A 288,358-nucleotide genomic window follows, 5' to 3' on the forward strand; every position below is an offset into this window, starting at 1 on the left:
ACTGCTTTTATTGTGCTCTTTAGGATGACACCAAGTGAGAAGGGGCTATAGGTGCAGGATATAGTTCTTTTATTGTTATTTTAAAAGTCACATAGCTGGTGGCTGGTTAAGCTTTTATTCTGATCTTTAGGCATTTAACAATCAATTAGCATTGAGGAAGCTTGGCATCAGCTATCTATGCATAGCATCTAGAGAATCACCATCTGCAGCAAGCCTGTGTGCCTAGGTTTGCACCTTGGTTCTCCTTGCTAATGCACATCCTGCTAAGGACCCCTCAAAAACCCCTTGGGGCCATGAGGCTCCTCTTCCTCTTGTTCTTTAGAGGACATATCATGCTGTGCAAAGGGTGTGCCTATCTGCACAGGTCCTGCATGCCTAGACCAACGCATTATGTCTTCATTCAGCTGACCCTATGAATAACTTATACCTTTAGGTCTTTGTTCTTAAGCTTAAGACTGTTTTTCAAGCAGGAATATGGGGTCAAGTAAAGCAGGACAAAACGGAGTTTTCAACATAGAAAATAGATGCAAAGAGGCTAAGAAAATATTGTAGAAACACGTCTCGCGACATCTCCCCCTTTGTGTTTTTGTAGGAGAACAAAAGTAGATCTTGCAACTTCTTTTTTTCACTACTTCTTGGCTAATATACAGCACAGGCAATATAATCAATAATACTAGAATAACTTTGTATGGTGACATGGTAACTAGACGTTGTGACCATTTCAAAAATGTATAAAAATATCAAATCATTATGATGTACATCTGAAACTAATATGATATTGTAGGTCAATTACACTTCAGTAAAAAAAAAAAAAACAACCTCATACTTAAAGAAAATATTAGGAAGATGAGGGCAATAGTAAGCCTCAACTGGGGGGGGGGGAGGAGGAGAATTAAAAACCTAAGAAGGAAGTGCAGCAGCACTGACGCTTGGTTTGAAGACTTCTGTCATATTTGACTTCCTCTTTTCTGTGGTCTATTTTCTTTACTCCCTCATGAGAATTTTATTTGTGCTAGTTGCTCTCCATTCCATTCAACTGCACAAGATCCATTCTCTTACCTTTCTCCATGCTCTTGGAGGCTACCTCCAGGGACAGTGCCACCCACGCTGCTCCACAAACTGAATTCTGGTTAGGTTTTTGCCAGGATTAACCCCATCATTTCTTCCCTCCTGGGGCACTGGGGTTTTGGCACTGGCAGCACCCTTCTGAGGCTCTAGCTCTTGCATGACAGCCCCTGGTCTCCAGCTCTGCTCTCCTTAAGCTCTGATGACCTTATTTCCTCCCCTTGTCCCTTCAGGCCCAGGCATGGGTAGTGGATTCCCGCCATGGCAAGCTCTAGATGCCCCAGCTTCTCTTGCTTGGCCTTTTCATGAAGGAACTCTTTAAATAGCCCCTTCATTAAAAGCTCAGTTAAAACAGCTGAATCTAATTTCTTTCCAGGACCAGGACCAACATAGCTCACCTTAATGATGTAGTATTTTTGACACTAGACTTTTTTTTTCTTTTTTGGTAGTTTGATTTACACCACTTACTCAAAGTTGGAGCCAAATAAATTAAGTCAACGAATAATTATTGAGCAATTACTATGTGCCAAAATCAGCTTTTACAATGGTGACTGAGACAGCTATTCTCTCTGCCCTCCTGGGACAGTCTACTGGGGGAGGAAGACGATAGAGCAAGATCCTTTGAGTCACAAATGATGGAAAAGCTGAGCCCAACCTGATTCACGCCAAAAGGGGAATTTATTGACTCATTAAAAAAAAAAAAATCTAGAAGTCAGGCTTGCTTCCTATGAAGATTTTTTTTTTTTTTTTTTTTTTATGGTCTTTTCCAGGGCTGTACCCGTGGTATATGGAGGTTCCCAGGCTAGGGGTCTAATCAGAGCTGTAGCCGCCGGCCTATGCCACAGCCACAGCCACAGCCACAGCAATGCCAGATCCGAGCCACATCTGCAACCTACACCACAGCTCACGGCAACGCCAGATCCATAACCCACTGAGCAAGGCCAGGGATCAAACCCGCAACCTCATGGTTCATAGTCGGATTCATTAACCACTGAGCCATGACAGGAACTCCTCCTACGAAGTTTTATCTAGGATCTCAAGCAATGTCCACCAAACCCTATTTCTCTTATGCTCTTGGTTCTGCTTTCCATGTGTGGGCTCAGTCCTTAAACGAGGTTTTCCCTTGGTGAAGCAAATGTGCTACAACTGAGAGTCCTAGAATATAATTCTGTTGCTTCTCATTGGCAGATTGGGAATGAGATGCTGTATTGGCTCAGCTGGAGATATCTAGCCTATTTTATTTTCTTTTATATTTAATACGTATTACTATTATTACTACTAAATGCAAAAAGCTTTGTTGTTTCCATCTGGTCTATGGTTTGGGAGGGAGAGGGCTTCAGGTGGTTAAAAAGGTGCTTAGCAGCTGCAGAGAAGAGCCTCAGGCAGAAGCCCTGACACCAGAGGAGCGGCTCAAAAGCTTCTGGGCTCCAGAGCCTCCTAGTCATGCCGAAGGGTGAGCCTTTTGAAGAGATACCCGCGCAGCCTGCTGGTGGAGGCTAGTCACGTGGTCGCCTATCTTCTTGATGAGTTTCACCGGCTCATCTAGCAGGAGGCTGTCCAGGAAGTCACAGAGATGGGGGGGTCTCTGCCGGCAGAACCCAGGGCATTCAGATCCAAAAGGGCCTGGTTCAGGTTTTTTTCTCTCTGAGCACAGGGGCTTCCATCGCACCCTGAGTTTTACCCTACTCACCTTGGGATGGCTCCTGCAGTCCTGGAGGAGGGCGGCGCTGTAGCGGCTGGGTTTGCGTTTTCAAGAGCTGCTCAGGGCCCTTGCTCTTCCCCACCAATTCACTGAAAAAGTGGCCCACGGCCCCCTAGAGCCACAGTGTTGTGGAGGTCAAAATAGAAGCTGAGATAGATAAGTGCAGGGGGCCTGAGATGCGGGTTGACCAGGTGGTTAACTGAGGCTTCCACCTCCATGGAATAGTTCTGATGAATCTGGGAGCTCATGGTTGGTTGGCAATAAAGAATTAGGCTCAAATATGGTGTTAGCTCATTCCTGAGGCTGAGGATAGCTGAGTGGTTGGTTCCACAAGGTGGAGATGGGATAAAAAGTTGGAGGGTGGAGAAGGGGGGAGTTCCTGAGTCTTTGCATCCAAATGCCAATGAGGCAAGAGATAGAGCCGCAGGCGGGACCAAGCAGGCGCCCTGCTTCGGAACCATTATTGGAACCTGGAGTGGACTCTAATTTTGAAGCCCAATGCTGTCAGTAGAGAAGTGCTTTTCCTAGAGGAAAACTGCAGTACTGTTTCCAGAAGAAAGAAGCCCCTAAAACAGCAATGTAGTCCTGTTTTATAGCACAGGGAACTATGTCCAATCTCTCATGATAGAACATGATGGAAGATAATATGAGAAAAAGAATATATGTGTGTGTGTGTATATATATATATATACATGGCTGGGTCACTGCTGTATAGTAGAAATTGACACACTGTAAATCAACTACACTTTAATAAAAAAATTTTTAAAAAGAAACCCCCAAGACATTAGATATTCACGGATAAAGATAAACAATGATATATCCTGGTAAATAAATTAAAGCCGATCAATATAAAAAAAATCAAAATTGCTTTTTGCTTTTTTTTTTTTAAGCAATGCCTCTTTCTGGATTAACCCATATCTGATTTTATTGCACCTGTAGGGGCTCAGTCCCCCCATATGTGGACAACATTCCACCTCTAATTCTTTTTTTTTTCTTTTTAGGGCCGCACCTGCAACATATGGAAGTTTCCGGGCTAGAGGTCACACTGGAGCTGCAGCTCACGGCAATGCCAGATCCCTAACCCACTGAGTGAGGCCAAGAATCGAACCTGCATCTTCATGGATGCTAGTCAGGTTTGTTACCTCGGAGCCACTGTGGGAACTCCTCCCACCTCTAATTCTGCCTCCAGGCTTTCTTGGCACAATTTCTTTGGGAGTTTGCTCTGCCAGGTACAGGACAAACCACAAGTATGCACCAGAAGCAGCCCTTAACCAATACAGAAGTAGAAGTTGGTGGATAAAGGCCCCAGGCTCCAACCCTTCGGAGAAGAATTCCGAAGCACATTCTATATGGTGCACCACAGGGCTCTTAGGGGGAGGGAGCCCGGGTTGCCCATAACCGTGCCTAACCAATAAGTGGGTCCTTTATTGGATTTTCCTCCTTCCCTATCTCATTCTTCTCCACTCCCTCATTCATGCTGCCAGGAATCCCTTCCTAAGTCCTTGGCTCAGTCTCTGCCCAGAAGACATCGGCGTGAACCCAGCTGAGACCTGAAAGCTGGGGAGAGTAAGCCCTGCAGAAAGCCAGGGGGGAAACTGTGGGTTTCAAAAGAATAAGAACGCTCCCATCAAATAGGAAAAACATGTCAATTTTAGGCCACAGGGGAGAGCAATGAAAGGTAAAAATGAAATCAGATTTAAAGAAAGTAACACTGTATTTTTCCTATAGTTTTATATTAATAAGCATTCCTACAATTATTTGCATGTTTATAAACATAATTTGTCTTGCAAATAAATGTAACGTGTATAATTACTAAAGTTGGTGAGCTTTGTTTCTTCCCATGCCCTGCAAATCTTTTGAAGCTGATATTGTTAAATTAAATTAAACTCAGCAAATTGACATTGAGTATGTGCTATATCCAAAGCACTTTGCTAAATGCTGTAAGACAAATTATCCTTGCTCAAGGGCCCTCAGAGCCCAGTAGAGGCAACAAATATACATATATGGCAAGCTTGAGATTTATCGAGGGAACTGCAGGATTACAGGTATCATCCTAGTACCTGTGGCCTCTTAATAAAGGTCATCTATGCATCTTTTACTGAGCATATACCTTAGATCTGCATGAGGGGCTGTTTTTATTATTATTGTTGTTATTATTCATGTGCAAAAATTATTAATGTGTCTCCAAAGTCTAACTCTACTTTTTTTGGTCTTTTGTCTCTTTAGGGCCACACCCATGACATATGGAAGTTCCCAGGTTAGGGGTCAAATTGGAGCTACAGCCACAGCAACTTGGGATCCGAGCTGCATCTGCCACCTACACCACAGTTCATATCAATGCCGTATCCTTAACCCAGTGAGTGAGGCCAGGAATCAAACCTTTATCCTCACGGATACTAGTCGCGATGGCTTACTGCTGAGCCACAATGGGAACTCCAAAGGCCAACTCTTCTTAACTCCCTACAAATTCTCTACCTTTGCTTGTAAGCATCTTTAAAGTATTTCCGAGACTCCCCAAAGAAAACCCTCATCTGCTGTTTTTCATGGGCTCCCACGCATATTGCCTGAGGGTTTTGGAAGCTCTCCCTCTGGGAAATGCAAATGCTAGTCACAGAATGTGAGCTCTGGAAGGAAACAATGTTTTCTAGTGTTTTCCAGAGAAATTGATATATATACCATATACCAAGAAAAATGGATGGAGAGGTTTGCATCTGGAAGTGACAGACTCAGACTCAGGGGCTCCAGCCACCCTAGAGGCCTTAGGGTTCAACACCTCTGCATGCTAGTGTGGCTAGGCGGGGCCAGCCAGATGACTGTCAGCTTGCCTGTAAGCTGTTCTGGTCACGTTGGTTTGGAAATACTACTTCAGAGATTGTTTAGCTCCATTTGCTTTTTTTTCAAGCCCTTCAGTTTTACTTTTTTATTTTTATTTTGCTTTTTAGGGCCACCTGTGGCATATGGAAGTTCCCAGGCTAGGGGTCAAATCAGAGCTGCAGCTGCCAGCCTACACTACAGCCACAGCAATGCCAGATCTGAGTATCTGTGACCTACACCACAGCTCATGGCAATGCCGGATCCTTAACCCACTGAGCCAGGCCAGGGATCGAACCTGCATCCTTATGGATACTAGTCAGGTTCGTAACCTGCTGAGCCACTATGGGAACTCGCCTTCAGTTTTAGAAAAGAGAGAACCAAGGAGAGGTTGGCATGGCTTATCCAAGGGCACACACTGAACTGGAGTTTCTCCCGCTGACCCTGTTTAGAGATGGCTCCTTTTTCACACTTAAGGTCCTTTCACAGTGCTTGTAGCCAGTTCAGGGAGAGGAGAGCATACAGTGGGGAGCCCAGCAGAGCTGGGGATAGGAAGCAGTAACCAAGTTCCTGGCAAGTGACATGCAGAGACACAGGATGTGGGACAGAGCGTCCCTTGAGTTTCTGGGAGCATATCCTGGATGGGTTTGAGTGCTGAACAAGTGAATTTTGATGATTCTCCCAAAATAACTTTCCTTTAGAGCTAAAGATATCCAGGCAGGCTCAAGGTTACACAAGCCTTTTTCCCACAGCAGTCTGCTAATTGAATTAAGCCCTTCTTGGCACCAAAGGAGTCTCCCAAACCCTGACCGGAAGGATCGATTTTGCACATATAATGACTCGACTTGCCAGTTGCTTTCGGCTGCCTGCCTCAGCTCAGATTTCTCCTTTAGCCACTGTCTCTGTTCATCTTCCTGTAATCGTACTCATACCTGATCTCATTACACGCTGGTGACTACCGTTCATGCTTGCCACCCATTCAGAGAGCAAAGGGCTCTGCATGGGGCTGGAACATCTCCGTGGTATTCTCATCCACGTTTCAGTTTCAGCTGCAATGCTGATGGAACTGAAGGGACTTCACTTAGGAAAGGCAAGGCTGCGTTTTGTGTTTCAGAATCATGCATGTGCTAGAATCAAAGCCAAGAAGAAAAGGAAAATCTTAGAATTATGGTCTGTCTTTGAGTAATTCACCTCCCATTAATGTGGGCTTTGACTCCCTTTCAAAGCTCCCTCTGCTTCACTCTGCCCAGAGCCTACACATGGCATTCGTCCAAGCTTTGAAATTTTCTCCCATTCCTTTATGGTGATCTGGCCTGTTTTCTTCTCATTAAATTCATCAATACCTAAAAATTGTATTTCTAACTGCTAAGACCTCTCCCTCATAAGTTAAATATTTCATAGCTCTGAGTTCCTCTGGAGGCTTAGAATTTACCTCAAAGGAGTGACCTCCCCAGGCTGAGAATTTCAGGTAATTTGATGAACCTGCAGGTGGAGATATTTGGGGTAGGCAGTTACTTTGTTTTCTTTACTTGACATCAGCCAGCCACTTACGCACACTAATGCTGCCTAAAAGGTGAAGAGAAATATTTTACAGTGTTTGCTATTCTGCATAGGATGGTGAGATTACACGATTGTGCAAAAAACTAAACCAGGAGTTATTTATCCTGGAAAACCAAACTGGTCAAGCAGGTCCTCAGCATGAAAGCAGAACATATGGATAATAACCAGTAAGGGGGACTAACTCAATCATCTGGTCAGGTCCAATTCTTCTGTGGCCACGTGAATATAGGATTTATTAAAAAATTGCCCATCTTGGAGTTCCCATCGTGGCTTAGCAGGTTAAGAACCTGACATAGTGAGGATGTGGCTTCAATCCCTGGCCTTGCTCAGTGGGTTAAGGATCTGGTGTTGCTGTTAAAAAACAAAAAATTGTCCAGCTTGGAGCTCTTTCTGTGGTGCAATGGCTTAAGAGCCCTACTGCAGAAGCTCAGGTAGCTGCAGAGACATGGGTTTGACCCCCGGCCTGGCTCAGTGTGTTAAAACAATCCGGTGCTGCTGCAGCTGCAGAGTGGGTTGCAGCTGTGGCTCAGATTTAATCCCTAGCCCAGGAACTTTCATATGCTGTGGGTGCAGCCATAAAAAAAAAAAAAATTGTCCATCTCACTTCCAGGAATAAAGTATAGCATGAGTCATAAGGGAGGAAAAAGTTCTATAAATATGAAAACATCACCAGGCCAAAGTTTTGGCTATAATTTGTCAGAATCACTGCTGTCAATAAATAGTGAAACTTTCAGAATTTGGTTGTCATCTGAATAAAGCCAGTAAGAATGAACACATGGCAAGTAGATTTACTTTTTGACAAAACAATCCAAAAATGGTTTGTTGATGTGTGATTGTTTAGAGATTCAGGAAAGCCCTAAATTTTATAAAGCAGATCTACACCTATCATCAAGACAGGAACATCATCAAAGAAAGCTATCACCTACTAAACTCTCTCACAGCCCAGATGTGTGAACAAAAAGAGAAGAAACAGCAGGTGGTGTTTTGCGTGGAGCACACATACAGCCATGTTCTGTCAGAGCTGGCAATACAGATTTTACAGAACTGATGGTTAAATATTGAGGGAAATTCTGTTGGTCACTTGAAATCAGTCACAGTGGGGGTATTTACACCACAGAAATTGGCAGTTGCTAAAGACCAGGGATTTTTGTTTGCTGATTTTGTTTAGTTTTCAGAGAGTGGGCTTACCTGTCCGTTGCTATCTACTGGAGGCAGAAAGAGTCTATGTCTAGAAAACATATATTTCCATCTCTCAGAGAGGTGTGTGTTGTGTGGAACTGGTAAAGCTCTTCAGATGTTTCCCAGAACCTGGAGGGCAGATTCCTCCAAGTCTCTTTCCTTCAGGTCTATGCTCACTAAGCAACCCTCTGTTCATTTATTTGGTACCAGAAGATAAATTGGTGTTAGATGGTACTCCTTCAAGTCCTGGGGGTTCTGAGGAACTGTCTTAAGGGACAGCTGAGGAAGGGAGGAGAAAGATCACATGAGGCTGAGCAGTCCTTTCCTTTGTCTTCAACCAGAACATTCATCTTCTCTGTTTTACATATTGGTCATATGCACGAAAGCACACACACCAACCCAAAATAAAACACTTGCTTGGAGAAAGCATGCCACTGCTAAAAAAAAAAAAAAAAAAAAATTGAAAATAGTGGGCCAGAGCTCTTTGTTCACCAGAAAAACATACCCCTTATTAAAGTTAACTCATTTTTCTAGGTATAATTTGGCCACTTGCAAGTTTAGTGAAACTCAGTCTCCCTTATTTTTCTTTTTAGAGCTGCACCTGCAGCACATGGAGGTTCCCAGACTAGGGGTAGAATCGGAGCTGCAGCTGCTGGCCTACACCACAGCCACACCCACACCAGATCCAGGCTGGATTTGTGACTTATGCCACAGCTCAGAATAATGCCAGATCCTTAACCCACTAAGCGAGGCCTGGGGTGGGGCCCGCATCCTCATGGACACTAGTGGGTCTTGCTACTGCTAAGCCACACTGGGAACTTCCTCAATTAGTCTCCTATTCACTGATCACATTGGGATGTACTGACTGAAAGTTCCAATTTCTTGACTAGATGTGTTAAAGACCAGACTCATCCATGAGGAACTGATCTGTGATTTCCATCAGGTGGTCAGCATGCTCTCTTCTGCTAGCCCTCTTTTACATGGAGTGACTGGGAAACTTTATCTTTGCTACAGGGAAATTGGAAAATGAGTCCATGGGGTGAGCTGAGTTCAAGTCAAGGGCAGTTCTGGTCTCTTAAAATGGCCCCTTGGAGCTCCCTGGTGGTGCAGTGTGTTAAGGATCTGGTATTGTTATGACTGTGGTGTGAATTTGATCCCTGGCCCAGGAACTTCTGCATGCCATAGGTGCAGCCAAAAAAGATAAACAAATAAATAAAATGACTTCTCTTCTAATTACAGTGTGACTTAATGTCCCTTAAAATTTTTAGAAAATTACAAAAGCAAAAAGAAGAAAATGAAAATCACTTTATTCACCACCCAAAGATGGTCACTATTCCTTACAGTGGGTATTCTAGCTGTTTGTACAAACATACATGTTCACTCACATACACATGACTTTTTATTATTATTATTATATTATTATTATTTTGCTTTTTAGGGCCACACCTGCAGCATATGGAGGTTCCCAGGCTAGGGGTCCAATAGGAGCTACGGCTGCCAGCCTACACCGAAGCCACAGCAATGCCAAATCCTTAACCCACTGAGCAAGGCCAGGGATTGAACCTGCAACCTCATGGCTCCTAGTCTGATTAGTTTCCGCTGCACCACGACGGGAACTACCATGACTTTTTTTTAAAGAGGAGTTTTTATTTTTATTTTTTTTCGAGTTTCTTTTTTCTTTTTTTTTTTTTTTTTTGTCTTTTTGTCTTTTGTCTTTTGTTGTTGTTGTTGCTGTTTCTTGGGCCGCTCCTGCGGCATATGGAGGTTCCCAGGCCAGGGGTTGAATCGGAGCTGTAGCCACTGGCCTACGCCAGAGCCACAGCAACGCGGGATCCGAGCCACGTCTGCAACCTACACCACAGCTCATGGCAACGCCGGATCGTTAACCCACTGAGCAAGGGCAGGGACCGAACCCGCAACCTCATGGTTCCTAGTCGGATTCGTTAACCACTGCGCCACGACGGGAACTCCTCTTTTTTCATTTTTTTAAATTACTCAAATGAATTTATCACATCTGTAGTTGTATGATGATCATAACAATCTGATTTCACAGGATTTCCATCCCACAGCCCAAGCACATCCCCCCACCCCCCAAACTGTCTCCTCCATAGACCATAAGTTTTTCTTTTTTTTTTTTGTCTTTTTGCTATTTCTTTGGGCCACTCCCGCGGCATATGGATGTTCCCAGGCTAGGGGTCTAATTGGAGCTGTAGCCACTGGCCTACGCCAGAGCCACAGCAACGCGGGATCGGAGCCGTGTCTGCAACCTACACCACAGCTCACGGCAATGCTGGATCCTTAACCCACTGAGCAAGGGCAGGGACCGAACCTGCAACCTCATGGTTCCTAGTTGGATTTGTTAACCACTGCGCCACGACGGGAACTCACCATAAGTTTTTCAATGTCTGTGAGTCAGCATCTGTTCTGCAAAGAAGTTCTGTCTGTCCTTTTTTCAGATTCCACATGTCAGTAAAAGCATTTGATGTTGGTGTCTCATTGTATGGCTGACTTCACTTAGCATGATAGTTTCTAGGTCCATCCATGTTGCAAAAAATGCTGGTATTTCGTTCTTTTTAATGGCTGAGTAATATTCCATTGTGTATATGTACCACATCTTCTGGATCCTAAAGAGGAGTTTTTAAACTTCATGCTTGTCACTTGATTGGTTCTCATCACTGCTTCTGCAACTGTAATACATGTGTACAGCTTGATCTATGAAAGGCCTCCTCTCTATAAAATTCTAAGTAAAATGTAGGAGTTCCTCAGTGGCCTAGTCATTAAGGATCTGCCACTGTTACAGCTATGGTGAGGTTTCAGTCCCTGGTCGGGAAACTTCCACATGCCGTGGGCATGGCCCCTCAAGAAAGTAATATAAAAGCTTCAAGTTGAAAAAAATCAAGCAGTGGTTTTAGTAGATACTATATGTATGAAGTATAATCTCAAAGCATAATATGATGTTCAATAAATAAACCTGTCTTCCTTCCAAAGTCTACCAGTTCTCCCCAGAGGCAAGCACTGTTATCAGTTTCTTGCTTGTTTTAGAGATACTCTGAGCCCAGGCCAGTGTATCTGTAAAGTGTAACAGCTAATTTAAGGTTATTGCTTTACACATGGAAGTAGAGCTCAAACATTTCCAATCTATTAAAATCTTTTTTAAAAAGTGTTTTGTTTCATGTTTATGCATTATTTTCCTTTACGGCTAGAGAACACCTCTCATCTATGGTTACTACTATTGTCATCATCTTCAGCAAACATGATTAAGCCTCCATTGTATGCAGATTAGTGTAAGAGTACCTTCATTTAGAGAATGAATTATCCTGACTTTGGGGGTTGTTAAGATGATACTTGCATAATAATGGCTTAACTCCAATTCAGAAGTAAAAAAACAAAAAACAAAAAACAAACCAAAAAAAACCCCACATCAACATTTTCTGTCTCAAAAGCCCAAAGAAAAAAAAAAAATCCCCAGCACAATCGCATTTAGAGTTAAGGTTATGCGAGTTTAGGAAGAACGGTGTAGATACAGCAGTTCCCATTACTTATGTATAGTCAATGTGGAGGTGGTATTAGTTTTCTTTTGCTGCTGTCACAACCTACCACAACCATAATGGCTTAGAATAACACACACATTATATCACAGTTCTGTAGATTAGATGTCAGACATAGGTCTTACTGGGCTAAAATGAAAACTTTGACCAGGCTGCATTTCCTTCTAAAGGCTCCGGGGGGATTTTCTTGCCTTGCCTTTTTCAACCTCTTGGAGGCCACTCCATTTCTTGGCTTATGGCCTCCTTTTTCCACCGTCAAAGCCAGAAGTGTTGCATTGAAAGGCCAGTCGAATGAAAATCCCTCTCGTCCTGACTCGGAAGAGGCGACACCCCAAATCACTCACGAGAAGTGGTCTTGATGCAAACAGCAAGAGGATTTTTATTCCGAGCGCGCTGGGGCCCACAGTCGTACGCCACGCAGGGGTAGAGGACTGCGGCCCCGAGTGTGGAGTCGGGACAGCTTTTATGGGGTTCACAACAAAGCCCGCGCTTTTACGAACTAATCATTTTAAAATATCGCAAACCAGTCAATTCAAAACTTCGAGAGCCCGCGCTTTGTGGACCAATTAATTTTAAGTTGTTCTGGAGTTACATGTTTGTGCCTGTCTCTGGGTGGGGGAGACATATTGTCACCAAGATATATTTATCAGGATTTTCAACATTTTGTGGCACGCCCGATCTTACTGGGGTCGGTTAGGCGATTGACTTCTCCTCTTTTTATCTTATGCAAGCAGGTTTACAGAAGCCAAACAAGCAGTTAGGAGCAGTTTCAAGAAGTTTCAAGCATAGAGGCACATTCTCAGGGGCCTGTTTTTCCCCTTCCACAAAGTTTTGTACAGAGCAGAAAGCAAGCCCTAAAACAGCAAAAAGTATGATCTTTTACCTATAGGGAACAGGGTCTGGAATTCGAGGGCATTTAGAGCTTCTTATTAACTTCCTGGGTTCTGGGAGAGTCAGGTTGCATTTTCATCCTTTCAGCATCTCCCTGATCTTTCTTCTGTATTCATTTCTTCTGACCACAGCCGGAAAGACTCTCTGCTTTTAAGGTCTCCTGTGATTAAACTGGGCCCAGATAATTCAGAATAATCCAGATAATCCAGAATAATTTTCCTATTTCAAGGTCCTTGAGTTAACAAAATCTGCAAAGTCTCTTTGCCAAATAAGGCAATATGTTCACAGGTTCTGGGGATTAGGATGTGGGTATCTTTGGGGAGGGGCATTATTCTGCCTACCATGGGGATGAAGAGAAATGAATTCCCAAAGGAAAGAAGCACTCCTACTATACTGTTCTGTGTTATGCGGGGTTCTTGGGAAAATCCCCAAATGTAGCCTGAATTGGCTGGTTCTAGCCAAGTAGCAAATTTTCATTTCTTATAGAAACAATATACTAGCATATCATGACCACTGTTCATAAGCAAGACAGGCCAGAGTCACTGATATTTATAGGCAGCCTGTAAGATATTTTCATGACTCATTGAGTGATATCCACTAATCCTTTGGTTAAAAATTTGTCTTATTTATGAATCGTGTTTCCTTACTTTTTCAACATCCATTTCTCAATACACAGTCAAGGTAGGTAAGCTTGTCACTTTGAATCTTTTTTTTGCTTTTTAGGGCTGCACCCTGCAGCATATGGAAGTTCCCAGGCTAGGGGTTGAATCGGAGCTACAGCTGCTAGCCTACATCATAGCCATAGCAATGCCAGATCTGAGCCGCGTCTGCAACCTACACCACAGTTCATGGCAATGCCGGGTCCTTAATCCACTGAGCAAGGCCCAGGATTGAACCACATCCTCATGGATACTAGTCAGATTCGTTCCCACTGTACCACAACAGGAACTCCCAATGTCACTTTGAATCTTAACGTAAAAAGAAATTGTAAAAATATTTTTACCCGTGTCCTAGAATTAAACCTCGTTGTCGCAATTTCTCAGGGAGGAATCACAAGTTCTTTGGCAATGGAAGATTCCTATCTATAAGAGGAAGACCAAAAGCACTACAGATGATACTTAGATATTTTGGGTACCTTGTATATAAGACCAGTTGAGGAAGAACAAAAAATCAAACTTGGTTTACAGATGGGCAATATGTACAATATGCTGGCACCATTCGAAAATGAGACAGCTGCAGTATTGCAGCCCATGCAGGGGGCGCCCTGCAGGACAAAGGTAAAGGAAAAGCCTTCCCACGGGCAGAATTTTGACTGATAGATTTGGTTGTCTGTGTCTAGAGTGAGGGGTGGACCGAAGTATGGATCTATCCTGTTTTGGGGCAGTTGCCGATTGTTGGGCTGGTGAATTTGGAGACTTGGAAGAAATAGGACTGAGAGATTGGTGACAAGCAGGTTTAGAGAGGAGGTGATGTGGAAGGACCTCCATGAATAGGCACAAACTGTGAAGGTATTTGTGTTCCACATGAAAGCCCACCTGAGCGCATCTACTGCAATGAGGGTTAATCATCGGATGGACACAATGATGCTCTGAGATGTCAGTCACTTTCCCTAGTGGACCCCTGAGCAAAGTGGCTGCCGTGACTGGGATGGAGGCTACACGTGGGCTCAGTACCATGGACTTCTGCTAATGAAGCCCGACTTGGCTAACACTCCTTCTGAGTGCCTAACCTACAGATGGCAAAGGCCACCATCACGTCCCATTGGGTGGCTTCTCCAACACATGACACCCAGCAGCCAGCAGTTGGCACCCCTTCACACAGTGAGCTACCTTCCCATAAACAGCTTTATCCAGCACCCTAGATGATGGATTTCCAGCACTTTCCAAAGGACAGGTTTTCAGTAAGTTCGGCCAGCACAGTGCCACACAGACCTCCATCATCTCTGTGAGTCACTGCTGTGTTCTCTCCAAGATCCAGATCTTGAACCTGGGGACTGATACACATAGAGAATAAATAAACCCTTTTATTAACTTGATTGATTTTTGTCCTGAAATTTTCATCTCATTGTGATCAGAGGAATCAAAGGCTAGTCTAGCCCTGCGATTATAAAGATATACTCACATTTCAAATACCTTAAAATAGGAACTAAGGTTTCTTCAGTAATTCATAAAAATTTTCTTATTTTTACACCTAAGATAATTCTGCATGACTTTATTTTGAAATTTAAAAATCCAAATCTTTCATATTTGCATTAATTTGTTTTCTTTTATGATTTTTATGTTTTCCATTAGAGTTGATTTATCATGTTCTGTCAATTTCTACCATACAGCAAAGGGACCCATACATATACATATATATATTCTTCTTCTCACATTATCCTCCATCATGTTCCCTCACAAGTGACTAGATATAGTTCCCAGTGCTACACATCACGATCTCATTGCTTATCCATTCCAAGTGCAAGAGTTTGCATCTATTAACCCCAGACTCCCAGTCCATCCCACTCCCCTCTTCTCCCCCTTGACAACCACAAGTCTGTTCTCCAAGTCCATGAGTCTCTTTTCTGTAGAAAGGTTCATTTGTGCCATATATTAGATTCCAGACAGAAGTGATATCATATGGTATTTACCTTTCTCTTTCGGATTGACTTCATTTCGTATGAGGGTCTCTAGTTCCATCCACGTTGCTACAGATGGCACTATTTTGTTCTTTTTTATGGCCGAATAGTATTCCATTGTGTATATATACCCCATCTTCTTAATCCATTCATCTGTTGATGGACATTTAGGTTGTTTCCATATCTTGGCTATTGTGAAGAGTGCTGCAATGAACATGCGGTTGTGTGACCTATCTTTTTCAAGGAAAGTTTTATCAGGATATATGCCCAAGAGTGGAACTCTTGTTTTAAAAGGTGTTGTCTACAAAGTCAATTGTGACAGAAGAGAGTAATGTATGAATGAGACTTTCCAACGCTTGCCTTTGGTTTCAGGCAAAGGCTCTTGGTGTTTGTGTTCTGTGGCTGCTTTAAAGCTCAAAAAACAATAATTCCCTTTGTAGGGGCCTTATGATTTATAACCTGCCTTTATACACGTACTATAACTGTGAATCTAATCAGCAACTTCCAAAATTAGTTGTGACAATTTAAATAATGTAATCTCTGTTAGAATATCATATTTTTATTGTAGAAAGTTTAACAACCACTGAGGGAAAAAAAGAATAAATTTTAAATAATCTATGATTCCATGATCAAGGGATAACTTGTGAAAAACTCTAATGTTTCAGTCTTACTTTTATACATATAAAGATAGACCGGTTTTTTATAAAAATGGAATTATGTTGCACATAATCTGCTAATTTATATAACAATGTATCATGAATAGGTGTTTATGTTATTAAGTGTACTCCTCTTTTTTTTTTTTTTTTTTTTTTGGTCTTTTTGCCTTTTCTAGGGCAGCTCCCTAGCAGGTTCCCAGGCTAGGGGTCGATTGGAGCTGTGGTTGCCAGCCTACGCCAGAGCCACAGCAACACGGCATCCGAGATGTGTCTGCAACCTACACCACAGCTCACGGCAACGCCAGATCCTTAACCCACTGAACAAGGGCAGGGATCGAACCTGCAACCTCATGGTTCCTAGTCGGATTCGTTAACCACTGAGCCATGATAGGAACTCCTAAATGTACTCCTCTTAAACCATGATCTTTTTTTTTTTTTTTTTTGTCTTTTGTTGTTGCTATTTCTTTGGGCCGCTCCCGCGGCATATGGAGATTCCCAGGCTAGGGGTTGAATCGGAGCTGTAGCCACCGGCCTACGCCAGAGCCACAGCAACGCGGGATCCGAGCCGCGTCTGCGACCTACACCACAGCTCACGGCAACGCCGGATCGTTAACCCACTGAGCAAGGGCAGGGACTGAACCCGCAATCTCATGGTTCCTAGTCGGATTCGTTAACCACTGCGCCACGACGGGAACTCCTTAAACCATGATCTTAATCCTTTTGTAACTGGACCTCTTGAAGAATCCAATGAAAGTTATACTCCCTAAGCCCTGGAAGAAGCAGCTATGCAAATACACAAAGAAAATTTATCACTTAATGAATAGAACAGGAGCTAGGATTTGTGGGATTTTAAGTTTATAACATTTTGTAGACCCTCTCTTTTTATGTTTGTTTATTTTCAATTTTATTTTTTCTTAGATCCCATGCTTACTTTTAAAACATTTAAACAGTGCAGAATATATAAAGTTGCAGTGCCTACCCAAACCTTGCCCCAAGTAATTCTAGCAACTAGAATAGTATTTTCTCTTGTAGAACCCTGTTTATGAGACTATAAATGCATAATAATTTCTATAGTGTTGATTTTTAAAAAATACAAATTACATCATGCAATCCATACAGTTCAACAACTTGCCTTTCTCCTTTCATGTCAGAAATTGAAGGATTTCTTAAATATGAGAGAGTGAATTTAATTTTGACTCCACATTTCATGGAATAGGTTTTTTTTGGGGGGGGGTGTTTGTTTGCTTGCTTTTTTTTTTTTTTTTTTTTTTGCTTTTTAGGTCTGCACCTGAGGCACATGGAAGTTCCTAGGCTAGGGGCTGAATCAGAGCTACAGCTGCCAGCCTCCGCCACAGACACAGCAACTTGGGATCCAAGCCACGTCTGCAACCTACACCACAGCTTATGGCAATGCTGGATCCCTGACTCATTTAGTGAGGCCAGGGATCAAACCTGCATCCTCACGGATACTAGTCAAATTCATTTCCACTGAGCCACAATGGGAACTTCTCATTTCTAAATTTCAATCTAATCAATGATTAGCTGTTACAAAAACTATTTCTTAAATGTTTTCAAATCAGGTAATTATCAGTTTTTTGAAAATGCTAAACAGTGTTATCAAATAGAAAAAAAGAGTCCTTTTAGTGTTTGTGATTTCTGTTAAAAAATTTATTAGTTTGGTTATTAAGAAAAAAAAGGAAACAAAACACTTGTCTACATTGTAAGATTGAGAAACTGCCCTGAAAACGATGGGAAATTCCCTTTTTTACACTGCAGGGAGACCTCTAAAAGGAAAAACATGAAATTATATATAAATGTGAATATTTATTTAGAAGGATAAATCACAATTATCTTGCTGGAGAGATGGAGATTCAGGTCCTTTTTATTTTTTATTTTATTTATTTTTTGCATTTTAGGGCCGCATGAGCAGCATACAGGCTAGGGGTTGATCAGAGCTACAACTGCCAGCCTATACCACAGCGACAGCAACGAGGGATCTGACCTATGTCTGCAAATTATGCCACAGCTCATGGCAATGCTGGATGCTTAACCTGCTGAGTGAGGCCAGGGATCAAACCCGCATCCTCATGGATACTAGTTGGGTTTGTTACCAATTAGCCACAAGGGGAACTCCAGGTCTTTTTATTTTTTTGTTGAACCTGGGCCATAGCAGCAACCTGAGCCACCGTAGTGACAATGTTGGATCCTTAACCCACTGAGCCACCAGGGAACTCCTTCAAGTCTTTTTTCTTTTTTCTTTTTTTTTAATGGCTGCACCTGAGGCATATGGCAGTTTCCAGGTTAGGAAACCAAATGGAGCTACAGCTGCTGGCCTAGGCCACAGCCTCGGCAGCACTGGATCTGAGCCGCATCTGCAACTTACACTGCAGGTAACAGCAATGCCAGATCCTGAGCGAGGCCAGGGACTGAACCTGTATCTTCACAGAGTCTACATCCAGTTCTTAACCCCCTGAGCCACTACAGGAACTCCTTCAAGTCCTCTTTAAATGAGTCTGTTCAGGAAATACACAAGACATGATCCTTAGAAATGCTTCCTGATTGCAACCTGGCTTCCCCTTCATATCTAGAAAATTCTTTAACTCTTAGCAACTCAGCACTCATAGGATCCTGCACAAGTGAAGGGCTGAGGGAGCCCTCTTCACTGCTCACTCCATTAGCCTCAAGGTGAATCCACAGCAGTTCATGAATTACACCTGTTGGGCTGCAGGTTAAAAACTCCTGCTCCATCACATCATTTTAAATGGCTTGCTTGTGATCTCCTGCATGGATGTACAGTAATGTGTTTAACCAAGTGCCCTCTCTGGAATACTTACGATTGTTCATAACACCACTCTGGGATAAACATGCTTACAGCTAAATTGCTGCCATGTCCCTAGTTATTTCCTTAACTAGGAAATATTTAAACTACTAAATATTAAATATCCTAGTTAACTATTTCCTTAGGATAAATCCCTGTTACATGTCAAATTTCAAATGTTAGGGGTATGCCAAATTTTCAAATGTTAGATTTGGCAGGACTATTTAAGGTCTATGTCACAAGTGAAGAGATTGCAGTGGTTTAATGGTTTACAGATGTGGATTTTTTTTTTTAACCTGTGTCTGTAGCAGGCAGAAGGTCCCAGGCCAGGGATCGAACCTGTGCCATAGTAGTAACAGCCACAGCAGTGACAATACTGGATCCTTATCCTGCTGAGCTACCAGGGAACTCTATGAATTTTTAAACTCAGCTTTTCTGGCCCTCATTCATATATCACTGAGTCTACCACATGACTACTGAAAGCCATTTGTCACTGTAAAACGTTCTGCCCCTAGAACCACTGCATTGGGTGAAATGTTGAGTTTTCTTCCTGCCATTTCCCAGCCTTGTCACCTTTGTTTAGGTGCAGCTCAGGTTTTCTTACTGCCCTCTGCTCCATGGTAAACTTTTTAGTTCAACACATAACAGCTGTTAGGTGTTTTGTTGAGCATTATCAGGTGTTTAACCCCTTAGCCAATTTTAGGAGGATTTTATCTGGCACATAAGGGATGCCTAATATACTGATGAGTGTTGAATGGGGTTGAGTAGTTACAACAATCCCACGGAGGTTACAACTCCAGAGGACTGGTTGTGTTTCAGAAACTTCATGATCAAGCTTGTGTATCTAACATTTATGGTTCCAGAGGGGAGTGGCCCTAGACTTTTGAGGTCCACCATTATTCCAAAACTTTTAGCTATACAGTTTTGTAATAAAGTTTGCTACATTTTTGTATGCTTCTCTACTAAAGGTATGGAGGTAAGGAAATCAGTAAAAGAGGAGAAAGAGATAGTTGGGCTCCAGTGCTCACTGTTCTTTCCCAAATTAGTACAAAGTTAAAATAAGCAAACATTTATTGAGTGCCTGCAAGGCACGGGCTAGACTGATTTGAAGAATTTCAGTTCAATGAATATCATTTTATGGTCAGACTCTGATCTATATCACACAATTAATTACGTTGAGTTTTATATACCATAATAAGGCATGTTGAGAAAGCTGAGGAACCAACAGGGATTGGTTCTGCTTTTTACTTAGTTGTGTGGTTTAATTTACTGGGTCTGTGTCCTGGCCATCAAATCACACTAACAATACTTTATTAAAGTGAAATGCAAATTCTACACATTCACATTTATATCTATACCTTTCTGTATTACAGGTTAATATACTTAAGAAGATGCTTTATTTATTTATTTGTCTTTTTGGGGTAGCACCTGGGGCATATAGAGATTCCCAGGCTAGGGGTCAAATCGGAGCTGTAGCTGCTGGCCTACGCCACAGCTCATGGCAATGACGGATCCTTAACCCCTTGAGCAAGATCAGGGATCAAACCCGCAACCTCATGGTTCCTAGTCGGATTCATTTCCCCTGCGCCACGATAGGAACTCCCAGGAAGATGCTTTTTGATTAAAGTTTCATATGTGTCACATATATTTAAATTCTATAAAATGTTAAATGTTTTTAGATAATTAAGTGTTCTCAGACAATGCTTTCTAGACTGGATGGCTTGGGGTGGTAATTGTTCTAAAATTATTTAAAATGCTATAACCTACCTTTTGGTGCTCCTAATCAGGGAAACTATGGCATTTATAAAATGGCAGTTTCTTGTTCATCGTAGTAAAGACATCTGCCAAGGGCAAACTGCAGGCAGCACAGATGCTGCACCTTGGATTACCTTTGAAATGACCTTCGCACCTGCATAAGTTCTTTTAAATATGATGATAAGAAAATGAAACAAAAACCTCACAGCTCTCAATTTATTTCCCTATCCAGCTGTAATAATTTTACATTTCTTACCAGCTACTATAAACAGCAGCAAACGTGACCTATGCTCTGGAAAAAAAAAAGTAAATGTCAGTGTTTATTAAGAATACGTTATAATGTGTTCACATGCAGTCGAAACAGAAGAGAGTGAGTGTATCGGTATTTTATCTCTCTGACACATTATTTTGGCTCAGAGAAAACATTCCATCTTTGTCTTTAGTGGCTCATTCAGCATTACCATTTTTTTGTGACTATATGTACGCACGTTACAAAAAAAGCAAAAATTAAATCAGCATGAAATTTTGTTCCTTGCAGCACTAGGTATCTGATTTATTGAGGTATGACCACAAGGTAGAATTTCATTGTGTTCTGGGAGCCTGGCTGTGAGAGCTGATAGTCTTCACCCTATTAAGGACTCTCCCTGAGGTCAGTAAAAGGCTCTGTTCTACTGCGGTCCCCAAGGTCCAATGCCACCCCGGTACCACGTGCGTCGGAGAGTTAACAGCCACTGGTGTGGTGCTGCCAAAAGCCTCATAAGACTGTCGGGGTGGCTCCAGCTTAGTTCTAGGAAAAGGCGGAGGCTCTAATTGAGAGAGCAGAGCAAGGTGACTTACAGGACGCGGGCAGCCGCCGGGAGACCCATTTGGTCGGGTAGGGCGGCAGCTGCAGTGGACGACAGCCAGCGCCGCGAACAGCCGGGCTCCAGGATCCCGACCGCGTTTTCCCGGCTTCCAAACAACCGCGTTCGCCCCGCCCTCTCCTTTGCGCGCGCTCCCAGCTTCCCCACGCGCGCTCCCCGGGCCCCCGCCGCTTCTGCCCGCGCGTGACCCGCCCTCCCCGCCGGCGCGCGCCCATCTTGCACGCGCGCCCCGCGCTCCCTCCTGCCCGGCGCGCGCGAGCCGGCTGGCCTAGCAGTGCGGTGGGCGGGGCGCCGCGCTGACGTTGCCCGGGATGCGGGCAGGTTCCGCCGCCGCCGCCGCCGCCGCCGCCGCCACTGCTGCAGCCGCCTCCTCCTCGCCTGCCACCGGGGTTTGTATGAAAACACCCGGCGGCGGGCGGCGAGGAATCCGTCGTGAGCCGGGAGAGCAGCCGCAAGTGCTGCTGACGCCGAACTGGGTGCTGCGGCTCTGCCTGGTCCCTGCCAGCGCCCCATCCTGAGCCGGTGAGCGCCGCTCCGCTGTCCGCGCGTCCGGGCCAGCAGCCCCTCGCCCGCGACTTGCCCGGCTGCCCGCCACCCCTCTGCTCTCTCCGGCCGCGGCATCCTGGGGGCGGGAGAAGCCAGGGAGGAGCGGCCCTGAGCCCGCCGTGGTCTGTGCCCTGCCACCCCTCCGCCCCTTACCTGACAGGTTGTGTAACCCGTGTCTTTCGGGGGTGGACCCGGTCTTGAAGGGAAACGCCTGATGGATGGGGGCTTTGGCCGGTGTCTGGAAAACGTCCCACCCCGCCCCCACCCACGGACACTGGGAAGCCCCCGCCCCGGTCGCCCCCTTCCCGGTCGCCGCGGAGGATTCCTGGCGCGGTCTCCGAGCACAGGCGGCCACCCGTCCTGCCACCCCTTTCTCTCGGGCCCCAAGCGCCGGTGGCCTCGGTACAGCGCGGAGCAGAGCGGAGGGGCGGCGGGCCGGGGCCGGGCGCGCGCCCAGCCTCCCCACCCACCCCAGCACCCACCCTAGCTCTCACCCTCTAGGTGCGCTAGGCTTTCAGGTGGGATGTGGCGTTGGCGAGGCTTACTTCCTCTCAATGGGTGGCTTGACCTGAAGTGTCTTCTCTGCTTACAACTTGTCGCCTTGTGGGTTTGATTTGAACCTGAATCATCGCCCTAGATGACAGTGCAGTGTTTCCCTCCAGCCTTCCTTCCTGAGTTGCGGGTTCTTTATTGCAAGTATTCAGGGCCTCTTGCAACCCAGCGCAAAGGCTTGCGGAGCCCTATGGTGTGGTTTCCCTCCTGTACCTTTAAGTTTCTTAAAGTGCCAGTACGGTTTTGAATCGGTTAGTTTCCTTTCCTGGGCATTTTACTCATTATAGAATGGAGTTATAAAACATTGATGCAGAATGGCTTTTATACTTAAAGCCCATTTCTCGTTTTAAGATAGAGTCCTCAAGAGCCTGCAGGTGCACTGTTGATGACCTAATATGTTGTAAGATCCGGTAGAAATTTTCTTTGGCGGTATTACTTCTTTGTGGGTGTTTTTTTTTTTTTCCCCCCAGGTATTCACAATTATGGCAGAGTTTATGATGCACGACAGTTTATAGTTAGCAAGGACTTTAGCAGTCTTCTGGATCACTTATTTTCCTTTACCATTTATGTCCTCATTGGAATCTTTATATAAATGGAGTTATGTCTTTCTTTGTTAACCTCTGAATTCGTCTTATAAGTTGTCTTTTTTTCTTAATTCCCTGAGAAAGTCAGAAAGTTATTTTTGTAATGTATTGTGGAATGTTTTCAGTTCAGTAGGCCAAAAAAGTAGTAGTTTATTTAAGGCACCTTAAATGGTACATATTTTAAAACATGTGCCAAGTGTTCATCGAAACCAAGCAGAACCCTGAAAGCTCTATCAGCATTTTCTTGTGTAGTTACTGTGAGATAGTCAGCAGTGCCTTATCCACTTTTTCTCATTCTTAAGGCGGAGTTGTAACACGACTTGTTTTTTTTTTTTTTTTTTTTTTTTTTTTTTTTTTTTATATTAAATTTTATTTTATTTTCCCACTGTACAGCAAGGGGGTCAGGTTATCCTTACATGTATACATTACAATTACAGTTTTTCCCCCCACCATTTCTTCTGTTGCAACATGAGTATCTAGACATAGTTCTCAATGCTATTCAGCGGGATCTCCTTGTAAATCTATTCTACGTTGTGACTGATAAGCCCAAGCTCCCGATCCCTCCCACTCCCTCCCCCTCCCATCAGGCAACCACAAGTCTCTTCTCCAAGTCCATGATTGATTTTCTTTTCTGAGGAGATGTTCATTTGTGCTGGATATTAGATTCCAGTTATAAGTGATGTCATATGGTATTTGTCTTTGTCTTTCTGGCTCATTTCACTCAGTATGAGATTCTCTAGTTCCATCCATGTTGCTGCAAATGGCATGATGTCATCCTTTTTAATGGCTGAGTAGTATTCCATCGTGTATATATACCACATCTTCCGAATCCAATCCTCTGTCGATGGACATTTGGATTGTTTCCATGTCCTGGCTATTGTGAATAGTGCTGCAATGAACATGCGGGTGCATGTGTCTCTTTTAAGTAGAGCTTTGTCCGGATAGATGCCCAAGAGTGGGATTGCAGGGTCATATGGAAGTTCTATGTATAGATTTCTAAGGTATCTCCAAACTGTTCTCCATAGTGGCTGTACCAGTTGACATTCCCACCAACAGTGCAGGAGGGTTCCCTTTTCTCCACAGCCCCTCCAGCACTTGTTATTTGTGGATTTATTAATGATGGCCATTCTGACTGGTGTGAGGTGGTATCTCATGGTAGTTTTGATTTGCATTTCTCTTATAATCAGCGATGTTGAGCATTTTTTCATGTGTTTGTTGGCCATCTGTATATCTTCTTTGGAGAAATGTCTATTCAGGTCTTTTGCCCATTTTTCCATTGATTGATTGGTTTTTTGCTGTTGAGTTGTATAAGTTGCTTGTATATTCTAGAGATTAAGCCCTTGTCAGTTGCATCATTTGAAACTATTTTCTCCCATTCTGTAAGTTGTCTTTTGTTTTCTTTTGGGTTTCCTTTGCTGTGCAAAAGCTTTTCAGTTTGATGAGGTCCCATGGGTTTATTTTTGCTCTAGTTTCTATTGCTTTGGGAGACTGACCTGAGAAAATATTCATGATGTTGATGTCAGAGAGTGTTTTGCCTATGTTTTCTTCTAGGAGTTTGATGGTGTCCTGTCGTATATTTAAGTCTTTCAGCCATTTGGAGTTTATTTTTGTGCATGGTGTGAGGGTGTGTTCTAGTTTCATTGCTTTGCATACAGCTGTCCAGGTTTCCCAGCAATGCTTGCTGAATAGACTTTCCTTTTCCCATTTTATGTTCTTGCCTCCCTTGTCAAAGATTAATTGACCATAGGTGTCAGGGTTAATTTCCAGATTCTCTATTCTGTTCCATTGGTCTGTCTGTCTGTTTTGATACCAGTACCACACTGTTTTGATGACTGTGGCTTTGTAGTATTTCTTGAAGTCTGGGAGAGTTATGCCTCCTGCTTGGTTTTTGTTTCTCAGGATTGCTTTGGCGATTCTGGGTCTTTTGTTGTTCCATATAAATGTTTGGATTGTTTGTTCTAGTTCTGTGAAAAATGTCATGGGTAATTTGATAGGGATTGCATTGAATCTGTAGATTGCTTTGGGTAGGATGGCCATTTTCACAATATTGATTTTTCCAATCCAGGAACATGGAATATCTTTCCATTTTTTACATCTTCTTTGATTTCTTTGATTAAGGTTTTATAGTTCTCGGCATATAGGTCCTTTACCTCTTTGGTTAGGTGTATTCCGAGGTATTTGATTTTGTGAGGTACAATTTTAAAAGGTATCGTATTTTTGTATTCCTTTTCTAATGCTTCATTGCTGGTATACAGAAATGCAACTGACTTCTGAATGTTAATCTTATATCCTGCCACTTTGCTGAATTTATTAATCAGTTCAAGGAGTTTTGGGGTTGAGTCCTTAGGGTTTTCTAGGTATAGAATCATGTCATCTGCATACAGTGACAGTTTGATCTCTTCTCTTCCTATATGGATGCCTTTGATTTCTTTTGTTTGTCTAATTGCTGTGGCTAAGACTTCCAAAACTATGTTGAAGAGCAGTGGTGAGAGTGGGCATCCCTGTCTTGTTCCAGATTTGAGTGAGAAGGCTTTCAGTTTTTCCCCATTGAGGATTATATTTGCTGTGGGTTTATCATAAATGGCTTTGATTATATTCAGGAATGTTCCCTCTATACCCACTTTGGCGAGGGTCTTGATCATGAATGGATGTTGAACTTTGTCAAATGCTTTTTCTGCATCTATTGAGATGATCATATGATTTTTGACTTTTTTTTTGTTAATGTGGTGTATGATGTTGATTGATTTGCGTATGTTGAACCATCCTTGTGAACCTGGGATGAACCCAACCTGGTCATGGTGTATAATTTTTTTGATATGTTGTTGGATTCGGTTGGCTAAGATTTTGTTGAGAAGTTTTGCATCTATATTCATCAATGATATTGGGCGATAGTTTTCTTTTTTGGTGGTATCTCTGCCTGGTTTTGGAATGAGGGTGATGGTGGCCTCATAGAATGTCTTTGGGAGTATTCCTTCTTCTTCAACCTTTTGAAAGAGTTTAAGGAGGATGGGCACCAATTCCTCTTTATATGTTTGATAGAATTCACCTGTGAAGCCATCTGGTCCTGGGCTTTTATTTGTAGGGAGTGATTTTATGACCTCTTCAATTTCATTTCTAGTGATTGGTCTGTTCAGTTGGTCTGTTTCTGCTTGATTCAGTTTTGGCAGGCTGTAAGATTCTAGAAAATTGTCCATTTCTTCCAGATTGTCAAACTTATTGCCATATAGTTGTTCATAGTATTCTCTTATGGTTTTTTGTATTTCTGCTGTATCCGTTGTGATTTCTCCTTTTTCATTTATAATTTTGGTGATTTGGGTTCTTTCTCTCCTCTTTTTAGTGAGTCTGGCCAGGGGTTTATCAATTTTGTTCACCTTTTCAAAGAACCAGCTCTTGGTTTTATTAATTTTCTCTATTGTTTTTTGAGTCTCTATTTTATTGATTTCTTCTTTGATCTTTACAATTTCCTTCCTTCTGCTGACTTTAGGACTTCTTTGTTCTTCTTTTTCTAATTCATTTAGGTGGAGGGTTAAGTTGTCAATTTGGGATCTTTCTTCTTTTTTGAGAAAGGCCTGGATTGCTATAAATTTCCCTCTGAGCACTGCTTTCGCAGCATCCCATAGATTTTGAGAGGTTATGTCTTCATTATCATTTGTTTCAAGATAGTTTTTAATTTCCTTCTTGATTTCCTCATTGACCCATTGGTTTTTTAGTAGCATGTTGTTTAGTCTCCATGGAGTAGGTTTTTTCTCTTTCCTTTTCCCATGGTTGATTTCTAATTTCATGGCATTGTGGTCAGAGAAGATACTTGAGATAATTTCTATGCTCCTAAATTTATTGAGATTCGCTTTATGTCCCAATATGTGGTCGATTCTTGAGAATGTTCCATGAGCATTTGAGAAGAATGTGTATTCTGATTTTTTTGGATGTAGTGTCCTGAAGATATCAATTAAGTCTAACTTTTCTATTGTTTCCTTTAGGATCTCTGTTGCTTTATTGGTTTTCTGTCTAGAGGATCTGTCCATTGATGTGAGGGGGGTATTTAGGTCTCCTACTATGATTGTATTCTCATCAATATCTCCCTTTATGTCTGTTAATATTTGTTGTATGTATCTGGGTGCTCCTATGTTTGGGGCATATATGTTGATGATAGTAACATCCTCTCCTTGGATGGATCCCTTAATCATTAAATAGTGTCCTTCTTTGTCTTTCTTTATGTCTTTTGTTTTAAAGTCTATTTTGTCTGATATGAGCGTTGCAACTCCTGCTTTTCTGTCATGTCTATTGGCATGAAATACTTTTCCCCAGCCTTTCACTTTCAATCTATATGTATCTTTTGTCCTAAGGTGAGTTTCTTGTAGGCAGCATATTGAAGGTTTTTGCCGTTTTATCCACTCAGCCATTCTGTGTCTTTTGATTGGGGCATTCAGTCCATTGACATTTAAGGTGATAATTGATAGATGATTATTTATTGCCATTTGATCCTCGTGTTCCAGTTGATTCTATGGTTCTCCATTCTTCTTTTTTTTTTTTTTTTTTGGTTGGATGGTCTCCTGTTATTATCTGCTTGAGTGTATTTTTTTTTTTCATTTTTTGCAAATGCAATATTTGGTTTTGGCTTGTGGTTGCCCTGTTTTTTAAGTATGCTAACCCCTTCCCATAATTGTGTGTTTTAGCCTGATGGTCCTGTAAGTTCAAACACTTCATTATTATATTAAAATTAAGAAGAGAGACATACATACAAACAAAAAGGATTATTTACCTCCTAACATCCCTTGCCCACATTTTATGGTTTTGATGACTCTTTTATTTTTTTCTTTTTAATTTTATTTTGTTTGAAGCATGTTCATGATTAAATCTGTATGCTGGCTTATTTGAGTGACTGCTCTCTGATTGTATCTTCCTCAGTCCTAGTTCTTCCTCTTCTTCTTCTTCTTCTTTTTTTTTTTTTTTTCTTTTCTTTTTTCTTCCCTTTCCTTCCTTTCTTTTTGGTTTAGAGAAGCCCTTTCAATATTTCCTTTAACCTGGGTTTTGTGTTGCTGTATTCTTTAAGTTTTTGTTTGTTGGGAAAAATTTTTATTTCCCCTTCTATTTTAAATGATATTCTTGCTGGATAAAGTATTCTAGGTTGCATATTTTTTCCTTTGAGCACTTTAAATATCTCTTGCCATTCCCTCCTGGCCTGTAGTGTTTCTGTAGAGAAATCAGCTGATATTCTTATGGGGGTTCCCTTGTAGGTAACATTCTGTTTTTCTCTTGCTGCCTTTAGGATCCTCTCTTTATCACTAACTTTTGCCATTTTTATTATGATGTGTCTTGGTGTGGGTCTGTTTGGGTTCAGTTTGTTTGGGGCCCTCTGTGCTTCTTGTATCTTGAATCCAGTATCCTTTAGATTTGGGAAGTTTCCAGCGATAATTTCTTCAAATATATTTTCCATTCCTTTATCTTTTTCTACTCCTTCTGGAATTCCTATTATGCGTAGATTGGCCCGTTTTATATTATCCCATAGGTCTCTTATATTGCTTTCCAGTTTTTTGATTCGGTTTTCTGTCTGTTGACCAGATTGAGTGATTTCCATTATTCTATCTTCCATATCACTGATTCGTTCTTCTGCATTATTCATTCTGGTTTTTACTGCCCCTAGTTCAGTTTGCATCTCTGCAAATGAATGTTCTAGTTTTTCTTGGCTCCTCCTTATATTTTCTAGCTCCTTTCTGAGGGTATCTGCATTGCTGTTCATATCTTCTCTTAATTCCTTCAGTATTTTCACTATTTCTCTTTTGAACTCCAGGTCTGTCAGACTGCAGAGATCAGTTTCATTGTTGACTGTTTTAGGTGAGTTCTCCTGTTGGTTTGACTGGGGGTGGTTTCTCAGCTTCTTCATCTTGCTTGTTGTCTTCTTTCTCCTGAGGGAGTTGTACTCTCTGTTATCGGGTAGTGTTTGCCTTGTCACTGCCCTGGAATATTTCCTGAGGGCTGTCGTTGTTGGTCAATCTTTTTTTGAGGCAGTGTGGCTTTTCTGGAGTGTTGATGGGACTAACAGTGTTTCTTTGAAGCAAAGGAGGACTTCCTGAGGGCAGACAGGACTGGGAGGTCCACCCCACGATGGTAGCAGATTTCACTTGGTTCTCAGCACCCCCTGGGGTCTTGGGCGGGTAGCAGGGCCCTTGGAGACTCAAGAGGTTCCTCCCCAGGGCAGCCCGACTCAGAAAGACCGTCTGAGATCTTTTCCCGATTCCGCCAGGCTTGTTGCAGCTTTTCTGGGCTGCAGGGGGTCCTGCCTGGAGCTGGCAGTCCTATGCAGCTGGTCCACTAGGTCTCAGCACCCCTTGGGGTCTTGGGCGGGTAGCAGGGCCTTTGGAGACTCAAGAGGCTCCTCCCCAGAACAGCCCGACTCAGAAAGACCGTCTGAGATCTTTTCCCAAGTCGGCCAGGCTTGTTGCAGCTTTTCTGGGCTGCAGGGGGTCCTGCCTGGAGCTGGCAGTCCTATGCAGCTGGTCCACTAGGTCTCAGCACCCCCTGGGGTCTTGGGCGGGTAGCAGGGCCCTTGGAGACTCAAGAGGCTCCTCCCCAGGACAGCCCGACTCAGAAAGACCGTCTGGGATCTTTTCCCAAGTCGGCCAGGCTTGTTGCAGCTTTTCTGGGCTGCAGGGGGTCCTGCCTGGAGCTGGCAGTCCTATGCAGCTGGTCCACTAGGTCTCAGCACCCCCTGGGGTCTTGGGCGGGTAGCAGGCCCTTGGAGGCTCAAGAGGCTCCTCCCCAGGACAGCCCAACTCAGAAAGACCGTCTGGGATCTTTTCCCGATTCGGCCAGGCTTGTTGCAGCTTTTCTGGGCTGCAGGGGGTCCTGCCTGGAGCTGGCAGTCCTATGCAGCTGGTACACTAGGTCTCAGCACCCCCTGGGGTCTTGGGCGGGTAGCAGGGCCCTTGGAGGCTCAAGAGGCTCCTCCCCAGGACAGCCCGACTCAGAAAGACCGTCTGAGATCTTTTCCCGATTCGGCCAGGCTTGTTGCAGCTTTTCTGGGCTGCAGGGGGTCCTGCCTGGAGCTGGCAGTCCTATGCAGCTGGTCCACTAGGTCTCAGCACCCCCTGGGGTCTTGGGCGGGTAGCAGGGCCTTTGGAGGCTCAAGAGGCTCCTCCCCAGGACAGCCCGACTCAGAAAGACCGTCTGAGATCTTTTCCCGATTCGGCCAGGCTTGTTGCAGCTTTTCTGGGCTGCAGGGGGTCCTGCCTGGAGCTGGCAGTCCTATGCAGCTGGTCCACTAGGTCTCAGCACCCCCTGGGGTCTTGGGCGGGTAGCAGGGCCCTTGGAGGCTCAAGAGGCTCCTCCCCAGGACAGCCCGACTCAGAAAGACCGTCTGAGATCTTTTCCCGATTCGGCCAGGCTTGTTGCAGCTTTTCTGGGCTGCAGGGGGTCCTGCCTGGAGCTGGCAGTCCTATGCAGCTGGTCCACTAGGTCTCAGCACCCCTTGGGGTCTTGGGCGGGTAGCAGGCCCTTGGAGACTCAAGAGGCTCCTCCCCAGGACAGCCCGACTCCGAAAGACCGTCTGAGATCTTTTCCCGATTCGGCCAGGCTTGTTGCAGCTTTTCTGGGCTGCAGGGGGTCCTGCCTGGAGCTGGCAGTCCTATGCAGCTGGTCCACTAGGTCTTAGCACCCCCTAGGGTCTTGGGCGTGTAGCAAGGCCCTTGGAGACTCAAGAGGCTCCTCCCCGGGGGAGCCCGTCTCAGAAAAACCGTCAGAGAATTAGGTCGATCTATTCACGGCCTGGCTAGGCTTGTTCTAGCTTTTCTGGGCTGCAGGCCTTTTTTAGGGGGCTGGTGGTGTTTGGTGCTGCTCTGTGGAAGTGTAGCCCCTCCAAAGGGCAAGCAGGCCTGTGCAGGGAGAGCCCCTGCGGTGGTAGGCTTCAGGCAATTGTTGAGGCCAGCCCTCCTGGATGGCAGGCAGCCCCAGGTTCGGCGAGAGCGTAGGGGGTGGTGGGGGTGGGGGGAGGGAATGCACTGGGAAGCACAGCTTTCTGCTAGCTAGCGGGCCTGTAAGCTTGTTGTGGCGTGGGGGTATTCTATGGGGACCCACCCCTTCTTCTCTCCCCTCCTCAGCACTGGCGCAGACCAGGCTCTTCTCCCAGGTTCCCTCTGAGGCGGCTTTCCACTTCCCCGCCCCTAGAGTATTGCTCCCTTCCTCTGCGACAGCTTTGTTTTCTAGTCTCCCAGGCAGTCTCTGCCCCGTCAAATGGTTTAGAGACCTCCCAAGCAGTTTCCGCTCTGCCCCGCCCCCCTAGCCCGGGGACTAATCTCTGGAGCCGAGGTCTCGGTGCCCAGCCCCCCCCAGGCGTCCCCCGGCCCTTTCTTGGGGACTAACCTTCGGAGGCGAGGTCTCGGTGCCCAGCCCCAACCCAGGCGTCCCCGGCCCCTCTCGGGGACCAACCTTCAGAGCTGAGGTCTCGGTGCCCAGCCCCCACCCAGGCGTCCCCCGGCCCTTTCCCGGGGACTAACCTCTGGAGCCGAGGATTCGGTGCCCAGCCCCCACCCAGGCGTCTCAATTTTTGGTGACTGTGCCCGTAGTTCAGATGTTCCGTTGGGTTCTTGATCGTTTTTCCGTACTCCAACTTACTGCTACACTCTTCTCTGCATCTGGAGATTCCTCCGGTTCGTTTGATCTTTCGCCCGGTAGGTGACTTTCCAGGGTGCGGGATCCCTTTCCCCTCCGCAGTTCCCTTTCGGGAGCGCCCGTCCCGCTCGGATTCACCTTCTCTCACTCTCCTCTTTTCTCCCGTTCTGCCCAATAATGTCACGAATTTCTTGCCGTTATTGGAGATTAGGTTCCTCTGCCAGCGATTGGTTGTTGTTCTGTGCGAGTCATTTCTTCTGTAGATGTGCTTTTTTTGTTGTGTTTGTGGGAGAGGGCGAGCGTGTCCCCCTACTCCTCCGCCATCTTGTCACGACTTGTTCTGTTTCCCATTAACGCTTTGGTTGAGCTAATTTCTACAATGAAGTTATAGGTTTATTTTTAATGAGCTCAAAGCTCTGCCTTGAATTGCTTCAACACATGTTCAGAATTGCAGTCTCACTCTGAACCCTGAAATGAAGGACATAGATGTGGAGCTAACCTTGCAATTAGCCACATCGCAAAACATTTTAAACATGTCGTGTAATTTAAACCTTTGTAAAAGCAGTTTTTATAAAGCATTTTCAATGGGCTTGAATTGAGACGTTATTCTCTTAGGAATAGTCTGGCTAGACTCTTACATAATCATGGTTTTATCTTCCGTAGCAGAAGGAAAAGGGGTCCAGGATTTGTGGAATTATTTAATTTTATTATAGTCTATGTTTTGAACTTAAAATCCCCTCCACAGTTTCACCTTCCAATATCTACTTTTCTTGCTTGAAGTCCCCTAATACTTGAAAGTTGAGCAGCGCATGGGTAGTAATGGATGAACCCTCCAGAGGGCTCTCTGCAAATTGGGAGCTTCTCTTGGGCAGTAGGTCTTAGTAAGAACAACAGAAATTGTCTAGAGTGCACATGGGACTTAAACTTTATGTATTATTGTTGATTATTGTGCCTATGTGTACTTTAGCACAGTGGCTAAGGAGTTGGTTCTCAGAACCAGGCAGGCTGGATTTCAATCCTGGTTTTGCTTTGGGCGATTATTTATCTTTGTGCTTCAGTTTCCTCCATTCCAAAATTGGGGGTAATGGTGTATCCTCTTAAGATGATCTTCAATAGTGAACGAGTTAATACATGTGGAGTGTTTAGCCCACAGTGCCTGGCACATAGTAAGTGCTCAGTAAATATCATTACTGTTAGTGTTTTTCCTCAGTGCAAGGGATCCAGTAAGCTGAAAAGGGGCTTTGGGCTGATTGAGCACTGCTTCCAGATTAATTCCACTCTGACCTGTTTGCTCTTTTGGGGCTAAGTGAGAGCTTACTTTCACTGTCCTGCCTTGGAAGCATGTAATTTAGTTTAAAATAGAACAGCTAGACCCTGAGCTGGGTGCCCTGAGATGCTGCCGAAGAGTGGCTGAAGTATCCCCGTTTGTCCCCTTCTGACAGAACCTTGGATTGGCTCCCTCATGGTGGTGGTGGCTGCTATTTTAATCATCTGTTTTTGAGTTTATGATTGCCTGTTTCTTTGGCTGTCATGTGCAGCTATCAAAAATGTCATCTACCAGACTATTAATGAGTATATTTATATGTTTCTGATCAAGATACTGCATGAAATTTCCAGGATATACAAAATCATTTTCATTTAAGCATTATTTTTTTTCTGTACTGATGTCATATAGAATGAGGTTAATTTTGATTTGCCATTGTGTTCCTCTTCAGTTTTGATGTAATTTTCCTAGGAAAATTAAAAAAAAATTTAATGTACTTTTGTCCATTTTGGTTTGCAGGGATCTTCTGTTAATTACTCTGTTCATTAAATCAGATATTTCCAAATGTTTGGTCTCAGGACCTTTTTATAATCTTAAAAAAATTATTGAGTACCACAAAGAGCTTTTGTGGATTATATCTATATTATATTATAAATTAAAACAAAAATTTTTATTAATTCACTTAAAATAGTCATTATAAACCCATTACATATTAATATAAACATTTTTAGTGGAAGATGACTGTTTTTCAAGAACAAAAAAAAAATAGAAGATGCATTGTTTTAGATATTTTTAAATCTCTAGTGTCTGGTTTAATAGAAACAGCAGTGGAGTTCCCATCGTGGCTCAGCAGAAAAGAATCTGATTAGCATCCACGAGGATGCAGGTTCAATCCCTGGCCTCACTCAGTGGGTTAAGGATCCAGCGTTGCTGTGGCTGTGGCATAGGCCCGTGGCTACAGCTCTGACTGGACCCCTAGCCTGGGAACCTCTATATGCCAAGGGTGCTGCCCTCAAAAGACAAGGAAAAAAAAAAAAGGAAAAGAAAGGAGGAGTTCCCATCATGGCTCAGTGGTTAACGAATCGGACTAGGAACCATGAGGTTGCGGGTTCGATCCCTGGCCTTGCTCAGTGGGTTAAGGATCTGGCGTTGCCGTGAGCTGTGGTGTAGGCCAGCAGCTACAGCTCTGATTAGACCCCTAGCCTGGGAACCTCCGTGTGCTGCGGGCGTGGCCCTAAAAAGACAAAAAAAAAGAAGAAAAAAAAGAAAGGAAATGGCGGGATTCTCACATTTGCTTCTGCATTCAGTCTATAGCAGTATGTTGTTTGGGTTGAAGTATATATATTCAGAGAGAAACCCAGCCTCACACAGTTAATGGCTAGAAAAGGGAGGGCTATTTTGATAGCCTCCAGATAATTATGGATATTCTTATCTGGTGCTCCATCAAAACTCGGCATAAGATAGTCTTCAGTTATATAGGGGTTTGGAATGAGTTTCCACCAAATGTGAGGATTATTTTGAGCTAAAAGCAGTTGAGACACTGTGAGTTCAAGAAAAACTACTACTCCTCTCTTAAGTACCGAGAAGAATTTGAATTGGGGATTTTTTTCTTAGATAAAGAGTTATAATGCGAGATAAATTTTATCCTGTTGTCCCCACCCATATAGCAGGGCAGGTATCTAATTGCCAAACATGTGCTCTTCTTGATTGTCCTGTGAAGGACTCTTCTGCTCTCCAAAGCCTTGGGCCCCTGCCTCATTCCTTAACTCGGGGTGGCTTTTTCCACCTCATTTTACCTTTCTTATGTATGTGGGGTCTCTGACCCCTCATGGGTATGCGATTCCCATCTATCAAATTAAATTTGATTTTCTCATGTCAACTATCTCATGTCAACTTAATTTTTAGACCAACCAGAAGAACCTAGAAAGGTAGAAGAAAGTTTTCTTCCTCTCCGACAGTTGCAGTATGGAATCTGAAATCATACCAACGAACTTTTTAAAGATAATATTATATTAAAATCCATTGGTATGAACTTCCAATGGATCTTATGCCCAGGCCTGAATTTGTAAATATTGGCTCAGTGAGTTATGCAAATCTTCGAAAATGTTTACACTTTTCATTATACAGTTTCAGAAAATCACATTTGTTGATACACCACCCATGCCATCAGAAGCAAGCTAGTGGGAAGCTGTCCTGGTTGTGACATGATAGTGGATATGAGTTTTCCAGAAATATGATTTTTTTGCTTGAAAGCTCAAATTTTATCATTGGCAGCAAATATGACTGCCAGTTGATTTCTATAAATGGCAGGTAGACTTCATTTCTGAGCAAAATTTTGCCAAAATACCCAAGTCATTCTTTTAAGTAAAGCTGGTGTTTACTGAAAAAGGCTAGTTCAAGCTCTCAATTCAGTTACACAGCACTTTTCCTCAAGACAGCATCAAGCATTGTAATTCAGTATATAGCAAGAAGTGCCTCATACACATACCATTCTTTGACACAGAACATTAAAAGAACATGTATGCAAGCGCTAAGATTTAACGAAGTTAATATATATATATTTTTTTTACTATTTCAGGGACATTCTTAAGTGAAACTCTTTTTTTATAATTGCTGGTGCTCGATGGTGAAAACACAGTGAATAATAACAGTACATTTTGGCACCAGCATAATTTGTTCCAAGATGCCCCAGATTTAACACACTGCTTTTGCACTATTAGTGTAAATGCTAATATAGTTTAAAAAGCTAATAATGTTTTAGTATTATTATGAAAATAGTTTTGACCTTGTGGAAGGAGTTTATGCCTTTGTATCTAAAGTAAGTCCCTTGTAGAGAGCTTATAGTTAGTCATGTTTTTAAAACCCATTTTTGTCAGTCTCTGCATTTTGATTGGAGAGTTTAATCCATTTACATTTAAAGTAATTATTCATAAGGAGGGACATCTGTCATTTTGCTCTTTTTTAAAAATATGCTTTCTAGCTTTTTGAGTCCCTCATGTCCTGGGTATTTTGATTCTTACTGTGATATTAGTGGGAGGTGACTTAGAGCTGTGATATTTTTCTTAAAACAAAGAAACAAACAAAAAAAACCCCCCAAATTTAAATCATTTGAATGGGTCAGAGTCATAGGTTAGAGGCAAGGAAAATGTGTCAAGGCAAGAATATTAATCTCATCTATCACCTATATGGACTTAGGAATTTTGGCGTTTGCTTAAATCTAAAAATAGTCAGTTGGAATCAGTGTTGGGGGAAGAGTTATTTTAAATAAACCATTTAATTACACTGAAGTGTAGTGAGATTCTGCTCTTCCAACAATAAGACCCTGTTATTTGTAGTGTAATGAAAACATCCCATAGCAGAACAATTAGACCTTTGTTAGTGCCAGAGCACCTTTTGTGGAGTGTGTGTACTATCCAAATTCTTGCGTTTTTAATGAGGATGCATAATGAGGAAATGTAAAAGATGTAACTTTTTAAAAATAGGTTTACTGTTATCTACAGTTTTTGCTAAAATTAATGACAGTAGTGTAGGGGAAACTTGCCTTTTTCAGATGAGTTAAAACATTAATAAATCAATCATCAAATGTCATGTTTAAGGTAACTAGATGAAAATGTATACATTAACATTGTAATTCAGAGTAGTTTTATATACACAGTCCATGTCCAGTGTATATATTTCTCTCTTTATTTTTTTCATTTTTAAAAATTTTATTGAAGTATGGTTGATTTACAATGTTGTACCACTTTCTGCTGTGCAACAAAGCGATTCAGGTATACATGTACACACATCTGTTCTCTTTCAGATTCTTTTCCCACATAGATTATCATAGAATAGTAGATAGAGTTCTCTGTGCTATACAGCAGGTCCCCATTGGCCAATCATTCCATATCCCTCAGTGTGCATATGCCAGTCCCAAACCCCCACTACATCCCTACCCACCCCTCACCTGTTCCCTTTGGTAACCATACCCTTGTTTTCAAAGTCTGTGAGTCTGTTTCTGTTCTGCAAATAAGGTCATTTGTACTCTTTTTCTAGAGTCCACATGTAAGTGTCTTTTCCCTGTCTGACTAACTTTATTGGTGTTATCATCTCTAGGTTCATCCATGTTGCTGCAAATGGCATTATTTCATTCCTTTTTATCACTGAGTAATATTTCATTGCATAAAGAATCACATATTCTTGGAGTTCCCATTGTGGCGCAGTGGTTAATGAATCTGACTAGGAACCATGAGGTTGCGGGTTCGATCCCTGGCCTTGCTCAGTGGGTTAAGGATCCAGCGTTGCCGTGAGCTGTGGTGTAGGTTACAGATGTGGCTCAGATCCCTCATTGTTGTGGCTCTGGTGTAGGCTGGCGGCTACAGCTCTGATTAGAGCCCTAGCCTGGGAACCTCCATATGCCGTGGGTGCTGCCCTAGAAAAGGCAAGAAGACAAAAAAAAAGAATCACATCTTCTTTATCCATTTCTCTGTCGGTGGACATTCAGATTGCTTCCATGTCTTGGCTGCAGTGAACATTGTACTGCAGTGAACATTGGGGTGTATTTTTTTGAATTACGGTTTTCTCTGGATAGATAACCAGGAGTGGGATTGCTGGATCATATGGTAATTCTGCTTTTAGTTTTTTTGAAATTTCCATCCTGTTTTCCATAGTGGTTTTATCAGTTTACATTCCCACCAATAGTGTAAGAAGGTTTCCTTTTCTCCATACCCTCTCCAGCATTTATTGTTTGTAGACTTTTACAGATTCAATACAGTCCTTAGCACATTACTGAGGACAATTTTCACAGAGATAGAACAAAAAAAATTTTAAATTTGTATGGAAACACAAGAGACCCAGAATAGCCAAAGCTATTCTTGAGAAGGAAAAATGGAGCCGCAGGAATCAGGCTCCCTGACTTAAGACTATACTATAGAGCTATAGTCACCAAAACAGTATGATACTGGCACAAAAACAGGAATATAGATCAATGGAACAGGATAGAAAGCATAGAGGTAAACCCACTTACTTATGGGCAGCTAATCTACAACAAAGGAGGCAAGAATGTGGAGAAAAGACAGTCTCTTAAATAAGAGGTGCTGGGAAAACTGGACGGCTATGTGTAAAAGAATGAAATGAGAGCATTCTCTAACGCCATACACAAAAATAAACTCAAAATGCTTTAAAGACCTAAATGTAAGACTGCATACTATAAAACTCTTAGAGGAAATCAAAGGCAGAACACTCTGACATAAATTATAGCAATATCTTCTCAGATCCACCTCCTAGAGTAATGAAAATAAAAACAAAAATAAACAAATGGGACCTAATTAAACTTAAAAGTTGTTCCATGGCAAAGAAAACTATAAACAAAATGAAAAGACAGCCCACAGAATGGGAGAAAATATTTGCAAATGAAGTGACTGACAAGGGATTAATCTCCAAAATATACAAACACCTCATGCAGCTCAATATCCAAAAAACAATTGATAAAAAAAAGCAGAATATCTAAATAGATATTTCTCCAAAGAAGACATACAGGTGGCCAAAAAACATATGAAAAAATGCTTAACATCTCTAATCATTAGAGAAATGGAGGTCAAAACTGCTGTGAGATACCATCTTTTGCCAGCCAGAATGTCCTTCGTCAAAAAATTTGCTCTTCATTTAAATGGTGATGATCTTTATCTGCCCATTGCTGGGAATGTTACTCCTCTTTCCTGTAGACACCAGATATTATTTACCTTCTTCCTTCAGAGTTTCTTTTTCCTTTAATTATGTTGCCAAGGGTATAAACACATTCTTTGAGATCTTCCTTATGAAATAATCAGGATTTGCAAATTTTCCATCATATTGACATAGTTGGTATGAGGGAATAGTCCTCCCTGATGTTCTCAAAAGTGATTTCTTCCTTTCAGATGATGAAACAATTAGAGAGCCCTGAAAAAAAGATGACGGCTTTTCCAGCATACTTGTTTTCCCATTCGCCATGGTTAGAACCCGCTCCTCAGATCTTTTTTAACTGCAGTCTCTTCCTAGTTGCCCACAACCATTCCAGCAAGAACAATTATCTGGTGCTTAACAGCAAAGGTTATAGTTATTGATTAGAGCAGTGCTTCCCAAATGTTTTTTAAACAGTGGAAGCTTTGTGGCTAATGATAGCCAGTGGGGAGACCCATTAGTAAAGAGATGTGAGCAAAAGCGCGAAGTCTTTCTAGTTGAATGGGAACTGGACCAAGTTGTTTAAGCCAGACAAGTCAAAGGGAATCATATTTCCTCAGCTTGTTTTTAAAAGATTTCGATGGGGCTTTGGAGTGTGAACAGTGAATGCTTCTTGACATTTTTTTTCTTGTTTTAGCAGTTTGACTTAAATTTAAAACAATGTGTATTTGGAGTATTGATATATTTAGAATATACAACTTTACCTTTGCCGTGTGTTGAATTTCTTCTGTGGCATGTTTGTGGAATGAAAATTAGGACAGTTCACATGTATGAAATCTTGATGCCTCGAGTGTGGGTGCTAGTTATTGACTTGGCTGATGAGCCTGATTCTAGGATTAAGCCAGTGAAAACTGAGGGTTTCAGTTTTTAGATTCTCTAGGCTCTGGAACTAATTCTACTTGAGAGCAAAAGATTAGAAAAATCTCAAGTATTCAGGAGATCCAAAACTTTGTACTTTTTGTGAACTAGACTATACAAAATTGTTTACTTTTCCTTGTTGTGTGGGCTATCTTGAGCAAGTTTATCTTGTTTGTATGATTTCTCTTAAGACCAGAGTCTCACATTTAATTCTAGTATAAGTCACCTTTAAACATATAAAAGGCAACTCATACAGACTCTTCTCCCAATTTAGGGAAGTGTATACTGTAGATTTTTATGTGGCAGCATGATTTTTAGTGTAGCTCCCCCCCCCAAACCTCTTTTGGGTAAATAACTCAGAATATATCCCTGCAAGAGCCAGGTGATTCAGTAGTTTTGCTTTCGTGTAAAAGATACTGTATTCCATCATGGAAAGCAGGCTTGGAGGTACAGAAGGTCTGAGTCCATTACCATAATTTTGAAATTGTTGAATTATGAAGCTATCTGCAGAGACTAAAATTTTTTTTAAAAAAAGTTTTATTGAGGTATAACTCACATATCAGACAATGTCACCAGTTAAAGTATGCAATTCAGTGCATTTTAGTACATTTACAGAGTTGTGCAGCCATCAGCCCAATCAATTTTAGGAACCTTTTCATTACTACCCAAAGAAGCCCCACATCCTTTTAAGCCTCTTCCTGCTCACCCATTCTCATCTCTCCTTGTCCCAGGTAACTGCTAATCAGCTTCCTCTCTATATTTCATATAGATGGAATTATATAATTATGTGCTTTTTTCTTGACTGGCTTCTTCCACTGAGCATAATATTGTCAAGCTTCATCCAGATAGCACATCTAAGTACCTTGTCTCTTTTTGTCACCGCATAATATTGCTCTGAATGGATATACTGCATTTTATTTATCCATTCGTCAGTTGATGGGCATTTAGGTGGTTTCCACTTTTTGGTTATTATGATAAATGCTGTTATGAATATTTATGTATAGGTTTTTGTATGGATATAAGTTTTCACTTCTTTGAGTATGTCCCAAGAAATGAACTAGTGGAGTCATTATGGCCACTTTAGCCTTTTGAGGAACTGCTAGGCTGTTTTCAAAGCAGCTGTACCGTTTTACATTCCCATCAACAATGTATGAGGATTCTAGTTTCTCCATGTCCACAGATTCTTTTCATTATCTGTATTTTTAATTATAGATATTCTAGTAGGTATGAAGTGGTATCTCATTGTAGACTACTTTTTTAAAAATAGCAGTTAGGCATTAGAGGAATGATAATACTCTTAGGTAAAGTTAATATTACAATTAAAGTGTATATGGGTTGACCTAGGAGTATCCACAGCCCTTCTCTTTTTTTTTTAACTCAGTTTTTTTTTTTTTTTTTTTTTGGGTCTTTTTATCTTTTTGAGGGCTGCACCTGCGGCATATGGAGGTTCCCAGGCTAGGGGTCTAATTGGAGCCGCAGCTGCTGGCCTACACCACAGCCCCAGCAACACCCGATCTGAGCCGCGTCTGTGACCTACACCACACGTCTGGGCAACGTTGGATCCTTAACCCACTGAACGAGGCCAGGGATCGAACCCGCACCCTCATGGTTCCTAGTCAGATTTGTTAACCACCAAGCCATGCCAGGAACTCTGAGGGTGTTTTTTGTTTTGTTTTTTTTGCTGGGCCTGCAGCTTACAGAGTTTCCCAGGCCAGGGATCAAACCCAGGCTACAGCAGTGACCAGAATCACAGCATTGATAACACTGGATCATTAATTGCTAGGCCACCAGCAAACTCCTGTTATAGATATTTTATATAAGTGGGAGCATAGAATATTTGTTGTTTTGTTTCTGGCTTATCTCACTCAGTATATTTTCAACATTCATTCATATTGTCACGTGTGTTGGAACTTTATTCCTTTGACTGGCTAAATAACATTCCATCATGTATATACACAGTCTGCTCACTCAGCTCTCGGTGGACACTTAGGTTGTTTCTGCGTCTTGGTGTTGGGAATAATCCCACTATGCACGTGGACATACAATTGTCTGTTCAAGTCTCCCGTTTTCAATTCTTGTGCATATGTACCTAGGAGTAGAATTGCTGGGTCACTTGGTAGGTCTATATGTAGCTTTTGAGGAACCACTGAACTGTTTTCCGTAGTAGTTGCACCATTTTACATTGCCACCAGCATTGTGTGAAGAGTTTCGATGTATTCACATTCCTTTTTTTTTTTTTTTTTTTTTGTCTTTTTGCCTTTTCTAGGGCTGCTTCCTGAGGCACATGGAGGTTCCCAAGCTAGGGGTCCAATCGGAGCCGTAGCTACCTGCCTACGCCAGAACCACAGCAACGTGGGATCCGAGCCGCGTCTGCAACCTACACCCCAACTCACGGCAACGCTGGATCCTTAACCCACTGAGCAAGGGCAGGGATCAAACCCACAACCTCATGGTTTCTAGTCAGATTCGTTAACCACTGCACCACAACGGGAACTCCCTTTATTCACATTCTTGACCACACTTGTTATTTACTGTTTTTTTTTTATTTTTATTTTTTATTATAGCCATCCTGGGGTGAAGTAATATTGGGATTCTAATTTGCATTTACCTAATGACTAATGGTGTTGAGCATCTCTTCGTGTGCTGATTGGCCATTTGTATATCTTCTTTGGGAAAATGTCTATTCAAACCCTTTGCCTGTTTTTCAATCAGACTGTCTTTTTATTGTGAGTTGTAGGTGTTCTGTGTATATTCTGGATATTAAATCCTGATCAGATGTATGATTTGTGGATATTTTCTTCTACTCTGTATATTATCTTTACACTTTCTTAATAATGTCCTTTGATGCACAAAAGTTGTTAATTTTGAAGTCCAATTTATGTATTTTTTCTTTTGTTCCTTGTGCTTTTGTTGCCATAACTAAGAGTCCATTGCCAAATTCAGTGTCATATAGACTTACCTCCATTTTTTCTTCTAAGAGTTTTAGAGTTTTAGATCATTGATTTGTTTTGAGTTAATTTTTACATACAGTGTGAGTAGAAGTGCAGCGTCATTCTTTTGCATGTGGAAATCCAGTTGTCCTAGCAAGAGAAGAGACTATTCTTTTATTATGGAATGGATTTGGCATCCTTATCAATAATCAGTTGGCCATAGATGTATGTATTTATTTCTAGACTTTCAGTTTTATTCCATTGATCTCTTTTTCTGTCTTTTTGCCAGTACCATTGTAAATTGATTTTTAACCAGCATTAACTACAAACGTGAAAATTATTGACATTGTAAATAGCAAAGCTACTAAAACCCATAAGACAAAAAGTAATATTAATAAAATACAGCCTGTTATAATTTATATACCAGAATTCAAAAAAACCTTTTTTTTTCCTGACATGATGAGGCTCAAATATAGGTCCAAAAGTTACAAATGATTTTATATATATATATATATATATGCATACACACACACACACACACACACGCATATATAGGCTTCTTGATCTTTTATGGAAAAGCTTTATACAGTAAAGATGTTTCGAAAACCAAAGAGTGAAGTTTATCTCTTTCATATGAAACTTGTTTTTGTTTTCTTTTGTTGAAATAACCATTCACAGATTTCATTTTAACTGACAGGAGATGGTTTCCTCCTTGCTCTTGATGCTTATTAAATAAAAAAGTTCACATAAAAAGTTGAAAACCAGAGTTCCCATCATAGCTCAGTGGAACCGAATCTGACTAGCATCCATGAGGACACCGGTTCAATCCCTGACCTCACTCAGTGGGTTAAGGATCTGGCATTGCTGTGGGCTATGGTGTAGGTCGCAGACACAGCTGGGATGCCACATTGCTATGGCTGTGGTGTAGGCCGGCAGCTGCAGCTCCAATTTGACCCCTAGCCTGGGAACTTCCAGATGCCATGGATGCCACCCTAAAAAAAAGCAAAACAAAACAAAACAAAACAAAAAACCTGTTCACTCAAAAATGTTTACAGAACTATGTGAAAACCTGGACAAAGAGCACAAGCACATAAATCTCCCGCTACCTGCAGAAACCCAGGAGCTTAGCAGCTGAAGAGTTCCCAGAGGGCGACTGAGCTGAATGGTGAACCACAGAGGGACTTTCACAAACCCAGCAGGCCAGACTCTGCTAAGTGCTTAAAGGATGAAGAATGGCTACGGAAACTAGCCAACTTAACAAACGTGTGTTATCACATGAGGCAAATGAACCACTCTCTGCGAGACCTCAGAGGAACCATTCTGACTTCACGTGACAGCATTTGGCAGTGGAGGGGGCGGGGAATCAAGGGACAAAAGGCTATCAAAAGATGCTCCTATTGCTGCTTGGGTTTGAAAGAGAAAAAAGCTGCAGATCTCAAGTCTCGCTGACCTAGAAGAAGAACATTTAGAAATAAAATTGAACAGTATTTTCCCTTTCTTTTCAAACAAGTATAAGACTGAATGATGGACCCTTTATCCGAATCTTCCGCACAGGCCGAGAACTTGACTTTGAAGAAGATGAATTTTGTATGCTTTGTGCAGTCTGATTATAAACTCAAGATGAGGTTGACTGATTTGTCCCTCATAAGTGCTGGATTTCTATCAGAGTAGTGTCCTGCAAAATCGCAGGAGGATAATAAACCAAATTGAAACATTTGGTTTTCAACTTGTTTTTTAGGGCCACACCCTCAGCATATGGATAGAACCTGTGTCCTCATGGATACTGGTTGGGGTCACTACCGCTGAGCCACAACGGGAACTCCAGTGTGAACAGGTTTTTGTTTAATAAAGTTAATCATTTTATGTGGCTTCAAATAGAACTTCTTCATTTCATCTCCCAGAGCTTTTGGACACAAGCAGTTCTCTGTGAAGAAAACACTGTGTTGTAAAGTCAGATTCTTTCTTTATTTCTTTTTTAAACAAGAGTGGCACATCTTCATGTGGAGTCAGCTGTCGATGGGACCTTTTCAGCACAGAGGCCAACGTAGTGTCTCCAAGACAGACCTTTTGTTTCTAGACAGGAGGACAAAACATTAACTATCCTGTCATTTGCTGGCTTGGGGCCGTACTCTGTATCAAAAAATGTTTTCTTGATTTCACCATTTTCAAATCTTATAAGCACATAATGTATCTATCATATAATCTTACAGATATCACAGATAATGAACTCTGTTGGCTCATCCATCTAGATAATCTAGATAAACTTGTTTTTCTATTTAACACATGAAGTCTTTAACATCACGTGTCATGTCAGTACATTGACTTATTTAAGCAAAAGCTTCATCATGTTTGTTTTGAGAATCCACTAACTTGTCAGATGAGTGTAATTCGCAGCTGTGTGTTTTGAACATTGCTGGAGCCACTTGCTGCACTTGAAATGTTCTCTACAGACAGCGCAAAATGCAATAGGATATCCCATTGTATAAACCCATTGATATAGTAGTGTTCATTGTGTGCGTCTCTTTTTGCGCTAATTTATTGAAATGATCACAAGATACAGTTCTTCGTTACTAATCTTACCAGACTTGTCCCCCCGGACCTTCTGTCATACCTCCGCCTCAAAAATTGCCACATTGGATTATCAGGCGTATTTGTAAATTACAGATGTTACTATGTAAGACAGAAGGGCATACCAAACAACTCATTGAGAACATCACTGAAAGTCCAAAAAATTCACAATATAGGTTCTTTGTCATTTATTCAGTCCAGTTTTGGAGTATTCACACCGATAGCAAAGCGTTAGGAATGAGGGCAACAGGATGTACTGTTTTTTCATTAAAATTAAAAATTTCCCTCCAGTTTTTCATTACACTCGTAGAGCTAGTTTGCTCCTGTGAGGCAGTTGGCAGTGCAGAGGGGGAATTAGGGGAGGTCATTTGAGAGGCAGAGGCTAATACTCTTTGGCCTGTTATTACCTCACTGTGCCACACAGCCTCCAGTTATCAAGGCCACTTCTCACCAAATGAACGTGGCCCTACTGTGCGCACGCACACACACGGCCGATTTGTAACCAAATTGTTTGTTATGCTGCCATTGCTTGGTGCGCAAAAGTAGAAGAGAGAGAACCCCCCACCCCCATTCATGAGCTTTCAAAGCCTTCTAGCAACAGCTTGTGGACCCCACATTGAGAAACCTTGGGCTGGACTTTGGGACCTCTGCCTGCACTGCCGTCGGAGAACTAAGTATGCCTAAGTTGGTTCTTCCCTGTGGAATCAGGTGGCCTATGTCTGAGTTTCAGTCTCATAAATCTCATGAATGATGTAATTGAGATTGGCGGATTTAAACACATCTGGATCCCTAGCTGTAGAGAGTCTGGGAAGTACTTTTTTTTTTTTTTTTTTTTTTTTTTTAAAGCTTTCACATTCCTTGTTCCCATAGTGTAGAAAGGCACACTGGAGAGAAATGGGGGTAGATGATATTGTGCCAGTATGCCACATCCACTGTATTATTAGGTTTTTTAAAAATGAAGACTCCTTGCTCATTGTGTCGTAAAATAGTCTCCAAACCAGTCTTTGTTTGCTCATTCAGAAATTTATTTAGCACCTGCAGTGTGCTGACACTGTTCTTAGGAAAACATTAGTGAGCAAAACAAAGATTTCTGCCCTTATGGAGCTTTAACAATAGTGGTAAGAAATAGAAAATACACAGTACACATAGTTCAATAAATTGTCTAGTTTACAAGGTGCTTGTTGAAAAGTCGAACAAGCGACCACTGAGATACTAGGTACTAAACCATATGATTTCTTTAAATTCTTTTTTTTTTTTTTTTTTTTTTTTTGTCTTTTTGCCATTTCTTGGGCCACTCCTGTGGCATATGGAGGTTCCCAGGCTAGGGGTCGAATTGGAGCTGTAGCTGCCAGCCTACGCCAGAGCCATAGCAACGCAGGATCCTAGCCGCGTCTGCGACCTACACCACAGCTCACGGCAACGCCAGAACTTGACCCACTGAGCAAGGGCAGGGATCGAACCCGCAACCTCATGGTTCCTAGTCGGATTCTTTAACCACTGCGCTACGACGGGATCTCCATTTTTTTAAAAATTATTATTATTATTATTTTTTGTCTTTTTGCCATTTCTTGATTTCTTATTGTGGTTGTATCAGGAATCTTGGGTTGCTGCTTTTTCCTCAAAACCTTGAGGAAATGAAGGAACCCATTGTGGTTGCTTTTGTAGTCACCAGTGGTGGTAAGCTGCTCAGGTCTGGGATGAATTAGACTGTACGATTGATGTATGTGGTGTGACAGGGGCATATATTGTAAGCATATAGGAATAAACTGGTCCCTTAACCATTGGTTTTGACACCTGGTCCTATATAATCACTTATTGACTAGTACAGGTTTCTGTTACTTTTTTTTTTTTTTTTTTTTTGGTCTTTTTAGCTATTTCTTGGGCTCTTCCCACGGCATATGGAGGTTCCCAGGCTAGGGGTCTAATCGGAGCTGTAGCCACCGGCCTACGCCAGAGCCACAGCAACGCGGGAGCCGCGTCTGCAACCTACACCACAGCTCACGGCGGCCACGCCGGATCGTTAACCCACTGAGCAAGGGCAAGGACCGAACCCGCAACCTCATGGTTCCTAGTCGGATTCATTAACTACTGCGCCACGACGGGACTCCCGGTTCTGTTACTTTTGAACCATTCTGTACATAATTCTGAATACATGTTTCCTCATTTATAATTGAGGTGTAAGAAAAATGAAAAAAAAAGTTTATTTTGTTAACATCCTTTGTTATTGATGAAAGATATCCAGAATACTCTCCCTAGGCTTCCCCTTTTGCTTGTTAGCTTTGCAACACCTGTGTCACCCATTCCTGTATTAAATAACTACTATTGAAAAAAGGAGTTCCTGTCGTGGCTTAGCGGTTAGTGAACCCGACTAGCATCCATGACGATGCGGGTTCGATCCTTGGCCTTGCTCAGGGGGTTAAGGGTCCAGCGTTGCCGGGAACTGTGGTGTAGGTCGAAGATGCTGTGTGGATCCTGGATCCTGTGTGGCTGTGGCGTAGGCCAGCGGCTACAGCTCTGATTTGACCCCTAGCCTGGGAACCTCCGTTTGCTGCAGGTGTGGCCCTAAAAAGACAAAACAAACAAACCAAAAAATTAAGGTTTTAAAATGTGTAATGTGTACTTTCTAAAGATGAAATGTATATTGATTGAAGGAATATATGCATAAGTATATTAAATGAGATGATGTTTTCACAGGTTTTTGCTCTGTCTGAACAATTTTTTGTGCACTAAAAAGCATTTTCAATCCCTGGCCTTGCTCAGTGGGTTGAGGACCTGGTGTTGCCCTGAGCTGTGGTGTAGGTCGCAGATGTGGCTCGGATCTGACGTTGCTGTGGCTGTGGTGTAGGCTGGCAGCTGCTCCAATTTGACCCCTCGCCTGGAAACCTCCATATGCCGCAGGTGCGGCCCTAAAAAGACAAAAAGACGAAAAAAATAGTGTTTTCATATAGAAATAGTCATATGTATTTACTAGTATTTGACTGCCATGTGAATAGTGGACAATACACTAGTCACAGGATGCTGTGGTGTTTTCGAATATTTTAAGGTGGACTATTAGATCAGGAAGGACAGTTTGAATTGTTGCCAAAGGAATCTTGGCACTTTATCATAAACTATGTAATGTTTGTGCATTTTGGTAGCACCAGGATTTTTTTTTTTTAATCCCTTGGTGCTTCATTTCTTGAGTCAGTACCCCCATCTCTGTCCCCCTCTTTGTCTGCTCTTAAGAATAACATTGCTTGTTCTTCTTCTGTGACTCTCTGGCTGCTTCTCCTTCTCCTCACTCTTCCTGGAGCTCCTCCTCCAGATGCTTTTCTCATGTCTTACAATTTATCCTTTTTTTTTCAAGTTCCTTTGCTGTTTTGGGTATATGATTTTGAAAAGACCCCCCCCTTTTTTTTTGTCTTTTTTGTCTTTTTCCAGGGCCGCACCCATGGCATATGGAGGTTCCCAGGCTAGGGGTCTAATCATAGCTGTAGCCACCGGCCTACACCACAGCCACAGCAACGCCAGATCAGAGCTGAGTCTGCGACCTACACCACAGCTCACGCCGGATCCTTAACCCACTAAGCAAGACCCAGGGACTGAACCTGCAACCTCATGGTTCCTAGTCGGATTCGTTAACCACTGAGCCACGATGGGAACTCCAGCCCCAGGATTTTTAATAACATTCTACTGGCTGATTTTAGATAATTTAATAGTCACAAATTGCACACTGACGTGACCTGCCAGAGGCACATAAAAATCAAACATTCTCCTGTGGTTTCCAGTCTTATCTTGTGTTGTTCATAATAAAAACTTTCAGTTGTATGACTTTTATGACATCTAATATATAGAAAACAAAATTGTGTTTAATATCATTGAATTTTTTTTTTTTCAGATTATCTGCAATGGTGAAATGAAGTAACTCAAGATGAGCAAGTTAAAAGTGGTACCAGAGAAAAGGTACTGTCATTTTAAATACCAGTATATGTAAATTACAGGAACAATACATGAAGTTGCTATTTGAAACTTTTTACTTAAAAGTTATTTGTTTTAATATAGCATGTTATATTTATGTTATTTTATTATTATTTATTAGTGTTTAACTTTTCAGTTAAAGCAGGAATCAGCAAACTCTGACCTGTGGGCCAAACCCCGGCTATCTCTTGTTTTTGTATGGCTTGTGAGCCAAGAATGGTGCTGCATTTCTAAATGTTGGGGGGAAAAAAAAATAAGAATACTTTATGACACATGAAGATTATATGAAGTTCAAATTTCAGTGTACATAAACTTTTACTAGAATACAGCTGGGCTCATTCATTTATATACTGTCTGGCCACTGAATTTCTTTTTTTCTTACATTAGACTTGCTCAAAGCACATCAATTTCTACAAAAAATTTACTATACACTTTCCATCTTTAGAGGCTTCTGTCGGTGCTCTCTTTAGTTTATTGATTTTTGTCACTTTTAGATTTATTTCTCAACTGCGAGGTATCTGTTAAACCCTTTGATGTACCTAAGTCAACACTGACTCTGTGAAGGGAGAAAAGAAGCATAAATAGAACACAAAATATAGTGTTTTGCAGAAAATGGGTATTGAGTATGTCCTAAAGAAATGAGCCCTGTTCTCTTTTTTTACATGACGCTTATAATCTGATGAGAAAACCCTGCACAAATGCGATTTCGTGGTTTAACCAGGGTATAGTGAAATGTTAAATTGTGAGGCCCATAGAGTTAGAAAACCAGGACCTCATACATAGGTGTTTATTGTGTAATATGGACTTGAAGAGGCAGGGCTGGCTTGAGGATTTCTTACTTTTTAGCACATCTGGAGGGGTGGGTGGAATATTGATTCTTGCCGCATTTCGACACAGATTATAGTTGGACGAGTTAGATTGGCATGTGAGTGGGTGACCAGTCACATCAAGTAATCAGGTTTTATGAGATACTTGCAGCAGAATTTTTCTGTGCTCCCCACTGTCCAGCATCGTGGTCATGCCCTACATGTTATCATCAGCAAAACTCTCACATCAAAGTGCTTATTCAGACTTTTCCTTCTCCAACAATCATCTTTGATTTTTCGAGTTCACTTGCTCAAATCTCGCTACTGCAAGAGCTCTCCCTTCCCCAGAGTTCTCACCTGCTGATTTTGATTTTCTCTTATTCATCTCTTCCTCTCTTAGCCGGCACAGAGTCCATGGTTCATCTTTGCCCTCTTCCAAATACCTGGAATGGTTTTCCTCACTTTGTCTTTTTTTCATCATGCATACCGGACCAAGTCCTTTCCCTGGGTAGACCTTTACCGAGCAGCCGAATGATGTTGGAGGATGAACTTAACTTGGAAGATAAGGCTGAAAATTACTTATCATCGACCTGAACAGAGCCCAGCAATCTTACTCCTGTGGTTCCTATAAAGCTCATTTTCTCAATTTATGTAATGACTCTTTTACACTTTATACCTTCCAAACCCTCAGATGTATCATATACATACCCTTGGCAATTGACTTTCTCTCATGACAGCACAGAGATATATACAGTTTATCATCCTCATACATCTCACCCGAAGTTTACACATCCCCCTCTTTCTGATTCTGTCCTCTGCCTACCCTCCTGTTATTTACTACAACAGAGGATGTGTCACCTTTCACCTTTCTTGTCAGAGACTAATAGTGTCACCTGTGTTGTAGATTTCACTTCCTGTCTTCCTTTTCAGGGTCTTTTATTTTTTTATTTTTATTTTAATTTTTTTTGTCTTTTTAGGGCCGCATATGGAGGTTCCCAGGCTAGGGGTCTAATCGGAGCTGAAGCCGCCTGCCGACGCCAGAGCCACAGCAACGCGGGATCCAAGCCGGATCTGTGATCTACACCACAGCTCACGGCAACGCCGGATCCTTGACCCACTGAGCAAGGCCAGGGATTGAACCCTCAACCTCATGAATACTAGTCGGATTTGTTAACCACTGAGCCACGACGGGAACTCCCTCAGGGTCTTTTAATCATTAGTATTCTTCTATCTTGAATCTTCAGTTCCTCCATTCCTGACCATTTAAATGTGATCTGGGCTTTCTGATATTTAGACTTGGCTCTTCCATTACTACTCACTTTATCTGATTTCATTAAAAGCCACACATTTTGAAATAGCCAATAAATGCAATCTGTGTCTCATTTCACACTCTCCAACTACTCCTGTTTGGTCCTGCTTTATCTACTACACCAACTGTACTTGTTAAGGTCACCTGTACATTTTTAAGCAGCTTTATTGAGATATAATAATCATACTTCAAGCTATACATAAAGAGTACTGTTTGGTAAGTATGCATATAATTATGAAATCATCCTCTCAATCAAAATAACGCACATCTTTATCATGCTCAAATGCCTCCTGATGCCCCGCCCATTTTTTGTCTTTTTAGGGCCACACCTGCAGCATATAGAGGTCAAATATGGTCCCAGGCTAGGGGCTGAATCAGAGCTGTAGCTGCCAGCCTACACCACAGCCACAGCTACAGCCACGCCAAATCTCAGCCGCATCTGCGACCTATACCACAGCTCACGGCAATGCCGGATCCTTAACCCGCTGAGTGAGGCCAGGGATTGAACCTGTGTCCTCAAGGCTGCTAGTCAGACTCATTTCCCCTGAGCCATGACAGGAACTCCCTTTGCCCTTTGGTAATCTTTCTCTCCCACCCCATCCGTCACTCCAGGCAACCACTGATCTTCTCTCTGACACTACAGATTTGTTTAATTTTTTAGAACTTTGTATAAATGGAACCATACAATAAGTCTTTTGAGGGGGTTGGAGTAGAAATTAAGGGTGTGGGTATGCCTTCTTTAATTCAGCACAATTATTTTTGAGAGTCATCTGTTATAATCATACCTTTTTTTTGATTAATAAGTAATGTTCCATTGTACTGATATACCAGTTTGTTTATCCATTTCACTTTTAGACATTTGGGATGCTTCCAGTCTTTGATTGTTACAAACAAAGCTGTTATGAGTGTTTGTATGAGTATACTAATTTTTACTTGGACTTATGCTTGCTTTTCTATTTGCTAAATAGCTCCTCAATTTATATCTTAAGATAAAAAGATAATAAAATTTATTTGTAATGTGAAGATAGGTTCTTTAGTCCTTACATTTGCTTGGGAAATTATTTGTTGCAAGATAATATTTATACACTATTGTACATTGAAAAAATTTATGTTTTTAGGCGAATAGCTCTAAGGCCGAGTATAAACTCAAAGAGTCAAAAGCAGTCGGAGACCACTACAGTGAAACAAACATCTGAGTGGTGATGTCTTGAAAATGTATATTGGAAGGTTATTTGATATATTTCACATCGATCATATTTTCCATTCCATGATTGTCTCATTGAAAGTAATTGACATTTGGGAGGTCCCCTCGTGGCTCAGCGGAAATGAATCCTACTAGGAACCATGAGGTTGCGGGTTCCATCCCTGGCCTCGCTCAGTGGGTTAAGGATCCGACGTTGCCGTGAGCTGTGGTGTAGGTCACAGATGAAGCTCAGATCTCGTGTTGCTGTGGCTGTGGTGTAGGCTGGCAGCTACAGCTCCGATTAGACCCCTAGCTTGGAAACCTCCATATGCCGCAGGTGCTGCCCTAAAAGGACAAAAATAAAAAAAAATAATAAAAAAATAATTGACATTAACAGTTATAAATGGAACCTCCCGAGGTTGGTCTAGGTTTTGTTTTGATTCATCTAAAAAGAGAGTAAGAGAGGGACGGCACAAGGTTTTCTGAGTCTCCTTATTTAAAAATTTCCTGCTTTGCAGGGTAGCTCAAATTGCCCATTGCACAGCTGTAGAGCACCCCCCCACCCCCTTCACCCTTGTGTTTTCCAAAGTGTGAAAATCATTCAAGAGGTAGAGCCGCCCTCTGCTGTTCACCCTATAGTTCTCTCAGCATTAGTATCAACAGGCTTAAACATTTTAGAGCTGAGTTGGGGACAGCTTAGAATATTTCATTCAGTTTTTATTCTATCAATGAGAAAAGCAGAAAAAGAAAGGGGAATCCTCTTGCCTGCATTCTAAATTTCCATTTATTTGTCTGCCTTCAAAAAATTTATGCATCCCTCTACCTGTTATTTATAAGACCATGACCCTCAGAACTTACTGCGAGTTGTGTTTTGATAGTGGTGTAATTTAATTAAAACTTTGAAGAGTTACTGGTAGGCCTTCCCGTTGTGGCTCAGTGGGTTAAGAACCCGACACAGTCTCCGTGAAGATGCAGCTTAGATCCCTGGCCTTGCTCAGTGGGTTATGGATCCCGTGTGGCCCTAAGGTGCAGTGTAGGTTGCAGACGTGGCTTGGATCTGGTGTTGCTGTGGCTGTGGTGTAGGCTGGCAGCTGCAGCTTCAATCTGACCCCTAACCCAGGAATATCCATATGCTGCACATTTGGCTGTAAAAAGAAAAAAAAGTTACTGACAAAACAAATTCTGAATTTGGGATGGAATAGAACTTGTTATGCTCAGTGTGTTTTGTATGTTTGTGACTATTTTGTATAGTAGATGTCTTATTAGCTACTGAAAAATGCTGACAGATGACCTTTGAGAGAAAAATAATTGGAGAAAACCAAAAAACTCCCACTCAGTTGTTATATTTCAGAATTCTGGTTTCCATAATGCAGATTCTTCTAAAATCCAGGTTACAGAATTGTTTTTAAAGCTGTATTTCTTCTCTAGCATGCAGACTGTGATGTCTTAATACTGTTTCTTATCCCAAAGAACCAGGGTTCTTTGGAGAAGGGCTGATTCCAGATCACAGCACAGAATGACCAGATAAGTTTAGAATCACAGTTCTCAAACTTTCTGGCTAAGGACCCCGTTGTGCTCTTAAATTAATGAGGACTCCAGAAAGCTTTTGTTGATGTGGGTTATTTTATGTGTTGATTATTTACCATATTATAAATTAAAGCTGAGAAATAAAACAGTGTTTAGTCATTAAAAAATGATAAACTAGTTACATAGTAACATAGTGACATTTTACATTAAAATAACAAAATGGTCAAAAATGTTAGGGGAGTTCCTGTCATGGCTCAGCAGAAACAAATCTGACTAGTATCCATGAGGACACAGGTTCGATCCCTGCCCTCGCTCAGTGGGTTAAGGATCCAGCGTTGCTGTGAGCTGTGGTATAGGTCACAAATATGGCTCAGATCTGGTGTTGGTGGGTGTGGCTGTGGTGTAGGGCAGCAGCTACAGCTCCGATTTGACCCCTAGCCTGGGAACTTCCACATGCTGTGGGTGTGGCCCTAAAAAGACAAAAAACAATTTAGTTAGAAGGTGGCTTTTTTTTTTTTTTTTTTTTTTTTTTTGGTCTTTTGTCTTTTTTTGTTGTTGTTGTTGTTGCTATTTCTTGGGCCGCTCCCGCGGCATATGGAGGTTCCCAGGCTAGGGGTTGAATCGGAGCTGTAGCCACCAGCCTACGCCAGAGCCACAGCAACGCGGGATCCGAGCCGCGTCTGCAACCTACACCACAGCTCACGGCAACGCCGGATCGTTAACCCACTGAGCAAGGGCAGGGACTGAACCCGCAACCTCATGGTTCCTAGTCGGATTCGTTAACCACTGCACCACGACGGGAACTCCGGCATGTTTTATTAAATCTCTTTAATGTTTGGCTTTATAGAAGACAACTATATTCTCTTATCTGCTTCTGAGTTAATCTGCCATATATATACACACACACACACATTATATATAATATAAACATATGCTATGCATACATATATATTGATAATGTATTATATATAATGCACATATACTATATAAACACATCAGTATACATATTATATTAATATACACATATGCTATTCATATATGTTGATATATGTATTATATATAATACACATGCTATACATGCACATCAATATACATATTCTACATAACACACACACATGCTATACATTCGTATATCTGTATGTATATATAATACACACGTTATACATACACATATTAATTACGTTATATATAATACACATGTTAATGTATATATTAATATATAATGCACAATATTTTATATATACTTATATGTTAATATACATGTTATATATAATAAGTAATATATATACATATATATTTTTGTGTGTGTGTTCTTGTTATGAAAGTATATGACTACAATCCAGGCTCACATAGATGTATATTTAGAAAAGGAAGGAATACTTGTATAAAAGGCCTTTTCAGATAATTGTGGCTAATTGTCTTTCCATTTATGATGGAGGAAAATAAAGTTCTGTGTTCAGTATTTAAAGCAAATGTAATAGGAGCTCCCTTGTGGCTCAGTGGGTTAAGGACCTGACCTTATCTCTGTGAGGAAGTGGGTTCGAGCCCTGGGCTCATCCAGAGGGTTAAGGATCTGGAATTGCCGCAATCTGTAAGGTAGATTGCAGATGTGGCTCAGATCTGGTGTCGCTGTGGCCATGATGTAGGCCACAGCTTCCGCTCTGATTCACCCTCTGGCCAGGGAACTTCCATGTGCCATAAAAAGAAAGAAAGAAAAAAAGAGTAATGATTATAAAGAGGAATAAACATTTCTAAATGATAATAGTATACTTTGGAAGTAAAGCCATATAGTTTGAAGTTCAGATTGAAGTGGATATTACACAAAAACTTGATAAGTGATAGTTTCTTAAAGATGAGTTGCACAGTAGAATCAGAAACCATACATGTGAACTTTGTTTTCCTCTACATTGAAATCTGTTGGTCTCTCTTGCACCTTGAATGGTTCTTTTTACTCATGTCTGAACTTGTAACATCACGCAGTGGTCAATATTTGGAACATAGTGATTCGCTGAGTTATGCAGATCTTCTAAATAGTGATACTTCACAACACAGTTTTTTAAAACTTATATTTATTAATATGACCATTGGTTTTGTCAGAAAATTCTTTAAGTTGGGGAAGCCTCTCAAGGTCATGATATTTTCCAAAATTCTAATTTTTGCTTGAAATTTCAAATTTAATAATTGGCAACAAATCTATCAGTTGTTTCTTTTCAATGAAAGACTCTATTTCCAAGAAAACGTATGCCAAAATACCCTAGTGTAAATCATCATTGTCAGATTTTTTTTTTTTCAAGTTGAAATAAATGATGTTCCATGAAAAAAGTGGCTGGTTCAGCTTGAAGTTTAAACAGTCACACAGTGTTTTACCTCAGCATAACCTTATTTTTCATGATGCTGCTGAAATATTTTATGTGCACCCAGAATATTGAAAAACTGTCCTTACAGGTGAAACTGGCACTTTTGTTTTTAACTGCAAAGAACCCAATGACCACTAGTGATTACGCTGTGACTGCAGTTTGGTGTCACTGCCTTGATTGCATCATGGTGCCAGCACTTTGCCTATCATTGCCTTCAGAACAACAGTGGGAATATCAATACTCTGTCAAAAGTGAATAGTGTCTTAGTATCTTTATGAGAATATTTTTGGACCCTGCAGATGTTCTGAAAGGATCTCAAGGACTCAGAGTTTCATAGAGCACACTGAGAACTGCTGGCTGATAATGATCTTGTCATATCAGAAATCCAGGAAGCTATAAAAGACTAGGATTAAACAGAAGGACTTGGGAGCCCACATGAAGAGGCTCCCATTGATCAAAGATGGGGCAGTTTTGAAATTAAGCACTACAGTGGATAAAATGTATCAAACGCATTTAAATCTATGAGTACATATTGACACATGAAACCAAAATACTTCATTGTTACCTGGGAAGGATTTTTGGAAATGAAATCATTCTTCTGAAAACCGGGAAATATAGGTAAATTAAAAATCTAGCACTTGTTTTGCATTTATTTGATGCACTGTACCTCTGGATAATCAAATAAGGGATTTTTCTTTTTATGGCATTGTCCGAGTTAACAAAGAGGATTGGGAGTGTTAGAGGATCACTCATTTCCACCCCTAATAAAGTAATGGATCTAGGCAGCGGTAAGCAGCAACTGCTTATGTTACAAAAGTAAGATAACTAGATACTGCCTCCTTATGGAAGATTACAGTACCATTTATAAAGAATTCATGTTCACCAGATCAGGCCTTAATCAGATCAGGCCTTCCTTTATGACTGCCTGTTTACAGAAAATAAAGATAGACAAATGTGTTAATAATACCATTGTTGGGGTGGGGGAGAATACACACACACACACACACACACACACACACTAAAGCATATGTTGTATTGGGTTTATATATTTTAAAACTTCATGTTAATGATAATATACTGTACATATTCTTAATGTTTTTTGAGTTTTTTTTTCATTTAGAGACTTTGAGCATATTGATACGTATTTCTTCATTTGTATACTACTGTGCCAGCCTTTTGCAAAATCGGGAAATAGTGTTTTATTTTAAATGGTATATTATTTGTATTTTAAATAGCATGTTCATTATGTTTTTTCAGCATCCAGATATCTTTTCAGACACCTCCATATTTAAAGCATCAAATCCAATCGTTAAACAAACAAAAAAAATTATAAATACCCTGTTTTCCACATGCTTCCATATTTTTTTGTTCATTCTGAACATAGCTGGTATTGCCTGTTTTGTGCTAGCCACTGTCTGACGTACTGGGTATATAGAATAATGTATGCAAGGTCTCTACATTCGTGGAGCGTACAGCATTTCAAATAGTGAAAAATTCTTTGGGCACATTTTCACATTGGAAGCAGAGGAGCTGAGGACATCCTTAGGGTGTAACCCAAAATGAGAAGGAGCCAGCTATATGAGGAACTGGAAGAAATTATCTTCTAGGTTGAGAGGACAGCAAATATAAAGACCTTGAGGTTGGATCAAACTTGCTATATTCAAGGAACGGATAGAAGGCCAGTGTGTCTGGATCCCAGTGTATGCTGGCAGCAAGAACGAGAGCAGATTATTTAGGATGCTGCAGTTGCCAAGGGAGAAATGATGATTGCTTGGACTTGGGTACTAATATTAATAATATATGGAGCAAAGTGAATGCATTTGAGATGCTTTAGAGATGGAGCTGATACTGGGTTGGGTGTGGGAAACCAAGTCTAGATTTTCGTCTTGAGCAACTGATGGGTTCATGTGAGTTTGGGAAGGTTAAGACTGGAAGAGGAGTAGGTTGAATGAAGCTAGACTTGGAGCCAGGCAGCATATGGATTCTGATTACAGCTGTGGGGGTAAATGAGATTGTTTGGGGCAATCGAGTGGGGAGATAGAGGTAGAGCTGGGGGGGGGGCTGTCTTCAGATCTAGAAGTTTGCTGGAGGAGGAGGAGCTATTAGAAGAAATCTGAAAGAAGTGGTGATAGCAAGAAAATCAGGAGAGTGTGGAACCACTGAAAGCCAAAGAAGAAAGTGAAGAAAGAGCTGATTTGGATAGTGCTGAGATTCTGAGTGTGACAGGGCAAGAAGTGACCACAGGAGGTTTTGGGGAGACCTCAGTGCAGAAGCCAAACTAGTAGTTTGAAAAAGTGAACAGCACGTGAGGAAGAGGAGAGAACAATGACAGACCTTTCTTTTGAAGGAGTAGGAGAGAAACAGAGTTGGGAGGTGGGCAGCTAGCGAGCTTCTGGATCACTCGTGTGCTGATGGGTGTGTGCAGTTGAAAGGGAGCACTAAATGATGACTCAGAGGAAGATCACCTGAGGGAGCAAGTACATTGGGAATGCAGGCAAAGCTGGAGTCAGGCACACAGGTGGAGGGATTGTTCCAAAGAGAGCTGTTTAAAAGCAAGTCAGAGCTCAGCACCCTTCTGCCCAAAACCTTCCTGTCCCACTTAGTTTAAAAAAAGTCAGTTTCTTTACAGTAGCATACAAAGATCTAAATGATCAAGTTCTCCCCCCGCCAACCCCAGACCTCAGCTCTTACCGTTATTCTCCTTTAAGTTGGCTGCAGCCACACTGGCATCTCTTTTATTTTTTTTGGTCTTTTTGTCTTTTCTAGGGCCACACCCGTGGCATATGGGGGTTCCCAGGCTAGGGGTCTAATCGGAGCTGTAGCTGCCAGCCTACACCAGGGCCACAGCAATACAGGATCCGAGCCGCGTCTGTGAGCTACGCTACAGCTCACAGCAGCGCCAGATCCTTAACACACTGAGCAAGGCCAGGGATCAAACCCGCAACCTCATGGTTCCTAGTCGGATTCGTTAACCCCTGAACCACGATGGGAACTCTGCATCTCATTTTTAATTGGCTACATCTGGCACGCTCCTTCCTGCCCTGGCATCCTGATGGTTATGACTCCACCTTTTGGACAGCGCTTTCTCTGGGTATCTGCACTGTAATTTCCTGCTTCTTTCAGGCATTTCCCTAAACAGTACCCTCTCAAGATTTTTCCTGACCACTCTATCTCAAATTGCAACCTTCTGCCCGCCTGGTGCCTTTTATTCCCAGAACCTGCTTTTCTCCATGGCGCCTCCCACTGGCCTTAATACTATATACTTATTTACATATTGAATTTGCCCCATTAGAATGTTCACTCTGAGGGGCACGGATCTTTGTCCATTTTGTTTACTTTTGGCAACACCTCGAATAGTACCGAATGCACATATGTATAATGTAATGGGAACACGGAGGAAAGAAGGTGGGTAGAGAATTGGGGTAGGTTTAAGGAGCTGGCATTGGGAAGATGAATGTATTTTTTGTTGATTTTTATGTTCTGAAGCAGGGTGCTAACCGAGAATGGAGTGGGGGAGAAGGGATGGTTAGAATTTTGAGGATGTGTGAAAAGTCTGCTTTGGAGACTGGAGAGGTGAACTTTCAGGACGTATATGTAAGATTGCCGGGCAGGGTTGAATACACATTTGTGATTTTCTGAAATAGAATGTTTCTCATTTAAATAAATCAATAGAGTATTAATTAGCAATGTGAAGCTCTAAAACAGAGTAAGGAAATATGTCATGTATAAGTGCTTAACGTTTTTAGAAGGATAGAGCTTTATTTTATTTTTAACAGCGATCTTTGTAGTATTGAATTTGCCATTGATGTAGAATGTACCGTAATTTAAAGTAACTTTTTTTTTTTTTTTTTTTTTTTTTTTAGCCTTACCAATAATTCTCGGATTGTGGGACTCCTGGCTCAGCTGGAGAAGATCAATATTGAATCTACAGAATCAGATACTGCCAGATATGTTACATCAAAAATTCTTCATCTGGCTCAAAGTCAAGGTAAGGTTTGAGCTAAGGCATTCTTTAAAAGCAGATGCTAAGAATTGTTCAAGTTTTTGATAAATAGATGATTTTATGTAAAAATCAAACTTTCTCCTATAGAGTCAGGAAGTAGAAAGCTGAATAACTTCGGAGGAAACTGATCTTCAAGCCTTGTTTCTAAAATGATTATGCATTTACTTATGTATGGTTTGCCTCCTCTCCAGCCCAATTTTCAAACAGCCCTTAAGTGCATTGCTGCTCATTTTAGAATGTTGTCAAAAAGATGTCAGATATTGTAGGAGTTCCTGTTGTGGTTCAGCATAAACAAACCTGACTAGTGTCCATGAAGATGCAGGTTCAATCCCTGGCCTTGCTCAGTGGGTTAAGGATCTGGCATTGCTGTGAGCTGTGGTGTAGGATGCAGATGCAGCTTTGACCTGGCCTGGTAGTGGCTGTGGCTGTGGCTGTTGTCAGCAGCTGTAGCTAGCTCCAATTCGACCCCAGCCTGGGAACTTCCATATGCCACCGGTGTGGCCCCGACAAAGCAAAAAAAAAAAAAAAAGGTGTCAGATATTATAGAGCATTGGTTATTTGTGTTGTCCCCACTGTCATTCAATAGTTGGGTGACCTTAGGAAAGCTTTGAATCTCTAGGACTTGGTTGCACTGTCTGTGAAGTAGGGAAAAGAGATATCGTGTGGGTATCATGAAATTTACATGACAAACATGTAAAAAGAATATTATAATGTTCAATAATGATATCCACAATTAGGTATAATTTACCTATTTTATGAAGCTGGTACTGCTGAGTTGGTATTGAAGACTTGACAGGGTACAAGAGAAAAAAGTATTTAACTTTGTACTTAGGAACATCAATTAGAAAACCCCCAAATACAACATTAGTGAATTGTCTAATTATAATATCAGGAAATGTATCAGTGTAATGTTTTTTTGGACAAATCAAGTAAAACCCATGTGACTATCTCAACAGAAGCTAAAAAGGAAATTTAAGTTTTTAAAACCTGTGCTTGATTTTAAAAACCCCCCACAAAAACCTCAATTTTTCTTTTTTTTTTTTAATAAAGCCAAGTCAGCAGCTACCTTAGTATTTAATAGTGACGCATTGAAGGCATTCACTTAAAATTAGAATCCAGACAATTCACAGTTAATTACTTTAATGTGTTTAGTTTCTTTAATTCTTTATCCTGGAGGTTCAGGTCATTGAAGTAAGATGCTTAGCTAATGTTTCCTATGTTCAGGAGCTCAGTATTTATTAACCCTTCTTCGTGGTCATAGGCCCTTAATTTATTTTGATAACTTCCTCCTGTGCAGCCCACTTAAGGGGTATTTGACAGCACCTCAAACCCACCAGAGGTCTCTAAATAGTTGCATTCGTCCTTAGAAAAATCTAAAATATCCGTAACCCTTTAATTCGGAAAGTTGCTATACTGGATTTTAGCCTTTGATAATTTATGCTTTTAAAATTATTAGTATCCCATCATTATTGATAGGATAATCCAATTGTCTATCCATTTGAGAGAGAAAGATAGGAATGTACAGTTTAAGAAGAAGAAGTGCCAATAACCAGTAAACTTATGAAAAGGTTCTTTATGTCTTTAAAAGTCAGGAATTACTAATGAAACAATGAAGATATTTCTCAGTAGTTAGGTTGGCAGAAATTAGAGAATGACAATATCCAGTGCTGTTGAAGGCATGGAAAATAGGGTGGTCTCATAAACTGTAGGTGGTACAATAATTATTATAAGCTTTGGGAAAAAGAATCTGGCAATAGTTATAAGAATTTAAAGAGCACCTGCTATCTTACTTAACATTTTTACTTTTAGAAATCTATGTGACTGATGCAAAAATCGGTGTGACATATATAAAAGAATGTTTGGGAGGTCCTGTTGTGGCACAGTGGAAATGAATCTGACTAGTGTTCATGAGGATGCAGGTTTGATCCCTGGCCTTGCTCAGCGGGCCGGGGATCCGGCATTGCCATGAGCTGTGGCGTAGGTTGCCGACACAACTTGGATCCCGAGTTGCTGTGGCTGTGGTGTAGGCTGGCAGCTGTAGCTCCAATTGGATCCCTAACCTGGGAACTTCCATAAGCCGAGAGTGTGGCCCTAAAAAAAAAAAAAAGGGTGCACTTGTGAAAAAAAAAAAAAAAAAAATGACAAAGAATGTTTGGGGATATTTATTTCAGTGTTGTTTGTAAAATCAAAGATCAAGAAACAACCTTAAATACCCCTCATTGAGACAATGGTTACTTCTGATGTAGCCAAATTGTGGAATTTTATAAGTGTATTATAAAACCATTATCAATAATAAGTTATTTATGATATACGGGATAGTTCATATGTGGAACTACAGGCGTGCCTTGGAGCTACTGCCTTTTGATTCCAGACTACTGCAGCAAAGTGCATGTTACAGAAAGATGAGTCCCATGAATATTTTGGTTTCCCAGTGCATATAAAGTTATGTTAACCTTGTACTATAGTGTGCAATAGCCTATGTCTCAAAAATGTACATACCTTTATTAAAAAATACTTTATTGCTAAACAAGGTGAGCCTTGAGTGAGTCATAATCTTTTGGCTGTTAGAGTGTCTTGCCTCAATATTTATGGCTGCTGATTGATTGGGGGTGGTTACTGAAGGTTAGGGTGGCTGTGGCAGTTTCTTCAAATAAGACAGTGAAGTTTGCCCCACATCACTCATCACTGCTGCATGCAGTGCTATTTGATAGCATTTTACCTACAGAAGACCTTCTTTTAAAATTGGAATTAATCCACTTAAACCCTGCCACTGCTTTATCAACTGAGTTTTTGGAACCTTCTGTATCCTCTGTTACCATTTCAGCAGTCTTCCTCAGGAGTAGATTCCATCTCAAGAAACCACTTTCTTTGCTTATCATGAGAAATCACTCTTCATCTGTTACCATTTTATCATGAGGCAGCAATTCAGTCATATCTTCAGGCTCCACTTCTAATTCTAATTCTCCTGCTCTTGCTGCCACATCTGCACTTACTTTCTAGTTACTTTCTCCACTGAAGTCTTGAACCCCTCGAAGTTGTCCGTGAAGGTTGGAATCAATTTCCAACAAACTTCTGTTAATGTTGACATTTTGACCTCTTCCCATGAATCAAAAATGTTCTTTTTTAAAAATTTTTATTTATTATTATTATTTTTTTTTTTTAGGGCCGCATCCGTGGCACATGGAGGTTCCCAGGCTTGGGGTCTAATCAGAGCTACCGCTGCTGGCCTACACCACAGCCACAGCACCTCGGGATCCGAGCTGCATCTGTGACTTACATCATAGCTCACGGCAATGCCGGATCCTTAACCTGCTGAGCTAGGCCAGGGATCGAACCCACAACCTCATCGTTCCTATTCGGATTTGTTTCCACTGTGCCACTACAGAACTCCCTTGAAAATGTTCTTATGCCATCTAGAATGGTGAATTCTTTCCAGAAAGTTTTCAATTGACTTTGCCCAGGTCCATCAGAGGAATCACTATCTATGACAACAATAGCCTTATGAAATATATTTCTTAAATAAGACTTGAAAGTCAGAATTACTCTTCAATCCATGGGCTGCAGAGTGGATTTGTGTTAGGAGGCATGAGAACAACATCAATTTTGTATAACCCCATCAGAGCTCTGGAGTGTCCAGGTGCATTGCCAATGAATGGTCCCTTTTTGAAAGGATTTTTTTTTTTCCCTGATCAGTAGGTCTAACAGTGAGCTTTAAAATATTCAGTGAACCATGTTGCAAACAGATGTTATCATCTAGGCTTTGTTGTTCCACTGATACAATCTAGGCAGAGTAGTTTGAGCATAATTCTTAAGGGTCTAGGATTTTTGGAGTGGTAAATGAGCACTGTTTTCATTTCAAGTCACCAGATGCACCAGAGCCTAACAAGAAAAGCTTTGAAGCCTGGCATTGACTTCTTTTCTCTAGTTATGAAAATCCTAGGTAGCATCTTCTTCCAATATAAGGCTGTTTTGCATACATTGAAAATCTGTTGTTTTGTATAGCCACCTTCAGTAATTATCTTAGCTAGATCTGGATACCTTGCACATGTATGTTATAGTTATGGCTTCTTTCTTAAAGCCCCATGAATTAACCTCTGATGTCTTCATACATTTCTTCTACAGCATCATTACCTTCATCCTTTATAGAATTGATGAGAGTTAGGGCTTTTCTCTGGATTAGGCTTTAGCTTAAGGGTATGTTATGGCTGATTTGAACTTCTATGCAGACCACTAAAACTTTCTCCATATCAGCAGTAAGGCTGTTTCACTTTTTCATCATTCATGTGTTTACTGGAACAGCACTTTTAATTTCCTTCAAGAATTTTTCTTTTTCATTTACAACTTGGCTAAGTGTTTGAGGCAAGAGGCCTAGCTTTTTGCCTGTCTCAGCTTTTGATATGTCTTCCTCACCAAACTTAATCATTTCCTGCTCTTGACCTAAAGTGAGAGACAGAAAATGATTAGATGTAAAATATGATATAAAAAACAGTAAAGCAGGCGTTCCCATCGTGATGCAGTGGTTAACGAATCTGACTAGGAACCATGAGATTGCAGGTTCGATCCCTGGCCTTGCTGAGTGGGTTAAGGATCCGCGTTGCCGTGAGCTGTGGTGTAGGTTGCAGACGCGGCTCGGATCCCGCGTTGCTGTGGCTCTGGCGTAGGTTGGTGGCTACGTCTCCATTGGACCCCTAGCCTGGGAACCTCCATATGCCATGGGAGCAGCCCTAGAAAAGGCAAAAAGACAAAAAAAAAAAACAAACAAACAAAAAAAAAAAAAACCAGTAAAGTAAGAGGAGGAGAGTACAGATGCAGGGTTGTTAAAAATGCGTTTTAAATTATGAGATCAGCACTTAAACCAATCACATATACACTTATTTAGACAGTATAGAAGACCTCATGGTAACTATAAACCAAACATCTATAATAGATATACACACAAAAAAGAGAAAGGAATCCAAACATAGCACTCAAGATAGTCATCAAATCACGAAGAAGAAAACAAAAAAACAAACAAACAAACAAAAAGACCTACAAAACATCCCCAAAAGAGCAAAACGGCAATAGGAACATACATATCAGTAATTACTTTAAATGTAAATGGGCTAAATGCTTCAGTCAAAGAACATAGTGTGGCTAAATGAATACAAAAATAGGATGCATATAAAAGTTGCCTGCAAGAGATTAACTTCAGATATAAAGACACACAGACTGAAAGTGAGGAAATGGAAAAAGGAATTCCATGCAAATAGAAATCAGAAGAAAACCAGGGCAGCATGATTTATATCAGATGAAACATACTTTAAAATAAAGACTGTTACAAGAGACAAAGTAGGACTTAACATAGTGATCAAAGGATCAATCCAAGAAGATCACAACAATTGTAAAATATCCAGCCAACATAGGAGTACCTAAATACATACAGCAAATATTGAGACATAAAGGGGCGAAATGACAGACACACAATATCAATAGGAGGCTTTAACAGCCCACTTACATCAGTGGACAGATCAATGGAGAGAAAATCAATAAGGAAACACTGGCCTTAAAGGACACATTAAATTAAATGGACTTAATAGATATATATATAGAACATTCCATCTGAAAACAGCAAAATACACTTTCTTTTCAAGTGCACATGGAACAGTCTCTTGGATAGATTACATGCTAGCCTCAGAAATTTAAGGAAATGAAATTATATCAAGTATCTTTCTCAATTACGATGCTATGAGACTAGAAATCAACTATAAGGAGAAACTGCAGAAAACACAAATATGTGGAGGCCAAACAATATGCTACTGAAGAACAAATGTATTGCTGAAGAAATCAAAGAGGAAATCAAAAACATATTTGGTGACAAATGAAACAAAAATAATGACCCAGAATCTATAGGGGGCAGCAAAAGCATTTCAAAGAGGGAAATTTATAGTGATACAAGCCTACCTCAGAAAATAAGAAGAATTTTAAATAAACAGTCTAATCTTACACCTAAAGGAACTAGAAAATAAAGAACGACCACCTTCCAAAGTTAATAGAAGGAACAAAATCATAAGGATCAGAGCAGAAATAAATGAAGTCGAGACTAAAAAAAAAAGAAGCAATAAAAAGATTGATGAAATTAAGAACTGGTTGTTTAAAAAGATAAAATTGATAAGCCTATAGCCAGTTACATCAAGAAAAAAAGAGAGTGTTCAAATCAGTAAAATCAGAAATGAAAAAGAAATTACGACTGACTCTACAGAAATGTAAAAGATCATAAGAGACTACTATGTCAGCTGTGTGCCAATAAAATGGACAGTTTAGAAGATATAGGGACAATTTTGGAAATGTACAGTCTCCCAAAACCGAACCAGGAAGAAACAGAAAATATGAACAAATTACCAGTACGAAAATTGAATCAGTAATTTTTATTTTTTTAAACGGCCGTACTTGTGGCATATGGAAGTTCCCAAGCCAGGGATTGAATCCAAGCCACAGCTGTGACCTAGGCTGCAGCTCCAGCAATGCCAGATCCTTTAATCCACTGTGCCAGGCCAGGGATCAAACCACACCTGTGCAGTGACCTGCACCACTGCAGCTGGATTCTTAACCTACTGTGCCACAGTAGTAATTCTCTCGAATCAGTAATTTAAAAACTTCCCAACACATAAGAGTCTAGGACTAGATGACTTCACAGGTGAATTCTGCCAAACATTTCAAGAAAGAAGAATTAACACCTATTTTTCTCAAACTGTTCTAAAAAATTGTAGAGGAAGGAATGCTTCTGAACTCATTCTAAAAGGCCAGCATCATCCTGATACCAAAACAAGACAAAGTTATCACAAAAAAGGGGAATTACAGGCCAGTCTCACTATGAACATAGATGCAAAAATACTCAACAAAATATTATCAAATTGAAACCAACACTGTGTTAAAAGGATCATACACCATGATCAAGTGGGATTTATTCCAGAGAGGCAAAGATTTTTTCAATATCCATAAAACAATGTGAAATAGCACATTAACATAGTGAAGAATAAAAACCATATATGATCATCTCACTAGAGGCAGGAAAAGCTTTGACGAAATTCAGTATCTCTTTATGTTGTTGAATATTATGTGTTATCCAATAAGTGGGCATAGAGGGGACATACCTCATCATTATAAAAGCCATTTATGACACACCCTCAGTTAATATCATACTCAGTAGTGAAAAGTATTTTCTCTAAAATAAGGAGCAAGGCAAGGATGCCCATTCTCCACGTTTATGCAACATAGTTTTGGAAGTCCTAGCCACAGCAATCCCAGAAGAAAAGGAAATATAAGGAATCTAGATTGTTTCATTGTTTCAGATGATATGACACTACCTGTAGAAAATCCTAAAGACGCTGTGAGCAAACTACTAGATCTCTTCAATGAATTAGGTGAAGTTGCAGGATATAAAATTAACATACAGAAAGCTGTGGCATTTCTATAAGCTAACAGTAAAGTGTCAAAAAGAGAAATTAAGGAAACATCCCATTTACCATCACATCACAAAGAATAAAATACCTGGGAGTAAACCTACCTAAGGAGGCAAAAGACCTGTACTCCAAAAACTATAAGATGGTGATGAAGGAAATTGAAGATGACACAAACCTGTGTTATGCTATACCATGTTTATGGTTTGAAAGAACTAGTATTGTCAAAAATACCTATATTACCCAAGGCAGTCTACAGATTAAGTGCAGTCCCTATTGAAATACCAGTGGCAAATTTAGGACTAGAACAAATCATTTTAAAATTTATATAGAAACACAGGAGTTCCCATCATGGTTCAGTGGATAATGAACCTGACTAATAACCATGAGGTTGAGGGTTCAATCCCTGGACTCGCTCAGTGGGTTAAGGATCCAGCATTGCCATGAGCTGTGGTGTAGGTCACAGACATGGCTCGAACCCTCGTTACTGTGGCTGTGGCATAGGCCAGCAGCTGTAGCTCTGATTTGACCCCTAGCCTGGGAACCTCCATATGCAGTGGGTGCAGCCCTAAAAAAAAGGCAAAAACAAAAAGAAAGAAAGACAGACAGACAGACAGACTGACTAAATACCTTGACTAGCCAGAACAATCTTGAGAAAGAACAGAGCATGAGGAATCACACTTCCTGACTTCAGACTATGCTATAAAGCTACAGTCATCAAAACAGTATGTTACTGGCAAACAAAATAACAAAAAATGACACATAATTGATGGAACAAGAGAGAAAGCCCAGAAATAAACCCACATGCTTATGGTCAATTAATCTATGATAAAAGGGGCAAGAATATACAATGGACAGAAAGTGGTGTTGGGAAAACTGGACAGCTACATCTAAAAGAATGAAATTAGAACATTCTCTAACACTCTATAAAAAATTCAAAATGAATTAAAGACCCAAATGTAAGGCCAGAAACTATAAAACTCCTAGAGGAAAGCATAGGCAGGACACTCTTTGACATAAATCACAGCAATATTTTTTGGATCTGTCTCCTAAAGCAAAGGAAATAAAAATAAACAAAAGTACCTAACTAAATGTAAAAGACTTTTCATTGCAAAGGAAACCATAAACATGAAAAGACAACCTACAGAATGGGAGAAAATATTTGCAAATGATATAACTGATAAAGGATTGATATTCTAACACATAAATAGCTCATATAACTCAGCATCAAAAAAATCAGACAACTTGATTAAAAAATAGACGAACTGAATAGACATTTTTCCAGAAAGGAACTACATATGGCCACCAGGCACATGAAACAATGCTCAACATTGCTGATCTTCAGGGAAATGGAGCTCAAAGCCACATGAGATATCATCTCCCCCATGTTAGAATGGCTGTCATCAAAAAGGACACAAATAACAAATGTTGGCGAGGATGTGGCGAAAAGGGAACCCTCCCACTGTTGGTGGGAATGTAAATTGTTGCAGCTGCTGTGGAAAACAGTATGGAGGTTTCTTAAATTAACTAAAAATGGAACTACCATATGGTCCAGCAGCTCCACTCCTTGGGTATATGCCCCCAAGAAACAAAAATACTCATTTGGAAAGATGCATGCACCCCATTGTTCATAGCAGCATTATTTACAATTGCCAACTTAAGTGTCCATCAAAAGATGAATGGATAAAGAACGTGTGGGATATATGTATACACACACACACACATATGTACACACACACACACACACACACACACACATATACACACACTGGAATACTACTCAGCCATAAAAAAGAATCAGATTTCACCTTTGCAGCAACATCCATGGACTTGGAGGGCATTATGCTAAGTGAAATAAATCAGACAAAGAAAGTGATACTGTATTTATATGTGGAATCTAAATATAAGAAACTAGTGAATATAACAAAAAAATAAGCAAACTCAGATATAGAGAACAAACTAATAGTTACCACTGGGGAGTAGGGGGAGGGCAACATAGGGGTGAAGGAGTAGGAGGTACAAACTATTGGATGTAAGATAGGCTACAGGTTATAAGATAGGCTACATTCTAAATGTTGGCCTATGATCTATGTTTTTGCTTTTGTTAATTAAAGGAGAATTGTGGAGAAGCTTTAGAAACCTTAAACAAATAATTTGTACTTTTTTTTTTTTGAGATGAAAAGGATCATTTGGGTTATCTGGTTTCCAGATTCTCAGAAATAGCTCTTCATTTGTTTTGTTTATTTCTGTGTGCATCAGAATTTTAAAATAGTATTAATTTAATCAAACCATTTGAAATTGGTGGTATTCTGTTTTCACCAATTTTGATTAATATTTTCTAGTTTTTGTCATAAAGATAATAAAGAGGCCTTCCTTATCATTTTTACCTTGCCTCCAGTTCTGGTACCTATATTAAGTTAGTGATTTTAACATTTTAGATAGATTAACAGGGATTCACTTCATCCATGTTAGAAGCTGTGACAAAATGCAAGAAAGATTTTGTAATCTGAAATCTAGAAGTCCCCACAGAGTAGTGTTAGCAAATTCAAAGGGAGAAACATCTAAAAACCCAATTTAGAGTGTTTACTGGGCCAATGGGGACTTGTTGAATGAATGTTATATATGTTATCTAATGTTGTTATGTGTTAATTATATGATAAAACTATGTGAATTTTTTTTCCTTTAATGTCTCAAAAGATAACTTTTTTTTTTCTACTTTTCAGAAAAAACAAGGAGAGAAATGACAGCCAAAGGTTCTACAGGAGTGGAAGTTCTGCTGTCAACATTAGAGGTTAAGTCACTGACAGATTTTAATTATGTAGCTATTAATACCAGCCTGTATTGAGGGAAAAAAAATATGAAGTATAAAATTTTATCTTAGAGGTAGAGCCAGCGAATAAGTCTGTTTTAGTTTTTAAATTTATCATTTATAATGGTGGTATAAACCTTTTAATATTTACTAGGTAAACCTCTAAGCCTATTTCCCTGATGATAATGATAATCACATTTTAAATCTTTTTTTTTTTTTTTTTTTTTTTTTTTTTTGTCTTTTTGCTATTTCTTGGGCCGCTCCTGCAGCATATGGAGGTTCCCAGGCTAGAGGTCCAATCGGAGCTGTAGCCACCGGCCTACGCCAGGGCCACAGCAACGCGGGATCCGAGCCGCGTCTGCAACCTACACCACAGCTCACGGCAACGCCGGATCGTTAACCCACTGAGCAAGGGCAGGGACCGAACCCGCAACCTCATGGTTCCTAGTCGGATTCGTTAACCACTGTGCCACGACGGGAACTCCCACATTTTAAATCTTAACATGCCATTCTAATTGGTAATAGAAAATAAAGCATCAGTTAGAAATAAATCTTTAGCCTAAAATAAATGATTGATATTGGAAATTCTCCTTTATTTTGTTGTGTGAATTGATACATATTCATGATTAAATTACTTTATACATTTGCTGAATAACTATATGATATTGGTAATAATGAAATTTCTATGCTAGTATAAAAGTTTTGGGTGGATCAGCAGGACATATTCAGAATCCGGGTTTTATATTATTTCAATGCAATGTTAAGAATAAGGAGTGAATGAGTACATTGTATACCTTAAACAATGTTTTATATCAATCTGTATCTCAGTAGAGCTGAACAGAAAAAGATCAAGGAGTGAGTTCATTTTTTTTCTAAAAAAATTGAAGTATAGTTGATTTGCAATATTAGATTCAGGTATATAACATAGTGATTCAATATTTTTATCGTTTATACTCCATTAAAAGTATTGTAAGAGAATGGCTATAATTCCCTGTGCTATACAATATATTCTTGTTGCCTATCTATTTTATACATAGTAGTTTGTAACTCTTAATTCCATACTTCTAATTTTCCCCTCCCCACTGGTAACCACTATTTTGTTTTCTGTATCTGTGTGACTGTTTCTATTTTGCTACATACATTCATTTGTATTATTTTTTAGATTTCACATATAAGTGATACCATACAATATTTGTCTTTGTCTGCCTTACTTTGCTAAGCTTAAAATTCTCTAGATCCATTCACATTGCTTCAAATGGCTGATGGACACTTCACTTGGTTCCATAGTCCTGCTGTGAACATTGGTGTAATGTATCTTTTTGAATTAGTGTTTTTATTTTTTCCTGGATATATACCCAGAATGGGATTGCTGAGTCATATGGTGGTTCTGTTTTTAGTTTGGAAAAACCTCCATGCTGTTTTCCACAGTAGCTGCACCAATTTATAATCCCACCAACAGTGTACAAGTGTTCCCTTGTTTCTACCTCCTTGCCAACATGTATTACTTGTAGATTTTTTGATAACAGCCATTCTGACAGGTGTGAGATGATACCTTGTTTTGATTTGCATTTTTATAATAATTAGCCATATTGAATATCTTTTCATGTACCTCTTAATTTGCTGAGACTATTTTATGGCCTAGCATGTGATCTATCCCAGAGGATGTTCCATGTGCACTTGAAAAAAATGTGTATTCTGCTATTTTGGATGTGATGTCCCGTAATATGTATTAAGTCCCACTGACCTCTTGTGTCATTTAAGACCACTGTTACCTTTCTGGTTTTCTCCCTGGATGATTTGTCCATTGATGCATGTGGGATGTTAAAAGCCCCTTATTATTGTGTGTTATTATTAAGTTTTCTTTTTATGTCTGTAGTGTTTGTTTTATTTATTTAGGTCTTCTGTATTGAGTGTGTACACGCTAATGAGTGTAATATCTTCTTTTTGTATTGATCCTTTTATCATTATATAATGCCAGTTTTGTCTTTTGTTATAGAGTTTGTTTTTGTCTGATATAAGTATTGCTACCCCTGCTTTTTTCCACGTGCTCATGTCACAATTTGTTGAGGTCAGTAGAGATGAGAGGTGGTGAATTACATATGAGAGATTTGTCTGGATAAGGTCTAGAGATAACAGTGCAACTTCCATTCAGGTTCCAGTGACCTGAAATCAGTCACATGGCTCAAATCTAATTACAAAGGAGCTGGAGAATGTGGTTTGGCTGTGTACCCAGGAAGAAGATGAAATCATTTTGCTGAGCACATAGCAATATTGCTCCTGCCACAGTTCATTCTTTTCTTTAACAAATGTCTGTCTCTCTCATTTTTCCAAATCCTTCCCCAGTGAGTCAGAGGTCCAGTTAATACTTCCACAGCTAATAAGAAAAGGTTCTGATCTGGATTTGGCTTTTGGTTCTATTAGCCTCTGAGCTAAAATGGTAAATCAGAGACAACATTCATTCCCTTTTGGAAAGGGGAAGAATACGAGTCCCATTCTGGTCGCTGATAACACTGCAATTCTGAAATTTCCCTGTATAAATGCTATAAAATCTTTATACTAGGGGGATGAGACAGTTCCTTGAATAGGCCACAGTTCCATTCTTTGTGTGGTTTCCTTCATCCAGGCATTGCTTTTAGTTAGAGAAGTGTAATCAAAATATAATGTTAAAACATTTCTCTTATTTGGTTGGTTGTTCAGACTTTGGGAAAGAGTTATTCCTCTATATTGCTGGTAAGAATGTAAATTGCTCCATGAAGATCAAGTTAGTAATATACATCAAAATAAATGTACACATCAGTGACCTCAAATTTCCGGAAATTTATCCCATGTACAGTTTTTCTTGCTCCCATGTGAGTATATATATTTATGGTTTTTTTTGTGCAATTTTTTAAGAGCAAAAGTTAAAAATTTCAGTATCCCATGGGTAGGTGACTGGTAAGATAAATAATGGTAAAGCTATATAACAATATATCCTGTAGTCCTTAAAAAGGATGAAGAAACTATTTATTGACATGTAAAAATATCAGTGTATAAAATATTTATCTATAGAGCAATAATACTGTTTGGAGAACTAAATCTGTATATACATGTATATTTATATGTATTTTTTTTTATATGTGCACTTTGGCTGGATACATAAGAAACTGAGAGCTTTTTGAGAGGGGACCTAGGTGACTGGATAGGCATCATATATTCATTGTAGTGCCTTTTATATTTTGAGTCATTTATTTGTGTTATCTGTTTGGGAGAAGTTGATGAATTCAAATGACAAATTAATTCCTGTTGATCATAAGAAAATAATGGCTCAGATGAATTGCAAAAAATTCTTAAGGGCAATAAAGAGAGGCTGTAGTGATATGTGAGAATAGTGAAAACTGGAATACATTTGTTTTTAGAGGAAACAGAAAGGTCATCTGTAAGATATAGGTAGTTCTTGACAAGCAGAAAAAGTTTGAGAATCACAGATTTAAAATGACTTATTAAATCAGTTAACTATTTATTTCAGAACACGAAAGATCTTCAGACTACACTGAATATCTTAAGCATTCTTGTTGAGCTGGTGTCAGCTGGTAAGTTTTTGTTTCCTTTGGTCTAATTTCTCTTTGTGAACAATGATCAATAATCCATCCTGTGTACTTTGGAATTTTCTGATACTCATGTAGAGGCTATTCTAAGTATTAGAATTTCAAAGCTGAAATGTCATTTCTTTGTTGTTGCTTTGTCTTGAGGTATTTGCAGTGTCCCCAAACCCATGTGTTTCAGAGCCTTGAGTGTAGAGTTTTGTATCATTTTAAATTACTCTCTGTGCTTTTTTCCTAATATAAATAAAATCAAGGAAAATTTTAGTTTGATGGTATTTGTTTGCTTTTGGAAGTCATCACTTTTAATAGTTCTTGAAATCTAATAAGTTGTAGTATCATGTTATAGGAGGGTTTGTGGTTTCAACAGATTTCTTTTAAAAAACTTTTTAGGTGGAGGTCGGAGAGCGAGTTTCTTAGTCTCCAAAGGTGGTTCACAAATATTATTACAGTTACTTATGAATGCCAGCAAAGAATCTCCCCTGAATGAGGAGTTAATGGTGCAGATTCATTCTATTCTTGCAAAGATTGGGCCAAAAGGTAAGGGTTTCACTTGCATGATTATCAAGTATGGAACCATTTCTGTGACATTGAGTCTCTGTGTATTGAGGCTGGTAAATTTTAAAATATGAAATGCTACAGCTTTTTCTTGGTCTTAGTCATGAAATGCTTTTTTTATAGTCAACTAGTGACCTGCAAGCCTAGAGGATCCTAAATTCATGAATAATTCTATTGCATATGGTGGAAAAAGGAAGAAAAAAAATGTGTCAAAATGAGCTGTGTGTCTGGGTATCTCTGTGTCCCTGGCTTGTGTGTGTTATAAAGGATACACATAACATGGATGCGGTTGGGGTGCGAAGGAGGCAGTATGGATAGGAATTCTTTGAGGAGCATGGGGGTGAAATGTGCTTGCTTTTTATTAATAGTCATCTTATAGTCAGGTCTCAGTGCCTTAAAAACTTACAATCTAGTAAAGAGGACCAAAAGAGGTATTAAAAAATCGTAAGATCAGTTGTTACAACAAGACGTACAAAATATTTAAAAACATACAAATTGAGAAAACAGGCTATAAAACAAAGGAAGAAGCTGATTTAGGTCAGGTTAACAAGAGAAAGACATTCTTTGAATAGAAGCTAAATTCAGTTCATAATTGTCTATTTGCACAAAGATTACAATGATTCCCTAAACTCTTAGAGTAGTGATGTGCCGTGTGGTATGCATATGAGTTTTAAACTTTAAAGTATTTGGTTAAAATGCTTTTTAAAGGAAGTGTTTTTGTATGTGTATACAATTTACATATTTATGTGTGTTTCAGCATATATTTACTTATTGTAGAGATATTTAAATAATACTCTTAATAAGCATTGTCTTAAAGAAAGTATCCCTGAGATGACTAATTTTCCAGATCTCTTAGGGGCCTTAAATACTTAAACATGTATTTAGTTTATTTAAGAAATATGTTAGCTCTTTCTTACTTTTCTTCAACTCTTATATTTGATGTTTAAGGGTTCCCTTCTGAGATTTTTGTTGAAAATAAAATGAGAAAACCTTATTTATTGGTTAATATTGTTCCGCTATGCATCCTCTTCTGTTTAGAATTGGATTATCTTTCTTGTGTTTTTCATAAAGTGAAGACATTGATGTATTTAATTCGTATTTTTATTCTTTAGTGCCCCTTTTAAATTGTAGCCCCTTTAATTTTATTTTCCTCTATACTTCTAAATTTATGATAGTTCCTTTATTATTTGTCCTAGTTTTCCATTTTTATATTATTCAAGGACGTTATGCAGTAATTTCTTAAGTGGTTTTCTGTGTCTTTTTTTTTTTTTTTTCTTTGTGAGCCGAGAGTAATTTTCCCTCAGGAATATTAGGTCCTTTTGACTTGAACTTTTTTTGTTGTTTATTTTTTATTATTATTATTAAATTTTATTTTTTGTCTTTTTTTTTTTTTTTTTTTTTTTGCCTTTTCTACGGCCACACTTGCGGCATATGGAGGTTCCCAGGCTAGGGGTCTAATTGGAGCTGCAGCCGCCGACCTACACCATAGCCACAGCAACTTGGGATCTAAGCCGTGTCTGCGACCTACACCACAGCTCACGGCAACGCCGGATCCCTGAGCAAGTCCAGGATTGAACCTGCAACCTCATGGTTCCTAGTCAGATTCTTTAACCACTGTGCCACGATGGGAACTCTTATTTTATTTTTTTAAATTGTTATTTCCCCAATATAATTTTTTTTTCTACTGTACAGCATGTTGACCCAGTTTCACATGCATGTATGCATTCTTTTTTCTCACATTATCATGCTCCATCATAAGTGACTAGACATAGTTCCCAGTGCTGCACAGGAGGATCTCATTGCTAATCCATTCCAAAGGCAATAGTCTGCATCTATTAACCCCAAGCACCCCATCCATCCCACTCCCTCCTCCTCCCCCTTGGCAACCACAAGTCTAGTCTCCGATTGACTTGAACTTTTTGTTGTTGATGAAATAACTCTGCTTGCTGTTCCTGCTTACTTTCCTTTGTTTAAAATCATAATATTCTTAAACTCTTGTTATCCAGATTTTTTTTTTTTTTTACCGTTTTAATCTCTTTGTAAGAATAAAAATCAGGGATTTCTTTCTTTCTCCTCCTTTTCTATGTTAAGAATTAGATCCTTCTAGAAATGTATTTGATAATATTTTTAGATTATTTCAATATAAGATGTTCATTTTTTCCCTATATTCTAAGTTTGAAATGAATATGGTTACTACGAAGTAAATAATATTTGTAATGGACATTTAGATTCTTTACAAGTCTCCTTAACCATGTGATGGTGTTGCTCTGACCTTGTTGAACTGAGAACAGACCTAGTGTGTAGAGTGAATCAGTTCAGTTATTCTTTTCATAATAGGCTAAACTTTGGATTACGCCAGCCTCCCTCCCTCCCCTGTCACCCTGCCTGTCCCTTCATACTTCTTTCTAGCTATGTTTTGAAAGTATAAGGAGTATTAAAATCATAAGAAAATGATTATAGCTTTAGTTATTTCAGATCATATTTGATAATATGAACTCATAGGTTGTTTCTAAAATTTCATTGTTTCATGACCTTTTCATTTTATTCAGAAGTTACGTATGCGTACATTGTGTTTGTTCATTTGTTTTTTTTTTTAACAGACAAAAAATTTGGAGCGAAAGCTAGAATTAATGGCGCTCTAAATATAACCTTGAATTTGGTCAAACAGAATTTGCAGAATCATCGCTTGGTTTTGCCTTGCCTTCAGCTTTTACGAGTATATTCCGCCAACTGTGAGTATTTCAGAACAGCTTTTTAGTTAACTCCATGTTGTGAAGTGACACGAAATCAAAATTTTAAAGTACGTTAGCTCCGTAACTCTCTGAAATCTCTAGACAAGGAAAGAGAATATTTAATATGGCTCTTTGTAATCCTAACCCACCTCATTCCCACCCCGACCCCCCCAAAAATGATGTAGGGTAAGAGAGTGAGCTGACAAAGTCTTGAGAATTCTCATTAATTTCCCTAGTGAGGGGGATGAGTAAGCAGACTGGAAAAGAGAACGCTCTTTCTGTCTCTCACTAATATAATATTAGGTCCCAACCCCCGAAGATGTGGATTTTTCTTTCTATTCCCTGACGCTGCGGTTTGGATGGTTAACAAAACACCTGAAATGGAAATTGTAGAGTCTGTGTTATTGCAGAATATCATTGCAAAATAATGCTAATCATGTGTGTGTATTTTATTCATCTGTCTGTGTATATACTTTGACAGTATGGCTAGAGGTGTGCTCACCAGAAAATAGTTTTGAACATTTAAATAATTAACACTTAAATAATTGAAGAGAGTATAAGGAAGTGACTGAATAGCTATATAGATATAAAAAAAATCAGGAACAGAGCAATAAACACAGCGAAAGCAGAGGAATGAAATAGTAGAAAAAAATACATTATAAAATTTAAAACCTGGATGTTTTAAATTTTAAAAGAAACAATTGGATTAAAAATAAAACAGAGAAACCCATGAGTACTCCAATGAAGGAAAAAGGAGAAAAAAAAACAGACTAAAATTAGAAGGGATGATGGGGTAACAAACAGTTCTAGAGGAAATTAAAAGTGTTATACAGACCTTTAGGAACTGCATTTTTGGTGGCATTTTATTGAATTAAGCACCAGAAGGCTAGTAAATGGTTTAATCTATATTTAAATTATAATACACGTTCAGGATTGAAAATGCTAGGCACAATTTTCTGGTTAGGTAATGCTTTGCGTGTTCTGTCTAAAGCTGTTCCCTCTGCAGTTGTTTTAATGAAGGCCCTCACTTCCTCTCACCTAGGCCCCAGCCTCCTAATGTACCTCTCCCATCCATCTTTTGTAGAGGTGCTGTGAGATCTGACCTGTATTGAAAGTGCAGATCTGACTTGTTGTTCCTTTTGGGCAGTGAAAGCATCGACAACTTCTAGGACCTTTCATAATTGGTTTACCTTCTCTTCCCACCTCATCTTCCCTTTGGCAGCCTTTGATATTATGTTTTAACAACATGCACTGCAGTTTCCCAGAAACCTCCCTTAAAAAAATTAAGCAAAGAAAAACAAAATCTTCCTTTGAAGTCTTGCCTAGGGTGGACTTTACGAGGGACTTGAGTTCACATTTACTAAACAATTTGTGGATGTTTTGGCTGTGTATCAAAGATGAACCTTTCCACTTACTGAGAAATGTATGTATCTTTACATCTTCTTTCCCCATCCCAGCTGTGAATTCTGTATCTTTAGGGAAAAATGGAGTTGTGGAACTGATGTTTAAAATCATCGGACCATTTAGTAAGAAGAATTCGGGTCTTATGAAGTGAGTAAATGTTTTAAGTGTCAATAGAGGTATATCCTTCATTATTTGGGGCCTTATCATCTTGATCTGTGCGATAAGCAGGTTGAGTTAAATGTTACCTAGGGTCCTTTCTGAGTTCTTAAATAGTGATTTTATTATGATGGATTTTCTTTACTATTAAGTTTAATCTTCAAAAATATGTCAAAATTAGGAAACTTTAAATTAATAGAATGTAATATTATAGGAATTTAGACTTTGAACATTCCTAGATACTATAATAGGAAAAAAAGACCATTTACAGAGTATCATTCATTCAGAAACATTTATTGAGTGCCTACTATATTTCCTACCCAATTTTGCAATCTTTTAATGACAATTTCCTTCATACTCAAAAATATCTGGACCTATTTAAAATTTACACATTTCTTTTCTGTCAAAATAATGTCATTCTTTTTCTTATTTAGATATGTGTATATACATCTCAAAATATATGTCATTATGTGTGTGTGTTTGTGTGTATGTATACACACCCACAAATATGTATACATATATATATATGTATTCATTTCTAGGTCTTTCAATCTCAGAAAATGAAAGCAATTTCCAGTTATTAATTATATTTAGTATTTTCTTAAGTCATATTAATGGTCATTCTTTAAAAAAATTTTATTATGGAAGTTTTCAAGTAAATATAGCATTTATTTTAAATGAGTTAATTATCTTGAAATATTTATGTTAATTACTTATTATATTCAACAGCTTTCAATATTCTGCCATTTTTGTTTCCTTTATTCCCCCTCCAGGCTTTTATTTTTCTGGGGTATTTTTAAGCAAATCCCAGATGTTATTCACATATATATAAATTTCTGTACTAGAAAATACTAGATATTTTCTCATTTCCCTGCTAAATACTTCAGTATGTAATTGTGCTAAATAGGTACCAAAAAATAACCATGATACTATAATCATTCTTAACAAAATCATTAATTCCTTAACACAATCTAAAATCCAGGGTGTTTAGTTTTTTCCAGTTGTTTCAAAATGCCCTTTTTTCAGTTGATTTGTTTGAGTCAGAATCCTAACCAGATACATACATTATCCCTCATTATGTTTATGAAATTTCCAAACCTACACAACATAGAATAATGAACCCTGATGTACCAGTCGGCCAGTTTTAACAATAATCACCCTTCTTATGTTTTAATTTTGTCTTTCTCTTCCCTGTCCTCCCTCCTCACTCCCCCCACCCCAGGAGTATTTTTTAAAGCAGATATCAGCCATTACATTTGTTCTGTAATTTCTTTAATATGATCACTCTCAGACACACAGCTTTTTTTTTTTACTGTTACCAAAATATCATTTCTTTGTCCAACAATATTAGTAAATTCTTTAAGATCATCTAATGTCTGATTGTCTAAGAAATGTCTTTTTTTTTTCTAAGTTGGCTTGCTCAAATCAGGATTGAAATGAAGTTTCTACATTCTATTTGATTGCCATGTCTTTAATCTTTGCAATCAGTAACAGTCTATTTTTTTTTTTTTTTTTTTTGGTTCTGTTTCCTGGGGTCGTTTAACTTGTAGGTATGTCTTCCAATTTTCTATAGACCGATGAGGCTAGAGGCTTGATTAGATTTGTTTGTTTTTTAAATTGTTTTTACCATGTTTCATAGGTGGTGCTGGGTCTCTGTTTTGCACTGCTTAAGATCATTGAGTTAAAGTGGTTTTTTTCCCTTTCATCTAGTAACTTAGCGATACTTAATGGCATTGCCTAGAACCATTATTTCTTAAAGGGCTGCAAGATAGTGACTTTTCTAATTTTCTCATACTTTCTGCTTTTATTAGGAGTGATTCTTTTGTAAGGAAGAACTTGTCCTTGGGTTAAATTTTACAAAGTTCAGAATGTGTCCAGTCTTTTCCCGCTTTCTTAATAAAGGTCAAGTGTTTTAGCTTGCACTCGTCTTAAAAATGGGAGCTTACTTGCCCATGTAATTATTTATTAAATATTATTTGGTGGGCTGACAGAGTATTTAAAAGATCATGCACACAATCCTAGAGCATCTGATGAAATGTGGCAAGATAAAGAATACATTTTGTATCACAGTTAGTAAAACCAGCTTGCGGGACTGGTGCAGTGAGTGAAATGGGTGGGCTTCTGGAGGCAGGCAGAACTGGATTTGCAGGTTTGCTCTGTCACTTACTGGCTCTGTGATATGAATTAAGAAGTAAGTTATCTAACTCTTTTGTGCCCCAGTTTCCTATCTATAAAATGGTAGTATTTGTGCCTACATCATAAGGTTGTTGCGAGGATTTAATGCTGTCATTAGCGCAGTGCCTCTCTTAATGCAGTGTCATTAGTTTAGGTCAGTAATGCAGTACTGTGGATCTCAATGGAATCTAGTTAACACAAAAATATATTCTTTATTTTAAAATTTTTTATGCCTTTTCTCTCCGTGATCTTTGAAGTACTTTATAATTAATCTTTATCTAATGGTTATGATCTCCGACTTAAGGATCTCCAATACTCTATTGTAACCAAGTTACCAAATCTAATGTAAACAATTCCTAGGAGAAACAGAACATTTTACAAGTATCTTTTTAATATACAACATGGGATAGATCCAAAACCATGTAGAAATCAGCGGGTCTAAACTTCTGAGAAAGGAATGTAGTTATCTAAATTATCCCTTCATTCTTTACAGTTTAAAGAGAAAAAGCGTTTTTATTTTTTACTTGAAAAGGGATAAACTATTCATTGGCCAAATATCTGAATCATGATTCCTTTATCATTTTGAATAATCATAGGGTCTCTCCTTTAATGAAACAATCTTGACAGCTAAAGCATTTGCATCGGGTTTCTTCCTCCCCTTAAAACAATGCCTTGTGTTTGGTTAAAGAAGATTAAGGGTTATTATTTATGTTTGCAGGGTGATGCTTCCCTTTAGAATTTCCGTTCCTTTCCTATTTTAGGATTTGGATTTAGACACTGTTAATCTGAAAGGAAGCAACTCTGAAAGTTGTTGGAACCCTGTCTTTTTGAGTTTCCCCGCAGGTTTGGAGGTCATTGCGAAAGACTGACCCCCAACTTAAAGTAACTTCATAAATACGTGGGGCTTAAACTTTTCTTCCTTCACTGTGCCTAAATGAACAAGCTGCAGGCTGCATTTTAAGCCATTGTTAGTTGTATTATCTTCCATATGAAGACTGGAAAAATATATGAGGCAGTATAAAATATCGGTGCTGAGAAATTCTAATCAATTAACATAATACAAACTGTGTATTTCTATAAATCTGATATGCTGTAATTTGGGGGTAACTTTTATAAATTCATACTGGCTTATAAGTGACACAGAATTTCAGAAGTTCCTTGTTACTGAAGTTTTAAAAAATACATTTTAAATAACATTTTGGTAAAAATATTATCAAGACAACTTTGCACCAAACTTCATAATTTCTTTTAATCTACTGGAGCCATGGAACAAGCAGAAAGAATTGGGTACATATCCCAGTTTTGTTGGTGTTGAAGAATAAACATCAATAAAAAGAAAACCATGTAATTTAAGGATTAGAAATGGTTATAGCACTTTTATTTGGTTCGGATGTGTTATAATGGCTAGCTGGGAGAAAGACTGTTTCTGAAAGTACTATTAAGATTTAAAATTTTTTGAATGAAGACGGAGCTATCAATGGGAAAATCCTATGAGTTCACTGCTTGTGATTGCATCCAAGTGATTACATTTGTTTCCTAGGGCTTTTCTAATAAAGTACCTGGTACGAAGTTGGTAGCTTAACAGAAATTTGTGGTCTCTTGAGGCTGGAGGTTCAGAATCAACTTGTCAGCAGGGCCAGTGTTTCCCCTGTAACCTGCAGGGGAGAATCCAGCCACACCGATTCCTAGCTTTTGGTGGTTTGCTGACAACCTGTAGTGTTTCCTGGGCTGGTAGTTGCAACATTTCAAACTCTGCCTCCATCATCATATGATATTCTCTCCTGGTGTGTCTGTTGTCAACTAGTCTTCCCTCTTTTTATGAGAGCATCAGTTTTGATGGATTAAGGGCGGTCTGCTCCAGGGTAGCCTCCTCTTAACAATTACATCCTAATTGACCTTGTTTCAGATAAGGTCACATTCTGAGATACTGGGGGTTAAGACTTCAGCCTATCTTTTTTGGAGGAGACTGGCATTTCTGATTTCATAATTTTCTTTTTCAATAAGAAGCTTATAGTATTCATTTTTCATATCACTTAGTTTTTATGTGACCTGAGGCATGTTACATTCTGAAGTCTTTGGTTTCCCTATCTATAAAATATGCCAATTCTATGGACCAGGATTTTTTTTTTTTTTAAGAATTAAACTAAAAACCAAGGCACCACTAGCAATTTTTGGCATTTATTAGGTCTTGGTGAATGAAGTCTTTTCTTTTTTTTCAAAATTGCCACGTTACTTAGAAGATCCCTTTAGTTCTGTGTTTAATTTTTGTCAATTAAAAAGTCTTCCTTGGAGTTCCTGTCATGGTGCAGCGGAAATGAATCTGATTAGGAACCATCAGGTTGCGGGTTCAATCCCTGACCTCACTCAGTGGGTTAAGGATCCAGCATTGGCATGAGCTGTGGTGTAGGTTGTGGACGTGGCTGGGATCCTGCCTTGCTGTGGCTGTGGCGTAGGCTAGCGGCTGTATGTAGCTTTGATTAGACCCCTAGCCTGGGATCCTCCATATGCCGTGGGTGTGGCCCTAAAAAGCCAAAAAAAAAAAAAAAAAGAGTCATCCTTATTCTGATAGTTTTATAATCTTAAGGACATTTTATTGTGTAATTTTAACCTTATGGAAAAACTTTTGCTGATGATTCAGTGCTATTAAAATTCTGGGTATAATTTTATAATCTTCATTTACTTTTAGCTCACTATGACTGAAAGTTCACATTGTTTTGAGAAAGTTACAGGCCTGAATTTATATTTTTTCAAGCATATGCCTCTGTTTTTATTGTGTAAACTTTGTTTTAAATAAAGGTTCCTATGGTTGCTTTATTTGGGTCAATAAACCAAAGTGGAACTGTTAACAACTTGGATGGTAGCAGTCATGAGCATTTATTATAAATGAGCACTTACTCTAAGCTTAGTCCTGGGTGATTGTTTCAGGCTTTACTGTGAACCAATAAGCATCTTAAATCCTCTGCTAGATTATACTCTTTACCCACCTCTGGTTACACACACATCTGGGGGTTCCATTAATGTGTCTGCCGCTTTATTGACTTGATTACCTTCTTTTCAGTTTTCATTTCTTAAGTAGTTTTTTCAGAAATGTATACATTTTTATTACATCATCTGGATTGTAAAATTATCTGTGCAAGAGATAAGTGTGTTTGCTAATTTTATCCCCTCAAAGAGCCTGCTGCTGTGGGGATCTAGTAGGCATTCAACAAATGATTGGTGATGAGTGACATGCTTAAATTTGACAGGGTACATGTTTTTATGCAAATTATCCTTCTTAAGTCTTCCTACATCATATGTAGCTTTGTAATTTTAAAGTTACTGGACGTAAGTACCATTTCTTCAAAAACTCATTTTTTAAAAAAAGAATTTGAATTACAGGTTTTCCCAGTGATGTTATATATACCTTTTAAAGCTGGTCAGTGGCCATTGATTTCACTGTGGGTAACTGCATGTTTATATTCAAATAACACATAAGTGCTTTCAATTTTTTTGGCTATTCCTTTGTCCTAGAATGGGCAGTAAGGATTTTTGAGTTGTTAATTAGGTCATTATTCTCTTTGGTGCTAATGGCTGAGAAATGTTAAGGGCTCATACATCCTCTCCCCAAACCTTCTAGTTTTAGAATATTTTGCAGTTGTTATCACTTTAAACCTTAGGATTATTGCTGGATAGAGCCAAAACACTTTAAAGTCAGAAAGCTACAAATATCTATAGAATTTTTTAATTACTAACTTTATTTGGGATAAAACTTTTTTTTTTTTTTTTAATGAATCAGAATCTGTAATTCTTAGTAGTGTTCCTTTGTCAGCTCCGTCAGGGTCAGATACATGTACACAATTGTTTCCATTCATCTCATCTCTGGTATAAAGACTTAGACATTGTGAATTTTCTTCTTTTTCTTTCTTAAATGTTTTTTGGTGCTTTTTTTGTTGCTATTTCAATCTTCCTCATATCCAATTTTAACCTGAAGAAAGCGATCTGTACAGAGAAACACCATATGTTATTGAATATAACAGGAATGACATTTGAAGTAGATACTAATTACTTATCTGCAAAGATTGTTTGCCTTTACTGTTGTAGATTAATTTTACTAGTTTTGTTGTTGTTTGTGTTTTCTCATGTTGACAGGGTTGCTTTAGACACTCTTGCTGCATTGCTAAAATCAAGTAAGTTTTTAAATACTAGAAATACTAGATACTGTTTTTCTGAGTATTCTATCTGCTATGTTAAAGAAACTGGAAATACAGATTTTAGTTTATGGCTATAAAGCTTATAATAATTTAATGTCAAAGTTGATCTTATCTTTTAGTACAGTTGAGTTATATGCATCATAGCTAATGTCATTTATGTTTATTGAGCTGTAATTTATCAGTACATTTACATAATGATTGAAGTACCTTGACTTTTTCTAAGTTACTCATATAAACATAAAGCCTTGTTAGTAGAGGGAAGCTAACATGGCACTGAGAACCCTTATCATGAAAGAGTACCTTGGAAATACTGTCTCTAACATACGATGTTTGTCTAGAACCCTCTTACTAGAAATGTTCTTTCTACCAGAAATTCAAATTTGTGACATTAAAAGGCGAAGGTGACTTTTAATGTAAATTTACAGATTACTAAATACATTTACAAACTAAAGCACTGCTTTCTTTATCTTCAGAATTGCAGCGTTAGAAGAATGTATCTTTTCATGCCATAAAGCCTTTGGAGACTAATTACACATTATATACCCATTATATTGCATTATATGCTTCCTCTCTCCATGATACTCAGTATCTATATTTTAAATATTAATTTTTGTGAGCACTCCCATGCCCATTGGTTGATTAAGTCAACATCTTATTTAACCACAATGATGTTTAGTCCCAAAGATCTGTGTTAATGGCTTTCAATGTTATTTTTTCCCCCAGACTGTCTATCAAAGGTGAGACGAACTTCCCCTTAAGTTTGAATGACCAGAATTGTTTACTTGAATAGTAGCAAATTATTAATTGATTGAAAATCTGATATTTGGTAATGATGCATTGAATTGAAAAAAATCACCTTAGGTATTAGTATCATACACTGGAGTATATAAAATTCAGTTAACAGTTTTATCCTTGAAACGAAATACCAATTAGACTACCCACATAGCTTTATTTCCACATATGATGTGGTAAACTTTAGACCAAGATTAAAATACTTGGATTCATTTCTAAAGATATTTGTAGCCTTGCTTTGATGTGCCCGTCCTGCCTTTGCGGTTCAGATGGTTTAAAGATTATTTTTCTAAATTAATATAGGTATGTATTTTTGATTCGGAATAGATTAAAATAGCCATTAAAACTAAACTATTACAGCTTACTACTTTTCAGAATCACTGATTACAACGTCACTAATTCTAAGTAAAAACTAAAACTCCTAAGTTTCAAGTATTTTATGGAAACTAATTGACCTAGAATGACTGAAATCCTGATAGCTTTCTTCAGTTTTATATAGTAACCTTCCTTTTACTACCCCCCTTCTTCAGAGGAGGGTGGTGGGTAAGCATATCTATTTACTCCATCAGGTAACAAAGTAACTGATAAGTAGCATGAGCCTAGATTGCAGACAGCATTCTGGTCATTTCTGCTAAGAGTCACTCAGCACCTGTGTTTGAGTTATGGGCAAGTTTCTTACTTGATCTCTTAAGAATTTAAACATTTCTCCTAAATACCTTCTAGGCTATTGGGAATTCCATTGGAAAGACACAGTTTGTAATAGGAGTTACAGTGATTGTAATGTCTTTTAAGAGTACCACAGTCTCAAATGACTTTATAATAATAATTTCTTTTAAGTTTTTTACTAGTAATCCTAGAAAGCCAGTAAGCCAAAGGCTTATATATTCCAGTTGGTATAAACCAATTGTATATCTTCATTTAAAATACTTGAAACTGGTGTTAGTCAAAACTATTGAACCGATTTGTTTGTTTTTTTGTTTGCTTTTTAGGGCCACACCCTCAGCATGTGGAGGTTCCCAGGCTAGGGGTCAAATTGGAGCTACAGCTGCCAGCCTACACCACGGCCACAGCAATGCAGGATCCAAACCACATCTGCGACCTACACCGCAGCTCAAGGCAACGCCAGATCCTTAAACCGCTGAGCGAGGCCGGGGATTGAACCTGTCGTCTCATGGTTACCAGTCAGATTCGCTTCTGCCGCGCCACATTGGGAACTCAACTGAACTGATTTTGTAGTAGATAGGCACAGCCTTAGCAAGCTAGCTCTTCCAGACACAGTAGAGGTGTTAAACAGAATACCTCCATACATAAGAGCCCCCCCCCACCCCATTTCTTCCAGTTGTTTAATATCAGAGAGGGCATTACTACGTTTGTTGATCTCAGTGTCTTCTTTTATGTTTTAGGTATGTATAAGCACATTTAGAAACTTCAGTAATTCTTTCAGGCAACTAAAAGCAGCACAGCCTTCCTGTAGCATTATCTTAGTGTCCATGCCATGAGCCGGTGGTGGGGGCACTTTATAGGTGACCTTAGAGGAGGATGAGACTGGTGCTTCTCTGTAACTAAACAACCTCAGGTGACTTGGTGTTCCACTGTTTTAACTGGCCCACCCATGTGGTGCTAGGTGGCCCAGGATGTTGCCATGATAAGATAGCCTTGCTTCCATCTTAGTGAAATGCATTCTTTCGGTTAAAAGTCTTAAATGTTAACATGTAAAAAATAATAAAAAAGATCAACTTCGTGAATTTATTCCTCTTAAAATTCACTCAGTAAAATTGAGTGCTTATAAAAAAAGTTGATGTAGTTTTCATACACTAGAAAATTCGTGACCCCGAAGCACCATCTTCTAATCATATAGCGCTTCTTACATTTCACTCACTATAACATTAAGTATTTCTAACTTAGCTTTGTTATAGAACAGAAATATTTATGTAATTGTGAGGGTAATTAAAATTGAAAATAATTCATCAATGGAAACACGTAAGATCTGTACTAGGAGCTGCGATCCAGTGGGGTTAATTTCAGTGGAAACACACAAAGTTTGTAAATGGAAGTTGTAATAATGATAATGGTCTCTAACAAAATCATACTCACAGCTTATAAATTAAAGGCTTATATATTCCATTTGGTGTAATCAAAGTCAGTATATTCGTAAGTTGTAAAATATATGAAAGTTTTGTTAGTCTCAGCATTTAGAAAGATATAGCCTTAGTTGTAGTAATGATACTTTGATATTTATTAACCACACAACAGTATATGGGCAGGTTTCTGGAAAATTATAACTTGCTGTCTGGAACTTGTTATATTAATTTTGTTAAATAAAAAAATATTTAAATATGTGGATGCCATATTTTTGGGAAAAAAGAATTATAAGAATTCATTACAGTATTGTGGTTTTTATGTTTAATTTGCTTTATTCTGTCTCTTATTTAAAAAATATTCTTTCTCAATTTTCTTTTGTTAAAGAAACAAATGCCAGGAGAGCTGTAGACAGAGGCTATGTCCAAGTCCTTTTAACAATTTATGTAGATTGGCACCGCCATGATAATCGGCACAGGAATATGCTCATTCGGAAAGGAATTTTACAGAGTTTAAAAAGTGTTACAAACATCAAGTTGGGAAGAAAAGCATTTATTGATGCCAATGGAATGAAAATTCTTTATAACACTTCACAAGTGAGTTTTCAATTTTCTTCCTGTTATTATGATTACCTATTAATGATAGAATTTGATTCTTAAGACAACTTAGTATTTCTAAAAATGCTCAGAAAGTAAGATAAATTAAAAAAAAAATCACAAACTGAAAGAAACTGTTGTTTCTCACATGTGACTTCAGACTGAGTTGGAGAAAAAAATGCTCTGGGCATATCTCTGCAATGAAACTTCTTCCCATAGGTCAAAGGCAGATGTAGAAATCTCTCCACTGGGCAGGAAAGGATCCCATATCGCTGTGTTTTCTGAGGTGGGAAGCTGTTCATACTCAGTTTTGTCTATTCCCTTCATAAGTGCTCATGCATCCTTTATGCATGGTAAGCCTTATCCTGGTGAGGCAGTTGTGTTGTTTGTGAATATTTTCAGAATATTCTCTGGAGAGAATATTTTTAAATAGCAGTGGTGCTTAAGTGAAACCTGGGGTTAGGAATCCTAATTTTGCCAGCCATTTTACACATTAACCTTCTTCTTCCTCTTTTTTTTTTTTTTTTTTTTTTTTTCTTTGCCTCTTTTGGGGGCTGCACCGACAGCATACAGAAGTTCCCAGGCTAGGGGTTGAATCAGAGCTGTAGCCTCCGGCCTAAACCACAGCCACAGCAACGCCATATCCGAACTGCATCTGCAAACGACACCCCAGCCCATGGCAACCCCAGATCCATAACCCATTGAGCAAGGCCAGGGGTCGACTCCACATCCTCATGGATCCTAGTCAGGTTCATTACCGCTGAGCCATGATGGGAACTCCCACATTAACCTTCCTGACCATGTCTTCAGGAAGATTCTTTTTAGCATCTGTAGAACACTGCCAGTTTTGAGGACTGGGCATGTTGTAATATAACCCTGTTGTTTTCACAAGGCCGGACTTATTAGAAATTTGTCTCTGTGGAAATTCCAGCCAGTGATCTTGGCTGTATCTTCCTGGTCTTACACACAACAGGTAATCTCTTTTCTACACCACAGTGGCTTCAGATATATAAACACACATTTTATGTTTATTCTTGGTTTTTCCTCTTCTAGATCAATCATATGCACTTGTTTTTACTATTCCTAATCTAGGTAGTGATGGATCTTTAATATATGAAGAAGAATAAGGTGACTTTTTTATGCCCCTTCACATTTTTCTGAGCCTTAATTTCTCACCTGTTTTGGCAGGTGAGATGTGAAGATTTGTATGGAAAATTTCCCGGGGTATCAAAGTGCCATCTAAATGTTAATTGTTTTTTTTTTTTTTTGGCCTTTTTGCTATTTCTTGGGCCATTCCCGTGGCATATGGAGGTTCCCAGGCTAGGGGTCGAATCAGAGCCATAGCCACCGGCCTATGCCAGAGCCACAGCAATGCGGGATCCAAGCCGTGTCTGCAACCTACACCACAGCTCACGGCAACGCCGGATCCTTAACCCACTGAGCAAGGCCAGGGATCGAACCCGCAACCTCATAGTTCCTAGTCGGACTCGTTAACCACTGCGCCACAACGGGAACTCCTTAGTGATCTTTTTTTTTTTTTTTTTTTTGTCTTTTTGCCATTTCTTGGGCCACTCCCATGGCATGTGGAGGTGCCCAGGCTAGGAGTCTAATCGGAGCTACAGCTGCCGGCCTACACCACAGCCACAGCAACGCCGGATCGTTAACCCACTGAGCAAGGGCAGGGATCGAACCCACAACCTCATGGTTCCTAGTCAGATTCGTTAGCCACTGCACCACAACGGGAACTCCCTAAATGTTAATTGTTAATAATAACTGTTATGTGAAATAGTTTCTGATCCCCTATTTGTTAGTTTAGATACAAGGATAGCAAATTAAACGTAAAATCATGATATTCATGTTCTTCTGTAAGTTGAACAGCCAGCTTATTAGAGGTGCTATTGCATGATAATTGATAGAAATCTGAGAAAAGCTTAGCCAAATGCACATTCCTTTTTATTGTTATACCTTCTTAATTTCTTCCTGTCATTTTTTCTTCTTCCCTTAAATTTTCTTTTTTAATTTTATGCCCTAGGCTTGCTAAATGCTCCCCAAGTCACTCGTGGATATTATTTAGTACTTCGGTGACTTCTGGTACCAAAGATGGTCCCCATTGCTGCTTAATTAGAATGTTTAAGGAAAATTACTGCTGAATTTGCCCTATGAGGTTCTTACTTACAAAGAGATACTTCTAATTAGTCAAAGCTATTTTGTAATTATGTTAAAATGTTGTTCTTTGTGATATTTGTCTCTTGAAAATTATTAATGTATTACTTTCTGGAGTAATGTAAAATTCAAGTATTCACCAAAGGCACATTATCTTTTTTTTTTTCTTTTCTTTTCTTAAAAAACAGGAATGTTTGGCAGTCAGGACCCTTGATCCTCTTGTCAACACCTCCAGTCTGATAATGAGGAAGTGTTTCCCTAAAAATCGCCTGCCACTCCCCACGATTAAAAGTTCTTTCCATTTCCAGTTACCGGTTGTTCCTGTGACTGGACCCGTGGCCCAGCTTTACAGTTTACCCCCAGAAGGTAGGACCACATGCTTACTGCTGGCTTATTGCTGGCTGGTTAATTATTGAAGCTGTGTGACTCCATCTATTTTATTTTTGCTTGTGTTCAATTGCTTGCTTAATATAAGCTTTTCACATTTTAAACTAAAATACATTTTAGTTATGCATATTTCTTTACATATAAGAAATCAAGGTTGAGTAATGAAGGGGAAGTAATGTGAGATGTGCTTATATGTGTACATGTGAATTGTGAAAATCTTTGAATACTATGTAGGATCATTATTTGATAGTTTATATAAATTTTCACAATAAAAGAATGTAAATATTAAATGTTCAGGTATTTATGTTTGAGCTATGTTTGAGTTAGCTTTTTATTTTTATTTCTTTTTGTGCTTTTTAGGGCCGTAACTTCGGCATATGGAGGTTCCCAGGCTAGGGGTCTAAACGCAGCTATAGCCACTCACCTACACCACAGCTCACAGCAGTGCCGGATCCTTAACCCACTGAGTGAGGCCGGGGTTCAAACCTGTGTCCTCCTGGTTGCTGGTCAGATTTCGTTTCCACTGAGCCATGACGGGAATGCCTGAGTTAGCTTTTTAATGACATTCATTTTTTTAAAGTTAAATATACCTAACCACCCAACATGTTAATGGCTTATCTTTAACAAAACTTGCAGTTATTTTCCTGATTGAAAATATGAAATTATCATAAGTTGGCTGTTTGCTACCTTTAGTACAATACTGTGTACATAGCAAAGGAAGGAAGAGTTTAAATTCTTTTTTTAAAATGTTTTAAATTAATTAATTTTTTTTTTTTTTTTTTTTTTTTTTTTTTTTTTTTTTTTTTGTCTTTTTGCCTTTTCTAGGGCCACTCCTGCAGCATATGGAGGTTCCTAGGCTAGGGGTCTAATTGGAGCTGTAGTGGCTGGCTTACACCACAACCATAGATAGCAACGCAGGATCTGAGCCGCATCTGCGACCTACATCACAGCTCACGGCAATGCTGGATCCTTAACCCACTGAGCAAGGTCAGGGATTGAACCTGAAACCACATGGTTCCTAGTTGGATTCGTTAACCACTGCGCCACGACGGGAACTCCAAGAGTTTAAATTCTTAATGTGGGGAAAAAGCACATTTTTGATGAGATCTGGCGTAATGAAAAAGAGGAAGTAATCTAGGCCATTAATAGAATTTCTTAACTACTTTCTTGTTGATCACTTTGGTGAAAAATAAAGTCTTATTAATATTTAAAAGCTGTTATTTGAAGTAAGTGATTTAAAAGAATTTTCAAGTAATTATATTTAATTTATTATCCTTGATAAAGATTTGTCTATGGTATTTATTGCTGATTACACTGTTAGGACTTCATTTCTAAAGTATTTGATTATTAAAGTACAAGTTTAGTCTACACAAAAATCAAAGTAGATTATTTAGAAACTTCCTTTAAAAGGTTTAAAAGTGTTAAGACTAAGTCTGGGACTTCATTAAGATAGTGAAGTGAAAATAGTCATCTAATTCCTTCTTCTTATTCCATTTTAAATTATCAACAGACTTTAAAAATAGGGGAAAATCTGTACTGAATGTGAAAACTAGATAGCAGGAACATTCTGGTGGAATAAACATGGGACATGCAAATAACATGATGAGATGAATAGATTAAGGAAGAGTGTCAGTTCTTCTTACCCTGCTATGAAATGTACTCCCTCCAGGGTGAGGGCTGCGAGGACCTAATTTGGAGGGACAGTCGAGGAGCTGTTGGCATTTCTCTCTCTCTCTCAGTGTAGGATTTTAACTGGTGGTCTAACTGGTAGAAAACTGGTGAGACTTCTCTATATGGCAGGTAGTAACCCTGGGAGGGAGAGAGGCTATACCCGAGAGTGTTCTATGTTCAGTGTCAAGAATAATCACATGGATAGAGAAAGCTGACTTGTAGTACAGTGAATATATCAAAACATGGAGGAAAATTGACAGCTAGTGTTTTTCTGAGGGCTCCTCTTCTGCCGCATTTCAGACTGATGGATCCCTGAACTAGAAAAGGAGACTTTCATTGACTAACAAGCAGTCATGATTGAGATTCAAGAGGAGGGAGTTCCCATGGTGGCTCAGTCGTAATGAACCTAATTAGCATCCATGAGGGTGCAGGTTTGATCCCTGGCCTCATTCAGTGGTTAAGGATCCTGCATTGCTGTGGCTGTGGTGTAGGCTGGCAGCTGCAGCTCCAATTTGACCCCTAGCCTGGGAACTTCCATATGCCCTGGGTGCAGCCCTAAAACAAAAAAAGACTGAATAAATAAATAAATAATGTATTTGGTCTCCAGAGCCCAATTTGCTACATTGTTATGAGATAGATTTTTTTTTTCTCACATATTCATCTGGAAGGATAGTAGGTGATCTTGGGGAGTAGGCCCCTGTCTACCAGGCGATCAAAGGAAAAACGTTCTTTGTGTTTTCTTCATCTCCTGTGGTGGTTTCCTCATGTGCATGCACATGTGGAAAATGATAATGAAAGAAAATGGAGAGGGCAGTTTTCTTTTTAAGGACTGTGGCCTGGAGTTTGTATTTACCACTTTTTCTCCATACTGTTGGCCTAAAATTAGTCATATGGCTGTAACTGCTGTGAGGGAGGCTGGAATCTATAACTTCTAGCTGAAACTTAGAGGTTCCGTTACTAAAATGAAGGAGAAGAGAACAGATATTTGGGGGCTGGGGAGGAATTTATAGTCTTTGCTATAATAAGTCACATTGGAAATGGAAGTAAAAAAAGAGTTTAAAGAAGATGACATGTGCAAGATGGAGGGTTACCCTGGCCAGAGAAGATCCCTACCATCAATGCTGATGTTGACCTCAGCTGATGGAGCTGTATGAAAACACTGCTACTGTACCTTCCCAGGAGGCAAAGATGCTGCATTATACCCAGCCAGGGTTCTCACAGTCACCCTCAGGTAAGACTTTCTTGACCCAAGCCAGTCCAAAAAAGCTGAAACAGTTGATTGCATTCTCACATGTTCTGCAGACATCAGTGCAAAACCATCAGACATCTGGAAAAGCAAGGAAACATGGTATTATCAAAGGAATAGTATAACTTTTCAGTAATTGAACTCGAAGAAAGAGAGATCTGTAAGTTATCTGAAAAAGAATTCAAGATAATTATTTTAAGAAAGCTCAGATAATTTGGGAGTTTTCTGGTGGCCTGGTGGTTAGAATTCAGTGCATTCACTCTTACAGCCTGGGTTCAATGCTTGGATTGGAAACTAAGATCCCACATCAAGCTGCTACATACCGTGGCCAAAAAGAGTTAAATGAAAAAAAGAAAGCTCTGAAAATTCAAGCCACGACAGGCAAATAAGTCAGTGAACTTAGGAAAACAATACATGAACAAAATGAGAAGTTCAGTGAAGAGAAAGAAATCATAAAATACAAACAAAATCCGGACCTAAATAATACAATGAGTGAAATGAAAATTGTGGTAGAAGACTTCATTATTAAGCTCAATCAAGCACAAGAAGGAATCTATGAACTTGAAGACAGATCTCATGGATTTCTTGTCAGTGGAAAAAAAAATTAGAATCAAAGAGTGAAGAAGGCCTGTGTGAATACTGGGACACCATTAAGTGAAACAATGTGTGTATAATGGGAGTACCAGAAGGCAAAGAGAGAGAAAAGGAAAGAAAACTGACAGTGGTTGAGGGATTTCTATTGTGGCTCAGCAGGTTAAGAACCTGACTCAGTGTTCATGAAGATGTGGGTTTGATCCCTGGCCACACTCAATGTGTTAAGGATCTTGTGTTGCCGTACGCTGTGGTGTAGGTCACAGATGTGGTTCGGATCTGGCATTGCTGTGGCTGTGGCATAGGCCAACAGCTGCAACTCCAATTTGACCCCTAGCCCCGGACTTCCATATACTGTAAGTGTGGCCATAAAAAGAAAAAAAAAAATGGTTGAAAGCTGACCAAATCTGGGAGTAAGATCTTACCTAGCTACATAAGATCAAAGATACCTAAATAGATTTGTCTCTAAGAGATCTTTGACCAAGACGCTTCATCAAGCTCTTAAAAAAAGATCAAAGGCAAAGGGAGGATTTTGAAAGCTGCCAGAGAAAAAAAGACTCATTACCTGTGAGGTAATCCTGATAAGCCTACTAGCAGATTTCTTAACAGAAACTTGGCAGGCCAGGAGAGAAGGATGATATATTCAAATTGCTCTAAGAAAAAAAAAATGTCAATCAAGAATACTTTACTCATCAAAATTGTCTTTCAGAAATAAGAGATAGGAGTTCCCGTCGTGGCGCAGTGGTTAACGAATCCGACTAGGAACCATGAGGTTTCGGGTTCGGTCCCTGCCCTTGCTCAGTGGGTTAACGATCCGGCGTTGCCGTGAGCTGTGGTGTAGGTTGCAGACGCGGCTCGGATCCCGCGTTGCTGTGGCTCTGTCATAGGCCAGTGGCTACAGCTCCGATTAGACCCCCAGCCTGGGAGCCTCCATATGCCGCGGGAGCGGCCCAAGAAATAGCAACAACAACAACAACAACAACAAAAGACAAAAAAAAAAAAAAAAAAAGAAATAAGAGATAAAGACATCTCCAGAAGACAAAAATTGAATGTCCACTCTCGCTGTTTCTATCCAGCATATTCCTGGGTATCCTAGCTGGAGCTAGGCCAGAAAAAGAAGGAAATGACATCCAAGTCAGAAAGGAAGAAGTGAAATGATCTCTCTAAAAAAAGAAGAAAGAAGTGAGATTATCTTTGTTTGCAAATGACATGATTTTATGTATAGGAAGCTGTAATATCTCCACCAAAAAGATGTTAGAACTAATAGATGAATTTAGTAAAACTACGGGAACAAAATCGGTATACAGTTTTTTTTTGTTTTTTTTTTTTTTTTTTGCTGTTTAGGGCCTCACCCGGGGCATATGGAAGTTCCCAGGCTAGGGTTCTTATTGGAGCTACAGCTGCCAGCCTATGCCAGAGCCACAGCAATGCCAGATCTGAACTGCATCTTGGACCTACACCACAGCTCACAGCAATGCCAGATCCTTAACCCACTGAGCGAGGCCAGGGATCGAACCTGCAACCTCATGGTTCCTCGTTGGGTTTGTTTGCACTGTGCCACAACAGGAATTCCATCAATTGTATTTCTACACACTAATAGTGAACTTTATGAAAGAAGAATTAAGAAAGCAATCCCATTTACTATTCTGTAGCATCAAATATCATCAAAAATAAAGTACTTATGAATAAGTTTACTGAGGAGGTGAAAGACCTGTATATACACTATCAATAAGACATTGATGAAAGAAATTGAAGATGACACACACATAAATAGAAAGATATTCTGTGTTCTTTTTTGTCTTTTTAGGGCTATACCCGTGGCAAATGGAGGTTCCCAGCCAGGGGTCGAATCAGAGCTGTGGCCAATGGCCACAGGCACAGCAATGCCAGATCCAAGCCACTTCTGAAACCTACTCTACAGCTCATGGCAATGCTGGATCCTTAACCCCCTGAGCAAGGCCAGGGATTGAACCTGCATCCTTAAGGACACTAGTCAGATTCATTACTGCTGAGTCACAACGGGAACTCCATTAGCCACAGTGGGAACTCCCCTGTGTTCTTGAGTTGGAAGAATTAGTATGAAAATGTTCATGCTACCCAAAGTGATCTACAGAATCAGTGTAATCCTTACCAAAATGCCAATGGCATTTTTCACAGAAATACAAACAACTATCCTAAAATTTCTGTGGAACTGCAGAAGATCCCTAATAGCCAACACGATCTTGAGAAAGTAGGACAATGCTGGAGACATCACACTTCCTGATTTCAAACTGTTATGAAGCTATGGTAATCAAAACAGTATGGTACTCAAAGCACACACTTATTGTAATTTCCTCTTCTGATTGATTCTCCATGTATATGCTCCCTTTGTCACACCTGTCAGAGTGATCTTTGAAAAATGTGAACCACTCTCCTCTTAAAAATCCCCAGTCCTTATCTTCCATCAGTTAAAATCTAAACCACTTACCTATCATACCCTTCATTTTCTTATTCTTATTTGCTTCTTTTAATTCTTTCTCAAGCCCAGAGGTTATTATTAACTTTATTTTCCAAAGATAATAACCCAGAGGTTATTATTAACTTTATTATTAATTTTATTTAAAAATAAATTCTTTATTTTTGCATCATCCTTTTTTCTTCTTAAAAGCTGTACTCACACACACTTACGTTAAAGCTGCTGTATTTTTCTCCACGATACTGCTTATTATGTTTTATGAAGTGATCACTAAAAACCTTGGCTCCAAGCTGTTTGCAATTAGTTATTCTATCCCATTTTCAATATATGTCTTCAATAGTGTATATCTTTTGTATTATAATTATTTGTTTGCTCTTTTCTCTCTTTAATTTCATGAGCCCTCTCAAGAGCAGGAACGATATTGACACATCTTTTAAAAAATTCCCAGTACACAGCTCAGCGCATAGCACACAGTCGTCATTGAAAGAATTAAATGGGAAGTGAATTGTAAAGAGGTGAAAGGCATTATTGAAATTTATCATAAGACTTTTCATTCAGGAAGTTGCAGTGTAAGTCATGACTACTGTTTTTGAACTTGAGAACATTAGTAAAAAGGCTCATAAATTTTTAGAGTGCTCTTCCAAATTTTGAGGTACTTTCCCTTCATCTTCAAGCTGTTGTTTTTTTTTTTTTAAACACCTGGGACAGCCTTAGAGACATTTTTTAAATTAGGATATTTCATTTACTTTTCCTTTGGCGATTGAAATACCAACGTTACATATTTAATGTTCTACCTTTGGATGTGCATGTTTTCGAATTCTTACCTCTGACCTACTTATAGCACGTTTTGTGTCACAGTGGATGACGTTGTAGATGAAAGTGATGACAACGATGATATTGATTTAGAAGCTGAAAATGAAACCGAAAATGAAGATGACCTAGATCAAAATTTTAAGGTTGGTATACATTTCTGTCATTAGTCAACTTTAAGATTGGGTAAATGGATAGAACTAATGGGAGATTAATTCGTCCACATCTTTTCATCAAGGATGACTGTGGACATTAAGTTATTGAAAGGAAAATAATGCTGCTTTAACTGCATTGATCTAGAAAGGGCCTTAAAGTTACCGTATTTTCTCTCTCTCTGACTAGAAAGATGTTCTCTAACCTTTCTGACTTAGATTTTAAAGTCTAGGGAAATCTTAATTTTGAAGGAAAGTGTTTGGAGACTCTTAAGTGGTAACCTGTTATGCTTTTTTAATTGGTGGAGTAGATTTAATTAGTATCTGTAGAAAAACATCTTAATTCCTTCATTTTTCAGCTGTTTAGTTTAGTGCCTTTTGGGGGTGGAAGGGATTCATTTGACTCTTATCTGCTTGGGCCTTTTTAGCTTGACACACAACTGGGGCACACTGAGTATTTGACTCTCTGGAGATAGAATCTAAGATACCAGAAGGAGATTTCCATTCCAACAGCAGATAGAGAACCAGTTTTATTATCACCAGTTGTGATCACCAGGGCAGCTTTGGCAAAACTGTCAAGGTCGCCAGTCTAGAAGGCTGGATGGGAGGCATCCTGGCCTCAGCAGAGAAGAAAAACAGTGCAGGTGGTGATGTTCCAGGCAAAAAAAAAAATCTGGGTGACTGTGTGGTGGTGGTTCTGGACTTGATACAGGTAAAAGAATTGGTGGGATCCAAGTTAGGAAAATTTATATTTTGTGTGTAAAGTATTAGATAACAGGAGGTATATTAAAATCAACTTGTTTGGATTTTTCAAGAAGTAAGTGTTTGGAGTGTGGTAAAATTTCCTAGATTAATTTTGAGTTTATAATATAAGGTATTGTATTTCAGTAGAAACCTTTCTTTTATGTATGTAATAGGCATGGACTCTATTAAAAACTGTGTGTTGAATAGAATTTATCCTTCATGACTCAGGGTCCTCATTAAAAATAGCTGTTGTGATCACTACGTGTATAAAGATGGAGATTGGTAGGGATGTAGAACTCAATAGGAATTTATAACAAAGATGCTCATTTTGCTGCTTGGAAATTGTCAGTGTGTGAATACATAAAACTTTTTCAAAAATCATTTGAGGATAAGTTACATATGTTATGTATCATGGTCCTTTACGCCTAGATGCATTAGGTACCACTAAGAGCAGTGATACTGTCATCTCTCAGTGTCCCAGGGGGAAATTGGTTCCAGGACGCACCTTGGGTACCAAAATCCATAGGCACTTAGGTTCCTTCTATAAAACAACCTAGTATTTGAATATAACCTATGCACATCCTCCCATATATTTTGTCTTCCCTAGATTATGTATAATACCTAACATTATGTAAATACTTGTAAATACAACATAAATGCTGTGCAAAAAGTTGTTGGCTTGCTGCAAATTCCAGTTTTGGTTTGGGGAACCTTTTCGGTTTTTTTGTTTGTTTGTTTTTTTGTTTTTTGAAATATTTTCAATCCATGGTTGGTTGAATCTGAGGATGTGGACCCTGCAGATACAGAGGACTGATTGTACTCTCTTCGGTAACAACAATGCAGTTATCATCTTAATACACTTAGAGTGAGATACTATCTAATCTGCCATCTACATTCCATTTTGTCACTTGATCTGATAATGCCCTCTTCAGTATAGGATATTTTTTTTCCACTTTCCAGTGTAGGAGCATCAGATATTGCATTTAATTAACTTGTCTCTTAAGTTCCCTTAATTTAGAACGTTTCCAGCCTTGTTTGTCATTTTTGACATCCACATCTATAAAAAGAACGGTTGTTGGTCGGATTATTCACTGGGGTATTTGAGATTGCTCATGTTTCCCCCATCTTACCTAAATACAGCAGTTAGAATAATAAGAAACAAAGAGTAGATTGAATTTATTGAACACTCAATCCCATGCAAGTCCATGTGATTTACATAGACAGGCCTACCTCGTTTCATGGCATTCGCTTTATTGCACTTTGCAGGTACTGCATTGTTGACACATTGAAGGTTTGTGGCAACTCTGTGTAGAGCAAGTACATTGATGCCATTTTTCCAACAGCATTTAGTCATTTCATGTCTCTGTCATATTTTGGTAATTCTCAATATTTCAAACTTTCATTATTAATATATTTGTTGTGATCTGTGACCTTTGATTTATTATTGTAATTGTTTAGCAATAAAGTAGTTTTTAATTAAGGCATTTATATTGTTCTTTTTAGACATAATTACTGAACACTTACTAGACCACAGTATAGCGTAAACATAACTTTTAGAGGCACTGGGAAACCAAAACAACCATTTGACTCGCTTTTTTGGCAACATTTGCTTTATTACTGTAGTCTGGAACTAAACTCAAGATATTTCTGAGATATGCCTGTAGTAAGCATTAAATCCTGATAGTACTCCTACAAGGTATGTAATATTATTACCTCTGCTTTACAGGTCTACTAATGAGAAAACAGAGGCCCAGCAAGTGTAGCTTATAAGAGGTGGGGCCAAGACTCAGAATCAAGTAGACGGGTGTGAATGTTTGCTTTCTTTACCACCATGCTATACTATCGTTTTTTCCTTCAAGGGCTCCAGAACTGTTGGCTTTTTGAGACTGCTGAGCTGTATTATCTTATTTTTCTTCCTTACCACTGTCTGCCTCTTACATTGGCTGTGACATCTGAATTTTCCTTTTTATCTAAATGTTACCACTTCTTCCTGCTTTATGTGAACCTACTACCTTGTAGTAGGTATGATATTTGTGTTCTAATGTGATAGCAGTTGTAGAGACTGTTTTCTCCTCGCCATAGTGATTCCATTCTCCTTGCCCCAGATTTTTCAGAGTTTGGAGTGTTTGTAGAAACCTGGAGGTTCCAGAAAGCTCATCTCCAGGTTGTCAGGACTTGTCCATATCATAAGCTTCCATGCATTCTTTTTCCCCTCCTCACCTTTGGGAGGACTTTAAGGAGTGGTGGAAGGTTTATTGCCTCTAAGTGTGTCAGTAGCTCTTTACCTTTGTTTTTCCCCAAACCAAAACAAAATTTCTTCCTATTGCCATCTCAAAATAGAATTTTCTTTTCCTCAGTATGCCTGTTTTATGGGTAGATTTTATTTTTTAAGTAGCCACTATATAAAGCTATATTTTCATAAAATTATATGGAATACTGAACTACTGCTATATTTAGAGAGAGGAATACTTTTGTAAATTTGTTGTGACTTTGGAAGCATTATCTACTTTAATGGATGCTAATAAAGTTACGTATTTTTGGTTCATCAGTGCAGTGAAATTATGTATTCATTAGTACTGATGATACAGTAATGAATATGATACTCCAAAATAATACCAGTCTTCATTATTTATGGCAATGGGGAAATATTTTTATTGGTTAAAGGAACAATAACTAAATTCCTGAATATGAAATATGAGAAATACATCGTATGTTTTTCCTATTTATTTATTTATTTATTTATTTATTTCGGGGGGTGTTGTCTTTTTGCCTTTTGTAGGGCTGCTCCTGCAGCATATGGAGGTTCCCAGGCTAGGGGTAAAATCGGAGCTGGAGCTGCCAGCCTACACCACAGTCACAGCAACTTGGGATCTGAGCCGCATCTTCGACCTGTACCACAGCTCACGGCAACGCCAGATCCTTAACCCACTGAGCAAGGCCAGGGATCAAACCTGTAACCTCATGGTTCCTAGTCAGATTCGTTAACCACTGCGCCACAATGGGATCTCCTTTCCTTTTTAAATTACTTGTTAATATGACCATATGTCCATATGAACAGATAAATGTATATAAAGTATCCTAAGGAGTGGAATATATAGAAAACAGAATAATTTAAGTCTGAAAAATAAGTACTGTACTGTGGTAGCAAGATAAATGTAAAATGAAAAATAAATACCCATTGAAAATTCATAGGTGGCCTTATTATCTCTCTTTAGCCGTCAATGAAGGAAGTGATGGATTTGTATTTGTGTAAGGCCATAGTTGTTGAGGGTGCTGGAGGCAGCTTGGACAGTAGGTTCCTGACACCTGTCTTTTCATCACAGTGTACATTAGCTCTTTGTACAGATGCAGATCATTTTGATCCTGGATAGATATCCTGTTTCCCTGAGGTCGTATTTCTTTAAATATATCCTCTTTTTTTCCCCAGACGGGCATGGAAATAATTTCTGACTCCTGTTCCACTCCTCAGTGTGTGTTTGTTTGTTTTCCCTGAAAAACAGAGTGAATAGTGACACTGAGGTTTCCTAAGGGAACTTTACTGACCATGGAATCTAAGAGCGTGTGTGACAACCATTAGTCTCTCTTGAGGGAGTGCATTTTATATGCAGACTAACAGTGTATGCTTCCATCACTGATCAGTTTTACATTCTGGCCACCACCCCCCCCCCTTTGGAAGCCACTTAACCTCTCCATACCTCTTCAATTAAATGGAGGTACTTGTACTATCGCCTTCATATATTCTCACACAGATGAAATAAGGTAATGCATGTGAAATCCCTAGCTTAACATGTCACATATGTTCATTGCTCCATAAAAGTTATTTTGATTCTCACCACCACCATAATATACTTAAGTCTTTCAATTTAGTTTTACTGCCCTTTAATATAAGCAAAATGATGGCAGAGAGATTGGGGGAGAGAATACCTTAGTTTTGATCTCAATGTTGGAATTTCTGTCTTGAGGAGCCCAAATACTGTGTTCTGCTGGAATAATCTTTGATACTCGCAAAACCCAGCAGAACCAAAAATAGCAATAACACAACAATCAAATTTTAATTTACAATAAAATTAATACAACCTTTATGCAGTGATTATTCTCGGTGTCCATGTAATTAATAATTCAGGAAACTTTAAATCTGAAATGTATTTTGTAATTTCATGTTTTACTTAATTGGTACCATTTTTATTATTTCAGAATGATGACATTGAAACAGATATTAACAAACTGAAACCCCAGCAAGAACCAGGACGAACCATTGAGGAACTTAAAATGTATGAACACCTTTTCCCTGAGCTTGTTGATGATTTTCAGGTATAAATATAGAAAATTTAGCATCTTAACTCATTTTTAAGAAAAAGTCTTTTTGTCTTAGACCTATAATCACTGTTTTCATTCTGCTTTTTATTTCTAAAAACACGAAAGTCATGTTGCTTTACTTAGTGACATTGGACAGTTGAACATTCTGAGCTGGAAATTGCTATTTGTAAAATGAGACTAGGCCATTTAATTTTTGGACCTTTAAATTTTTTTTTATAATTTTCATTTATCGATGTAATTGACATAGTTTTTTACTCTTTTTAAAAAATAATCTTTAAAATGGCATTTCAGAATCTTACGTTAAAGCCTTCTTTTTACCAGTTGTGTTCAGGTAAGGGGAGTTAGGACCTGAGAAAGTGCTTAATTAAAAATTTAGTCTATGGGAGTTCGCATCGTGGCTTCGTGGTAATGAACCTGACTAGTATCCATGAGGATGTGGGATCGATCCCTGGCCTTGCTCAGTGGGTTAAGGATCCGGTGTTGCCAAGAGCTGTTGTGTAAGTCAAAAATTCGTCTTGGATCCCCAGTTGCTGTGACTGTGGTGTAGACTGGCAGCTGTAGCTCTGATTCAACCCCTAGCCTGGCAGCTGTATCTGATTCAACCCCAGGCCTGGGTACTTCCATATGCCACAGATGCAGCCCTAAAAAGACCAATATATATATATATAGTCTCTGCACGTTGAATTTTTCCCCTGACAGTCACCGTATAATCATGGAATGTTGGGGAAAGAGGAGGACAACTGGAAGTCTTTAAATCTCAGTTGCTTCATAAAGAGAGTGACTTCTTATTAACATTTCTTACCCTCATTTATTTACTAGAACATAATTATTCAGCTTGGATTGCATAGCAAGTAAAGCTGATTGAATTGATGGCAAGTAGTAGGTCTCATTTCTTACTCTCACTTTGCTGCTCACTTGTGGTGGCATCCTTGAATAAGTCCCTGAAACTTCCCAGGATATTAAATTGTAAAATAAAGGGACTGAACCAAGTAATCTAAGATTTATTTAGCACTTGCTGCAAACCCCCACTCCCCCTCCCCAAATTCCACACACGTAATTCTTAGTTGCTTAAAGAAAAAGACTAAGGCAAAGCTATATGTGAGGAATAAAAATAGAGGAATACTTGCTAGCTAATGTTTACATTTCACAGTTCTAATTATTCAGGTGTCTCTTTGGGAGCTAGTGAGCTGTGGATGCAAGAGAAGAAGCAGCAAGTTGCTCCCTTTCCCCCTCCCCCAGTCTCTTGGTACCCCCCATAGATTTGGGGTATGTTGGAAGGTACATTGATTTCAGGGGTAGTAGAAAGAGGGCAGGAAGGAAGGAGAGGGTATTTGTCAAAAAGAAGGAGACAGGAAGAGGCTTTTGGGAATCACACAGGGTGATTTTCTTTCATGCAACCTGCAGGAACTGTTTGGCTGCTCTTGTGATATTTTTGGGCCCAGTTAAGAACCACGTAAAAATGAAGCTCCAGAGATAACAAATACTGCTCTTTCAGAGCAGAAAAAATATCGTGGAAGGGATTTGGGCAAGGAATTGATTTTGGTGTGAAGAAATTGCCTGTTGTCCTCTCCATTTATAGGTACATACAGAAATTACATAATATGAATACAAATGTAAGGGTTTTGACATGGGAATACAGAGAAGAGTAGTTTTTTACTAGGTATCAAGGCTAGGATTTTGAGGCTCCTTGTTTCACCAGCCAGTCCTTCTGTCTGATGGTGGTGATGAGTTCTTGTCTATCTCCTTCTTAGTTCAGTACCCAGAATAGGCCACCCTTGATGCTTTCCTGCTTGGTACCTTCGAACAACTGGCCGACCTGTCCTTTGGTTTGACTCCTCCTCCCTAGAGCTGGCTCCTACTGCCAGCCTGACTTGGCGTGGCTAGGGTCAGAGGGTAAAGGCAAGTGTGTCAGAGTTCTGAGACGTCTTCCGTGTGAGTCAACCTTTTTATTGTGTTTAAGCAGAAGAGGTTACTCCAAGTATTTCAGATAGTACAAATTTATTGATGCAGTCTCTGTTTTGCCATAAAGTTTACAGTAGCATAGTTAGCTCTATTCGTATAGCAGATGTTGTGGGAAAGAGCACATTGTCTTCTGCGTATGGAATCGGAAATTTATTTCTAAAGTAATTGTGTTGGCACGCTCTCATCTTTCAGTAAAAAAAGGAATCCACTGTTCAGATACTTTAGTCTCTAATTTTTGAAGTGTGTGTTGGAACTATATCTAGGCAGCGATATTTAAGTGATATACTTTTGAGAATTAAAAAGATTGGCTCTAAGTAATAAGTGTTTGAAAGAATTTTTTTCAGCTATCACCATATTACATGCTGGCAGATCATGAGCTATTAAAACAGAAATGAAATTACTTTTTTTTTTTTTTTTTTGTCTTTTTGCCATTTCTTGGGCCGTTCCCATGGCATATGGAGGTTCCCAGGCTAGGGGTCTAATTGGAGCTGTAGCTGCCGGCCTACACCAGAGCCACAGCAACGTGGGATCTGAGCTGTGTCTGTGACCTACACCACAGCTCACGGCAACGCCGGATCCTTCACCCACTGAGCAAGGCCAGGGAGCGAACCCGCAACCTCATGGTTCCTAGTCAGATTTGTTAACCACTGCGCCACGACGGGAACTCCAGAAAAGTTCTTTTCTATCCGTATGGATTTTATTCCTATGATATCAGTTACTGAGAAAAGTGTTAAAAAATTCTCACTATGATTGCAAATATGTTTCTTTTGCAGGTCTGTCAGTTTTTGTTATACATTTTTGGAGGATTATTATTTATTGTGTATAAGCATAAATTGATTTCTCTTCCTTTTGAATTGAAACTTTCTGTGTAAGTTAGTTTTTATCTCTAAGACTTTGAGGGAAAAGTTTTTTAAAAAATGTTAATTTGGGAGTTCCTGTTGTGGCACGTTGGAAATGAATCTGACTAGGAACCATGAGGTTGCAGGTTCAATCCCTGGCCTCGCTCAGTGGGTTAAGGATCCGACGTTGCCATGAGGATCTACATGTGGTGTAGGTCGCAGACGCGGCTCAGATACTGCATTGCTGTGGCTGTGGTGGTAGGCTGGCAGCTACAGCTCGGATTCGACCCCTAGCCTGGAACTCTCCATATGCCACAGGTGCGGCCCTAAAAAAAAAAAAATGTTAATGTGGTTACATAAATTTTAATTATTTGCCTCTGGTATCTTTTTAAATCTTATTACCAACTTTTTGGTATCCTTAGATGTTTATCTTTTAAAAAGCATATAGTTGGATTTTTAAAACTCAAATCTGAGTCTTTGCTGTTTAGATTACTTACATATAGTTATTCATATGTTTGGATTTATATTTATGCGATTTAATTTTATATTTTCATTTGTTTCATCTCTGGTCTTTGTGTCTTTTCCTTACCTGTGTTTGGATCATTTTTTCACCTTTATTAGAAAACTATCCAGTCTTGTTATTTTTTATTTTAATCCACTTTCTTGAGATTTAATTTACATACAAGTTGAATTCATTTAAAGTGTAAGTTTGAGTATTGACATATATGCCAAAATTCTACTTGTTTTTGATAAAATAGTAAATATATGTATTTACTAAATTCTAAAGTAAATAAGGACCTTTATTTCCTCTTGCTCTTAATTATAAAAGGAAACTTAGGATACTTTAATCATCTTCTAAGTTAGCTTACATGCTTCGAATTTATATTGTAACTCTTAGGCTTAAAAAAAAAAAAAAATCGGGGAGTTCCCATTGTGGCGCAGTATCCATGAGGAAACAAATCCAGCTGGTGTCCATGAGGATGCGGGTTCGATCCCTGGCCTTGTTCAGTGGATCAGGGATCCGTATTGCTGTGAGCTATGGTGTAGGTTGCAGATGAGGCTCGGATCCTATGTTGCTGTGGCTGTGGTGTAGGCTGGCAGCTGTAGCTTTGATTCAGCCCCTAGCCTGGGAACTTATATGTGCCATTAAGTGCAGCCCAAAAAAGAAAAAAAAAAAAATTCGTATAATAGTACTGCTCTAAAGAATTAAACTGGTTAATAGATATATGGAAAATTGTTTGCTTTTCTAGTAATCAAAGAAATGCAAATTAAATGATGGTAAGACAAGTCTTATCTGTACCATTTAGGAGAAAGTTTTTAAAAACTGATACCTAATGTTGGCAAGGAAGAGAGCAGTTGAAATTTGATACTCTCAAATGTAGATACTGGGAATAGATGGTAATATAAGTATTTCTGGAAAGCATTTGAATCATATGTGTTAAACCTTAAGGAGTTCCCTTTGTGGCACAGCGGAAACAAATCCAACTACTATTCATGAGAATACAGGTTTGATCCCTGGCCTTGCTCAGTGGGTCGGTGATCCAGTGTTGCTGTGAACTGTGGTATAGTTTGCAGATGTGGCTTGGATCTCATGTTGCTGTGGCTGTGGTGTAGGCCAGCATCTGTAGCGCCAATTTGACCCCTAGCCTTGGAACTTCTGTATGCCTCAGGTATGGCCCTAAAAAAGCAAACAAAGAAACAAACAAACAAAAACCTTAAAATTCAGTGCCTAGGAAATTAGGAAATGAAAATTGTATGCAAAAAGATGTTCACTGAAGATTAATTTATAATAACAAAATTTTGGAAATGGCTTAAATATACATTTTATCTATGAGTTTGTTTAAATCCTTCCCTATTCTCTAAAAGCTTTAATGCCCCCAGATAGAATAAAGGTTAAGTCATCTGCAGTGTATTTCCTCAATAACTTCTTATAAAGACCAAAAAAAATGTCTAAAAGTATAAAAAGAGAAGAGGCTGTTTGCTATGTCAGCAGCAACCTTTCTTCACTTGTCTTCCAGGACACTTTTCTGGTTTTCATCTTTCCAGCCCAGCTTTTCCTTCTCCATCTCCTGTTGTTTCTTTTTCATCTCCTCAGCCTCTTATGATTGTAGTACCCCAAAGTACAGTCTTTTGGTCCTTTTCTCCATCTGTGTCTTCCCACTGATGATTGCCAGTCTCACGGCTTGGAAGAGTATCTGTCTGTGAATGACTCTCAGATTTACATCTTCTGCAAAGGCGACTTCTGAATTTTTGACTGTTTTACATCCATGTCTATATGTGGATAGTTCACATTGCACATTCCAGAGCTAAAGTCCTGATGCTTTTCCATTGTTCAGGCAAACACTTGGGTACCATCTGGACCTCTCTGTGCTTTCTATCCTGTATCAGGTTGATCAGGATATCATGCCTGTTCTGCCTCACAGTGTATTTAGAATCCAGCCACTTCTTACCAGCTTCCTTAGGTTACTGCCAAAGGAGAGACCTTGCCTCTCCTCTCCCCTCCTTCTTCTATTCTCAGAAGCACTCTGGAGAAGTGGTTCCCAGAGGGATGGTTTTGCTGCCAGGGGACATTTGACTGTGTCTGGAGACATGTGTGTCTATCACAAGTAAGGGAGCGGTGCTACTGGTACCCACTGTGTGCAGAGGCCTAGGATGCTTCTAAGACAGTGCTTCCCTTTCATCCCCTTCCCCAGAAATAAAGAACCAAACTAAACAAAAAAGAGTGATCTAGCCCCAAACGTCTAACTAGCAGTTAGACACCTAATGGTGGTTAGGAAACCCTGTTCTACAGTTTGGGTCTGTTGCCCCACCCCCACCCCCCTACCAATACAGGTCATGTCATGGCTCTTCTTCTCAGCACCCTCCATCAGCTCCCAGTCTCATTCAGAATAAAAACCAGAATTCTTTTCTTTTTCTTTTTTGTCTTTTTAGGGCTGCACCTGTGGCATATGGAGGTTCCCAGGCTAAGGATTGAATCAGAGCTGCAGCTGCCAGCCTACACCACAGCCACAGCAACATATGATCAGAGCCGCATCTGAGACCTACACCATGGCTCATGGCCATGCGGGATCCTTGACCCACTGAGCAAGGCCAGGGGTCGAACCTGCCTCCTCATGGATACTAGTCAGGTTCCTAACCCGCTGAGCCACAACGGGAACTCCCCGAACCAGAATTCTTATAATAGCCTGCAAGGCCCTTCAGCATCTGGCCCTTTTGCCTCTTAGAACTCATCTTGCTCCTTCAGAAGTTCCATCCATCCTAACCTCCTTGCTGTTCTCTGACCACAATGGACCTTCTCCTACTCAGAGGCCTGTGCACTGCAGTCCATCCTTGCTTATATCTCATCCTGATCAATGGTGTCAGCATTGCCCCCACCCAGCATGCCCAATCCTCATTACCTGCTTCTCCCCTTCCTTTGCTGTAACACTTTACCCTCCTAATGTTCCCTAAAATATATTTATATTATGTTTATTACTTCTTGTTTATTACTCCTTTCCTTCTGTACAAAAGGGAAGAATTCTTTTGTTTTGTTTTTAACTGATGAGTCCTAAGTGCCTGAAACACTGCTTGGCACAAAACAGACACTCTAAATATTTGTTGTGTTAATAACAATTTAGCTGTTTTATTTCCTTTAATGAGGTTTCTGTTTTTTGTTTTTGGCTGTGTTCACAGCACCTTGAGGTTCTAGGGCCAGAGATCAAACCCACACCAGAGCTGTGACCCAAGCCACAGCAGTGACAATGCCAGATCCTTAACTTGCTGCACCACCTGGGAACTCTGGGTTTTGGATGATTTTAACATCTTTATACTTTTCTACAATTTCCCGTATCTCTGTTATGTATAGGCATTATTTTTCTAACAGAAAAAGTAAGATAAGTGTAATGAATTTTGTTGTAGTTAAACATTTTGTTTTTCATGAACAAAATTAAAACATACCCAGTTTTACCCATCTTTAAAATGTTCAAATGTTAGTTTTCCGAGTCGTCATATACAGTGACTATCATCTTAATTTTGGTAATACATATTAATATCGACATATAAAAGTCTAAACTTTTGTTTTTACTTTTCAAAGGACTATGATTTAATCTCCAAAGAGCCGAAGCCTTTTGTATTTGAGGGGAAAGTACGCGGTCCCATTGTTGTTCCCACGGCAGGAGAGGAAACATCTGGGAATTCAGGCAGTTTAAGAAAAGGCGTTGGAAAGAAGGCAACTGTGTCTTCTAAAGGAGATGAAGATAATAGGAACCCTGCCTGTGTGGACCTGGCCAAAGAAGACATCAAAGACAATGACAGGATGTTACAGCAGCAGCTAGGTGATCAAAGCAGAACTATTTCATCAGCCCATGGCTTAAGCAATGATATTGTGAAGGCCTTGGACCGAATCACGTTGCAGAATATTCCTTCTCACATGGCCCCAGGTTTTACTGCAGGAGCGAAGAAGGATTACAGTCTTCCGGTCACTCTCCTTCCATGCACTAATGCATGTCCACAGGTGGCTGCTTGTGGGAATGTTCTGTTTGAGGGAAGAACAGTTCAGCTAGGCAAGCTGTGCTGCACCGGAGTCGAAACCGAGGATGATGAAGACACGGAGTCTACTTCATCCGTGGAACAAGCATCCGTGGACATCTCGGATGGACCAACACTCCACGACTCAGATCTTTATATAGAGATCGTGAAAAGTACCAAGTCTGTCCCAGAATATTCAGAGGTGGCTTATCCTGATTATTTTGGTCACATTCCCCCTCCATTCAAAGAGCCTATTTTAGAAAGGCCTTATGGTGTGCAAAGGTGAGTTGCAGAGTTCCTCTTCTGTGTAAACCAGAAATATGTTCAGCCTCATTCTAAATAAGAGCAATGCACATTAAAGTGTACAGAGATGGCGTTTTCTGCATATCGGATTGGCCAAAATGTGTAAGTTTGGGAGTTCCCGTTGTGGCTCAGCGGATTAAGAACCCAACTAGTGTCCATCAGGACGTGGGTTCGATCTCTAGCCTCACTTGGTAGGTTAAGGATCTGGTGTTGCTGCAAGCTGAGGCATAGGTCACATATGTGGCTCGGAGCTGGCATTGCTGTGGCTGGGGTATAGGCTGCAGCTCCAATTCAACCCCTAGCCTGGGAACTTCCCTATATATTATAGTGTATATATTAATATATGTATGTAGTATATAAAAATTATATATATATATATATATATATATATATATATATATATACACATACATAAATTTTTTTCTTTTTCAGGGCAAAGATGGCCCTGAAAAAGAAAAAACTGTGGAAGTTTAACAGTACCTTCTGTTGATGAAGCTTTGGAGAAACAGGCTTTCACATACATTAATGCTGGGATTGTCTTGCAGAGGGCCATCTAACAGAAACTATCAAAATTAAATTCCCTTGACACACCAGTCCCGCATGTGAGAATTTATTATAAATATCTGATGTATATGTACACATATGTAGTTCACACAACTGTGTATAATTGTACATATATTTAGTTCACACATCTATGTTCAGAGTTTTTCATTACAGCATTATTTTGAGATCAGAAGCAACTGAAATGCCCATTGATCAGAGACTAGTTAAATAAATTGTGGTATATCCCTCCTATGAATACTTTGCAGTGATTAAAAAAACAAAAAGATCTCTGTACACTGATGGAAAGAGCTATAAGATGTATTATGAAATAAAATAATCAAGGTACTATGGAGGGTAAGTAATGAAATAGTTGACCAGACAAATGGGGATGTGAGTTGTGTTGAAAGTGAGAGTCTTCATTTTTACACTTTTATGTAGTGTTTGATTTTTGTGCTATGTTGATACATTACCTATTCAGAAATTTAAAATGAAAAAGTAGGTGAAGGAACTGTGGCAAAAACAAAATAAGGAAAGCAAAGCCTTGGACTTCTTTATGTCGTATTTAGAGTGGCTCAGCTTCTTCTGAAAGTAGTATTAGTAATAATAGTAATTATTAATATATAAGCTACACTAAAGTATTATCTAGTATATAGCTTCTATATTATTACATAGTTTAATTATATATTATTGCATAACATACATGTATTATTACATAATTTTTAAGTATTATATATATTCTCTCCTATAGTATTAATAGGAGCAAGAGTAGTAGATAACCTATATTGAGTGTTTTTTGTTTGTTTTCTTTTTAGGGCTGCACCTGCAGCATATGGAAGTAACCAGGCTAGGGGTCAAATTGGAGCTACAGCTTCTGGCCTACACCATGGCCACAGCAACGCAGGATCCTTAGGCCTCTAAGTGAGGCCAGAAATCAAACCTGCATCCTTATAGATACTGGTCGGGTCCTTAACCCACTGAGCCACAACGGGAGGAGCTCCAACATCGAATGTTTTTTATGGGCCAGGCACAGAAATAAGTAAAAAGCACTTGGTATGCTGTTTCATGATGTAATAGCTCTGTGAGGCCATTGCTGTTATTTCTCTTATTTCACGGAAGAGTATGCTGCAACTTAGGATTCTTGAGTTAACTTATCCAAGGTTACACTGGTGGTAAATGGCAGAGCCAGGAATCACCCTGGTCAAGGTCATGAGCCTGTCCTGTTAATCATGCATACGTAGTGATCATACATACGTGGTTATAGCACGCTCAAGAAGCATCTCTTCGGAGTGGCTCAGTGGTTAACGAATCCAACTAGGAACCATGAGGTTGCGGGTTCAATCCCTGGTCCTGCTCAGTGGATTAAGGATCTGGTGTTGCCGTGAGCTGTGGTGTAGGTTGCAGACGCGGCTCAGATCCCGCGTTGCTGTGGCTCTGGCATAGGCTGGTGGCTACAGCTCCAATTGGACCCCTAGCTTGGGAACCTCCATATGCCGAGGGAACGGCCCAAGAAATGGCAAAAAGACCAAAAGAAAAAAGCAGCAGCAGCATCTCTTCTCTGAATTCGCAGAGGATACCTACATCATGACCAGCGTCTTCCATAATATCCTCATAGTAAAGTATACACAGCAGTGAGGTGTACTGAACTCTTTCTCATGATGTCATTCTGTGTTTTTTGAAACCTAAAGTACAGTTGCTTTTGGCCATACATCATGTGACCTTTTGGGGATTTAGTGGGCTGAAGGGGCTGCACGTTTTTCAGACTGCCTTGCACGCATTACTTTCCTCTTTGCCAAGCTTCTTATGACAAATGTCAGTAAGTTTATCTTACGTGGAAGATAATTATTGTTTTGTTTCGACTGGAGAGTCATGCCGTTTAATAGGCACCTGAGGTCAAGGAAAGAAGGGTTGATATCCTTTTGTGAAAGTTGCGCTGCTCAACACAAATGCATGGAGGAGTGAAGGACTGGTTTTCTTTCCTCTTTCTTAATGACGGCTGAGGGCAGGGCAGAATTTCCCTCCAGTATGAGTTTTAGGTTTAATCGAAGCCTAATATAAATGGGGAGTTATATCCCCTAAAATAACCAGTGGCCTATAGGCCATATTCCACTTGTATTTTGGCCTCACTCGTAGAGGTTTGCTTTTGTTTTTTAATTGATTGCCAACGTTTAACACTTGACACATTCCACCTAGAATCCAGGTTTCTGGTGTTTCTTGAAAAACCGGTATGACAGCCTTCACCTCCACTTTCTCCTCTGCAGAATTCAGTTGACTTTACACAGCCTGTGTTCCCCAATTTTCCACCGCACCACCCAGCCAGCCCCTCAGTTGTATCACCTACTGGCCCTGTGGGTTTCTATGCTTTTTTTCTTTTTAACTTTTTAACTTATTTTATTTTTTAAATGATTTTCATTTTTTCCATGATAGCTGGTTTACAATGTTCTGTTAATTTTCTACTGTACAGCAAAGTGACCCAGTCATACATACAAAGTGACCCATAATACTGTTCTTTTTCTCACATCATGCTCTATCACAAGTGGCTAGATATGGTTGCCAGTACTATACAGCAGAATCTCATTGCTTATCCATTCCAAAAGCAATAGTTTGCATCTATTAACCTGTGTTTTTGTTTTGTTTTGTTTTGTTTTGTTTTGTTTTTTGTCTTTTTAGGGCTGTACCCGTGGCATATGGAGGTTCCCAGGCTAGGGGGTCTAATCAGAGCTGTAGCCGCCTACAGCACAGCCATAGCAATGCCAGATCTGAGCCACTCTGTGACCTATACCACAGCTCACGGCAACACCGGATCCTTAACCCACTGATCGAGGCCAGGGATCGAACCTGCAACCTCATGATTCGTAGTCAGATTCATTTCCACTGGGCCACGATGGGAACTCCAAGCTATGCTTTTTTTTTTAAAACCCTGTTTCAATTTCCAAACACTGCTGTAGAACTGAGCTACTGTATCAGCCCTTTAATACTAATTTTCTTAAAAAAATACTCCAAACTTTTAAAGTATTAATCTTTTGCACATTTGTGATATATGTCAACCTTAATATTTAATAAATTATTTTGACCAATGGATGTATTTAGTCATTCACCATGCTCGAACACTTGTGTTTTTTGGTATAATACATCTTCCATTGTTGAAGCTCTGGGTGATACAAATTTTGGGTTTGTTTATTGTTATAATTAATAGCTTTTTACAATCTGTAGAAAATGATCCCTGAAAGTATAGTCTTATTAATAGCTTTTTAAAAGTTTGTTTCATTTATTTTTATTTTAATTTTTTTTGTCTTTTTGTCTATTTAGGGCCACACTCATGGCATGTGTTCCCAGGCTAGGGGTCGAATCAGAGCTACAGCTGCCAGCCTATACCACAGCCACAGCAATGCCAGATCCAAGCCATGTCTGTGATCTATGCCACAGCTCACGGCATCGCCGGATCCTTAGCCCACTGAGTGAGGCCAGGGATCGAACCCGCAACCTCATGGTTCCTAGTTAGATTCATTTCTGCTTCATCACGACGGGAACTCCAAGAAGTCAGATTTTTAAAATACTGATTTTTTGCCTTGGTATTTATGGACATTTTTTGTATACAAAATCCCTAACGGAATGATAACTTTTAGGAAGTTTTATCATTTTATACTTTTTTAATCTGAAACTTATTTTGGAGAAAGTCGTGCCTTGGCATATGATAGTGAATTTTGGTCAAACTTCTCTTTTATGATTTCAGGACAAAAATTGCCCAAGATATCGAGAGGCTAATACATCAGAGTGATATCATTGATCGCGTGGTATATGACTTAGATAACCCAAAGTAAGTCTGTCTTTTTTGTTCGTTTTACTTTTATGGGTTTTATTTTTACCGTAAAATTTCAGGATTACTTTTAAAAGACAGAAATACTTAGTTAACTTCCACCTCACTATGTTTTCATCTTTTAACAGTGATGTAATGGTAATGTCAGTCATGTTTATTTACTTAAACTGAATAGATCAGAAGCTTTTATTTATTCTTAGGTGAACTTCTAATGGGCTTTATAAGGTAAATATCACAAACTGATGCTTTGATTTTTAAAAACTGAAATTACCTCCACTTAAGAGAGTGGGGATTTCTTTTCTTTTTTTCCTAAGAGAGTGGAGATTTGTTTTCTTTTCTTTTCCTTTTTGGCTGTTCCCATGACATGCAGAGGTTCCCGGGCCAGGGATTGAACCCACACCATAGCAGTGACCTGAGCTACAGCAGTGACAATGTCAGGTCCTTAATCTACTGAGATACCAGGGAACTTTCACATGAATGCTGCAATTTTGTCCTGTAATATTGAGCCTTCAGGAGTTCCCGCCATGGTGCAACGGAATTGGTGGCGTCTGTCAAGTGCTGGGACTCAGATTCCATCCCCAGCTGGGCAGAGTGGATTAAGGATCCTGTGTTGCTGCAGCTGCAGCTTGGGTAGCAACTGCAGCTGGGATCTGATCATTCCTGGCCTGGGAACTCCATATGCCAAGGGATGGCCAAAAAAGGAAAAAAATAATTTTGAGCCTCATTTCCTCAGGACAACAAATTACCATCCCCTTTAGAAGGAACATGCATTTGCTGATTTTCCATAGTCCACCCTTGTCTCTCTTGTCTCTTACTGCTTGCGATCTGCTTCAGTCCTTTACGTTACTTGCCTGACCTTTGGAGCCATTTGTTTGTGACCGGTCATGTTTTAGTGTCATTTCCAATTTAGGATTATCACTAAATGATACCATGGCATTTTGTGATTTAAATATAAGTAAATAAATGAAAGTTACAAATGATGAATGTGACAACTGTGTAGTCATTTGTCTCCTCAATGGAGAAATTTAATCAGCCCTCAGATAGGTTTCCCCTCTCCCTCTCACTCTAATTTTTGGGGGTAAATTTCACATTTTACTGGTCTTATTTGGAGGAAAGAAACCATTTTGGAAAGATTTTTGTTAATGAGTTAAGGGTAAAGCTATGTCAGAGCTAATGACTGAATTTGAAATAATGTCAAATGAAAAACAAATCTACCTTATTCATAATTTCTTACCTGTCCGTGAATATTAGCCAAAGTTTATGTTTTGCGTGTGTCGCTTTTGTTCTTTTGTTTAACAGTAATGAGGAGGGTGAGGTCGTAATAATGGTGTATTTTTAATCTCTAGTGTAGTTTTATTTGTTAATTTTTTTGCTCACCTGTTTAAATGCATTGTATTTTATTTTTTCGTATTTTAAAATTTGATTTAGCTATCCCATTCCAGAAGAAGGAGACATTTTAAAATTTAACTCCAAATTTGAATCTGGGAATCTGCGCAAAGTAATTCAAATTAGAAAGTAAGTGATTAAAAACTTTCCCATTTTGTACGTACACAGATATTTTCTTACTTTTCACCAGATTTCTCTGTTTTCTGTTTTCAGAAATGAATACGACCTTATTCTGAACTCAGATATAAATAGCAATCACTATCATCAGTGGTTTTACTTTGAAGTCAGTGGAATGCGACCAGGCGTTGCTTATAGGTTTAACATCATTAACTGCGAAAAGTCCAACAGTCAATTTAATTACGGTAAGACCACTTTCTTTCTCAGTGTAGAGGGCATGCAGGTATCGTGACTATAGGATAGAAGTAAGTTTCTTGTTTATTTATTTATACCTGTGCGGATACACCTTTTTTGTTATTTGACTTTTATTTTATAGTGAAGTATAGTTGACTTACAATGTTGTGTTAGCCTCAGGTGTACAGCAAAGTGATTCAGTGATACATATACATATATCCATTCTTTTTCCGATTCCTTTCCCATGTAGGTTAATACAGAATGTTGAGTAGAGTTCCCTATGTTATACAGTAGGTCCTTGTTGATTATAGTATATGTAGTACTGTGTATATGGTTTTTTTTTTGTTTTGTTTTTTGTTTTTTTCTTTTCAGGGCTGCATCTGTGGCATATGGAAGTTCCCAGGCTAGGGGTTGAATTGGAGCTACAGCTGCCGGCCTATGCCACAGCCACAGCAATCCAGATCCAAGCCACATCTGCAACCTATACTGCAGCCCATGGCAAAGCCGGATCCTTAACCCAATGGGTGAGGCCAGGGATCGAACCTATAACTAACCTCATGGATCCTAGTCAGGTTCATTAACCACTGAGCCACGAAGGGAATTCCCAGTACTGTGTATATGTGAATCCTAAATTCCTAATTTATCCCTCCTGCCAGTAGGGTAGAAATTTTTAAAATTACTAATGTTTTCAAACACTTTCAGTGTTCTTTTTGTTTTTCTTATTCCTGAGATTCAGATACATATGCAAGATTTGAAATAAACCAAGTTTTGCTTTGTTGGTGAACAAAATTATCCTTGTAAAAGCAAGCCCTTTACAATATAATAAATAAGCTTGATTTCATCCACATTGAATACTACTAAAGATTTATTATGTATGCTGCTTAAAATCATGTTTTTAATAAAGTCAGTTCATCCAGAAGAGAAATACGTAAAGCAGTCTCTTTTTAACTTTTATTTTGATTAGATTCCTAAAAAGTTAAAGCATTATAGAAGGTGCAGAAAGGTTCAATGTTCTCTTCACCAAGTTTCCTCTAATGGTTGTATCTTACATCACTGCACTAGAATATCAAAGCCAGGGTTTGACATTGGCACAATGTGGGTACATAATTCTGTGCCATTTTATTACATTTGTAGATTCTTGTAAATGTCCCCACAACCAAGATGCAGAATTCTTCCATCACCAAGCCTTGTGATACTCCTTTATAGTTCACCATGCAGTATGATGTTAGTTGTAGTTTTCTAAAAATTTTTCTTTTTGGTCTTTTTTGCCTTTTCTAGGGCTGCTCCTGCGGCATATGGAGGTTCCCAGGCTAGGGGTCTAATCGGACCTGTAGCCACTGGCCTATACCACAGCCACAGCGACATGGGATCCGAGCCGCGTCTGCGACCTACACCACAGCTCATGGCAACGCCAGATCCTTAACCCACTGAGCAGGGCCAGGGATCGAACCCGCAACCTCATGGTTCCTGGTCGGATTCGTTAACCACTGAGCCTTGATAGGAACTCCAGTTTTCTATAAATTTTTAAATCTAGCTGAAGTTTTCTTTTTCTGCTAGTTTGCCCAGAGTTGTTGTTCTGACTGGTATTAAATTTTGATGCATGCTCTTTCTGTATCAGTTGATCCGATCATGTGATTTTTCTTCTTTAGCCTGTCAGTATGGCCCATTATTTTATATTGAGCAGTTTTTGAATATTGAACCAGTCTTTTTTAATCTATGAAAGAAACTCCACTTGGTCATTGTGTATAAATGCTCATATTTTGTTAAGAAGTTTTGTATTTATATTCAGGAGGTATATTGAGCTATAGTTTTCTTTTTTGTTTGTACTATATCTGGCTCTGGCATATCATAGTAATACTGACCTCATAAAATGAGTTAAAAATAGTCCCTCCTCTTATTCTCTGGAAGAACTTATGTAGATTTGTTTTCGTTCTTAAATTATGGTAAAATCCTCTAAGGAAGTTATCTGGGCCTGGAGATTTCTCATTTGGTAGTCTTCTAAATTAGAAATTAAATTTCTTTAATAGTTTCAGGGCTATTCAAATGATCTATTTCACCTTGAGTGAGTTACAGTAGTTTGTGCTTTTTCAGAATTGATGCATTTCTTCTAAATTTTCAAATATGAGTGTAAAGTTGTTCATTGTATTCCCTTACTATCCTTTTGATGTCTGCAAGGTCTGTAGTAATATCTCCTATTTCATTCCTGATAATCATCATTTATATCTTATCTTTATTTTTGTGGGTCCTATTAGAGGTTTGTCAGTTTTGTTGATGTTTTTAAAGAACCAGCTTTTTGTTTCATTGTTTTTCTCTATTTTTCTCATGAGTCAGGTTTTTTTTTAAACTCTGGTGTCGTACCAGCAAAAATGTTAGGTTTATAGTCTCATTTATAGGCTTTGCACTTAGTACTTAAATAAGCATACAACTTAGGGTTACTATGTCTTAGGGGTCATATAGTCAAATATTATTTCAGTGGATAATAATATAATTGTATAAACTTAATATTGGTCATTTAAAATGGAAATATAAAGTTAAGTATTTTATCTAATGATAGTAATTTTTTTGTGAAAGAAAATAGGTTTTTTTTTTCTGGCATATGAAAATCCCCACTTACATTGGGGGTCGAGGAGAGGAGATATATAGGAAAACAGATATATTGCATATTGCAAGTTAGAGTTTCTCTGAGGTCTCAATCATTGATGTTAAAGATTGAAAAGCTATTAACAGCTAAGGCATGAGATACTATATTATCTGTTTCAAATAAATGTTCTCACTTGTTATAAAGTATGAATATGGTGATACTCTATCAGACATTATTTCTGAAAACTGAAGCTTTGAAGACTTGAAGATGTTCCCAATTGCTGTTATTTATATGGAAAATAGGAAACTGTATACTCTAGATAATTACATCATATATATCGCATAAAGCTTTAGTCAGATTCACTAATAGTATAATAACTATAGGAAGATTAGGTTGCATAGTATCTAGTTTAGTTATAAACATTTTTTGAAACTTTGAAAATGTTTTAGCTAATCTAATTTAAATGATCTGTTCTTATATATATGTGTGTATCTGTTCATATATATATTTGCCGAAGGATTCAGTGGTTATATTGCTTTGTATGAATAGTGATAGGAACATTCTTGATAAAATCTATTTCACATTTTTTGTGACTTTTGTGTATGGCTACTAATCACTGAATGTCATATTTCTAAGAAACTTTTATTGATCTTAAAGCTTCGTATAACTTTAAAAATTACCGTAGTTGAAAATCATTCAAAATAATACCCAAATAAGTAAAGAATCTTGTATTTTCCCTATTTAACTTGTAAGCATAATGCTAACATAATATTTTAGAGGCATAAAGGACAATTAATTAAGTGTAATTGTATTTGTATTTTGGGTACTCCTTATAAGTAAAATATAAAGGCATATTTATTCCTGAGAAGATAGTGAATATAGTTTTCAAATTCTACTACTCAAGGAAGATAGCATTTTTACTAACTATATTTATTCACTTTTATAAAATAATGCTACTTTAAACTTAAGTGATTTTAATTTTTACAGTTAAAAGCATACATTTTGGAGCAATGTTTTTCCACTTTAAAAAAAATCCACACTTCTGTGCGATAAATAATTTCTACCTTTAGTATAATTTTAAATTTAAAATGATAAAAAAATAAAAAATGAAAGTGCTGACTTGCCACCTACTGGTTGGCGGAGTTAGGTCTTAGGTCCTTTGCGTGCAGGGCCCTGGGAGTCCTGGGTTTAATGCCTGCACACTGGTATGTGGGGCCACACTCTGGGCCTTCAGGTTGGCATGACCATGTCTGGGTTGAGTGTCAGTTCAGGGGATCTTAGGACAGCCTGCCTATTGGTGGTTGGGACCGTGTTAGTTGCTTGGCCTCAGGCATCCCAGAACTGATGCTTCAGGCTGTTGGGTGGGGGTAGGGTTGTGTCCTGGGGCTAAGAAGCTAGAGGAAGGATTCGCCATGGCACTTGCCAGCACCAGTGTCCTCATGGTAGAATGAGCTCCCCAAATGGCTGGCCCCAGTTATGTCCCCAGGGTGATCTCCTTTGCCTCCTGTCTCTCTGGGAAACTCTCCAAGATCAGCAGTTAGGTCTGCGCCAGGCTGCCTTCAGATGACCCCTTCTGGCCTGGGTCTTGGAGCATGTGAGATTTTGTGAGCACCCTTTAAGAGTGGAGTTGCTATGTCCCACAGCCTTCTGTGTCTCCTGAAAGCAAGTCCTGCTGACTTTCAAAGTCAAATATTTTAGAAGCTTGTTTCCTGGTGCAGGAGCCCTGGGCTGGAGAGCCTGGTGTGGTGCTCAGACCCCTTGTTTCTTGGAGAGAACTTCTGCAATTGTAATTATTCTCCTGTTTGTACATTGCCCTCCCTCCTGGGGTCGGGGTGGTATTGGTCTTGACTGCACCATAAATCTGCCCCTCTACCTGTCTTGTTGCAGTTCTTATATGTTTAGTTGTAGAAGACCTTTTCTGGTAGGTTCTGCATCTTTTTCATCAGTGGTTATTCTGCAAATAGTTGGGATTTTGGTGTGTATGTGTGAGAGGAAATGAACTCTGTGTCTTTCTACTTACCCTTTCGGGCACTCTCCTGCAACCATTTTGGTTTTGAATTTACTCTTGACTAAAACTTAATTCTGTACCCCCCCTCCTCCAGATTTTGATATTAAGATGTCCGTGTTATTTTCTAGATTGCTTCTAATTGTGTGTGGTTTTGGTATTCTTTTTGACCCAAGAATTATTTAAGAAAGGGTTTGTCACATTTTTAGTTGGCTAAATTATTTGTTATAATTTTTCTCATTAAATTTAAATCAGTTTTGTTTAAAGATGTGAAATACAAGATTTGGGATAATTTTTTATGGCTTAATATCTGGTCAGTTTTTATGTTCATGGGCTCTTGGAATATAGTATGTATTCTTCATTGGCAACATAATTTAATATACATTGTTAAGTTTATTGGGTTTTTTTACTTTTTAAAAATCTATTATTATTAAAATATAGTTAATTTACAGTGTTTCATCAAGGTCTGTCCTACAACAAAGTGACCCAATCACACCCATTTCCCTGGGCTGTACAGTAGGCTCCCATTGCCCATGCATTCCAAATATAACAGTTTACATCCAAAAAAACCCCCAAAGTACCCATCCATCCCACTTCCTCCCCTTTCCCCCTTGGGGACCCCAGGTCTGCTCTTCTTGGTCATGATCTGTTTCTGGTTTTTGTTTGTTTGTTTGTTGTTTTTAGGTAGGATCATCTGTTCCATATTTTAGACTCCACAAATAAGTGATATCATACGGTATTTGTCTTTTTCTTTCTGGCTTACTTCACTTAGTGTGAGAGTCTCTAGATCCATCTATGCTGCTGCAGATGGCATTAGTTTGTCTTTTTTTATTGGAAATAAAATATTCCATTGTATTTATGTACCACATCTTCTTAATCCATTCATCTGTCAATGGACATTTAGGTTGTTTCCATGTCTGGGTATTGTGGATAGTGCTGCTATGAACATAGGGGTGCATGTTTCTTTTTCATTGAAAGTATTGTCCGTGTACATGTCCAGCGATGGAATTGCCGGATCACATGCAGCTCTATATTTAGTTTCCTGAGGTACCTCTATACTGTTTTCCATAGGGGTTGTACCAATTTACATTCCCACCAACAGGGGAGGAGGGTACCTTTTTCTCCACATCTTCTCCAGCATTTGTTATTCGTGAACTTACTAATGATGGCCATTCTGACTGGTGTGAGGTGGTGCCTCATTGTAGTTTTGATTTGCATTTCTCTAATAATGAGTGACAGTGAGTATTTTTTCATATGCCTGTTGGCCATCCAATGTCTTCTTTGGAGAAATGTCTATTTAGGTCTTCTGCCCATTTTTCAATTGGATTGTTTGTTTTTTTGTTGTTGAGTTGCATAAGTTGTTTGTACATTTTGGAGATTAGGCCCTTGTCTGTTGCCTAGTTGGCAAAAATTTTCTCCCATTCTGTGTGTTGGCTTTTCATTTTTTAAATGGTTTCTTTTGCCGTGCAAAAGCTTTTGAATTTGATTAGGTCCCACTGGTTTATTTGTATCTTTATTGTCATTATTGGAGCAAAAAAGATGCTACTGTGATTTATGTCAAAGAGCGTTCGGCCTATGTTTTCTTTTCCTCTAGGAGTGACAGGTCTTTAGGTCTTTAATCCATTTTGAGTTTATTTTTGTATATGATATTAGATAGTGTTTATTATTTATGAATCCATTCGGATTTCTGTATCCTTCTTTATTTTTTGTCTTCTCTGTTTGCCCAAGACTTAAAAAAACCTGTCTTTTTAAAAGGAATTTTTTTAACTGAAATATAGTTGATTTACAAAATTTTAGGTGTACAGCAAAGTGATTCTGTTATACATACACATATATTTAAAATTTTATACATATAAATATATTCTTTTACACATATACATATATATTCTTTTTCAGGTTCTTTTCCGTTATAGGTTATTACAGGATATTGAATATAGTTCCCTGTGCTATACAGTAGGTCCTTGTTGTTTGTCTCTTTTATATATAGTAGTGTTTATCTGTTAATCTCAAATTCCAAATTTATCCCTCCTTCCCCCTTTCCCCTTTGGTAACTACAAGTTTGTTTTCTATGTCTCAGTCTGTTTCTGTTTTGTAAGTAAGTTCATTTGTATCATTTTTCAAGTCTTTTATGTCTGTTATATTTCTCTCAATACCTCATTTAAAAATACGTGTGTGTGTGTATATATATATATATATATATATATATATATATATATTTCTATTTTAATGCAGTATCGTTTGGCACATAGAAGTTTATAACTTTTCCATGTTACCCATTAACAGTATAAAACAATTATATTTATTGCATTCAGTATCTTTTGCTCAGAATTCTATTTTTATATTATCTTGGTTTGAATTTGTTTGATACATCTTTGCTAATTGTTTTTGTAAATAGAGGTTGCATTTTATTTTTTGACCTTTGTCTCTTAATGTGATCTTAACCTGTTTAAAATTTTTAAAAAATTGATGTATTTGGCTTTCTTTTGTTTTCTATTTTTGTTGTTCTTTATTTTCATTGTATGTTGTTCTTTAAGGGCCTTCAGTGGGTAGTACAACACTTCTTTAGCTGCAGGGATCCAACATAGGTTTATATAAAAAATAGATTGCAAGGCCTGTTATGCACTGGAATTTTCTCTATTCTGCGCCATCCGCCTTAAGTTTAGTAGAGATTCCTCCCAGGTTCTGACAAGAATTTGTCTGTTGTGAGTCGTCTTTTTATTTTTCCAGTACTTACAAGTGTTTAACTAGGAAGTTGGTAGCAGCTGCAGAAGGAATTGTTAGGTAGATGTAATTTGTTGTTGTTTGTTTGTTTGCTTTTTCTAGGATCACACCTGCGTCATTTGGAAATAATTTGAGAATTTATGTCACTGTATATAATAAGTACTATTACCTCTTAATCCATCATTCCCACTCCCCTCCCCATTACTTGAAAGAGGTTTGCTCAAATTACCACTAGATGGCAGTCTTGTGTTTTAGTAACTTGGGGGTTTAGTTACAAGATCCCTCTTTCTCTTCCTACCCTTCCTCCCCCCCATGTCTCCCAGCTATAGGAAGATTTTTAAACCACCGTCTTACATAAATTGAACATATGTGGAACCAGGCAACAAAATAGAATTTTGGAATCAATTTTGTAGCATTCCTGTCTTGCTCACATTAGTTAATCCCATACTTAAAAGAGTTGAACTGAGTTATCTCTTGACTAAAGATGTCGTCTCTGACTCCTGGGACTGGATTAGCTCCCTGGATAAATGACCCTTGTCATTTTCTCCTTTTAGGAGGTTCCCTACAGTTTTATATTGTTTCCATATGTGACCGATTAATTTCTTTCCTCCCTGTGGCTCTCCCACCCACCTTCAACTTGTTTGTGTATTTCACAAGATTAGGGACCTTATCTTTGTTGCTGACTATGGTATTTATAGCAAGGCATTTAGTAGCTGTTCAGTAAATATGTGTTAAATAAATGAGGCAATGGATGGATGAACTATGCAGATCCCATTAGGAACATAAAACAACACGCACAAAATAAACATCAAGTAGACGCTAGTTTAATTAATGATCAAATTTTTGAATATTTTATTTTGATATAATTTCAAATTTAAAAGACAAGTTGTACTCTTTTTCCCCATGTTCGGCATCAGAAATGTTGCCCCATCACCCTAGAACACTTTTCAGTGTAATTTGTGCAAACATGGCATTTTTCTACGTAACTGCCCGGTAGCTGTCAGCATCAGAAAATTATCCTTGACACGTGAATCCCACCTAATCCTCAGACGCCCATTTAAGTTTCATCTGTTTTCTCAGTAGGGGCCTTAGTACCATTAGGATTCAGCTCAAACCACATACTGTTCTTAGTTTTCAACTCTCTAGGCTATTTGAGTCAGGAGGAAGTTTGCCGTCTTTAACATTGGTTCATGACCTTGCCACTTGAAAATTTTGGCACTTGTTTTGTAGAATGGCTCTCAATTTGGAGTTGTCTCACGCTCTTTGGCCAGAGGATCACAGAAGTGATGTCCTGCTCTGCTGACATAGGATTTTGTTTGTTCTGTTACTGCTGCTAATCATTTAACCACTGGACTGAGTTGGTGTCCGCCAGGCTTTGTCTTTGTAAAGTTACCTTTTTTCTCTGTGTAATTAGTAAGTATTTTACATGTGAATATCAGTATAGAGTCAGTTTCCCGTTTTACTCAGCGGGTTGTAATTTGTTGCCATCCTTATTTTGATGTTTAAATTGTCCAAGATTTGGCCTTTGAGAGCTCTTCTTGGGGGTTTGTGTGTTCCTTTGACATGTCCTCATCATTCTGTGTGGGTGTCCTTGCTTTTTTGGCATAAAATGCTCAGGACTCACCTTGCCTTTCTTTGCCCCAGCCTAGAAACAGTCATTTCTTCAAAGAGCCCTAGTTTGTTTTCGTGAAGAAAGGTATTAAAAAAAAAAAGATCTGTCTGCAGAGTGTGTTCATTGTTATTGAACCTCTCCTTGGAAAGAGCTAAGGAATATATGTCTGTATATACAAATATTTATACAGAAATTTCATTCGTTGTAACCTGTGTGTGTGTGTGTGTATGTGTGTATAAACATACATATGTATATTTATTTTGTGTGTGTGTATGTTATACCTTCCCTTCCACAGGGTTTATTCTAGTTTTCTCTCCGTATTTACAATGTCCTTCTCCAGCATGGAGAATTTGGGCTTCTCTTATTCTTAATACATTTACTTATTTGATCAATTCCAGTGTACGTAACAGTCTGTCCTCTGCACTTTTGGGCAGATGCCTTCCTCACCCCACTCAAGGTCTGACACTCAAGTTGGCCTTTCTCTCCTTCCTCTTCATGGGTGTCCTCCCTTTTTTGTTTTTATTTTTATTTTTCATTTTCTTTTTCTTTTTTTTCTTTTTAGGTCCACAGCCGCAGCGTATGGAAGTTCCTGGGCTAAGGGTCAAATCGGAGCTGCTGCTGCCAGGCTACACCTCAGCCACAGCAACACGAGATCTGAGCCGCGTCTGCAACCTGTGCCACAGCTCATGGCAACGCCAGATCCTTAACCCACTGAGTGAGGCCGGGGATTGAATCCTCATGGACATTATGTTGGGCTCTTAACCCATTGAGCCATAATGGGAACTCCTTCACTTTAATTTCTACTTTTATTGCTTGGTGATCAGAGGGTTTTATTTAGAATATTTCTCTTTTATGGGACTCACTGACATTTCCATTTAATCTAATATATGATCAAGTTTTGTGTCTATTCCATGTACTTTTTGAAGGAAATATATTCTCTGTTAGCAGGATACAGTGTTTAGCATATGTATGTAAGATATGCCTTATTAATTGTTATTTAGATCTATATAAATATTCTTAATTTTTGTTCAATTGGTCTGTCTTGTACTGAGAATGGAATGTTAGAATCCACTATCAATATGATGTTTCTATTTTACTTCTCCTTTATTTCCTGTAATTTCTGCTTTATATGGGAGGTTGGTCTTATCTGGTGCATAGATACTGTGTCTGGTGCATTTTCACTGTGAATTGGGGCTTTATCAAATTCCTTCTTTGTCTCACTTAGTATTTTTTGGCTTGGAAGCTACTTTGATCTCAGGATTTCAACCTCTACTTTATTTTTTTTATTTTTTATTTTTTTGCTAACCATCCTTTGTTTAACCATTTACCTGTTGTGGGACATGTAAGCTTTCCAGTTTTTTGTTTGTTTGTTTGTTTGTTTGTTTGCTATTTTTCAACCTCTGCTTTATTGTTACCATTTCCCTAATGTATCCTTGCCTATTTTTCTACTTAAAGGTAGCTTGAAATTTGTTATATTCCACCTTCCACTACGGCTGAAGGCCTGGGACATGTGTGGTTTATTCTGTGCCTCTTGTTGAATTTCTTTATTTGTTCTTGGTAAAGGATATGTGGCGTGATTCTGATTCAAGTGGCTACCATTATTCTCACAACAATTTCATTTTCCTGTTTTTCGTGTGGCTCTCTGCTGTAATACTGGTCATAGACAAAGCATGTATTTTTTTTTTTTTTCCTCTGTAGAGATACAGAGTCTAGATAACATGTACAGATGAGAGGTGCCTTTAGGTTATTCAAGCTCCACTTTAACCTTTCCTTGTCCCCCTCACCTGTTAAATGAGGGTGTTAGCTTCACCTTGAAAATTTTATAAGTCAGTGGTTCACAGTGCATTGGATCATTAGGTAAGGCCTAAGACACCTGTCTTTCTCTGTATCTGCACTTGCTGTTGAGCATGCACTTAATACAAGTTTGGCCTTTGCACGGATATTATTACAGGCTAGTGCCATTGGGTTTGGACTTAATACGTGGTCTGTATTCAAGTGACAGGATTGACAACTTAATATGTGGTCTGTATTCAAATGACAGGATTGACCGTTCTTAGCCTATTTATTTTATGCACATAAGGGTTGGTCCTTTGGCTAAAATGACTAAGGAATTACTCAAATATGGCCTTTCTAGATCCACTTCTGTAACTTGTGGTTTATTCAATCCAAGTTACCTCATTCGATTGATTCTCATGTGGGGCAACCTGTTTTGTTCAAATGATTTTTATTATTGTCAGAATTTCTAAATGTGGCTTCCTCCACTGTGACCGGAAATAACCACCTTTTTTTTTTTTTTGTCTTTTGTCCTTTTAGGGCCGTACCCATGGCATATGGAGGTTCCCAGGCTAGGGGTCTAATCAGAGCTGATGCTGCTGACCTACTCCAGAGCCACAGCAACACAGGATCCGAGCCGTGTCTGCCACCTACACCACAGCTCATGGCAACACTGGATCCTTAACCCACTGAGTGAGGCCAGGGATCGAACCCACAACCTCATGATTCCTAATCGGATTAATTTCCTCTGTGCCACAACGGGAACTCCAACCACCACTTAAAAAGTAATATGAGAATATGTTGTCTTTTATAAAATTAGACTACTTTTGGTAAATCTAATGTGCCCTTTGACCCTAGCCTGAACCTTGTTCCACGTTACTGTGATTAACCATTGTTATGAGTTTTGTGTGCCTGGAAGAGGTGAACGTTTCAGATTGAAATGGTTCCTAGGAAGAAATAAGGAGATAGGAATCTTGTCTATGTACCAGTGAAGTACCTGAGTTTCAGCTATAAAGAGAAAAGCTTAATATACTTCCACTTTATAGGAACTGGCTACTTAAATGATAATAATAATAACCGCAGCTAACACCTACTGAACACTGATGTGTGCCAGGCCTTCTTTAAATGCTAACATACGTGGTATTCTTAGTTCGCGCAGGGAACACCTCAGCAAGGTTGTTACCCATAGAAGAGAAAAAGGGTGCCTACATGGTTTAGTAATCTGTCTAGGATCATGCATCTGGCCTGTGGTGAAGTTGGAATTCAAACCCAGGTAGTCTGGCTACAGAATGCATGTCTTTAATCCCTGTGTCAGTCCCTGTGTGAAAAAGTTATTTCTCATTGGCCTTCTCGTCTGTGGCATTGGAAACTGCAGGACAGCCAAGTGTCTTTTGCAAGATCTGTCATTTTTTTTTTTTTTTTAATCACTACCAACAAACCAGGTCTTTGTGTGTATAGAATTGAGAAAATCTGCTACCCTGAACCTTCTCTGAGAGAGGACATGAGGAAAAAGATTTCAAGATAGAAGACTTAGAATTTATAAAATGTGAAAAAGATCTCAAGATAGAAGACTTAGAGTTTATAAAATGTGTTAAGTAAAAGCACTCTCAAAGGGATGATAGGGGAGAAGTGAAAGTTAACTTGTCCTGGTGGGATTGCTTAGTTTTTTTTTACTAAGAGTATTAGAGATGTATCAGTTAATCGTAACTATTCAGATGGGAAATGGAATTGAAGAGCTTGATAGAAAGCTTCCAAATGACAGAAAAAGAAAAGGAAATAGGGAAAAATGCAGCCAAACAAGTAAAGTAAGAAAGTTAAAGAAGGAGAAAAAATGTTTAATGCGTAGAAGAAGGAAAATAAAATGAAAGAAATGAAGTGAAATATATGTCATTATTATGAATAACTGAACTGTCTTCAAAAATCAAATACTGAAAGTTATACACTTTATAGGGTGGGGAGAATATGTGTGTGTATTAATTAAAGGATAAAGTTGAAATAAATGATTGGGTAGAGATAAACTAGGTAAGTGCAAATGAAATAAAGGAAAAGTAATATTAATGTCAGGCAAAGAATAATTTACGGTCAAAAGCACTGACTAGATAATTGTGTTTTTATAAGTTGCAATTCTTAAAGATGCTCTAAGAATTGCAAGCTTTTTTCACTGAGATGTAATTGACATTGTATTAGTTTCAGGTGTACAACCTGTTGATTTGATGTTTGTAAGTTGTGAAATGATCACCACAGTAAGTCAAGTAAACACTCATCACCACACATAGTTACAACCTTTTTCTTCTTGTGATGAGAATGCTTAAGATCTATTCTCCTAGCAACTTACAAATACACACTATAGTATTATTAACTATCGTCACCATGCTGTACATTGTATCTCATTATTTTATAACTAGACATTTGTCCTTTTTTTTTTTTTCTTTTCAGGACCACACCTGCAGCATATGGAAGTTCCCAGGCTAGGGGTCGAATCAGAGCTGCACACCTATGCCAAAGCCACAGCAACGCCGGATTCGAGCTGCATCTGTGACCTATACCACAGCTTGCGGCCACACCAGATGCTTAACCCACTGGGCGAAGCCAGGGATCAAGCCCACATCCTCATGGATACTAGTTTGGTTCTTAAGCCATAGAGCCACAACAGGAACTCTGGAAGCTCATACCTATTGCTCACTTTGACTAACCCTTTCACCTCCTGCCTCTGGCAGCCACCATTCTGTTCTCTGTATCTATGAGTTTAGGGTTTTTGGTTTTTTTTCCCCAGATTCCACACATAAGCGAGATTGTACAGTATTTGTCTTTCTCTGTCATTTCACTTAATTAGCATAGTGCCCTCATGTTTCATCCATGTTGTTGCAAATAGCAAGATTTCCTTCTTTTTTATGTCTAAATAATTTTATACATACACACACACACACTCATGCATACATTATATACATACCACATTTTTATTGATTATTTGATGGACACTTAAGTTGTTTCCATGGTTATTGTTAGCTAATGCTGCAGTGAACATGGGGAATGTTTATGTCTTTTTGAGTTATTTTTTAGGATAAATGCTCAGGAGTGGAACTGCTGGGTCATATGGTAGTTCTATTTTTGATTGTTTGAGGAACCTCCGTACTGTTTTCCACAGTAATTGCACCAATTTACATTCCCACCAATAGTGCACAAGGTTTTATTTTCTCCATATCCTCACCAACACTTGTTATTTCTTGTCCTTTTGATAGTAGCCATCGTGGCAGGTGTGAGGGGATGTCTTATGGTTTTGATTTGTTTTCCTGATGACTAGTGAGGTTGAGCACCTTTTCATGTACCTGTTGGCCATCTCTGTGTCTTCTTTGGAAAATGTCCATTCATGTCCTCTGCCCACCTTTCAATGAGATTTTTTTTTTTTTTTTGCTGTTGCGTTGTATGAATTCTTTATATATTTGGGGTATTAACCTCTTATCATATACATGATTTACAAATATTTTCTCCCATTTGTTAGGTTGCTGTTTCATTTTATGGATGGTTTCCTTTGCTGTATAGAACACTAACCTTTATATAACACAACACCTATACCCACATGGTACCCACATAGGTAGAGCACAAGCTTCAAGACATACAACCTGATTAGAAAACGATTATTGTGAGAATTTAAAATTCAGTTCTTTAGTGGTGCTAAGCTCATTTCCTGTGCTTAATAGCCCAGGAACAGAGTGGTTATGGAACATTTCCATTCTGGCAGAAAGCTCAGTTGGATGGCTCTAATCTAGAAAGTACTGCAATGGTGAATGCTTTATATAGACTTATGGGACATAGGTAAATCAGTATTTGGAGGAACACTGAATGCTTTAATAACTGCATTATTTAAAATAAAAAAGAGGAGTTCCCATTGTGGCTCAGCAGAAACAAATCTGTCTAGCATCCATGAGGATGCAGGTTCAATCCCTGGTCTCGCTCAGTGGGTTGAGGATTCAGTGGTGCTGTGAGCTGTGGTGTAGGTCGCAGACACGACTCGGATCCTGCATTGCTGTGGCTCTGGCGTAGGCTGGCAGCTGCAGCTCCGATTCGACCCCTAGCCTGGGAACCTCCATATGCCATGGGTGCAGCCCTTTTAAAAAAAAAAAAGAAAAGAAAGATTAAAAATAAAGAAGTTAAATAAAAAGGTATTCAGCTTAGGCATTCAATTTTAAGTGCTCGGAGTTCCCGTCGTGGTGCAGTGGTTAACGAATCCGACTAGGAACCATGAGGTTGCGGGTTCGGTCCCTGCCCTTGCTCAGTGGGTTAAGGATCTGGCGTTGCCGTGAGCTGTGGTGTAGGTTGCAGATGCGGCTCAGATCCCTCGTTGCTGTGGCTCTGGTGTAGGCCAGTGGCTACAGCTCCAATTCGACCCCTAGCCTGGGAATCTCCATATGCCGCGGGAGCGGCCCAAAGAAATAGCAAAAAGACAAAAAAAAAAAAAATTTAAGTGCTCAAAAGATAAGTTCTCAACTTAACATATTAGAAAAGCAAAAAATAAACCAAAAAGAAGTTAAGATAATTTGTAAATGCTGAAAATGTTCTAGGTAGGAATAGAACAAAACTGAAATACTGAAATTGATTGAAAAAAGTAGAGATTCTGAATAAACTGTAACTCTTGAAAAAGAAATAAAAAGTTTGTTGGTCACTGTATAAAGGAGGTATTCTAGCTGAATTATATTTACTTAAAAAATAGATGGTGCTTTTTTCTCAATTAATGATGAATAGTTTTAATACATTTTCCGGAAGCTATTGTAATCTTATACCAACACTCAGTAAAGGTTTTTTTTTTTCTTTCCCTAAAAAGACCAAGTTTTAGATGCAGAAATTCAAAATGAAATTTAGCTAATTCAATCATACACATGTAAAAGAATAGCATTTTCTTGGAATACAAGGATAGTTTACAATAGGAAACCTAAAAACATCATTTATTGCATCAGCAGGTTATTGTGATTCTTTACTGGGTGCTGAAAAGACATTTGATAAAATAATTAAAATAAGTGTAATACGAATTATGGGAGAAACTACTTTAGTTATGGGAATAACCACTGCACCTATCACAGAGGGTGGTTGTGAGAATTTATTGAGTTAACATATGTAAAAATACTTAGAGCAGCTTCTAGCACATAGAAATTCTTCAGTGTTTGCTCTTTTTATTGTTTAAGTATGATAAAATTGATTTGTAAAAAAACCCCACATATTACAGAATGGCAGAATATTTGATTAAAATTAAAAACAAGACAGAGGCTTATTTTTGCCACAATATTCAGAATCGTTTTTGAGGTTGCTTCATTGCTGTAAATACAATAAAAGTAGAAAATAAAGTAACGGGTATAAATACTAACAGAGAAAGAGGAGATAAAATATTTTAAGTTAGAAATGATATGAGTTACATGCCTAGAAAATCCAAGAGACTATTAAAGACTAAGAAAAATACTCAAGAGATAAGTTTAACATAACAGTTCTGTAGCCAAGAAAATGATTATATATATATATATTTTTTTTTTTTCTGGTCTTTTTAGGGCTGCACCCACGACATATAGAGGTTCCCAGACTAGCGGTTGAATCAGGGCTATAGCTGCCTGCCTACACCACAGCCACAGCAACGGAGGATCTAAGCCGCATCTGCGACCTACACTGCAGCTCACAGCAATGCCAGATCCTTAACTCACTGAAAAAGGCCAGGGATCGAACCTGGGTCCTCATGGATGCTAGTCAGATTTGTTTCCACTGAACCATGATGGGAACTCCCAAAAGTGATTATATCTTTAAATTAGAATTTAGGGAAAGTCAGAAGAGATCTCAGTAAAAATCGTCAACCTTTCTGAGAATTAACGTATGAATTTCATTAATTCCAGTTAGAAACCTAGTACATTATTTTGTGAAATTGAATAAGATGAAAATTTTTAAATTTCATGTGGAAAGTGTATGTGTAAAACTATGCAAGAAACAATACACTCTCTTTAACCCTAATTTTGGTAACAGTCCCTTCTCCTCCTTCCCTTCCTCCTCCTCCAGGCTGTAAGCCTCTTTGTATGGAGAAGGTTGAGGAAGAAACCAGTGATGCCTTTTTTTTTTTTGTCTTTTTAGGGCTGTTCCTGCAGCACATGCAGGTTCCCAGGCTAGGGGTCTAATCGGTGCTGTAGCTCTCGGTCTACACCACAGCCACAGCAACACAGGACCCGAGCCACATCTGCGACCTACACCACAGCTCATGGCAACGCCAGATCCTTAACCCACTGAGCAAGGCCAGGGATCGAACCCGCAATTTCATGGTTCCTAGTCAGATTTGTTTCTGCTGTGCCACGACGGGAACTCCAGTGATGCCATTTAGATGATTGTTTTCCTTACTTCTGTGTCGATGGGAATATATGGAGAGTTAGAGGGGTGAACATACTTATTTTTTTAATATAATTTTGTCTCTTTCACTTGCTGCAAGTAAGTATTTTTACATATGTGAAGTCATTAAATCCTCAAAACCACCCTCTCTGGTAGGTGTAGTGATTATTCTCATAACTGAAGTAGTTTCTTCCATAATTCCTATTACACTTGTGTTTTAATTACTTTATCAAATGCCTTTTCAGCACCCACTAAGGAATCACATAGCTTTTCTCTTTTACACTGCTGATGCAATAGATTGTTTTTTATATGTATTATATATAATACATTCTTTGTTATTTTTAATTAATCTAATATAGAAAAGGTAATAGAAGAAAGTTTAATGACTTTTCACTCACTGACGTCGTACTCCCATTTTAGTTAAACTGGAAGTAAAAGTGTATCATTGATTAGGAGATTTTAAAGAAAGATCGCAGATTTTTAAAATACCTGATAAACTGAAATGTATTTTCTTTTAGCTTTCCTGAATGTTTAGTGGCAAGATTAATTTTTTAAGTCAAAAATTCTGAACAGAATTTTCTCTTTCTCTCTCTAAGGTATGCAGCCACTTATGTATTCTGTTCAGGAAGCATTAAATGCCAGACCATGGTGGATTCGTGTGGGGACTGACATTTGTTACTATAAGTAAGTATTCTGAGGATAATAGGATGTCAGTTTACAGAAGGAAATATTAACTTCATCCTATTTCAATTTAAAGGTAAAAAGCAGTTATTGCGTCCTTTGAATTGCCGCGATATGCTTTAGCGTTGCTTTTAACAGAGTTTTTAAAAATTTGAGACCCTGGAGGTCCCACTGTGGCTCAGCAGAAATGAATCTGGTTAGCATCCATGAGGACACAGGTTCGATCCCTGGCTTCGCTCAGTGGGTTAAGGATCCAGCGTTGCTGTGAGCTGTGGTGTAGTCTGGCAGCTTCAGCTCTGCTTCAGCCCCTAGCCTGGGAACTTCCATATGCCCCAGGTGCGGCCCTAAAATAAATAAATTAATTAATTAAATAAAATTTGAGACTCATTTAGGGGGTATAGTTACTGGAAATAAAGTACGTTTTATAGACAGATAGAGGTTGGTCCAAATCACGTCTTCCCCCGCTTAGTTGTATTGTCAACTTTTCTTAGTCTTAGAACTCTGGAAACTTCATTGAATAAGACTGAAATTAGAAATTCAAAGAAATGATTTATGGTGGGTTTTTTTTTTCTTGTTCTGATGACATGAAGTATAATTCTTTTATGGTTGGTTTTTTATTTTTGCTTTTGGCCACTTCCAGATCTGAAATTGGGAATTCAGGCCGATTCAACAGATATTTGTTAACCACTTTCTATGTAATAAGCACTGTTCTAATTCCTTGCCTCAACCCTGAAATTCAGGTGGTGGGAATTAAAATCTACTGTTTTGGCCCTGTGTCTTAACTTCATGTCAGCCAAGTCCTCTGACACGTGTTTGCCTCATCTGTAAAATGAGAATAAAATTACTTTCCATGAGCATGTGAGAGAATATAGCCTATAGACAGCCATGTCCATATAATGTGGTGGCATAAATACCCCCTCAGGTACAAGATGTTAAGGTTTTTGGGGGGAAAGAGTTGACAGGATCTACTTCTGGACCTTATTTTGCATTTTCCTCAACCCTTATTATCAGCTTGTTGTTGAGATCTATTCAAAATACAGTAGCTAAGTTAGGATTATACCACTTTTTAGGTCAATGTTCTTTTATTTTCATTAATAACAAGCTTTGTTTTTACAAGATTATATTAGAACACCTGATCCCAGGGTAATTTTAAGGATATGATCTACCTTGAATGTCTATGTGCATGAATAAATCATTTATCCACCACGGCTTTCCTTTAGTTCATGGCTTAAATAATACGAGGTGATTTTTTAGGTTGATAGACAAGCATCTTTAGGTCTTCATATTATCAGTGATATTTAGAGTCTGGGAAGTGGTATGTAGTTTTAAAAACTCCTTATTGTGGAGCTCTCTAAACATTTATGAGAGCAGATAATAGGATAATGGAGCCCCATGTATTCACCACTTGGTTTCAACAATTATCAACTCATGGCTTTGTTGTAGCTATACCTTCACCCCTGCCTGTGTACTGAATTTTTAAGGCATTGCCATATATATTTTATCCATAAATACTTCAAAGGTCTTTATCTTTCAGAGATACCTGTTTAAGACAGTCTAGTCACAATGCCATTATCACACCTAAGCAAATTCCTTAATGTGATAAAATATCCAGTCACTGTTCAGACTTCCTTAGTCTTCTCATAAATGTTACTTTGTAGTTGGTTTGTTTCAATCAGACTGACCAAGAGACCGCATGTTCTGTTTGATTTTCATTGATTTGTCCCTTAAGTCTCTTAATTTATAGGCTTCCTTTTTCTCTCTTTTCAAATTTCTCTTTTATTTATTGAAGAAACTAGGTCATTTGTCAGGCAAGATTTTCCACATTGTGGATTTTGCTGATGGCATTCCTGTGGTGTTATTGAATTCTTGCATCTCACCCATTCGCTATAAACTAGTAGTTAGATCTGGGAACTTGATCAATTCCGGTTTGATTTTTGACAAGAATACCTCGTGATGGTGCAGGGGATTCCTCTTGTATTGCATCAGGAAGCAAATCATCTCTGATATTTCTTTTTTGTTTATTTTATAATGATTTTCATTTTTTTCCATTATAGCTGGTTTACAGTGTTCTGTCAATTTTCTACTGTACAGAAAGGTGACCCAATTACACATACATGTATACATTCTGTTTTCTCACATTATCATGCTCCATCATAAGCGACTAGACATAGTTCCCAGTGCCACACAGCAGGATCTCATTGCTAATCCATTCCAAAGGCAATAGTTTGTTCTATGAACCCCAAATTCCCAATCCACCCCACTCCCTTCCCCTCCCCCTTGGCAACCACAAGTCTGTTCTCCATGTCCATGATTTTCTTTTCTGTAGAAAGGTTCATTTGTGCCATATATTAGATTCCAGATATAAGTGATATCATATGGTATTTGTCTTTCTCTTTCTGACTTACTTCACTTAGAATGAGAGTCTCTAGTTCCATCCATGTTGCTGCAAATGGCATTATTTTGTTATTTTTTATGGCTGAGTAGCATTCCATTATGTATATATACCCCATCTTCTTAATCCATTCATCTGGCAATGAACATTTAGGTGGTTTCCGTGTCTTGGCTATTGTGAATACTGCTGTTATGAACATGTGGGTGCATGTGTCTTTAAAGTTTTTTTTGGATATATGCCCAAGAGTGGGATTGCTGGGTCATATAGTAGTTCTGTGTATAGTTTTCTAAGGTATCTCCATACTGTTTTCCGTAGTGGTTGTACCAATTTACATTCCCACCAACAGTGCAGGAGGGTTCCCTTTCCTCCACACCCTCTCCAGCATTTGTTATTTATGGACTTATTAATGATGGCCATTCTGACTGGTGTGAGGTTGATATTTCTTTTTCATAATCTTAAAATTGATTAGTAAATTCAGGTATTATTGTCTGATCCTTAAGCCTTTCATCTAATGGTTGGAGAGGCCATTGGTGATCACTGCCTGGATCCACTGAGGTGTATGGCTGTCAGAGAATAGGGGTCTACAGCTTTTACTGATGTGTAGAGTAGTAGCTCTATTTAATTTCTAGAAATGGAAGTAGTGGTGGCTGATAGCAATTACCTGCTTTATTAGTACCAAGTCTGTTCTTAAGAGTATTTAAGTTAAATTTTTTTATAAACCATGATCCCCCCCCCAGAATTTCTATTTAATAAAATAGTAAGAAAAATCATAATTTTGCTGTGAATGAAATAAACATGTTTTATGCTTGTCTGTTGCAGAAATCACTTCTCAAGAAGTTCAGTTGCTGCAGGTGGGCAAAAGGGAAAATCCTACTATACAATTACATTCACTGTCAATTTCCCACATAAAGATGATGTGTGCTATTTTGCTTATCACTATCCATATACGTATTCCACTTTACAGGTAAGAACTCATTAAGTTGTATTATGACCATTATTGTGTTATGTGTGTATGTGTGAAGAAAAATTGCTTTAATTTAAATGTCTTAATAAGTTAAGAAAAAGATCTCGTATGGATGAGTTTAGAAAATAATAGTTTTGTTGAAATCCTTATAGTAAAATGGGAATGTGGTCTTTATTTTTATTTAATAGAAATCCTACAGAACTTTGACATGATTTTTACTTTCCATGTTTTGGGAAGAAATCTACAAATCACAGTTTACAGATTTTAGGGAGGTGAGATTTCCACTTGTTTAATCAGAAGCATTGAATCGCATAGAAAATCTAACAGTAGAAAAATGTGGGTGCAATTTAAGTTTTTCTGTAGGGAATTCATTTCTTCTGATGGTTTCATGTGGAGTCCTAGATCCAGATTGCTTAGAATATGGGCTATAAGAGTTGTTTTGAGATTTTTAATTATTTTGCATTGTAAAACAAGCAAGTTGTTACTGTGGCATATTTAATCTCAGAACAGAGCATCTGTCCTGATAATCAAGGATCATGAAGCTTCGTATGATCAGTTTACCCAGAAAGAAATTAGAGCATTAGGATTAGACTCAAGCTTCCAAATTTTTAGAGAGGAGAAAATGAGAGAAAAACATAGTCCCTGGAGCAGAAGTGGGTATCAAGGCTGACTGAGAACATTAAATGAGGCTCACTTTATTTTATGAAGGTTACAACCTACAATGCAAGTATGATCAGGTATCATTCTGTGCTAAGTAACCTAGCATCAGAAATACAGTGATGTTATTTACAGGATTATATGTCACTGTCCTTGGAATACCCGTCATGGCTCAGTGGTAGGCCAACTCAACTAGCAACCATGGGGACGTGAGTTCAATCCCTGGCCTCGCTCAGTGGGCTAAGGATCTGGCGTTGCCGTGAGCTGTGGTGTAGGTTGCAGCTGTGGCTTGGATCTGGCTTTGCTGTGGCTCTGCCATAGGCCTGCAGCTACAGCTCTGATTGGACCCCTAGTCTGAGAACCTCCATATACCACGAGTGCGGCCCTAAAAAGACAAAATGACCAAAAAAAAAAAAAAAAAAAATGTTACCATCCTTTACTGACGTTATCTCTTAAAATTCCCCTTTCTTCTGATCCCACTGCCATGACCTTTTCCAGGCACTGCTGTTGTTTCTCACCTGGATTTCTGGCAACATCTTCAGCTGGAGTTCTAGAATTCACTTTTATCCCATTGGCTCTCCCTCAGTGTTTTTCCACACTGTAGCAACAAGGCTCCTTCATGGTCTGTTTGAGCCTATAAATCCCCTGATTCAAACTCCTTAGTGATTTCTCTTGCCAATTGTATGAAGTACAAAAATCTTACCATGGCTTGTTCAATCATTACTATTTTGCACGGTTTTTGCCATTTTCTCATGTTGTTAGAACTGTTATTTACCTAATATTTATCTTTAAATAGACTTTAAAATAATTCAGTCTTTAAAGTGTATCCTCAGGTTAATACCTGTGGAATTACAAGTTTAATATGTTAGACCTTTAAAAAAATTTTAGAGTCAAATACGTATCTATTACATTTTTTTAAACATATCACTGAATTATTTCAATTAGCAGTAGTACAAATACTGTGTTTTGGAAAGTACTGGTCTCCCAGGCCTTTCATTATGTGTTAAATTCTAGATTTATTACACCCTTTCTTTCTGGTCTAGCTATAATGGTTCTTTTCCAGTACTCTCTCTCTTTTTTTTTTTTTTTTTTTTTTTTTTTGCTTTTTGCTTTTTAGGGCTGCACCGGTGGCATATGGAGGTTCCCAGGCTAGGGGTCAAATTGGAGCTGTAGCTGCCGGCCTACACCACAGCTCATGGCAACGCCAGATCCTCAACCTACTGAGCGAGGCCAGGGATCGAACCTGCGCCCTCATGGCTGCTAGTCAGATTTGTTAACCGCTGAGCCACGATGGGAGCGCCTCCAGTTCTTTGAAATGCCCTTCTTATTTTCTGGCCTTCCTGAATATGTTTCCTGACTATCGCACACTTTCCCCTTCACACAAACTTTGGATCTCACTTTAAATGTAATTCTTTTCCAGAAGACCTTGCCTCACTGCCCAGACTTGGCGGTGCTCCCCTACTTTGTTACAAGCTCTCATCGCACTATTTTTTCTCAGTTGGAGTCCATTTATTCATTATTGTGTCTCCAGTGCCTGGCACAATTTCTAGCCCAGAAATAGTGACCACACAGTAAATCATGATTATGTAAATGAATACAAGCAAAAATTTGGCAACCAGTTTTGGAGACCATCTTTAAAATAAGGAATCAAGCAATTTATTCTTGGTGTTACCATATACTAAAACCATTGAAACTTGTGTTTTCAGAAGACATCTGTTCAGCCCGTTTAATGATGTGGTATAGTACTTATAATTATGAATATATAATTAAGTGATTAAATTAGATTATAAAAAGCTGTGTGTGTATGTGTGTGCATGTTCGTGCGTGCGCTTTTTAGGGCCACACCCATGGCATATGGAAGTTCCCAGGCTAGGGATTGACTTGGAGCTGCAGCTGCCGGCCTACACCACAGCCACAGCAACACAGGATCCCCCACTAAGTGAGGCCAAGAATCGAACCCACGTCCTCATGGATATGGATACTAGTCGGATTCATTTCCGCTGCACCGCAGTGGGAGCTCCTATAAAAAGTCTTAACATGTAGTTACAGTTTTGTTTATATATATTGGCATTTATTAATAGTAATACAGGTGATGCAGTTATGGGTGTTTTAAATTTTTTCTTGTGCTTTCTGTGTCTTCCAGACATTTTTACAGTGAGCCTGTATTAAGCTTGAAATCAGGAAAAAGTGCTTAAAAAATTCGTGCTACCTAATTTTCATTCTCCATATATATTAGGTTGCTGTTGCAAATCTACACTCAGAAAATTTCAAAATTCAGAAGGCTTTGAAAACCAAAAGCATTTTCATAACCCATTTGGCAGCAAAGCCTGGCCTGAATTGATGTGCGCTTATTTAGAATGTTAATTCCACTTAGAGTGACTCTTTGTATGTTTTGCTACAGAAATAATCATCTGCTTATTACAAGCTTCTGCCAGTGACCCCACTGGCAGTATTGCACCGTTAATGGTCTACAGACTGTACTTGTCTCTCTTCTCAAGTTCCCAAAATTCTGATGTTTAACTGCATCTGGACCCTGGGGGGTTTCCGAGGAGGTATTAGGAATGGATTCACTTTTCGTTCTGTGGAGATCTGGATGCTTGTATTTCTGTTTATCATAGGGGGTTTTAAAATGACTGTCTACTTTGCTTTAAGATGCATCTTCAAAAGCTGGAATCAGCACACAATCCCCAGCAAATCTATTTTAGAAAAGACGTGTTATGCGAAACCCTGTCTGGAAACATCTGTCCCTTGGTGACTATAACAGCAATGCCAGAGTCTAATTATTATGAACATATCTGTCAATTCAGTAAGTTTCTCTTCTTCACTCGAAATACCAATCTTTTTTTTTTTTTTTCTTATATTTCTTTGCTTCCTACATATTGGCTGAGGGCAGTAGTCCTAGGAATAGGCATCAGAAAGAAGTCCACCCAAAGTCTTGGGTGCTAGTCTTTGTCCTATTACTGCCTGGCCCTGGGCCCATTTCTGGGCCTCAAGGTCCTCATCTTGAAAATGAGGGGGGGCTGCCTGAGATGATCTCTGAGGTTTCTTTTGATAGTAATATTCTGAGGTCTCTTTTGATACTAATATTCTACAATGCTTACCCTTGGAAGTTACGCTCAAAGTGTAACCGATAATTTTAAGAGTTCATGTAATAATGCCATCAGTTTAAACATTTACTGTGTATAAATAAAAGTGCTAGAAACCTATCGTGTTTTGAGGCTAGTGTTGCCTAGCTACTTGTTTTTCCCTGACATTTATATTTTAAAAGTTGCCTCACATGTACAGCTGTGGTTAAAAAAAAGTAAGAAAAAACTGTTTTAATTTTGATAAGAAGATGAAATATTTTCAGGAAAGAGAAAAGCTTGCTATTCATGAAAAAGTGCGCAGATGAACTGAGTGGTTATTCTATAGACTTGTATATCTAAATATGGAGTGAAAAATGTTTTTTCTTTGTAAATCTCTGAGCAGATCTACCTTTTGTTTCATGCTTATCTTAGCGACCACAAAACAGGAGTAAGGTTACATGTTCCTTCTTTTCCCCATGACTTTACAAAAAATAAATTTATGTTTCATTTGTATTTTCCTAGCTACTTGTTCTTTATGAAGCCAAGATAATGTAAAAACTAATTTCCTATGTTAGATTAATCGTTGGGAAATCAATAAGTGATTTAAATACTATTTAATCTGTGTGTGTATATATATATGTATATTACATATATGTATAAGACCTGGCTTATATAGGTTTTATATTTTTCTCCATAAGACCTAGTGCGGTCCTATGCAGTTGTATAGAGTAGATGCACAGTGATTTGTACTGTGATTTTATATCAGTATTCACAGTTGAGCAGGAATATTCCTGAAGCCCCAGAGTCATGCATCATACAGACTTTCGGTAGCTGCTCATTCTAATGTGAGGTTTTCTGTGTACTTTAGGAAACCGCCCCTACGTTTTCCTATCCGCTCGGGTCCATCCTGGAGAAACTAACGCAAGCTGGGTTATGAAAGGCACCCTGGAGTATCTCATGAGTAATAACCCTACTGCTCAGAGCTTACGAGAATCTTATATTTTTAAAATTGTCCCTATGCTAAATCCAGATGGTGTCATCAATGGAAAGTAAGTTAAGCAATAGTGAGAGAAATATTATAGACTATTGTGGCTGTCCCGTGTAAACTTGAAATCATAGCCTCCAGGTTAATGTGGAAAACAAATGCTGTGATTTTTCTGGAACAAACAAAAAATTGGTAGGCAGTTAATCTAGGATAAATTGTAAATGAAAATATAATTTACATGATCATAATAATCTATTTTGAGGAATTGTGTACCTGTTCATGAGAATATTATGATTTCATAAAATGTCTTTCTCCTGATTGTTTTAGGAAAAAAATCACAGTATTAGGATTTGAGAAAGATTTTTAACACATCAACCTTATAGTCCTTTCTTTTTTAATTTGTCCATGGAATGATCTTAGGTTGTTCTAAAATTTTTTTTTTTTTTTAGGGCTGCACCTGCGGCACATGGAGGTTTCGAGGCCAGGGATAGATAGAATCAGAGCTATAGCTGCTGGCCTTCACCACAGCCTCAGCAACTCGGGATCCAAGCCCTATCTGCAGCCTATACCACAGCTCACGACAATGCTGGATCCTTAACCCACTGAGGGAGGCCAGGAATCGAACCTGCGTCCTCATGGATGCTAGTCAGATTCGTTTCTGCTGAGCCACACGGGAACTCCTGTTCTAAGATTTAGAATATTCTGGAACCTCTTTCCGCTGTTATAGAATATTGGCTCCATCTGCTAACCTTGCCCTGATGACGTGAATTCTTTATAGTGGGAATACTGGAAGATTACTTTTTTAGTGGAGCTAGCGTATAGTTAGTAAAGTTTATTTATTATGTCAATTAGACAAAAGTCTCTTTAGTGCTTTTGACAGGTGGGATTTAGTCTAGCTGTCATGACCATCTCCAAAGTTGAAGATACTATACTTCATTCATTCCATAATGGTACCATGTATATTTCTCATATTTTAGGAAATTTTTGAATTAGAAAAGAAATGGAATAGTTTCTTTTTAGGTAGTATGATTATGGGACTAAAGTGAGATTTTATATCTAGTTTTAATTCAGAAACAGGTTGACCAGTTAGAATTCTGTTTATATTTGTGTTATTATCTTCTGATTGCTTAAATTTTTGCTCAGTGACCTTAATACTTAATGCTTACGATTAAATGAAAATGTATTTGATTTTTTTTTACATGAATGTATACTTCTCATGTATTTATCTTTCTTAGAAGGAGGGACCAGATAGTACTTTTAACAATAAGCAAGACAATCAAAATGCAGACTGTTAGCATAAGAAATGATTATTATGTAGTCAGAATGGAAATAAGACCATGAATAAATACCATGGAGTATGGAACAAAACCCCTGAGTGGAGAGTTTTTCCTCTAGCTTGAAAATTTTGTCCTATGAAACTGAAAGCTTACCACAGTTATGTAACACATAGTAAATGCTTTATAAATGTTTATTTAATGGTTATAATATACATTCTAGTGAGCCCCCCATTTATACATATTTGAAATATTTAGTTGAATAGAATCATAAAATTAAATCTACTGTGTGTAAGAGTTTCTTGGCACCAATGTTTGTCTGTTGTTGTGTTTACATGTGTGTAGTCACCGCTGTTCTTTAAGTGGAGAGGATTTGAATAGGCAGTGGCAAAGTCCAAATCCAGATTTACATCCTACAATTTATCATGCCAAGGGTCTGCTACAATACCTGGCTGCAGTCAAGCGTTTACCACTCGTAAGTGGCAATATTTGTGTATATAGTCAAAGAGGTAGTTTTGTTGATTAATAACTCAATATCTTTTATGTTATTTTCTGGTTATAAAAGCTATGTATTAATTTCAAAAGCAATTTCTTTAAAATATCTTTGTTATCAATCACTTGTATATTTATTATGGTGTCAAATTAATACAGTATATCCATATTCTTATTTCATCAGGTTTAATTTTTATAATTCTCTCGAGCCCCTTTTCTTTTTTGATTATGAATATTGGTAACACCTGATTGTCAGTTTTAAGTATTTAACTTCTCTGAACAACACCAAGGTAAAAGTATGTATCTTCCAAATTCTTAAATAAGTAGAAGCTTATTTCTGAGCTCTTTAGCCAGTTTTAAAGCAGGCAGGTCTCAAGTATACCCATGGGAAAGGTAATATAGGCATGGTGGGAGTCTCTTGTGAACTCTGTATATATATTTCTTCTGTTTCCAACAACTTTGGTTTAGAATGTTTCTATTATGTTAGTCTCTAAATGAGTTAATCTTCCTTTGGGAAAGATCTAACACTGCAGAGGGTTAAAGATGACATTCTATTTTTCACTGTTAAAATGATGCTCTTAAAAATTAAATTGAGGGGTTCCCATTGTGGTGCATCAGAAACGAATCTGACTAGGAACCATGAGGGTTGCAGGTTCGATTCCTGGCCTCTCTCAGTGGGTTAAGAATCTGGCGTTGCCTTGAGCTGTGGTGTAGGTCGCAGACACAGCTCAGATCCTGCATTGCTGTGGCTGTGGTGTAGGCCGGCAGCTGTAGCCCCAGTTCGACCCCTAGCCTGGGAACCTCCATATGCCACGAGTGCGGCCCTAAAAAACAAAAATAATAATAATAATGATAATAATATTGAAATCATACCCCCTTTTAAAGTGTTTTTCATGAGAGTATTTTTATGTTCACTTACATTTCTTGTTAAATGGTGGCTCAGTTAAAAAAAAAAAGGACCAAGGAACCAAGACCTATTTATTAGCTTGATATTAACTAGCTTTACTTGGCAATATATGAATTTGAAGGATTTTAATTTTTAATATGTATTATCTTTTCAAGGTGTATTGTGATTATCACGGCCACTCCCGAAAGAAGAATGTATTTATGTATGGTTGCAGCATAAAAGAGACAGTATGGCACACCAGTGACAATGCAGCTTCATGTGACGTCGTGGAAGATGTGGGATACAGGGTAATTATTACAAATCAGGCGGGAATGTTTGAATTTCAAACATGCATAAAACCATAGAAAATAATTTAATATATATGAAGTACTCAGATCAGTACATGTTAATCATTTTGACATTTATGTTTCAAATTTTTCATTTTAAATTTTTGTTGTTGTTTTTGTCTTTTTGCTGCGGCATATGGAGGTTCCCAGGCTAGGGGTCCGATCAGAGCTGTAGCTACCGGCCTATGCCGCAGCCACAGCAATGCAGGATCCGAGCCGCGTCTGCGACCTACACCACAGCTCACGGCAATGCCAGATCCTTCACCCACTGAGCAAGGTTGGGGATCGAACCTACAACCTCATGGTTCCTAGTTGGATTTGTTAGCCACTGAGCCACAACGGGAACTCCCTAAATGTTTTTGTTTTTTTTTTTTTAACATTTTGCATTTCACGTTTTTTAAATTACAGTTGATTTACAGTATTATGTTAGTTTTTTGGTATACAACATAGTGATTCCATATTTTGTAGATTATATTCCATTTAAGGTTACTATAAAGTGATGGTTATATTCCCTGTGTTGTACAATATATCCTTGTGTTGTGTATGTATTATTTATTTATTTTATACATAATAGTTCATACCTCTTAAACCCCTACCTTTGTCTTGCCACTACCCCCATCCATCTTACTGGTAATGATTGGTTTGTTCTTTATACCTGTGAGTCTGCTTTTGTTTCATTATGTACATTCGTTTGTTTTGTCTTTTAGATTCCACATATAAATATGCTATTGCTTATATGTGGAATCTAAAAATCATTTATTTTTGTCTGACTTATTTCACTAAGCATAATACCCTCCAGGTCCTTCCATGTGTTGCATATAGCAAACTTTTGTTCTTTTTTATGGCTAAACGAATATTCCATTATATGTACATATATCATATATATTAACAATAAAAAAATATATACCACATCCTCTTATCCATTCATCTGCTGATGGACACTTAGTTTGCTACCGTATCCTAGCTATTGTAAATAATGCTGCTATGAACATTGGGGTGCATGTATCTTTCTAAATGAATGTTTTTGTTTTCTTGGGACATATGCCCAGGGGTAGAATTACTGGATCATATGGTAGTTCTTTTTTAATTTTTTGGGAAGCCTCCATAACTGTTTTTCATGGTGGCTGTACCAATTTACATTCCCATTAACAGTGTAGGAGGGTTCCCTTTTCCCCTCATCGCCACCAGCATTTGTTATTTGTGATCTTGCTGTTGATTCTGATAGGTGTGATGTGATGTCTCATTGTGGTTTTGATTTGCATTTACCTGATGAGTAGCAATGCTGAGCATCTTTTCATGTGCTTATTTGCCATCTTCCTTTCCTCTTTGGAAAAATATATATTTGGGTCTTTTGCTCATTTTTTAATTGGGTTGTTTGGTTTTTTTGTTTTGTTTTCTTTTTGATGTTACAACTCACGAGCTGTTCGTGTATTGTGGATATTAGCCCCTTTCAGTCATATCATTTGCAAATATTTCCTCTCATTCAATAGGTTATCTTTTCCTTTTGCTATACAGAAGCTTTTGAATTTAATTAGGTCCCACTTATTTATTTTTGTTCTTATTTCTTTTCCCTGAAGAGGCAGATTCAAAAAATTGCTACAACTTACGTTAAAGAATATTCTGCCTGTCTTACATTTAGATCTTTATTCCATTTTCAATTTACTTTTGCATATTGTGTGAGAAAATACTCTAATTTCATTCTTTTACATGTAGCTGTCCAGTTATTGGACACTTACTGAAGCACTCATTTATTGAAGAGACTGTCTTTTTCCTTTTGTATATTTTTACTGCTTTTGTCACAGCCTGTGACTGTAGTTTACCATAGGTATGTAGGTTTATTTCTGGACTCTCTGTTCTGTTCCATTGATCTTTGTGTCTGTTTTTGTGCTGGCACCATACTGTTTTGATTACTATAGCTTTGCAGTATAGTCTGAAGCCAAGAAGTATAATACCTCCAGCTTTGTTGGTTTTTTTCCCCCACTTCTCAAGATTTCTTTGGCAAAATTGGATCTTTTGTGGTCCCACATAATTTGGGGGATTATTTGTTGCATTTCTGTGGAAAATGTTCTGGGTATTTTGATCAGGATTGCATTAAATCAATTGATTGCTTTTGGTAATGTGAATATTTTAACAATATTAATTATTTCAATTCATGAACCAGGGATATCTGTCTGTTTCTTTGTATCATCTTTAGTTTCCTTCATCAGTGTTATGCAGAACTCCTCAATAAAGTATTAGCAAACCAAATCCAATAATATTTGAAAGGGATCATATACCATGATCAAGTGGGATTTATTCTAGGTATGCAAGAATGGTTCAGTACCCACAAATCAATCATTGTAATACATCACATCCACAAAAGGAAGGATATAAATCACATGACTATCTCAGTAGATGCAGAAAAAGCACTTGACAAAATTCAACATCCATTCATGTTAAAAACTCTCATCAAAGTTGGTATAGAGGGAACATATCTCAACATAATAAAGATTGTTTATGACAAACCCACACTTAATGTCATACTTAGTGTGGAAAAGCTGAAAGCTTTTCCTCTAAAAATGCTTTTCAGATTTCAATTTTTAATCTTTTGTTGAGTTGTGGGGTCTAATTTTAGTTTCCCCATGTATAACCAGTTGGCTCAGCACCATTTGTTAAACAGTATCTTCTTCCTCTGCAGATTGTATAAAGCCCTCTGTTACTTACTCTATTTCCACATGTATGGATGTGTTTGAGGTATTCCTGGGACTGAAGTGCAATCTGTTACTTTATATCCTGTGTGTTTTTCATTCTGTCATAGTGTCTCTCCTATACTTACCTCTAATTGAGCACTGCAGGTCATTTTCTTTTTTTAAAAAATAATTTTTATTTTTTGCATTATAGCTGATTTATAGTGTTCTGTCAATTTTCTACTGCACAGCAAGGTGACCCAGTTACACATACATGTATACATTCTGTTTTCTCATATCATGCTCCATTAAAGTGACCAGACATAGTTCCCAGTGCTATACAGCAGGATCCCATTGCTTATCCATTTCCAAAGGCAGTAGTTTGCATCTATTAACCCCAAATTCCCAGCCCCTTCCATTCCCTCCTCCTCCCCCTTGGCAACCACAAGTCTGTTCTCCATGTCCATGATTTTCTTTTCTGTGGAAAGGTTCATTTGTGCCATATATTAGATTCCAGATAAGTTTCAGTAGCATACCACTGCCTTTAGCAGAACTTCAAGGCACATTTTCTTTCTGGTGTCCTCTCTCTTCTTCCCCTTTTCCAAATAAATAAAATGATTAGAGTTACATAAAAAATGGAAGCACTCCAGAAATATAAAATAGTGAGTGAAAGTCATCTCCTCTCAATCATCACCAAAGAATCACTTTCACCATGTGCACTGTGAGACTTGCCTCTAAACACATTCCTTTATAGATGTATATACTCATAGTGCATGAAGTTTTTGTTGTTGTTGCTGTTGTTGTTTTTTCACTTCACAGCAGCTTTTTTTTTCACATCATGTTTGTTGGCCGTCTTTCCAGGTCCTCATATCTGGATCTGCCTCCTTCTTTTTGACAATGACACAAGATTTCCACTGCGTATTTTTGTAATGACTGTACAGTTTTGCCAAAGTTTATTTATTCAGTGTCCCTTGTTGATCATTACTATTTATTGCCAAATTGTCTTTCATAAAGATTGTACAAATCAATACTTGCCAGTGAATGATACTGCTGTTTCTCCACACATCTTACTCTCATCTTTTTTTTTTTTTTTTTTAATTTTATGGATGCACCCACAGAATATGGAAGTTCCTGGGCCAGGGATTGAATCCAGGCTGCCGCTGCAACAATACCCAAGCCTTTAATCCACTGTGTCAGGCTGCGAATCAAACCTGTGCCTCTAAAGCAACCTGAGCCACTGCGGTCAGATTCTTAGCTCTCTGTACCACAGAGGGAACTCCTTATTGTCATCTTTGCCAGGTGAAAAAAAAATCTGATGGTTTTAATTTGTATATCTGTAATTATAAGTATATGAGTTCGAGTATCTTTTCATATGTTTAACCAGTTATCTCTCTTTTAAAAATAACCTTTTTCATATTCCCTGCTTATGTTTGTACAGGTCATCTAATTATAAGAACTCTTGGAGGTCTCTTGTAGCTCATTGGGTTAAGGATCTGGTGTTGTCATTACAGTGGCACAAGTCCAATCCCTGGCCCAGGAACTTCCATATGCTGTGGGCATGGCCAAAAAAATAGAAATATAAGGACTCTTTATGTGTATTATAAATGTATTTAAAATTTTGTTTATGATGAATAATGATCTAAAATTTTTTTCGTATTTGTTGATTTTTTTTAAAAAAAATGGCTTCTGGGTTTTGAGGCTTATAGAAAGGCCTTTCTCCTTCCAACACTTTAAAAGTATAATTCCATGTTTACTGTTTTTAGTTTCATTTAAAACATTTTACTTACTTACTAAATTTATTATTTATTTAGCTTTTAGGGCCATACCTATGGCATATGGAGGTTCCCAGGCTAGGGGTCAAATCAGAGCTAGCCACTGGCCTACCCCACAGCCTCAGCAACGCCAGATCCGAGCAACAAGTGCGACCTACACCACAGCTCCTGGCAACACCGGATCCATAATCCACTGAGTGAGGCCAGGGATCAAACCTGTGTCCTCTTGGATCCTAGTCAGATTCGTTTCCACTGCGCCGCGACGACGGGAACTCCCTTTACTTATTACTTTTAAATTCTCAATCTATTTAGAGTTTAATTTAAGGAAGAGTGACTTCAGCTGATTTTTCTCAGTGGCTGACTGGTGTGTTAGGTTTCATGAATGATCAGTCTTCTTCACTAATAATAATAATACTAACTTTAACAAATACCTTTGATTCTCATTATGAACTCTCTTTCTGAAGATGTATTTATTCCTACATCAGAATCACCATTTAAATTACCTTAGATATTTAATTTATCTGTTGGATTATTTCTCTAGTCAGGCTTCTCTCTGAGAATTCCCCACGTACATTTCTATATTTCATTTTTAAGTGAACTTGAGAATAATTTTCAGTTTTAGAAATGTCGTGGCCATTTATATCATAATTGTTTTACCTTCATTGATTAATTTACAGTGTTAAATCTCTTAGTCAAGCCATCTTTTGTGACTAATATCTTCGTTTTATAAAATATATTTTTCTTCATATGTTATTATTATTTTTTTTGTCTTTTTGTCTTTTTAGGGCCACACCCATGACATATGGAGGTTCCCAGGCTAGGGGTCAAATTGGAGCTATAGCCACCAGCCTACACCATAGCCATAGCAATGTGAGATCTGAGCCATGTCTGCAACCTACACCACAGCTCACAGCAACGCGAGATCCTTAACCCATTGAGCGAGGCCAGGGATCGAACCCACGTCCTCATGGATGCTATTCGGGTTCGTTAACCTCTGAGCCATGACGGGAACTCCTCTTCATATTTTAAGACATGTTTTTCTTACATAGTTTTATCCCCCTTATTGGTTGCTATCATGAATTATCCTTTTATTCTCTGATTACTGTTTGTCTAGGAAAGCAGAAAAGTATGAATTAGTAAGAGGATCATTTTAATGTTTTGAATAGCAAGGGGATGGCAAGAGGATCCACATGACTCTGCTCTAATGACCGTGCTCTCATAACCGTTTTTCAAAATTCAAACAATAAAAAATCTAAATGACAAAAAAACCCTTAAAACATCTTATTTTATCATTCTTATCTTTGCAGACATTGCCTAAGATTCTGAGCCATATTGCCCCAGCATTTTGCATGAGCAGCTGTAGCTTCGTAGTAGAAAAATCTAAAGAATCTACGGCACGTGTTGTCGTTTGGAGAGAGATAGGAGTGCAAAGAAGCTACACCATGGAGAGCACTTTGTGTGGCTGTGATCAGGGAAAATATAAGGTAAAACATCTCAGGACTTTCGTATATATTCTAGTAGTTATCAAATATAAATTAATAAATATAAATTAATAAATATAAATTAATATAATATAAATTAAATGATATGTTTGTTGTACTGAGTTATATGTAATTTGCAATAGTGAAATTGAATCATATGAATTTTTTGTTTTTTTGCTTGTTACGGCCACACCCAAGACGGCAAATGGAAGTTCCCAGGCTAGGGGTCAAATCAGAGCTGCAGCTGCTGGCCTACACCACAGCCACGGCAACATGGGCTCTGCACCACATCTGCAACCTGTACCACAGCTCACGGCAACGCCAGATACTTAACCCACTGAGGGACTGAACCCACGTCCTCATGGATACTAATCAGGTTTGTCACTGCTGAGACACCATGAGAACTCCCTGAATCATATGAAATCTTAAGAACAGTTGTTTTTTTTTTTTTTTTTTTTTTTAGTTTTCTGAACTAAATAGCTTGCTTTGAGTCCTTATGAAATCTTGGTTGAGTCTGTTTACAGTCATAATTTTTAAGAAATTGTACACTTTTAAATAATGATTAGTGATTTATAATGAGCTATGCAAGTAGTAGATTATTAATAAAATGTTCTGTCATCTTAATTTGTTGCGTATAAGTGTATTTGTGTGCATTTAGAAATAAACACGTTACACTTGTTTATAAAGTATTTTTATATTTAGATTTGGTGTGTGTGTGACATATGCATAGCCCTTTGCTAATTTTTTTCTTTCCTAAGACTCCTCTTTGGTGCCATAGGTTTTTATTGGAAACAGTGAGTTCAAACTTTACTTTTGAAATTATAGAGTAATTAAACGTTAGGTGACTTCGAGTTTTCTAATTTTAAAAATTGAGAACTTAATGGGCAATGAACTGGACCTTAGGTAAGCAACTGCAAACCCAATTATTTATTTTTCTTGCCTTGCCACAGAAAGGTTTTCAGGTGTCATGCTAATTATTCCACCCATTCTGCTTTGTTGACATGAAGCAAGAGGAAACTGAATCTCAGTGATTTTCATATCTCACATAAAAATGGTTATAATTTTATGTTTTAAAGAGTTAAAAATCTTCCAATTGGTTAGTATTAAAAATGTAAACATATTATAATTCATGCCCAAATGTTTAAGGGGAGAGCTTAAATAATGGTTTTGCCCGTCTATAACAAAGTGGAAGAAAATCATATAGATTTTCCTATTGACATTCAAACTTTGGGGACCTAGATGGGAGACCTTGATGAAATTCCAGTAGTTTCTGTAGAGTGACTCTGAGTTTCAGGTTAAGCACAGTATACTATTCTTCCAAAATGGACTGTCTTTTGAAATCTCTCCAAATATTGTAAAATAATGACTTCTCTTCTACCAAGGGCATGATCGCGGTGAGCGAGGTGCATGAGCCCTCTGCCCACCAACCCTTTCTCCTCATCCCTGTTTTAGGGAACTGTAAGGGTGTGGGGTGGGAGAAAAGCTAGAGAATCACTTTTGTAAAGGACCATAGGTAGCTTCTAGGAAATAAAAAAAAAAACAAAAAAAAAACCTTGGGCTATGTGATGTAGGGAAACAGATTGTAAGTTATTTTTTCGTAAAGAGTTGCTTTATGCACTGAGGCTGGAGAAGGCAACTTAGAGCATCAGTGTCTGTGACACTAGTCTCAGGGGGTAGGGAGAGAGGTAGTCAGGGAAGCTGTAACCTGCATGTGCGTGGAAATCACCTGTAGTGTAAGGGCAGTATTACTGTATTTGGATTCTCCTGGTAGACTTTCATTGGATTTTTAAAAATTTTTCTGTTTGTGTTTTGATAAATTTATTTGGTCATTGAAAGAAACTACATTAAAAAATAGCTAAAATAGGAGTTCCCATCGTGGCACAGCAGAAGCAAATCTGACTAGTATCCATGAGGATGTGGGTTCGATCCCTGGCCTCACTCAGTGGGTCGGGGATCTGGTGTTGCCGTGAGCTGCGGTGTAGATTGCCGAAGTGGCTCAGATCTCCTGTGGCTGTGGCTGTGGTTGTAGGCCTGCAGCTGTAGCTCCAATATGACCTCTAGCCGGGAAACTTCCATGTACCTCGGGTATGGCCCTAAAAAGGAAAAAAAAAAAGGATCGTGGTAAAATTTTGTTTTTGCTTCAGTAGACAAAATTTGAAACGGGCATTCTTTTGTGTGTGTGTGTGTATGTGTGCGCGTGTGTGTGCTTTTGCCTTTTCTAGTGCTACTCCCATGGCATATGGTGGTTCCCAGGCTAGGGGTCAAATCAGAGCCGTAGCCGCCAGCCTATGCCACAGCCATAGCAATGCCAGATCCGAGCCGACTCTGCAATCTACACCACAGCTCACGGCATTGCCGGATCCTTAACCCACTGAGAAAGGCCAGGGATCAAACCCACAACCTCATGGTTCCTAGTTGGATTTGTTAACCACTGAGCCACCATGGGAACTCTGAAAGGGACATTCTTGAATGACATGGAGCATAAGAACTTATTTTACCTTCTGTCTTACTGGCTTAGATTTTAAAACTTTTTTTTTTTTTTTTTACATAATTACTTTCCTTTTGTTTGTTTTTTACTTACTGATTTCTTTTTATCATACAGGAAAATTATCTATAAAGTAATCTTTGAGTATACGATTTGGATCCTTGATTGTAACACAATAATTTTAACATCAGCATCCAAAGTAGTGGATTACAAGAAGTACTAGCAAGATCTTACAAAAATATAATTTCACACATGAACTCCAAGAATAACTTAACCACAGGATGATTATCTATTTTTTTCCCTCGCCAGCGTGTTGGTGAAAATAGCTTGCGTGCAGTGAATGAGAATAGACGTTTTAGAAATGGTTTTTTAAGGCAGTTTCCTTTGTGACTTAAAATAACCTTATGTTGTTAAGACACTGCTTGTCGAGTCCTAGGTTCGCACAACGTACCAGCCTTTTATTTTATTAATATAGTTATAAATTACTCTTATGTAATTTTAACGAGCTACAGCCAGAGGATAGCCAATGTCCTAGTTACATATATAATATTGCTTTATTTCTAGGGTTTACAAATTGGTACTCGAGAACTGGAAGAGATGGGAGCAAAATTTTGTGTTGGCCTTTTGCGTTTGAAAAGACTGACATCCCCATTGGAGTATAATCTGCCTTCCAGCTTGCTTGACTTTGAAAATGACTTGATCGAATCAAGCTGCAAAGTAACTAGGTAAGACACACACTCCTCTTTGTTATGCAGTAGTATAGCGTTAGACTTGATTAAATTAGGTAAGCAAAGGAAATGCACAGAGATTTTGACAGCCAAGAGCATTTCTAGAATTAAGTTCGCACACGTAATATTTGTTCCAAAATGTAATAATATTGTTGATTCCTTTAACATTGGTATTTAGATGAAATTTTAATGAAACATCCTTATTTTGGAATGCCATTTTATTGGTCTTAATGGTTTCCTTTTAACCCCAAAATAAGCAATGTGGAAAGCAGTTACTTATATCAGATTATATGTACATTAAGAGGGTTTGGGAGTTCCCATCATGACGCAGTGGTTAACAAATCCAAATCTGACTAGGAACCATGAGGTTGCGGGTTCGGTCCCTGCCCTTGCTCAGGGGGTTAAGGATCCAGCGTTGCTGTGAGCTGTGGTGTGGGTCGCAGACGCGGCTCAGATCCTGCGTTGCTGTGGCTCTGGCGTCGGCCGGTGGCTACAGCTCCAATTCGACCCCTAGCCTGGGAACCTCCATATGCCGCGGGAGCAGCTCAAGAAAAGGCAAAAAGACAAAAAAAAAAAAAAAAAAAGAGGGTTTGAAGACAAGATTCACACCTCACGAGAACTTTTATTTTGTTGATAATGTACACACGTCTGATGACTTTCCCATCATAACCTGCTGGTTACATCTCCTAGAGACTTAATGTAGTGTCCCTCTGAAAATCGAACCATGTTTGCCAAATACTTCTCTAAATAGGCAAAATTTTGTTCCCAAAATTCAATGTGTACAGATCTGGTCAGTTATAAGCTCAGAGATAATGTCCGTATCATAATTCTTAATCATAATACCAGAGTCGAGTACTTTAGAGGTTAATTCACATGGGTAAAGAATTGTCCCATTTATAGAACCTTCATGATTTCTGTTGTTAAACAGCGACATAAGATTTGTTAATTTGCCCAGCTCTGGTAGATATCTCACTTGAGCCGTTTTTAAGCATAGTAAAACATTAACTAGAACTCTCTTCTTTATAACACAGTAATTGAGACAGTGACAACTTGAATTCTCTACACTTCAAAACACTTGCTAAACAATAATGAAAATAAATATAAAGATTGTCAGTTGTTCTCATTGATGTTTGGCAGCCTCTATTTAAGTTTTTTCTTGTATTCTTTCCCACCCAACTTTATTGAGGTAAAATTCAAAAATAAAATTGTAAAATACTTAAGGTATACAACAAGTGGAGTTTTATTTTCCAATTTGTTATGGATTGATAATTGAATAAGAATACCATAAGAATGAAGTTCTGTGCAAATGGAAGAGGGCACCCCAAAGTTCAAATATAAGCTCTGATTTTTATTATTCGAGTCACCAGACATACAATTTTATGTCATAAAGGTTTCTGGACACTTCATTCGAGTTCCTGGGCTTCTGTCGCCACAGATCAGAAATAAATAACTTGTGGGCCATGCAAATCTTGTTATCATCCTAGGGTCTTTGCATTTGCTTTTTCCTCTCCCAGAATGTCTGTGCTGCCACTGGTTTAAGGTTTTTGTCCTTATCCTCAGTGCCATTCAGTCTCAGTGCATTGTGTTTAGGAGTGATGTGTTAATAATACATCTTGCGTGACACTTAATATATACTTTTAGTATGAGGATTCTTGTCTTCAACTTTGAAAAGTTCTCAGCCCTTTTTTTTTTTTAAATTGCTTCTTTGTCAATTCCTTTATTCGGTTCTTCCAGAACATTGGAGCTTCTCAGTCTGTTCTCCACACATGTCTCTTAACTATTTTTTCATATTTTTTAAATCTCTGCTTCAGTCAAGGTAAATTCTTCACTTGCATTATATAATTCACTAACTGTCTAGATCTTTCCAGTCTAGAGTTCAATCTAATGGGAGGTTTTTATTTTAAAGACCTTATATTTCATAACTAATTGGTTCTTTTTTGTTTCAGCATGTTTTAATTTCATGATTTCTTATTTATTCTTTTGGCTGCCATTCTTTCCTTCTTTGAAGACCGTAAACACTTTCCAAGTCCTTTATAGATTATGCCATTATTTTTGCGTTGGTAAATTCATACATGGTTTCTCATGAATTTTGTAGTTTGCAAGCTCATTTTGAGTGAGAGTTCCTCACAGCCCTTTCAAGTCTCTCCCCTTACTGCCTTAATGGTTTGTGATGGCTTCTACCTGGCCCCCTCAAGCCTCAAGTCTAAGCTTATATTAGCTTACAAGAGCATTATATTAGACTTATTTTTCCTACTTCTCATCTTCTGTGATACTGGGGATTTTGCTGGACAAGTAACTGCATTCACGAGGGTTTGAGTTTGTTGCTCTTTCTCCTTCTTTCTGACTTAGTAGCTGCAACTTTATAAAATCTTGGCCTTCGGCAGAATCTTGGCCTTATTTTGTCAGTCTTCTTTCTAAAGGGGGAAGCCTCACCCCAGCTGCTCCATTCCCATGAGTTGGGGTTTAATTCCTTGTCTCTAGGACAGTTAAGCCTCCCTGTTACCACTTAAGCTATTGCTGCCTGCTCTTGGACCTGGAATTCAGGACCCACAGCCCATTTTTGTGCTTCTCTTGTTTTTGTGCTCCGTGGAGACGTTTGTCTTGTTTTCTGTGTGCATCTGTGTCTTTTTTGTCTTCCTCTTTTATCTGTTGTTGGCTCTGTGGGTAGAGCAGGGATGACAAGTATCTCAAAGCAGGTACTTTTCTAAACTAACTTCTGAGAGACATCTGTCCCTCACAGCTCCCTACCCAACTCATCATTAACCCCCGGGACCTTATTTGTGCCATGCAACACTGTCTGACGTACCTTGCAGAGTGCCAGTCACCTGTTGAGTTGAGGGGGTGGTAGTTGCTACATAAGATTTTCAAATTCAGTTGGTTTTGATTGCTTGGGGTTTGGGGGGAAAGGCTTACAGTGCCCTAAGTATCTGTGTAAGGATGTTAAGCGTTTGGCAGTTGGGAGTTTTGAAGCCACTGAGTGAGGTATGTGAAGTGGTGGGTTTTTGCCCCAGGGGGAAAAAAGATATGATTGAAGCTGGGAAGCTAGAGGCAAGAAAATCTTTGAGGAAACTACTTGGAATAATTTGTACTTGAGAAGATAAGAGCTCAAATAAGAAGGTAACATGGCAGCGATTGTTTGAGGGGACAGTGTTTGGTGACAATGCAGATGTCTTGACGATTGAGTATAGAATTGGAAATAGGTGAAGCCACATGTCCATATTTGAGTGAAAAGGGCAAATGATAGAATTAGAAATGCAACTAAGAAGCCGCTTACTTTTATTAAGATTACCTCACTGTCCTTTTCTTTACTGTCTGTACTCATCTGGATCCCTTCTTTGCCCGTGGTAATTTTCTGTTTCCTGTTTTTATTATTATTATTATTATAGTGTAGTTGATTTACAAGGTTTCTTCCATTTCTGTTGTAGAGCAAATTGACCCAGTCACACACAGTTCCCTGTGCTGTACAGTAGGACCCCATTGCCCAGGCCATTCCAAATGTGTCGGTTTCCTGGTTTTAATGTGAAACCGAGGTCTTTATTTATTTATTTGCTTTTTAGGACTGCACCTGCAGCAGATGGAAGTCCCCAAGCTAGGAGTCAAATTGGAGCTTCAGCTGCTGGCCTGTGCCACAGCCACAGCAATGCAAGATCTGAACCACATCTGTGACCTACACCAAAGCTCATGGCAATGCCGGATCCTTAACCCACTGAGTGAGGCCAGGGATTGAACCTGCATCCTCATGGATTCTAGCCAGGTTTGTTACTGCTGAGCTACAACAGGAAATCCCTGAGGTATCAGTTGAATAAATAGAAGTTCTCCCAATAAGTGTGTGTGTGTGTGTGTGTGTGTGTGTGTGTATTTTAGTGTGTTGACCCTTAAAAAGTCTTTCAAACCCATCTTCCCCTGTGAAATTTTTGCGTTTGTTTCTGTGTTCATTGTGGATGGTTTTATTCCACACAGCAGCCCCTCAGGCTGCCTTTTTTTTTTGTTTTTTTTTTTTGTTCCTCAGCCTTAACTGTTTCCCAAGGTAGAGTGTCTATTTGTTGTGAACTAATTTTTTCACTTAAGGCAGTTTATGTCAGGTAAGTTGGAATAATTGCAGCAACAAGAATAGTAGATGTTAAATGCCTTTGTCAAGGTAATCAGTGACTCACTTATAGACGTCAAATAGCTAGTTGTTTTCATGACACTATAAACCCAGGGATATTTGGCACGCAGCATTTGAATTTGTTTAAATAAACTAAGAACAAAGTAAGAAGACTTATTCAAAGCGAATCTATGATTATTATGAAAAATAAGTTCCCAGTCATTTATACCATTGCTTTATTTACTGAAAGATAGTTGTATAAATAACCATGGAAATCTAAAAATCTAAATCAATTCGAAGCTTAAAAACTACAGATCTGTAAAATTATTTTACTTGCAACACTTAAAACTTCTGAATGTAAGACTTTATATTAAAAAGCTGGCAAGATACTTTAACTGTGTTACATGTATAGAAGCTAAAACTAACTTTCCCTTTATTTAGTGGGTTTCTTTTTTTTTTCTTTTTTCTTTTTTTGTCTTTTTGCCTTTTCTAGGGCTGTTCCCATGGCATATGGAGGTTCCCAGGCTAGGGGTCTAATCGGAGCTGTAGCCGCCGGCCGCAGCAACATGGGCTCCGAGCCAGCCACGTCTGCGACCTACACCACAGCTCACGGCCATGCCGGATCCTTAACCCACTGAGCAAGGCCAGGGATAGAACCCACAACCTCATGGTTCCTAGTCAGTTTCGTTAACCACCACGCCACTACGGGAACTCCTAGTGTTTGTTTTTAAACTTTCTGTCACTTTATATATGAATATCTAATAAGCAGAATATAGTTGTTTTTATAAAAATTCAGTCTGACAGTTATCTTTTAATTGGAAACTTCATTCATTTACATTTATTGAAATTATTGACATATTTACATTTAAATCTACCAGTCTATTATTTGCTATTTGTACCACTTGCTTTATTTTTTTAAAGGTTTTTATTTGATTTATTTAAGCTAAATTTTTTTTACATTTATGTTAATAAAATGTAATCAATTTTTTTGCATTTCTGTCACATTTTCTGATAAAAGCTAAGCAAGGGGATCTAGTGGTCTGATTGCTCTTTATAAAAGCTTTCAACCAATTCTGTTTTCAGTTCCCCCTGATAGCCATTATCTTCAATATAAATATATTTATAGTCAAACTCAATATAAATTTGTACTTTTGTGTCTTTGGGGACAATATGGAATCCTTATTATGTCAGCTCCATTTAAACCCCTCTTACTATATGTACTGCTGCTGTCAAATACAATATATTTCAAGTATTCTACATTTTGCAGATGCCATTACTGCTTTATGCAGTCAGTGGATTTCACCACACGTTTTCTGACCAACCCCCCCCCCCGCCCCTTTTCTCATTCCTTTCTGCATTTCAGGTTTTGTTTGTTTGTTTTTTGCTTTTTATGGCTGCACTCGAGGCATACGGAGGTTCCCAGGCTAGGGGTCGAATCGGAGCTGCAGCCGCTGGCCTACACCACAGCCACAGCAACTCGGGATCCAAACCCCATCTGCGACCTACACCACAGCTCATGGCATCACCGGATCTTTAACCCACTGAGTGAGGCCAGGGATCAAATCTGCGTTGTCATGGATGCTAGTCAGATTTGTTTCTGCTGTGCCACAACGGGAACGCCCTACATTTCAGTTTTTATCCAAGGTCATTTTTCTTCTCAAAGAGTGTTAAGTCATCACCTTCATTTTTGAGGGGTATCTTTGCTGGATAGAGAATGTTTTTTTTTCAGCGTGTTGTTGTCTTCAATCTTCAACCGCTGAGTCATGTCAGCTGGTTGTCTTATTGTTGCCACTTTGAAAGTGATCTGTCTTTTAAGGTGAAGTTGCTTTTATGAATTTCCCTTATTCTTTAGCATTGAGGGGTTTAACCTAGGTGTGATTTTACTTATTTTGCATAGAATTCACCAGGTTTCTTAGGTTTGCGATTTGACGTCTTCTCAGTTTGGGGAAATTCTTTGCCATTTTTCTCTTCGAACATCGATTCTGCTTCATTTTTATCTCCTTCTTTCTGGGACTCCATTTACTTTTAAGTTTGACCTTTTAACTATCTCCTCTGTGCCTTTTACTCTCATGAATAAGTTTCCATTCTTTTGTCTCTCTGTGCTTTTTTCTGCATGTTTTTTCTAACCAGCTGTTCACTCCCGCTCTCTTTGGCTGGGTCTAATCTGATGTGAAATTTACATTTATAGTTTAAATTCTCAATTGTAATTCATTAATAGGGCATGGGGGTGGGGGAACTCTTTAAAAAACTCTTAGAGGATGACTTAAAAATTGAGAGACATTGTGCAGAAGCATAAGGCCAGTAGCCAGCACTCAGGGATCCCTGTGGGAGTTATTTTGAACAGACTTTCACTTACTCTCCTCACTTCACCCCATTTCTGCCTTTTGGCCCTGAGTGAATAGCCTCTCTGATAAAAGCCAAGCAAGGGGCTCTAGAGGTCTGATTGCTCTTTATAAAACCTTTCAACCAGTTCTGTTTTCAGTTCCCCATGATAGCCATTATCTTCAATTCCTGAACTTTTCTAGGGCTTTATAATACAAATCAGCATTTTTTTTTTTCTTGTCTCACCCTGCTTGTAGATGCTTAGCAAAGTGGAGGAAATTGGAACTCAAGCCCATTAATTTCATGCATCTTCTGACATTTTGTTGATATTTCTTCTTTGCTATTATTATCTCCTCTCCAGTTTTCTTTTTAATGGCTTCATCCATCTTTTAAAAAAATTATTTTTTTCCTGTCATCTTAGTGACTTTTGAGATCCACTGTGTTTACCATAAATTAGAGAAGCCTGTGGTTGAAAATTAATTATTTTGTATATTCTTAGGGCATTTGTTGGCAATTATCACAGGTAAATCATTATAATTTTACCCAATTGTATTTGTTGTATAATAAAATTTCCATTTCACATAACACTAAGTCTGCCTTATGTCTTTCCTAGGGGTGCATGTTTCTTTTAGGTCAAAGCTGCAAAAGTAGGTAGAACTCATTTAAAAACTTTTAGCTTGTTGGACTGCAGTCCTGCCAGCCTGCAAGCCTTGTCACTGCCCAGTCTCAGGACCAAAAAGAGCCCAGGTTTATTGGGTAGCGAATTGCACGCGTCCGATACAAGGTCTGGGAGAGCAGACAGCAGGCAGGACATGGCGGCAGTCTTCACAATGGAATAGGGAGAGGTGTCGCTGGTTATACAGGGAATTGGCATCAGATTGGCTCATCAGTTGCCAGGGACACCGGCACAGGGGCAGGTCCCTCATAGCCCCTTTGATAAACTAAGCAGGTGGAGCCATTCTGATCTAAAGAGTAGAAGAACAGTCACTAGCTGGGGGCAGGCTTGGGGGGCAAGGAACTGATGAGGCACTGTGATTAAGAGGGAAAGACAGTCTTTGTGAGTAAGGTGTTTTTTTTTTGACGTTTTATTGGATTCTAGTTGATTTACAATGTTGTGATCATTTCTGCTGTACAACAGAGTGACTCCGTTATACACATACATGTATCCATTTTTTTTAAATTCTTTTCCCATATAGGTTATCAAAGAACATGGGGCAGAGTCCCTCGTGCTATAGAGCAGGTCCCTGTTGACCATCCATTCCGTATACAACAATGTGCATACGAGGCAGGGACTCCTTGGGTGGGGGATGTACAGAGAGCAAGAGAGCAGCTCTCTAGAGCGGCCTGACCACACACAGCTCTACGGTGCTTTTGAACTTAGCAAAGGTGCTTTATTTTTACTTATTTATTTAGTCTTTCTAGGGTGACACACACAGCATATGGAAATTCCCAGGCTAGGGGTGGAATCAGAGCTGGAAACTGCTAGCCTACACCACAGCCGCAGCCACGCCAGATCTGCACTGTGTCTGTGACCTGCACCACAGCCCACGGCAACACCGGATCCTTAACCCACTGAGCAAGACCAGGGATGGAGCCTGCCTCCTCATGGATATTAGCTGGGTTCTTTACCACTGAGCCTTGACGGGAACCCCCTCATTTATTTATTTACTTTTTTACTATTTATTTATTTAAGTTGTGTTGAAGGAGAGTTGTATGTCCATTTTTTTCTCAGGTTCTTTTCCCATATAGATCATCAAAGAATATTGGGTAGAGTTCCCTGTGCTGTACAGCAAAAAGTGTTTTTATTTTACACATTACCTGGACTATTAAACAGTCTTCTCAGTGATCCTCATTTAGAGGATCTGAGAACCGATGAAACATTTAAGAATAGGCTTCTCATTAGGATATTGTGTTGGTGACTAAATTTCAGAATATTAAGCATGTGGTTTTAAGTTTGTATGTTTATACTGTGGGGAAGCAAAGTTGAAAATTACCAAACATGGAGTTCCCGTCATGGCTCAGTGGTTAACGAATCTGACTAGGAACCATGAGGTTGCGGGTTCAATCCCTGCCCTTGCTCAGTGGGTTAAGGATCCGGCGTTGCCATGAGCTGTGGTGTAGGTTGCAGACGCAGCTCGGATATGGAATTTCTGTGGCTGTGGTGTAGGCCGGCGGCTACAGCTCCGATTAGACCCCTAGGCTGGGAACCTCCATATGCCACGGGAGCGGCCCTAGAAAAGGCAAAAAGACAAAAAAAAAAAAAAAAAAAAAAAAGGAAAGAAAGAAAGAAAATTACCAAACTCTATACAATGTTTTATTATAATAAATATACTCCTGTGTTTAAATGGAGTGTACTTACTGTCTTATAATCAAACAGTATTTGGACCTTTGTTTTTAATTGAAAAGAAATTCACACAACATAAAATTAACTAATTTACCTTTTTTTTTTTTAGGGCCACACCCACAGCATAAGGAAGTTCCTAGGCTAGGGGTCCCATGGGTATTCTAGCTGGCAGCCTACATCCCAGCCACAGTTATGCCAGATCCAAGGCGTGTCTTTGACCTACACCACCGCTCAAGGCACCGCCAGATCCTTTAACCCACTTAGCAAGCCCAGGGATCCAACCTGCATGCTCATGGATACTAGTTGGGTTCATTCCTGCTGAACAACCATGGGAACTCCTATTCATAACTTTCTTTATGTGAAGCTGGTGTTTGTTTATAAATATGTAAGAACTTTTTCTTCCAAGAAAATTCAATTAATGATGTTTAAGGAAAAATTATTCATGACCCTTGTTAAAGAACAGTAAGGCAGCCTTGATTCAGGAGGACGGCTGGAGCAGGTTTTTGCAATAGGGCAGAGGAGAGCTCCAGTCTGGATATAATAAGGAAAAGGGGTGATTTATAGCCGAGGAGTAGAGTTGGGGGGTTGGTGGATGGAAAATTGCTAAGAGGAAACATCAGGGGTAAGAGAGACTCTAGCTAAACCGACCTGACGGAATTTTTGCTGAAAGCAGGCTGGGGCCATCAGATCCTGAGAGTGGGAGTTAACTGACCTAGCAGGAGTCTTGCTTACCCTGGAGTAAGCAGACAGAGACCTGGGTTAGGGCCTCTCTATCAGGAGAATTTAGAGGACCCTGACCCAGTTTGGGTCAACGAGAGAGTCCCTGTTGATATAGATCATTTGTGGCCAGCAATATCTCATCCCTAGCCGTGTAGTAAAGCTTGCTGGTATTAAAGTGCTTTATTTTTATTTTTTTGTTTGCTTTTTAGGGCCACACCCATGGTATATGGAAGTTCCCGGGCTAGGGGTCTAATCGGAGCTGTAGCCGCCGGCCTATTCCAGAGCCACAGCAACACGAGATCCGAGCCACATCTGTGACCTACACCACAGCTCATGGCAATGCCAAATCCTTAACCCACTGAGCAAGGCCAGGGATCAAACCCGCAACCTCATGGTTCCTAGTTGGATTTATTAACCACTGAGCCATGATGGGAACTCCACGTGCTTCATTTTTAATGTACAATTTACGATTTAACCAAACTAATCTTAAAAAAGCTCTTCCTTTTTTAATGGCTGCAACGCATCTAGTGGAGCCTGGTTTGCATTTCCCAGAGTCCTTCATTACTACCCCGTAGAAAATTCTTATAGCTCTGGTTGCTGTTGAAATGTTTTCTGGGCATATCAGTTATGTCATGGGATTGACGATAATAGCACAACTTGTAGTCCACTGGAAATCATAGTTGTCTATAACTAAAAGTGAACCCTGGGTGTGTTTGTACTAAGTCAGTGAAATGCTGACTTACACATACTGAGGAGATTGAAATCATCTAGAAAAGTGACGTTTGGGAGTTAGGTGAGCACCTTCGGACCCCAGACCAGATCTGATTGTAATGAAAGCTTCGAGGCTTGTCCTGAGAGAAGGAAGTGATCCTCATCCTTGAGATGCAGGTAGGTGTCCAGCCAGGAATGGTTAGTCTCTGAGACGTAGCTGCACAAGACTTACGAACAAGTATGTATAATGTTTGTGTGTTAAACTCATGGTGGCCTCCTGGAAGAATTAAGTTATTCTTCCCACATTAGGTGTCTTTTGAGTCTTCCGAATAAGCATATAACATATCAGGAAGTTCCCGTTGTGGCTCACTGGTAACAAACCTGGCCAGTATTCATAAGGACTCTGGTTTAACCCCTGGCCTCGATCAGACTCAAGACGACTTGAATTTTTTTATGAATAGTTTTGTTTACTTTGTGACTTATAGAAGATGCTCTGTATCTCCTCTAAGATAGGAATCAAGTTGTATACATATAATCTTCCCCAATATTTGTGCAAACAGAGACTTTCTTTCACTTTAGACCTAACGTTTTGGCGCAAGAGAGACCCAGTCAGCAAATCTCAAATTTCTGATGATGTGGGCAGTGGAGTATTTTTCTGTGTGTGCAGTAGGTTTCAGAGATTCTCCCCCAGGGTGTCTTTATTGTGCGGCTTTAAAACTGGGAGCTTGGTCTCAGAACTGCAGAGGATTGCAGGGGTAGGAGGGTTCTGAATCACAAAGGTAAGGCAGTGTTTTTCGTCCCCTTAGCTTGGGGCAGCCCACCGTCAGGACTCTGTAGGGATTGAGAAAGACCAATTGACTTTTTCTTTAACAAGGCAGGTTTTATTACCATGGCAATAACATTTCCTATGGGTACTGCTTAAGTGGTTAAAATGCTTTCACATCTCCTGTCTAATTTGAGCCAGATAACTTTGTGAGGTCAGGCGGCTGCTTTATTTACACTTGAGAAAAACAGGTGCTGGGAGAGAGTCAGTGACTTGCTCAAGGTCATACGGCTTGTTGGTAGAAGAATAGAGGCTCAAACCCAGACTTTCTGACTCCAGGCACAGGGTTTCATTTCCTCTGAGCTGGGAGAGATCTCTCCATCCTGGTGTCTCAGATGTCAGAATAGCTCACATTGCAGTTGATGGGTGTGCCATTTAAAGGAGAGGGGTCAATGTTTCAGGTGTAATTTTGTGCAGTGCTTAATAGGTTAGCATCAAGATAGCCCGAAAACCTTCTGAATTTGAATAAAGCAGAATTATAAGGAGTTCCCGTCGTGGCGCAGTGGTTAACGAATCTGACTGGGAACCATGGGATTTCGGGTTTGATCCCTGGCCTTGCTCAGTGGGTTGGGGATCCGGCGTTGCCATGGGCTGTGGTGTGGGTTGCAGATGTGGCTTGGATCCCACGTTGCTGTGGCTGTGGTGTAGGCCGGCGGCTACGGCTCCGATTGGACCCCTAGCCTGGGAACCTCCATATGCCACAGGAGTGGCTCTAGAAAAGGCAAAAAGACCAAAAAAAAAAAAAAAAAAAAAGGCAGAATTATAAGCCTTTCCTGCATCATGACGATTCCAAACAACAGAGAATTTCAGTGATTTGTCCTGTGAGAGCATGCATTGGGTGAACAGGTTTTGATATTTTTCTTGAAGGAGCATGAGAAGGATTTGTTTTTAAACTAAAATGCTCTTCTTGTGTAGAATGAAATCTTTCTTGTTGAATTGTTTTTAGCTTAGTTACCTTAATCCTTAGAAGTTAAATCTAGGACTGGAAGATATTAAGGCAGGTGTATATGGAATAACTATTAGAATGAAACAAAGACAGAGTAAAAAGAGTGAACATGTGTGAGGAAAATGAGGGGAAGAAAGAAGTAGTGGTGAGAAAACAAAGTAATATGATGGGAAATAATTAAATATTGACCATACCTTCTTTTTTATGATTGAAATATTTGAATTCCTATCTGCTGATGAAAAGGGATTATATTACAACCCTCGGGCAAATTACCTTCAACTCTTTCTCTCGAGTGAAGGTCGTTGTCAGATAATGTGTGTGAAGGCACTTCCTAAATTGTAAAGTGTTCAAACCATATGTTGGAATTATTGATAAAAGGAAAGCTGAATTGTTATGATTGGTCTTGTGCCTGAAGTTTCTTCACTAAAGTAAAATCAGTGGGATTGGATAATGTAAAAATCGATGATCTTGTCAACCTCGTGGCTACTCATAAAGGCTTCAGCAAACATTTGCTTAGGGCTGCAGTGTATCAGACAAATCTGGGAGCTGACAGAAGGCTCTAAGGTGGGCAAGTCTCAGTTCCTGACTTAAGGTGCTTATGATTTAGTACTAGAAAAACCAGCCCATAAATAGAAGGTTTCAGCTGCATATGAGAAGCAATCAGGAGTTCCCATCGTGGCACAGTGGTTAACGGATCCAACTAGGAACCATGAGGTTGCGGGTTCTATCCCTGGCCTTGCTCAGTGGGTTAAGGATCCAGCGTTGCCATGATCTGTGGTGTAGGTTGCAGACGCAGCTCCGATCCTGCATTGCTGTGGCTCTGGCGTAGGCCGGTGGCTGCAGCTCCGATTGGACCCCTAGCCTGGGAACTTCCATGTGTCCTGGGAGCGGCCCTAGAAAAGGCAAAAAGATGAAAAAAAAGAAAAAAGAAAAAAAAAAGAAGCGATCAGATAGGAGGTCCCATTGTGGCTCAGGGAGCTATGAACCCGACTAGTATCCATGAGGACGCAGGTTCCATCCCTGGCCTTGCTCACTGGGTTAAGGATCCGGCATTGCTGTGAGCTGTGGTGTAGGTCACAGATGTAGCTCAGATTCTGAATTGCTGTGGTTGTGGCGTAGGCCAGCAGCTGCAGCTCCAATTGGACCCCAAGCCTGGGAACCTCCATATGCCACAAGAGAGGCCCTAATAAGCAAAAAAGAAGAGGAAGCAAGCAGATGGAATGTGCAGAGCACAGATGGCATTTAGAGAAAGGGCACTTCCCCCAAGATGGGCTTTAATAAAGGAAGATCATCTGAAGAACCAGTGGGAAGGCTGCTTCCAGTGGAGTGCTGGCAGTTGTAATCTTCCTTCTCTCTCCCTATCTCAGTCTTCTCCTGGCTCCTGAAACTGAAATCTACTGATTTCTCCTCTCCTCCCTGCCCTGCTCCCCACCCTCTATTAGGACTGTCGGCCTGTTACCATTGCGGGAAGATACTGGACTATTTCAGCTACAGTGCAGGCCTTGAGGAAGCTGGGCAAAGAACATGATTTTCTTAGGATCTGCAGACACAGTGGTCAAGTATGAGGACCCGTATGGGTTGTAGGCATGAAATGAGACTATGAAACCAGATGGGTGATGCCAGAACGTGAATGGAATTCATATCAAAGTTTGCATCTGAAGGAGCCAAGGCCAGGAACGGACAGTATCAAATACCTCCTGTGTCCAGAGCCCTGCGCATTCTTTTTTTTTTTTTTTTTTTGTCTTTTTGCCATTTCTTGGGCCACTCCCGCAGCATATGGAGGTTCCCAGGCTAGGAGTTGAATTGGAGCTGTAGCTGCCGGCCTACACCAGAGCCATAGCAACACGGGATCCGAACCACGTCTTTGACCTACACCACAGCTCACGGCAACGCCAGATCCTTAACCCACTGAGCAAGGCCAGGGATCGAACCTGCAACCTCATGGTTCCTAGTCGGATTCATTAACCACTGAGCCACAACGGGAACTCCGTGTGCATTCTTTCTTATGAAATTTCTTCTAAAGTTCCAGGAGCTTACTTTCCAGGTGGTGCTCCTCTGTCTTGAAAGCGCTTACCAGCATCTGATACCAGCTCTACTCCGAGTTGCTGCTGTCTGGGAGCTTTTATGCCTGATCTTGTGCATATTTGTTGCCTCTAAATCAACTTCTCTTCTGCAGTTTCCTTATTGACTTACAGCTTCTAAGATTAGGCTTTTTTTTTTTTTTTTAAACTCTTGCCCTGACTTCAAAGTGATTAATTTTTTAGTATTCATCGTCCCATGTAGAACTGGGTCTTTGTGCTGCCCCCAGTGAGTATGGCTGAGCTTCCCAAAACCAGTTCATTTTGTGCCAGTCTGTTCTCCTGGTGGTTGTGGTGATAGGGTGGAGTTGGAATTGTGCTGTCTGTAGCTCTCCTGAATCATACTTGCTTCCCCACTAACCCACCGCATGGGAATTTTGTGCTCTTCCTGCCTATTAGGAGACTCCATGATGCTGCTGGGTATTTGCACTGCAGTGGCCCCTGTGCCTCATCACTGAGGAGCCAGCCTCTGTAGTTCTGGTTGGTTTCTCTAGCCCCTGGGGTCGTACATGGGTACCTGGCCCTGGAGCAGAGGTATCTCATCTTTGCATTTCCATGATCATTTCTTTTTTTTTTTTTTTTTGTCTTTTGATTTTTTTAGGGCTGCACCTGTGGCATATGGAGGTTCCTAGGCTAGGGGTCTAATCGGAGCTATAGCTGTCAGCCTACGCCAGAGCCACAGCAACCCCAGATCCGAGCCGAGTCTGCCACCTACACCACAGCTCACGGCAACACTGGATCCTTAACCCACTGAGCGAGGCCAGGGATCAAACCCGCAACCTCATGGTTCCTAGTTGGATTCGTTTCTACTGCGCCACGACGGGAACTCCCGATAATTACTTCTTGTGATAGTCTCCAGGAACAAAATAAGCAAACTTGGCAAGAGATTTTTCTTGCCTTCTCTCTTTACTGTTCCTCCCCGCCTTTGCTTCAGCTAGCCTTCCATCTCCTCTAAGAATCAGCTGCGCTACCCTGAGAATTAGAAACACCAAAGTGAAGGTGGAATGAATGGTAATTTTTCAAAGGAAAGAAAGAGAACAATTGTTTAAAATACAAATAATTTTGTAATGCAACTTTCTTTTTCTAAAAACCTAAGTAAGCATCATGATATTTTAGTTGCATACCTGTGAAATTGATCTTGTGAATATTAGATGTGTTTTAAAGTTTTATACAATCCTCCAAGCCCCTCAGCTTGATGTATCCAGACCAGTCTATCAAACTGCAAGCTCTGAATGTTTAAGAGGATCTTACTATATAAGATCAAGGTCATTTGGCAATGTATTTTTCTCTTCTCTTTAATGAGCAAGATTAAAACAGTTCTAGGGAAAAAAAGATCCTCTCACCAGATGAGTTTTACCTTCCCTTCTCAAAAAATTAGAACCATATAATCCATTAACTTGTCTTTCCCGCCTAAACTTCCAGATGTCTGAACTGAGTTTAATATTCAGTTGCAGGAATTCTTCCGTTTTAGGTGCCTGATAACATCTGCTTCTCTGCTCATTTGAAAAGATTATTGTTCTCTTTTTATTGTCTGTTTTTATAGCTTTTACTTGCATCAGCTATGGGACATCTTTTTTTTGGAACTAGGTGGGATATAAGCAAACATAACATCTATATGAAACTAAGGTCATTTTGGTCATAAAATGGGGGCATTAAAATGTTTCTATAGTGTTTCTTTGTATGGGGTGTGTGTGTGTGTGTGTGTATGTATAAAATCTCCCAAATGGGGACAAATCAGAATACAGTGATTTTTTTTGAAGAGGAAAGAGTATCTTACACTAGTGGACGAGTTGTCTTAATCCCAAACAGCCTACCTAATGAAATATTTAGAAGCACTTAGTGCTTTTAAGCAAATATCTTCTGTGTCCCAAGGGGAAGTAATTAATCTGGGTAAGGAGTGTCCATTTGTTTCTCATTTTTATTCTCGATCAGTGGAAACTATGAGGATGGGTATATGGGCTGTTTTTATGGCAAATAATTACTTTATAGACTTAAAATAAGTGGTTTCAGGGCATGACTGGAAGAACCAATTAGATACCACAGTTTCTTATAAAGCCTATTGAAATGATCTGTTACTTGATTTATAGTGCTCACACTGAACATTTAAGCCTGGACACTGATGAAATCTTTCAAGGAAGTAACCTAAAGAGAGAGTCCCTTGTTTTCTGTAGCTAATTGTAGGATATATATTGACCCTCTGGTCAGGCAATTAAAAATGAGCATTTCACCCTTTATTATCAGTGCAGTAGATGTCAGCTATTATAAATCTCTTAATTTGTTTATTTGGATAACATTTCAAATATCAACGCCAATTATTGACCTTATATGGAAATCACAGTTCATCCAGGATGGTCAAATAATCTTGTCCTAGAACCTTAGAATCTAACAGAGTCTCTTTTGTGTTCTGTGTGCTTTGGCTCCAGCCCCACCACCTATGTTTTGGATGAAGACGAACCTCGATTCCTTGAGGAAGTTGACTACAGCGCAGAAAGTAACGATGAGTTAGATATTGAAGTGGCCGAAAACGCAGGAGACTATGAACCTTCTGCACAAGAAGAAGTACTTTCTGACTCTGAATTATCGCGAACATACCTGCCTTGAGCCCTTTGCGATCTCTTGTTAACTTGCAAAGAAGAAATTAACTATCTTGGGTTTTATTATACAGGAAGTTTGAGAGACCTGAGTGTCCAGAGAGCCAACTCAGAAAGACAGAAAGCACCTCGGGCCTGTTTTGGTTTCAAGACAATAAATGTGTTTATTAATTCATGATGAAATTGGCACTTGTTTTATTTTAGATCTTCAGTGCACTTTACGTAGCATTGAAGTATCAACTATTGGATTTACTTTTTTTTTTTTTTTTTAAAACCAAAACCCCTGAGTATCACTGCATGAATTTTTATCTCCTTATGGCTATATACTGCATCAAATGGATAATTCTGAAGTGTGTGAGACTATCAAATCTAAATTCTAGAGTTGTTGAGAATCCTGAGTTGTTGAAAACTTAATATATATGTACATGGATTCCTGTAGATGTGTCTGTGTGTGGGGGGGGGTGGGTAAATATTGAAAAGAAGATTGTTCTTCAGAATCATGTTCACTGTTGAGTTGTGACTGAAATAATCCAGAGTTTGCCTTGAAAACATGACATTCTTCATTTACCAAATTAAATAAAAATATATTAAACGTTGCATTCATTTCGTCATCCTTTTTAACCAGCTCAGATTATTTGGTGTATAAAATCTTTGGGACAATATTATAAAAGCTAACATCCGAACCCGTTGATCAGCATTTATTTTAAAAATGCTTCATTTATCAGTGTTCAGTTTTTTATGATATGGGTATACAAGTATCTATCCAAAAAGATGTATTTTAATAGCTCTCTTCTCCTACATTGTGTCTCATGGGTGCACCTCAAGTCTGTGATTGCAGTCAGTTTGTCAGGAAGTTTTACAAATGCCATGAGGATACGAGCCAGTATTAAATGTGCATTTGTGGATGAAGCTTATTTAGCATTTCCTGAGCTGTGCCGTAATGAGATGCACCAACGCGAATTCATCAGGGCGTGCTGGCACTGGTAACTGAGTCCTAGAACGTGACAGTAGTGAGTTTCAGCCTTTTCTGGTAGTGACATCTTCCCCCATTTAAGCTGTCCTGCTGCAGGAAAGACTTTGTCATCAGGCAAAGTCAAACGAGCCCAGTGACTTTGGATAAGTGCTTTAAGAAGCAAGTTTCTGTTGTAGCAAGATAAATCCAAAAAGATAACTCATGCACGATGCCCACCGAGACTCAGGTGCTTCAGTTTTGGCATGTTATCTTCACTTGTTCCTGAAAGAATTCCTAAAAAGCTTTTTTTAAAAAATATGTAATAATGGAAAAGAGACCATAAAAGAGTATGTCAGTGTTTTGCATTTTCCAAACCAGTGCTTTTCATTGTTTTATAACGTGACACATTTCATCCTTGGTGTAGCTTCTTTTTAGTGTCAGGGGAGCCATATTTAACGTATTTAATGATAATGAGATTTTTTTTTCCCCTCTAAATAACCTAATTCTTATTAATCTCAGAAAATAAAGACTAAATAGATCGTGAATTTGAACCAGCCCTCTTAGTGTGCGATGCTCTGATTTAGGAGTGATCAGGATGTCTTAGCAAGGTAAAGTATTATTTATTTAATAATTATCTAATGATTCATAAACTTGTTTATTATGTATTTTATATATAAAATAGTTACATACATAATTAAAGTTTTTTCAGAGGGTGGATTACGGAGTCCTTCTGTCTGTATGTAAACTTTTCTTGGCTCTCATAAAACTAGAAATTAAAAACCAAGGTATTCACATATGAAAGGCAACTGCAGTTACTGTAACATGCAGAATAACTCAGGATGTGTTTCTTATGTTAGCAGTGTTAGGGTTAGGGTTAGGGTACTGCCAAATTAAATACTGGGTACTGCTGTAATATTTTATATTGATGAAGCACCTCTTTTAGCAGATGTTACACATGTGAATATGCCTTTTATTAAATAATTATTCACAGGATTGAAGAGGAAGTTTTTATAGTTAGGAAATGCCTTTTTTCTTCAATAGCCTTAGAAAACTAAGAAATAATTTAAAATCCAAACTTTCCTAATTAGGGGTAAAACTAAGCTTCATTGACCATTAGTAGCTAAAAATGCCCCAAATTTTAACCTCTGCGGCTCTGTCTTTTTAGGGTTTTCAAAGAATAACTGAGATGCCTTCAGTGCCATAATCCTGAAAATTAGTGTGTACCTAATAAACTGAGTCTAAGGGTAGAATTTAGATTTATTTAATTTACATTGCATTTGGAACTGTGAATTTTTGTTTTTGTTTTTTGTTTTGTGTTTTTGCTTTTTAGGGCCCTACCTACGGCATATGGAGGTTCCCAGGCTAGGGGTCAAATAGGAGCTACAGCTGCCAGCCTACACCACAGCCACAGATCCAAGCTGCATCTGTGACCTACACCACAGCTTACAGCAATGCCGGATCCTTAACCCATTGAGCAAAGCCAGGGATCGAACCCGCAACCTCATGGTTCCTAGTCAGATTCCTTTCCACTGTGCCACAATGGGAACTCTAGAACTCTGAATATCTCAACTATAGTTTTGATCTCATCCAATGTTTCTCAACTTGTATATGTAGTGTGCATTACAATCACCTGGGGGGCTTGCTTCTGAAAATGCAGATTATGGATTCAGCAGATCTGGGGTGGGGCCCCCACATCTGCATTTCCTAAAAATTTTCAGGTGGCGATGCTTCAGGAACCACACCATGAGAACCGCTGATACGAGCTGTTGCTCTTTCAGCAACACTATTTCCTGAGAGTCACAGGCCCTCTGAATTGGAAATTGGCATCAAGCAGATCAAGCTAATTTAAAGGTCAAGAAGATAGGCAGAGATCAAGAACACAGGGTCACTGAAAGACAGAGCCAGGGTTTTAGCTCAGGTCTTGTGACAGCTGCTGTTCTTTGCCTTCCCCTGCAAAGTGAGGAATGTTAAAAGCTTGAGGCTTGGTCTTTTTGAATTCGCAAAATTAATCAGGTTGGAGTTCACATCGGCTTATCCTTTTTGCAGTCATAGTGCTGTCTGAATCAGGATTTTGTTCTGCATTAAGTATTATTTGTAATCAATCCCTGCCACTTTTGCCAGTTTTTGTGTGGTGTTTAGAAACATGGACATTTGTCTGAATCCATTAATTACAAGTTAAGTAATGGCAATTCCCGTTGTGGCTCGGTGGTTAACAAACATGACTAGTATCCAGGAGGACTCGGGTTTGATCCCTGCCCTTGCTCAGTGGGTTAAGGATCCGGTGTTGCCGTGAGCTGTGGTGTAGGTTGCAGATGTGGCTTGGATCCCGTGTTGCTGTGGCTGTGGCATAGTCTGGCAGCTGCAGCTCCAATTCAACTCCTAGTCTGGGAACCTCCATGTGCTGCAGGTGTGGCCCTAAAAAGAAAAACAAAAAAACAAAACAAAACAAAACAGGGGAGTTCCCGTCATGGCGCAGTGGTTAACGAATCCGACTAGGATCATGAGGTTGCGGGTTCGGTCCCTGCCCTTGCTCAGTGGGTTAACGATCCGGTGTTGCTGTGAGCTGTGGTGTAGGTTGCAGACGCGGCTCGGATCCGGATCCCGCATTGCTGTGGCTCTGGCGTAGGCCGGTGGCTACAGCTCCGATTAGACCCCTAGCCTGGGAACCTCCATATGCTTCGGGAGCGGCCCAAGAAATAGCAAAAAAAAAAAAAAAAGAAAAGAAAAAAGACAAAAAAACAAAACAGGTAAGCTGGAGTTCCAATTGAGACAGCCCTTAACCACAATGCATATGACACCTCTTAAATGTCAGGTATCTAAAATAAAGATGGTCATATTATTATAAGCACTGAATGTGTAATATAATCAATGTACTAATGGAATTGTTTTTGTGCATGATCCAGAAGTAAATTACAGTAGTGAAACTATAAATGTATCTTTATAAATCTTTTTGTTTTCCTCTGTATTTTAATCATTACAAAATATCCATTGAAAATCAATGAATATTTCTCTGATTTTGGTGAAGATTTAGTAGCTGTACGTGAACACTAGTCCTCCCCCTTAGGAAAAAAAAAATAAAACATATTGAAGCAATATTTTAATGGAAAGGATGTTATATGATTTAGTAAGTAAATTTTTCTCTGGTTAAAGCATATTTAAATTCCTGCATAGAAAAAAGGGAACTCAGAAGAAAGTCTCATTTTCCTTTTTCTTTTCTGGGCCGTACCTGTGACATAGGGATGTTCCCAGGCTAAGGGTTGATGGCAATGCCTCAGTAAGGAAGGATCTACCCCTGGCGACCATCACGCAGCCCTGAGAGGAGAATGCTCTCTCAAGACAACCAGCATTGAAGGAACAGAGCCAAGAGAAACCGGTTCCTCCTATCACCTGGGCCCCGCATCAAGCTGGTGGTGAAGCCTCAATTGCCTCTGTTATCTGGGCCCATAACGCACCTGCAGAGTTGAATCTATTTAAATGGAATTTTCTCTCACTAGAAAAGATGTGTCCATTGCCCAGGTATGTATGTCTGAATCCGCTCTGAAAATTCACCAACCTTCATTAGGTGTCCTTTACCGAAGGAGTGGCCCTACCCAAAGCACGTCCCGTCCTAAGAGAAGTTAAAAGGAAGGGACACTAAGGGATATTCTTGGGAGGCAGAAACAGCAGATAAACACTGAAACATGGCAGAAATGCACTTTCATTTTGCATCTACCCGAAAAGCTTACTGTGCCCAAAATGAGCCATAGTTCCATCAGTGCCTCCTGGAAACTCCAGAATTCTCTCCTCCAGTGAGGAGACCTGTTACTGGTTTGTTCAGAAAGAATATTATCCCAAGAGATGACTTTGCAGTATCTTTAAAGTTCTCTGCAGTAGTAATGGAGAACACCGATGTTGTGAAATATTAATATGGGAAGCCATGCAGCTCTTTGGTAGTGCATCAAATTAACAAGAGGGACCCAGGGAGCAAGCGGACAGGGAACCGAGATCCTTTTGTTGAGTGATGTCAATTAGACCAAAGAGCAAATGTAATGGGATGAAGGCTTAATATTACTCAGTTTCCAATTCCAAAGCCATTTCCATCCACCCACTGCTCGAAACTCCAGATCCCTGCCTTTCATCCACACGAGATGCTTCGATAAAGAGCATTTCAAAGGCTCTTTAAAATTTGAGAAGTGCTTTCTTAAAAGTTTTCTCATTTGGGGAGTTCCTGTCACGCTCAGCAGAAGCAAATCTGACTGGTATCCATGAAGATGCAGGTACGATCCCTGGCCTCACTCAGTGGGTTAAGGACCTGGCATTGTTGTGAGCTGCGGTGTAGGTCACAGATGCAGGTTGGACCTGTGTTGCCTTGGCATGGGCCAGCAGCTACAGCTCCGATTCGACCCCTAGTCTGAGAACCTCCCTATGCTGCAGGTGCAGCCCTAAAAAGCAAAAAATAAAATAAAGTGTTCTCCTTTGAGCATCAGGAAAACACTATTAGCAAACAGATACATTTGCATTATCATTTAATATGTGAGGAAGGTGGCCCCTTAGGCCAGATGACTAACCTGGACTTGTGAGTGGCAGATCTGAGGCTCAGACCCCACCCGTGGGCTCCTTTGCCCACTGCCCTGTGCTTCTTCCAGCAGGCAGTAACCTGCAACATGCACCGTCTGCGAGCGAGCCAGCCCCATCTGCCCCGTGTAAATAGTTTGACAATATTGGGAAAATGTGCAATTGTTTTATCACTGTGTGCCCCAGGGTCCCTAAGATGGGTGGGCAGAGCTAAATGCCAGTATCAGGATTGGGAAGTCTTGCTCCTGGGTGCTTCATGAAAACAAACATGATGGAAACACTTTCTCTTTTAGCCCATGGAATGATTCGTGTATTTTGCACATCAGTGTTTTTCTGAGTAGTTGGGAGGAAGGCAGTCCATCCAGTTTTTGTTTCTAAACATTTTATTTTTTAAAAGGAAAGGGTCTCTGGAGTCTTTTTTTATTTTATGTTTAAAAATAGGTAATGGTTTAGTACAAGCCTTTCTCTGTCTTTTTTGCTTTCTCTTGAGGCTGCTTTAAAATGATCTTAAGATGATGAGGGAAAGAATTTTGTCTAGCACACTTACCTAAAGTGCATTTTGTCTCATAGGCTTAACCTAAAGCACATTTTTGTTTCCTTTTCTTTAAAGAATTTGTTTATTCTATAGTTTGATCATTACCTAACTGACAGGGCCAACAAATAAGCTCATAATTACCTGTTTTTCTAGATTGGATTTTAGTTACAGGAATATAGTCTTTTTATAATACAAAACAAGAGTAAGATGATCTAAACACTCTTTGTATTGTTATTAATTTATGATTGTGTTATTGGCAAATATTTTATAAGGGCTTTTAGTCCTTGACTGATTAAATTTGGCTTTGGCTTACATCATTCTTGAGGTTCAGTCATTCTTTTTTTTCTTTTTTTCTTTTTAGGGCCACTCCTGCGGCATATGGAGGTTCCCAGGCTAGGAGTCGAATAGGGGCTACAGCTGCCGGCCTACACCACAGCCATAGCAACACAGGATCTGAGCCATGTCTGCGACCTACACCACAGCTCACAGCAATGCCAGATCCTTAATCCACTGTGCCATGCCACAGATCGAACCCACAACTTCACGGTTCCTAGTCGGATTCGTTTCTGCTACGCCACAATGGGAACTCCCCAAAGTTTGGTCATTCTAAGCTTATGCATCAGTAGTTGTCAACTGGACAGCTGAGTAACTGCCTCTGTAACCATCTACAGGGTGCACCCTGCCTGCCATGTAGATGACAACCATTGTGGGTCATTCTCAGGGTCTGTCCCACACTCAAAAGCGTAAGCATCCTGAACAAGGAGGAGAGCTCCAGGACTCCACCTGGCTTTACTTCTAGTTAATGTGATTCGGGGAGTCTTTTGGTAAAACCACTCCGAAGCACATCAATCTGTCCTGTACTTGGAGTGAATAAATTAATGATGCTTTGCTTCGATGATAATAAAAGCTAGCATTTGCAGAGTACCTACTATGCTACAGGCACAGATCTATGTCCTAAGTCTATGCCTATTCAATCTTCATAACAACCCTGTGACAGGTACTACTATTCTCCCCATTTGACAGATGCAGAAACTAACTTGCTAAAAATCATACTATTAATAACTGCTGGAGAATAGTTTCTTATTCAAGTCAAGCAGGAAAGTGACGAAAAACTTCTATCAGGGGTTTTTACAAAGTTGCTATCCCAGACTCCACTGTATCTCACCAGGGAGTACTTTTCCTGGCCAGTGAGGTTCAAGTGTGGCTTGTTTACATGGTTTAAATGGACCTGCCATTTTACTTATACCCCCAAGGGACAGGTACTGGAACAGTGGAGCCCTTTTAAGTCCAATCTCAGCACCCTCGCTGACTCAGAAGCTGTAGCAGGATGGCCATCACATTTCACTTCTCAGGAGTAGCTCTGTTTATAGGCTGTCTCCCATCACCTGACTCCTTTTGGGAAAGCCGTGATGGAATTCAGATAGCAATTCAGCCACTGCACGGTCCCGATCCCCAGTTATACCATCATAAACCTTTTGTTGTTATTAAAAGGAGAGTAAGAAGCAGGTTCATAGACTGAGAAAAATAACATACAGGTCTAACATAAAGATCTTTGGGAGTTACCGCTGTGGCGCAGTGGGTTAAGGATCTGGCATTGCTGTAGCTGTGGTATAGGTCACAATAGCAGCTTTAATTCAGTCCCTGGCCTGGGAACTTCCATATGCCTCAGGTGTAGCCAAGAAAGAAAGAAAGAAGAAAGAAAGAAAAGAAGGAAGGAAGGAAGGAAGGAAGGAAGGAAGATCCTTTATCTGGAGGATCTGTATGATGAGAAAATCACTGATTAATAAAGTTGGATTGTGAGTGTTCCCTCTTGAAGGAAGTGCCACACTTTACAGCACGTCTCATTCTCCACTAGGCACCTGCTTGGGATCCACTGAACAGGTAGTGCCAGGGGGGCTGTGTGTGGAAACCAGCCACGGACTCTAATGAGTAAAACCAATGGACCGAAACACACAGAATCACGGGCAGTGACAGGGTTGTGACTCATGGAGCTGTTTCGTGCTGTATGCAAGCATCAACTTCTGCAGGAACAAAGAAACTTCTTTTTGCAGGCCTAGAGAAGTGGAAAGCTGTTTCAAAAATTGAGTTTGAGGAAGACAACTGGGTAGAAGGTAGACATAGCACAGCAAAATTTTTCCTTTTGGTTTTTAGTATGTTAATATTCAAATAGCTCCCATTCCGAGCCAAAGCCACCTGCCTAGGAACTTCCTGGGGACAGATGTAATAACCCCCAAGGTGTGTGTGCTCCACAGATCTTTGGAATGATCCTTTGCATCTTTATCCTCTCTGCTCGTCAGCACCACCCGTGTCCTTGCCAGCCTCCCACAGCACATTTGTTTTTTGTGGGCCCAGCTTCTGAGCCCTGAGATCTTATTCATTGTGGATACTTTCAAATGATCCAATTTGATTCAAAGGGACCAAAGATGCTCTATAGGGCCCTAGTTTTCTAATTCGGGATTCCTTTGCACCGGGTAGACAATTTAATGTCCCTTTAGTTAATTCACCAATTCGTTAATGTCACTGCTATCACAGGCTGGTGAGGTTATAGAGACCCAAAGTAATAGCAGCAACCTACCGGCTGAAGGAAAATGATGCGACTCGGGAGTTTTGTCTGCTCTGTTCCCACGAGAGAGTAATGCACATGCAGAACAGAGGGAAGAAAAGCAAGAGATAGTCTATCATCTTTATATCTTGCTTAAAAACTGTCTAGAAATTGCCTCTTCATTGGGGATCAAAAATGTCACTCAACTTCATGGAAATTGGAGACACTTTAATCCGTGAACCGCTAGAAGGGCAAACCCAACAGATCTCAGTACCTAAGTCAGCCTTTGCCTCTTTGTCAGACCCATGTCCCTATTTTTCGTCTTTATTGATGAACCTGGGAAAATGAGTGTTTCCCTTTACCGGGATCTTTACCAGGACCTAGAGTGGACCTGAGTCACTCACATTGTTGTGTAAATAGAATCTAATTTAAATAACCCACGGGGCTGAGAATGCCCTTTCGTAGGTCTGCTGTACTAATTCGGAATAAGTTACATTGGGTGAAGGATTTACTGTCTATTTCATTAATTCACCAAACATTGTTCCAGCTTGTGAGGTCACAGAAGCCCAAATTTGTAGGGTGTCAGGTAAAAAGCTTCACACAAAATAACAGCTCAATAAATGGTCTAACTCTGGGTGGTGGCCCTTGTAACTCTTGTATCTTTCTTTCTTCTCCTTAGTAGGTCAGAAAATATCTGGCCTTCCATAAAATCTTAAGTGCTGAAAAGGCCCCCGGGGTCACTGAGTCCCACTCTTTTTAGGTGAATTCAGTCCAGGAGAGGTTAAGTGATTTGCCCGAGGCCAGCCAGCTTTCCGACTCTGCTCCCTGAACCCCCTCATGGGATCCTTTCTGCTGTGTACACTTGGCTGGCACATCATATGGGGCAGAGCAGAAGTGACTCTGATTTCAGACTTGCTTCATATGCTGTTGACATATGCCAATGACACTGCCCATCTTGCCATTTACAGCTTTGACTTTACAGCTTTGGGAAGCACCTGGAAACATAATTGCAAATACCTCTCCCATCCAAACATTCACTCCCCGTGCCTAATAACGAGGCTTTGAGGTGGTGGCGCAGGAGAGCGACAGGATGATAAAACTCTTGTGAAATGAGAAATCTGGGCAAATGGGGTTTGGTAATGGACTTTGCAGGGACATGAGTTGTCTGACCACCGGTCCATGATTAGGTTGGTACATTTTGTATTTTGAAAGGCGCACAATGTCAAGTCATTGCCCAAATACGCGGTAAGATTTTGATTATTTTGCAGAATTGTAGCAAAGCACCTCCAGGCTGATTTTTTTTTTCCCTTTTTCAGCACTTTATGTTTAATGTTCCTATCCTTTGTTTAGAAGTTGTACTTTCTATTGTTTGTAAACAGGGCTATCAATAAACAGTTTGCTTCAGTGATTTAATTGTTCTATTCTTGGAGGAGAAATTCCAGCTGCCTTTGGATTTGAGACACACAGAAAAATCTGCCTATGCATGGCAGCTCTTAATTGAGAGCATTCGTTCACACTTTGGTCAAACCCTTACTACGTACTGGTGTGCACAGGACCGTGGCAGTTGAGAGGAATGTGAAAGTGAGTAAGATGTGGTCCTTATCTGCAAGGAACTTGGAGTCCCGTGGAAGAGATAGGGATGGTTTCAATAAACGACAACAATGCAAGATAGAACATGATGCCAGGAAAAGGGACATTACTGAGGTGCCACACGAGAATGAATGATCCTGAGTGACCTTTGAGGGAGGGGCAGGGATGTCAGACTCTGCTGGGTCTTTTTTTTTTTTTTTTGTCTTTTTGTCTTTTTGCCATTTCTTGGGCCACTCCCTCGACATATGGAGGTTCCCAGGCTAGGGGTCGAATCGGAGCTGTAGCCCCCGGCCTACATACACCAGAGCCACAGCAATGCGGGATCCGAGCCTCGTCTGCGACTACACCACAGCTCATGACAATGCCGGATCCCTAACCCACTGAACAAGGCCAGGGATCGAACCGGCAACCTCATGATTCCTAATTGGATTCGTTAACCGCTGAGCCACAATGGGAACTCCTCTGCTGGGTCTTAAAGAATGCTAAGGATTGAAAAGTCGAGAAGGGAGCCAGCAGCAGAGGAGTGCAAGCAGAGGGAAGGGCTTTGGGGATAGGTATTCCAGCCAGAGGGAGCAAGGTACACAGAGGCTGGAGTTCCTGTCGTGGCTCGGCAGTAACAAACCTGACTAGTATCCTTGAGGACGCAGGTTTGATCCCTTGGCTTTGCTCAGTGGGTTAAAAATCTGGCGTTGCTGTGGCTGTGGTGTAGACCGGCAGTTGCAGCTCTGATTCGACCCCTAGGGTCAGTCATGGGTTGGGCAGGAGGTGTAGCTTAGGGGGTCTGCCCACCCCCTTGGTGGTGCTGAGTGCAGGGGTCATGCACAGTCCCCTGCTTCTGCCTTGAGCAACTCAGAAGTGGCAGCCGGATTCTGGCTTTTGTATCTCGCTTGTAATTTGCCGCAACTGCGCATGCCTGCATGCTGTTATTTTTAGTCCTTTATTGTTTCTTTGAATTCTGTTGCTCCAGGAGATTTTTTTTTTTTGTTCGTTTTTTGTTTTATTTTTCCAGAGCTGTACGCAGTGGCACATGGAGGTTCCCAGGCTAGGGGTCCAGTCAGTCGGAAATCCAACTGCCGGCCCACACCACAGCCACAGCCACAGCCACAGCAATGCCAGATCTGAGCTGCATCTGTGACCTACACCACAGCTCACAGCAACACCGGATCCTTAACTCACTGAGCAACACCAGGGCTCGAACCTGCATCCTCATGGATCCTAGTCATGTTTGTTAACCGCTGAGCCACAAAGGGAACTCCACTCCAGATGTTTGTCCAGGGGCAAGCACTGCAGCAAAGGGTCCCGGGTCCCAGCCTGTCTCACTGTCCCTGCAGCCTAGGCTCCAAGCTGATGCCCATGGAGCCTGACCCAGCTGTGGGCAGCCCGAGCAGACCCCCAGATGAGCCCAGGCTCCATCAGTTGAACCAGAGATGCCCTACAGACCGTGAACGAGTGCTCATGGTTGAAGGCCACCGAGTTTTGGCACGGTTTGTTATGCAGCATTGCGGTGGGGATGGCTGCTAGGACTCACCCTGGCAAAGACAGGAGTGCCCCCCTTCTCACTTTCAGTTGGAATAATTGAGAAACTGTATATCAAGTGTTCTAAGTAGTCCTTTGGCCTGCTATTGCTGTTACTGTTAATCTCATGTTGAACTTGACCCACTATCTCTCAGAAGCCAAACACTAGAAGCCATCTTCACAGGGCTGGGAAAGGACACCTTGTCGTTGGAGTTCCCGTTGTGGCTCAGTGATTAATGAATCTGACTAGGAACAGTGAGGTTTCGGGTTCGATCCCTGGTCTTGCTCAGTGGGTTAAGGATCCGGCGTTGCCGTGAGCTGTGGTGTAGGTTGCAGACACGGCTCAGATCCCACGTTGCTGTGGCTCTGGCATAAGCCAGTGGCTACAGCTCTGATTAGACCCCTAGCCTGGGAACCTACATATGCTGCGAGTGCGGCCCCAGAAAAGGCAAAAAGACAAAAAAAAAAAAAAAAAAAGTGCAAGGTGTAACATCCATGGATTAAGTGGGACCGATGGAAAGAAAGAAAAGGAGGTGATGGGGGCAGGGAGGGCGGGGGTGAGGGAGGCCACGAGGGAGGGGGAGGGGGAAGACAGCCAGGTCCTAGGGGCTCCTGTCGCCCCTGCCTTCCCCTCTGCCTTGTTTGAGGCTGGGGTCCACGTCTCGTTCCCCTCCGGGACATCTATGAGGCAGGCCACCTCCTTTCCGTCCCCCTGGGAGGACAGTGGAGAACTTGAGCCCAGTCCCCTCCAGTGGACTTGGCTCCTCAGGTTCCAGTGAGACACACCTTAGGTCTGCTGAGGCTTCAGAAAGTGTGCTAGAATTTCCCGCTGTGGCTCAGTGGGTTAGGAACCCAGCTAGTATCGATGAAGATGCAGGTTTGATCCCTGGCCCTGCTCAGTGGGTTAAGGATCTGGCGTTGCCGTGAGCTGTGGTGTAGGTCACAGATGTGGCTCGGATCCGTCGTGGCTGTGACTGGCGTAGGCTAGCAGTTGGAGCTCTGATTCGACCCCTAGCCTGGGAACTTGCATATGCCACAGGAGTGGCCCTAAAAAGAAAAAAAGACAAGAAAAGTGTGCTAATGGTCTGAAATGCAGATCAGAAGGAAAACAGGATTTGGGCCCTGGTTCTCCTCCTCCTCCTCCTGGGGCTGCACAGGGGCCAGGGCTTTCCTGCATGGGCCTCCCAAGGGCCTCGGGGCCTGTGGGCTGCCACTCGCCCTGTCCTCCTGGGCCCGCAGTCCTTCCCCGGAGTCCCCACCCTGTCTGTCCCCTGCTCCTCACCTACAGTGAGGACACTGGCTCCAGACTCTGGTACCTCTTCACTTCATTGTGGCGTTGGCTGAGTACCTCATGGAGCAGGAGAAAGTTCTGGTTCTGAGAGTGGGGACCAGGCTGGGGAAAGGCAGAGACCACAGCTCTGGGTGGGGACCTCTACACCCCTGAGTCCAAGAGACCCACAGACACGCACAGGTGTCACCACAGGACAAGCTCCTCACTGGATGCTCTGCCATGGGGCCCGGCCAGGCACGTGTAATGTAAATATACCTGCCTTTATGAAGAATGTCCTTAGTAACCAAGTTATTTGAACAAATGGTACCATTTGTTAGGAGGTACGTGTGAATGATGTGGGGTGTGATGTCTGTGTGTCTGTGTATCTGCATGTGCATGTGTGTGTGTGTGTGTGTATGGTAAGATGTGTATGTAGCATGTCTGGTGTGTTGTGTGATTGCTCTGTGTGTGTGTGGTATGGTATGATCTGTATGTATGTGTGGTGTGTGGTGTGAAGTCTGTGTATACAGTACGTGTGTGTGTTCGGATGTGATGTGTGTATGTGGAGAGTGTATATGGCGTGTGTGCTGTGGGACCAGTGTATGGTATATATGTGTTATGTAGTACGTATATGGTGTTATTGTGTGGTGTGTGTGTGTGTGTGTGTGTGTGTATGGTGTGGGGCCTGTGTGTGTGTGGTGTAGATACGTATGCAGTATGTATAGGTGTGATGTGTGATTGTGTGGTGTATGTGTGTGTGATTGTGGTATGATGTGTGTGTGTGATATGGGATGTGTGTGGTGTGTAGTGCTGTGATGTGCGATTGCGTCTAGGATATGTGCTGTGGTGTGTGATGGTGTGGTGTCTGGTTGTAGGTGGTATGTGCTGTGTGGTATGGTGTGTGTGTGTGTGATATGGGTTGTGTGTGGTGTGTAGTGCTGTGGTGTGTGGTTGTGTATGGTACGTGTGCTGTGGGGTGTAGTGGGGTGTGTGATGTCGTTAAAGTTGCTAACCAGCTGATTTCACGAGAGGGACATTATCCTGGATGATCTGGATGAGCCCTGAAATGCAGAAGAGGAAGCCAGAGGACTTGGAGAAGGGACACAGAAAGATCTACAGAGATCTGAGGCACCCGTGCTGACTCTGGAGATGGAGGAGGAGGCCCTGAGCCAAGGACTGCCCATGGTCCTGGAAGCTGAGTGTGACACGAGCCCCAAGCCTGGGGTCCAGTTCTCCAGGGAGCAGAATTCTGCCAACAAGGGCCTTGGAAGAGGGCTGGTGCCCAGAGCCTGCGGCTTCATGTGGGTTCAGTCCAGGCATCCTTGCTCAGCCCAACCCCATCCTCTGGTTCATGGGACGTAGGCTGAGGGCTGCATTAATAGCATGGGGAAAAAAAGAGACCCAGGGCAGATGCGGCAGTGAGGCTAGGGCTGCCAGACTTAGCAAACGAAAAAGAGGATGCCTAGTTGAATTTCAGAAAAACAGCAGTGCAATATTTGGGGCATTCTTTTTTTCTTTCTTTCTTTCTTTTTTTTTTTTTTTTTTTTTTGTTGTCTTTTTGCCATTTCTTGGGCCACTCCCGCAGCATATGGAGGTTCCCAGGCTAGGGGTCGAATCAGAGCCATAGCTGCTGGCCTACGCCAGAGCCACAGCAACTCGGGATCCGAGCTGCGTCTGCTCACAGCAACGCCAGATCCTTAACCCACCGAACAAGGCCAGGGATCGAACCCACAACCTCATGGTTTCTAGTCGGATTCATTTACCACTGCACCACGATGGGAACTCCCATGGGCATTCTTGCACTGAGAACATATTCATTATTTATCTGAAGCTCCAGTTTGACTAGGCATCCTGTGTGCTGACGGGGGTTCTGCAGTCTACACCCCTTTCCCCATAAAAAGGCCAGGCCTTCATCTCTGGAGTGGAAACAGATCCAGCTGGGGACTCCCAGTCTTCACTATGGGCTGAATGGGAGGCATGGGGTATGATTTGAAGGACCTGCCAGCTTGGGGCACAGACCCAGGGGTGGCGGGATGGGCATGATATCTACCTGTAACATTCACTGTGAGCCCCAACCCACTTGCCCACCTTACGGGACGTCCAGAACCCCCTTTTCTCGGGGTCTCCCGACCACCTAGGGTTGATTCAGTTTAAAGGGATAAGTCCTGCTTCCAAACATCAGGCTTACCTTTCTCTCCAAGCTTCCCCACTCCCATCCCCGACCCCAGCCCTTCTCTCAGATCCCTGGCAGCCTCCCTCATTCTCTGAGGGAAGCTGCTTACACACTTGTGGAAGGTTCTACCAGTTTTATTCGGGGCAGTTGGTTGAGGAGGGCCGCCCATTTTCTGAGAAGCTCTTGCTCCTGTCCTGCCAGCTGACCATGGCCAGAATGTTCCAGTCCAACCAAGAGGCTCTAGGATTGTGAACCTCAAAAACTCAGGCCAATTCCCCATCCCTGTGCTCCCAGGGAGGCGTTCTGGCTCCACAGCAAAGGTTCTCAGGTCCTGCCAGCAGCCACCTCTGCATGGAGAGTGGTTCTAGAAGGAGAGGCCTTTCTTAAGGCCCAGGGCCTTTAAAGAGAGAAGGTTACCTAGTGATTCTTTCTTGAACAAAAATCTGCTGGGACCAGAAAGGCAGTTAGAAATTTTAAGATGGCCACTTCTTAAAATTCTTCCCAGATTTCCTGTTGTGGCGCAATGGGATGGGCAGTGTCTTGGGAGTGCTGGGGTGAGAGTTCGATCCCCGGTCCAGCACAGTGGGTTAAGGATCTGACATTGCTGAAGCTGTGGCTTAGGTTGCAACTGCAGCTCGGATCTTATCCCTGGCCTGGGAACTTGATATGCCGCAGGGTGGCCAAAAAAAAAAAAAAAAAAGAGAGAGAGAGAGAGAGAGAGAGAGAGAGAGAGAGAGAGAGAGAAAATCTTCCTGATCACGCGTTTTGCTGATCTATTGGAGGGAGGAAGACAATGGGGCTTCCTGCTGAGTTTTGGTCAATTGGATCACCCCACAGGGTTGTTACAGTCTTAGCAGCCGCTTGGGAATGGTTGTACCAGGCAGGAGCAGCCTGGGTGCGTGGGAACAGGTGTGTGTATGTATTTAGTGTAAATTCAACAAGTCCGTGGACACCCTCCTCCACCCTTAGCCTGAAACACCCTGTCAGCATGTCTTGTGTCACAAAGCGTTTCTTCCAAGTGGTAAACACACATACAATCCATATTGTGTTTGAAAGAGACAATAGTTCAAAGGGTTTGCCAGGCTATTTTTAACCTTGAAGTCTGGACGGAAGAGGATGTCACATGCTGGGAAAAGTGTCCAGATATTCAGACAGACCGCAGCCAGAGAATTCTGGTTTGTATTTGTTTCTCCCAGAGTTGGGAGCTGGGATTATTCCAAAAAAAGGTAGGTTTTAAACCCCTTGTTCCAAAAAGCTCTGCAGCTTGACCTATGCCTTGAGCTGCTTTCTCTCCTGCGGTTTGTAAACAGACATGGACAGCCCTGCAAGCCAGGGTCCTGGATGGGTGTGGGTGAGCTGGTGGCAGAGGAGGAGGGGTCTTCTGACAGTGGATGGACTTGGCATTGCAGAGGAGCCGAAGCTCAGCTACCTGAAAATAAGGAGAAAAAAGAAGGGGAAAAAAAGTGATCATTTCAGGATTTCCTGCCTCTGCTGTGTGATCTTGGACAAATGACTGAACCTCTCTGATTTTTCAGTCATCTCCTTTGTCACATGGTAACTCCAACTGCTGAAGACTGGGGTGGGTATGAAGATGATGAATGAGACCAGTCATTATTAGGTCAATCGAGTATTCATTACCGTCTCTCCTTTCCTTAGATGCGTTTTTTCCCATAATCGTGTTTTCCTTTCCCCCATTTGTTGACTAGGGCACATGGTACGGGGTCTCCCCAAACTACTCTGACCCACAGCCTTTGAGTGAGGAAGAGCATCCCGAAAAAATAAAGTCCTAAGAGGTGTGTGAAGGAGGCGGAGCGTGATTGTGGTTTGTTCTGTTCTCTTGGGAGTGGGGGGCTTCCTGTTTCATCAAGAAATAGTGGTTTTATTTGCAGGTGAGTGAGGGCCTGACATGGTCCATGAACTGACTATAGAGAGAGAGGAAGGTCACCCTCTATCTAGGCCAGAGGGAACAGGAGGCCACCACTGACTGTCGCCATTGGAATAAACAACATGGGCCTTTTGTTCTTGCGGAATGGTGGGGACGTGACCAGATAAGGGTGTCCTCCCATTGGCACGTCCACAAACAGCCTCCCCACACATTCCCCCCCGCGCCCCCCCGGCAGCCCCAGGCATGTGCTGGGTCCCACTGGTCCTCACCTGCCTGGCGTCTGCGGCCCCGGTTGCGCAAGGGCTTCTGGTCGGCAGCATTGTTTTCTCCATCAGGACTCGGTTGTTAACCACACATGCTATTTATTTTTCTTCAGGAAAAGATGCAAGCTGTGTGCCTCCAAATGCTGGAAGCTCAGAATATTCCATTTGTTTGCGGAGAGACAGACGGGATGGCACACTTTCAATCAAACTATGAAACGCAGCCTGGCAGCCTGGGGGCAGGAGGGAAGAACGAGGCCCCGCCCTCTTCTGTCTGAGGAGCCTCGGAGCTGGGAAGCTGGATCCGGAGCTGGGACGCTGGATCCGCTCTCTCCAGGCCCTGGCAGCGGTCCTGGTGCGAGTACTGTCCGGGGACCGGGGACCAAGAAACCGTCCAGAATGGTCCTTCCTCTCTGGGGACGCGCAGGGCAGTGAGCCACGTGCTGTGCCCCATTGATTTGCTCAGGGTCCCCAGGCCTGGGTCCTTGGGGTTCCCATATGGAAATGGCTTTTTCTCCCCACTAATTTACAAAGATAATAAGTAAGCATTTATTTATTTATTTATTTATTTATTTATTTATTTATTTATTTATTTGCTTTTTGTAGCTGCATCCGCGGGATATGGAGGGAGGTTCCCAGGCGAGGGTTCGAAGGGGAGCTGTGCCGCCGGCCTATGCCACAGCCACAGCAACGCGGGATCTGAGCCCCCTCTGTGACTTACACCACAGCTCATGGCAACACAGGGTCCTTAACCCACTGAGAGAGGCCAGGGATTGAACCAGCATCCTCATGGCTACTAGTCGGGTTCATTACTGCTGAGCCACGATGGGAACTCTAGAAAACAATTTTTTTTTTTAAATTGAAGTATAATTGATGTGTAATGTTCTATATGTTTCAGAACAACAAAGACTGAAGACAGACAAATAAAAGTGTAATGGCTCCCTGTCTGTGTCTGTCTGTCTGTGTGCATCTAACCTGCCTTTTTCAGCTATGGACATCTGAACGTCTCCCCACCAGGTTAACACATAGAGGTCTGTATCCTAAATTGTGATGGTGGAGTCTTATTACACTGTGTGGCTGTGGCAGCCCCCAGCGAGGCATGGTGGCTTGGTTGCCAGTTGTTTTTGCTTTTATGAACTTTGCTGAGTTGAACATCCTTATACAATATGTCTTAGCCTCCTTGGTGTTCTTACATGCATAGGCTAAACTCTTATCCGCAGAAGTGCTGAGAAGATGCTTTTGATGAATATTTCTGAACTGCCTGTCCCAAAGTCTGTGCCAAGGACACCCAACCTCATAGAGTAAGAACCTTGGAGTTCCCATCATGACTTAGTGGAAACAAATCTGACCAGCATCTGTGAGGACACAGGCTCGATCCCTGGCCTCGCTTCAGTGGGTTAAGGATCCAGCATTGCTGAGAGCTGTGGTGTAGGTTGTAGACGTGGCTCAGATCCTGCGTTGCTGTGGCTGTGGGATTGTCCGGCAGCTGTAGCTCTGATTGGACCTCTAGCCTGAGAACCTCCATATGCTACGGGTGCAGCCCTAAAAAGACAAAAACAAACAAACAAAAAGGAATCTCATACCTCACCATCACACCAGAGCACACTACTTTTTTTTTTTTTTTTTCAGGGCCGAGTGTTCACCATACAGAAGTTCCCAGGCTAGGGGTTGAATCGGAGCTGCAGCTGCCAGCCTCCACCACAGCCACAGCAACACCAGATCCCAGCCATCTCTATGATCTATACCTGTAGCTCATGGCAACGCCAGATCCTTAACCCCTGAGTGGGGCCAGGGATCAAACCCTCATCCTCATGGGTACTAATTGGGTTCATTACCACTGAGCCACAAAGGGAACTCTCAGAGCACAATTTTTTTTTTTTTGTCAGTTTCTGGGGTCATCTTCTCTTAGATTTCATAAGGATTAGCATATCTTGACCTGGGAAATCTTTAAGTAATAAAGATTTAAAGGTTTTCTTCTTATTGTAGTTATAACAAGCTTTTTATAATAATAATGTCTTTGACTTTTTCCTATTTCAGTTTTTTTCTCATGAAAATGTTCAGTGTGTGAGCCCAGTTGAAATAACAGGAAAAAGAATACCTACAAGGGCTCCATCTAGATGCAATGATCTACATTTTGTTATGTGTGATTTCTCTCTCTTTATGAGTGTGTATTTAAATCTTCCTGACAACCACACTGCTGTGATCACACCAAAGAAAATTACCAATAATTTCAGAATATCCTCTAACTTCTAGTCCATATGCAAACTAACCCGGCATGTGCAAAGTATTATTTCAGTATAACATCTGTCATATAATTCTAATGCCATATAATAGGTAGAGCTCTCAATCCTGGCTCATGCACCATAATCACCTAGGGCTCTATTTTTCATAGGGCCTGAGTCTGGAAGTCGAAATTCTACAAGGAATGTTGAGGGGCGGGCATGGGGGTAATTTTTTTTAATTGAAAGATTTCCTGCATGTTAGCAAATTTATCTGAGACCAGATACCTAGGTACGTCCTGGTGCAGGGGCACTGGCAGGTCAGAAAGGCTTAACTTGGTCACCCAGGCGGTGACAGCGACTACCCCCGCGGGGCTGCTGCAGTTAACCCCAAAAGACAGAGCAGAGAAAACAGCAGTAAGCTGATGGAGATGTGACTTTGGTGTTGGAGGCTGGAGAGTCCCCTCAGGCCCCTGACGAGGCCTAATTGTGCAGGGCTAATCTGCGTCCTGAACTGAGGGGCTGGGCATGCGGACTGCCCGAGTATCTGCTCTCTGTGCCCTGTCGTCCTCTGGGGGAAAAAAAGTCTAAAGAGATTCTGGAGTTCCTATTGTGGCTCAGCGGTAATGAACCCAACTAGGAACCATGAGGATGCAGGTTCAATTCCTGGTCTTGCTCAGTGGGTGAAGGACCCAGCGTTGCCATGAGCTGTGGTATATAGGTCGAAGACACAGCTTGGATCTAGCGTGGCTGTGTCTGTGGTGTAGCCCAGCAGCTGTAGCTCCGATTTGACCCCTAGCCTGAAAACCTCCATATGCTGCAGGTGTGGCCCTAAAGAGAAAAAAAAAAAAAATCATCTGAACAGAATTCAGTCTGCAGCACCAGAATCTCTCATCGCCAGGAGAGTCCACTTCATTTAGAACTTAGAAGCACCAAGGTTTTTAACAGTGATGCTTCATGCCTGAAATACTAGTCACTAGATTTTCTTTTCTTTCCTTTTTTTCCTTTCTATGGCTGCACCTGCAGCATATGGAAGTTCCCGGGCTAGGGGTTGAATTGGAAGAGCAGCTGCCGGCCTACAACACAGCTTGCAGCAAAGCCAGATCCTTAACCTGCTGAGTGAGGCCAGGGATTGAACCCACATCTTCATGAATACTAGTCAGGTTCTTAACCTGCTGAGCCAAAATGGGACCTCCAGGCAAGAAACTTTCTGGTCTGCTTAACCAGAGACTGTCTCTCTTGTCCTAACTGCAATAATGTGTTTTAATTCCTCATTTTTTATTAGCGCCCAGTGGAAGGCCATGCTATACAAGTCCTGGTGGGCTTCTTTTTTGGGTTCAGTGGGAATCTCAGCTTCACATTTACCTCTGAGCATCTCAGATGTCCTCCCATACTATTCCGAGGGTAGACCAAAACCATCAAAATGAGAATCAGTCATGACGATGGTTTGCCATCTTCCATCTGATAAATACCATCTCTCTTTCTTTGTATTTGTTGGATTTATATTAACTTGGATTATGTAAGCTGGCTTGCCAATGTGAAACAGTTAAAATCCCCTTTTAACCACATGAAACAGATTCAAGTGGGGGATGCAAGGCAGGGGTAATTCTGGGAGGTGTCTGAGAGTTGGATTTCGGGCTCTGTTTCCAGAGTGTGAGTTCTTTTTTTTTTTTTTTTTTTTTTTTTTTTTTTTTGTCTTTTTGCCTTTTCTTGGGCTGCTCCCGCGGCATATAGAGGTTCCCAGGCTAGGGGTCCAATCGGAGCTGTAGCCACCGGCCTACGCCAGAGCCACAGCAATGAGGGATCCAAGCCATGTCTTTGACCCACACTACAGCTCACGGCAATGCCGGATCCTCAACCCACTAAGCAAGGCCAGGGATCGAACCCGCAACCTTGTGGTTACTAGTCAGATTCGTTAACTGCTGTGCCATGACAGGAACTCCAGAGTGTGGCTTCTTTTTGAAACATCCTTGCACTAGGTTTGGAATCATCAGTCATTTGTTAATTGCTGGCAAACATGTCTTTTTGCAGCTGCAGAGAGACAGAGAGGGGACATGGGAGTCAGTCTCCATGTAGTCATTTCTGATCCCACCGAACTGTTCTGAAGCTCAGTTTCCTAAAATCCTCTTCATCTCTGACTTTGACCCTCCCACTCCTGGTCTGGGTCTCTATCAGCACCAATGAGGTCTTCAACAACGGGATGTTGCAGTTTTATTGTATTTACTGGGATGATGAATATAGATTCCATAGTTCCCTCCTTCCTGCCCCCTGCCCCAACTTAGAATTACAATGAGTTTTATGTATAAACAGAATTAGGAGGGAAAAATTGTGAATGAATGGCATATGTAAAATACATGTACCATAGCCAGGCTCTGAAGGAAAACTCTTGTTTTTTCTGAAGTTTTTCTGAAAGCGGTTTTACAGACAAATCTTAATTCCCCTATATTTGAATTATGCAAAAAAACCCTAAAGGATGGAAAATCAAAATGCTCCAGTGATCTCTTTAGACTACCTGAACTACTAGCATATGAGCCATCTATCCATCTATCCATCCGTCCACCCACCCATCTGTCCGTCCACCCATTCACCCATCTATCCACCCACACACCCAAGCAACCACCCACTTATCCATCCAACCACCCACCCACTCACTCATTCACCCACTCCCAATCCATCAATCCATCCATCCATCCATCCACACCCATCCACCCATTTGCCCAACTATGTTTTTTCCATCTTGTAAACTTAATGCTTTAACATCTGCCCTGAATGTATTTGTCACATCTACTTTGTTCTGGACAAACAAATGATATTACTGAATCACCTTGCCTTGGTGTCCCATCTCCCTTGTTAGCTCCCACATCCTGGGGAGGAGTCCTTCTCCCAGGGGTGCCTTTCCAATTCCAGAGCAATTAATCCAGAGTTTACCCCCCACCTACTTCTCTTACTGGATTTTCACAGTTGAGGCAACTATCCATTTACCACATCACCCAAGGGCCAGATGCCAGGCAACTAGGAAGAGTCCTGACACAACAGAGTGCTCTGAAATTATTCAAATGGGCCAACGTTGAGACTGTTTATGCTGCCTTCCCCCTTTCTTTCTGTGGCAACCACAATAAAGGCTCCTGTCCACGTTTTCCCCTCATTCCCTCTGCCTCTGGACTGATTCTGGTGCTTCTCCATATGGCCCTGGAGCCACGGAGTGCCCTCTCCCCTTAGGGATGGTGAGTAACCAACTATTTTTCAATGACCGTCCTCTCCTGATACATTAGCTTTACCACAACTGAAAATAGCAAAACCTATTAAAATGCCTACTGTGTGCCAGACATTGCATGAGGCACTGCAAAAGGAAGGAAAGCGAATCAGAGTCCCTCCTTTAAGGATCCTTATAGTTTGGATGGAGATACAGACAAGCAAAGACATATTGATGGAGATAGGGAGGCTCAGGGTAGTGATTTTAGAAGGTCACCAATGCCATGCTGAGATTGTGGACAGTAATCCCAGAATGGCGAGGAGCCAGGGAAGGTGTATGAGCAGGTGTTGTGATCAAATGTGACCTAGAGGTGAGGAGGGAGTTGGCGCGATCTGGAGTCAGCTCTCTAACCTTGCCTGTTGGGGACTTGGAGGGACAAGAAAGTGGCAGGAGAGAAGGACTCAAGAATCCGTTTGGAGGCTCAGCAACGGGGCCAAGGTGCCTGACAGAAGGTGGGGCCCCTGAGCCGTCAGTGTATGGCCCACAGGTAGGTGGCCAGATGGGCATGGAAGGGCAGACCGATGGACAGGGCAGGAGGGAAGGATACATTTTACGTGCATGTAGGACCTTCCAGGGTAGATAATGACAGGAATAGCCTGTGGATGGTGCAGCTCCTAACGGGAACTTAGGGAGGGATGGAATCCCCTGGAAAGAAGGCTGACTTAGGAAACCTGGGACAGCCAATATGTCGTGGGGTTCCTGCCAATGTCCACTCCTGGCTCCTCCCTCTTTGGTTTCCTCTTCTTACCCCCTCCCCCTTATTACTGAGTATCATATGCCACGTGTGTGCCCATGTGTGCGAGAGTGTGTGTGTTGGGGGTGGAGTGTCAAGGGTGGAGCTGACTGGTGTTTGGTGAGAAGTAAAGGAGGGAGGGGTCGATGCATCAGAGAGATGGCGGCGCTGTGATGAACGAGGAAACGGAAAAGGATGGAAGGGGAGGCGTGGCTTTGAAGAGGACGGAGCCCGTCTCCTCCTGTCATGTCGAGGACGTAGGTGCAAAGCAGCTCACAAAATTTAGAGGTTAAGGGACTATCAGGTCTGAATGCGTCTCTTTTCTGTGAACCTAGAGCGGGGCTGGGGGCTGGATGCCTAAGCCGTGGGGCGTGTTGGGGGCACTTCCAATAGGAGAAGAGCCAGTGGTGTGTGTTTGAATGACACACGCTGGCCACTGGGACACCCTGGGCCATCAGAAGGTCATAGAGGTGAGTGACACTGCCTTAACCCCAATGCAGCATATGGTCCGGTGGTGGAGTCAGCAGCCTCGCCCCTGGTTATAGAACAAAGCCGCAGGAAGTGCTCCAACAGCTGTGAGCTGAGCCCCAGGGGATCAGGACCCGCTTCCCAGAGGACACAGATGTCTTAAAGGAGGCATAAGAGGCCAACAGGCTGAGAAAGAAGGGGACCGAGACTCTGATTGCCAATATGGCAAGCAGAAATGTCAGCCCCTCAGGAAAACAAACAAAAAAAAAAACAAACAAACAAAAAACCCCCAACCGGACAGGGGTAGGGAGTGAGGACAGTTTTAAAACAGCGGCTGCAGCTTTTTCTTCATCTTTAGAGTGGACATCCTTAGCGGCAACTGAACAGCCATGAACATGTTTCTAATTATCACACTGAGTCTTTGATCTGTTTTAATGATTTGTTTCCCCTTGCAAACACACATTTGACTCATTGCTGCTGTGTTTAGCCAGCTGCTCCTCTTGGAGGTGCTGGGGTGCTGGGCCATGTTTCCCAAAGGAAGTGCAAATGTGCTGCCTTTCTATTCAGTTCATAAATATGGAGCTCCTACTATGTGCGAGGTGAAGGGGAGCGCTGGAAGGAATAGGGTCCCTATCTGAGGTTGCTTCAAATGCTTCTGACTCTGTCTCTCATTCCCTGGGAGGAGATTCTAGAGGAAGAGAGAAGAAAATATAAAAATCCGAATCAATTAGAACCTACTCTATAGAATTATGAACACCTTGCAGGTGGATCAAAGCTGGAGACATTAATTTTTTTTTTAAAAAAAAAAAAGCTTTCTGAATAGGTCTGGTGGTAGTCACAGTGTATTCCACAAGATAGAGTTTGTTTTTTTTTTTTTTTTTTCAAATCTTGTATTTGAAGCTTCTGCATTTTTAGTGTAAAACCTTTGGCAATAATCAGGTGAAAACACGGTATGGTTCACCCTACTGATTTAATGAGGCTGGAAAGCAGAGTCATGCAAAAAGGATTTTATTTTATTTTATTTGTCTTTTTGCTATTTCTTTGGGCCGCTCCCGCGGCATATGGAGGTTCCCAGGCTAGGGGTCTAATCGGAGCTGTAGCCACTGGCCTACGCCAGAGCCACAGCAACGCCAGCAACTCGGGATCCGAGCCGCGTCTGCAACCTACACCACAGCTCACGGCAACGCCAGATCGTTAACCCACTGAGCAAGGGCAGGGACCGAACCTGCAACCTCATGGTTCCTAGTCGGATTCGTTAACCACTGCGCCACGACGGGAACTCCGCAAAAAGGATTTTAAAATACAAGCTTGGGAGTTCCCATTATGGCTCAGTGGTCATGAACCTGACTAGTATTCATGAGTCCACACGTTGGATCCCTGGCCTCGTTCAGTGGGCTAAGAATCTGGCATTGCCCTGAGCTGTGGTGTAGGTCGAAGACACGGCTCAGATCTGGCATTGCTGTGGCTACAGCTTCGATTCGACCCCTAGCCTGGGAAATTCCTTATGGCACAGGGGCAGCCCTAAAAATACATAAACAAAGATAAAATACAAGCTTGTGAGTTTTAGAATTAAAACAAAATATTTTATTGAACTATATCTTGCATCTCACATAATCCATCCATTTCAAGCGTTCAATGTGATGTTGCAGTTCCTTTGTTACTGTTTTTGGGTAATCTTACCATGGTGTGTAACTATTACCATAGATCATGTTTAGAATAAACATGATCCCTTTCCCTAATAATTTCTCTCATGTACATTTACTGTTAGTCTCTGTTCCTCCCAATTCCCCTGTTCTGCACCCCAGGCAGCCACGAATCTACTTTGTCTCTGTGTATTTGCCTTTTATGGGCCTTTCCAATGGAACCATGCAATGTGCAGTCTCCTGAGTCTGGTTTCATTCATTGAATGAAATGTTCTTGAGGTTCATCCATGTCTCATCATCTTTCTGTTGTCTATTTCCTTTCATCATGGAATATTATTCCATTGCATGGACATGCTACATTTGTTACCCATGCACCAGTTGATGGACATTTGAATTGCTTCCAGTTTTGGTCTATTGTGAACGATGCTGCTGTGACCATTCTTGTCCAAGTTTTCGTATGGGAAAAATATTTAAAATTTGGAATTAAAAGGTCTGTCACTATGGATAGAATGTTTGTGCCCTTCCAAAATTCATAGCTTTTTTTTTTCTTCTTTTGCTTTTTAGGGCCACACCTGTAGCATATGGAAGTTCCCAGGCTAGGAGTTGAATGGGAGCTATAGCTGCTGGCCTGCACCACAGCCACAGTCACAGCAACAGCAGCTTGGGATCCAAGCCGAGTCTGTGACTTATATACACCATAGCTCAGGGTAATGTCAGATCCTTAACCCAATGAGCAAGGCTAGGGATTCAACCCACATCCTCTGGTTACTAGTCAGGTTCATTACCTCTGAGCCACAAGGGGAACTCCCAAAATTCATATCTTGAAGCCTTAATTCCCAACTTGATGGTAGATGGAGGTGATCAGGTAGAGTCCCTATGAAGGATTAGTGCCCTTATACAGAGAGGAAGAAGCCCGAGCTCACTCTGTGTCATGCGAGGGTCTAGCCAGAAGGTGGCCATCTGCAAACCAGGAAGAGAGCCCTCACCAGATGCTCAATCTGCTGGTACTTTGAGTGTACCCCGCCCAGTCATCACAACTGTGAGAAATAAATGTTTGTTTAAAAAAAAAGAAACAGCTTCAGTTACCCAGAATGCTATATCAGCTCAAGAAAAAGGTTTAATGTGCAAGCCAGGATATTATGTGCAGAACACAATGGTAGTTTCCATGAGGTGAGTACAAAAGAAAAAAGACTGAGCCTTAGTCTGTAGAGACATTCAGCTCAGTCCTTGATGCAGAGTCGAGCCCTTATGAAGTTAAGTTGACAAGCACTTCTGGATATTTAGGCACTTGATTCCTGGGTATCTGAATTAGTCTGGACCTTCAGCTGACAAGTGATAAAAACCCAAATCAGGACTTCCCGTCATGGTACAGCAGAAATGAATCCCACTAGGAACTATGAGGTTTCGGGTTTGATCCCTGGCCTCGCTCAGTGGGTTAAAGATCTGGCATTGCTGTGAGCTGTGGTGTAGGTTGCAGATGCGGCTCGGATCTGGTGTTGCAGTGGCTGTGGTGTAGGCCGGTAGCTGTAGCTGCCTGGGAACCTCCATATGCCACGGGTACGGCCCTAAAAAGACAAAAGACAAAAAAACTCAAAAAACCAAAAAAAGCTCAGATCAACTAGGTTTCAACAAAACAATAACAGAGGGAATTTATTAGTTCATGACTATGGTGTAGGGCTAGCTTCAGGTGTGGCTTGATCTAGAGGCCGAGATAATATGGTCAGTTCTTGATTTCTTCCCAGTATGTATATAGTTCATTACCTCACATGATGATGAGATGCTGTCAGCCCCTCTTCTTCTCAGGTTTAAGTTCATATGAGAAATATGTACTTCTAACATGTTCAGAAAAGTACCATTATGTTTTATTGATTTTGACTGAGTCACATTCCCACACCTAAATCAATCTCATGGCCAGAGGAAAATGATCTTCTGATTGCTGGTGTTAGCCCCATGCTGCCACCTTGACATTGGAAGGTGCAGCACAAAGATGGAGAGTGGAGGGAGCTCCTTAGGGAAGTTGGGTGCTGTAATCAGCAGGAAGGTTAAATTGATACTGAGAGACAAAATCCACAGCCATTCCCTAGATAACCTCTAGGCTCCAAAACTGGGTATCAAGTTCAAGTCTTTTGGCATTCTACTTCCTCTGTCTATCCAGGATCCTGGATCTAGTGCAAAAGATAGAGGACTAAAGGCTGTTGAATTGTTGCATCTGCACTTTCTCACAGCATCTGCCTTTTCTTGGGCAGGAGGAAATCTCTGGAGGAGGGGATGACAGGGTTGCACTTTCTTAGCTTCTCAGTTGGATACTTTGAAAGTATCAAAGAGGGTTTTTTGTTTTTTTGGGGGGGGCGGTTTGTGTGTGTGTCTTTTTTTGTTTTTTAGGGCTGTACCCAGGGCATATGGCGGTTCCCAGGCTAGGGGTCAATCGGAGCTGCAGCTGCCAGCCTAGACCACAGCCACAGCAATGCCGGATCCGAGCAGCATCTGTATACCAGAGTTCACGGCAATGCCGGATCCTTAAGTGAGGCCAGGGATCAAACTCACATCCTCATGAATACTAGCTGGGTTCATTACCACTGAGAAGATTCTATCTGAAGCAAGATTGCAAAGCTACAAATAGCAATACATTGATATGATCAAAACCCCTGTAATTTGGAAGAGCCAGGTATATGCCAACTACACACATAATTTAATACCCTCAAAATAAAAGGATTAGGGAGGGAGACCCACACGAGTGGGTCTTTCACATGAGAGCTGTCACCCAGATGGAAAAGATGTCTCAGATTAACCGAGGACTTCACAGGCGCTTAGAATTTGTACAGCCACTGGAGTTCGCCTCATGGCTCAGTGGAAATGAATCCGACTAGTAACCATGAAGATGCAGGTTTGATCCCTGACCTTACATAGTGGGCTAAGGATCCAGCGGTGCCGTGAGCTGTGGTGTGGGTCACAGATGTGGCTTGGATCCCACATTGCTATGGCTATAGTGTAGGCCAGCAGCTACAGCTCCAATTCAACCCCTAGCCTGAGAACCTACATATGCCCTGGGTGAGGCTCTAAAAAAATTAAAAAAAAAAAAGAAAAAAAAGAATTTGTACAGCCAAGAGCTTTGTGTACCAGCCTGCCCCGTGCAACCTTGGAGGCGGTGTCTGGTTAGTGCTGGCAAACCTTGATTCAGATCCTCATATGAAAGGAGCCTGGAGAGTATAAGTGACAATGTCCAGCTTGTCCAGCTTGTTCTCCAGAGCTTGCCAGCTGGGGCTGGGCCAGGGCTGGGCTGCCTTCAAAGGCTGTTAAACTTTCCAGAGACATAGTTCGTCCACAGACACATGCCCAGCACACAATGTTTCCATCCCGCTGGCGCCCTTGCTGTGCGCTCTTGGAAAACTCTTGGTGTTTGTATCTGCTGTGGGTCAGAGCAGTTTTCAGAAGGGCCTAGGGAGGCTGGGGCAGGAACCAGGGCAGGGAAGAAGAGGGTAAACACGGAGAAGAACAGCTCTACATGGGCACTGCTGAGGAGGAAGAGTGTGTCTTTGGCAGGACTGCTGGCTTCCTGGAGGAGGCAGCGTCTGATGGGCTTTGAAGGATGGGCCAGATTTGGACAGGTGGGGATAAAGGACAAGGCATGGGAGAGTGTGGGCAGGCTTGGTCAACAGCCAGTACTTTCATTTGGCTTTGAGGTAGGGCCTGGGACCTATTTTCCAAAGATGATCCCAATAGCATCTCTTCTGTCCCTTGCTCTTCTCCCATCAAGTGGTGGAATCCAATTCCCTTCCCTTTGAATCAAATGACCAGTGCCCCATAGGCAGTTACCAGAAGGCAGTCAAAGTGATGCCGCAGAACTTCCGAAGCTCAGAGGAGTTGCAGTTCCTGCCCTGTGGCGGAGACCACTCACCGATGATGTGGGAGCCCCTGTGTATGAAGCCCCACCCTGCTGAGGCTCCCCTGGCAGGAGACAATAGCTGTAAAGACAGTGGCCACACGGGGGCGCCCTATTGAGCAGTCTTGTTCCTCCAGTCCAGGCGGGGGCTTTCAGATAACTCCAATCTCCTGACCCTGGGTCTCTCCAGCTTCCTAGTCTTCCCAGGTGAGGCCCCAGAAGCAGCACAGCAGAGGTAAGCTGTCCCTCTGTGCTCTTTCTGATTCCTGATCCACACAATCCATGGGCACGTTAAAAGGTTGTTGTTTTACCTGTGAGGTGACTGGTTCCTTGGACGCTGAAACTGGAAGCAGAGTGTAGGAAAACTGCATGGCACTGGTTGTTTTATGACCTCGAAGCCATGTTCAGTGCTTGGAACTTCTGAATAGGCAGCAGGAACCCACTGGAGGGGCAGCTGGAGGGCGTGTCTTACTTCAAGCTGTACTTTCTGAAAGAAAGCCTGCAGCAAAATCCAGGACAGTGATGGGTGGTAGCCAGAATCAGGGTGGAGGAATTGGCCAAGGGTTTGGGGAGATTGAGATGAGACACAATCTCAGCTGAGTCCTGGCTATGGGATCCGTAAGGAGCTGCTGTGGAAGATTAGACAGGAGTTCTTCCTCACCTTTCTGAAACTCAAGCCCTAGTCTAAGATAACTGAGAGCACATGCACGGGCATCTCTGGAACCTGGCTGGCACTGTCTTGTCCTTGGCACAAGGATTTCTGTTTAAAGTAGGCCTGAGGTTTCTCAACATTCCACGGATTAATAAAATGCAGAGCTGGTTTCTGATGAGGATGTTACGTGTGGGTAGGAGTCTAGTTGATAAGGTAGGTGCTCCTCAGACTGTGATATATGAGGGACACAAAACCCAATAGCTGTGACCACGCGGGGAAAACAGGTAAGAAGCAATCTCCCTAAAAACACTAATGTAAGATTAGCTTGCTTTACTAGCCTACCCCTGAGGGGCTGTTACCACGCGGTTGTTTCAGGGCAAAATCTCCGATTTGTGGATGTGTCTTTCATGGATATTCTGCCTTTTCTTCCACAGTCAAGATGAAGCTCACTGTTCAGATGCTTTGGTCTCTTAAATTCATACTATAGTGTAAATGACTGATACATGAGCCTTCCCTGAGTGAGAATTCTGAAGCAAAGAGCACTGGACCCCATGAAGGTATGGGGCTGCTGAAAGAGAAAGGTGGGAAGGAGAGAAAGGATGCAGAAAGTGGAGGCTGGGAACTAGCAGTCAGAGGTCACTGACCTTGAGCTTGTATTTGTGTCTGGGTTTCCCAACAGCTGGAACTGTTCTACTGATGCAACCCATTGTTAATGGCCATTGTGGGTTATGACTGGTTGAATGCGAGATCCTAACTTGTTGGACATCTATTCTGATTGGTTGAGTGTCCTTTCAGATTGTTTGGGCATCTGTTCTGATTGGCAGTTGTGAAATCTGTCCTAGGAGGCTAAAGTCCAGTGGCAGGAGTAATTCCTTGGTCCCAAGTGTGGAAGACCAACATGGGATGGCCAGTCCAGTCCTGTCGCCTCTCTGGGGCCCATAAGCTTAGGTCTTGACCAATCTATGTGTGAAACCTGTCCCTCTTTGTGACTCCTTCATTCCTAGGAACTCCTTCCTCCTCTCGTGGTCCTCAAAGGCACTCATCTCTTTCTCTCTTCCCTTAACATAAGCCCTTAGAAGACACTGTGGAGTCCTACCCAAGTCCCCGCAGCCCTCACCACTCCCAAGCCCACTGGAAGCCCCCTTTCAACTACAAGTGTGTTTGGACTCTACCTTCCTCTGGCCTCTGCAGCCCCCTGGTCTGCTCACAGGGCCAGCTCAACTGCTGGGCTGTTAATGAGCAGCCCTCAACCAATGGTGGATGGGATTTGTGGATAAAGACCCCTCTCCACGGAGATATCTCAGAGGCACCATCGACACCGTCTTCCAGGGCTTCCTCGAAGGCATGAGCTCCAGGTGCCTGCGTCGAAAACGTGCCCATTCGTCCCCTTTTTCACTTCCCCTCACCCCTACATCCCCTCCCAAACAGCCATGGGCACTGATGTCCTTGCCTTGTCTCAGGGTGTGTTTTGGGGGTTCCCACCCGCAGATACCCTCCCAAGGGCGCCATGTTTCAGGAAAACCAAATGTGATGGGGGTATAGGCACCTCTTTACCCTCTCTAAAGTCAGGGCACAAGAAGGCATGGCTGCTTTCCTGGTTCTCGGAGGGGAAAACCACCGTGAAAGCCAAACACATACTAATAACATGATTATTACTGTGTTATTAGTCCTGGCCCTGTCCAAGGTTCAGCCATGCCGGAAGCCAGCCGCTCCTCAGCTTCCTCACTAGGGAAGTCAATACACTCTTTGGGGGTTTGGGTGACTGTGACTCAGTTGGCTTTCTAAGACCTGCAGCCACGGGAATCTGCTTCATTGAGGATCTCAGCTCAAACACCTCACGGGAGCCTTCCCTGTCACCTTGGGCTATGATCTGTGTGTCTCCCTATCCCAAATTCATGTGTTGAAATCCTAACACACACACACCCCCCCACCCCCCGCCCCGCCACCACAGTGTGTTAGTATTAGGAGGTGGGCCTTTGGGAGGTGACTAGGTCATGAGGGTGGCGCCCTCAGGATTGGGACTAGTGCTCTTGGAAAGGAGACCCAGAGAGCTCCCTCACCCCTTCCTCATGTAAGGACACAGTGAGAAGTTAGCCACCCCCCACCCCCCAAGAGGGTTCTTCCCAGAACCTGACCCCCTGACTTTGGACTTCTGGCCTTAGAATTGTGAGAAATAAATTTCTGTTGTTTGTAAGCCAAAAAAAAAAAAAAAAAACAAACAAAACAAAAAACCGTGGAGTTCCTATTGTGGCTCAGCAGTAATGAACCCGACTAGCATCCCATGAGGATGTGGATTCGATCTGTGGGTTAAGGATCCAGCACTGCTGTGAGCTGTGGTATAGGTTGTAGTACACGTGTAGCTCAGATCCTGAGTTGCTATGGCTGTGGTGTAAGCTGGCAGCTACAGCTCTGATTTTTTTTTTTTTTTTTTGGTCTTTTCTCTTTTGTCCTTTTAGGGCTGCACCCAAGGCATATGGAAGTTCCCAGGCTAGGGATCTAATCGGAACTATATGCCAGAGCCACAGCAACGCCAGATCCGAGCCTCGTCTATGACCTACACCATAGCTCACTGCAATGCCTGATCCTTAACCCACTGAGCAAGGCCAGGGATTGAACCCGAACCTCATGGTTCCTCGTTGGATTCGTTTCTGCTGCGCCACAACAGGAGCTCCAGCTCTGATTTGACCCCTAGTCTGGGGTCAATTCCATATGCCATGACTGTGGCTCTAAAAAGAAAAACAACAACAACAAAAAAGAAAACAAAAAAGCAAAGAAACTGTCCTATATATTTTCTCAGAGTTGCTAATGCAAAGAAAAAAAATCCTTCTTTCCTCAGCACTAGCAACATCTCCCTGTGGTCACGAATTTGTCACATTTTTGAAGATGCTGCTTTCTCAGCCGCTAGCGTGTGATGCTCAGCCCGTTGCATCCTCGGACAGAATCTCTTTCAGGCTCTGCTTCTTCTGATGATTAGATGACATTAAAGCAAGATTGAAGCATCTGCAGTGAACACACCTTGGCAGGTGCCTGGACACCCCCCCCAACTCCCACCCCTGGGGTGGACCCCCCCACCCCAGGGTAGACCCCTCCCCAGCTGGCGCTCTGCTCACCATGGACACAGAGCAGTTGACACGCTCTCTGTGGAGGTGCTGCTGCTGCTTTGTGGAATCCACTTTTGATGGAGACAAAAAGCTATGTGTCTTCAATCTGCTTCTATAAGCCTTCCTGGACCTTTGAAGTCAAAACCGGAAGCGGTGAGAGCCGGTGAAAGACAGGGCTCCAAGTTAGGAAAAAACACGCAGATCTGAACCATCCCTCCCTGGGACACTTGCAAACTCTTTTGAAACGAAGAATCTGACTGGAGTTGTCATTGTGGCTCAGTGGTAACAAACCCGACTAGTATCCATGGGGATGCAGGTTCCCATCCCTGGCCCGGCTCAGTGGGTTAAGGATCCGGTGTTGCCTTGAGCTGTGGTGTAGCTTGCAGATGTGGCTTGGATCCTGTGTGGCTGTGGCTCTGGCGAAGGCTAGTTGCTGCAGCTCTGATTTGACCCCTAGCCTGGAAACTTCCATATGCTGCAGGTGTGGCCCTAAAAAGCCAAAAAAAAAAAGACTCTGACTGTTGAGTTGGAATTTGGCACAATTTCCTCTGGAGAGCCCTCTTTTGAGGGTGTCGTGTCATGTCACGTGCAGGGTGTGGGAAAGCCAGGGCCATCTCTCATGGGGGTCAGCCTGAGCTCAGGCACAACGTGGTGGGGGCGGGGGTTGCTGCATGTGGTGAGATCATGTCCATGTGCAGCTCATTCTAGAAGCATCTTTGGGGTTTTCTCCAAGTTTTGTTCACTGCTCTCACACTGATTGATGATATGCAAGCACCTTCCCTGAATTGCAAGTACAGCCAAGAAGGAATATTTTCTCCTGATTTGTTCTGTGTCCCTTTGTTCTTTCCTTCCCCGCTTCCTCCCCTCCTTCCCTTCCTTCCTCCCTCCTTCCCCCCTCCCTTCTTTCCTTCCCTCCTTTTTCTCTCTCTCTCTCTCTCTCTCTCTTTTTTTGGTTCAGGCTTTATTCATTCAAACATGCATTGTCTATTAAATGCTATGCATTGAGTTACGCAATGTGTAACAGAAACAGAAAATAGAATTACTGAACTTTGTTAAGATTAGAAGAACAGGATTGTGAGATCATGGAATTTATTACATTTCGAAGTAAAGAGTATAGTTTGGAATATAACCTTAAGTTAGAGACATCTCAATTTGTTTTCGTATGTGTCTCATTGATTGTTTGCATTGAAACTTGATGCTTGGCCATTTTTAGAACTTACTCTTGGTCTCATACCATAAAAATTTTATTTATCACAAATAATGTATCCAAATAATACTTTTTATTATAAAATAATTATTATTAAGTATTACTACATAATATTTTTAATTATTAAATAATACTAAATAATAGTTTCAATTATAATTTTTAGTATATGAAGCATAGATTGCTTCATCATACTGAACTTATAACAGGCCATTTTTCTTATTAAAGTGTAGTTGGTTTACAGTGTTGTGTCAGTTTCTGCTGTACAGCAGAGTGACTCAGTCTTACATATCTACCCATTCCTTTTCTTTTTCTTTTTCTTTTTTTTTTGCCTTTTTTCCTTTTCTAGGGGCATACCCGTGGCACACGGAGGTTCCCAGGCTAGGGGTCCAATCGGAGCTGTAGCCACTGGCCTGTGCCAGAGCCACAGCAACTCGGGATCCGAGCTGCGTCTGCGACCTACACCACAGCTCACGGCAATGCCGGATCCTTAACCCACTGGGTGAGGCCAGGGATGGAACCCGCTACCTCATGGTTCCTAGTCGGATTCGTTAACCACTGAGCCACAATGGGAACTCCCCCATTCATTTTCTCATACTATCTTCCATCATGTTCTATCCCAAGAGATTGCCTAGAGTTTCCTGTGCTGTACAGTAGGACCTCATGGCTTATCCATTCTAAATTTAATAGTCACTTCTCTTTCTTTTATTTTTCCCTTCCTTTCTCTTCTTCCATTCTTGTTGTCCCTTTTTGCTCTGTATTCGTCTGCTAAGGCTGCGATAACAAAATACCACAGACTGGCTGTTTTAAACAACAAATATTTATTTTCTCACAGCTCTGGAAGCTGTAAGCCCAAGATCAAGGTGCCCTGGCTTTGGTTTCTCCTGAGGCCTCAGTCCTTGCCTATGGACAGCCGTCTTCTCTCCGGGACCTCACATGGGCCTTCCGCTGTTCTGTCCCTTCCTCTTCCTTATGGGGACACCAGTCCTGTTGGATTTGGGTCCCACCTTTGGGACCTCATTTAACCTTAATTACTTTTTTTTTTTTTTGTCTTTTTAGGGCTGCACCCGCGGCACATGAAGGTTCCTAGGCTACAGGTCCAAATGGAGCTGTAGCTGCTGGCCTGTGCCACAGCAACGCCAGGTCTGAGCTTCGTCTGCGACCTACACCACAGCTCATGGCAATGCCAGATCCCTAACCCACTAAGCGAGGCCAGAGATCGTACCTGCTCCCTCATGGATACTACTCAGAATCATTCCCACTGAGCCACGGTGGAAACTTCGACATCTTCCCTTCTTGACACTCTCAGTTATCTGCACCTATTTCATTAATTCAGTCAATTGCAAACCTTAATTAATACGTAGGCATTTAGGGAGTTCCAATTGTGGCTCAGTGGGTTAACAACCCAACTAGTATCCATGAGGATGCAGGTTCGATCCCTGGCCTCAGTCAGTGCATTAAGGATCCAGCATAGCCACGAGCTGTGGTTTAGATTGCAGATGTGGCTTGGATCTGGCATTGCTGTGCCTGTGGTGTTGGCTGGCAGCTGCAGTGCCGATTAACCCCTAGCCTGGGACCTTCCATATGCCGCAGGTGTGGCCCTGAAAAGAAAAAGAAGATGTAGGCATTTATGTACACTCTAAAATGATACAGGGAAGTGGCATGAATTGCACACAAAGCCAAGGATAAAGAAGGGCCTGGTGCAGTGAGGCCAGTTAACAACTGAGGAGAGAAAATCTGAGCAGGAGGAGGGCAGTGCATTCAGAGGAAATGGATTTGAATCTCACACAATAAAGAGAAGTCCTTGGAATTTATGCAGTCTTCCAATGCCCTTTGCAAAAATGACCATTCTGTGACTGAACCGTGAAAGTCAAATATGAAACAAAGGATGTCCTTTCCTGCTGTTGTGTAAGTTTGTCTGCAAAATGACTCCCCAAACGCTTCCATTATTCTTTAATGCTTGATTTATCCTTTTTCTTTCTAAGAATTAGTCACAGTTGCCATTACAGTCAAAGTTTAATTAAATAAAAACACATTCATTTTTATCATTTTCGTTTCAGTTTCCAAGATAATCTCCTATTCACCATTTCCTGTGAAATTTTGATCTCCGTTTTAAATGGATTCACTTTAAGTGGCTTTTTCTTCTGGTGCCAATTGTCCTGGGATAATGAGGACCTCCTGTCTAAGTATATAATTTAGAGGGATGATGATAACCAGTCACTTAAAACAGAAAGTTAAGAGGATGGATACCTCTATGGAAGGGGGTTCAGAGATAGCTGAAAGTGATTTTTTTTTTTTTTTTGGTCTTTTTAGGGCCGCACTCTTGGCATATGGAGTCGAATCGGAGCTACAGCTGCTGGCCTACGCCACAGCCACAGCAACACAGGATCCGAGCCACATCTGCAACCTACACCACAGCTCACGGCAACGCCAGATCCTTAACCCACTGAGCGAGGCCAGGAATCAAACCTGCAACCTCATGGTTCCTAGTTGGATTTGTTTCTGCTGCGCCAAGATGAGAACTCTGTGATTTCTCTTTTTGTTTGCATACTTTTCTGTACTGTTAGAACTTATTTCACTGTATTTTTATTGAAGTCACTACATTCAAATTTTGATTTTTTTCTTCTTTGATAAAAATATCTCTGGAATTCCCACTGTGGCACAGTGGGTTAAGAATCCGACTGTGGTGGGGGAAAAATGTAATTGTAATGTATACATGTAAGGATAACCTGACCCCCTTGCTGTACAGTGGGAAAATAAAAAAAAAATATTAAAAAAAAAAAAAAAAAGAATCCAACTGTGGTGGCTTGGGTCGCTGTGGAGGTGCAGATTTGATCCCTGGCTTGGTGCAGTGGGTTAAAGGATCCTATGTTGCCACAGCTACAGCTCAGATCCAGCCCCTGTCCTGGGGACTTCCACATGCTGCAGGTGTAGTCATTAAACAACAAAAAAACCAAAAAAAAAGACAACAACCCAAAAAGCCCCTCAGTGATGTGATTGGTAAAAATGGCTGTGAATTGAGATCTGATGTGGGTCCCTGGATATGAGCTTGTGGTAGACATTGTTGGCACCCCATTATTATCCCAAAACACTTACTGTTCCTGCCCTGCACATGCTGGCAGCTTCTAACACAAGCATCTGTGGCTCTGCCTGATGCCGTCTCTGGCTGCTTGGCCCCAGGCATGGGGCAGCCACAGTGTGCAGGGGAGTTGGTGCCCTGAGAGCAGTCCTCAGCCATGATGCATGGGGCTGGAAGGTCAATATCCCAGCTTCCATCCCATGGATAGGCCAGCTCTAAGGTACATGCTACAGCATCCCCAGAGGTCTCAGCAAGAGTGAGCTCTGGTTGCCTAACTGGCTAATACGTTTCTCTTCTGGCTGCTTTCCCATCCCCACTCCACTAGTGGTGCTTCCCAGGATCACCTTCCAAGTTAACATCTTGCCCTTGAATCATTGTCTTGGATTTGACATAAGTTCTAGCGTGTCTATCAGGAAAGTGAACGGCCTTTCTGTTTTGAGCAGGGGAGGTGGGTTGAAGAAATTCTGAGGAAGTGAGCACTTTTGAGAAGAGAGAGTGGAAAGAAGAAGGTTTCCAAGAGCTCGGCCCCCTCCCCAGGCTCTGGTGGGGCAGAGGGGCTGGCTCAAAACTCTCCCGGGCCCCTCAATCCTTTGTTGGAGGGGCCAGGTACAGAGGAAAGGGCCAGAAGGTCCTCCCATTGCAGTGGCATCACCAAAGAACACAGGAGCCTCTGCTGAGGGAACCTGGGTCCGGATGCCCACACACAAGTGTGTGGGTTAGTTCTCGAGGAGAAAAACCCACCGCAGGACTGAGAAGAGTCTACACTGGATCCCGCCTTCTGGATCACATGCGGATCCAGGTCTGAAGGGTTGCTCACTTTCTTACAAAGCCCCTTTCAAACACCTGCAAAAAGGAAGGCCCTGTTTTCCGGAGGAAGCAACAGAATTTTAGAAATGAACCGATGGCTCTTGTTTGCAACTGTCTCAACCAATAGAGAGCCATGGAAGTATCTCTCTTCCTGTTTCCAGGCCCAGTCCTGAAGGATCCTAAGGGGCCTGAGCAGGGCAGGCCCTTCCTCCATATCTCGGGCTTTAGCTCCTCTCTGAAGTGTAACATGAATCTTGTTAGAGGTTTACAGCAACACCTCTGCGGACAGTTCTAAGAACAAAAGTTTTCTGCACCAAGAAGTCTGCACCAACCAACACGCCCTGCCGTCCCCTTGCCTTTAAAGACGCTTTGCAACTTTGGTTGAGAGAATTGAGGATATTTGAGGGGCACAAGCCACCAGTCTTCTTGCAGGACCCTGCAACACATCTTTCTTTGCTCCAAACTCCAACATCTCGGTGTGTTTGGCCTCGCTGTGTGTTGGGCACATGGGGTTTACACTAACAAAGAGATTGCAAGCTTCAACTTTCTCTCCTTTGAAACACTCCTTGTGGTGCTCCGAGGAGCCTAGTTTATGGGCTCCTGACCCATAAAGTTGTGGAATCTAATAAATGGCTGCTTTACGTCACTACGTTTCGGGCTACTTTGCAATAGATAACTGAACCCTGTCATAGGGAAGAACAACTCTGACTCCATGTTCGCTGTGTTTCTTTTACCTTCGCCTTTGTGTTCTCCTGCCTGTGCTTAGTCATGCTGGCTCTGCGCTGTTTGTCATAGAAAGTTGCCTATAGCATGAAATATACATGATCCTTTTTCTCAGAGCTCTGACCTTTAAGAGTCCATTTGTGCAGAGACAAAAAGTTGCAGAACAGAGAATAACAGTTGTCTTGTCAGAGGTTGATAGGAACATGGTGACCTGACCTAGTGGACAGCTGCAAGAACAAAAGATGTCTGCACAAAAAGTGTGCCACAAATAACCTTGCCTTTCCCTCATCTTGCCTTTACATGTGCTTTGCGGAAATCTTTCGAAAGTTAAGGATTTGGGGGCACAAGCCCCTTGTCTCCTTGCATGGCCCTGCAATAAAACTTTTCTCAGCTCCAAACTCTGACATTTCAGTGTGTCGCTCACTGTGGGTGAGGCACATGAACTCGTGTTCTGTAACAAAATCAATGTGTTGGATCAAAGCCACACCATTTAAAATCCACTTTTATTAATCTTCTGTAAATCAGTGTGCTATTCAGCAAGAAATATAGTTGAAACCACAGTCTTCTTAAAAGCAATTTATTAGTATTATATTTCCCAGTTGAAAATCTGCAGACTTCCAATCATGTAATTAAAATTCTCAATTCCTTGTGTGGAAGAGTGATTACATTCAGAGTCCCAAAGGTTCACGCTTTCTGGCTTCCATGCCCTCTGCTACCCCTCTCCTGCAATAACTCTAGGCTAGTCTGTGTGTTATGGATTGAGCTGTGTCCCTCTAAACTTCATGTTTGGAGCCATACCCAGAACATATGGAAGTTCCCAGGGGTCAAATCAGAGCTGCAGCTGCCAGCCTACACCACAGCCACAGCAATGCCAGATCTGAGCAGTGTCTGTGATCTACACCACAGCTCATGGCAATGCCAGATCTTTAACCCACTGAGCGAGGCCAGGGATCGAACCTGCATCCTCATGCATCCTAGTTGGGTTCTTAACCCACTGAACCCCAATGGAAAATCCCATTATTCATTTTTTAAAAAAATCTATAGCATTTAGCATAGACCCCGGCACAGGGCAGGAGTTCAGAAAAATTTCTAGATATTTAACGTACATACAACCTACAGTGTCCTTCTGTCTAATTGCATCTGAGCAGTATGCGTGTCTCTATGGAAACAGGTGTAGAGAGACATACATGATATATTTGTATATAGTGTTTTTCAGGGAATGAGTGGGAAACACATGTATCGGGTGAATAATGCTGATTTATGTAATCACCAAGTGAGATCAAAGAAGACTCTCTCCTTAAAGCGTGTATTTGACTTTGCTGCTTCCGTTCCTACGTTTTCCATCTTAAAGTGATCCAGACCACACAGCCACACACAGCGATTCTCACACACACTTTCCACGGCATCCTCAGGGAGCGCAGGAATGCCTTCATTCGCTTCACCGTAAGGGTTAGAAATGGAGCCCAGGGCAGGCACGTGACGGGACACGTTGGGGAGGTGTGAACCAAGTGCAGGTGGCTGGCCTCCCAGGCCAGCAGCGTGTCCCTCTGGAGGCCAGCCGGGAGCCTTCAGCCTTGCGTCCAGGTGTGCATCATCACCGCCCCCTCCTCACTGGCATCACAGCTTTGGAAGAATTATTCCTTTGACTGGACATTTTCCATGCTTGGTGTGTATTCAAAGGGAGAGGAAAGATAGAAATCAAAGGAAAGATGTTCTCGCTAGAGGGGAGGATGGGTTTTGTGTGCGTGTGTGTGTTTACGATGCACACAAAGAAAATAAATGAAATTTGTCTTCCTCGTAGATAACAGAAGCACATCTGGAAATTACCAAATGAACCCTTCCATGTGTTCAAGTCTCCCTGAACAAACATGTGCCTATAAAGTTGGAGAAGAGGAAGCCCTGACGTTACTCACACTTCTCAGGCCAACTGCCCCCAAAGCTTCATGAGCATCTCAACCACAGGAAGGGGCTCTGCTGTGCTGCGTGGTCCAAGGCAACGGTGATGGGCTTCACAGAAACGAGGGCAGGATGGGGAAGAAGACTGGCTCCTATGTAGTTGTCCCAGGCTCATCCATATGAAGCCCGGACTCAGAGAAACCAGCTGGTGCTGGAGAGAAGCATGGACTTCATTCCAGCACCCCTTCCAACCCTTCCCTGTAGGGGAGTTTATCCACAAAGCCATCTTTCTTCATCAGCCATCCTACCTCTGAGAAGAAGGCACTGGTGGTGGCATTTGCAACTCAGTGATGATCCTGATGTTGAAACAGGACTCTTCCCGCATCATGTGTAGTCCTAGAGAAGACCATCTTTAAGGCCGAGCAAGCAGGATCATGGCTCCAGTGATCTAAACAAGGACCCGGGCTCGCTCTCTCCTCTGCATTCACTTCCTCATTGATGCAACGCAACCCTGACCACTCCTTGGGGCAAAAGGCCAGTTCAGCTGCCTACCTGTGTTCATCTGGATGTCTCACCAGCACCTCAAACGTACCATTGCCAAAATAAAGATCTCATATCCAGCTTCTAATCTGTTTCTCGCCTAAGGCTCCCGACTTGAGTTCATGGTTTCCCCACCCACCTTGTTCAAGTTCTTTCTTTCTTTCTTTTTTTTGTGTGTGTGTGTCTTTTTGCCTTCTAGGGCCACTCCCGAGGCATATGGAGATTCCCAGGCTAGGGGTCAAATCGGAGCTGTAGCCCCTGGCCTACGCCAGAGCCACAGCAATGTGGGATCCGAGCCGTGTCTGCAACCTACGCCACAGCTCACAGCAACACCGGATCCTTAACCCACTGAGCAAGGCCGGGGATTGAACCCACAACCTCATGGTTCCTGGTCGGATTCATTAACCACTGAGCCATGACGGGAACTCCTTCAGGTTCTTTCTTTCCCTTGCCCTCACTCCCTACAGTTGACAGAACACTGTACACCAACTATAATGGAAAAGATGAAAAGCATTAGAACAATAAATAAATAAATAAATAAGTAAATAAGTAAATAAACCAATTGTTGCAGACTCAACTCATTAGCAAGCGGACTTGGTGAGACTTCAAAAATAGCAAAATCGAGGAGTTCCCTGGGGGCCTAGTTGTTAAGGATTTGGAGTTATCCTTCTTAGGACTTGGGTTCCATTCCCTGGCCCTGAAACTTCAGAGTGCTGACCAAATAAGCCAAGAAGGAGATAGAAAATGCACCATGATGATCATTTTGATGGAACTGCACCAGGCCAAAAAAATATTTCCAAAATGGTCCACTTTGCTGCATCTTTCCTGCTTCTTCCCTTGACTAGGTGCCATCAGCTCACTCTGGAAGAACCATCACAGCCCCTGAACTGGTGTTACTGCTCTCCATTTCCCACATGGAAACCTGTACAACCTTTAAAACATATGAATCAGATGGTGTCACTGCTCTGCTGAAAGCCTGCCAAAGGCTTCCCTCCACACGTCAGAGTGCAGCCCACCCATGGCCCTCACAACCCTGATAGATCACAACCTTGCTCACCCCCTCCTCTCTCACCCCCCCCCATTCTTCCTTCTACTCCAGCTGCAATGGCTTTCTTTTTCTTTTTCCTGTTTATAGCTGATCCTGCAGCATATGGAGGTTCCCAGGCTAGGGGTCAAATTGGAGCTGTAGCCACTGGTCTATGCCACAGCCACAACAGCACAGGATCCAAACTGTTCCTGTGACCTAAACCATAGCTCACGCAATGCTGGATCCTTAACCCTCTGAGTGAGGCTGGGTATCCAACCTGCATCCTTATGGATGCTAGTCAGATTTGTTTCCACTGAGCCATGACAGGAACTCCCTCAATGGCTTTCTTTCTGCTCCTTGACCCCCTCCTTGTTCACTCCCTGCCCATCCCAAGGCCTTTGCTCTTTCTGCTCTTCTGCCCTGACTTCTCCACCCTGAGGTCTTTGCAAGGTTGGTACTTCTAGGTCTTATTTCAAGTACAGTATCCTTGGATTCTTGGCCATCCAACTCCAGGGGGTTCCCCTAGGGCATTTCCTTGTTCCCCACTAGCTGACTCCCCAGCAGAAACCCAAGTTCAAGTGCTGAGCCAGGGCTTTGGTTCAATGCCTTCTGCCTTCCCAGAACCTAGCATAATGCTGCACATAGAGGTGCCATCTAGGTCAAATACGGAATCAGGAGTCCTCCTGGGTGACATGGTGGAAGAGACCCTGAGTGGGTCTCAGAATCAGAAGTCCTGTTTTAAATCCTGGACCTACCTCTGACTGCCATGCAGGAGCCACTCATTTTCTCTGAGCTGAGGTTTCCCCATCCATCGTATTACATTACTGTAACATCCATGACAGTGGTGTTCATAATGCCTTATTTCAGCTGGCTGCTGTGTGGATTAAATAAAGTCACACACGTGGCAGTCCTGGCTACACAACAAATGGTCATGGTGCATTTTCTATCTCCTTCTTGGATTGTTTGGTTAGAACATAAAGCTAAGGAAGTGAGGATATTACGGATTTAATGTCTCATGAGCTGGTTGCAAGATTTTTTGGCCTCAGACTCACCTTTCTCATCCTCCCTGTTTAAAAGCCACCTCAGAGTGCCTGTCACAAGGTGCTAGGTCTAAATAATAATACCAAGGAGTCACGGTAACCACCGAGCTGTCATACACATGCAAGACTTCAACAAAGAGACTGGATGGCAAATGAGATAGATTCTACCAGAGAAAAGAGAGGAATGGCAGTGGCATTTATTGAGAAGATATTCATTTCAGCTCATCTGAACACCGACTTTCAGCTGTCACAGCAATCTGAGCTTCTCAGGCATCTTTGTTGCCATTGTACAGATGAGAAAACCGAGGCTAAAGATAACTGTGCAAAGAATACGCATGTTGTGAAGGCTTTTGCTACATGCTCCACAGCTTTTCAGAAAATTTGTTCTGATTTAATTACCACCAGAAGTAAATTTCCCCACCCGATTGCAGAATTCTCTTCTTTGCTTTTCTTTTTCTTGGCCATACCTGAGGCATGTGAAAGTTCCTGGGCCAGAACTAAACCTAAGCCATAGCAGAGACCTGAGCTGCAGCAGTGACAACACGGGATCTTTAATCCCTCTGAGCCACAAGGGAACTTCAGAATTCATTTTCTGAGAGGCCAGAGGAGGTACAGTTAACATCTACTTTTTTAAATTAATTCGATCATTATGGGGACTTTAGTAGCTGGTTAATAGCAAGGAGTTACAAAATATATTTTTCCAAGTTTAAAAGAAGTTGTCTTGAGCACTCTCTAGCAGCCTAAAACCACGAGAACATATGCGAACGGCTGACTCACTTTCCTGAAAAGCCCATGACAAGGTTATGGGTGATTTCCTAAAAGAGTCTTCTCATGCAAAGGGCACCTCATCTGGGACCTCCACAATTATATCTGGCCTCCCGTCTTCCTCTGTAAGTAATTGCGACTAAATACAGTATAAATATAAGTAACGCTAAGCAAGTCTACCCTGAAGCCTTCCTAACCGGCCTTGCTGCTTTGAGGGTCTTTGCCCGTAGAAATAAGCCTTGCCTCTATCTTAACTAGATTCCAGCCTCAGCCTGTCATCAAGCTGATTGGTGGCCGTCCTTTCGTTCCCTAAGCAGGTCATGCTGCTCTGGAAATCATTAGCTCCGCTTTTAAACAGATGCAAGCAGACGTGGGGCTCGGGTAGCTAACAGGCTCAGCAGAGCCCCTCCTTCCCCTACGCCCCTCTCACCTTAGCACTAGAAAGAGCAGCCTGTCCTTGTACTGGTCAGCATGGGAGGAAACCACACACTTTCTGGTTCTACCTGGGGCGCTGGGTTTAGTAGTCCCTTTGGTTGCTCTTTGGCTCAACATCACAAGGGATTTCTCTATTTCTTCCCTGAGCCCCATTAGAACAAGTTTGCAAGATGTGGCGCCTGAAGAGACCATGTCCAAATTGTCCATTTTACCTTCTTACTGGTCACGGGAGATGCATGTTTACAAGCAGGGGGCTGGTTTTCCTCTTCATTTGAAGTGTTATGACACCAGCTATGCTTCCCCTGGCGTGGTAACTTCTCAGCTGTCCTCGAATATAGTGATTGTTCTCTTTTTCCTCTGCTATGTTTTCTTCATCAGTTCCCACATTCTTTTTCCATTCTTAAATCATGTCCAGCACATTGGCTGATCCTTTCAGAGAAAGGGTCTTGCCTGCTAACCCCGGGTCATCTAGCAGTTCCAACTAGCTGATCCTAGTTGCAAGATGCACTTTGGTAGCCTGTTTCAAAATGTTTTTTTAGCACAATCATGTGTAGAATCCCCAGGGGGATCTTTAAAACATAGTTTCTCTTTCTTTTTTAATTAATTAAAAAATTTCTCTTCCGAGCTTGCCATAAAGTGTGGTCCCCATCTAAGAGCATGTCCTTATGTATCTCTGACCCATTGTCACACTGCAGGCTTTGACCATTGGCATTGATAGTTGCAGGGGTCAAATGTATGCCTCACAGCGTGGCTTCCTCACAGCCAAGCTGAAGCTGCCTTTGTGTTGAAGCTGGTAGCATCAATAAAGCTGCTTTAAACCGTTGTGCTCTTAACTTTCAGATCTCTATGTGCCTTGCTGTGAAGACAGGCTGTAGCTGATGTGAGCAGGGCTTTGGATGATCCACCTGGAGTCGTTCTCTGAATTCCTTTGAGTTCTCCCTCCTCACAAAGCTCCATCACAAGGTACATTCACTTCGGCAGCTCAGACACTTGCTCCTGATGTGTTATGTGTTTGTGTTGTCTGTTTTTTAGGAAGCTTGCCTCTTGGTCAAGTAACTTCACAGTGGAGCTTCCAGGCTGTCTCCTGTGTCCATCTAGCTTGTTTCCTTGTCTGCAAGCTCAGGGACCACTTCAAAATTCCTTTGTCCCAATATTTTTTCAAAGATGCAGATTTCCTGAAAAGCTGTTCTATCACCCATCTTTTTTTTTTTTTTTTTTTTTTTTTTTTTTGTCTTTTTGCCTTTTCGAGGGCCGCTCCTGCGGCATATGGAGGTTCCCAGGCAAGGGGTCTCATCAGAGCTGTAGCCACCGGCCTGAGCCAGAGCCTCAGCAACGCAGGATCCGAGCCACGTCTGCGACCTACACCACAGCTCACGGCAACGCCGGATCCTTAACCCATGGAACAAGGCCAGGGATCGAACCGGCAACCTCATGGTTCTTAGTCGGATTCGTTAGCCACTGAGCTACGACGGGAACTCCCTATCACCCATCTTTAGTTGAGCAGCATTTCCTTCTGAAAATTTCCCCTTGAACCACTGTTGTTGACAAGTTTTTCTCTTTGCATTTGAAGTCCTTATGGGCTCTTCTGTTGGAAAGCAGTGGTCCCTTGATGGTTGGGAGGGCAGTGAATTAGCTGACAAGACCCTGCAGGGGTGGGATTAAGGGATGAGCCTAGAGTTTTTAGTATTTACCAGCTCTTTCCCAGAGGCCATGTATCTGCTGGTAATTATTTCTTCTCCTCCTTCCCCTCCTCCTCCTCCACCCCCTCCTCGTCTCCCCCACCCACTCCCCTCCTTCCCCTCCTTCTTCTCCTCTCTGTGAAACTATGAATTCAGACTTAGCAGTGTGTGGTGTATCAGCCATTTCTCCCACCAAGGGCAGGAGCCTTTGTTCACGAGAACATACACAAAGCCCATCTTTCTGAGCATTAGCAACCCTTGGGACCTTCGGTGCATTTTCTAAGCAAATCCAAGCAGCCATTTGCTTAACTCTGAAACAAAAGCAAATGGAAAACAGAGGTGCTTTTGTTTGAAGAAGAGGATCAGACCATTAAGGAAAAAGCAAGTTGATGAGTGATGGGTGAGGTCCATAGTTTGCAGCAACTTCACTTTGAACTTTTGAAATGGTGTAGGTCCTGAGATAGAGTGGATGTGGAAAGGTACAGGTGAATGGGAGCCACTGGGGACCCCCCCCCCAAACATGGGACCCTGGGGGAAAAGCTGTCCAAACAGCTCTGTCCCAGGAGAGACTGGGAGACTGGAGGAGGGTAGAGAGCCTCAGCCCGGTCCCTCTGCAGTGTCACCCTGATCCTGAGGATCCTGCCCTTCTTGGTCTAATCTGCAAGGACCAGAGGTCAGAGGGTCAAGTGCTTTAAGATCAGGTGGCAGGAGCTGTGAACAGAGTGATTTTCCTTAGAACGGGCGCTGGGTAGGCAGATACCAAATGATGATGGGGTTAATCAAGAGCATGAGTCAGAGTTCCTGCTGTGGCACAGTGGGTTAAGAACCTGACTGCAGAAACTCGGGTTGCTGTGGAAGTGCCAGTTCAATCCCTGGCCCAGTACAGTGGGTTAAAGGATCTGGTGTTGCCACAGCTGCAGCTCAGATTCAATCCCTGGCCTGGGATAGTCCATATGCAGCAGGTGGGGCCAGTAAAAACAAACAAACAAACAAACATGAATCAACCAGGGAAAGAATAAACTCACCATAGCATGTGTACATGTATAAAGATAAAAGCTACATTGAAGTTTAAGAAATTATGTAAAAACAAGAAACTCACATTCTTGAAGCACACTATTGGAAGAACAGTGTATCGAATCATGTGGTGCACCTAAAGCTAATACAAGGTTATATCTTAATTATACCTCAATTTTAAAAAGATAATAATAATAAAAGGCAGGAGTTCCCGCCATGGCTCAGTGGTTAACGAATCTGACTAGAAACCATGAGGTTGTGGGTTCGATCCCTGGCCTTGCTCAGTGGGTTAAGGATCTGGTGTTGCCGTGAGCTGTGGTGTAGGATGCAGATGTGGCTCAGATCCTGCGTTGCTGCGGCTCTGGTGTAGGCCGGCAGCTACAGCTCCGTTTCGACCCCTAGCCTGGGACCCTCCATGTGCTGTGGGTGTGGCCCTAAAAAGAAAAGACCAAAAAAAAAAAAAAAAAAAAGTAATAAAAAAAACTCCTGGCTTTCTGCAAGAGTCTTATTTTCAGTGGACCCCAGGCCTGGCATCTTATTCCCATGCTGGTGACTGTGAGTCCCTCAGGCTCTGGATCCCCATCAGCAGCATTTGTTCCCACACCTGTGCAGCCCCAGCTACAGAATTTGTTCTATTTTAAGCCTACAGGTTTGGGAGTGTTTAAGGGGCAAGGTGGGGTGGAGATACCCTTCACTTTCTCGTGCGTTGAAGTTGTGTTTGATGAATTCATTCCGTGTTTGAGGGCTTCGTAATGGGAGGCTGTTTCAAAATCTCTGGTCCACCTGCTGCAAGTCCCTCAAATGAGATGATGTAGATAAAGCAGCCAGTGGAGGAAATGCCGCGTGGTGGAGACTGGGGACAGGTATTAATTAATTGCATAGGTGCTGGACTGTACTGGGCAGTGGAAATAAACATACACAGCAGGTATGCTCTCTGTGCTCCTGGAGATTATATTCCAGTGTGGGAGAGAGGGAGAAGAAAGCAATTGTCAGCTAAATGGGATCGTTGCTACTGGAAGATGTGTTATGAAGGAGTTGTTGAAAAGACTGTTAGCAACTCAGAGATTTATAAATATATATAGCAATACATAGACCGATATAAAAATACAAAAATAAATGGCAATCCTTCCTTCCTTCTTGCCTTCTAACGAGGGGACAGAGTTGAGAAGAAGAAAAACTCATGAGGATGATAACGGATGAGAACCACTTGGAAAATTCGATAAGGCCCCTCTCGTCTTAATGGATGAAGAGTCTGACTTCTAACCCATTAGGTTGCCAAGAAGTTCAGTCTTTTCCTGAGGCCACGTCTCTCCTGATTTTCTCAGACACCCCCCATCACATCCTTTGTCCCCTAATTTTCTAAGAATCACATTGGCTGGTGGATCAGGCTCCTGTTGTTCCCCTGGAGGCCCTGGGACCTGCTGCTGGTTGTTGAGGCTGTTTGCTTCAGCTGGTGTGCCTGTGGACTCTGGGACCCACAGTAGGGGAATTAAGAAGCTCTGGTTGTTGAGTTCCCATCGTAGCTCAGCGGAAATGAATCTGACTAGCATCCATGAGGACGCAGATTTGATTCCCGGCCTCATTCAGTGGGTTAAGGATCTGGTGTTGCCGTGAACAGTGGTGTAGGTCGCAGATGTGGCTTGGATCCCGTGTTGCTGTGGCTGTGGCGTAGGCCGGCGGCTGCAGCTCTGATTCGACCTCCTAGCCTGGAAACTTCAATATTCAATAGGGAAGGGCCCTAAAAAGACACACACACACACACACACACACACACACACAGAAGATCTGACACAGTAAGGAAGAGTTGTCACCTTTTGTGGTCCATTCAACCTTTACAGGTGGGTTTGTGCAAGGGTGTGTGCTTGCACACACGTGCATTGTGGAAGTGCCCTGAAATGTGGTCCAAGGCAAGGTGCCCAGGGCCCCGAGGCGCTGACAAGAGGAATACAGCTCATGCCTCTGCCACTGAGACTGGGTGTGCACCTTGTGATCAGGGGTCTGGGTGCTGGATTCTCAGACACACTCCCTGGCGATTTTCTTGTCTCTGTGACTGGGGCCAGCAGAGTGAGAGGCTGGACTTGGCATAAGGTTCAGCAATGCCTTCAGTAATGCCCAGACAGTGCTGCTGGTCCCCAAGCCTCTCTTTGCAGCCACTGCTCTCAGAGAACCTGCAGAAAGAAGTCTGATGTCCTGATCAGCCTGGGGAGAATGGGAGACACACTCCTTCTCTCTGTGTTATGTTTAAGGGCAAGTAGACAAGGTCCCAGGGATTTTAGTTCTTTATTTTATTTTTATTATTGCTTTTTAGGATTGCACCTTCAGCCTATGGAAGTTCCCAGGCTAGGGCTTGAATCAGAGCTGCAGCTGTGGGTCTACACAGCCACAGCAACGCAGGGTATGAGCCATGTCTGTGACCTTCACCACAGCCGATGGCAATGCTGGATCCTTAACCCACTGAGCGGGGGTGGGGATCAAACCTGTGTCCTCATGGATGTTAGTCAGATTCATTTCTGCTGAGCCACAATGGGAACTCCCAGAGTGTTTTTAAAAACAAAATGTATTAAACTTAAAATTGATTGAAATTGGTAGGAAAGGCAGCTGATGTGAATCCAATTGGAAATGCTAAACTTTAGATAATGTTTTTCTATTGCAAGAGATCATTACAATTCTTAAGAAATTCTCATAAAATATTTATACCTGTGAGAAGTCTAAGTAATATTAAAAAAAGCTATGTTTCCATCATCACCAGGCTAGAAGGGAAATATTACAGGTTAAAGTCACCCTTTGCTCCTGCAGTTACACAGTTGGGCAGAAACAAGTTCTGGTGCCAGCTGGTTTGTGGGCCTGGAGCCCATGTCCCCTCCAAAGTACTATTAAAAAGAAAAACCACCAGCCCGAGATGGGGTCACTTGTGCCATGATATCAAACCTAGATTCAATACCAAACCTAATTGCCTACCTTCCCCAGAAATGTAAATTTTTTTTTCATTTTTTAAAATTTTGTTGATGTAGGGTTAATTTACAATGTTGTGGTAATTTCTGCTTTACAACAAAGTGGTTTTGTTATACAGCTAGGAAGTGTAATCTTAATCAACCAGTTTGGAATTTTCTTTTTCTTTTTTTTGGTCTTTTCTAGGGCCACAACCATGGCATACGGAGCTTCCCAGGCTAGGGGTCTAATTGGAGTTACAGCTGCCAGCCTATGCCAGAGCCACAGCAATGCCAGATCCGAGCCAAGTCTGAGACCTACACCACAGCTCATGGCAAAGCCAGATCCTTAACCCACTGAGCAAGGCCAGGGATTGAACCTGCAACCTAATAGTTCCTAGTTGGATTCATTAACCACTGAGCCATGATGGGAACTACTGGAATTTTCTGATCAGCACCAATGAGGTCATTTGACAGGTGGGTCCTCCACTCCACCTCACCCTACCCCTCACTGCCCCAGGAGGAAGAGGCAGCCCGCATGATAAACCCCATGCTACTGTGACCGAGCAGGACCCTGTGAGGCCTTCCCAGAGGGGACCCCCCAGCTCATGTCCTCACCTGCCTTTCTTCTTTTCTTTTTTCTAGGGTTGCATCTGCAAGTTCCCAGGCCAGGGGTCCCATTGGAGCTGCAGCAGCTGGCCTACACCACAGCCACAGGAACTCGGGATCATGAGCCTTGTCTGCCACCTACACCAAAGCTCATGGCAATACCAGATCCTCAACCCACTAAGCGAGGCCAGGGATTGAATCACATCCCCATGGACATCACGATAGGTTTTAACCTGCTGAGTCACTAAGGGAACTCCACCACCTAACTTTTATCTGTAGAAAAACTTTAATGGGAGAATCAGTTTAATCAGAGAAGTGTGAAACTACAGAGAAAAAGGAAAAAAAAGGCAAGCAAGAAGCAAGACAGAATCATAAACGTTTAGCCATTCAACCAAGTCAAGGGCCTTCTTCAAGGACTATAGACAATATTCTGAGCCATGTCCTTGAAGCCGTTTTGCAGGTGCAAAAGCCCCCACTGGTGGAAGAAGCCAACTGGATGCTGCCCACAAGCACACAAACCCCAGACAGGTTGGAACCAGAAGGTTGATGACGCTGATTCCCAGGTAGCTCACCACCCACCAATCAGAAAAATGTCCCCGAGCTGATCACACCCTGCACCTCAAACACTGTAACATTCCTCTCTACCCCCTCCAAGGGCGGGGGTGGGGGTGGGGGGGAAATAGCCCTTAGGCTCTAGCCTGCTGTGTTCTCCTCTTTGCCTGGCAATGAAAACTAGTTTTTCTGTTTCCTTCGACTCTGTCTCGGAGTTTCTATTTGGCATTGGTGTATACGGATAGCCGAGATTTCAGCAACAGGCCCTCGTGTGAACAACTCCTCTTGGCCAGGTAGGGGAACAGGCAGGTATGCTAGTAGCTTGTGTTCTGGGTCACCAGGCCACTACCTGTCCCTTCTAACCGTCAGTGTGGGTGGTCCCCAGGAACCACACAGGGTGGCAGCCACATCAGAAGTGTACTTTCAGAGTGCTCAGATTTTAGCTCCCTAGAGTCTCCTTCTCCAGGCCCCTGTGGCTGCCCTGGGATTGTTCAGAGGCTCTGAATAGCAGGGACCAGTATTTTTAGATGTCCTTCCCTGTTGCTGTTGGTTTATGAGTTCCTTAGGCCTATTAACTGTGCCATCCCTTGTTTCCCTCCTGCTTTATCTCTAAATTGATCACGCTCTAATCTTTTGGTGACACTGCTCTGGCTTACAGGAGTTCCTGTGGATTTATTTTAAGTCTTTAAATTTATTTTATCATTTCAGTGGGATTTCGCAGAGAGAATATATTTTTTTTTATTCAGTTGGGTATTTTGAATGGCAAGTCTCATTCTATAGAATCTCTAACTATCATCATCTATCATCTATCTATTGATATGGATAGAACTATATGATATATACAGGACAATGAGAAGAAAAGCAAGCATGGTTTTTAAAGAATGAAACAGGGAAAGGTTTGGAGTGGGGTCTCCTCCATTTATTAATCATGCTTAAGACGCTGCATCGTAAATGCATTTACTAAACGGTAACCCATATCTTTACTTTCTCAGGTGACATTATTTTTCTCTCTTTTAAAACACTATTCCAGTCTTTTTTCCAGCTGTACTGAGGCATAACTGCCAAATTCTGTTGTAAGATGCTGCAAGTGAACCACATGATGATTTGGCAGAGGTACACATTGCAAAAGGATCCCTATTGAGTTAGGTCATTCAGGTGACCTCTTAAGCACGCGCATGGGCGTTTGATGACACAGGGCTGCAAGGAAGTCCATGAAGGGCAGAAGGTGGGTTGGGAGGTTGGTCACATTTGGACCAAGAATTTGCTACATCTGTTTTTTCATCACCCTGGGTGGGCTGAGATAATTTTAGAGTTGTCTGGGGGAGTTCCCATTGTGATGCAGCTGAAAGAATCCAGCTAGTATCCATGAGGGTGCAGGCTCGATCCCTGGCCGGGCTCAGTGGGTTAAGGATCCCGTGTTGCCATGAGCTGTGGTACAGGTTGCAAATGCAGCTCGGATCCTGAGTTGCTGTGGCTGTGGTATAGACTGGCAGCTGTATGTCAAATTGGACCCCTAGCTTGGGAACTTCCATATGCAGTGAGTGCAGCCCTAAAAGGCACAAAGCAAAAAAAAAAAAAAAAAAAAAAAAAAAAAGGAAGTTTAGGAGACTCTAGGAACAGTATGTCAGTTTCAGACCGTGGGGCTCTGGGCTAGATGTTTTCTTTGATCATCTCCATCTACTAGCTGTCTTCCTAATGGCAATGAACCTGACTGAACAAATGGGCTTCCTTGCCCTCTGGCTCCCTCTTGGCTTCAACCAATGGGGTCGGAGGGAGAAGAGTGAGGTTGGGTCTGCTCCTGTGGGCTGGTCGTGGATGGCTGTGCCCTTTGACAGAAAAATCACAGCTCCTCCCAAGATGGCATCCTCTACCAGACTCTTGCCTTCTGGTTGGTAACCATACCTTTTTCTCTTCTCTTGATCCCCAAGTGTCTAGTCCAGATGACGCTAGCTTGGGGGACTGCACTATTCCTTGTGGTTTCCCTGCAAAATCTTAAATGGTTCTTTTATTTAATATTTCTTGAATTATCCTAATGTGAGTGCGTCACCTCTTTCCTACTGGAACCTTGACCGTGACATGACTGTCCATGAAAAATTGTCATTAATTAAGCGTGATAAATGACCTGGTTCTAAGAAGACTAAAGAGGATGGATAATATATAACACATGTTCACATTTCAGCATGTACAGTGTTGATATTACATTTGCTATTTTATTTTATTTTATTTTTTTACAAACCTTGTGATCCTGGACAGGCAAGCAAAGCCTCAATGACAGCTGCAGAAGAGACAGGTCAGCAGTGAATTTTCCAAGTTGGGGGTCAGAATTTCTTCTCTACATTCTCCTCAATCATCCATAATTTGCATTGTCCATAAAGGTACTTCTAGGACACCTAGAAAACCCTCTTTCCCCCATGCTGGCTGCCATACAGAAAGCCAAGGGGTCCTCTCGGGGGAAGGCAGAGATTCGTGGTGCCCGATGCTTTGGGCTAAGTTCCAGTTGCCCTCATTAGCAGATGAGTTCATGAGAGATGCTCAGATCAGCAGGAATTTAGCTTGAGGGAGTGACTGCCCCTTACTTGGTGGACAAACAGAGTTATCATAAGTTTGTATAAACTGGATTCCACGGGCAGATCCCGGGCTCCAAAGGGCAGGGATTTAGTTGATTCGCTCTGTACTCTGATTCTCACAAGTACCTGGCTAATAGAGATGCCCAATCAGGGCTCGTTGAATGAGTCGTGTGGACCCGTAGGGCTCCAGGGAGCTGGGGAGGCCATCGCTTCATTCCCTGCCTCCAGTGAGCTGACAACAAAGCAAAAACGCTGTCCTGAGTGAGTGAGGAGGGCTTTCTGAAGGTAATTTATCCACATATTTTAAATCATTCTCTAACTGATGGAGTTCCCATTGTGGCTCAGCGGGTTATGAACCTGACTAGTATCCATGAGGATGTGGGTTTGATCCCTGGCTTCACTCAGTGGGTTAAGGACCTGGCATTGCTGTGAGCTGTGGTGTAGGTCACAGATGGGGCTCGGATCCCACGTTGCTTGTGGCTGTGGTGTAGGACGGCAGCTGCAGCTCTGATTTGACCCCAGCCTGGGAACTTCCATTTGCTGCAGGTTCGGTCCTAAAAAAGAAAGGAAAAAAAAAATCTTTCTTTTACTGAATGCTACTAATTTAAGGTTAAGCTTATTTTATTGGATTTATGTCTTACTTTCAGATAGAGCTGGGGATCGAAGGAGAAGCTCTAAAGGTCTACATGTTGGGGAGTTATCTGGCAGGTCAGCAGCTTAAATAAAAATGAATGATAAACTCTTATCATAGCCCCCCTCCCTTTTTTTTTTTTTTTTTTTTTGGTCTTTTTGCCATTTCTTGGCTGCTCCCGTGGCACATGGAGGTTCCCAGGCTAGGGGTTGAATTGGAGCTCTAGCCGCCAGCCGACACCAGAGCCACAGAAACCTGGGATCCGAGCCGCGTCTGCGACCTACACCACAGCTCACGGCAACGCCAGATCCTTAACCCACTGAGCAAGGGCAGGGATCGAACCCTCAACCTCATGGTTCCTAGTTGGATTCATGAACCCCTGAGCCACAACGGGAACTCCATCATAACCCCTCTTATATCTGAAAGCATTCAAACCTTCCGTGGTTTCTTTTTCTTTCTTTTCTTTGTCGACTAAATTCTCCCAATTTCTGAAGAATTTCCCAGCACTCAAACTCAGGAAAGTATGATGAAATCGGCTAAAGATGTTTAAATTTCTACTACTCCTGGTGTAGGGACCATGTTTCCTAGAATGAGTCTGTTTTACATCGGTCCTGTATGTTTGAGAATCAAAATGATTCAGAAGCTAGTCATTGAGATACAGTTGCCTCCTTGAAGCCACCTCATTTCCCTTTAGTGGGAGGGGAGATGGATGGCAAGAAAGGGATTCATCAAAGGTAAGCCTCTTAATCTGACGTAGGATTATGGGTTTGGGAAGGTAATCCAGAGAAGTGGTGACATCAAACCATGCGTATAGGTAAAGGTTTGGGTCACTTTATATTCTCAAATCATAGGCAGGTTTAATCAATTTCCCACAAAGGGCAAGAGAAGAGTTAGACGTGGAAAAAATGAAGTTTATCCTCCTCCCCCACCCCCCAGCCCCGGCAGTTGTGTATCTGCTGATCTCTTAAGAAAAGTGGAAGAGTAAAAAACAGAGGAAAAATAAATAAGGCTTTGAGTTCCCTGGTAGCCTAGTGGTTAAGTGTTGTCATGGCAGTGGTGCAGTTTTAATCCCTGACCTGGGAACTTCTGCCTGCCATGGGCATGACCAAAAGCAATAAAAGGTAAGGCTTCCCTTTTAATTAAGAGAGCTAAATCATTGGCTCTGAGGAACCATCAGCAAAACCAGCCTAGAATCCTAAGAGGAGTGGTTTGGAAAGCATATGATTTCCTTAGCCCCTGTTTGAGTCCAGGGCTTGAAATCACTCTTAGTGGGCATGGCAAGTACCCCACTTCCGAGCCCATGGTCCGTGTTCATGGTCCTAGCAGTGGAGTCGGGAAGCCTCAGGGCCAGAGTCTGTCTTGAGCAGCTGCCTCAGGGTCCCATTATTTGCCTCTGGAGTGGATAAACAATGAGATCCTGCTGCATAGCACAGGGAACTATATCTAGTCACCTGTGATGGAGCATGAGGGAGGAGAATGCGAGAAAAAGGATGTGTATATATGTGACTGGGTCACTTTGCTGTGCAGCGGAAATTGACAGAACATTATAAATCAACTATAATGGAAAAAATAAAAATCTTAAAAAAAATAAAAGCAACTGAGTTACAGCCTGCATCTAGATTGAGGTGGAAAATAATCTCTTTTATAAACAACAGGCTCTGGATTTACATCTTAGTTTTGCATAGAGCTGGGGATCAAAGGAGAAGCTCTAAAGGTCTAGATATTGGGGAGTTATCTGGCAGCTCAGCAGCTTAAAGATCTGGCGTTACCATTGCTGTGGCTCCAGTCACTGCTGTGATATGGATTCGATCCTTGGCCAGGGAGCTGCCACATGACCTGGCCAAAAAAAAAAAAAAAAGAAAAGAAAAGAAAAGAAAAAAAGTCTAAGTGTCTGCTAAACCAAAAGAAAGGGATAATTTTTTTAATTTTTTGGAGGGGAAAGGCACTCTGAGGAAGGCCAGAGAGAAAGAGGAGAGATACAGAAGGGGAAAGAGAGAAGCTGGCAAGGTAGAATCATGATCCAACTGTCTGGAGCAGTCAACAGATGCTTTAGTTGTGTACAGGTTATGTATGGAACATGTCACACATCTGCAGAGATCGATTCACTTTGTATTTTGAACTCGAATATTTATTACAATGCCTATCCACCAGGTGGCAGTAAAGCGTATCAATCTAGCAACACAAGGGTGGTAAAGGAAATTTTCCAACAGAGGAAAGCATCTGGAGGAAGGGGAGCTTTAAAAAAATTTGCACGAAGGGATAGCATGGGCTAGCAGAGGCTGGGCTCTCCCCCACCTACTATTTCAAGTACCTTCCTCTTACACCCCTCCCCCAAAACAAAGAAAATAAAAAAGGAAGAAGACACTCCCAAGTTTTCTACCCTCTGTGAAGCCATCATATCTCAAACCTACAACAAAACAATCAAACCACATTGAACACAGCTTTTACTGTACTCGAGTGCATCTGGCCCATTTGAAGAGCTTTGTTTATGGTTCACTCATAATACGTCATGCTTCCCTTTGGGTATTTATAGTATGTATTCTGTAATTATCTGTGTGTATGTCTGCTTCTCCTCAAAGATTATAAACCTCTTTTAAATCAATTTATATTTTTATTTAAGTTATACATATATGTAGTTGAGATTTTGGTATTACTATTTTGCTTATAATAAAACCCAGCAGTCCCTACCTCACTCCACCCCAGTCTCCTAGTTCTACTCCTCAGATGTACCAATATCACTTCCTTGTCCTATTTTTTTTTTTTTTTGGCTGTCTACATCCATGTATTTAAATAATTTGCTTCAATGTCTATTTCTTGATGAATCAGATTTTTCATTGCCTTATATGTAAGAGTCAGGTTAAGTAATGCTATCTGCTGTAACAAACAACCTCTCCAGTGTGCTAGCTTAATACAAGAAAGGTTTCTTTCCTAGTGTAGGTCACCAAAGGAGGTGAGAGGTTGTTCTCCACATATTCAGGCGCCTTTCCTACTTTGATGCTTCCGTCTTCCACATGTGACCTCCAAGTTCCAAAGGAACAGGAAGAGAGAACAGAGGATCAAATATGGTGGGTGTGGGGGAAGTCAGGAGAAAGTGGTGTTGGAGAAGCAAAGAGAAGAAAGTGTATCAAATACGAGCAGGTGATACATTGTGCCAAGTAGAGAAAGAGAGAAAGAACTCTTGGATCTAGCATCCCAGATGGCAATGGTAACCGTGCTAAGACCATGGGGGTGAAAACTTGGGTGGAATGAGTCTAAAAAGGGAGAGAAACTGGAATAAATGCAAAACTGTTGTCGGATGGTTTGGCAGCCCTTTCCTATGAAGAAATAGGGGGAGACTTCCAGCTAGTTTGTATGCTGATGGGATGACCCAGTAGAGAGGAGAAATGATGGGGTAGGACAGAGGAGAGTTTCAGAGTGGTTCTCGCAAAAAGTTCATAGCATGGGATGCTTCGCAACTGGAAAGAGGACCTAGGTACCCATTTTAGCTCATTTCAGTAACACAAAGGAAACGTATGCGGGGCTGATGCTGCAGCAGGTGGAGGGAGTAGATGTGGGGATGGGTGTTTGGGGAAATTTTTCATGGAACATGAGGTGAGGTCATTTGCTGAGGGTACAGATGAGGGTAAGCTGAGAGGGTGGGTTTAATCAATTTCTTATTTTAGAAAAATCCTTTTTCAGTCATTTTAAAGCAATTTGGGGAAGGAATACAGGTGTTCCATCTGCCATATTTCATAGGAAGTCCAATTAAAAACTGCTTAAATTTCCAGTCCTACTCCTTTGCATCTGCCAGGGTCTGAACAAATAAATGCCCCATTAATATTTGTGCAGTTGAAGTGAATTTTCTTCATGGTCACAGTCAGCTCGTCCATTAAAAAAAAAGTTTCTTCCTTATCACCTCCACATGCTTGCGAAAGTTAAAGACTAGCCTGTTAGAGCTTCTCCACCCTTTCTTGCTGGGATGTTTTTGCGTTTGAGTTGCCCAGGTTTTCAGGTGTGTGCAATGTTGCTTCCTTGCAGAATATGGATTCTGAAGTGATCTAGTAGCCAGTGGTTTCTGAACCTTCTTAGTTGCCGGGTGTCTCAGGGGTGTCCAGCAGCATCCTACCTGCGGTGCCAGAGCCAGGCCACTGTGCTCCTATAGTGTACGAGTGATGTGCTTCAGGCCTGGGGTGCCAGGTGAGGGCACTCATTCTATGATCCAGAGGAAGCGGACTGCAGGGTCATTCATGTTACTGCCCTTCGAATTGAGATTTGAAGCATTTATAGGACAGCAGGTTCAGAGGGTGAGGGATCTGGTGGTTGCCTTGAGAGAGGACAGGCTTCCACTCTGTGAGCTTCTGACATTTGCTTAAAAACAAGAGGAACTGACATTCAGGAGGCTTATTTAATCTGAACAACTTCTCTTTGCGTGTTACTATCCCCATTTTACAGCCAAAAACGCTGAGGCACAGAGAAGCTCAGTGACTTGCTGAGGTCAGACAGAAGAGAGAGGCGGGTTTGAACCAAGGAACATTGGCTCTGGAGCCCAAGCTCCTCTTAACCTCCTTGCTAAGGTCCAGATCCTCTGTTTTTCTATCTTTCATGTACTTTGCAGGATCATGCTGTAAATTAAATGAGATAATGTATATAAAATATTTGGCATATTCACTAGAATTCAGGAAGAGTTTTGTCTGCGTTAGATAATTCTAGACACGGAGTTCCCATCGTGGCTCAGTGGTTAATGAATCTGACTAGGAACCATGAGGTTTCGGGTTTGATCCCTGCCCTTGCTCAGTGGGTTAAGGCTCTGGCGCTGCCGTGAGGTTGCAGATGCAGCTAGGATCCTGAGTTGCTGTGGCTGTGGTGTAGGCTGGTGGCAATAGCTCCGATTCGACCCCTAGCCTGGGAACCTCCATATGCCACGGGAGCGGCCCTGGAAAAGGTTAAAAAAAAAAAAAAGATAATTCTAGACAGTTCTAGATTAGACAAAGTATTTTACCAGGGGCTTTCTCAGGCCTTTGATATGTTGATGACACTGTCAATTTCCAAGACAGGGATGTAGCATTTTCTAAACTTAATTCATCACAGAATTGTTTTGTCAAAGAATATCTCTCATACTAGGATTATATATATATATATAATATGTATATATATAATATGTGCATATATTATACATATTATATATACTAGGATTATATATATATAATATGTATATATATATAATGTGTATATATGTGTATATGTGTGTGTATATAGTATTATACATATATAAAATATACACATCTATAATATGTACTCATATAATAAAATAATATTAATATATGTATATATTAAAAATGCAAAAAAAGTAAAGCTTTTTACAAATGTTAGTAAATGATAATCATTAACTATTCGGCCATCCATATAATATTTAAAAAACCAAGTCAATATCGCTTAAGTGGAAGACTTTCCCCCATAATTTCCCTATTCCTTGTACTGCCGGGAGAACACTATTGTAAGTTACTGGTGCAATTTTTATTGATAATTAATCTTCACTCAAATCACTTCTAAGTTCAAATGTTCTTACTATGGTATATAGGACTCAAATTAGCATCACTCACTGTATACACACCTATATGCACACACACACACACACACACACACACACGATGATGATGACAAAATTGCTTTCCTTTGTCTCAAATCTGAGATGCTTATATCGAGAGTAATTGGTGACCACAGAAGACACAAGCAGATACAAGTAAAGGCCCCCAGAGTGTAGGGCAGGTATTAGGAAGATGATGTATTGTGCTTTTCATTGTTTGAGAAATTGGGAGTCTGTTAGGTAAATAACTGGTTATTATGCATCCAAATGTTACCTAACTTAATCACCAGGAGTATTAGATGAGAGATACGGTCTTCTGTTCTTTTATAAGATTGCCAGAAGAATCACCAGGAGACAAATGAACTGCTGGCTAGGACCATTTTTCATTGCTGCTTTCCCTCCACTCCTTCTTTTTAGTAAGGGAAGTTCTAAGTTAAAATGTGAAGGAAAAAGAAAATCACAGACATTAATTTGCTGAATTCTGAACCACGCCAGAGCACAAAATGATCCATCTTGAATGCAAAATAAGGATTTCAAATTTGTTCCTTTAGAAATTCTGTCTTGGTGTGAGGTTTGTCTTTATTCATAAATATGGTAGTATAATAATCTGTGAACATAAATACTTATTGCGCAACCAAAAGAATTTTAAAACCCTTTGGTCTAAATTTTGTAACTTTGCTTATTTCTGTGAAATATTATAACTTGAGGGTTTTTTAATAGAGGAAGACAACCTTTAAAAGCTCTTCAGGTCTTGAATCACATTCTGGGTGTGGATGTGGATTGTTTTAATTCAGCGTTGCTGTTGCCCTCAGGTCTATAGGTTCCTATGCCCTAATATTAAACACATGATTATATACCTAGTATTATTATTTTTCTCTCTTCTCCCTCACTTTTACATTAATTGGTATGGCTTTTGACAACTGCATTCCTCTGCCTGTTTCCATCAGTACTTATAATTTATGTTGGACATGGACACTAGAAGAGCAGGTGTAATAGAACTGCATTTAAGTGAACCCGACAGGTCATCTTTCCATTACGTGGCTACAACGGCTGGGAAGCAGGGCCTGTGCTGCCTTCCGTGCTTCTTTCTAGAATAAGAATTTTGTTTTCATGTGAATGTTTGCTCCCTGGATCAGTATTTGTGAGTGCAGTAATTTAAAAAATGTCTTTCTAAACATTACAGAATACATAATACTCATTTTAGAGAATTTAGAAAATCGAGAAAGGTACAAAAAAGATAATTAAAAATTACAATTTCAAGAGTTCCCTGGTGGAGCAGTGGGTTAAGGATCTGGCATTGTCACTGCAGTGGCTCAGGTCACTGCGGTGGTGCAGGTTCAACCCCTGGCCCCAGAACTTCCACATGCTGAAGGTGTAGTCAAAAAAAATATTATAATTTCAGTTAGGAGTAACCACTATAAACATTTGCATGTCTTTTTTCCTTTTTTTATTTGTATGTTTATGTCATATATTTATTTTGTGCATGTTTTACAAAATTTGGCTTATACCATGTTGAGAATTTTGTATTAATTTTTCATTGACAGGTTAATAGGCATCTCCTATGTCATCACATTTTTTTTCCAGATTCAGACCCATGATAATGGCTATATTTGTCACATGAGTATACAATAATTTATCTAACTATCGTCATGTTATTGGGAGTGTTTGATATTGTACAAAACATGATGATGAAAAACCTTGTGAATTGATATCTGTTTACACGTCAAATCACTTTTTAGGCTAAATTCTCAAAAGAGGACGTTCCCTGGTGGTCTACTGGTTAGGATTTGGTGCTTTCACCACTGTGTCCCGGGTTCAATCCCTAGCCTGGGAACTGAGATCCTGCAAGCTGTGGCCAAAAAAACAAACAAACAAACAAAACAAACAAACAAACAAAAAACCTCAAATGAAAATACCAGATAGAACCTATGAAATGTGATAAGCATTCTTACAGCTAAATGGTGGTGCACATCCTTAATTATTATTTTTTTTTTTTTGCCATTCCCTGTGGCCACACCCAGGGCATAAGGAGGGTCCCAGGCTCGGGGTCGAATGGGAGCTGTAGCCACCGACCTACGCCAGAGCTCCAGCTCTGCCAGATCCCAGCCGAGTCTGGGACCTACAACACAGCTCGCGGCAACGCCGGGTCCTTAAGCCACTGAGCGAGGCAAGGGATCGAACCCGCAACCTCATGCTTCCAAGGTGGAGTCCTTAACCACTGAGCCATGATGGGAACTCCCCCTTAATTATTTCTGTATACAAATTCTGTGCAGTAGCATTACTGTTCAAAAAATATGGAGGGTTTTTTGGTTTTTTTGGTTTTTATGGCTGCACCTGCAGCATATGGAAGTTCCTGGGCTAAGGGCTGAATTGGAGCTGTAGCTGCTGGCCTATGCCACAGCTTGCAGCAACAGCCACTTCCTTAACCCACTCCGTGAGGCCAGGGATCGAACCTGCATCCTCACGGACACTCTTTTGGGTTCTTAGCCCACTGAACCACAATAGGAACCCATGGTTTTGGTTAAGTATGTGTGTTTTTAAAAGTGGGACTACGTCTTTCTTTTTTTTATGATTGTGAAAGAAATACATGCCTGATGTGAAAAATATCCAGACAAAGAAAAGCATGAAGAAGAAAGTACAAGTCACCTGTCTTCCTACAATGCCTGAGGACATGTGGATCCTGCGCTGACACACAGAGGTACGTGTACCAATGTGAGAAGTCACGTACACCTACACTGTTACAAAAATGGGATCCAGACTATGCCAAAGGTGGTATACACTGGTATTTAAAAAAACATTTATCTAAAGCATGGCACAAAACATGAATGTAGCACTGGATGAATGTTCACAAATAAACACCCAGATTAAGGAATAGAAAAAATGTGGACCTCTTCACCAGATACTGTTATCCTTATCCAGGTGCCATTCTAACTCTATCATTCTAATTTTAGTTTAGGTGCTTCTGAAAGTTCAAGCACTGAAATGTATCAAAGATAAATTTCCATGTTACCAAAGGTGCTATATTTCACTGAGTATAAGACATCATGATAATATAAGTACCTTATTATTCTAGCTACTTTTATTGTTTAAAATTTAAAAATTCAATGTGTGAATTTGATTAGAGTTTCCTTCCATTGGATGTTCATTTGGGGATAATTGTTACATCGACCACATAAAAGCTTCTGATCTGGACTCTAGTCTATCTTTCTACTTTTTGTACCTTTCGGGTCGCTCAGTAAAGGAAATTATTTTCTTATAAATCCTGCACATTTAGTTTTGATTTTACTTGTAGTTATTTTGTCTGGGTGGCCGTGTGAAAGGAAAATTTTCCCGTAATATTTCTAACAAATTCATGCTGATATGTAGAAAAATGTAAATGAGGTGAAGAATATTCTAGCGTCTCAGCAGTTGCTATTAACATTTGTTTCTATAAAGAGCCTGATTTTACTGCAAAAAAGACTGTAATAATCCTGAGGGATAGAAGTAATCATGCAGCTGACGTTTAGGTTTCAGGAAAATGAAAAGAAGCTTTTAAAGGAAGAGAGAGTAGGTGAGGGACAAAAGGAAAGTTCTAGAATATGGGCTCTGGAGTGCACAGCTCCTTCACCCTGCTGACCCCAAAGCATAGGTATGGGTTCAGCTGGAAGGAGACAGAATTGGGCCTCTTAATCTGGGGGCCAAGAGCAGGCGTCCTGACTGCCCGTGTTGGTCTTGTTGGCAAGAGTCACTTGGGAAGGAATTTTCGGATGGAAAGAACATATTTTAGTGGTGTCAACTTTTTAAAAGTTTTCCTATATTAAATGATATTTATTTGTTTATTCTTATTTATCTATTATAATATATACTTTTTATTTTTTTCATTATAGTTGATTTACAGGGTTCTGTCAATTTCTACTCTACAGCAAAGAGACCCAGGCATACATATATACACACATTCTTTTTCTTACATTATCCTCCATCATGTTCCATCACAAGTGACTGGATATAGTTCCCTGTGCTATACAGCAAGGTGTCAACTTTTTAATTTTGCTACGTGATTAACAAATTTTCTTTTTCTTTTTTTTTTGGAAGATTTATCAGGTCATTTTTTTTATGTTATTTTTTAAAAGTATAGTTGATTTACAATGTTGTGCCAATTTCTGCTGTACAGCAGAGTAACCCAGTCGTATATAGACATACATTCCCTTTCTTATATTATCTTCCTTCCTGGTCTATCCCAAGGGGCTAGATATAGTTCCCTGTGTTATAGAGTAGGACCTCATTGCTTATCCACTCTAAATGTAATAGTTTGCCTCTACTAACCCAAATTCCCAGTCCAGCCCACTCCCTCCCCACTTCCCCCTTGGCAACCACAAGTCTGTTCTCTACGTCCTTGAGTCTGTTTCTGTTCTGTAGATAGGTTCATTTGTGCCAAATTTTAGATTCCACATATAAGTGAAATAGGTATTTGTCTTTCTCCTTCTGACTTAACTTCACTTAGTATGAGACTCTCTAGTTGCATCCATGTTGTTGCAAATAACATTATTTCGTTCTTTTTATGGCTGAGTGGTGTTCCATTGAATGTATGTACCACATCTTCTTAATCCACTCATCTGTTGATGGACATTTAGGTTGTTTCTATGTCTTGACTATTGTGAATAGTGCTGCTATGAACATACAGGTGCATGTTGTTATCAAATCATTTGTATTGGGACCATTCTTTCTTTTTCCTTTCCTTTTCTTTTTTTTTTTTTTTTTTTTTTTGGCCACACCCGCAGTGCATGAAAGTTCCTGGGCCAGGGGACCTGTGCCACCGCTGCAGCAACACCAGATCCTTCACCTGCTGTGCCACACAGGAACTTCCAAGTTCTTTTTTCTTAATTAATAAAACTTATTTTTAGATAAAACTTATTTTTAGAGCAGTTCTGGAGTCACAGAAACATTAAGTGGAAAGTACAGAGAGTTCCCATATACTCCTGTCCCTCAGCTTCTTTCACTGTGAACATTCTAGCAAATTCTAGGTTTTTTTTCCAATAATATTTTTGGTGCTGGAGGATTATTTGTTGGGAAGTGGGATTTGTAGCAGGTTTGAATTTTGCATCAAGCTTGGCATGAAGCAAAAGCAGAATCTACATATGGGTATAATTGGATATCAAGATTATATTTATAATGGTGTTAGATTATATATGCATTTGATGCACATGAATTCATGTGTCTGTTCTGACAGGAAAAAGAAAAACAGAGGAAGAGAGAAAGGAAAGAGATGATGTTAATGTTAGAAAACTCCATTCCTTATTCCCTCTAATAAAGTTATGTCTTAGAGTGAGGGTGACAAGGGGATATGGGACAAATTGTCTTGGCTGGACAAACTGAGAAGTGGTACGTATACCTGTCTGCATTTTGTTGAAATTTTTCAATGGTAATTTTACAATGCCAGATTTTTTTTTTTTTTTTTTTTTTTTTTAGTAGAGCCAAACCCACAGCATATGGAAGTTCTCAGGCGACGGGTCAAATCAGAGCTGGAGCTGCTGGCCTACACCACAAGCCACAGCAATGCGGGATGGATGTGAGCTGTGTCTGTGACCTACACCACAACACGTGACAATATTGGATCCTTAACCCACTGAGTGAGGCCAGAGATTGAACTCACATCCTCATGGAGACGAGTCAGCTTTGTTACTTTTGAGCCACGATGGGAAGCCCCTACAATACCAGATCTTTAGTCTTGTGCTATCAAGGTAAAAAAATCTTGTACAAATCAAACCTCCAAATAATATGCTGTCTCCTTTCTAATTTTTGATTCTTTTATAAAATTTATACCTGACTTTCCCTTTCTTAATACATAGATTAGAAATTCCGGTTTGAATAAAGCAAGTGAAAAGCAAGTATTCTGTTCTTGTTTCTAATTTAGTTACTGTGGATATTTTTCATCATGTTTCAGAATCTACTTTTCTCGTGTCGATTCATAAAGAGGTTTTTTTAAAAGAAAAATAGACTCAATGCTATCAAGTATATTTTCAATACTGATGGAGATGATCATATACTTTCATGCTTTGACTAGTTTTATGAATTTTCCTTAATATTTAATCATGCTTGCTTTCCTGGAATAGAGTATATTACTACTATGCACTTTTAGATTTGAATTGCTTATATTTTATTTATAATTTTTATATCTATATTCATTAGTGAGATTGGTCTGTGTGGGTTTTTTTTTAATCTTTGTCAGATTTTGGATTAACTGATTGTCTCATCTCTTTTCTGTCTTGTGTCAAGTCTGTGGTTTTGACATCTAAAGAGTTCCTTTTAATTCTGTTATTATTTTTAAAGTATACTTTTCATACAGTTGAGCATAATCATACCCTATAACTCTTCAAGTCTACTTTTAGGTAGAAACTCCGTTTTAATTCTAAGCCTATTCCACTCCAGGTTGTTAATAGTTCCATGGCAGTGCACAAGTTTATTAGGAGACATAAAGAAGGTTCAAGAGGGGAGTTCCTGTTGTGGCACAGAGGAAACAAACCTGACTAGTATTCATGAGGATACAGGTTCAATCCCTGGCCTTGCTCAGTTGGTCTGGGGTCCGGCATAGCTGTGAGCTGAGGTGTACGTCACAGACGTGGCTCGGATCTGGTGTTGCTGTAGGCTGGCAGCTGTGGCTCTGATTCAACCCCTAGCCTGGCAAACTCCATATGCCACGGATGCGGCCCTAAATAGACAAAAGATTAAAATAATAATAATAATTTTTTATATATTCTGGATACAAGATCTTTTTGCTGGATATATGCTTTACGAAACTGTTTTTTCTACTCTGGCTTGCTTTTTCATATAGGTCCTATAGCTTAAAAAAATCATACTTGTTCCTGAATATTATATGGTTTTGATCATAATTACTTTGATTTTTCACTTACATTTCTAATTAATTGTTGTTCATCTGGATAAAAGATGTTAATTTTTATGCATTTACTTTATATTTAGCTCCTTTACCAAATTAATTCTGTGTTGTATTACATCTTAAGTTTTCTAGGCATCAACACTGTTATCTAAAAGAAAATAAAGATATTTCTCTTATTTTTCACATTCTGTTTTTTTATTTGTTTGTTTTTTGCTTTTTTGCATTAGCTAAAAGTTTCTAAACATTATTGAGAAGTAGTGGTTATAGTATACAATCCTATCTTGGTCCTAATTTTAATGGAAATGACTTAAATTCACTGTTTAGCACACAATTTGCTGTGCTCGTCCCAAAGTTTAAATAATATATTTCTATTTCACATTATATGTAGTTGTGGCTTCAGAATGATACAGAAAGTAAAGGGCTAATTACAATTCGTAGAAGGGTCCAGCACTGAACTAAGTAAAATATTTGATTCCTCTGTTTCCATTAAAATAAACTTCCTTTAAGACAGTGGCTTTCAAGAATTTTTTAAAAAAATTTGACATCACATTTCAGTTTCTGTTTTTCCCATATATATTTGCAAAACAACATTTGCCTTTTGATGTGAGAGACACTTTCATGTTTTCTTTTTTATGCTTTTCTTTTTTCTTTTTTATGATTTTTATTTTTCCATTATAGTTGATTTACAGAGTTCTGCCAATTTCTACTGTACAGCAAAGTGACCCAATCATATATACAGAGAGAGTTTTTTTTTATTTTTTGTTTTTTCCTTTCAAATATATTGGTTGGGACCTATTTAATTGATTTTGTGATCCGTTAATAGCTCGCAATCCATTGTAGGAAACATTCCTTCCTAAGTTAATAGGTGTCTCTTTTCTAGCCCTTGGGCTGAGAAAAGGCACTCTGGGTAATAATTCGGTGAAACACAGAGACTAGTTGAGGACACACCTGTTGGTATTTCGAAATACTATCCTGCTGCACCAGTTGAAAATTAGAAAAGTTCTGAAAATTTTGAAAATGAGTTACATGAAAGGATTAGGTTTAATCACACCTGACGGCTCAGTATCTTTGTGAGTGGAGACATTTTCACTGAATGGATGACTGTTTATTTACAAATCATAGTTTTTCATATGGCAGTGTGAAAAACCATTTCCTGATTAAGTAATATAAATGGTCAATAAGAGCTGTATTCGGCAACTACGGATGTGATCAAACTGCATAACAACTCCAGAATCTGAATGGTGTACAAAAAAACAAACATTAATTTCCTCACCCACACATCTGCAGGCTAGTTGGACCAGCTCTCCCTTATGCCAAGAGTTGGGTTTAAGTCTATTCCATGTGTTCCACATTGCAGACAGCAGCTGCAAAGTGCCTGCTCTCTATCTTTCTTTCTTTCTTTCTTTCTTTCTTTCTTTCTTTCTTTCTTTCTTTCTTTCTTTCTTTCTTTCTTTCTTTCTTTCTTTCTTCCTTCCTTTCTTCCTTTCTTCCTTCCTTCCTTCCTTCCTTCCTTCCTTTCTTCCTTTCTTCCTTTATTTTTTTGATTCAAAACAGGCCATTTTTTATTACCAGAAACAAGAGGCCTGTGATACCACAAAGAAGTGAGATGCAAATACCCCTGGAAGGCTCTCTGGAGCATTGCCTTATATACTTTTGCCCATGCAAATAAAGCATCACCTTGGAACCAATCAGAGGATGAGATTGCATCTCCACCCTACTCCATGTACAACACTAGCACTTACACAAGCAGGCACAGTGCAGGTGGGTTGGGGCAGGAAATTAAGGGGCATGGTGCAACAGAATAGCGGTCCTCAAACAGGTCTGGGAGGTGCTTATATAAAGTGCTGGCTTTCTTCATGGGAGATGGTGAAAGTGCAAGCAAGACAAGGGGAGACAAATTTATGAGAGGCTCTGAAGTGCCACGCTGTCATTTTTGTTGACATTCCATTGGCCGGTGCAAGACACATGGCTGAGCCAGGCATCAATGGGATGGAGAGGTAAACCGTGGAGGACATAGGCGAGGATGAGGGAGAAAGAAAGAACTCTGAGCCAATACACACCCTCCTACAATATCCAACAGTTCCAGAACCCTGTCTCTCTTCTGTTCACTTATGTCTGCAGCCATAATAGTCATTGCTCAAAACAAGAAATAAATTGGCCCTTGCTTTTGTTATAAGGACATTTAATTCCTTGATAAAAAAGTAATTGCTTTTTTTTAAAAAAAGGTTACATTTGCATTGTATGAGCAATTGTTTCTCAGTATATTTATTGACTATTTAAAAAAGAAGTTTTAAATATTTATGCAAGGTACTCAGGGAACTGTGTCCTTTGGAAAGTTTTGTCTATTGCGTTTTGTTGGTCTCAGGGCATGCTGCATTTCTAGTAATAAATATACAACCATTGATGAAATCAGAAAAATCTAATGACTCTCACTTAGGAAAAAAAGGCCTCTTTCCTAATTCCCTTTATGATGAAGTTCTTACTTTGACTAAACCATTTCTTTCCCTGTGGGGCCACACCATTAAGTAATTAATAGAAGCTCTAAAATTGCTGAGTTTAGTTTATTCTTGGGCTTTGATTCCTTTCCTGAATACAGTGGTTGAAAGATGTCTCAGCGCGGTGAACAATGTGTAAGTCAATAAATGAAGCTGGTACAAAATCATTCTGTACCCCCCTCAATGATCTCCATCAGGGTTGGCAGAACCATGGCCCATGGAACAAATGTGGGCTCCCAAGTATTTTTTGTAGGTAAAGTCTTATTGGAATTCACTTAAAAGTTGTCTGTGACTGCTTTTGTGAGTCAATGGCTCAAAAGTTGAGTACTCATGACAAAGACCTCATGGCCCACAAAAGCTGTGATACTTGCTATCTGGATCCTCTACAAAAAAAATAAATAAATAAAAATAAAAGCCAACCTTTACCCCATATAGTCATTAGTTAAAAAAATAGTTTTTTAAAATGTAAATATTATAGGTGTTCCTGCAGTGGCTCAGTGGGTTAATGATCTGGCTTGTCTCTGGTGGGGCTGGTTTGATCCCCAGCTGGAAACAGTGGGTTAAGGATCTGGCATTGTTGCAGCTGTGGCCTGGAAACTTCCATATACTGTTAGTGTGGCCAAAAAAGAAAAAAAAAAAAAAAGTAAATACTATACAATGTAAATGCTTTTGATTTCTTAAAAAACGAAATGCGTCTTTTTCACCCTTGTATCCACTAGGGGTCTGATATTTGTAAGGAATACCTGACAACCCTCTTTTAGGTTAGATGAGTAGAAGTCAAGCATAGGCGAGGTCACGCTGCACTAACAAACATCCCCCAACTCTCAGAGCCTTAACACAGTAGGTTTCTCACTCCCACTGAGGGCACATCATGGATCAGCAGTGCTCTTCCAGGATCCAGGCTGTTGGAGCAGTCACTGTCTGGAGAGTGTCTTGTCACCTTTGCAGAGATGAAAGGAAGGTGGCTACTTGTGCTCTGGATATTAAAGCTTCCATCTAAAAGTGACACACATGCCTTTTCTCAGACCAAAGTGAGTCATATGGCTGTATCTAATACCAAGGATTGGAGAAGTGCAATCCTATCACACACCCAGGAAAGAAAGAGAAATGCTTGGTAGGCAGCACTAGTGACTGCTACTGTATGAAGCAAACAACCATCATTTCAGAAACTGGTGGCTACCATCTTCATGGGCAGCCAAGGGAGTGAACCTCCGAGGTGGAGGTTTGCGAGGAAATGGAAATGGTGGGTCCGTGAATCTCTTTTTACTTTCTTTCTCTTCTCTTCTGTTACACGGCTTCATCTATGCTTTGGTTAATATCAAATTTCCTGTAGAACATGGGATTATTAAATCCCTTTGTTTCCCGTTTTATAGTACCTTTCCTTCTTTGCGCCTTCCTTAGTATTTGGTGTGCTTTTGGGACGTGTCGACCTGGAGTCACTAGCTGACCTCCAACTCACCTTGAAAGTTTTGCTCCTCTTTTGAAACTCGACACTACAGTGTGTCAAACTAAAAACTTTTTAAATGTATGAAAAAGCAAGCTAACAAAACCCACCCCCTAGCGGCTAATTTTCAAACTGGTTCTGGAAATGAAGGTAGTTGCTGATTTCTTAACTCAAAATATTGTTCAGGGACAGAGCTAGAGCTTCAGAATTGCTAGAAATTGTACATAAGTAAATTTGGTGTTTCAATTACTTGCAACTTCTCTTTTGAAGAAGGTACTTTGTTTTTTCTTCCTTAACCTTCGACATGGTTCCAGAGAGAACAGCTCCATGGGACATAAAAGACGCGTTGAGGTAATTTTAAAGAAAAAGGGATCCAGCCCAGTTCCTCAGTCTAGAAGAAGGTTCCAGAGGATATGAGGTTAGCTGGACCATTTTCTATTGTGAGTCCATGGGAGGAGGCTATGGGAACTGAAATGCCGATATTTTTTGGATCTGTGTGCCAGTTGTAGATGCTTTTATCAAAACTGGTTTCTAGAAAGTTCCATGTAGCATTTATGTTCAGCTTCTCCTTTTCTTTTCTTTTCTTTTTTTTTAAAGGGCTGCACCCAAGGCATGTGGAAGTTCCCAGGCTATGGGTCCAATTGGAGCTTCCACTGCTGGCCTATGCCACAGCCACAGCAACTCAGGATCCAAGCTGTGTCTGCAACTTACACCACAGCTCATGGCGACGCTGTATCCTTAACCCACTGAGCAAGGCCAGGGATCAAACCCGAGTCCTCATGGATACGAGTTGGGTTTGTCACCTCTCAGCCTCCATGGGAACTCCCCTTTCTCCTTTTCTTGATGATGGAATTGACATTGGAGGACAAAGGGGCTCAACCATGCCAGGTCCAGACACGTTAGAGCCCATTAGAGGAAACCAAGATTCTAACAATAGGAATCAGGGGTTAACTGGACTATATGCCCCAGGCAGCCACAGGTTTTTGGAGGTTTTGTTTGAAGTGAACAAACATGCCTGGCACATGGTAGGAACTCAATAAACATTCTGAATAAATAAGTTTCCAAGACCAGAGGCAAAAATTGATGTTGGGATTAAAGAGCCTGGCGATTGTTGCCAGGAAGAGATGAGATTTTGGGGAGAGAAAGTAGGTGAGAGACAGGGGAGAGAAAGTAGGTGAGAAACAGGGAAGAGAAACTGAGCATTTCCTGTGGCTGAATGATGGTGTCTTCAGCTAGCCTGTGTGTTGTGTGTCCTCGGCTCAAAGATGTGTCAGGCTGGTTTCAAAGGCCAGAAATAAGGCAGATAAAAGAGGTTTTTAAAAATCGAAGCGAAGGATTCCTACTGTGGCTCAGCGGGATGGGAACCCAATATTGTCTCTGTGAGGATTTGATCCTTGGCATTGCTCAGGGGGATAAGGATCTGGCATTGCCATAAACTGCGGCGTGGGTCACAGATGCAGCTCTGATTTGACCCCTGTTCAAGGAATTTCGGTATGCCATGGGGGCAGCCATAAAAAGAAAAAAATAATAGAAATGAAATGGATTTTATTTTGAGAATTTGTACATTAGGAGTAGGCAGCACTGATGTAAGGTTTTTTCTTTTTAATATCATGCCTTCTTTTTTTTTAACCAAAAAAATTACACGTTTAATTTATAAATGGAGATGGCTGGGCCCCTGCAAGAACTCAGTGAAGTAGCTTCTCCAGGAAGAGAATAAGGAAGATGGAAATTGGCCCCATTTCTGATGGATTATCTACAATTTTTACTGACATCAGTAATCAAAAAACTCTGTTAAGTTATTGTCTCTTTGCATAGATTTGCTTGTATTCACATCCACATCTCAACAGCTATGTCTTTAATCCCTGTATTTATGATGCCAGAGAATTCAACATGCTTTATTTTATCTGCAGTTAAAAACCTAAGTTTCATAGACTCACAGACATAGAGAAGGGTGGGATGTCGTGGGGGAAAGGGATGGATTGGGAGTTTGGGGTTAGCAGATGCAAACTATTACATACAGGATGGAGATACAGCAAGGACCTACTATATAGCACAGGAAACTATGGTCCATATCCTGTGATTAAACCCTAATGGAAAAGAATATGAAAAAGAGTATGTATATGTATAACTGAGTCACTTTGCTGTATAGCAGAAATGAATACAACATTGTAAATCAATATATACTATACTTCAATAAAAGATTTAAAAAATTTTTTAATATATATTTTCTTTATTTACTAAATACATTTTTTTCCTATTGTACAGCATGATGACCCAGTTACACATACAGGTAGGTATACAATCTTTTTTCTCCCATTATCATGCTCCATACTAAGTGACTAGACCTAGTTCCCAGTGCTACACAGCAGGATCTCATTGCTAATCCATTCCAAAGGCAATAGTTTGTATCTATTAACCCCAGGCTCCATAGTTCCTAGTGCTACATGATAAAACATTTTTTTTTTAAAAAAAGCCCTGCAGTTTCAAAGGACTTTCATATACCAATATCTAATTTTGAGGAGGGTCTCAATCTATTTTGGTGGCGAGCAAGGATGAGAAAAGTTACATGAGTGTGGTTCTGTTGTGGAGCTGTGCCTTGAACCCTGAACTTTTACAAGTCAGCATTGTTTCCATAAAGCTGCCTGCTGTGATCCCCACCCCAGCCCCCCATGAAGGAAGTTTCCTGAGTCAGCTCCTGAAGATCACGCTACAACAGCTGAGGAGCTGTCCAGTGAAGGGCTCTGAGTTCCTGGACCTTCCAGGAGCAAGTTCCTCCCTGGTAACCTCTGCTTTTCTCTTGCTGCTCTGACAGTAAGTGAGGTGGCTGTTGGGAGACAGCTGTCCTGTGATCAGGGGAACAGCACCAAGTTTATCCCAAGGGAGCTACTTAGAGGAAAGCAGGGATCTTCTAGCAGGAGCTATGAACATCGCTTCATGATGGATGCTTGGTTTAGTCTTTTTGTTTTTCTCACTCTTTTTTTTTTTCTTTTTTGGACGCCCCATGGCGTATGAGGCTCCCAGGCCAGGGATCAGATCTGAGCCACAGTTGTGACCTAAACCACAGCTGCAACACCACTGAATCCTTAACCCAGCCAGGAATCCTGTGACAGATTGAACCTGCGTCCCAGCGCTCTCAATATACTGTTGATCCCATTGCACCGTAGTGGAAACTCCTGTTTTTCTCACTCTTGAGTAAAGCTGAAGGAAAATGATGGGAGATGAGATCCTAAGAGGACAGGAGATGCTGAGAACTACTTTAAAAACGATCCTAAAGACAGGACCTCAAGTGGTCATTTCATGCAGTATATTGAGACAGTAGCTTTGGGGTCAATCTTCCCTGACGAGGGGTACATTTTTGCCAAATTTTAATTTTTCATGGGTGACTAATGTGACCTGATTTCCAATGATTCTGAGCTGTTGAGGTGGAGATGCAGAGGGTTTTCCCAGTACCTTTAGGGGCTTGATTATCCTAAGATGTGTCAGCTCTGGGGTACCACTTCCTTCTGGGTAGATGTGACTGCATTTGGGCTCACTTTTCAAGAGTCCTCTTTCTGGTAACTGTTTTAAAATGTATGTATTTGTTTATTTGGGGGGGATTTTTATTTCTATTTTTTGTATGAAAGAATAGCTGATCTATAATGTTGTGCCAATTTCTGATGTACAGCAAAGTGACCCAGTCACACATATATCTACATTCCCTTTCTTATATTATTTTCCATCACGGTCTATCCCAAGACACTGGATATAGTTCCCTATGCTATACAGTAGGACCCCATTACTTATCCATTCTAAATATAATAGTTTGCTTCTACTAACCCTAAACTCCTAGTCCATCCCACTTCCTCCCCCTCCCCTTTGGCAACCAGAAATCTGTTCTCCATGTCTATGAGTCTGTTTCTGTTTTATAGATAGGCTCATTTGTGCCAAATTTTAGATTCCACATATAAGTGATATCGTATGGTATTTGTCTTTCTGACTTAGGTTGAGAATCTCTAGTTGCATCCATGTTGCTGCAAATGTTATTATTTTATTCTAAAAAAGAATAGCTGAGTAGTACTACATTATGAATATGTACCACATCTTCTTAACCCATTCATCTGTCCATAGACATTTAGGTTGTTTCCATGTCTTGGCTGTTGTGACTAGTGCTGCTATAAACATAGGAGTGCATATATTTTCTGAATTATAGGTTTGTCTGGATATATACCCAGGAGTGGTATTGTTGGATCACGTGGTGGCTTTATATTTAGTTTTCCGAAGAACCTCCGTACTGTTTTCCATGGTGGTTGTACCAACTTACATTCGCACCAACAGTGTAGGAGGGTTCTTTTTTCTCCACATCCTCTCCAGCATTTGGTATTCATAGACTTAACAGACATTCTGACTGGTGTGCGGTTGTTTTAAAATTGATGATGGGAGAGAAAATAATCTAGTTTGATACTTTCCCGAGAGTCTGATGTTCTGCTGATCCAGAGGCGCGCTTTCCCTGGGCAAGGCCTGGAAGGGTTCACATGGCTGCCCACTGGAACTGTGGGCAGAGAGCCTATTTCTTCAAGAGGTGAAGGGTAGCTTGGGGCTCTGGAAACCAGGTGTGTTTCTGGCACCAGGTGGGTCACTGGCAGTAAGAACTCAGTAACAACTGCTCTGCGGCTGTTTCCCAGAGAATTCTGATCTGTTGTGGAAATTGATCATTAGAGACTGACCGTTGCCATGGATACTTATTGATTTAATCCATCCAACAATCTACCTGCTTGTTGGAACTGCCTTTCTCTGTCCTGTCCCTGTGGTTCAGCTGGCCCTGCCCACCTGGACACACCTGACTATTCCAGTATCAGCACCTGACTAAGGCATACCAATGAATTTCTTCCTGGTGTTTCCTGTGAACCAGCAGGAACATCTGGTCACCTTCTCTCTTAGGTTGCTGAAAATGCCCAATGGAAAGCTCAGATGCTTTTGGCAGCCCCATTATCCTCTCCATGGAAAAAACAGGCCATTGGCAAGAAGGATACACCTGCAAAGAGAAAGGGAGCCCACATGGCTTTGCAGGGCTGTCTCCTGTCTATGACATAAACTATGATCTTTCCAGTTAGTCCCTGTTTTTGCTTTGACCAGATTGGCCTGAGTTTCTAGCTATTGTCAACCATGGGCTTTGAGGTTGTGGTGTCATCTCATGAGTAATTAAGAGGAAAACCATAGAAGAAGTTGTGCTCCTGAGGCTCAGGGTGGGGCCTGAACTCCTCCTTCATGCCTATAATGTGGCTGAGCAGCCGGAAGCATAAGGTATGTTTGTTGGGTAACTTACCACCGATGCCTCCATTAGCTCAGGCCATTCAGAATCTTCCTGGCTTCTTGCAGATGAGCCTATAATTGAGGATGACTCCAAGATGTGTCATCTGGCAAAAAGTGATGTGGAAGCAGAGTCAAAGTATACAAGACATGGTAGGGAGTGCTGGTTTTCCTTAAAAAGCACCTTCCCTGTTTATAGAACCCTGGACTTTAAGCTGGAGATGTGGTGGCCCAGCCTAAAGGCTTGATTTTCCCGCCTCTCTTGTTGGTCATGTGAGCAGAATTATTACATGGAAGCTCCTAAGAAACTTTTTTAAAAGGTAGGCAACTTACACTCTTTGTCTCCCTATTCTTTTTTGTTTGTTTGTTTGTTTGTCTTTATAGGGCCACACCTGTGGCATGTGGAAGTTCCCAAGCTAGGGGTCAAATAGGAGGTCTAGCTGGCAGTCTAAACCATAGCCAGAGCAATGCTAGATCTGAGCTCATCTGCAACCTACACCACAGCTCATGGCAATGCTGGCTCCTTAACCCACTGCGCAAGACCAGGGATGGAACCTTTGTCCTCACAGATACTTCAGATCCGTTTCCACTGACTGAGCCATGACGGGGACTCGCTGTCTCCCTGTTCTTTGTCTCTTTTCCATCCAGCTCTGTGGAATGTGGTTGTGAGAGTCAGTGCTCTAGCAGCCCCGGTGGACCATGAGGACTGGACCAGGCCATGGAGATGGTAAAGTGGTGAGCTGGCTCCCGGAGGACAGCGTGAGCAAGGCTGCCATATCTGCCGTGTGCTGTCTACCTCTGGCGCTTGACTTGAGGGCTAAGTACATTTTAATCTCACTTTAGCCATTTTGTTCATTTGGAATTCTATTACTTGGAATTACAAAATCCTGATGGTAGACACTGAGCGGTGTGTACGCTTCTCCTTCCAGAAGTGATGTGTGATCCAGGGGAGTTATATAGATATATTAGTAGGAGAGCAACATAAGAATGATATTTCTTCTCAAATATGTCTCCAGCTTTTAAAGACTATGAATTCATAGGCTGGCTATGATCTTGAAGGGAATGGGCATTCTCTAGTCTTTTCACTGATTTCCTGCTTTTAGAGCGCAACTGGACGAAGTCATTAGAGTTTGAATAGCTTTAGAAAACAGCTCCTGGGAGTTCCTGTCGCAGCTCAGTGATTAACGAATCCAATTAGGAGGATGAGGTTGCGGGTTCGATCCCTGGCCTTGCTTAGTAGGTTAGGGATCTGGCGTTGCTGTGAGCTGTGGTGTAGGTTGCAGACGTGGCTCGGATCCCGAGTTGCTGTGGCTCTGGTGTAGGCCGGTGGCTGCAGCTCCGATTGAACCCCTAGTCTGGGAACCTCCATGTGCTGCGGGAGCAGCCCTAGAAACGGCAAAAAGACAAAAAAAAAAAAAAAAAACTCCTGGTGATTTTATTGACTCAGTGCCCTTAACATACACAGCCATACTTGAAGCTGCTAGGCTTTGGTTTTTATGACCGTGACCCATTTTAAAAGGGGAAAGCCTTTTAGAAAAGAAGCTTCCCAAACTTCCTGGGCCTCCTTATAAATGAATCAACATAGGCAGTGCTCTTTCCATCAAGGCAGCATACAGCTGCAATAAAATATGGTAAAAATACTTTTACACTACAAAATTCTATGCAAATGGAAGGTATTATTATTATTATTATAACAAGGAATCCTCTTAATATCTCTGATATGTTGATTGAAAAAAATCATTCAACTGGAAGATAGGTGCTTTGATTTATTAAATGAAGGGTGATTTTTCTCCCAAAGCAAGTTTGGGGCCATTTTCCAGAGTCCAGCTGTGTGTGACAAACTTCACAGTTACGCCAAACAAGCTCCTTTCCTCTTCATTATTATTATTATTTTTTAAAAAACTTCCTGACAAGGTTTAATTGCCAAAGAACAGAGGCTCAGAAAGCTTAAACAATGTGCTCAAGTTCAAGTCCCAAGGTTAAGATGGTTGTGATTGCTCTTAGATGTGAAATCTGGGTGTGAGAGGTAGGTGGGAAAGGGAGGGCGGAGATCCTGCAGGTTTTCCTGGAGTCCGGGGTGGAGGACAAGGGCGGCCCACCCTCAGACAGCAGGTACAGTCCAGCAAACTTGAACGGGCCACTTCAGCCTGAAGCCACACGCCCACCTGATCTGCTCGGACACCCCTCTTTCCTCCGCAGGCATGCTGGGTCCTGCCGGACCCCTGGCATGCTGGGCACATCTGCAGAGCTCTCAGGAAGAGCCTCACCCGGCAGCTGAAACGCAGCCGCCTCTTAGCAGATGGTGGTTAATAACAGGCTTTGTTCTCCAGGTTCTTCTATTTTCAGCCACTGAATACAATTTATAAAGAAAAAAAAAAAAAAAAAAAAGCCACACACACCACCATCCCCCTACCCCAGCCCTTATCAGATCTCTTATAATTATAGAACAAGGTGCCTGCGAACTCCCAGGGAGCTGGTTTCCATGGCGACGGCAAGCTATTATATTCTAAAGGCCAAGCTAGAACTCCGCCCCCTCGGTCCTCCAGCGCCGTGCGTCTTGTTATTGCAGTGTTCCAAAATAAACTTGCTGCCTAATCGTAAATCCCATATAATTAGAGATGAGCTAATCGTTGTTACCCCGCTACCTCTGTGCGGCCCACTCACCGTGCCAGCAGTTTCGGGAACAGCGATGCTGACGGACTGTTTGATGTCAGAACAGACCTTCTTCCCCCAGGAAATGGGTGCAGCCTAGATCCATGTATGGCTGGGGACCCTCCACCCGGAAAGGCCTTCTGAGCTTTCCACGAAGGAGGGGCAGAGAATGCTCCTTGGCGGTGGGGGCAGGGAGCCTTGATCTCATATACTTTTTAGCCACCTGCTGTGACCAGGGCAGAACATGTGACCGCGTGACCTTCGTCCAGAAGGGAGTTTTCCCATGCTCCCTCCAGTTTCCTGCCCTGCTCCCTAGCTCCTTGGCAGACCTGAGTTTGTTTTTAGCACCATTTTTTGGGTCTTGGGCTCCTGTTCTTGTCTCCAAGTGATGATTGTCTAGGTTTCAGCAGGTGGGGACCCCAGGCGGGCATTGCTCTCAGTGCTGGGAGAACAGTGAGGAACAAGAGAGGTTCTAGGAGAAACCTGACTCTCCTGGGGGCAGATGATGATAAAAACAGGGCAAAGATAACAGGATAATTTCAGATGAGTGCTGCAAAGGAAACCAAACAGGGTTGATGTGTTGGACTGTGTTTGGGTTTTGCGGGGCCCATTTGATTTTTGAGCAGAGCCCTGGGGGACAAGAGGACAGATTGCAGTTCACCTGTTCAGGGAGCCCCACCCACTACATTTAGCCTGAATGTCCACCCTGTCCAACCTGAGTTGCTACAGGACTGAGGCCGGCTTCCCCCGCCCTCTGCCCCTCAGCTGCCATTCTCCATCCAGGTGTCTGCTGCTCATCTTTAGAGCCACTGGCGAGACATGCATGGTCTTAGCCAGTGCTCAGCGCAAGACTGAAGCATGGCATCAGGTGACAATGGGTCAGGCTTGGCTTCCCTGCCTCCTTCCCCATGGGATCTCTTGTGGGGGGTGGGGGGAGGAGTAACTTCTATACAGACCACAGGTGCTGCCAGGTGGACCCATCCAAAGACCTGGGTCCAGGTACTCACTCTCTCCCCTTATCCCTCTAGGGTCAAAGTTTACAGCAGCTCCTCTCTCTTCCTGGTCCAAGAAGACCTTGCCACCCATCTGGTTTCTTATGCCTGCCATCACCTCGGCAGACAGAGCAGTTATTAAACCTCACTCTCCACTCTTAAGCGGGCTGGCTTTTGCCTTCCTGGCCCCTGATTCTGCCTTCCTTCCATCCCCTGCTAATGCCAGCCTCCCTTCTATTTATCTTTTATTCTTCTTATTATGGCTCCTGTGAACGTTCCCAGGCTAGGGGATGAATTGGAGCTGCAGCTGCTGGCCTACGCCACAGCCACAGCAACTCAGGATCCAAGCCGAGTTTGTGATCTACACTGCAGCTCACAGCAATGCTGGATCCTTTAACCCACTGAGTGAGGCCAGGGGTCAAACTCACATCCTCATGGATACTAGTTGGGTTCTTCACCCACTAAGCCACAGCAGGAACTCCATCTACTTTTTTTTTTTTTTTCCCTAATTGCTCACCCGCTTCCCCAAATGCTTTCTCCTTCCCTCCTGTCTCTCTTTAATCCTATTCATTCCAAGGACCAGCTCAAGTCCTACCTCCTCCGGAAGGCTCCTCTGGCCCACATTGGCTTCTCCAAACTCCTAGGTTTTCTAAGAATCAGCCCCCAGGAGCTTAGCAGCCACTTCCTCTTCTCTCAATGTTTCCTGTCTGTGGGTTTCACTTTTCTAGTTAGATTCTCCTTCTCCCGAGGACAGGACCATGTCAGGATGCTGTTCACCCTGATGGTCAGAGGACCAGGTGCCTCTTCCTGCCTGGGGGGAATTGTCCTTGGGGACTGTAATATCCTGGGCCCTGTCTCTGTGTCGCAGGTCATCAGCTTGTGAATGTCAGGGCAGGGAAATGGATTCGGCTTCTTCCCCTGATGTCCTGATGAGTGAGATCTTGGCAAAATAGCACTACCTAGGGAGTTCCCGTCGTAGCTCAGTGGTTAACAAATCCGACTAGGAACCAGGAGGTTGTGGGTTCGATCCCTAGCCTTGCTCAGTGGGTTAAAGATCTGGTGTTGCCGTGAGCTGTGGTGTAGGCTGCAGATGTGGCTCGGATCTGGCGATGCTGTGGCTCTGGTGTAGGCTAATGGCTACAGCTCTGATTAGACCCCTAGCCTGGCAACCTCCATATGCCATAGGAGAGCCCTAGAAAAGGCAAAAAGATGGGGAAAAAAAAATAGCACTACCTGGGGGGGGGGTCACACTTTTTTTTTTTAACTTTCTAAGACATAGTAGGTAGTTCCAAAGACCCATCTGGTTTCCTTCTCAAAATAGTAATTGAAACAAAAGCATGAAAACTGTTTAGGAAAATATATTGCAAACTCTGTCTACACAGAAAAGAGCAATTAATAGGGTGAAGAACAGGGGGACTGGAAATCCCATGATAAAATTGTGCATGGGAACTGGGTGGTAAGTGCAAGGAGGAAGTGAAAATTAAAGAAAATGCTCCCAAGAGATCATAATACTTGGCAGCAGGATCACAGGTAGGACTTGCATTCAATATTTTTAGACTCTTTAGAACCCCAGGAGACCTCAGCAAAATCAACAGATTTTGTTGCTTCTTTTGACTGAGAGAGAGAAAAAAAAGTGAGGCTGATTTTTAAAAGTGTGGCTAGAGAATAATCTTTTGAAAAAGCAAGACTCAGAGGGTTGCCCAGGATTAAAACCAGAGGAGAAAAAAAACCAAAGGCAAAATCCCCAAATCCATTCAGATCAACAAGGAATATGGCTTCCCAGCATGCTAATACATGGATTAAAAAAATTAATTGACACAATTGTCTGTTGATTAACTCTGGGGAACACCTGCGCTGCCTTATTATGGTAACGAGCTTTGCAGCCTTCTCTCCCATTCTGATACCTGCCCTGTACATGGGTTCCGTAAAGCAAGATGGGGTTAATTTTCTTTGGTTCTGGCAGCCAGGACAATCTCAAGTTTCCCGGGGTGAGTCCAGTCACTCCAGGCTGTGCTATAAACACAGGCTGCAATGTGACTTTGCTCTAGATAACGTATGGCAAAGAGCTTGGATGATTGGTGCAACAAGTTTAAAAATGGTAGCTGCTGACCCCAACACCCCCTGAAAGAGACGAGCATGGAGATGAGGAGGGAGGCGCTCTGTCCTCTGAGAAAACTGGCAGAACAGGTCTTCAGGGAGTTAGGTATTTTCAGGAGATTTTTATGAGCCCAGTTCTTGCATCCCCTGTGTCTAGAAAAGCACTACAATCCTTCATGGTGACACCTACTCCTTGTGACTAACAACAACCTTCTGTAGAATGTGTGCTTGGATGCCCGGATCTCCCCCTTCATCAAAATTGCATATTTACTGAGCTTCGTCCTCACCTCTTTGGCGTGATTTCTTAGAGCTCTCTGAAATGCTGCCTCCCGGGCTATAGTCCTCATTTTGCCCCACATAAAACTTAACTCCAAACTTCTAAGTTGTGCCTTTTTTTTTTTTTAAGTTGACAGGTGATACTTCCATCCATTGACGGCCGGCACTTTGTTTGACAGCCGGCACTTTGTTTGGTCCTTCCAGATAGAAGGTCGTATTCAGCTAATAACCCTGCATTTAATTCTGGATTTCCTTCCACGGGGGCGTGGGGAATAAGGCAAGATTGATTTGGGACTTTCCTAACAGGGTAGTCCACTTCAACATGGATCAGCACAGAACATTGGCCCTCTGGGTCCCCCGTGTGCCAATGTGGGTGGACAGCCACGTTCAGAGGAGCTGTAAGTATCCATCAAGGGCAGAGTGACTGCTGGCAAAGGAGCGAAGCCGTTGGAGTGGTGATCGGTAACAAAATGGTACTTATGTGGCAAGGATGAGGTATACTGATGAAAGGGGTTGGCACAGCAGAAGAGAACAATGGCAGATGCCAGTGACAGTCTCAGATGATCCAAGAACTGACAGGACGTAATCTCTGGGATCGCGCAGAAGTACTTGGAGTTGGAGGACTTGGTGGGGGCGGAGACCTATGTTAGCAGATGGGAGGGAACCAGAGAAGCATGGCTGACAAGCAGTTAGGAACATGAGGATGGGGAGACCTCTGGGCAGTGGAGCTGCTGAGGGTAGGATAATAATGGGTTGAGACTGTGCTTGTTGATTTTGAAGTGACTTGGACATTCAAGTGAAATATTCTGTTGTCTTCTTCAGCACAGAGGGCAGGATTGAATGTTTGGAGTTTTAAAATTACATATGTCCCTTCAGAAGGGAGACCCTTTAAATACAAGTCAGTCATTTACACATTAGTATAAATGGAAGTTTTGCCAATAGTTTTCGATAGGAAGGTAGAGACAAAGAGAAGTACACAAATACCAGTGGAAAAGGGGTAATCATAGAGTAGAGAAATTCAGTCACAGGGCGAATCTGAAGTAGGCAAATCTATCTTCATGATAAATCCCAGGAGTTCTCTCTCTAGCAGACATACCCTTAATTTTATTTCCAAGCTTAGAGGGAAACAAATCTATCCAAATATATCTCCCTTATATTATTATTATCATTTGACTTTTTTTTTTTTGTCTTTTGTCTTTTTAGGGCCACACCCACAGTATATGGAGGTTCCCAGGCTAGGGGTCTAATCGGTGCTGTTGCTGCCAGCCTATGCCAGAGCCACAGCAACACCAGATCCAAGCTGCTTCTGCGACCTACACCACAGCCCACGGCAATGCCGGATCCCAGACCCACTGAGCGAGGCCAGGGATTGAACCCACCAACTCATGGTTCCTAGCTGGAATTGTTTCTGCTGCGCCAAGATGGGAACTCCTCATTTGACTTTTGATTGCAGTACATTATTCCTTTTTACATTATATATGTATTTGCTTTATTGAAATATAGTTCACATGGCATAAACTTTACCTGTTTTGTGGACAAGTCAATGGTTTTTAGTAAATTTACTGAGGAGTACAGCCATCACCACCATCCAGTATTAGAACAGTTTATTACCCTGCTGAGATAATTCATGCCATTTAATGTTAATCCCCACCCCCCGCATTATTTTTACTGTGGAAAGTGGTATTTCAGGACATGTTCCAAGATCTTCAGAGATGTGAGTTATCAGAGATTATCCTTGAGTTCTGGCGTCTGTGACCTAAATCCTACCTCTTTCACGAAGCACTAGTGAGTTTATTTAACTATTTTGAACATCAGTTGCTCATCTGAAAAGTATGATTAGTATTATTGAACTCGTAGAAGTTTTCAGATGACTAGAGATAATGTATGTGAATGGCCCGACATAGAGCAGAGGTTCAGTCAAATGATGAAATTAATATGAATACGCAGATGCTTGCAAACAATGGAAATTTATTGGGCAGAGGGACTGAACTATGAGGTTCATTATTTTACTATTTGTAATTTAATCAGTGAGTTGGGCTAGGGAGGAGAAAACAATTTGTCATAGCTATGTTGGCTGCTTTTAAAATCCGTTTCTTTTGATGTGTATTGCTCACAATGTTTCCTTCTTAAAAGGACACAGATTCTCGAGTCCCTGTGACCTCACTGCTGCTCAGCCCTGCATTCTCTGCTGCTTTTGTCTTGCTTTCTTCTGAAATGGATTTGAAAAAATCAAGACCCTGGCATTAGCTTTTCAGAGCCTGTTAGTGATTTTTCTCTCTGGTATGAAATTGAAGACCCATAAAATGCAGTTGCCATTTCCTGTGGATATTCCTGTTTCTGCGTTCTGATTTCATCGTTATTGCCATGTGAGTCAAGATCACAATAAGTTCCTCCATTGCTGTGTGTTACTGATATAGTGCCATCCATTTAGGTGGGGGTGTTAAGATACTGGCTGGGTGCTGGAAAACTAAACATAGCCACCAGGGGGCACTGTTCTCCCAGCGTCTAGTCCAGAGTCCCAATTTTGGAAACGTGAGAGAGGGTCAGGGGAGAGGCTTCTTCAGCCTTCCTCCCTTCCCCCCCCCCCCACAGGTGAGGAACATCCTTCTACCCTCGAGTTCCCCCTTGAGCCAATCCTCGCACAGTTCCCTAAGTCTCTTCCAACTTTGAATTTTGAGGACATCTCTGCCAACTTTGAATTTTGAGGTCCCTCCATGGCTGTTTCTGGGGGAAGGGTTTTCCTCTCTGTTTCCCCAGAATCATTAGAAGGTGCTCACCAAAGATGGAGGTTCTAGGCTTTCTTTCTCTAGACAAAGTGAATCAAAATCCCTGTGGGCAGGGTCATATATCTTCATGCCCTGGGTGATTTTAAGGGCTTTCTTAGGAAACCCTTTCTAAAAAAATGAGAATTTTTCTCCTCGAAACCCAAACCCAGACCTGAAGAGAAGGCTTCAGAGAATATGTTGCCACCCTAGGTCTCTTTTTTATCTAAATCCACTCTGTGGGTGAGAATAATGCTTTATTTCTCCTGTGTTCAAGGGACCCTCTGGACTACTTTGAATTTCTGACATGAGATTAAGAAAAACAGTGTCAATACATTACTGATATTGAATAGGAGATGTAGCTACTTTCTTTCAAAAAGAAATGGATGGAGTTCCTGTCATGGCACAGTGGTTAACGAATCTGACTAGGAACCATGAGGTTGTGGGTTCGATCCCTGGCCTTGCTCAGTGGGTTAAGGATCCGATGTTGCTGTGAGCTGTGGTGTAGGCTGAAGACGTGGCTTGGATCCTAAGTTGCTGTGGCTCTGGCGTAGGTCGGGGGCTACAGCTCTGATTACACCCTTAGCCTGGGAACCTGCATATGCCATGCGAAGCGGCCCTAGAAAAGGCAAAGAGACAAAAAAGAAAAAAAAAAAAAAAGAAGTGGACCTAGTGTTTGCGTCCTGTGACAACTGTAATAAATTACCATAAACTGATGGTTTTAAACAAGAGAAATTTATTCCCTTAGAATTCTGGAGGCTGGAGGTTGAAATCTAAATGTCAGCTGGGTCCAGATTGACCCTATGGCCTTCCTCCCAGGCTCTAGGGGAGAATCTGTTCCATGCCTTTCTCTTAGCTGCTGGCAATCTTTGGCTAAGGGTTGCTTTATATTTTTATTTTTACCTTTTTTTTTTTTTGTCTTTTTAGGGCCACACCTGTGACATATGGAGGTTCTCAGGCCAGGGGTCCAATCAGAGCCATAGCCACCGGCCTGTGCCAGAGCCACAGCAGCACAGGATCTGAGGCTTGTCTGCAACCTCCACCACAGCTCACAGCAACCCTGGATCCTTAACCCACTGAGCGAGGCCAGGGATCAAACCCACATCCTCATGGTTGCTAGTTGGGTTTGTTAACTGCTGAGCCATGAGGGGAACTCCTATATTTTTAAATGTCTATCAACAGAGGAATGGATACAGAGGATGTGGTACATATACACAATGGAATATTACTCAGCCATAAAAAAGAATGAAATAATACTATTTGCAGCAACATGGAGTGACCTAGAGATGATCATATTAAGTGAAGTCAGATAGAGAAAGACAAACTTCATATGAGATCACTTATATGTGGAATCTAAATAAAGGATACAAATAAATCTAATAAAGGATACAAACTGAATTTATTTGCAGAGTAGAAACAGACTCACAGACTTTGAAAGCAAACTTATTATCCTTACCAAAGGGAACAGGCTGGAGGAGGGATGGACTGGGGGTTTGGGATTGGCATATGCACACTGAGGTCTGTGGATTGATTGGGACCTGTATAGCACAGGGGACTCTACCCAATATTCTGTAATAATCTATGTGGGAAAAGAATCAGAAAGAGAATGGATATGTGTTGTACACTTTGTTGTACAGCAGTTATTATCACAACATTGTAAATCAATTGTAAAACTAAAAAGTCAATAAAATATTAAAAAACATATTTTACTTTTTTTTTTTTCTTTTTTGCCATTTCTTGGGCCGTTCTTGCGGCATATGGAGGTTCCCAGGCTAGGGGTCAAATTGGAGCTGTAGCCACTGGCCTCCGCCACAGCCACAGCAACGTGGGATCCGAGCCGCGTCTGCAACCTACACCACAGCTCACGGCAATGCCGGATCCTTAACCCTCTGAGCAAGGCCAGGGACCGAACCCACAACCTCACGGTTCCTAGTCGGATTCGTTAACCACTGCGCCACAACGGGAACTCCATATTTTACTTTTAAAGTAGTTACAATACCTAAAAAAGAATATGCAAGAGAGACAATAAGGTGAGATGTAACACCTAGAATATTTATAATCTGGCCCTTTATGGACAAAGTTTGTCGATTCTGGATTTAAACACTACGTACTTTTTATTGCTGACGAGTCTATGAATTCTTCAGCTCCTGGACAGACTCCTTCCTGCCTCTGAGGTCAGCTCCGGGCTGGTCTTTTTCACTTGGTTGGAAGTTGTCTGGCTGTAGGTTGATCTAGGCAGGCCTTGGTGGGGACAGATGGGCTCTTATCCACGAGATCCTTCATTCTCTAGCTGGCTAGCCTGGCCTTGTGTACGTGGCATCAGTAATGTTCTGAAAGAGACCAGAAATGAGCCAGGTCTCCCGGGGCCTAGACTTGGAATTGACTTGCCATCACTCCTGCCACATTTTATTGGCCAGAAGTCCTGGCCCAGCCCCGAGGTGGAGAAATAGACTCCATCCTGATAGAAGGAGCTGAAAAGTCACATGATCAAGGGTGTGGGTGCAGGAACTGCTGAATAATTGAAGCCATGCTCGTAGGCAACCTACTGCATATGGGAGGAATGTTTTCTAAAGATTCCTCCAGTGGTAAAAAATCACATGTATTTGTCTTTCCCAATTATTCCTTGTCATCTTAAGACATAGCTATGCAGAAGCAGGTTAGATTCGATTTAGAACTTGGTAAGAACTTGTTCAGCTTCCTCTCAGAACGTTTACGTTCTAAAACCGTAGGATTAGGATTTTTAAATTTCTTGCTAAGGATATCCTCTTTTGCCTTCTGTGTTGTCTTCTTATTTCCAGATCCCCCCACATGAAGGAGAGGAGAGATTCATTTAACTCTGTTGGCTTTATAATTAACAATAGTTACTCTAGTTTCCTGTCCCTTCAGTCCATTGCTTCTGAAATTTGAGCTGTTTTGGGGAGTCTGAAAGAAATAATTGCCAGAAACCTATCACTTTCATTGTAGGTACCTGGTGATTGCAATGAGGCATCTCTTTCCAAGAGATTTTTAAGGAAACTTCTAAATGGATGCCGTGAAGAACCATCTAGAATTTCATCCTAGCCAACCACAAGACGCATTTACCACCACTCTTCCACAAACCCAATTTTTAAACTCTGTGACTCATCTTCCCCTGTGTTGGGAGCCCCACAATTTTCGCTTGTTGTTCCTTTAAGAAAGAAACGAAAGAAAACCACAAAGATTCAAAGCCTTGACTTTGGAAGCCAGATGGAAGGTCCACCCTTTCTTTGATACACGCACACTCTGCTGCCTTTAAGAAGTGGCTGGCCAGGAGTTCCTGTCATGACTCAGTGGTTAACGAATCCGACTAGGAACCATGAGGTTGTGGGTTCGATCCCTGGCCTTGCTCAGAGGGTTAACGATCTGGCATTGCCGTGAGCTGTGGTATAGGCCGGCAGCTGCAGCTCTGATTTGACCCCTAGCCTGGGGAACCTCCATATGCCACGGGTGCGGCCCTAGAAAAGAAAAAGAAAAAAAAAAAAAAAAAAAGAGAGAAGTGGCTGGCCGCCTCTTGGCTGTTTCCTGTATCAGGAAGCTCCCTGCCTCCTAAGCAGCTTTAATTAGGTTGGGGTTCATGTAGACTCTGCCTGACTCCCAGATACCTGAGGAAATATCTAGGTCATGATGGCCACTTTGATATTAAGACTGACTTAGAGGCCAGCCTCCGGTTGGGAAAGTAAAATTAAGCAAACCCAGGAACCTGCCTGAGGGAATGGTGGCCCCACTCAGCCAGAGAAATGCTGTGAACTTGACAACTGTTTCTAAATTCCAGTTGTAAAAATTAAGCCCTTACCGAAGCTCTAAAAATGAGGCCTGGGACATACATTCCTTGGTGGTTTCCCCAAAGGCTGACAGCTAGGGAAGAGAAGGAGGGGGGTGTGGAGGACAGAGGCCTCTGTTTCTTTAGCCCACTGCCCTGGGGGGCAGGAGGAAGAGGCTGGGGCCGGAGGAGGGGGATTTGCTGTCTGGGAAGAGGCCCTGTGCCTAGAGCTGGCCACCTAAAATCACCTGGGACCTGATGGGTTGGAAGGCTATTTTCAAGGTGACTGTGTGTGGGAGAAATGGCTGATCCCCTTACCAATTCCCCACTATCCAGTTTTCCCTTCTTCCTTCCTGACAGAATCCCTTTTGTTTGGGGGGCAGCTCTGTGCCCAGCTACGAACATTCACCTGCTCTGGCTGCTAATGGTGGTGACGTGACAGAGGGAGTGAGGGCCAGTGAGGTGTGAGAGGATGTCTGCTGGGAAGGTGGAGGAAAGCCTTTGCTTCCTGTTACAAGCTCCCCTTTTCCTTTCCCCTTCCTTCTTCTTTCTGCCTATCCTGTGGATAGGAGACCAGGAGGTGCAGCTTCTGCAGTTGCCAGCAACTGCAGGCAACAAGCATGGAAGGAAGTCAACACCCTCAGGATTCACCCCTCAGCAGCTGCACGGCTTAGGACGGCATCCCTGGACCGTATCCCTGGACTGCATCCTTAGACCGCATCCATGAACTGCATCCCTGGACCACATCCATGGACTGCATCCCTGGACCACATCCTGGACCACATCCCTGGACTGCATCCCTGGACCACATCCCTGGACTGCATCCCTGCTTTGTGAAACATTAACCCCCGTGTGTTTAAGCCAACATCAGCTGGGCTTCTCTGTTACATTCAGCCCAGTTCTCCCTGATGTAGAACTTACACAACATAACCCTTAGAATGCTTTTATCTTTTAGTATGGCATGAGGGTCGAGCATTGGCATGGGGCTTGGGTGACCTCAGGGATAGTCTTCTTCACAATGGTGTTGGGTGGAAACTATAGAGACTAACAAGGATGCTGTGTCTCTGATCTGGGAGACCTCCTTTGGGCTGGGAGCAGTGAGTCTGCATGCATACACTGAGCCTGCAGGATGACATGGTGTAAAAAGTCAGTGGGAAACCACGGTGCTCTGTGCTGCTGTGTCAAGAGGAGTCCTCACACTTGACTCCCATCCTTGGTGGCCATTCACGTCCCATGTGGGTGGGGAGGTGGAGGAAGCTGTGCCCTTGGGTGGCTGCTGGGCTTCCTGATGAGCTGAAAAGTCATACCTACTGTATTCCCAGTTCTGTTTCCTTCCAGAAAACTGAGTGAGCATGGGTGAAGTCTCTTTGTGTTTTGAGAGTCTGGTTGCCAGCTTGGACCCATAACCACCTCTGTGCCAGACCGAGACCCAGCTGGTTCTGTTAAGACTAATTAACCATGTCTTTCCCTGCAAATAATAATAATTATTTTATTAACCTTTGAAATACTCTTTTGTATCGCCTCCAATATATTTTTTGGATGGGTTGAGGTGTAAATGATTTTAATAAGTACAACTAAAAAGCTTTCCTAATCCATGGCGATCACTTCCTGGTAGAAATGAAAATGTCAGAGTTCCCATCGTGGCTCAGGGGGTTAAGAACCTGACTAGCATCCATAAGGATGCGGGTTCCATCCCTGGCCTCTCTCAGTGGGTTAAGGATCTGGTGTTGCCTTGAGCTGTGGTGTAGGTTGAATATGCAGCCTGGATCCTGCTTTGCTGTGATTGTGACATGAGCCGGCAGCTGTAGCTCTGGGTCAACCCCTAGTCTGGGAACTTCCATAGGTCGTGGTGCAGCCCTAAAAAGAAAAGGAAAGAAAGGAAGGAAGGAAGGAAGGAAGAAAGAAAGAAAGAAAGAAAGAAAGAAAGAAAGAAAGAAAGAAAGAAAGAAAGAAAGAAAGAAAAGAAAGAAAAATGTCAGCTCTTTAGGAAGAGTTGATGTGATGGGAAGAGATGATTCCACCCAGTCTGGGCAGGAAGGAGGTACCGAGAGATGAAATGGACGTGGGCCTGGAGATCAGAGAGACCCTGAATGAAGTCCAGATGCTACCCTTACAGCCTGAGGTTTTGGAGGATTTCTTTAGCCTTGCTGAGTCTCAGCTGCTGTATCCGTACACTAGGAAATGTCTCAGTGCAAATGAAATGAAAAAGAGAGATAAAATTGTCAAGCATTTAGTCCTGATCCAGGCACAGACACAGACTTTCTACCAATGTTAGTTCTCTGCCTTCTTCCGAGTCTATAATAATAATACCACCACCACCACCGTCTGTGTCATACTTTCCTCTTACAGTGGAGTGGGGTTAAGTGCCTGCACTCTGAAGTCAGACTGCTGGGTTGCAATCCTTGGTTCGCTCTTTTTTTCTTTTTTTCTTTTTTTAGGGCTGCACCTGTAGCACATGGAAGTTTCCAGACTAGGGGTTGAATAGTTGAATAGGGGGTTGAATTGCTGCAGCTGCCTTCCTGCGCCACAGCCACAGCAATGCCAGATCTGAGCTGAATCTAGGACCAACACCACAGCTTGGGGCAACATCAGATCCTTTACCCACTGAGTGAGGCCAGAGATCGAACCCTCATCCTCATGGATACTAGTCAGGTTCATTACGGCTGAGCCACAATGGGCACTACCTGGTCTGCTCTTTGTAGCTGAATAACTTTGGTTATTTAATTCTTGGTGGTTCATTTGTATACTTTGTAAAATGGGGATAAGAATAATACCTACTGGGAGTTCCGTCATGGTGCAGTGGTTCACGAATCCGACTAGGAACCATGAGGTCACAGGTTCAATCCCTGGCCTTGCTCAGAGGGTTAAGGATCCAGCGTTGCCATGAGCTGTGGTATAGGTCATAGACGCAGCTCAGATCTGGTGTTGCTGTGGCTGTAGTGTAGGCCTGTGACTACAGATCCGATTAGACCCCTAGCCTGGGAACCTCCATATGCTGCAGGAGCGGCCCTAGAAAAGGCAAAAAGACAAAAAAAAAAAAAAAAAAAAAAAAAAAAAAGAAAAAGAAAGAGAGAGAGACTAATACCTGCTTTATTGGGTTGCTGAGAAGATTAGAGAAGTTAATAGTGAAGTGCCTGGCATGTAGTAAGGGCTCAGTAAATGGTTACCAAAAAGAGAATGTTTACAAGAGCTCAGGTTTGGTCCCTTGGTTGGTTCCACCTGCGTGAAGCTGGCAGAGCTGGGGCTCAAAGCCAGGCCCCCTGACATCGAACTCACTCTGTAGCTGGCACTGGGCTCAACCTTGCCGTAGAATAAAACAATGTCAGCTTCTGTTTTCAAGGAGCTTGGGGTCTAGAGACAGTGATGCTCAGAAAATGAGACCATCACGGTTCCTAGTCCTTTACTGCCTTGAACTCTTCAGATGTCCTTCTCCCTGGGAACAGGGAAGGTGCCCCAGAATCTGAATAGATGGCTGCCTGGGACAAGACGGTGGTGGCTAGAGGCAAATCGACGCTATCTAGCCTGCCATCTCTGCTGCATCCGTGCACGCTGGTGAGGTTCTTTTCCTCGCAGATTTATGTAACTTATCATCACAGTCACGTCTGCGTGTTTTGTTGATGCCATTTAAATTCTGTTACTATTTAATACCGAGAACATCTAAAAAGAACATTTTTGAGGGAACTTGAAATATCCAATTGGTCTCTTAGTAATTTGATTTGTAGGAAATTGGAGAAGATAGTATTCTGAATAGAGTGCTTTTAAATGAATCATCATGGCTTTCCTGCACAGGCACTAGATGGGCTCAGATGGGGAGCGCTGCTAAATCTCTCATTAGGTAGGAGATGTAGTCTGTGCTGGTTAGGAAAGGCTCAGCTCCACATGGCAGAAAAATCCCAAACAGTAATGGCTTAAACAAGAGGGATGGTATTTGTTTCCTGTGAAAAAGGACGGTAGAGGAGGCAGTTCATGGCTGACAGATGTCTTCATGGATCCCCAGGGAGCCAGACTCCTCCCACCTTCCTGACCTGCCAACCTTAGGATGCGCTTCCTCCTGATGGACAAGGAAGCCATTTGGACCCCACCTTCACCATTGGTGCCTGCCTTCCAAGCTCAGGAAGGAGGGAAGAAGAAGAAAGAGAGTGCCCTCTTTTCTTTCTTTCTTTCTTTTTTTTTTTTTTTTTTTTTTGCTTTTTAGGGCCACACCTGCAGCATATGGAAGTTCCTAGGCTAGGGGTTGAATTGGACCTGTAGCTGCTGACCTACACCACAGCCATAGCAACACCAGATCAGAGTTGTGTCTGTGACCTACACCACAGCTCACAGCAAGGCAGGGTCCTTAACACACTGAGCGAGGCCAGGCATCAAACCTGCATCCTCATGGATACTAATCAGGTTCTTAACCTGCTGACCCACAATGGGAACTCCCTGGATGTGCTCTCTTCTTTGAAGTCATTTCCCAAGCATCACAGATTCCTCTTTTGCTCACACACTATGGGTCAGCACTTAGTCATATGACCACATCTACCTGCCAGGAAGGCTTATCTTAGTTCAGGCTGTTATACCAAAACATCAGAGACGGGGTGGCCCATAAACAAGTTTATTTCTCATCGTTCTGGAGGCTGAAAGTCTGAGATGGGGTACCAGCATGGTTGTGGTCTGGTGAGGACCCTCTTGTGACCTGCCAGCTTCTCATGTCCTCACATGGAGGAGCAGACAGGGGAAGCAAACTCTCTCATGGATCTTACAAGGGCACTCATTCCATTCACGAAGGCATCACCCTCACGACCTCATTGAACCCTCATTTCTTCCCAAAGATGGCAGAAAGTCCCAAACAGTAATGGCTTAAAAATCCCAATACCATCACATTGATGGGTAGGATTTCAACATATAAACTCCGAGGAGACACAAATGTTCAGTCCATACCAGCTGGGAAATTTATTTTTTGTTCCAAGTACCCAGGTGCCAGGCTAAAATAGGTCCCATCACTAGGGAAGGAGGGGAGAATGGATGCTGGGTCTTGGCCAGCAGGCTTTGCAACATATATCTTTGGAGTCCTGACAACTTCCCCTTCTCTGCCAGCCACGGTTGATTTGTTTGAGAGTAAGAGCAGGGACCAGCAGCAGAGAAATCCCTCGTGCAGATGGGACTGCAAATAGGACACACTGGGCTAGAAAAACAAAGAAGCAATTAGAAGTAGGATTCAAGACAGTGGACGAACCCCTGGGAATCATGGAGGGCTCTCGGTCAACTCCCTCATGTAACATGTGAAGGGTGAAGGGGGCCAGAGTAGCAAGGTGGCTGATGTGTCAGGGGTTGCTGTGTTCGTGCTCTGGCTCCACCGTTCATTAGAAGGAGTCACAGGGCTTGGAAAAACTGTTATGCTCACAGTTCCAGTTTATTACCATGAAAGTACACAGATAGAAGCCAGCAACAGAAGGAAAAGGACTCAGGGTGGAGTCCAGGAAAAGCCAGATGTGAGCTTTTATTTATTTATTTATTTATTTATTTATTTATTTATTTATTATTGTTTTAGGTGTGCACCTGCAGCATATGGAGGTTCCCAGGCTAGGGGTTGAACTGGAGCTACAGCTGCTGGGCCGACACCACAACCACAGCAAAGTGGGATCCAAGCCACATCTACAACCTACACCACAGCTCATGGCAATGCCGTATCCTTAACCCACTGACCGAGGCCAGGGATCAAATCCATGTTCTCATGGATACTATTCAGGTTCATTAACTGCTGAGCTACAACAGGAACTCTCCAGATATGAGCTTTTAGTTGTTAGGTCCCTGTGTGGTCCACGGACAGGGATTAATTCACCCAGATACAAGGTGTGAGAACACAAAGTTTTGCTAACCAGGGAAGCTCATCTGAGCCTTGGTGCTCATGGCTTCTCTTGGGGAGTTAGTCCCACAGGCAGGCAGTGCCCACATGATGCACTAGTTATTCAGTCTCTGGCCCACCCCTCAGGTCAGACTGATTAAGACTGACCCAGGACCCCGCCAATAAATCACATGGTTAACATAAACTCCCTGGTGTGGTCCAAGACCCCAGGTATACAGAGACCCTCTGATCAGGTAGGATTTTCCCGTGACTCAGAGGGTCCCTCCCAGGAGCTGGTCAGGGCCAGCCCCAAAGACCTTTAGAATGTGTGGGGTTCAGGAAGCCCAGGCCTGCTGTGTTAACCCCCACAGCCCCCACTGCACCCTGGCCCACAGTCACACACTAAGGGTGGGGCAGGCCTGGCAATTTCGTCTCTTTGGAAGTCTTCGAGGGCAAGCAGAGGGAGAAGACCCCTGGTGACAGTTCCAGAGTATGCATCTCCCACCCCCCAATGAGCACACCAACAGGGTTGAAAGTGTGATCTGGACAGACTCCATTCAAATTAGCTCTGACAGTTGGTGAAGGTTTGACTTTGTCAGGTTGCTCATCTGCACATGTGAAGAGGACAAGGCTGGCATCTTCTCAGAGCTTCTGGGAGGGCTGTGTACCTTCATTAACCTGAGGCTCTTCCAGCAGCACCTGGTGTGGACATGCTAAGTGAAAGCCAGGGTTGCCATTGCCATCCACATCATCTTGCTCTTCCTCAGAGCCTCTTCTCAGTCTGCAGCAAGCCCTGTGCCTGGCTCGGAACCTGGCTATGGACACACACCTGTTTGGCTCTGGCAGTATCTCTTCCTGGAAGGTCGGCCACCCAGGAGCAAGCTGCCCAGGACATTCCAGGACCTCTGTGTCACCGAAGATTGACATTTGTATTTGGCACTGCCGTGTTGCAAGGATTCCCTTAACCTTCACTCTACTTGTGTTTTCTTTCTTTCTCTCTTTGTTTTTTTCTTTCTCTCCCTCCCTCCTTTCTTCTTTCTTTCTCTCCTTCCTTCCTTCCTTCCTTCCTCCCATCTTTCCTTCCTTCTCTCTTTCTCTCTTTCTTTCACTTTTTTAAAGCCAAACCCACGGCATATGGAAGTTCCCAGGCTAGGGGTCAAATTGGAACTGCAGCTGCCTGCCTACACCACAGCCACAGCAGCGCCAGATCTGAGCTGCATCTGGGACCTACACCACAATTTATGACAATGCCAGATACTTAACCCACTGATGGAGGCCAGGGATTGAACCTGCATCCTCATGGATACTAGTCAGGTTCTTAACCCACTGAGCCACAGCAGGAACTCTGACTAATCCTGTCTTCAGTAAGATAGAGCTGCCACGTATATGTTTTAAAAAATCTGTTTTCAAAGTGGGTGCTCTCTGATCTTTCCTCATCTCCAGAATCATCTCAAATTAAACCTTCTTTTCCCTTTGAGGTGCTGCTTGGCAATTCTTCTATGTTCTCTGTTTCTCTAGAGAAAGCATTCCTGGTTCGATTTTGTTGTTGGGTCAAACTCAGCTGCCAAAAACAGGAGCAAAGGATTCTGGGATTCCCCTCCTTGCTTGTCACTCTCAGGCTGTGTCGTTTTGAAAAAGTCACTTCTCTGGGATGTAGTTTGCTCATAAGTTGAGAGGAAAGGGAGAGAGCAATGCTAAGATGCCTTCCTCTTCTGTGCTCAGATGCTGAGTGGGAACATGCTTAATCTGTGTCTTGGGCTGTTTAGTCGTCACAAGTATTCATACATCATGTGCATGCGTGTTTGTTCATGTGTGTGTGTGTGTGTGTCTGTGTGTGCTCCTGGAAGACAGGGACACAGCCAGCACTCAGCTAATGCTGTTTATTGCCACTGAGCAATCCTGAATCACGGGCCTGTCATAGGGAGGCTGCTTGTGCTGGGGTAAGACACCTGCAGCTCTGCCCCACCTCCTTTATCCACGCTGTAAATGCTGATGCACTTGGGAGGGCTAAAGGAGAGAGTCTCTAATTTTTCAGAAGCTTTAGAATTGCCTTGGGACAAAGACGCTCAAGTTGGTGGGCAACCCCCCCAACTCCGTGAACCTGACAATGCAAATTTTAACCCACTCTGCTGGATTTCCAAAGAAGTGCGCTGGGCAGTGTTTACGAAGCCCCAGGAAGGAGAAGACAAGACTCCTGTGGGTCCCTTTCCTTTCCTTCCCTCCCTCCATGCCCCCCTCCCTCCCTCCCAGTGATGTTCTTTCCAGAACTCCATCCCCCTTCCTCTGCTAGCTTCCTAAATTCTAGAGGAAGTGCCACCCCAGCAGGTATAGAGCCTGCCTTCCAGCCTTTGCATCCCTCCCGCCCAAGCAGCAGGCACCTTGCTCAGCATCTTTTTAAAGCATTTTAAAAAAGGAAACAGACGCTCCCCATGAAGCCTGAATAGCAGCATTTCTATCATCGGTTGTCATGACATGGGCTGACATGGGAGCAGCCCCGGCAATGGGACTGACAGTTTGATGGGTTTAATTTCGGTGCAGATTTCTGCAAAGAGGCAGCTGTTAGAAATGCACCCCTGGTGGCTGGGGAGGAGGAAGGGGAAACAGGCAGGTGGTGGAAGTCTAACATTGCAGCCCGTTTTGAAGGAGCAGTCCCGGGGTGCTGGTGGTGGCGGCAGGGGTGCCGGAAGGACTTGTCCAGCACCAGCATCACTGATGGACTTAATACCCACCCCACATCCTCTCGGCTCACTACTCCCCCTCTGGAGGGGCCCATCTTTGGTCTCTGTCTGAGAAGTGGAGGGAGACAGCAAATAAACTGCCCTGTGATGAGGTTGGTTGAGGTGGCAGAGAAGTCCCCATCTCTATTCTTGGTCCAGGGTGCCGATCACTGTAAAGCAGAGAGAGATGACAAAATAGCATCATTTCCTCTTCCACTCTAAACCCCATCTGATGTTCTAAATGAGGTCTCAGTGCCTGTGACAGAGGATTTAATGACAAGGAAAACCAAACGAGGCAAGAGTCCTTCATCCCAGCTCTGTGCTTCTGTTCTCTTTCATTTCTCTTTTCATAGCCCGTGAGATCTAACTTGGCAAGAGATGGGGTCAACCTAGCATCCACTGCCCTTCTGTCTTCCACACTCTGGCACCCCATTTTGTTCCCTTCTGAGCCTTGAGCATCGGGAAACCCATGAACTATCATCAGTGTACTAATTCCACCAACATTAGTTGGTCCTGTGTGCTAGACCCAGCCTGGGGCATGCTGGAGCCACCAAGCTGGATCATGTGCACTTCCTGCCTTTTGGGATCTGAACATCTGATAGGGAGAAACGACATGCAAAGAGGTTATTTGAGGAGATGCAGATTAAAGACCAGCTTGTGATGCCATTTTGCAAGATTGAAAGTCTGAACATATTAAGTGTTGCTGAGGATGGAAAGAAAACTCTATCATACGCTGCTAGTGAGAGAGTAAACTGATACAAGTACTTGGAAAAATCATATTATTTAATGAAGAAGAAGATGTATATGTATTATGCCTGGGCAAGTCTATGATTAAGTATGCACTCAGGAGAAATCCTTGTGCACATACAACAGCGATGTTTGAAACAGGAGCATACCAGAAACAATACAGGAGTCTACTAAGAGTAGAATGAAAAAGGAGCTCCCATTGTGGCTCAGCAGGTTAAGGACCCAACCAGTATCCATGAGGATGTAGGATGGATCCCTGGCCTTTCTCGGTGGGTTAAGGATCCTGCGTTGCTGCAAGCTGTGGTGTAGGTTGCAGATATGGCTTGGAAAAACATTTTTTTTTTTTTTTTTTGGTAAATGAGTAGAATGAACAAAACCACTTTGGAATACTATACAGCAGTGAAAAGAATGTACTACTGCACACATCAATATGCATGAATATTGCTAACAAACTAGAAAAGCAAGTCACAGAGAAATACATTGAAGGTGATTTTTTTTTATACGAAGGTCAAAAATTGACAGTTAAGCTATATATATAGTAAATGTATTTCTAAAAACAGCAGTGAGTGATAACCACAAAACACAGGACAGTGCTTACCTCTGGGATTGGTAGGATTCAGGGAGGCACAGTTATAAATGAACTCATGGCTGAACCTTTGTGCAGGCCTGTGTCTGGAATGTTCCTGATATTCATGTAGTGATTCCCTTCACTAAAAAAAACTGTAGGCATTCCCGTTGTGGTGCAATGGGATTGGTGGCATCTTGGAAGCACTGGGACACAGGTTCGATCCCTGGCCCAGCACAGTGTGTTAAATGATCTGGCATTACCATAGCTGCAGCTTAGGTGGCAACTATGGCTTGGATTCAATCCCTAGCCCAGGAGTTCCCGTCGTGGCGCAGTGGTTAACAAATCCGATATGGACCATGGGGTTGCGGGTTCAGTCCCTGCCCTTGCTCGGTGGGTTGACGATCTGGCGTTGCCGTGAGCTGTGGTGTAGGTTGCCGGCGCGGCTCGGATCCTGCGTTGCTGTGGCTCTGGCGTAGGTCGGTGGCTGCAGCTCCGGTTGGACCCCTGGCCTGGGAACCTCCATGTGCCGCGGGAGCGGCCCAAAGAAATAGCAAAAAGACAAAATAAAATAAAATAAAATAAAATCCTTAAAAAAAAAGAAAAAAAAAAATCCCTAGCCCAGGAATGCCATATGATGTGGGTATAGCCATAAAATTAAAAAAATTTTTTTTGACATATAATTGAAATAACATAAGTTACACACATATAAAAAGTACATTTGACATTTTTGAGATATTTTTCTTTTCTTTTCTTTTAGGGGGGCACACCTGTGGCATATTCAAGTTCCCAGGCTAGGGGTTGAATCAGAGCTGCAGCTGCTGGCCTACACCACAGCCACAGCAATGCCAGTTCTGAGCCACGTCTGCCACATACACACAGCTCACGGCAACTCCAGATCCTTAACCTACTGAGTGAGGCCAGGGATCAAACCTGCATCCTCATGGATCCTAGTCGGATTCTTAACTTGCTGAGCCACAATGGGAACCCCATGAGACATTTTTCAAACTTGGTTTTGGCTATTCCAGGTCCTTTGCACTTCTGGACCAATTTTAGTTTTAAATGCTTGAGGACTGAGCAAATGTTAAAATTCCTTTTACACGGGCCTTTCAATTACACTGATTTTGTAGCTGGTGAGAGAGTAGGTGGCGTGAAGGGCAGTGATGGAAAGAGAGGATTCCAGTGCCAAGGAGGTGTTAAGACCTGCTGCAGCTCGGTGCTATCAATCAGAAGTGGGCCAATTCCTGCCCTCTCGAGCCAGCATGGCCAGTAGTGTCCATCATCGAAAAAGTGGAGAATTCCCCATTGTTTCCCATAACCTAGGCACTGAATGGCGCCCTTGTCCTGAATAGTGTCCAACACATTTCTTTCTGCTGGCCTCTTTGGGGATGTGGTGGTGACAAGGCACTGAGAGTCAGAGAGAGCCAGAAAAGGGCTCCCCATCCGTATTTCCAGGGTCTTGAATGGCTTCCTCGTGGCCGTGTCTCTTGGGAGAATGTGATGAACAATGAAGTGAAAAGCAATCCATCCCTTTGTGTGAAAGATGCCTTGGGTTCAACTTCTCTCTGCCTAAGTCGGAGTCATTAGCCAACAGGATGAAGGTCATGGCTCCTCTCTTGCCCCCAGAGACATGCCTGTAACTTATACACTGGCACTGTGTGCCAGAGACACTGTGTGTTTGAGGACTCATGGAGGCAGCTGTGGAGGATGTGTGTCATTTCTTGGGTGTCTAACATCCAAATCCCCTTCTTCCTTTAATACCCTGGTTTCCTAGCAAATGCTGGGGAGGGTGTGGAGAAAAGGGAACCCTCCTACACTGTTGGTGAGAATGTGAATGGGTAGCAGCCACTATAGAGAACAGTATGAAGCTTCCTTGAAAACCTGAAAAGAGAGTTGCCATATAATCCAGCAATCCCCACTCCTGGGCATCTATCCAGGGAAAACCCTAAATCGAAAAGACGCATGCACCCCAATGTACCTGGCAGCACTAATTACAATATCTAAGACATGGAAGCAGCCTAAGTGTCCATCAGCAGCTGAATGGATAAAAAGATATGGTATGTATATACAATGGAATATTGTATATACATACCATAAAAAGAATGAAATAATTCCACTTGCTGCAACTTGGATGGACCTAGAGATTATCATACTAAGTGAAATATGTCAGACAGTGAAAGGCAAACATCACATGATATCACTTCTAGGTGGAATCTAAAATATGACACAAATGATCTTATTTGTGAAAGAGAAACAGACTCCCAGACATTGAAAACAAACTTAGGGTTACCAAAGGGGAAAGAGTGGGAGGGATAAATTAAAAGTTTGGGATTAGTAGATATAAATTACTATATAAAAAATGGTGCACAATAAGGTCCTGCTGGAGTTCCCACTGTGGCTCAGCTGGTTCAAAACCCTACATAGTGTCTGCGAGGATGTAGGTTCAATCCTTGGCCTCCCTCCATAGGTTAAGGATCTGGCATTGCTGTAAGCTGTGGTGTAGGTCACAGATGTGGCTCGGATCCAGCATTGCTATGGCTGTGGTATAAGCTGGAAGCTACAGCTCTGTTTCGACCCATAGCCTGGGAACCTCCATATGCCACAGGCGTGGCCCTCAAAAGCAAAATGAATCAATAAATAAAATAAAAGTAAGATCCGACTGTAATAGCACAGGGAACTATATTCAGTTGTCCTGTAATAAAGCAAAAAGAAAAATATAAAAAAGAATATATATATATATGGATAATTGAACCACTTTGCTGTACACTAGAAACTAACACAACATTGTCAATCAACTATACTTCAAAAAAAAAGAGAGGAATTCCCATTGTGGCTCAGTGGTTAACGAATCTGACTAGGAACCATGAGGTTGCAGGTTCGATCCCTGGCCTTGCTCAGTGGGTTAAGGATCCGGCGTTGCCGTGAGCTATCATGTGAGCTGTGGTGTAGGTCACAGACATGGCTCGGATCCCACGTTGCTGTGGCTGTGCTGTAGGCTGGGGCTACAGCTCCGATTGGATCCCTAGCCTGGGAACCTCCATATGCCGCGGGAGTGGCCCTAGAAAAGGCAAAAAGACAAAAAAAAAAAAAAAAAAAAAAGAAAAAGTATATATATATATATATATATATATTTAGATATTTGCCTATTTAACTAGATCTGAGAGCAGGACCATTGAAAATGGTGCCCGTGGAGGGCAGTCTTGATACTAGCTGAGATTCAGGGAGCCGTGATTCAAGAAACTAATCAATGGGACTCTAGCTGGTTATTAGTCTGGGTGGTTTTCGTTTAGCATGCGTTACAGGATCCCATAGCATCCTTTCGCTTTCTTTACCTTCAGATCAAAGTTTGCTGTAAGGCGGCTTTCTTGAGTCACTCTAGAGAGGCCTTTTGAAATTGGCCAATGCCCTGACATTTTTGATGAGACCACTGGGTCTGTGGGTCCAGGATGGGCTTCTAGAATCTAAAACACAGCATGGCCGTTTTCTGAAGGTGTCTGCACTGAACGAAGATGTCTGAAAAAGGCTTTACAGTTAGTTGTTAAACAGCCTAGCGGCCAATGTCCATATATATTAACAGGCAAATAGTATAGAAGCTTCAGAAATGTCCAAGCCTGTATTTACCCAAAGCCATTGTCACCCGTCTTGAAAAAAAAATTGTATTGTGTGAAATCTCTCTAAAGGTGGTTGGTAACAGTTTCTTTTTGGGCTTGGTGTTGATTAGGGCAGGTCAGATCTGTTGCTAGAAAACAGGCCCTGCAATCCACACTCAGGGATCCTCAGTGTGAATTTCTTTTCTTTTTTTTTTTTTTTTTTTTTTTGTCTTTTGTCTTTTTTGGCAAGTTCCCAGGCTAGGGGTCCAATTGGAGCTGCAGCTCCCGGCCCACGCCACAGCCACAGCAATGCAGGATTCGAGTCTCTTCTGTGACCTACACCACAGCTCTTGGCAACACCAGATGGCTGACTCACTGAGCAAGGCCAGGGATCGAACCCTCGTGGGTGCTAGTGGGGTTCGCCAACCACTGAGCTACCGAGGCACTCCTCAGTGTGAACTTTCGAATCTGGGTCCTTCCATAGGCAGACCCTGAGACAAGGAGTTGGGCCCCAGTGGTTTATTTGGGCGATGGAAAGAGGGAGAGGGGAAAGTGACACAGGAAGGAAGAGTCAATGACAGGTGTGACCACGAGCATATTACTGTCATGGGCAACTGAGTTTCAGTCCTGCTGGGGATCCTTGGTGAGATGGTCAAGGTTACATCTCAAGTTCATCTCACTCTGCCAGAGGAAGGTACCACATAGCCCCAACTCTTGACCTTCCTTGCTTGAGGGTTGTTCTCGAGGGGTCAGCTTTCCAGCCTTCTGCTTCCAAGTGCCCTCTGAGATGGTCCAAGCCTGTGGGTGTGGAACCATTGGCCTATGTTATGCCAAGAAAATACTATTCCAGCGCCTTGGAGAGCACAGGATCTTTGCAGAGCACTTTAAAGCTCTCCCTTTCTTTAAACATCACCATGACAACCACCACAAAATAGAACACCTAAAGTTAGGAATAATTTAAAATTTCGGGGAATGTGGACTATAGGCGAGATTTGCATTTCCATTCTCGAAGAAAGCTTTACAGGAAAAATTCAATACTCTAAGTTGATTCTGGCTTTTTATTGTCTGTATATGTGCTGTTAGCATTGATTTCTCCCTCTCAACATCTTGCATAATTAGAGTACCATATCAAAACCAGGAAATTGGTATTGATGATATCGACACACTCCAGCAAACTTAGTTGAATTTTGCCAGTTTTTACACACACTCCTCTCTGTAGAGCTAGCTCAGTGTACTTTTATCAGCTGTGTAGACTCATATGACTGCCACCTCACTGAAGATCCAAGAGAGTTGCATTGTAAGGACCCCTTGTGCTACTCTCTAGAGCCATCACCACTCCCTTCTCTTCCTCCCTCCCACAACACGAACCAACACTGGCAACTCTTTATCTGTATAGTTGTCCACCTCTATAGTTTTGTCATGTCAAGAATGTTGCGTAGGAGTTCCTGCTGTGGTGCCACAGAATTGGCGGTGTCTTGGGAGCACTGAGATGCAGGTTCGATCCCTGGCCCATACAGTGGGTTAAGGATCTGGCATTGCTGAAAGAGTGGCTTCGGTTGCAACTATGATTAGGGATCTGATCCCTGGCCCCGGGAACTCCATATGCCATGGTGCAGCCAAAAAAAAAAAAAAAAAGAATATTGTGTAAAAATAATCATACAGACCTTGAATGGAAAAGAATCTGAATCACTTTGCTGAATACTTGAAACTAGGGCAATATTGTAAAGGAACTCTAGTTCAATTTAAAAAATTAAAAAGGGAATCCTACAGGTATAACCTTTGAGTTTTTTTTTCCTCACTCGGTGTATCTCCCTTCAGAACCACCCAAATTGCCATTTGCATCAACACCTTGTTCCTTTTTAATGGCAGAGTAGTATTTCATGCTTTGGATGTATCACAGTCACTTTAACCATTCACCAGGGAAGAACATTTCAGTTGGCTCTTATCTGGGGGCATTGTGGGTAAAGCTGCTATAACATCTGTGTACAGGTTTTTGTAGGAACAGAAATTTCCATTTCTCGGACATAAATGCCCAAGAGGGTACTTGTGAGGCCATGAGGTAAGTGCGGGTTTTGTTTTACAAGTGGTTGTACCATGGCACCTTCCTACCAGCGAGTTACATAACAAGCACCCTCTCCATCATGCAGAGTTGGTACTAATCGCTTTTCTTTCAGATCAAGGTGTCGGGAGAGTTTTAATTGAGTTTGAGAACAGTGCTGTGTTTGTGACCTTGTCAGGAAATGAGCCGCATTCTTGGGCCATCTAGGTGCTCTCTCTCATCATTCTTGCTTTTCCGTTTTCTGATTGTTTCTCTTTTTACTTCACGGTAACATCATATATGATAGGTTGTAATAGATCAAAGCATTTCCAGTGACTAGCTTCCCTCAGGTTAAAAAAAATAAAGGGCCAGTCCTCAGTCTGCAGAGGTAAAGCAGGGACTCCGATGTATGCAACCTGAATCCATTCGAGAAGATGAATGGAATGGGGAGAAAATGAAGGATGAGGGGCCAGAGGAAAAAGATGGAAGTATCATAAGACATAAGGCATATTGCAATGATTTTGGTGTTGGCTAACTATCTTTGATATACACAGTCCCAAGGAGAAATGTATTTGTGGTGATACTGGGCTGAGAGCTACTTTAGGGGGAATTGGCTGATTATACAGAGTTAAAAGGATATGTTAGAATAACACAATTTGGGAGTTCCCATTGTGGCACAGTGGAAACAAATCCAACTAATAACCATGAAGTGGTGGGTTCGATCCCTGGCCTTGCTCAGTGGGTTAAGGATCAGGCGTTGCCATGATCTGTGGTGTAAGTTGCAGATGCAGTTCAGATCCTGCATTGCTATGGCCGTGGTGTAGGCCGGCAGCTGTAGCTCTGATTCAGTCCCTAGCCTGGGAACTTCCATTTGCCTCAGGTGTGGGCCTAAAAAGCAAAAACCAACAAAAGAACAAGCAAACTAAAAATAATACAATTTGGGTTAAAAAGGACATGAAAGTCCATTGGTTTAGATGTCCTCTTAGAAACAATGCCATAATTTTAGAAATGATGTAACTGATGCCCAGAGCCATTACATTACTTGTCCAAAGTCACAAAGGGAGAGACCTGAGGATGGGGGCCGAGCCCTACACAGTGTGCTTGGGTCGAGGTATGCTTCCTACACAATGCTGTGGGTGATGCATTTAAAGAAAGATTTTTACCCTGAGCTGTGTCAGGTATTTTCATGTCCTACCAGGCCAGGGTCTGCTTTCCTCGGCATACCCCTGCCATAGGTTGGAAGCTTCTAAGTTGTTCCATTTCACTTTACGCACCTGTTGGACTTCAGAGCATGGGCACAGAACTGAGTGACTAGTTTACAAAGATCCCCTTGTTCTCAGAAATGTTTGAAGGCTCAGAAATGGAAAGAAGAGCAGGCTGTTGGGAAAAAAACAAAACAAAACAAAAAAACCCAAAACAGATTAGCCAGAGCAGGTTTTAAAATAGCAAGACTTAAAGTGATTCAATGTTAATTGAATATTGAGTAAGGAAGAGGTAGGGAGTTAATTGAATGAGTGAGCTTGGGGTTTGGGATAATTTTTTTGTGATGTGAAGGAAATTATTACAGAATTGGATGCAGATCAGGGGTGTGAGAGAGGCAGCCTGATCTTTGGAAGAAGTAAGTGAAGCCGTTTCATTTAGTGGGAGACGGAGAAGGTTGTAGGACTTCGTTTTTCCTTTAAGCTTGTAAAATTCTGTTTTTTAAGAAATACCCTACTTTTTTTTAAAGTATCTTGTTTTTTAATTTTTTTAATTACTCAGTGAATTTTATTACATTTACAGGTGTATAACAATCATCATAACCCAATTTTCTAGCATTTCCATCCCAAACCCTCAGTGCATCCCCTTACCCCCAACCTGTCTCCTTTGAAAACCGTAAGTTTTTCAAAGTCTGTGAGTCAGTATCTGTTCTGCAAAGTTCATTGTGTGCTTTTTTTAGATTCCACATGTAAGTGATAGCATTTGATGTTGGTATCTCACTATCTGACTGACTTCACTTAGCATGATAATTTCTGGGTCCATTCATGTTGCTGCAAATGCTGTTATTTCTTTCTTTTTAATGGCTGAGTAATATTCCATTGTGTGTTATGTACCACATCTTCTTTATCCACTCCTCTGTTGATGGACATCTAGGTCGTTTCCATGAAAAAACCCAACATTTTTTATTATAATAAAAAGTTGCATTTTATTTGAAGAAAATGTAGAAACTATGAAAAAGCAAAAGTACCAAAATAAATATCATTTGTGATCTCATTATACTCACCATGGACATTTTAGTTATATCCTTTCAGTCTTTTTCTAGGAGCATATATCATTTATATATTTATACCTATATTTATAAATATAGGTATTGTTGAGTAACCTACCTTAAAACTTAGCAGTCCTGGAGTTCCCATTGTGGCTCAGTGGTAATGAACCTGACTGGTATCCATGAGGACTTGGGTTCGATCCCTGGCCCTGCTCAGTGGGTTAAGGATCTGGCGTTTCGAGAGCTGCAGCGTAGGTTGCAGACTTGACTCGGATCCTGAATTGCTATGGCTGTGGTGTAGGCCGGCAGCTGCAGCTCTGATTTGACCCCTAACCTGTGAACTTCCCTATGACTTGGGTGTGGCCTTAAAAAGAAACAAACAAAAACTTCCAAAACACTTAACAGTCCATATTGGATTCCCTGGTGGACTAGGGCTTAAGGATTTGGCATTGTCACTGTTGTGGCTTGCTTGGGGGTTTTTTTTTTGGTTGGGGGGGCGGCGGCTAGGGTTTGGTACCTGGCCTGGGAACTTCCACATGCCACAAGCATGACCAAAAAACAAAATAAAACAAAAACCCCCAAACAAAACAAAACAAAAAAACCCCTTAACAGTCCATAAACATCTTTCCAGAGTAATTTTAAGTCACTATTTTGTATTCTATTCTATTTTGTATTCACCTGTTCTTTGGGTGATGTGCCTAACATAATTTCCCTTTTATAAACAACGCTGTGCTTATCCTGTTATTTTTGTACTTATCCTCTGTTATTCCCTTAGGTTAAGTCTGGAATTCCAAAGTCAAATGAAACATACATTTTAGGAGTTAGAATTTCATTAATACACCCAGGGCCTGAACTACCCTTCAGTTCTAAGCCACAGGTGGTATTATTTCAAAGCCTCCAGGGGAAACAGTTGTCTATACAGACATTTTCAAAGTTGCCAGTGTTCCTTAAATAGGGCTGCCTTATAATTCATTGCCACTGATTCAAGGATGTGCGTGTTACCCTTTTTATCAGCCTGTAAATTGATTGCTCTTAAAGATAACAGGAGATCATCTTTCATTATTATTGGATTTTTTTTTTTTTTTTGGTCTTTCAGGGCCACTCCCTTGGCATATGGAGGTTCCTGGGCTAGGGGTCGAATTGGAGCTACAGTTGCTAGCCTACGCCACAGCCCCAGCCTCAGCAACATGGGATCCGAGCCTCGTCTTTGACCTACACCACAGCTCACAGCAGCACTGGATCCTTAGTGAGTGAGGCCAGGGATCCAACCTGCCACTTCATGGTTACTAGTCGGATTCCTTTCTGCTGAGCCACAGCGGCGACTCCCAGAATATTACATTCTGATTTAAATTTGTAGACAGTCACGAGGATGGCTACTGACCAATATGCTACATTTCTTATTTTTTTTCTTTTTTGTCTTTTTGCCTTTTCTTGAGCAAGGCCCACTTTGCCCACTGAACAAGGCCAGGGATCAAACCCGCAACCTCAGGGTTCCCAGTCGGATTCGTTAACCACTGCGCTACGACAGACATTCCTATATGCTACATTTCTATAGTGAATGTGTTTATACACATTATGTCTATACCTGCTAAATCCTATTCTTCATGCATGGGCTTGGGACCCACTGTGGGCATCACCTTTTCATCATGTAAAAGTCAGGAGAGGGAGTTCCCATTGTGGCTCCGTGGGTTAATAACCTGACTAGTATCCATGAGGACAAGAGCTTGATCCTTGGCCCTGCTCAGTGGTTAAGGATCTGGCATTGCTGTGAGTTGTGGTGAGGGTTGAAGATGCCGCTCGGATCTGGTGTGGCTGTGGCTGTGGCAGCTGCAGCTCAGATTCAACCCCTAGCCTGGGAATTTCCATATGTTGCCTAAAGTGCAGCCCTATATAAATAAATAAATAAAAAAAATAAGTTCCCCATAGGTCATGGATTCCACATACACTAAGTAAGAGGGCCACCAAACTCAAAGTCCCCCTTTTCTTGGCTTCTCAGACACTTAAATCGATGGTCAAGTTGAGTTTTCCTTGAGATCTGCAATGATAGCTTATCCATTTCAATCATTGGTCAGAGTCCATGGTAAGTGAGAAAAGCTCTCTTGGAGGATAATGAAGACAAGGGAGTGGCCAGCCCTCTAGGGATAGGACTCCATGATTGAGAGTTCAGCCTCCACACCAAGGTGCTTCCAGCTGGGCATACTGCAGGTCCCCAGGTGCCTCTGGGCACAAACAGCGCCATTCTACGCTGCCCGTGTCTGAATGCCTCCAGCTGCAGAATAGCTTGTTTCCTATGTTAGAGGTAGACTTTGCCTCTTGCAGGACTTCAAAGGTGAGACACACTCCATTTGTTGGACCAAAGGGGTCTTGCCACAGCGCAGAAATGCATGCACTCTACCAGTTTTGCAAATACACAAAAGACAGCACATCTTGTGATTTCTGTTTTGGAGATTCCTAAGCTCATGTCTCATAAAGTGCTGGTTGCCAGCAGACTGGGGCATTTTGCAAGTAGGTGAGATGGCCGAGCAGAGAGAGGCATGAGGAATTCGGTAGACTCAGGAAATGTTTCCACTTGTATTCTGTATTTGTCTTTTAAATTTGGGAAGTGACTCACAGACACTTAGCAACAGCAATTGATCAAATTAACCTTGTTGGTAAGGAGGTCACCTGCCCTCTGTGTTAGCAGACACTCAGCTCATGGGCTGGTTGGTATTTAATGCGGCTGCCTGGTGGCCAGTGAAAACAATGTGGGTTGGTTCCACTTTAGCAAGTGTTATATAGTACATCAACCTTGTCATATTATACCCAGATGTTATTAAAATTAGGAAGTGGTGCACTGAATTGTTTGTTTTCCTTATTCACACGGAACAGATGTTCAGGACTCACTTGACTTGGACAGAGTAAATTAGGACGGGATGTGTTGGGTGGTGTGGATACTTTGCCTGTTCCAGAGAATAAATGTGGTAGCCATCATCCTGCTCTGGCTGGACTAGAAAACAAGAAGTGATATTCTTTTCTTTTTTTCTTTTTTCTTTTTTCTTTTTAGGGCCATACCCACAGCATATGGAAGTCCCAGGCTAGGGGTCGAATCAGAGCTGCAGCTGCTGGCCTTCACCACAGCCACAGCAATGCCAGATCCTTAATCCACTGAGCAGGGCGAGGGATCAAACCTTCGTCCTCATGGATACTAGTTGGGTTCATTATCGCTGAGCCACAGCAGGAACTCCATAAGGGATATTCTGAACCCAATTTGATTGCTTTGATTGCTAATATCTTCAAATGCTTAGTTGGAAGTGAGGGGTATATAATCTTGAGTAGTAGAGCATGAAAGTGTCATGGACTGAACTGTGTTCCCCCCAGTTCATATGCTGAAGTCCTAACCCGCTCCACCCAGTGTGATTCTATTTGGAAATACGGCTTCCAGCAGGTAATTCGTGTTAAATGAATTGGGTCCTTATCTGATAGAATTGGTGGCCTTGTACGAAGATGGATGACCTCTTTCTCCCTTTCTCTCTCTCCACATGTCCACATCCAGGCAAGAGACGACAACCAGTTGCAACTCAAAGCGAGAGCTCTGACCAGACCCCAATCCTGTTGGAACCTGGGTCTTGGAAGTCTAGCTTCTGGAGCTGGGAGTGAATTAATTTCTGTTGATTAAGCCACCGGGTCTATGATATTGTGTTCTGGCTGCTCCAGCAGATGTATTAAATATGGTTTTGAAGGGCACCTGCAGAAGCTGGAGACTGAAAGTAGAATGAGTGTTTCTTTGTCAATAACCCTTTACACCTGTACTCGGTGAACTTAGCCTGGTCCCGTAGGGAGAGGGCCTGTGGGAAACATGGGGCTGAGGGCTGGGTTTACCTCTCAGCATGGCCTCATCCTGGGGCTCAGGTTTCCTCACCTGTAGACAGAGGTGATAAGTTAGCTCCTCTTTAGGTCCCTTCTAGTACTTTGGAAAGTCCAAGTCATATGATGAACAGCTACTGCCTGTAAGTAGCATCTATAATTTATTTCTGGGGGAGGTTTGTCAAGGCGCCATTGAACAGGGTCAAGGGCAGATAGCTCCACGAGGGACCTGAGGCAGTGCCATATGAAAGAGGGGGTGGGACAAGAGAGAGGGTATGGCATTTCAGAAAAGCTGGCTGGTCCTCAAGCTGTGGCCCTTGGGAGATTTATCTGCCTCCATCAGGAGTGAGAAAACATATACCTCTGTGGTGTCTAAAGATGGTGAAGAGAGTTTGGGGACCGAGAAATGCAAAGAGAGTAGCTAAGGTGAATACAAGCTTTGCAGCACATGAAAGGCATTCCCATGGGGGATGTTATTGATTCTCGGCATGATTCTGTGTAGGGTTCCATCTTTCTTTACCAACTGGATTCCATGTACTATTGGCCAGTGAGAAATTGTGATTCAGAGGGGTCAAAGGGCCACCTCTGTCACCAAGCTCACACATGGCAGATTGGCAGCTTAAATCCATGGCTTCTAACCCCTCAAATTTGGCTCTTGGAAGAAAGAGAATGAGGAGTTTAGTTGGTTTGGGAAGTATTACACGTATTCACTCTTTTTATCTACCTTGATCACCCTTTGTCACTAGACAAAGATCCTTTTCCAGATTCCAGGCTGAAAAATGTCCCCATCTCACCAGCACCTGTTTCTTCTCTCACTGCCACAAAATACACTGTCTCTCCCTACCTCTTGCTTCCTTTGGTTGAGGCACATCATTCTGTGTGGGTCATGCTTGAAAATAGCAGAGAATGAGCTTCCTGCTCTTGCATCGACCCAGCCAGCCCCTTGGAGGGTGCATCAATCTGTAGCATTAACTTTTCATAACCTGGTCACTCTGGGCCACATGATAAACTTTTAACGCACCAATTATAATGACAATCATAACCTTCCTGCTTTACTGGCCAATCCCATTCTTCTCCATACACTTTTTTTTTTTTTTTTTCTTGAGAGGAGATAATGAGAGCAAGGGTGGTGTCATTTCATAGGGGATTGTCACCAAGGAGGTGACAGTTGAGCAGAGTCCTGAAGAAAGTGAGGGAGGGTGCCATGAGGGCCCTGTTGGAAATGAATTCAGGCAGAAATGGAAGCAGGCCTCAGGGCTTGAGTAGGGTTAAGCCATTTGTAACCACATAGGATAGGTTTGCAAGAGAGGATCCCAGGAAAAAAATGGAATAGTAACATCAGTCTCGGAGTTCCTGTTGTGGTTCAGCAGGATAAGAACCCTACTAGCATCCATGAGGATGTGGGTTCGGTCCCTGGCTTCACTAAGTGGGTTAAGGATCCAACATGGCCACAAGCTATGCAGATGCATCCTCCAAGGAGTTCCCATCGTGGTTTGGTGGTTGATGAATCCGACTAGAAACCATGAGGTTGCGAGTTCAATCCCTGGCCTTGCTCAGTGGGTTAAGGATCTGGTGTTGCTGTAAGCTGTGGTGTAGGTTGCAGACGTGGCTTGGATCCTTCGTTGCTATGGCTCTGGTGTAGGCCAGCGGCTACAGCTCCGATTAGACACCTAGCCTGGGAATCTCTATGTGCCGTGGGTGTGGCCCTAGAAAAGACAAAAAAAAAGTCAAAAAAAACCAGATGCATCCTCCAAAAAAAAAAAAAAGTAAAATTATACTTGTATAATTTTATTGACATCCATCCTGCCCAGTACTTTATATAAGTAACTACTCTCTCACAGGTGTTTGGCCAGTGTCATGTGGAAGATGAGAATGGCTTTGTCTATGCCACAACGTTTGGGCCAGTAGTTATCATCATGACTTAGTTTATATGTTGATACAACTTTTCCAGTCCGGCAGATAAGTCAAATAACAAAGTCCTTAGGACAGACAACCTGTTTCACAGGTTGTCCTTGGGGAGCACAACCTGTGAAACTTACACCACACCAAGGAAATGAAGACAGGGCAAACCCACATTAATCCGATTACTGTGGTCAGCCCAGTGAAAACACTCAGTACTCCAAATCCCAGAACCATCATCACATTTTACACCCAGAGATTTCCTTGTGTCTCCTTTGAATCCAAATGAAAAGCAGTATAGCCATTTTTAACGTCTATCTGGAGCCTCATCTGTTTTTATAAAAGTGGAATAATTCATTGAGGATATAAGTAATGTTGAAGAGGCATCCTGGAAAAAACCTTGCTTTTGATGTAATCTGGTCGAATGGATTCTTTTTTGTCCCTCCCGCTTCCCCCTCCACCTTCCCGATTCATTTTTGCCAAAGTGAGTTTCCATATGTTTCATCTAAATGAGTCACATTCAGAGAAATCATTCAAATTATCTGTGGGCACAGATACTCTTCTTTCATTTGTGGCTTGGAGGTGGGTGGTTATAAGGAGTGGAAATCATGGCGGGCTCTTCTCCAAGCCCCAAATCTTTGGCTTGCTCTCATTCTCTGAGCTCTCTGCATCTCCAACTTTATTCTATAGCAGAAGGAAATGGCCGTAGTAAATGCAAAGATTATTCAATTTCAGTCCACTTTAAGTGCCCTTAAAGTGAGACTGCACTCAGGACTTCTCAGGGGATAGGCAGTGCATTGGCCACGGTAAAGTCTGTTGAGAGGTTTAAATCACATTTGTAGCTTGGGAGACTAATACTGGAGGCAGTCCTCTTCCTAAAAAGTAATACCATCTGTGTGCCTGACTGTACAGAGCACAAAGGGATTGGGGCAGAGAGACCAGAATTAACTTGTTTAAAGACACATAGAACATTGGGGTCTTGAAGGAGAACGTCTACCAGGTTATAGTTGTCTGTAGATTCCGTCATGGCTCAGTGGTTACGATCCCGGAACATGATCGGTTGACCCCTGCTCATGGTTAAGGATCTGGCATTGCCGAGGGGCTATAGCGTAGGTTCAGATGTGGCTCAGATCCCGAGTTGCTGTGACTGTGGTGTAGGTCGCGGCTACAGCTGCATTCGACCCCTAGTTTGGGACCTCCATGTACCACGGTGTGGCCCTAAAAAGACAAAAAGACCAAAAAAAAAAAAAAAAAAAAAAAAAGGATTGTCATTGCATTTCACACTTTTACCTGAGGCATGCAATTATTCTGGTCTCCCTAAGTCACCTTATATTGTTAACCTGAAACAACTCATCTGAATCAAAATGAAGCAAAGCATTTGATCTATGCTGGAAAAGAATCTCCGTTGATTGTATTTAATGCTCTGTTTGGATTCACCTTCTAATCAAAAGTCATCTGAATGATGGAGCATTCACTGGAATGACTGAATGGAACTGTTCACTTTCTCATGGTTACTTCAATGTGGGATGGTTTTGTAATGTCATTGCTCCTTGGGGTCCCTAAGCTCTGTGGTCTTTGGAAAGGAATCCTCGATTCAATTCCACACACCTGTGGCGAGCACAGACTGTGCCTGACGCTGGGTTATAAGCCCGCCAGCTTGTCTGGAATCGGACGCTGCCAGCCTCCCTATAGAGGAACCCACAGCGGAGTCTCGCAGAGACTTGGCCTGTTCAGGAAAGACACAGAAAAGAGCAGGGAAGGAAGGAGGGGAAAGAAGGAAGAGGAAGGGAGGAAGGAAGGGATCCGGGCTCTAAAGGTTTAGATTGTTCTGAGCAGAGATCATCGTGTGTGTGTGCGTGCGTGCGGCGTGCGTGGTAGTGTGTGTGTGTGTGTGTGGAGGAGAAGAGGAATAGGATGTAGTCGGTGGATGGAGGCAACATCTTGTCTTTCCCTTTTGCATCTGGGACGTAGCTTCTGCTGGACATTCCATGCTGTGGGCTGGTTGATACCCGGACTCCTGACATCAGCTCTTTCATGTCTAAAGTCGGTGATCTGAAATCCTTCCGTGCAGGGGGTCCTGTCACCTGGCTTCTTTCCTTCCGCTTACAGCCACTTGGCTGGTGGAAATCGCGTCCTTCTCTTTCTTTTCGCTCCGCCTTGCCTGGCGCGGGCTTTTCTGGCCGAACCAGCTGCCTGGGGTGACTTATTTCATGGCCAGGGTGTGTGGGTTGATGTACATGGCACAGCGACTTGTACAACCTTGTGGGGTTATATGACGTCCTCTCTCATTTCGTTATTAATTTTACCTCTCTTTGTCATCTAACCTTAGTTCTTCTAAAGCACTTTGGCTATGATGACAGAAAAAAAGGAAGAACGATTATCAATAACAGGAAAAAATGAAAATCGTATTCATATTGATAGACGAGGCAAATAGCTGTTATAGCGTACGCTAATTTTGGTGAGTTTTCTCTAGATCAACCAAAATGCATTTTTTAACAATAATTTTATTGAGGAACTTACCTGCCATTTGCAGCAGAAATGATCCGAACTAATGTACTGAGGACGTGGTTTTTTTTCCATCCTTGCCTTCTCGAGTGGTCAGGATCGGATTTCCTACAGATCTGTGTTTTAGTCGGAACGAGTGCAGCTTGATCTGCTTCGTGTTGAGCTTGTGTAGTACGCTCAGGACTCTCCTCGACCCTGCACTGGACTTCGAAAATCTCTAAAAAAGTCTTGTGCGGTGTTGACGTAGTCTGGCCGGCTGGCTCAGTGGAAGGAATCCGACTAGGACTGAGAACTCAGTTGACCCTGGCCCTTGGTCAGGCTTAAGGATCTGGCATTATTGGAGATAGTTGACTTACAAAGTTGTGTTTGTTTCAGGTGTACAGCAAAGTAAATCAGTGACACATATACATATATCTGTTCCTTTTCAGATTCTTTCTCCATATAGGTTAGTACACTGTATTGAGTAGATTTCCCTGTGCTATACAGTAGGTCCTAGTTACCCATCTATTTTATATACAGTAGTTGCATATGAGGTCACTAACCCTGACTGAAATTTATTACATGGATCCTTGCAGACAGGCAGAGACAAAGAACATTTTTAATGGTGATAATTTTTCAAGTTGTAGAAATATTCTTCATGTGTCTGTTTCTCATGGAGTGAAGAAAGTGGACTGGCTGTTATCGGAGGAGGAGGATACTTTTTAGCTTTTCAGGTTTACTTCCTCTGAACTGTATCTTATCCCTGCCAGAAACACGGACGTGAGCTTTTTGGTAGGAAGCACTGGCCCCTTTGTTTTGTGCCAGGGTGGTTTACATTGCAGCTTCTTAAAAAGCTCCCTGCGGCGTTCATCCATGGTTTCCTGCACAGCACTAGATGGGCTCAGATGGGGCGCTGCTAAATCTCTCATTAGGTAGGAATGTAGTCTGCCTGCGGTTAGGAAAGGCTTCGTGCTTTCTGTACATGGCAGGTAAAATCAAACAGTAATGGCTTAACAAGAGGGATGGTATTTGTTTCCTGTGAAAAAGGCGGTAGAGGATGGCAGTTCATGGCTGACAGATGTCTTTATGGATCCCCAGGGAGCCAGACTCCTCCACCTTCCTGACCTTGCCAACCTTAGGATGCGCTTCCTCTGATTGGAAAACAAGGTAGCCATTGGACCCCACTTCACCATTGGTGCCTGCCTTCAAGCTCAGGAAGGAGGGAAGAGAAGAAAGAGAGTGCCCTCTTTTCTTTTCTTTCTTTCTTTTTTTTTTTTTTTTTTTTTTTTGCTTTTAGGGCCACACCTGCAGCATATGGAGTTCCTAGGCTAGGGTTGAATTGACCTGTAGCTGCTGACCTACACCACAGCCATAGCAACACAGATCAGAGTTTGTCTGTGACTACACCAAGCTCACAGCAAGGCAGGGTCCTTAACACACTGAGGGAGGCCAGGCATCAAACCTGCATCCTCATGGATACTAATCAGGTTCTTAACCGCTGCACCCACATGGGAACTCCCTGGATGTGCTCTCTTCTTTGAAGATTTCCCACAGCATCACAGATTCCTCTTTTGCTCACACACTATGGGTCAGCACTTAGTCATAGACCACATCTACCTGCCAGGAAGGCTTATCTTAGTTCAGGCTGTTATACCAAAACTCAGAGATGGGTTGGCCCATAAACAAGTTTATTTCTCATCGTTCTGGAGGCTGTAAAGTCTGAGAGGGGTACCAGCATGGTTGTGGTCTGGTGAGGACCTCTGTGACCTGCCAGACTTCTCATGTCCTCACATGGAGGAGCAGACAGGGAAGCAAACTCTCTCATGGATCTTACAAGGGCACTCATTCCATTCACGAGAGATCAGCCCTCACGACCTCATTGAACCCTCATTTCTTCCCAAAGATGGCAGAAAGTCCCAAACAGTAATGCTTAAAATCCCAATACCATCAATTGATGGGTAGGATTTAA

At 41.4% G+C, this 288,358-nt stretch overlaps 2 protein-coding genes and 1 pseudogene across 5 annotated transcripts; 1 reads left to right on the top strand and 2 right to left on the bottom strand.

Moving 5' to 3' along the window:
• Window positions 2,026-3,286, bottom strand: LOC100737966 (annotated as a pseudogene).
• Window positions 13,665-21,978, bottom strand: LOC110255596 (serine/arginine repetitive matrix protein 3-like). The gene is made up of 2 exons (XM_021064272.1): window positions 21,440-21,978; window positions 13,665-14,749 (listed from the first exon to the last, which is right to left on the bottom strand). The coding sequence occupies exons 1-2, from the start codon at window positions 21,976-21,978 to the stop codon at window positions 14,614-14,616; spliced, it is 675 nt and encodes a 224-aa protein (XP_020919931.1). The 3' UTR covers window positions 13,665-14,613.
• On the top strand, window positions 21,787-172,094 carry AGTPBP1 (ATP/GTP binding protein 1). Of its 4 annotated transcripts, none has more exons than XM_005656805.3 (26): window positions 21,787-21,987; window positions 48,946-49,010; window positions 60,071-60,195; window positions 70,370-70,437; window positions 73,961-74,024; window positions 74,427-74,573; window positions 77,192-77,323; window positions 78,781-78,874; window positions 85,187-85,224; window positions 88,507-88,715; window positions 91,067-91,244; window positions 98,087-98,184; window positions 103,129-103,245; window positions 110,125-110,840; window positions 115,135-115,218; window positions 116,647-116,733; window positions 116,818-116,966; window positions 134,595-134,682; window positions 137,891-138,035; window positions 141,345-141,498; window positions 142,626-142,806; window positions 144,362-144,491; window positions 145,571-145,702; window positions 151,487-151,663; window positions 154,710-154,870; window positions 171,328-172,092. In XM_005656805.3, the coding sequence occupies exons 2-26, from the start codon at window positions 48,979-48,981 to the stop codon at window positions 171,503-171,505; spliced, it is 3,684 nt and encodes a 1,227-aa protein (XP_005656862.1). In that variant the 5' UTR covers window positions 21,787-21,987; window positions 48,946-48,978; the 3' UTR covers window positions 171,506-172,092. The 4 variants fall into 4 exon arrangements, with proteins under 4 accessions (XP_005656862.1, XP_005656863.1, XP_020920300.1 ...); XM_005656806.3 differs by having other exon boundaries at window positions 78,802-78,874; XM_021064641.1 differs by lacking the exon at window positions 171,328-172,092 and adding an exon at window positions 168,269-168,541.

Source organism: Sus scrofa, chromosome 10, assembly GCF_000003025.6.
Source record: "Sus scrofa isolate TJ Tabasco breed Duroc chromosome 10, Sscrofa11.1, whole genome shotgun sequence".
NCBI classification, from domain to species: domain Eukaryota; kingdom Metazoa; phylum Chordata; class Mammalia; order Artiodactyla; family Suidae; genus Sus; species Sus scrofa.

What these genes read in the sequence shown, in the direction of transcription:
- AGTPBP1 (XM_005656805.3), top strand. Translation starts at nt 48,979, where the DNA reads ATGAGCAAGTTAAAAGTGGTACCAGAGAAAAG. An exon ending in ACTGACATTTGTTACTATAA is followed by an intron (nt 134,683 to 137,890) that starts GTAAGTATTCTG and finishes TGTCTGTTGCAG; the next exon opens with AAATCACTTCTCAAGAAGTT. An exon ending in ATACGTATTCCACTTTACAG is followed by an intron (nt 138,036 to 141,344) that starts GTAAGAACTCAT and finishes CTTTGCTTTAAG; the next exon opens with ATGCATCTTCAAAAGCTGGA.
- LOC110255596 (XM_021064272.1), bottom strand. Translation starts at nt 21,978, where the DNA reads ATGGGGCGCTGGCAGGGACCAGGCAGAGCCGCAGCACCCAGTTCGGCG. An exon ending in CCGGCGGCTGCCCGCGTCCT is followed by an intron (nt 14,750 to 21,439) that starts GTAAGTCACCTT and finishes TATGTGTATCAG; the next exon opens with TCCCCAGGTTCAAGATCTGG.